This window comes from Lepus europaeus, chromosome 20 (assembly GCF_033115175.1).
Source record: "Lepus europaeus isolate LE1 chromosome 20, mLepTim1.pri, whole genome shotgun sequence".
Taxonomy (NCBI): Eukaryota; Metazoa; Chordata; class Mammalia; order Lagomorpha; family Leporidae; genus Lepus; species Lepus europaeus.
The window spans coordinates 3,073,628-3,320,971 of NC_084846.1; the positions used below are offsets into that span (position 1 = coordinate 3,073,628).

The 247,344-nt window shown below is 66.4% G+C and overlaps 15 protein-coding genes across 22 annotated transcripts; 8 read left to right on the top strand and 7 right to left on the bottom strand.

Annotated features, from left to right (window-relative positions):
* Positions 1–572: 572 nt before the first annotated feature.
* On the top strand, positions 573–48,731 carry RANBP3 (RAN binding protein 3). Of its 6 annotated transcripts, none has more exons than XM_062178807.1 (17): positions 573–679; positions 17,204–17,259; positions 23,192–23,395; positions 29,661–29,697; positions 29,783–29,869; positions 35,740–35,805; positions 36,409–36,501; positions 37,516–37,625; positions 41,059–41,178; positions 41,263–41,366; positions 41,857–41,935; positions 43,404–43,506; positions 43,884–44,008; positions 45,205–45,325; positions 46,872–47,014; positions 47,304–47,454; positions 47,538–48,731. In XM_062178807.1, exons 1-17 carry the CDS (start codon positions 658–660, stop codon positions 47,579–47,581), a joined length of 1,665 nt encoding a protein of 554 aa, XP_062034791.1. In that variant the 5' UTR covers positions 573–657; the 3' UTR covers positions 47,582–48,731. The 6 variants fall into 6 exon arrangements, with proteins under 6 accessions (XP_062034791.1, XP_062034794.1, XP_062034789.1 ...); XM_062178805.1 differs by lacking the exon at positions 573–679 and adding an exon at positions 10,798–10,988; XM_062178806.1 differs by lacking the exon at positions 573–679 and adding an exon at positions 10,798–10,988 and having other exon boundaries at positions 43,899–44,008.
* Positions 48,732–48,848: 117 nt separating this feature from the next.
* CAPS (calcyphosine) lies at positions 48,849–49,972 on the bottom strand. Its single transcript, XM_062178811.1, is given in 7 exon segments — positions 48,849–48,888; positions 48,890–49,022; positions 49,025–49,178; positions 49,269–49,335; positions 49,337–49,441; positions 49,507–49,543; positions 49,546–49,972. Coding segments are annotated over 7 exon segments (579 nt in total). The 5' UTR covers positions 49,589–49,972.
* Positions 49,973–50,933: 961 nt separating this feature from the next.
* On the bottom strand, positions 50,934–53,117 carry VMAC (vimentin type intermediate filament associated coiled-coil protein). Its single transcript, XM_062178822.1, has 2 exons — positions 52,927–53,117; positions 50,934–52,201 (listed from the first exon to the last, which is right to left on the bottom strand). The coding sequence occupies exons 1-2, from the start codon at positions 53,115–53,117 to the stop codon at positions 51,919–51,921; spliced, it is 474 nt and encodes a 157-aa protein (XP_062034806.1). The 3' UTR covers positions 50,934–51,918.
* Positions 53,118–54,092: 975 nt separating this feature from the next.
* NDUFA11 (NADH:ubiquinone oxidoreductase subunit A11) lies at positions 54,093–63,018 on the top strand. The gene is made up of 4 exons (XM_062178662.1): positions 54,093–54,236; positions 61,327–61,419; positions 61,553–61,675; positions 62,861–63,018. The coding sequence occupies exons 1-4, from the start codon at positions 54,140–54,142 to the stop codon at positions 62,971–62,973; spliced, it is 426 nt and encodes a 141-aa protein (XP_062034646.1). The 5' UTR covers positions 54,093–54,139; the 3' UTR covers positions 62,974–63,018.
* An 18,630-nt stretch (positions 63,019–81,648) lies between these two features.
* Positions 81,649–82,751, top strand: LOC133749659 (3-galactosyl-N-acetylglucosaminide 4-alpha-L-fucosyltransferase FUT3-like). Its single transcript, XM_062178942.1, is given in 2 exon segments — positions 81,649–82,600; positions 82,603–82,751. Coding segments are annotated over 2 exon segments (1,101 nt in total).
* Positions 82,752–85,927: 3,176 nt separating this feature from the next.
* Positions 85,928–93,791, bottom strand: NRTN (neurturin). The gene is made up of 3 exons (XM_062179152.1): positions 93,710–93,791; positions 87,901–88,058; positions 85,928–86,453 (listed from the first exon to the last, which is right to left on the bottom strand). The coding sequence occupies exons 2-3, from the start codon at positions 88,049–88,051 to the stop codon at positions 86,029–86,031; spliced, it is 576 nt and encodes a 191-aa protein (XP_062035136.1). The 5' UTR covers positions 88,052–88,058; positions 93,710–93,791; the 3' UTR covers positions 85,928–86,028.
* Positions 93,792–98,217: 4,426 nt separating this feature from the next.
* On the top strand, positions 98,218–102,352 carry DUS3L (dihydrouridine synthase 3 like). The gene is made up of 14 exons (XM_062178210.1): positions 98,218–98,633; positions 99,221–99,488; positions 99,619–99,972; positions 100,099–100,284; positions 100,367–100,408; positions 100,510–100,662; positions 100,770–100,886; positions 100,958–101,023; positions 101,124–101,234; positions 101,319–101,415; positions 101,532–101,607; positions 101,691–101,879; positions 102,047–102,175; positions 102,249–102,352. Exons 1-14 carry the CDS (start codon positions 98,530–98,532, stop codon positions 102,319–102,321), a joined length of 1,965 nt encoding a protein of 654 aa, XP_062034194.1. The 5' UTR covers positions 98,218–98,529; the 3' UTR covers positions 102,322–102,352.
* Positions 102,353–102,592: 240 nt separating this feature from the next.
* On the top strand, positions 102,593–103,912 carry PRR22 (proline rich 22). Its single transcript, XM_062179398.1, has 3 exons — positions 102,593–102,707; positions 102,797–102,859; positions 102,999–103,912. The coding sequence occupies exons 1-3, from the start codon at positions 102,593–102,595 to the stop codon at positions 103,910–103,912; spliced, it is 1,092 nt and encodes a 363-aa protein (XP_062035382.1).
* A 2,797-nt stretch (positions 103,913–106,709) lies between these two features.
* CATSPERD (cation channel sperm associated auxiliary subunit delta) lies at positions 106,710–136,402 on the bottom strand. Its single transcript, XM_062179185.1, has 21 exons — positions 136,326–136,402; positions 135,938–135,992; positions 134,773–134,849; positions 130,844–130,916; positions 130,232–130,346; positions 128,546–128,613; positions 126,857–126,970; positions 125,022–125,105; positions 123,592–123,742; positions 122,238–122,333; positions 121,650–121,732; positions 120,757–120,933; positions 117,658–117,771; positions 116,481–116,570; positions 115,921–115,979; positions 113,594–113,672; positions 112,738–112,790; positions 112,260–112,334; positions 111,194–111,322; positions 108,303–108,486; positions 106,710–106,871 (listed from the first exon to the last, which is right to left on the bottom strand). The coding sequence occupies exons 1-21, from the start codon at positions 136,400–136,402 to the stop codon at positions 106,710–106,712; spliced, it is 2,115 nt and encodes a 704-aa protein (XP_062035169.1).
* Positions 136,403–136,980: 578 nt separating this feature from the next.
* LONP1 (lon peptidase 1, mitochondrial) lies at positions 136,981–145,812 on the top strand. Its single transcript, XM_062178585.1, has 18 exons — positions 136,981–137,414; positions 139,083–139,171; positions 139,446–139,565; positions 140,342–140,570; positions 141,006–141,067; positions 141,342–141,471; positions 141,564–141,647; positions 141,772–141,992; positions 142,070–142,208; positions 142,281–142,459; positions 143,483–143,570; positions 143,658–143,780; positions 143,862–143,978; positions 144,245–144,385; positions 144,735–144,900; positions 144,984–145,201; positions 145,273–145,437; positions 145,521–145,812. Exons 1-18 carry the CDS (start codon positions 136,983–136,985, stop codon positions 145,671–145,673), a joined length of 2,856 nt encoding a protein of 951 aa, XP_062034569.1. The 5' UTR covers positions 136,981–136,982; the 3' UTR covers positions 145,674–145,812.
* A 48-nt stretch (positions 145,813–145,860) lies between these two features.
* On the bottom strand, positions 145,861–146,871 carry RPL36 (ribosomal protein L36). Its single transcript, XM_062178586.1, has 4 exons — positions 146,763–146,871; positions 146,496–146,590; positions 146,071–146,205; positions 145,861–145,994 (listed from the first exon to the last, which is right to left on the bottom strand). The coding sequence occupies exons 2-4, from the start codon at positions 146,586–146,588 to the stop codon at positions 145,905–145,907; spliced, it is 318 nt and encodes a 105-aa protein (XP_062034570.1). The 5' UTR covers positions 146,589–146,590; positions 146,763–146,871; the 3' UTR covers positions 145,861–145,904.
* Positions 146,872–146,959: 88 nt separating this feature from the next.
* On the bottom strand, positions 146,960–151,855 carry HSD11B1L (hydroxysteroid 11-beta dehydrogenase 1 like). Of its 2 annotated transcripts, none has more exons than XM_062178433.1 (8): positions 151,724–151,855; positions 150,444–150,531; positions 150,239–150,369; positions 149,840–149,951; positions 149,451–149,542; positions 149,164–149,257; positions 148,908–149,073; positions 146,960–147,699 (listed from the first exon to the last, which is right to left on the bottom strand). In XM_062178433.1, the coding sequence occupies exons 2-8, from the start codon at positions 150,514–150,516 to the stop codon at positions 147,672–147,674; spliced, it is 696 nt and encodes a 231-aa protein (XP_062034417.1). In that variant the 5' UTR covers positions 150,517–150,531; positions 151,724–151,855; the 3' UTR covers positions 146,960–147,671. The 2 variants fall into 2 exon arrangements, with proteins under 2 accessions (XP_062034417.1, XP_062034416.1); XM_062178432.1 differs by lacking the exon at positions 146,960–147,699 and adding an exon at positions 148,543–148,811.
* Positions 151,856–152,103: 248 nt separating this feature from the next.
* On the top strand, positions 152,104–154,465 carry MICOS13 (mitochondrial contact site and cristae organizing system subunit 13). Its single transcript, XM_062178667.1, has 4 exons — positions 152,104–152,545; positions 153,844–154,021; positions 154,118–154,169; positions 154,311–154,465. The coding sequence occupies exons 1-4, from the start codon at positions 152,517–152,519 to the stop codon at positions 154,409–154,411; spliced, it is 360 nt and encodes a 119-aa protein (XP_062034651.1). The 5' UTR covers positions 152,104–152,516; the 3' UTR covers positions 154,412–154,465.
* Positions 154,466–157,987: 3,522 nt separating this feature from the next.
* Positions 157,988–187,599, bottom strand: SAFB (scaffold attachment factor B). Of its 2 annotated transcripts, none has more exons than XM_062179247.1 (21): positions 187,276–187,599; positions 186,396–186,480; positions 175,604–175,668; positions 175,316–175,526; positions 172,432–172,490; positions 170,744–170,771; positions 169,311–169,854; positions 168,847–168,896; positions 168,226–168,320; positions 166,590–166,739; positions 166,430–166,512; positions 166,032–166,171; positions 165,799–165,887; positions 164,494–164,600; positions 162,596–162,886; positions 161,330–161,467; positions 161,171–161,213; positions 158,870–158,985; positions 158,666–158,766; positions 158,427–158,493; positions 157,988–158,283 (listed from the first exon to the last, which is right to left on the bottom strand). In XM_062179247.1, the coding sequence occupies exons 1-21, from the start codon at positions 187,462–187,464 to the stop codon at positions 158,154–158,156; spliced, it is 2,781 nt and encodes a 926-aa protein (XP_062035231.1). In that variant the 5' UTR covers positions 187,465–187,599; the 3' UTR covers positions 157,988–158,153. The 2 variants fall into 2 exon arrangements, with proteins under 2 accessions (XP_062035231.1, XP_062035230.1); XM_062179246.1 differs by having other exon boundaries at positions 158,666–158,772.
* A 278-nt stretch (positions 187,600–187,877) lies between these two features.
* Positions 187,878–209,642, top strand: SAFB2 (scaffold attachment factor B2). The gene is given in 22 exon segments (XM_062179245.1): positions 187,878–188,094; positions 188,370–188,457; positions 193,125–193,189; positions 193,265–193,450; positions 194,779–194,841; positions 195,876–195,903; positions 196,723–197,266; positions 197,672–197,721; positions 198,024–198,142; positions 200,138–200,287; positions 200,370–200,482; positions 203,319–203,449; positions 204,947–205,038; positions 205,212–205,348; positions 206,672–206,965; positions 207,267–207,407; positions 207,928–207,970; positions 208,382–208,493; positions 208,496–208,511; positions 208,993–209,105; positions 209,186–209,249; positions 209,337–209,642. Coding segments are annotated over 22 exon segments (2,886 nt in total). The 5' UTR covers positions 187,878–187,908; the 3' UTR covers positions 209,488–209,642.
* Positions 209,643–247,344: the final 37,702 nt, after the last annotated feature.

The following is a 247,344-nucleotide window of genomic DNA, read 5'->3' on the forward strand; positions in this document are numbered from 1 at the left end:
GAAAGCAGTGAGGACTCCAGGAGACAGGGCGGGGCGGTGGGAACCGGGAGGCCCCGGCCGAATTTCGGGGATGAGGCCCGCTGCGGGCTTTGCAGGAGGAGGAAGAAGCCGGCGGGGGACCCGGCTGGGGAGGACCCGCGTGTCCAGGACCCATCCCCGTGAGCCTTGCAGGGGTGGCCACCCCATTTCACAGATGGGAACGCCGAGGCCCACTCGCGGCTCCCGCGCCGCCTCCTCCCGCCCCAACCGCCTCGGGGGGCCCGGGGAACCCGATGGCCGAAGGCTCCGCCAGGCCCCCCGCCCGCGCGCGTGGCCGGCCCGGGGACCCACGCAGCGTTGAGTGCAGCAGGGCGGTGAGCGGCCCCGCAGTCGCCCCGAACCCACACGGCGAGCCCGCGCGCATGCGTCCTGCCCTGGCCACGCCCCCTCCGTCGGCGGGAAAGGGAGGTGGGGCGGAGGACGGTTGGTGCGCAGGCGCGGCCCGGCCGGGAACGCGATCAGGTGGAGCGCGACTCGGCGCGGGGCTCAACGCGCAGGCGCGAGCTTGCCGCCGCGCACCGCGACGGCTCGCCGAGTGCGCACGCGCAAGAGTTTCTGGCAGAAAGCTGGCGAGCCCGGGCCGGCGCGGGGCCTTGTGGGAGGGCTTAAGGAAGTAAAATGGCGGACCTGGCGAACGAAGGTAGGGGAGGCGCCGTCGGGGGCCGGCTGGCTGCCGGGGAGCGGGCGGCGGGCGGCCCGGGGCCCGCAGGCCCGAGGCTGAGCCCCCCGGGGCGCGGGGGCCCCGAGTGCCCCGCTGCAGCGGCCCAGCGGGCCCGGCTGCCGCCCCCCGTTGCGTGCCCTCAGGCCGGGCCCCCGGGCTCGGCCCGTCCCCTGGCGCCGGCCGGCCGGGAGGGTCGGGGCCGCCGGGGCCGCCGCGCTGAGGCCCTCCCGCCCCGCGGGGCCGGCCCGGGCCGGGGCGCGGCTGAACGGAGACCTCGGGCCTGGTCGGGCCGGCCGCCCGCTCCCCGCCGGCGGCCCCGGGTCCCGAGCGCAGGGCCTGGCCTTGGCTGCATTTTGCTTCTGGCGGCGCCTCCCGGCGGGGCCCGTGCGCGCCCCTGCGCCCCGAGCGCTGACAGCCGCCGCCCGGGCCGCGGCGCGAGCCCGGGCTTCTCCGCGCACGGCTGGCGGCGGAGCCGGGCTGTCCACGCCCCGGTTCGCCGCGACACCCGCGCGTCGCGCAGCGCGCCGTTCGCATGACTGACGGGGCGGCCGGGTAAGACCGGACCTTCCACCCCACGGCGGCCGGGGCGCGGACCTGCGCACGCCGCAGACCTGGGGTCCCCCGACCGCCCCCTGACCGCCCCCCGGTCCCTCCGGCCCCCTCCGGCCCCCTCCGGCCCCCTGACCGCCCCTCCGGCCCCCTCTGTCCCCCTCCGGCCCCCTGACCGCCCCCCCGGCTCCTCCGGCCCCTGACCGCCCTCCTCCGGCCCCCTGACCGTCCCCCGCCCCCTCCGCCCCCCTCTGTCCCCCTGACCGCCCCCTCCGACCCCCTCCGGCCCCCTGACCGCCCCCCCGGCCCCCTCCGTCCCCTTGACCGCCCCCTCCGCCCCCCTCGGGCCTCCTGACCGCCCCTCCGGCCCCTGACCGCCCCCTCCGCCCTCCTCCGGCCCCCTGACCGCCCGCTCCGGCCCCCTCCGGCCTCCTGACCGCCCCTCCGGCCCCTGACCGCCCCCTCCGCCCTCCTCCGGCCCCCTGACCGCCCGCTCCGGCCCCCTCCGGCCTCCTGACCGCCCCTCCGCCCTCCTCCGCCCCCCTCCGGCCCCCTGACCGCCCCTCCGGCCCCTGACCGCCCCCCCCGCCCCCTCCGCCCCCCCCGTATCCCTCAGCCGCCTCCGGCCCCCCCGGCCCCCTCCGTCCCTCTCTGCTCCCCCTCTGTCCCCCTCTGCCCCCCTCTCGCTCCACTGCACGTCCCGTCCGTTGTACCTGAGAGCTGTGCCGGGCTGACCGCTTGTCGCCACCACCGCCGCCGCCGGGGCCCCGCTGCCCGCCTGGCTCACCCATCGGACCCCCCCCCCCCCGCCTCCCTCGCTCACCCATCAGTCCCCCCCCCGCCTCCCTCGCTCACCCATCGGACCCCGCTGCCCCCCTCGCTCACCCATCGGACCCCGCTGCCCCCCGCCCCCCTCGCTCACCCATCGACCCCGCTGCCCCCCCCCCCCCCCCCGCCATCTCTTCCCCGCCCGGCCGCTCGGTGAACGTCGGTCCACGCCTGTTACTTGGCCTCCTCCCGGTTCCTGCACTGGGACTGCCCCCAGGGAGGCCCCCGCGCAGCCCCAGCTGCAGGTTTTCTCCGGGGTGCCGCCCCTTTGCCCTGCTCGGTCTCCCAGCGCCTGCCCGTCTAGCACGTTGCATGCTGTCCCGGTCACTGACGGACCCCCTGGGCCAGACGGTGCCTGGCGCGGGGAGCGGGGGAGCCCGCGTGGGGAGCGCCTTGGGCACAGACTGGTTTCCGGCAGTCAGTGGTAGATGGCTGGGCTGAGTGGCAGAGGGGAAGATGAGAGAGTCCACTGCCCTGCGGCCTGCGCCATCCTCTGGCAGCCGCCCGTCTGTCCGTGGCCTTCCCAGCCCGCCGGGACGCCTGCTTCACGCACTGTGGGACCTGGGATCGCCCCCCCTGCGGCCTGGGCCACGGAGTCCGCCCATCCTCACCCCGCCCCCTGCCCGGCCGCCCAGGCCGCCCCAGACGCCCGCCCCAGCGGCTGCAGGTGCCGAGGTGTGGGTGGGCCTGGTCTGCGCAGTTGGAGCGCACGGGGTTCTGCGGGCAGCAGGGTTGGCCCTGCTTGCTGTGCTGTGCGCCCGCCGGCCTTCCTTGGTGGCCCCGGAGCCGGTGCCTGCGGGAGTCGGCACTCTGCCTGTGGCACTGGCTGGTTCCGCCCAGATGCCCCAGGCGCAGAGTGGGGACAGGGCGAGCAAGGGGCGCTTGAACGCTGGGGAGTGGGGTTCCCGCCTTGAGACAGCAAGGGACACAGCCTCCTGTTGGGGCGGGGCAAAGGGCCCCCGTGTGGGGCTCCGTGGGGCGTAGGTTTGTCCTGTGGGGAGCCTGGTTTGTGTTTTGACGCTGCCGTGGACTCCGGCCGTTTCGGACAGAGTTCTAACGTCCCCGAGCCGTGGAGTGGGGAGAAGGGACGCCCCGCGGGCCTCTTCCGTGGGTGCTCGTAGCCCGCTCCAGACACGCCGCACAGCGCGGCTGTGTCACTGCGCGGAGCCTCATCACAGTCAGGAAGTAGTGCGGGCGGCCAGAGCCGAGCTGCGCTCCGGTCAGGGCCTCCGGCTGTTCCCTGCGTGAGCCGACGGCATCGGAGGTGCTTGGGAGCCGATGATGCCGGGTGGGGGCCGCCCCGTGCGTGGGCCCCTGGAGAGCACAGCTGCCCCACTACTTCAGCCTGAGCAAGCACGAGTCTAGAGTTCCTTTTTTTTAATGATGAGGTTTTTATCTTTTAAAGAATTCTCATTTCTTTGCGGGAGTTGGGTAAGGTTTGCGTGCACGGGCTTGAGCTGGCCTTGGACTGGAGACAGTGTTGGGGTGGGAAGGGGAGCACTTAGGTACAGGTTGAAAGAGGTGGAGAGGGATGTCCTGTCCATTGGTTCACTCCGCAGATGTCCACGGGAGTCGGGGCGGGGCCAGGCCGAAGCGAGGAGCCGAGTCCAGTCTGGGTCTCCCATGTGAGTGGCAGGGACTCTAGTCCTTGCTCTGTCCCCTGCGGCCTCCCTGGGTGCACGGCAGCAGGAAGCTGGAATCAGCGTAGCTGGGACTCCCGCCCAGGGACGCCCACGTGAGGTGCTTGAATCCCAGCCTCGAGAGGGAGTTGGGGGAGAACTTTGTGGGGAGAGCTGGGGTGCGTCTGGGGCCCTGAGCACCACAGCTACCACCAGGGGAGAGAGTCCGTGCCGCGGCCGGCTGTGCGGCCAGGGCGGCTCTCGGTGGTGCTGCGCCCACTCAGCGCGCGAGAGCGGCGGCGGCTCGTGGCTGGTTGTGGCCTTAGCAGAGTGTGTCCTGGCTGACGCTGCACTTGTGGGTGCACTGGGCGGCGGAGCGCCTCCGTGCAAAGCCCCAGGCCCACCTGTCCCGTCTGCTTCCTCTGGTGGGCGTGGCGGTTGGAGCAGTGCCTCTCAGCCCTGGGTGTGCGTCACCCTTGTTTGAAGGGAGTCGTGGAGGAGAATGAAACCTTCCTGGGCTGCGCTGCGGAGACGAGACCGTGCGGGAGCCCTCAGGTCTGTAGCTTTGACAAGCCCCGCAGGCCAGCTGCAGGAGCCGCAGACGTTGGATTGGGCCCACGTAGGGTTTTGTTGGATTGTTTTTAATTAGCAGCCAGCACTTTAACTTGAGGGTTGGGGGCGGTCCAGGTTTCTGATTGCTCTTGCAAACCACTCGGCCTGGGTTCCTGCACAGGAGCGATTGCCGGCGCCCTCCGCGCACCACCGCCCTGCCTGCCGTGCTCCTCCGGTCGTGGTGCCACCTGGCCTTGGTTGGCATTGGGGTTTCAGCCCTGTCATGCAGCCTTGCAGACCTGGCGGCGTCTGCCTCAGAGCGGCCACAGAGCAGAACTGCGTGACGGCGCCCCTAGTCCTCGCCTCGGAGAGCAGCGTGGACAGCCTTTCCCAGAGATGCCCGAGGCCGGGGAGCCCCGGCACCTTCTGCGGGGCCAGCAGGTGGGAGCAGCTTTCCTGGTCGCACGGAGACAGTGTCTGCCTCTCCTGCTCTTTCGCTTGCCCCGACGGTGGGGTTTTCGGAGCCGCGGAGCCGCGGAGAATTCAGCGGTCTCCTGTCCAAATGTGAAGGAGTGCCGTTCTTCTCACGGACTTGTTTTCAAAGAGTTACTTTTTTTTTTTTTTTTAAAGATTTATTTATTTATTTGAAAGATGGAGTTACAGAGAGGCAGAAAGTTATAGAGAGGTCTTGTATCCGCGGGTTCACTCCCCAAATGGCTGCAGCGGGTGGAGCTGCGCCGATCTGAAGCCAGGAGCCAGGAGCATCCTCTGGGTCTCCCACGTGGGTGCAGGGCCCAAGCACTTGGGCCATCTTCTTCTGCTTTCCCAGGCCATAGCAGAGGCTGGATGGTAGGTGGAGCAGCCGGGTCTCAAACCAGCACCCATCTGGGAAGATGGCACTGCAGATGGCAGCTTTACCCTTAGTTACTTTCTGTTAGAGTACAGTGTCAGGTAAACGTCCCAGAGTTCATGGTTCTAAATAAATAGTAAGTATTTTGATGTTTTCCCAGCGTTAATATCTACCATGGTAGATGTCAGCGTTCACCGTAACCCATTTTTTCAAAAGCTCTTGGGGACCCTCAGTCATTTACAAGCCCAGGAAGCGGTCCTGAGACCAGAACGTGAGAACCACCGTGGCCCACGCCTCCGGGTCTCGGCGCCTGGGGCTGGCCAGGGCCTGCAGAGAGCTCCCCGCCGGTTTCTCTCCAGCCGCCGGAGAGTTGAAGCCAGGGCCGATCAGCAGGCTCCAGGGGACACCTCGGGTGCAGTTGCGACCTCTGGATTGACTGCCCTTGGTCTGTGTTGCCTCTGTGGCCTCCTTGCCCGTTGCCCTGGGACCCTGGGCGAGTTGCCCGACTTCTGGTTCCTGTAGGTGTGCGATGGGAAGGACCTTGAGTAAAGGGGGATCGCAGTGGGGCTCGCGTCAGCCCCTTGGCGGGGAGTCCCCTGACTGGAGGAACGTTCTCCACGCAGCGGCACTGGCAGGGCCGTCCATTTCACAGCAGGAGCGGCTGTGGCCGCTACTCACAGGGCGCCAGCAGCAGCCAGCCATGCCAGGCGGTTCCCAGAGTCCCTCCAGGGACGGCTCGCACCCCGCCGGAACTGTCGTGCTCCCTAATCCTCTGTCCTAGTGAGGTCCTGCTGGAGCGGAGAGGGAGAGAGGAGGCCAGTCCCAGGCGCAGAGCGTCTCCCCCAGTCCATGTTCTCTGCCTGGAAGGCAGGGCGAGACAGAACTTCCATCCTCTGGTTCACTCCCCAAGTGCCAAAGCCAGGAAGCCAGCACCGTGCCAGGTCTCCCACACTGGTAGCAAGGCCCCACGTCCTGAGCCATCAGCCTCCGCTTCCCAGGATGCATCAGCAGGAGCTGGGTGGGAGTCGTGAACCGGCGCTCCTGCATAGGACACGGTGCCCAGGCAGCGGCGTAACCCCCGTGCCGCAGCGCCTGCCTGCAGTCAGGTTGTTTTGTGCGAGGTGTGGTTGAAGGCTCTGACTCGCATGTTTGGTTTTTGTTTCCCCAGATGATACATGTGCCTCATTACAGGTGGCATTGGGCTTAGATTGTGCTTGTGGTGGAGGACTGTCGTGTGTATTATGGGATGCTGGTCAGCATCCCTTGTCTCCCACTGCCCTGGCCAATTGAGACAAACGAAAATGTCTCTTCGTGCCCATAGGGGGCGCAGTAACTCTTGGGTGGGGACTGTGGGTTGAAAAAAATTATCCAGGAATGAATCAGTCTGCTTGGGGCTCCTCCTGCGTTTTGCACTGTGGCCTTTTGGGAGACAGGCACACACCGTGCATGTCCTGCCCAGAGGAACAGTGTTTTTCTTGACCCTCAGCCCCAGGGCGGGTCCTGGGTGAGAATGCCTGAACCCGTGAGGGCCCCCAGACATGCTCTGAGTCCAGGGAACGTCCAGGCCACGTCAGGTGAACTGAAGCCCAAGGCCCTGTCAGCAGCGGGGCCGGCTGGGACCATGTGGTATGCCCGGCCGGTGAGGCTCGGAGCCTGTGCCCATCCTTTCCAGTGGTCAGTGGCGTCAAGTTCATGAGCGCTTGTTCTGAGAACTGACCTGTGTAGAGTGTTGCCTTCACCTCACTATTTATGGTGCTCGAAGAAAAATAGGAAATCATTTGTTACTCCATGCACATGTTTAGGTGGCATTTCTTGCCTTTTAGAATAAGTTTTTTAAAGGATTTATTTATGAGGCCTGTGGCATAGTGGGTAAAGCCGCTAGCCATAGTGCCGTGTACCAGATGGGCGCCGGTTTGAGTCCCAGCTGCTCCACTTCCAACCCAGCTCTCTGCTGTGGCCTGGGAAAGCAGTAGAAGATGGCCCAGGTGCTTGGCCCCTGCACCTGCGTGGGAGACCTGGATGGAGCTCCTGGATTTGGATCAGCCCAGCTCTGTTCATTGTGGCCATTTGGGGAGTGAACCCACAGATGAAAGACCTCTCTGTCTGTCTGTCTGTCTGCCTGTGCCTCTCTGTGACTCTGCCTTTCAAATAAGTAAATAAATCTTTGAGAAGAAAAAAGATTTATTTATTTATCTGTAAGGCGTTGTAACAGAGACAAAGAGATCTTCCGTCTTCTCATTCACTCTCCAGCCAGATCTGGGCCAGACCGAAGCCAGGAGCTCCACCGAGTCTCCCACGTAGCGGGCAGGGCCCAGCACTTGGCCCATCATTCACTGCCTTCCCAGGCACATTTGCAGGGAGCTGTGTCGGGAGCAGTGCATCCCGGACTCAGACTGGCACTGCGATACGGGGAGGCGGCGGCGTCACAAGTGGCAGTGTGACTCCCTGTGCCACAGCCCCTGTCCCTAGGGTGCGCTTTAAATGTCCTGGCTAAATCAAACCCCCTAGGATTGCCGCACTGCTCAGGACACTGTCCACTCAGAATTAGTGCGGCAGAGCTTGAGTGGGAAGTTGGCCCTGAGCATCTGGCCTTCCTGAGGGGTGAGAGAGAGCAAGCTGCCCGTAGCTCGGCGGAGGATGGGTGGGGACCTGAGAGGCCCAGGCTGGGCCTGGCTCGAGTCACCAGCCATCAGCACTGTTGAGTGGGTGAGCCCTGCCTGTGGCTTCTTCCTGTTGGAGCAGTGAGACTGGTGTAGCTAACAGCACCGAACAGGATGGGCCCTCAGAGCCACGTGTGGTTATCTCAGGCCTCCCACGACCAAGCCACTGACAGGTTCTGTCTGACTCTGGGGGACCTGGACCCTGTCCACTGCTCCATCTCCAAGGCCACGAGGCTTGCCTGAGCCGCATGGTCACCTCTGTCCTTGCCGGAATGACTCCTGGAGTTTCCTTGCCGGGTCCCTTAAATCCGCTCCTGCCTCCTGAGCCCTGGTCTCCTCGCCTCTCCCAGGTGGTCGTCCTCAACTCTGTAGGCTGAGCATCCCTGACCCAAAGCAGCCAGGGCTGGGCTGGGCCAGAGAGGAGGAAAGGAGCCCAGAGCTCAGTACAGATCTCCCCCGGGGGCAGCGACCCAGCTGGGGGAGACCTCCCCTGCTGCCCCACATGCAGGTGGCCAGGGAGCTGGAGTCAGAAGCAGAGCCCAGGTGGCCTCAGACACCTGCCCTAGCAAGATGCTGTGACCGCTGAGATGGGGACCAGATCCCGTCGCTCCCTGACTTGGCCTTCCCCGTGGGCTCCCTCGTGTAGCCACCCACCCCTCCCCACAGCCTCCCCTGGAAGCATACAGCCAGGCGGGCTGCACACTGACTCCTTGTGTGCTTGGGCCCTGTGCACTTGGGTTTCCTCTGCCTTCCCCTGGCCTGTCCCTTCTTGTCCCGCTGTATTTTTCTGTAGCTCCAGAATTTTCCGGCTCTCAGCACGCGCTGGTTGCTGATTTGTTTTCTCCTCTGGAAGGAGCTGTGGCCTCATCTGCTTTTCATTCTCATCCCAGGGAATGGCGCTGACTTCAGGGCCTGGGCCGTACTCGCCGACGTGAGCTAGGTGTAGCTGTCGGCCTGCCTTCCCACCCGCTTCCCGGGCAGCTCCTGGACCCACCCAGACCATGATGGGCACTGGCAGCCCCTCATCCTTGAATCTAAGACTGTGCTTTCAAGTGCCGTCAGCGTGCTCACCGTGGTCGTCTGTGTATAAGCGGCATGGAGCTGTGCACCAGCCACGCCCCGCACTGTGTGGATGTCGCTGGCAGACAGACGAGGACATGTCCAGGAAGGTCGGGTAGCTTGCCCAGGGTCCCAGCCTAGAGCCGTTGAGGCTGGTTGGAGCACACGTGACGCAGGGCCCACCTGCCCCGTGGTAGCCTTGGCAGAGGGTCCGTATTCCCAGGTTTCCTTAGGAGAGGGGATTTCCATTGCTTTTCCTGGAACTTTCCCCAGCTTCGCTTCGCTCAGCCGCGTTAGTGTCTCGCCACCTGGCGGCAGGACAGAAAGTCCCAGCAAAGCTGGGTCATCGGGTCCCACCCTGTAGTTTGGGACATTTGCGGGCTTTGGACGCTTTATCTATTTTAATACATTGAGGTTCAAGGCACCGCAGTGCCCAGAGGACAAGTTCTGCCCCCAGGGCCTTACAGTTTGGGTGGAGGGTTTGCCTGCAGGACTGATAGCCCAGAAATAGAGAGGCTGCACCCTCCTGGGGGTCGTGTGGATGGAAGGCATCCAGCTGGGAAGGCAGAGCAGGGTCTGGCCTGCCTCTGCCACTTCCCAGCTCGGTGACTGGGCAAGGCCCCTCCTCCCCAGGGCCCGTCGGCCTTGTCTCGTGGTTTTCAAAGCAGAGAGAACAAGTAATAGTCTCCTGTGGGACGACGTGGCCACCTTAGACGAGGCTGGGCGTGTCTGTGCCCTGGGTGCTGGCAAAGGCCGCTTTGCAGGCAGGAGGCACTTGTTGCTCCTTCCGTTGGGGTCGGGAGCACAGGAGGCCGACGGTCAGATGGGCCCGTCGGGGAACGCCTTGGGTCTCAGCCCGTGAAGGTGACAGAAGGTGAGGAGGAGGAGGTTCCTGAAAGAAAGACCCCGAGCTGTAAGGTGCCAGGCCCCAGGCCCCAGAGCCCTGCCCACTGTAACCTTCTTGAGGCCAGTTGAGAATTGTTGGAAGAGAGGACTGGAATGAGAGCTGAGTGACCAGGGCGGTGCTGTGGCGCAGTGGGCGAAGCTGCCGTCTGCGGCTCTGGCATCCCGTGTGGGCTCCGGTTCGAGTCCCAGCTGCTCCACTTCTGACCCAGCTGCCTGGTCATGTGCCTGGGAAAGCAGCAGAGGATGACCCAAGTGCCTGGGTCCATTTCTGGGAACCCCATTCCCCTCCATCAAGCTGGGCTGGCGAGTGCAGGGGCCAGACACTAGGACTCAGAGGTGGCCCTCGCAGTGGCGTGACTGAGGTTCCTGTCTCCCCAGAGAACTAGCTGGTGAGTGGAGGTGACGCGTCGGTGACGAATCTACCGTCGTGTTGCCATGGATAACTGTTTACAATAACTCCTGAGAAACGGAGTGGCTTGGAGGGGCTAGACAAGTGTCGTGCTCGTAGTGCGTGCCGGGTGTTCGCAGCCTCATTTGGGTTGGCAAGATGCTCTCCATATTTTTTCCCAGATAAGAAGATTAAGACACATCAGCCAGGATTAAAGCTAATTTTACAGAAGTACCTTGCTGACATTTGGTCCAGAGTTCTAAGCGGCTTTCCAGATGGGGCCGTTTCCTGGCAGGTGTTGGAGTCGTCAGCTAGGAAGGGAATAGACAGAGAAGGCAGAGCCATCCCAGGTTCTGTTCTGTGCGCGGCTTCCTGGGGGCCGTGCGGCCTTTTCTGTTCGGTTTTAGCAGGAGGACCGTCTCAAGGAAGCCTGGAGGTGGCCCCAAGGAGGCAGGGCCGGAGGTGCTTGTGGGGCCCTTGGGACCCCGTGGGTGAAGGAGGCCGTTGAGGGGGAGGGCGGAGAGCGTGCGTGTTGTCAGCACAGATTCTGAATGTTATGCAAAGCATTCCTTGGGTAAACATCTGACAGACAAGACAGAGTGCAACTTGTTTCGCCGGCGAATGTGTTCCTTGGAATGTCTCTGGTGCTTTTCTTGACGACCTGAAAGGATTTTGGTCTCCGCAGGGACCTGCCGTTGGCACAATCGCACAGTGTTCTCCAGGTGAGCAGGAAGCCTCGGGCCAGCCCCGGAACTCTTCATCAGCTCCTTGGTCTTGCTTTGAGCGTGTCAGCTGACAGCGGCTTTATTTCTGATGTCATTTCTCAGAAGAAAGGAGTGCCTGTTTCGCAGTTCTGAGGCCCACCTGAGCGGGAAAGGTGGGCAGGAGCACGCGGGGACTGGGGCCCTTCCCACCTGTGGTATGGCACTCAGGAGTGCGGGCTGCAGACCCGGCCCCACCATGGACACGTCCCTTAGCCTCTGAGCCCCCGCCTCCTTCCCTGTGTAACAGGGCATCGGTCCACGTACCTCCTAAAGCGGCCGTGGCGAGCCCGTGGAGTGGTGCAGCAGAACCCTGGCACCGGGGGACGTGCTCGGTGAGAGAGGCCCTGTGCGGGCTGTCTTTGCTGCGCAGGCGCTGCCTGAGGCCCGGAGGAGCCTGCAGACTCCTGTTGGCCTGTGAGCCCTGGGCGGGGAGGTGCTCATACAGAGCCAGCTCCTCACTGTCCCCTCCTTGCTCGCCGTGGGCAGCAGGGACCCCAGCCCTTCCTCCTGTTGGGTGGCCGTTGCCGCACACCCTGCCCAAGGGGCTCTTCCTCTTCCTTGGGCTGCACGATGCCCTCCCCTTCACGGCACGTGGCGCAGACTGACAGAGAAGGCATTCTGTTCTAAGGTTTGCCGCCATCCGCTCTTGGCTGAGTGGACACAGCCAAAGCCTTTGAGTCCTGGCCCCTGGGGGCCTCTCGTCGGGGCGGCACCAGGAAGCCCGTTATTTTAGTTGAATCAGTTGTGGTTGTTGAAAACTGTCCTTCTCTGGTCCTTCTCACTCACGCTACAGGCGGACTCCAGGAAACCTCAGGGAATGGGGCTGGCGTTGTGATGCACCTGCCATGCCAGCACCACCTACCCCAGTGCCAGTTTGAGTCCCGCTTTGATCCAGCTCCCTGTTAATGTGCCTGGGAGACAGCAGGTGATGAGCCAAGTCCTTGGGTCCCTGCCACTCACCTGGGAGACCCAGATAGAATTCCTGAGTCCTGGCTTCAGCCTGGACCCCCGAAGGCCATTTGGAGAGTGCAGAGCGGACAGCTCTGTCTCCGTCTCATCTCCTGCCTGTCCCCTGCCTTTCAGGTCAGTCAATCAGTCAGCCTTTTAGGTTCGTGGAATAAAGGAGTTTATTTTGGTGCTGAAAATTCTAAAGTCCATGCATGATATTTTTGTAATATGTGTGCATTTCCCATGAGCTTCCCATGAACTCCCTGAAGGCCCTCACATGAGGAAGCAGCTTCTGGCCCTCTCCCTAGACAAACGCCATCCACCCCAGCTGCAGTGTACCCAAGCCACCGTGGGCCTGCTCACTGTCCTGGGGCCCCCATTCCATAGCTTCTGTGTTAGAGGAAGGACCCCCGGGAGACCCTAGCTTTGCCAGAGACCTGTGGCTCCTGCGAGGGAACAGTTGGTGACCTCTTGGGTCAGGAGGGAGCCTGTATCCCTTCAGGGGAAGAGACCTCCTAGCTTGAGGGTGGTCTTGGCCCACTTCCTCAGGAAAGTAGCTTAGAAACTGCCTGGCTGTAGTTGGTGTTTGCCTTGCAGAAGCTCCAACGTTGGCCCGTGCAAAACTGTGACATGGTGGGAGGTTGGCGGTACCCCCCGCTCACCTCCCGTCACCCTGGGCTGGGCCGGGCTGTCCCCCAGGGCCTGGAGTTCACGGTGTGCTCCAGGTACCAGCAAACGACCAGGCATACAGCAGGTGCCACCTTGACCTCCTGGTTCTCCCTGTGCCCTATCACCTGGACACATGCTGCTCGTCCTCCTGCTCAGATGGTGCTTCCTCCAGAAGCCCCTCTCGATGAGGTGCCCCAGCTCTGAAGTCCCGGGCCGTGTACAAAGTCTGATGTCGGCTCCCAGCAGGCAGGAGGCGCGGCATTCCCCAGAGGCCAGCATGGCGTTGGCACACAGTGGATGTCAGGTGCAGAACTGCGGAGGGCTGCCAAGTGAGGGCTAGGCGGAATCTTGAGTCCTGCTTGCAGCTTGGGGAGTGGGTCCCAGGCTCCGGTGAGTGGGACGGAGCACCCTGCTAAGTCTCTGCCCTGTGAGGACGGTGAGGGGGTGCAGAAGGGACCCTGACACCTGGCGGAGGTTGAGAACAAGTGTAGAGATCGCGGAGCTTTCTGTGCTTGCTGGGTTCATAACCTGTCTGGCTCATGGCCAGGACTACAGAGACGACAGCCAGGACACAGGCCCTGTGCTGAGACCGCAGCCGGGCTGGCCAGCCTTGCATCTGAGCCTCACAGTTGGGTGGAGAGTGGCCGAGGACAGGAGGCAGAGCAGTGCTGTGGGCCGCGTGCCGTCAGCGCTCACTCCTCCCACCTCCTGGTAGGGCTTCGGTGGCTGGTTTCCAGGGAGGCCGGGGACTGTCCCTGGCTCGGGCCTGTGGCCGGCACAGGGCATCGCAGCCAGGCTTGGCTGGGTGCTGGGGGAGGCGAGGCGGGTGGGACTGGGCAGCCACTGTCTGGGCTCTCGCGTGCAGCACCCTGGGAAGCCGTGCTGAGGCCAGGGGGAAGCGTGTGGGTGGCCTCAACCCTCACGCGTTCCCGATGGAGGAGCCTGTGCCACCCCAAAGCGGGCGTGACTTGAAGTGATGTGGAAGACCGGAAGTCTGCGAGTCCACCCCACTGCCCACGTCATGCTGACCCGTGGGCGGTCACTCTGGGAAGGGCCCTTCCCAGTGTTGATGAGCTGTCTTGCCATCTGCAGGCAGACTTTTTACAAACTAACGTGGGCACAGAGCAGTTCACAGGACCAAAACCGAGGCAAACCAGAAGCGCTTGGTGGACAGAACCTGAGTGGACAGAGTGCGTGCTGATTCGTGTTTGGGTCCTCATGCTGGCCCAGGTCCCTAGAAGTCTGTATGGCGGTGGCATTGGGAAAACTGAGCCTGGCCGCGCCCGCACTGGGGCCGCAGGCGTGGACGTTTGTTGCCACTCCCTCCCCTCCCCACCAGCAGTCTGGTGCTGGGGGCCGTGTGGAGTGGTCCTCTTTGAACAGAGCTCATGTGTGTGGTCGCTGGGCAGCGCCGCTCACGTGCAGTTTGTACAGACTGGCCTCCCGCTGTGCATAGGGTGTGATTGAAGTCCCTTTCTGTGTCCACAGTCGCTGGGCTCCTTGTGAACATCACACCTGCTGCCAGCAGGGGTCCCAACATGCCCTGGCAGGGGCCCTCGCCGCCTGGGTGTCCCCTGGAGAACCCTAACGGCGCCTCTCCAGGTTCTGGGCTTTGTGGAGTGCAGAGACATGCCATAGTCACTCCCTAACTGCTCCTGAGCGCCTGTGTGTCTGAGGCTGGGGTGGGGGCTGCCAGCCCGTGTCATCCTGCCCCCCAAGTCTGCCCTTCGCTTCCTGTTCTCTCTTTGCTGCCTTGCAGACTGTAAGGGCCTAGTAAATGTTTATGGGGCCACATGACAGCTCTCGGGCTGTGACGAGGTAGAGGGATTTAGTTCCAGCGTTACCTGGATGAATTTTATGTGACCGGCTCCACGTGATGCACTGGGGGACAGGGCTGTTTCGCAGACCGTGTGGAGACCATGGCTGGCCTCCAGGCCCCTTAGCACGTGACCTCAGATGACACGTGACAGGTCTAAGCCAAAAGCAGGCTCGCGAGCTCACAGTGCGGCAGGCTGGTGATGTAGACCAGGAACTTCCTGTCCGTGGTGGCCGAGGAGAGAAGTGATGGTGCTCCAGGCGGAGGAGAGCCCAGCAGGGGGCGCAGCGAGCCAGCACGCAGGGCACTCTGGGAGGACGTGGTGGGTTAAGCCCACGTCTCACACTGCTGGTTCTGTCTGCTCACGGAGGCCGACGTAGGGCAGTGAGAGGAGAGGCAGAGCTCTGAACGGTGGCAGGAATAGATGCAGGGACAGGAACCTGCAGCCAACCAGGGCCGAGCTGATGACCGTCATCCGACTTTCCTGTGCTCTTCCCTGTGGCCCCAGCGGAGCTCTGTGCCCAGGCACGGAGTTTTCTCTCCCGGTTCAGGGAGATGCCGAAAGCTCTGGGCAGGATCTACCCTGTGCCCGCGCCCTCCCTGGGGCTCCTCCTGGGTGCCTGCAGATCAGCCCTCAGCCCGGAGCCCCGCCCCGCCGCCCTGGCTCACCAGCCTATGCCTCGCGTCGCTGGCTGTGCTCCTCCTTGCTCATCCCTCCATCAAGGGTTTGTTGGATCCTGTCTGCTAAGGACTGCGCTCAGCCCAGAGCAGGCTGTGCGATCTGGTGGGCTCTTGGTGTCTTCGCAGGGGATGCATCAAGTGGCGAGCACTTGCTTGGAGAAAAGGCAAGTTTCGGATTTGCTTTGAGGCGAGTCCAGGTTTGTTCCACAGAGTGCCCACGGGCAGCGTGTGTTTAGTGCAGTCTGTGCTGGCCAACCGCCGCCTCCCCCTGGGCTGTCTGGTAGTGATGAGGGGAAGTCAGATGTATTACCTTGCCTGAGAAGTCTGCGGGTAGGCGTCTTTATTGGGTCGGGCCTGACTCAGGGCCTCCGTCAGGATTCAGTCTGCTCTGCTCTGTCTGAGGCCCCCCGTGGTCACCTGCCCCCGGCACAGAGAGCGCGTCTTCTCCAGTGGCACCAGCACAAGGCCTGGCTTAGTCGTGTGCCACAGCATCCCCCAGGGCTGTGGCGTGCAGGGACTGCTCCTGGCAGGCCTGGGGCCAGGGCTGCGTGTGGCTCCACCTGCACCAAGGCAGGGGTAGGAAGCTTGTCCCCTGGGGAGGAGAGGATTCCGAGCTGGCCGAAACCCTGACTCCGTCCTGCGTGTCTTGGAACAGGGAGTCCAGCGCAGAAGTGAAGGGCGGCCCAGACCTCCGGGGCACAGCAGGTGTCTGGCTGAGCTGTTCCTGTGACCCGAAGGTCCTCCAGGGAGCCTTTGGCGTCACTTAGGTTTGCAGATGGCGACAGCACACTGTCGGGGAAATGGCTGCCTAGGGGTGTGTGACAGCCTGGCTGGAGACCCCTCAGCCCCCGCCTGCGACCCTGAGACTTGGTGCTTGCTATGGGCTGTCCGTGCTGGGAGCTACAGGGGGTGGGGGTGGGGGTGGGGTGGGGGTGCTGCCATCAGCAGGTTGCCTGCCTGTGGAGCGTTGCCCCAAGATCAAGACTGCTGTCGGTCTAGCTTCTCCAGGAGCGGGTCTGGGGGCTTGGGAGTGAGTGGGGTCCTTTCAGTCACCTTCGTGCCATCGCTTTCTCTCCCTGAACTTGTTCACAGCCCCATACCCTCTGTCATGGGCCCATGCGCACGCCACCCACCTGACCTCCCCTGGCCCCACCTCTCACGACATCCCCAGACAGAGCTCTGTTACCCCATGGCCGTGCCTTTGAGCCTGAAGCTCTCCCTTCCTGCTCTTAGAGACCTCTGTGTGGCTCCCTTCCCCCGGGGGCCCCCCCAATCCCTGAGCCCACCCAGCTGGAGCCAGCTAAGCCGACCCCTCATGAAATATGCTCTTGGTCATGCGGTGCCAGTGCCCAGTTGCTAGTTGGCCTCTAGTGCCCATGGCTGGGGCTCCCGGAGAGCAGTGGGGGGGGCCAGTTCTGCTTGCAGCAGGCACTCCCCACACTAGCAGCCCCTCCCGCCAGCCCTCCTTTCTTGAATGAAGAAGGAGCCTCCCAGAGCCCTCTGCAGGGCCCACCCAGTGCACCCAGGCCCAAGGCCATGAGGCAGACACTGGACCTACCTTGTGAGGTCTGGGCAGTCCCCATCTGCTGTCACCCATGCCAGGGCCAAGTGACAAAAGGCTGTGGACCTGGCTGGCCCTGAGGGCGAGACAGATGGCTTTGGCGGGAACTGCAGGCTGCCTTGCCCTTGTCCCCTAGGGACAGTACTCCCCAGAGGGTTTCTTCCTTCAGCAATGGCTGTCTAGGACTTGCAGCCACTCCACAGGCACTTCTCTACTCACTTAGAGTTGCAGGTGGGATGGTGATGTTGTCCTCTCGAGAATGTTCCAGAGGGCCTGGGCGGAGTGGTCGCCCTCTGGCCTGCAGATTAAAAACAGAAAATGCGAGCTGGAGTAGTCTCCAGCATTGGAATTTAGGCAAGCCGTGTTGCTGCCAGGCCCCAGTGGACAGCGGCCCCCTCCCCTTGGCCAGCACACCCTCATGAGTCCATGGTGAGCACACGAAAGGAGGGCGGGTCACTGCTGGGTGTGGGGTCTTCCCCACTTGGACCCCCGCATCCACATGGCCTGCTGGGGGCTGCTCCCAGCCAGTTGATATCACTTGTGTTCTGTGTATGTATATCTGTGTATTTTTTCAACTTATACAGACAAATGTACCTTTGTTTACTATGTGAATATAGTGTTGGGGGGAAAAAAACCAATTTTTCTTTTTGCAGAGAAGCCTGCCCTTGCTCCGCCCGTCTTTGTGTTTCAAAAGGATAAAGGACAAAAGGTAAGGGGCCGGTACGTGCTCTCCTCACATCGTTTCTCCGATTGGTTCTCTTTGGCAGCAGCCTGTCACCAGGTTGCAGCTGGGGAGACCTGAGCAGGGTCTCCACTTCGAGCCTGGAGGGAAAAGGCCCAGTGGCTTCCGGTTACGATGGAGAGAGGTGAAGGTGGGTCTGCCTTGGCGAGGGCTCAGAGCAGGACCTGTAAGAGCATCGGCTTCCTGCAGGAAGACGCTGTTCGCTGGGAAGCCAGCGGCAGAACGGGGGCGGGGGCGAGGGCGAGGCCAGGCTGGCGAGCGTGTGAGCAGAAAGCAGGGCCTTTGAGGGCTCGCGGGGGCTGCTGGCCCTAGCCAGCGTGGCATGGATGCATGTGGAGCGATCACGAGCTGCTCGCATTGTGTTTGTCGTCTGTCCCTGTGAGGCTGCCTCCCTGACCTGGGCTGTGTCTGGCTGCACCGTGCCCACAGACACTTGGCCTGACTCAGATGGGAGCCGGCAGCCTGGGGGGCGGCAGCCACAGGTGCTGCTGTTTCCCCGGGGGACGCTGCTCGTGTGCCCCCCTGAGTGGGTGGTGTGGAGTCTGTTGGTGCGTTCCCAGCTTGCGTGAGGATGCTCTGTGAACACGCCTTTGGGGAGCACCTGGCCTTTTTCCTCTGCCAGCAGGTGCAGCACGCTGCAGGGACAAGCTGTGCAGGATTTGGGACATTTGGTGTATTTTCCTCTTGTTGGTAGTGACAGCGCTTGATGATCTCACTGACGCGGTGCTCTGGGGGATTCCCCGTCCGCGCGCCTCTTGATGGGCACTGCGTCAGGAGCCGCTGGTGTCACCTGGGGCTCGTGGCAGGCCAGCTTCTGCCCTGAGATCCTGAGCCTTGGGAGGGGAGAACTGGGTGCTCTACTATCTGCTAGACCTGTAACTTTGTCTCCTCCTGCCCAGCCGTTCGGAGGCAGTGCCTGCCAGCGCGGCCAGGCACATCTGTTATTTGTCCTCTGGAGTTGGGTCAGCGTGCCAGAGGTGATGCATTTCCTCTTCAGAAGCAGGATATTAAAGCACAGGATTTGGATTATTCGGTGTTCAGAATGTTAGGGTCGCTTCTCTAGTGTTCAGTAAAATCAGGGTTCTCTAAAAGAATTCCAAATTTTCTCATCATCGTCGTTTGAGCCACTTTCCATTTAAGCTGGGGGTCGACACACGGAGGCCCACCGCCGCCACGCTGGCGCCTCGACGGTGGTTGTGGCTGCTCCAGCTGCGGAGTGTCTGACCCTTCGCCCAGGAAGTTTGCCAGCCCTTGATTTAAAACAAATAACAGGAGTGAGCAATTCCTCAAACCTGACGACTCAGGACCCCAGCGAGAGGAAGCTCCCTGACGTGCTGTTTCTGCGAGGGGTGTAGTCAGCAGCTCGGTTCTGCTGCTTGGTGATTTGCATGTATGGCTGTCACAGGCCCACACAGTTTACAGAGCCAGGATGGAGCTAGGGTTGAACCTGAACCCAGAGACTAGCTGGGAAGGCCTTCGAGGCCATTTAAGAAGTGCACAAGTATAGTTCTTATCAAACTACTGACTCCAAGCCAGCACTAAATGGGCTTCTAAAAATAGCTGCCATCCAGCTCCTGGGAGTTAGCTCCCCGCTCTGCTCTGCCGCGCTTGAGGCAGCATCGCGACCGGCACATGGGAAATGTCTCTGTTGAAGGGCAGAGGCTGTCGGTGGGCAGCGTCCAGATAGGTGCAGTCTTTATTTCTGCGCCGCTCGTGAGATACCGGCCAGAGAAGGTGGCAGGGAACAGCAGGGCAGCTGTCTGGCCTTGAGCCCCTGCTTCAGGGGAGGTGGGGAGGCGGGTCTCCCGGGCGCTCAAAGAGGAGCCTTTGCGGACCTTGCCGCGTTCGTTCTCTTTGCAGAGACAGTCACCCCATCCCCGTCTCGGGCTGAGAAGCCCGGCTGGGAAAGAGCTATCCAGTCTACCCCTTCTCGTTCTGAAGTCCCCACCCCCGTCCCCGAGCCGAGAGAGAACTCTTGTGCACGGGTTCACTCCTCGAACGTCCTCAACGGGCTGAGTCGAGGCTAAAGCCGGGAGCCTGGGACGCAATCTTGGTTTCCTGTGTGGGTGGCAAGAGCCATCAGCACTGTCCCCGGGGATCTAGTTAATGCCGAAAGCTGAACCCAGCACTCCGCTGGGATGTGGGTGCCCTGCTGGGTCAAAACCGCTGTGCCTGGGGCCTGCCCCTTCCCTCAGCTGTTTGCCTCAGCTTTTTATTTTGAACATTTTCAACTCAGAACGGCCCTGCGAGTGCCTGGTCCTCCTTTACCCCTCCACCATTAACACTGAAGCGCCACGTTCTTGGCTGCGAGTTGCACCCTTGTGCCACTCCCATCAGATACTTACAGAAGTCTCCTAGGCACAGAGCCGTTCTCCAGGGCCACAGTGTCATGCCACTCCTGAGAAAGTGACCATTAATTCCATAATTTCTCGATATTTAGTCCATACTTTTAAAAAAAAAAGATTTATTTATTTATTTGAAAGTCAGGGTTAGGCAGAGAGAGAGAGAGAGAGAGAGAGAGAGAGAGAGAGAGAGAGAGAGAGAGAGAGGTCTTCCATCCGCTGGTTCACTTCCCAGTTGGCTGCAACGGCTGGAGCTGCGCCGATCCAAAGCCAGGGCCCTTTTTTGGTGTCTCCCACGCAGGTGTAGGGGCCCAAAGACCCTGCTTTCCCAGGCCATAGCAGAGAGCTGGATCGGAAATGGAGCAGCCGGGACTCGAACCAGCGCCCATATGGGATGCTGGCACCTCAGGCCAGGGCGTTAATCTGCTGTGCCACAGCACCAGCCCCTAGTCCATACTTTCAATTGTCTTCATTGTCCCTCAGATGTCTCTGATAGTGGTGGTGGTGTTTTGTTTTGTTTTTATTTGAGAAGTAGAGTTACAGACAGTGAGAGGGAGAGACAGAGAGAAAGGTCTTCTGCCCATTGGTTCACTCCCCAAAAGCCTGCAACGGCTAGACCTGCGCCGATCGGAAGCCAGGAGCCAGGAGCTGCTTCCGGTCTCCCACAGGGGTGCAGGGGCCTAAAGACTTGGGCCATCATCTACTGCTTTCCCAGGCCATAGCAGAGAGCTGGATTGGAAGAGGAGCAGCCGGGACTAGAATCTGTGCCCATGTGGGATGCCGGCGCTGCAGGCGGAGGATTAACAACTGTGCCACTGCGCCAGCCCCTTGTTTTGTTGTTAAGATTTACTGATTTACTTGAAATACGGAGTTGCAGAGAGAGAGATCTTCCATCTGCCAGTTTACTCCCTAAATGTCCGCAGCAGCCATGGTTGGACTAAATGGAAGTCAGGAGCTAGGAGCTTCTTCCAAGTCTCCCATGTGGGTGCAGGGCTCAGGCACCTGGGCCATCTTCTGCTTCCCCAGGCCATTAGCAGGGAACTGGTTCGGAAGAGGAGCAGCCGGGACTCGTCCCACCTGAGATGCCAGCGGTGCAGGTGGCGGTTTAACCTGCCGTGCTGCAGAGCCGGACCCCTGATGGTGATATTTTTGAACAGCTGCTGCTTTCCCAAAGGTCGGAAAGCCCTGTGGTCTACCCCGTAGTCCCTTCTTTCAAAGGAGAGCAACCTTGTATGCCCAGGAATTATTGCTGAGTCATGACTGAATTATTGCTGAGTCTTGGTTACAACAAAGGATTTGAAATTGGGAAAAAAAAATGTTAAGCTGCCAGCTCGGGAGCTTTTGTTGCTCAGCAGCAGAGAGGCTGGGGCCTTTTCTGTGGCCTGGTGACCCTGGTGCTGAAGTGCGTGTGCAACACATCACTGGGGGGGGGGGGGTGGCGGCTGCGCCCAGCCTTGGGACAAGTCGCCAAATCCCGCTATTGTCGTATGTCAGAGAAAGCCATCGACGTGTTTACAGATCCGTGACCACGTCGAGGGCACAGCGGTTTTCGTTTCCTCCCTCGCCTGTGCCTCTGCTGCCTGGGGACAGGTCTCTGCAGAAGCTGTGTGCTGAGCGGAGTGTGTCTCAGGGACAGAATGCAGCCTCCGCACAGCCTTGAATGGAGACAGAGGTCGTTTGTTCCACGCTGCGCTGTCCGCCTGCGGCTGCTCTGCTGTCTCCTGCCCTCCCCCTTCAGGGCGGGCACCAGCGGGACGGTGCTTGGTTGCTAGAAGGCGGAGGCAGTGGGCGAGTGCGGTGCCGCTGCCGCGCTGGCAGGGTGCTCAGACTGGCCGGGGAGCCCCTCAGGGCGACAAGCCTCCCCCCGCGGCCGCGTTGGTGAGGGGACTGCACAGCGTTTTTGGAAAAATGTAATTAAGAGATCAAGATATGTTTATTTTGGTGCAAAAAGTTTTTTAAACCGTGCACAGGTTTTTCTTAATGCACATTTCCCATGAACTTTGTGGAGCCCCGTGTATCTTAGGATGACGTCAGAAGCTGGTTGAAACATGCTGATGGACTGCAGGCCTTGTCGTGGTCTGTAGAGCTCAACTCCCTTTGTCCAGGGGACCGCCAGGACCCACATGGAAACTGGGGGATGACATTTGCTGCTGCTCCCAAGGCATTTCCCAAATCTGAGAGAACGGCTGTGTTATTTCAGCACTTGTAAGAGGCACTCACTCTAACCAGCAGCGAAGAACTTGATCTTGTTTTGGGCCCTTGATTTTCATCTTTATGCATTTCTTTTTGAGCCCCTTTGGACTTGCATTTCTGAGTCCCCCAGGAGGGCATTCCAAGGTAGGGGTTAAAGTAACCCAGTGATTCTAGGTAAGAAGAGCCACGGGGGCTGAGGGGGCAGCAGTGCCATTCGGTGGGAAGGCCTGGGTGTCGCTGCACGTCCCCTGGACACAGAACTGGTGGTGTCCCGTTGGTGACTCTTGGGACACACAGATGGGTTAACGTGGTTTTGCTTTCCTGAGGATTTTTGATGGGAAGTTCTCGAAAGTCCTCTTCACGTAGTGCTTTGTCCCTCACGATCGCACGTTACGAGGCCGCGCTCGGCCCTGTCTCACGGCCCTCACCCAGAGTACACAGCGCCAGCCAGTCTGCCCCGCAGCCTTCGGTCACGGGTGACAGGTGGCTCTGTGCTGTCGCATGCTGCCACGTGGGAGGCTCTGGGACACCACAGGCACGACCATTCCTCAAGGAAGGCGGCTAGAGTGGTGGCCACAGAGCTTCCAGCCCATGGAGCCACCTGAAAGGACACTGGGGACACTGGGGGTCGAGATTTCTGGAACCAGCTTCCATTTGCTGTGACTGATTTCCAAATAAGCCTTTGGTTGGTCTCTTTGGGGTGAGCTTGGGAGAATCCTGGCCAAGCGGCTCTGCTGGCAGCCCCTCCTTCGGCTGAACTCCTGCCCAGTGGTAGAAAACCAGCTCTCAGTGTCTCAGCCCACACCTGCACGCACAGAGCAAGGAACCCTCCCCACCTCAACGCACCTTGAGTCAGCGCGAGGTGAGAGGTGCTGGAGGACCCACGGGAGACGCGGAAGCCTCTGGCCTGGACTCCCCCTTTTCTGCCCGGCTGTGACTATTCCAGGCTCACCTCCCGCCTTTCCTCCCGCCGTCTGTGAGGAGCCCCTCAGCCCCTCGGGGCTCAGCAGTCTCCAGCTCCATCATGCTGCTCCCAGGCCGAGCAGGGCCTCTCCTCGCTGGACGCTCCCAGCAGAATCGGCCTGGGCCAGGCCTCCCTGGGGTTTACAGACTGCGGCTGCTCCCACACACGTCCACGCTCCTTGCAAAGTCGCACAGCCCCAGGTCCACGTTCACGGGCCCCCCTGGGAGCCAGGAGGGCCGGGCTTTGTGGAGCAACACACGATAGCTCGCCTTTGCTTTTCGGCCCGTTCCCAGGCAGTGGGGAAGCTCTCTGGCTCTGCCCCTGCCCCTGCCCCTGCCCGCCCCGTCCCTCGGTGCAGCCTTTATTCACATTGAAGGAAAATTGTCTTTTTTGCTCCCAGTCCTCTGCAGAGCAAAAAGACTTGTCGGATTCGGGAGAGGAGCCTCGGGGGGAGGCTGAGCCCCCCCCCCACGGCACGGGTCACCCCGCGTCAGCTGGTGAGCGTGCCCTAGAGCCTCCTGCCCCCACTAGCACTTCCGCCAGCACTCCTCCGCCTCCCGCTCCTGAAGCCCGGCTTCCTCCTTTGCCGCGAGAACTGGCAGGGGTAAGTCCACACCACCCAGCACTCCCGCTGCCCAGGGATCCCGCCCAGACGGCCCCTTCCCTTTCGGCCCCTCAGATCCAGACCCCAGACCATTGTAAGCAGCTGAGGGTAACAAACACAACAGGAATTCCTCCAGCTCCCTTTGAGTCAGGCTGCGGCAGCACTGGGAGAGGAGCCCCTCTGCTAGGCGTTTCTCACGGGACTCTGCCCCATAGCAAGACGCTGATCTGTTTCCTGAAAGAGACGCGAGGGGCGGCAGGGAAGCTGACTAGTCGGGGAGAACCTTCCGAGCCAAATTTGCCCCCGTCTCCCCACTTGCATTTTTCCTCCTCCTTTCCCTGACTTCGGGCATTCGTGTGCAGGGTCCCAGGAACCCGAGCAGCCCGGGCTCCCCGTGTCCATGGGAAGAGGAGGTGTCTGGTGCAGGTTGCTTTGCCAGACTGATTGTGTGCGGAACGTGGTTAGGCGGTGAACTGCCTGTCTTCAACCAAAGCAGGAAGAAGAAAAGACTCTTCCTTTGAATCCAGAGGGAGCCCTTGAGCCCTTTCTCTTTGTATTAAGAGGGCTTTTGAAGACCCTAGGTGGAGAAGACGGTGGACCTTGAAGAACAAGCAATGTCTGGGGTTTTGGAAGTTTGAGGAGTTGGGCCAGGTAAACACCGTCCTGCACTCAGGACTGACTGCTCCATCCTGTAGGTAGCTGCTGACCGAAGACAGGGAGCAAGGACTCTTTCCAAGAAGACCCCAGGCCCTGCCCCAGCCAGACCTTAGCGCTTCCTTCTGTCACACACCAGTCCCCCGTTCTTAAGAAAACCATGACAATTCAGTTTCAGCCAGAAAACCCTAGGATACGCAGGAAGAAGTGGTGTTCAGCCAAAGTGCGGTCGGAGCTCTGTTTTCACATCTTGGAGGAATCAGTGTGAGATGGAAGAAGAAACAGTCCATGTGCCGGGGTTGGGGGCATCCTTCGTGGCACAGAGGGGTCTGGGGCAGTGGGGCAGACTCGGAAGCCACAAGAAAGCTGGCGCCACGGTACGACCCTCACGTGAGCGAGCGCCAGGGCCACAGCACAAGGTATGGGAGGTGTTGGCGCTTTTTGCTTTTCTGGCAGAGCAGCTCCTGGAGACCTCTCGTGAGCTGAGTGCGCACTCTTGGGGGCACAGGAGACGGTTCTGAGAGTGGATGAGCTTCGGTGGGGATTTCGCTCAGGCCCTGCGTTCCCAAAGCCCAGCTCGCCTGGGCCCCTCTTCCCAGCAGGGTTCAGAGAGGCAGATGGGACAGCCGCCCTTCTCCCAGAGGCCCGCCCAGGAAGCGTCCTGCGAGGGCCTCGCTTCTCGATCCCCTTGGACTTTGGGTCAGAGGCACTCGTGCGGAGAGGTGCAGGCGGGGCCTTGGGCTGAGCCAGGACCCGTGTACCAGTGTCCTGCTGAGGGCCCGGAGCACCGTTGTCACGAGGCGTGGGGACTGCTCTGAGCCAGCTGGGGCTTGCTGCCTGGCCCTCGGCAGAGTAAACCCTGCCAGGTCGCTCGCGGCATCCCGTAGTCGGCCTTCTCTACTGCTTGGCTTGTTGAAGGCAGGGTAGACTTGACTTAGGTCAGTCAGGCCGTGAGCCAAGCCGGGTGGAGCCTGACGGCGCTGCCTTGCGGCCAAGGCTCTTCTCCTTCAACACCACACGTGTGGGATCTTGCTGGGTCCCACTGTGGGGTCCAGGAAACCAGCCACGCCTACCCCAGGCCTCCCCGTCGTGCTGGCCCGCCCTCTCGACTCCAGGCCCCCTGGCCACAAGGTAAAGCGGAGAGCTCCTTGCCCCTGCCATCCTTCATCTCATCAGAGCCCTGGCCCTGGAGGAGCGAGTGCCAGGACACCTGCCGGCCTGCAGAGCACTTGGACAGAGGCCAGACTGCGTGCAGACCGAGCTCCGGGTCCTACGGAATCGCACTGGACTGATGATCCTGCTGGGGCCCAGCCAAGCTTCACGCGTGGTTCTTAGAGCCCCCCGGGAAGTTTCACAGGCGACTGGTTGGGCCCCTGTGGCCGGACAGCTCCCCTTCACCTTGCAGGGGCCTTGACCCTCGCCGCCGGCAGCAGCCAAGCCTTTGGAGGTGGCTTCTCGCCTGCTGTTTCACTGACCACCTGCTTGATAAAGATTCGGAGCTGGTGGCCTGGTGGCCTCTCCCACCGGCCCAGGTCTTGGTCTGCGTCCCACACAGCTGCTTTGGTGCAGTGGGAATGCTTGTGGGTTAAGAGGGGAGAAGGGCCTGGAACCACCATGCGTTGTCACTGCTGCGCCCGGGCGGGGATTCCCTGGGACGACGCAGGCCAGGCGGGGGCCGCTGTCCGGGGAAGCTTGCTCTCCGGGACGACCCAGGCCCGGCGGGGGCCGCTGTCCAGGGAAGCTTGCTCTCCAGGACGACCCAGGCCCGGCGGGGGCCGCTGTCCGGGGAAGCTTGCTCTCCGGTCTGGCCGGGCGTGCGTTGCTGCTCGCGCGCCGTCTGCCTCTGCAGAGCAGCCTCTGGCGCCGCCCCCTCCCTGCTCCTTGCAAGCACACGCCGGGCAGCCTCGCCAGGGCTGGTTCTGAGTGAGAGTCGCGGTTGTGGCATTGCTGTCATCTTCTGCACGGAGAGCAGGTGTCCCCCTTTGCCTTCGGGGGTCGGGTGTGGCACTGGAATGAGCCCCCGTCAGGCCCAAGAGAAGCAGGAGGTTGTCTGCCCCGCCACCTGCTTCCCTGTTTACTCTGGGACATCTCCATCCTGCTGCGCCTCGCAGCGGTGGGGTCTGTGGAGGGGAAGTAGAGGACACACATCCTCACGGGGGTCCCTGTCGCAGTGACTGGGCCTTGGGCTGTCAGCCTGTGTGAGTCCGTGCAGCAGCTCCGGCCCGGCCTGCCGTGTCTGAGCAATGTGGCCAGCGCTGGTGAAGCTGTGCGGGCCCGCGCGGCCGGAGGGGCTTTCCTGCCGCCAGCTTGTCCCCCAGCTTTCCCCGCTATGGGGTGCGCGGCGGGAGGCAGCCGCCAGTGAGCTTAGCCCTCTCCTGAGAAGGCCCTCCACGTAGCAGGGTGCGGGATAGGGAGGCCCCACTGGGGGCTCCGCTGAGGACGTCTGGGAGAGCCAACGTGTCCACCGCAGCTGACCGCAGAGGCAGCCGTTGCAGCCCCTCTGGGTAGCCCAGCAGCATTTGCCCCGGTACTGTCCTTACCGGGCCTTGGCTGCGTACCACACGGCAGTTTGAGGTTAGGGCCCTAGGGGTGTCTGCGTGTTGTCTGGCCGAGCTGGGCGAGGGACGGGCTCCCTCCGCACAGCATCCTAGGTGTTGCGTAGCGAGATGTGAGAGGCAATGGTGTGGACGTGTTGAGCCTAGAGGTGACGGGGGTGTGCCCAAACGTGATGAGCTTGGCGAAAGGGCCTGTGCAGTGAGCGGTGGTGGACGGGGCTCCATGAGCCGTTGCGGGGGAGCTGCACTGATGCCCCAGGCGTGGGGGAGGGAGAAGGCGGGCTCCAGCGTCGCCCAGCATGCTCCTGTTCTCCGGCCACAGCCAGCACCGCACAGACTGCGAGAGGCCGGGAGGGAGCCCAGCGTTGGGCACCCTGCTCAGGGGAGGTGATCTCCAGCACCCAGCACGTTCTTACGGAGACCTGAGGCCCTGCGAGGGGTGGCTTGTGAGGAGGCCTTGGATACGCAGAGCTCAGCCCGCAGCACTGGAGCTGGCCGATCCCGCCCAGCAGTCGGCGTCCTCTGCAACCAGCAATGAGGCGGGACTTGTGGAGCATGGAGCCCATGGGGACACCGCCGGCAGGGTGTGTCCAGTGCACGCGGCCCAGGCGGCAGAACTCGTCCCAGCTGTGAAAAGATCGAAGTCCGAGTGCCTTCTCCCACCGCACTGGAGCCAGAGTGCAAGTTGGAAACTCGCGTGGGTCACTGCAGGCTGAGGGCGGGCATGGAGGCCTCTTGGGGTCATGACAGTGGGGTGTCCTGCGCAGAGCTGTGGAGCAGGAGGGAGACTCGGGGCCCCTGGCCGTGGCCACGATTGTATTGGTGCCTCCCACTGTGAGGCTGGCATGGGGTGCCTGGCATGTAGGGTCCTGTCACTGACCACGGGCCCATGAGCACCTGTGTGCCAAGAACCATTTCTCTCCTGGAACTCGGGGTCTGGTGAGCTTGCCGGCCCAGTCACGGAATCAGAATCAGTGCCACAGAGGAATGTGTGCGGCACGTGAAGACCCTGCGACCCAGGGCGTCGTTGGACAATGTGGCAGAGACCTGAGAGAGGATGGCCAGCCCAGGTCCCAGCAGTCAACCCGAAGGCCCCCGTGGAAGGGCTTTGTACAGTGGGCGTGCTTGTTGGGTTGGGAGAGAAGGGCTAGGGCCACAGAACATAGCCTGCCCTCAGCATGAGGTGGGAGGAGAGGTGGCACCTACACTAGGCTGGGGATGCCCCCTGAGAGGAGGCTGTGAAGAGGGGTGGGCCTGGGGGAGGCCCGGGATGGGGTGACTGAGGCCCCCGGAGTTCTAGGCCACGGCGTCAGCAGCCGGGTGTGCAGATGCTGCCTCCCTGGGCTGAGTGTGAGGTGAACCGGTACCTGGAGCCTGCATCCCACTGGCGTCCCCCAAGGAGAGGGGGCTGATGCCGGCCTGGCGACTCCGCACTGGGCTTTCAGATGCGTGTCTGGGCGCAGCAGGAGGGGTCTCAGCCCCTGCTCTGGTTCTGGTCTTGGGACGCTCTTCGTAACTTCCAGGAGAGGCTCACGTCACAGCCTCGGCTCTCCTGTCACGCCTGTCCCGGCATCTAGTGGAAGCCAGCTTGCCTTGAGAGCATGGCCACAGCCAGCGTGAGGCGTGAGCAGTCAGAAGGCACCAGGAGCTTGGCCTGGCTGTTGGCAGGGCCCTGGGCATGGGCACACGTGCTGCCTGTGTTAGCCCAGGAACCTCAGCACCGTCCCTGGAAAGGAGGCACTAGGCTCGAGCAGCCGAGGCCTGGGCGCGGAAGCTTCCACGCTGGCCCAGTGCGGGGTGGGGTGGTTTTCTTTCCACGCTCACGGTCCGGCCCTGAAGCGGTGAACGTGGTGCTCACTCGCAGGCTCGCCTGGGACCGAGTGGTTAGTTCAGCTGGGACTGGTGTTTGCAGTTGCCCAGGGACTGGTGGCGCCCCTGTGTGTTCCTCGGGCTCACAGTCCCCCTGCCTGGCGGTCACCCAGGTTGGGGTCCAGTCCTTGTGTCGTGAGCTGACTGGGCAGCTGCCCTCCGGAGAGTCACTGCTGCACATTCCAGTCCACAGCCTGCGAGCGAGCGCAGACGGTGTTTACATTCTTAAAGGATTATAAAAACAAAAGCAAGGAGTATACGGCAGAGCGCAAATGTGGCCCTTACAAAGCCAGAAGTGCAGGCTGTCTGCCCCTTTATGGAAAGATGGGCCGCCCTGCCCCCCGAGGGAGGAGCTTCTGGCTCCGCTTGGCTCCTGATTTATTTATTGCAGTTGGCAAAGCGCTCCAAGCGCACCAGCTTTTCATCCCTCGCAGCTCGCAGCTCTTGGGGGCAGGCGGTCCTCGTTTGGCTCGACTTGACCCCTGGGGAGCCTTCTTGAAAATAAGAACCTTGACTGTTCTGCTTGCTCTTACACGGAGCGTTGGGAGGGCCAGGAGGCGTCCCGGCCCTGGAGAGCGACACGTCCCGAGTCCAGCACGTGGGGGGGGGGGGGGGTTCTGTAACAAAGTCTGTAGTCTGTCGCCAGTTACCCAGTCCTGCAGTGAGAGCTTGGTAATGGAGGGAGCTCTGCCGCCGCGCCCTCCTGGCCTGTGGCTGTTCTGTGAGCTGTAGGGTTGTATCTGGGGATTGTGCACTTCGGCCTGGAGCGTTGAAGCTCTGCCCGCTTTTCCCTGCTCTGTAAATGAAAGCCTGTGGAGGGAGGCAGGAGTGCATGCCCTAGGATGTTCCAGGATGAGAGCAGAAACTGCCCGGAGGGGTGCTCCGTGTCCATTGTCAGCAGCCCGCCGCCCTCGTGCTAGAGGGTGGCCTGGGCACTGGGCAGGTGCAGTCTGGCAGCGCTGGCGCGGGGGCCCTGGTGCTGTCAGTACTTTCCCGCCCGCTGGGCAGGTTCCTTGGCACGTGTTTCTGTGGGCCAGACGCAGGAGTTTCTTCAGCGGCTGGTTGAGGTGCTGTGGACGAGTGGCAGGCTCAGCTCGGGGACTTGGCCCTCGGCGCTGTGCACTCAGAGGTGTCCGGGTCTGGTCGCTGGGCACCGTCTCACCGCCCTCCCGTGTGCTCTGTTTCAGAGGTCAGCTGGCGGCTCCAGTCCCGAAGGGGGAGAAGGTAAGGATGTCTCCGGAACCGGTGGCCTCTTCCGTGGTTGGGAAGGAAGCAGCCTGACGGTTCTCGTCCCCTTTGTTTCCTGTAGATTCTGACCGGGAAGATGGCAACTACTGCCCTCCTGTCAAGCGAGAAAGAACGTCCTCACTGACCCAGCTCCCCGCCTCACAGCCAGGTGAGCTCACCTTGCGTGCCAGGCACCCGCCTTCTCCGGCACTTCCGTCCGTCGTCTGTCCCCTGCCCGGCTCCCGTCCGAGTCTCGGCCTCCGTCAGGAGGAGGGCTCACGTCTCACGAAGCCCTCTGTCGGGGTAGAGGAAGGCTGGGCTGCAGAGCCTGGCGGAGGCTCTGGCTGTTGCACGTCCTCTCTCCAAGCTGCTGGCCATCCCTGTGGACAGAAGGGGAGGGGTGCAGTGCCCTTGATGTGCCTGGCATTGCGTGCCAGTGGAGGAGCCAGACCCACACAGTCACGTGTGCACACGCATGTACACAGGAACCGAGCCCAGAGGCCCCAGCAGACCCAGTCACACAGGCACACACACACACAGGAACCATGTACACACACGTGTGCACACACAGGAACCATGTACACACATGTGTGCACACACAGGAACCAGCAAGCCCAGAGGCCCCAGCAGACCCACAGTCACGCAGGCACACACACACAGGAACCATGTACACACATGTGCACACACAGGAACCATGTGCACACACACAGGAACCATGTACACGCACGTGCACACACAGGAACCATGTACACGCACATGTGCACACACACAGGAACCATGTACACACATGTGCACACACACAGGAACCAGCAAGCCCAGAGGCCCCAGCAGGGCACAACGCCCTGAGCTCCCGAAGGGGCAGGGCCTGGGCTCAGACAGGTGGGCTGAGGGTGAGGCGGCCCTGGGTGTGTGGTGCACTCTGAGCACCCGCGGGCTCAAAGGCCAGCGCAGGACAGGGCCAGGCTCCTGGCACAGACGGGGTTGTGGCTGCTGCCTGGGGGGCGTGGAGAACCTGAGCCTCAGCCCCCCGCCCGGGGACGTCCCGGCAGACGAGGCGGTAGCGACGGCTGCATCGCCGCGCGTTACCTCAGGGTCTCGGTCTCGGACGTCTGCAGTGCCGACTTGGAGACGTGTGTCTCGGGACAGGTTCTCCAGCTGCGTGGTCGAAGTCGTTCCTGCAGTTGAGCCTTAAGGAAGCCCCCATGAGAGGGGACACTCGGCCGTTGTCTGTGTGCAGGAGCAGTGCAGGTGTTCCCGGAGTGTGCGACATGGGCGACAACCCTGCAGGTCATTCTGTGGCACACTGGACCCTCCGCCACTGCCTGTGGTCCCTGGGGCACCGGTGCCGGGGAGTCTGCAGACGGTCTGCACGCCAGGATATGGAGCGCTGTGCTCTTGCCTGGTGTTCCCACAGGACTGGTAGCATCTGCTTCCCCCCCGTTACGGCTACTGCTGGCACCACATAGGAGAGCAGAGGCGCTGTGTTGTGGTCATAGGCTGCCGGCAGAGGAGCACTGCGGTGTCCCTCTCCCCTCTGGCCCACATAAAACCCCCTGTGCCCCAGCGCACCGGCCCTTCGGAGGGCCTCGGCTCTCGCTGAGCGGGGACGTGGACAACAGACGTGGTACCAGTAACTTGGGAGTCTCTGCCCTGCCCCGCACTCCGTGCGGCCGCCTGCCCTCACGGCACTGTTAGTCCTCAGTGAATCCCGCTTCACCTGTGGCGGCAGCTCAGGAAGCAGGCAGTTATGTGAACTAAGAGCTTAGACAAGTGACAAGTGAGGGTGGAGCCTCCTGTGCCCTCCGCTCCCATGGCTGCTGCCCCTGCCGGGCCTGCGGCAAGGCGGGCAGCCAGGAGTCGGCCAGGACACAGTGAGCCCTCAGGTCGAGGGGGCCTGGCTGGAGGCGCCTGTTGCTGCCAGGAGAGGCGAATTTCCTTCACCCTGTTGATGTGCGGACCCTCAAGCCATGGGCTCGACATCTGGCCTCCAGGGCAGGGTGCCCGCGCGTGCACCCTGCCTGTTGGCTCTTTTGTCCTCTTGTTCTCTCTCCTGCCTGTACCTCCTTGCCAACAGCATAAAACACAATGGCTGTCTTCATGCCATCAACCGTCTGAGTCCTCTGCGGGCACCTTGGACTCTGAGCCCGGCGAGCCCGCGCCCACCCTTGCCTCCTGCCAGTCCCCGGGGCGCACTGAAATGCAGGTGGTTGCTCTTGGGTGAGGGTAGGCATGTGGAGCCAGGTCCTGGGCCGCTCCTGGAGGGGCGGGGGCTTTTCCAGCTCCTCAGCTCGTGGCTGCGGAACCCAGTGTGAATTTTCTCTTTCTGCGGCAGCACCTGGCTGCAGGTTTTAGTCTTGGTGTAAAGCAAAGCAAAACGTAAGACGTGGTGTCCGTCTTTCTAAAGTTCACACAAGCCGTATAGTCATACTGATTTCTCAAAGAGCAAATCAAACAGTCCAGTAAAAAGACCTCCCAGCACCTCGCCTCCTCCCTGTCCCAGCACACAGGGCACTGCTGTGCAGGGTGCGGTTTCCTGGGCCCTGTCTCTGTGTAAAGTTCTCACATTCATTAATGCCGCCTTGATCTGCTCAGATAAATAGATTTTAATCATGGCTTTGAAACGTAAAGGCGAACAGCTTGATCCCTTGCCGGGAGACGAGCCTGCCTTTTTTGGTCTTTCACTAGAGAACTTCAGGATTTCCTGAAAGTTTCTCCCACATGACTGAAATTCCCCATAAAAGATTTAATGAGCGAGGTTAACAACGCGAGTCCTGTTCCTCGGCCTGCCTGACGTAGATTTATGGCTGACTTCAAAAGCGGGCTGTCGGCGTCCAGGGCAGGAGGCAGCTGGCAGGGCCTGCGGCAGCAGCGTTTGGCTGTGGATTGATTGGTGGCACCGTTCCAGCGATCAGACTCCTGCTCTGAGTCTCAAAGCGGACCGCTGGAGCTGAACCCCTGCCCTCATCCTGAAGAAGTCCCTGAGGCCACGTGGCCTGTAGGTGATGCCAGGTGGTCCCCCCCACCGCTACCACCCGTGGCCTGCCTTCCGGCCGAGGCTGTCAGGAGCACTGCCGTGCTGGGTTACACATCCCTCGTGGCCTCGGGTTCTGGAGTCACAGATCACCTCTGCCCTCTCCCCCAAACCCTTGTCCTCAGCCATCTTGTGGGCTTGAACACAGCCGTGGCCTCTGGCCCCGCTGCCCGGATCCACGTCCCGTCCATACAGCACATTGCTGTCCTTTGCTGCCTGTCCACCACCTCACCATCTTCTGCTCCTTAGCCCGGAGACTTGGGGCAGTGATAAAGTGCTCGCACCTCCCCTACCTCGAGGCCGTGCCCCTGGGCCACAGCTGTCCCTCACAGCAGGGGTCGAGTCCCTGTCTCCCTGCCTTTGGAGTACTTCCTCAGTCCGCTTTTACCCTTATGACCTTGGAGTTCACCCACTGCATCCCTGGATGCTCTGAGCCATGTGGGGGCTTCCCCTTGCACATCCCCACCTCGCCTGTCTGAAGCTGGGGGTGGGGGTGGGGAACCTGTTCTGCCCTCTGCGGGTTTCCTCGTTCTCCGTCCTCAACCGGGCCAAGCGCCTGTCCTGCCAGGCTGCCTGCTCTTGGGTCCTTTCCAACATCTGCTACACACCAGGTTTAACTCCTGGGTGTTTTCCTGGAGCCCCTGAGACGTCGCATGGGGCCTGTCTCGGTGTGCAGAAGGCGCCCTCGGACGGCAGCCTGCTGGGAGGACGAAGGCTGCCCCACGGAGGACTTTGTCCACCGCAGTGCTGGCCTGCGGGCTGGGGCCTGGGCTGTGTGCTGAGCCTCAGGCACCCACCGAGGGAAACACTGCTTCGTCTGCATCGCACCCTGGCCGTGCTGCCGCAAAAGCACATTTCTGGAAGGAGGGGGGAAGATCACATCCGATTCCGTGGCTTGAGGCCTGCAGAGTTGGCCACCCTCTGAACACACTTCCCCGCTGCCCTGGGCCCTCTGGCCCCCGAGTCCGCAGTGCCGTAAGTGCGGCCTGGGGTATAGGCGTGGAACAGCAGGTGCCAACATCCCGTGTTGGAGTGCCAGCTCAAATCCTCGCTGCTCCAGTTCCCAAGTACTTGTGGGAGACCTGGGTGGACTTGACGGCTCCTGGGTGTGGCCTCTCCCAGCCCTGGCATTTGGGGAATGAGCCAACAGGGGAAAACATTTCTGTCCATCTTTCCCGCTCTGCCTTCCAAGTGGATGAAAATTAATCAATAAACCTCAGAAATGAGAATAGTGGGAGCTCTGAGGGAAGGAAGGGAGGTGTGAGGTGTATGGCACCTGCGTGCCCAGGTGCTGCTGTGTTTGGCGCGGGTTTCCTATGTACGTGCACATGGCCGGGCTCTGGGCTCGACCTTGTGTCTGGCCTGTGGCGGCAGTGGGCCTGGCCTGCCACCCGCACTGTGCAGCCTGGCCTGGGCTCAAGGCTCAGTCGTGGACGCCAGCACCAAGAGCTTCCTGTGCATTCTCTAAGTCAGCAGCCGGGAACACAGCTCCACATGCAGCTCCTGAAAAAGACCATGAGGCCACAATTCCTCCTCCTGCCCGGGGTGACTGCTCAGTCAGGGGGCGGACGCCTTTGGGCTTGGCTCCTTCACTCTGGCTGGTGCCAGAGTCACTGGCTTGTGTTGCTGCCCAGGGAGGGAAGTTGGGCTAAGCACATAGCCAGCAAGAAGTGCGCCTTCTGGTTCTGGTTTGTTTTCAAGATATCCTTATTTGAGGGGCTGGTGCCATGGCGCAGCAGGTTAATCCTCTGCCTGCGGCACCAGCATCCCTCATGGGCACCAGTTCTAGTCCCGTTTGCTCCTCTTCCAGGCCAGCTCTCTGCTGTGGCCCGGGAGGGCAGTGGAGGATGGCCCAAGTGCTTGGGCCCTGCACCCCATGGGAGACCAGGAAGAAGCACCTGGCTCCTGGCTCCTGGCTTTGGATTGGCACATTCTGGCCGTTGTGGCCATTTGGAGAGTGAACCAACAAAAGGAAGACCTTTCTCTCTGCCTTTCCCTCTCATTGTCTGTAACTCTACCTCTCAAATACAATAAATAAAATCTTTAAAATAAAAACACTTTAAAAAAATAAGATATCCTTATTTGAAAGGTAGAGTTATATAGAGAGGGAGAGACAGAGACTTTCCACTACTGGTTTATTCTCCAAATGGTTGCAACAGCTAGGACTGGTTCAGGTTGAAACCAGGAGCCTGGAGCTCCATCCAGGCTTCCCACGTGGCTGGTGGGAACCCAACTACTTGGGCCATCATCTGCTGCCTCCCCAGGCCTGTTAGCAGGGAACGGGATCAGAAGTTAACACAGGCTGTGGCATGTCAGCCTGCCGCACCGTAGTGCCAGTGCCCACGCTGCACTGTTCCCTAGCACCGCAGCAAGGCCAGCTCTGGTGACTGTGACTCCCTGGCCGCTAGGACGCCCCGCACCCCCAGGTGGGCACAGCTGCCGGGACACCCAAGAGGAGCCCCTGGGGGTCTGACCCCTCGAGCTCTGGGTGCTCGTTGTAGGCCTGGCAGCGCGCCACGAGCACATCTGGAACGAGAGCGAGCCCCGCAGATGTCGCCTGTGGTGTTCTGCGGAACACATCCTCCCCCCAGACGTCTGCTGGTGGGGGCGCAGCCAGCCTCTGGCGGATGGGAGCCCTGGGAAGGGATCTTGGCTCTGTGGCCCCCGACACCGTAGGCCTGCAGACCTGCACTTTGCCAGCGGCTCAGCTCCTGGGCCGGCAGCAGAGGGCAGCCTTGCTTCCCGCCCAGCCCTGGGGGGCTCGGGTCCTCCCTGAGGTCAGTGTCCTGGCTTGCTCTTCTCCCTCCTGGCCCCGTCGGCAGTCTGTCTCAGAGCCAGCACTTCCTGCCCTCTTGGGCTCTCTCTCTTTCGTCCCAGCTTCTGCGTTTCTGTTGTGATTCGGAACCGTTTGCCTTGGGCCGCGGGAGCCCTCTGGTCCTGCCCTGGCTCCCTCCCAGCCTGGCGCCCCAGGGACGCCTGCTGACCTTACCTTGTGGCTTGTCTTGCAGAGGAAAAGAGCAGCGGGTTCCGGTTGAAGCCACCGACGCTGATCCACGGCCAGGCGCCCAGTGCAGGTGGGTGGCCGCTGTGGAAGATGAGGGGACGGCTTTCCCACACCTTGCAGGCCGCCCTGGGAGCCCTGGAGAGCTGCTCTGCAGTGAGCCTGTTTGGCCAGGGAGGCACGGGCCAGCCAGTGGGAACCCGGAGCCCAGGAGAGGAGGAGCAGGGGCCAGAGGGGCAGACCATCTTGGCATGAGCGGTGGCCCCCCTGCCCAGCTCCACCTGCCGACCCCTGCTGAGCAGTGTGGTCTTGCCCGGGGTTAGGGGTCCAGGCAGGACCCTTCCTCTTGGTCTCTGAGCAGGCACAGTCCGCAGTTACTGGGGAGTCACCCGTGAACTGGCTGCCTCCCACTCTGTCTCCTTGGCTCAGGAGTCCAGCACCAGGACAGCCGCTGTGCCTCGCTCCCCTGTGGCTCCCCTGTCCCTGCAGTAGCCCACAGACCTGGCCCCTGTCACCTGGTCCGTCACACGTGAAAGCGGCAGTAGCCGCACTCGGCCAGTGTGGCCGTGGAGACGAGGTCGCCTGCCCGGCTGCAAGGGGCGTGGCAGGGGCCCTGGGCGGGGCTGCTGTGCATCCTGCGGGAGTCCAGGCCCTGGGAAAGCCGCTTGTGTTGCAGGTCTTCCCAGCCAGAAGCCCAAGGAGCAGCAGCGGAGTGTGCTCCGCCCGGCAGTCCTCCAGGCCCCACAGCCGAAGGCCCTGCCACAGACTGGTAAGGAGCCGCCGCCCGGTGCACTCGGACGAGGAATAAAGGTTGATTCTCCTTTAACTCCGCCCCACCCGCGCCCCAGCATGTTCCGTGGTGAGCCACTCCATGGCCTCCTGGAGGCCCCTGGCTGAGAGCGGTTCTGGGGTCCTGGGGGCAGAAGCGCTTTGTTCATTCACCGCCTTCCTAAAAGCCGGGCTGCTCCTGTGACGGTGGCGTGAGGCTTTTCCCCACCTGAGACCTGCGGGGCCTTTGGGTCAGCCGCCCGTGCCCTATGGCGACGGTTGGGGCAGCTCCGCCGCCGTGGCTGCCCTCCACCCTGAATTTGCTCACCTTCTCCGGGCGCCTGCCTGTGGCTGAGGGCTCTGGGAGACAGCACGAGGAAAGGGGAAGCCCCCGGCGGCTTCGACTGCGGGGAAATGCTGGGACCCTGCAGTGCCCTGCTCCGAAGGAGCTGTGCCCTCGCGTGCTCTCTTGTTCCTTTCCCTAAATTAGCAGTAGTGCTTTCAAACACGCTGGAAGTACACACAGTTCTTTTGGAATAAAGATAGGCTGGCTATCCCTGCCTCCGTGAGGTTTTAGTTTCAGGGTTTTTTCCTAACAATCTGTGACTTTTAGTCAAGATGCCGGCTCCTTTCCTAAAAAAGGAGACAGACAGCAGGGCCAGCGTTCGGCCTAGCGCCTGAGATACTGGTGAAGCACCCAGGTCCCAAGTCCGAGTGCCTGGGTTTGAGTCTTAGCCCCACTCCCGATTCCAGCCGCCGCCTCCTGCAGACCCTGGGAGGCAGCACATGGTGCCTGAAGTGTTCGGGTCCCTGCCACCCACGTGGGAGACCTGGATGGAGTTCCTGTTTCCCAACTTTAGTCTGGCCCAGTCCCTGCTGCTGGAAACATCTGGGGAGCAAACGAGCAGATAGAAGATGTCTATGTGTCTGTGCAGCTCCTCCACAAGGAGGTCAGGGGTGGGGGTCGGGGCCCTCAGGGGACGCCTTCACCCCCCGCTCTGCTTTTGCCCCGCAGTCCCAAGTAGCGGCACCAATGGGGTCAGCATCCTAGCAGACTGCACCGGAGCGGCAGCAGCCTCCCCCGACAGCCCCGCCCGGAGGAGCCCCTCGGAATGCGCACTGGAGGTCGGTGGGAGCTGGGGCGGGGAGCACTGCGGGTGGGCCCCGTGGGAGTGGGGGTTCTGCTACGTTCGCACACTGTCCTGAGCAGCCCGTGTGGGCCTGCTGTGAGGCTTCCTGCATTAGCGCAGTGGTCTCCGTGAACAGCCGAGCCTGACTGGCGTGGTCCCGCTCCCATTGGTGGAACCGTGCCCGAGGCTCTGGACAGCTGAGTACTCAGCAGTGTAGAGGCTGAACGTCCCGGCAGCCTCATGCCAGCCCTGCTGAGGCCCTCGGCAGCCCCGGTCAGGGCACGTGCAAGGGGGGAGGCCGTGGGGAGGCGGCCGGCAGAGGGACTTGCAGCCAGGTTTGCTCTCACTCCCTGAGACCTGCGTTCACCCCTCTGAGGGCCAGTGCCCCCAGGAACCTGATGGCCCCATAGTCCCCACCTCCTAGAGGTTCCCCTCCCCCTCAGCTCACCACCTGGAAGGAAGCTTCTAGCATAGAAGGCTGGGGGCACTGGTGCCACAGCAGAGCCGTAGCAGTGCCAGTCACCAGCCTGCCCTCCACTGAGCGCCCGGGCTCCACGCGTCCAGGGGAGCTTCCCTGCTGGGGCATCCTTGGCTCTGGCCCAGAGGCACAGCTTTTGCCTGGGAGGTGTCTGGTTTCCCCCCCAGATGCCCCTGGGGAGTCCGGTCTACACTGGCGAGTGAGCCAGCTGCGGTTCATTTAAGGAGCCTGGGACCCAAAGGGGTGTGTTTCATGTAGCTGCAGAGCCCGATGCCGGTCAAGAGCCGGGGGCTGACGCTGGGGGGGGAGGGGGGGCAGCGGCGCCGTAGTGTGGCGTCCCCCATTTGGAAAGCCCAGTGGTTGGGGCAGTTCTGGACCCCACCCATTTCCAGGGACGAGCTGCTGCCTGTGTTCCGTGCCCTCTGCCTCCTGGTAGGTAGGTGCCCAGGCTGTAGTAGTGCCAGTGTCCTCTCCAGTTAAGTGTGGCACGTCCCCGAGCCCCCACCCTCGAGCTGCCATTTGCTCAGCTGGGAAGATGGGAACCTGAGTGTGAGGGGTGCGGCTTGCGGTCGGGGGAGCCCAGCGTGTGACTCCTCCAGGGTCCTGATGGGCACCCGAGAGCTCACAGCTCTCTGGAGAGGTCCCGCTCCGTCCTGTCCCTGGGGTCTGCCAGCAGCCCGTGTCCTTCCTGGGCCTTGCAAACAAGGACACTAGGGCAGCTGGGGTAGGGCAGGTGCAAGGCTGTTCCCTGGGCCTCGCTGGTGACTGAGGGCGGCTCTCAGGCAGCGTCTCCCTTCTTGGCCTCATGGCTCGCTGGCCCGTCCTTCTTGGTGCCCCGTGCCTGACTGGCTGTGGGTCTGGGGGGAGCCACAAGGGCCGCAGCGTCTTGCCCCATCCCTGGCGGTGCCAGCCACACTGTCCTTGCCTCTTGTGGTCAGGGGGCGGGAGCGTGGCGAGTGAGGCTTGGGTGGCCCTCAGGGGCGCTCCTGAGGCGGGGCTTCCCAGGATCCTGTGTGCCGAGGTCAGACACCCGGGCAAGTGGGGCAGCGGCTCCTGAACCCATCTGCGGTTGTGGCTGGGGCCCCAGGGTTCTCGTTGGGCTGATTGCAGCCCTGCCTGCTGTGTGTCCACTCCAGCACCGTGACCCTGCAGGCTCTGCCCACCTGGGACGAGCACGGCAGAGGTGGGCAGACGGCGCCCAAAAGCCCACCCTGGAAGTGCATTCCCTGAGGCCTGCAGCTCCCTGGCCGGCCCGGGCCCACTGAGCCCCCTCCCCGCACTGAGAGCGGTGTGCGCTCTAGGCGGTGCGGGGTGCGGGGTCGGGGCTGCCGCAGTCAGCGGGAGCACAGTGGCCAGCGTGGGAACTCTGGCGAGCAGTGCCGGTGTTGCGGCTGTGTGGCCGGCCGGCCCCTGGGTGTGGGCGACCCCAGCCACCGGCCTTTCTCCCCTGATCTACTCTTCTCTGTCCCGGGTGAACCCTCCTCATGTCTGTGTCGTGTACGCGGCCCCAGTTGTGCAGGGAGCTTTGTCCTGTGGCGTGTGGCGTGTGGCCAGCAGCTCAAATAGGCAAGCAAGCTCTGGGGACGTTACAGAAGTCTTCCTGTGTGTGGCCAGCGTTGCAGCAGCTTGGAGACGTAGAAAGGAAAAGTGGCGGGCGCCCTCTGGCCGACCTCGGTGCCTGCAGCAGGCTGTTCCCAGGCATTTCTGAGCTCCCGCACCGAGGACTGCACTCGCAGGTCCCTGTGGCAGGCGGCGTGGCGTCCCCAGGGAGCTGCTGTGGCTCTCAGTCAGTCCAGTCGGCCTTCAGACCCCTGAGGAGACCCAAATCTGCAGGTGAGCCAGTCCCTCAGTAAGGCCTCCACGCGACCTCACACAGACAGGGCCTCACGTGACGTAGGTGCTGTGCGGGCGTGGCGCCAGCCTGCGTGGCCAGTACCGCTGCGGCGCCGCAGGCCTAACCTTACAAGCGAGTTGCAGTCTTCCCGCGGTGCAGAAGCGGGTACGGGGTACTGCTCGGCGCCAGCAGGTTGAAGTTGTGCTTTTTGGAACTTTCTGGAATTTTCTCTTTCCTAAATATTTTCATTCCATAGTCATGCTGAGGCACGAAGAGCCGGCTGTGTATTTCCTCCGTCGTGTCTTCTGTCTTAAATTGTTAGCGCCACAGCTAACACTGCGTGGCCCCCAGCCCCCAGCCCCCGGCTCCCGGTTCTCACACGCGCTCTGCATTGTCTGCGTCCCAGGGCAGGTGTTTCTCGGGAGTACGGTTGGGCAGTGATGTGCCCTTTCTACAGCGTGTCCACCTTGACACAGACACGTGCTCACTGACCAGCCCCCGGCCCCCGGCTCCCGGTTCTCACACGCGCTCTGCATTGTCTGTACAGTTGGACAGTGATGTGCCCTTTCTACAGCGTGTCCACCTTGACACAGACACGTGCTCACTGACCAGCCCCCGGCCCCCGGCTCCCGGTTCTCACACGCGCTCTGCATTGTCTGTACAGTTGGACAGTGATGTGCCCTTTCTACAGCGTGTCCACCTTGACACAGACACGTGCTCACTGAACAGCCCTGACACCCGGGCAGGCTGGCAGCCACTAGGAGGCCTGCTGCCACTCGAGAACGCAGGGTGCCGTTGCTCCCCACCCTCTCCTGGTATGGCCTGCCCAGGCCGCCCCATAGTGCTCCCTACTGAGAAGCCGCCCCAGCTGCAGACAGGAAGGAAGGCGGCTGGCCCACCGGGCCACAAGTGCCTCCCCTGCTGGCCCCTGGGTCAGTCAGCGCCGGTGACATCAGGGCCTTCCTCCCGCAGCCCCCGGGAGGCTTGCCAAGCTGGCTGCAGGCTGCGCAGTGCCCTGAGGACGCCTCCGTGGCCAGGGACCTGCGCGAGGGAGCGGCGTGGCGTGAGCAGCGTGGCTGGGCCGCTCCTGTTTCTCAGTTTTGCTGCGTTCCGTAGGAGAAGGAGTCCCAGAGAAGTGAGGCCAGCAGGACTCCGGACAAGGAGAGCTGTGAGAAGCGGGAGCAGGCTGCTCAGCAAGCGTTCGTGTTTGGGCAGAACCTGCGGGACAGAGTGAAGGTGCGTGGCAGGGCGGCGCGGCCCTGCGGGGCCAGGGCGCGGGCGGGGCCCCGCTCCAGGGTGACGGCTTCCTGTCTTTCCCAGCTGGTGAACGAGAGCATCGACATAGCCAACGTGGAGAACGCCGGGCAGCCCAGCTCAGACACGCCGGCCGCAACCAACTACTTCCTTCAGTATATCAGCTCCAGGTGCGCCCTGTGCCGCGCCCCCCCCCCCCCTCCGGTCAGGAGGCAGGTGGTAGGCAGAGCTGCAGCCACTGGGGGCCACCGTCTGCGTCCCTGACTTGGGCCCCGGGAAGCCACAGCTGTCGGGTCCAGGCCTCCTCAAGCCTCTCGTCCTGCGTTCTGGGCACAGCTGTGTGTGGGGCGGTCCCTGCGGTGACCTGTGTGTGGCCCTCACCCCTAAGCAGTTGGATGCCGTAGCATCCTGTTAGCTGCGAGTTTCCGACCCCTGGCGCTCCCTGCCCTGGGCTCGGGCACCTGGGTGAAGCCCTGGCTGGCCCTGAGTTGGTGCTGCAGGTGGTGGCCCTGGGCAGCAGCCAGCCGCGGAGCCGGCGGAATGTGGCTTTCCCCTCTGTAGGACAGGCGAAGGGTCTTTGTGTCTGACTGCTCGTGCGTGCACGTGTGCCTGGCCCTACTCCACACCTGGCCCCACGCTCACTGCACGTCTTCTTTTCAGTGTAGAGAACTCGACCAACAGTGCCGACTGCTCCAGCAACAAATTTGTGTTTGGCCAGAACATGAGCGAACGTGTCTTGGTGAGTGGCCGCACTTGGAGACTGGGAGGCTTTTAGCCGCAGGCCCAGGTTGAGGGTTGCGCGGGGCGGCCACTACCCCTGCAAGGTGACAGTGCTGTCGATCGTTGGAGATGCAGCCTAAGGTAGGGCAGGGCTGTGTTTCTGAGCCAGGCTGGTACCAGGTCAGGGTTCTGCATCCTCCTGAGAGGCCAGCTTAGGTGCTTGTCCTCAGCCGTGTGCTGCTGGGCCCCCGAGTCCTGGACACAGGGCCTGGGTGCTCCCTGCCCAGGTCTGGGAACGCGGCTGCCAGCGCCAGCGACGACTGCCAGCCTCCCAGCTCCCCAAGCACGCTGCAGGCAGAGCCCAGCCAACCCAGGAGAGGGTTCTGGGCACGGCCTGCTTCCTGTGTCCCTGTCCTGTCCCCAGGCGAGCGCGCAGCCCCGCAGTGCGCAGTGATTGCACCGAGGCTGCGACCCTGGCCCTCCGAGGGTTCCCGTCCTCGTCGTCTGGGTTCACGTGACGCACATGCGCCTCCTGCTTCTCTCCCACATCAACGCGCTCTCTTCTTCTTCTTCTTTTTTTTTTTTAATTTTCTCCGAGGTTTTTGTTTGAAAGAGTTACAGAGAGAGAGAGAGAGAGAGATCGATCTTCCATCCTCTGGTTCACTTCCCAAAATATATATATTTTTTTTTTTATTTTTTTTTTTATTTTTGACAGGCAGAGTGGACAGTGAGAGAGAGAGAGACAGAGAGAAAGGTCTTCCTTTGCCGTTGGTTCACCCTCCAATGGCTGCCGTGGTAGCATGCTGCGGCCAGCGCACCACGCTGATCCGATGGCAGGAGCCAGGTGCTTCTCCTGGTCTCCCATGGGGTGCAGGGCCCAAGCACTTGGGCCATCCTCCACTGCAATCCCTGGCCATAGCAGATAGCTGTCCTGGAAGAGGGGCAACCGGGACAGAATCCGGAGCCCCGACCGGGACTAGAACCCAGTGTGCCGGCGCCGCAAGGCGGAGCACTTCCCAAAATATTGAAAGGACCAGGGCTGAGCCAGGCCAAAGCCAAAGCCAGGAGCGAGGAGCTTCCTCCAGGCCTCCCACGTGGGTGCAGGGCGCATCACTTGGGCCGTCTCCCACTGCTTTCCCAGGCCATGAGCAAGGAGCTGGATTGGAAGTGGAGCAGCCGGGACTGGAACCGGCACTTAGCCTGCTGCACCACACCACCAGCTCCACACGTGCTCCTCTATCACAAGGACGTGTTCAAAGAACTGCCTCGCGCAGGCCGCCGCGCAGGTGGCCCGGCAGAGCCACGAGGGGGCGTGTTTGGGCTCCAAGGGTACCCTGGGACGTGGAGGAGCCCTGTAGGGATGGGGCTCGCGAGGCACAGGGACCAGGCGGACGGGCGCTGAGGGCCGCTGCTGCGGGCCGGGGCTCGGCGTTGGCGCCAGTGCCACACAGCACGCCCTCCCCCCTGCCTGCTTTGCTTCCCCGCAGAGTCCCCCAAAACTCAGTGAGGTCAGCTCCGAGGCCAGCAGGGAACACACTGCTGCCGAGTCTGGGTCCGAGCCCTCGTCCCAGGAGGCAACCCCCGAGAAAGGTGCGTGGGGGCCCTTGCTGCCCCACGGGGATCGGGTTGGTGTGGGGTGATGTGTGACTGGGGCACAGGGCTCTGAGGTTCAGCACAAAGGCAGGAGCTGTCCGCCTTCACAAGTGTGCGAGCCCCACGGCCCTTGGCAGCGCCAGGGAGGGCTGTGGAGCAGCCAGCACCCTCCTCCTGCCTGTCCCTCGGGAGAGTCTCCCACTGTCCTCTGCCGAATGGGGACCTGGAGATGCAGCGCCTCCCTGCAGAGGCTCAGGCTGGGTGACGGGGGTGTGGGGGCCTGTCCAGACTGCTCGTCCGGTCCTCCAGGCCAGAGTCAGCCTCCTGGCCCCTGCGTGGCCTGCCCTCATGAATAAGGAGTGGGTCTTGTTTAGTCAATGACATTTCAGAGTCCCTGGCCGAGTCGGCAGCGGCCTACACCAAGGCCACGGCGCGGAAGTGTTTGTTGGAAAAAGTGGAAGTCATCACCGGGGAGGAGGCGGAGAGCAACGTGCTACAGGTGAGGGCTGTGCGGCCGGCCCCTGGCCCCTGGCCGTGGCCCCGGGCCAGGAGCTGTGTTCTGAGGCCTGCTCGGGGCGGGGGGGGGGGGGGGGGGGGTAACACTACCATAGGAACAGGACCGGCACTCCGCTCGCCCTGGCATTCACAGCTGTCCCCGGGAAGGGTCCTACTGCCCGCCCCCATCTCCCCTCTGCATGCACATGGCTGTGTTTTAAAGTATCCATTTCTGTGAAATGTGTGTGTGTGTGTGTGTGAGAGCTCCCACCCGCTGGTTACTGTGTGTGTGTGTGTGTGACGGAGAGAGCTCCCACCCGCTGGTTACTGTGTGTGTGTGTGTGTGTGTGTGACGGAGAGAGCTCCCACCCACTGGTTACTCTGTGTGTGTGTGTGTGTGTGTGACGGAGAGAGAGCTCCCACCCACTGGTTACTCTGTGTGTGTGTGTGTGTGTGTGTGACGGAGAGAGAGCTCCCACCCACTGGTTACTGTGTGTGTGTGTGTGTGTGTGTGACGGAGAGAGCTCCCACCCGCTGGTTACTCCCCAAATGCCCACACTCCAGGGTGCAGGGCCCGTGCCCTCTGCCCCGCAGGGTGCACACCAACAGGAAGTCAGATCGGAAGCGGAGGCTTGGCCCGCGTGCACGCCGTCCGCCCAGTGCAGTGGGTCCCACTGTGCTCTCGGTTGTGCGGCCCTCGGCACACTCTCGGCACCCAGAAGCTGCCCCACCGGTCCCCGCAGCAGTCACTCCAGCCCCTGCTCACCACAAAGCCTCCTGTCGGGGCCTGGCCCTGTTGTGACAGTCCTGCAGTGGAGTCCCGCACTGTCTCCCCTGAGACGTCCGCAGGGTGTCTCCACAGTGCTCCACCTGGCCGAGTGGGGTCTGCCTCGTGTGGCTGTGCCCGTGGCGTCGGCCTCTTCGGAAGTGCTTTTCGTGTCTGTGGGTGGACTTCCTGAGCCGGGTGGTGACTCCCTGTCCCCCTGCTGGGCCCGTGGCCCCCAGCCCTTCCTCACCCAGCGTCCGGTGGCTGTGACGTGGTCTTGCTGTGATTGTACCTTGTGTCTCTCATGGCTGTCGTTTACCGTGGCAGGATAGAGAAACCAGCCCAGAGCAAGGGGCTGCCCTGGTGGTGCAGGCAGCTCAGGAGGAGAGACGCCGGGCCCCCGCTCACCCCGAGGGCCCCTCTGTGTCTTGTAGATCCAGTGTAAGCTGTTTGTCTTCGACAAGACCTCGCAGTCGTGGGTGGAGAGAGGCCGGGGACTGCTCAGGCTCAACGACATGGCGTCGGCTGATGATGGGACGCTCCAGTCCCGACTGGGTGAGCTGTGGCGGCTGGGCTGCTCCCGCCTCCAGGAGGTGGGCAGGGGGGCCGGGGGGGGGGCTTGAGGGAGGCCGTGCTGCCCCTCGCCCTTCCAGGACTCTCCGTGCCGAGGGAAGTCTGTCAACTTGGAAGCTCACTTTGCTGAGACCAGTGGCAGCTCCGTGGTAGAAGGAAGAGGCAGCAGTCCCTTGTCCAGGGCGGCCCCTTCACAGAGACCTCCGCTCGCGCAGGGGTCGCCCTCCGTCCTGCATGGGGGCCTGTCACTGAGGCCGCTGCTCTCGCTGGCTGGCTGTGAGCCTGGCCTTGTGCCCGAAGGTTTTCTTTAAGATAAGGGCTGTTTTTTCAAGAGCTTCTCCCGAGTCCTCCGCCGCCCGCTGATGGGCTCACCCTCCTCCTGGTGCTTTGTTACCACTGTGGGTAATGGTCCCGGGGCCCTGGGAGCAGGGAAACCTGACAAAGCGAGCCTCGTGGCACCTGCCGGGAGGAGACAGGCGAGGGGCCTGCGCCCGGCCGGTGCCCACACTCGGCTTTGTCCCTGTCCAAGTCAGAGCGTGCTCAGGCCTTCATGGCAACGGGGGGTTTGCCCGGCAGCGGCTCCCCCCGCCCCGACCCCCGCTGGCGTGCTGTTCTTACACACTCACACCCTGCGGCATCCCTGAGACCAGAGCAGGGCCGAGGACCGTCCCTCCACGCTGTCCACAGTCGCCCCACCCAGGACATCCTCTCCCTTTGTTTCTCCTCTTTTCAAACAAAATTGTACTTATTTTTAAATATTTTTTGAAAGAGTTACAGAGAGGGAAAAGGAGGGAGGGAAGGAGGGCGTGAGACAGAGCTTCTGTCCCCTGCTTCGCTCCCCGAATGGCCACAATCGCTGGAGTTAGCCCAGTCTGAAGCCGGGAGCCACGAGCTTCCCCTGGGTCTCCCACAGGGGTGCAGGGGCCCAAGCGCTTGAGCACATCAGCAGGGAGCTGGATCTGAAGTGGAGCAGCCAGGACTGGAGCCAGCGCCCATACGCAATGCTGGCGTCGCAGGCAGCAGCTTTAGGTGCTGCACCCCTGTGCTGGCCCACGTTTCTCCTTCCTGTGTGTGAAGGGAGGGTGTGGGGAGCCTCGAGCCTGCAGCCCAGCCCTGCCCTCGCGGCCCTCACAGGCCTTGGAGGTGGGCACGAGGAGCCGCGGCCGTGAGGCCCAGCCAGGCCGGCAGGAAGCTGCACTGAGCCAGCTCCAGAGAGGCAGCTGCTCCAAGCCGTCTGCCCGTCTCTTGGCGGGAGCCCCCTCCGTCAGCTTTTCTGTCTTCTCCCAAGAAAACCGGAGAGCGGGGCGGGGCTTGGAGGCGGTCCGCTGCCGTGGTGACGTTCTCGTCACACACCCAGAGCGCTGTGTCCACATCGAGTGTCCGCCTGCCCGTGGGGACCAGGCAGCCCCCCATGAACCGGAGGCCGCCTGTGCAGCTGCCGGGCCGCCAGGGGCCTGGGGGAGAGGCCTTGCCTGGCCGAGCCGTGCCCGGGCCACGGCGGCCGCGCTGAGCAGCCCATCCATTGCAGTCATGCGGACCCAGGGCAGCCTGCGGCTGATCCTCAACACCAAGCTGTGGGCCCAGATGCAGATCGACAAGGCCAGCGAGAAGAGCGTCCGCATCACGGCCATGGACACCGAGGACCAGGGCGTCAAGGTCTTCCTGATCTCGGTGCGCCTGGGCCCCAGGGTGGAGGTGGGGGGGCACAGGGATGCTCTTCCCGGGGGCCTGGGCCCTCACCAGGCGACACAGGCCTGTCATCAGCCACCCTCGCTGACCCAGAGACGTGGCTGGGACCTGGCGCTGTGTCTCGTGTCCCCCTGTCGTGTGAGCTGTGTGGCCCCCTCTTCCTAAGCCCTGGCCCCGGCTGCCTGGGATGGGGACGGCATCCATTCGCGAAGAGAGCGGCCGTCCGCGCTGGGGTGCCGCGAGCGGCCCTCACAGCGCCCTGCCCCCCCAGGCCAGCTCCAAGGACACAGGCCAGCTGTATGCGGCCCTGCACCACCGCGTCCTGGCCCTGCGCAGCCGAGTGGAGCAGGAGCAGGAGGCCAGGGCGCCTGCCCCCGAGCCGGGGGCCGCCCCCGCCCACGAGGACGACAGCGACGAGGACGGTGAGCGGGGTGGGGCCGGGGGCGGGCGGCCTGGGCGCGGGCTGGGCTCCGTGTCGGCCAAGCTGAGCACGCTGCCTCCACAGGCGCCGGCGACGAAGGCCAGGGCCAGACGACCGGGAGCACATAGCGGCCGGGAGTGCTCCGTGCGCAAGGCTGCTGCTGTGGCCGTCTGTCCGCCGGCCGCCCTCCCCGCAAGCAGCACGCCAGGCGGTGGAGCTGCGCGTCCCGGTCCCAGCAGACTCGGGAGCTGCCTGACTGTGGTTGGGGACGTGAGCCCTCATCATATTGATGAGCAAACAAAAGAGCCTCCCTGAATTGAAACGGCACATTAGACTCGCACGGCTTCTCTCTGGGCGGGGCCGCCTCCTTCCTCCCCCGCCGCCGGGGGCGGGCCTGGGGAGCGGCCGCGCGCTCTGTGCACAGGAGTGTCCACACTGGGCCTGGTGGACGTTTCGTTACTACTATCTTTATTTCCCGTTCCCATCTTCTGATTTGGGGTTTATATTTTACAGATCTTACGTTTTTTTATTTTCAAAGGCTTTGTTTTTGGTGTTTTGGATGAAGATGTTCTCGTGCGTGGGGCACACCCAGCTCCCTGACGTCCCTGTCCTCGTGTGGGGGCGGGGCTCTGGGGCTCACGCGGGCCCCACCCAGGCTTCTCCAGGCTGCGTCACAGGGTGCTGAGGGCTTGGGCGTGCGTCTGGCCTTGGCCTAGACAGTGCCCACGGGGCCCCGCCCCCTCCCCCAACCCCGGCGTCAGGCACTGGGGCCCTGCCCGGCCCTGGACGTCACGGCTCCCGAGCCTTTCTGGTGCTGGGGGCCTCTTGAGAGGCAGAGGACCCCAGCCAGGCCTTCCTGGGTGGGGGGGCCTGGCCGCAGACAACAGGCCACCCCACGGACACAGCACACTGGGGAGGCAGAGGAGGTGCCCAGGCGTGGGAGTCAGGAGGTCTCCCACCCTCACTGCCCCAGCCCCCAGCAAGCCTGAGCCAGGGCCACGGCAGCCGCCCCCCGGAGGTCAGCCCCGTTTCTCTGCTAGTGACAAGCAGACGGTGCCCATGTGTCGGAAACATTTATGTAAGGTTGCAGGTGCAATGTGTTTGGGAACTGCATTAAACGCGTCACTACACCCTGGCCTCCCGCGTGCCCCAGGGGCGGCCCGGGCCGCCTCCAGGCAGAGCGTCAGGAGCAGGGAAAGGGCACGCAGGGGCGCCCCTCTCCCTGGGGTCCTGTTCCAGCTCCCCTGGTGGCCCAGCAGGAGGCCTGGTCCTGCCGGCTCTGCAGCCTCAGGCCACACACCCCCACCCCCACCCCCGGGTCGGGCCCTGCCTCGGCCCAGTGAGGCACGGGGATGGGAGGGCCCTGGGCTGGCAACAGCCAAGCCGGAGCGCTGCTCACAGCTGCCAGGCGCTGGTCATCATGGCCACGAACTCCGTCTGTGTCCACGGACGCGCTCAGGCCGCTGTAGTAGTCCTGGAACTCGGCCAGTGTGACCTGTCGGCAGACAGGCTGTGAGGGGCCCCCGGCCTTCTCCGAGGAGTCACAGTTGGCCAGGAAGTGGCGCAGCACTCGTCCTCTGTCCGCTCCCCGCTGCGCGCCTTGGGGTGGTCGCGGCCACTGTACACCCCGCGGAGCTCACCCAAGGTCACCACGCCGTCCCCACTGCGGTCCAGCTTGGCAAAGGCGGCGGCAATGACTGCCTCCCGGGCCTGGGACATGGGCGGCTGGGGCGTGGGGAAGGCAGTGAGCTGGTCAGGAGGTGGCAGAGTCCCCGCCGCTCCAGCGGGGCCCTTGGGGACAGGAGGTGCGCTCACCCGCAGCGCCCGCGAGAACTCCAGGTCCAGCGTCCCGCTGCCGTCACGGTCCCAGCATCTGCACACACTGGGCCTCGGCCTCGTCCAGGGCCAGCCCCCGCCTGGCCAGGCCCTGCCGGAGCTCCGCCGCATCCAGGGATCAGCTCCCATCCCGGTCCAGGCGGCGGAAAAACCTGGCGGTCAGGAGACATGGTCGGATGGTGGTCGCTGGGGCTGGGGCTGGGACGGGGCCGCTCACCTGGCCAGGCCCTGGACGCCTGCAGCCCCTCAGGCCAGCACTGTGCCCGGAGCTTCTCCACACTGGCGTCTGCAGTGTCCATGCTGGGTCAGGGCTTTGTGGGCGGCTGGGGGGGGGCCAGGTTGGGGCCAGGCCAGGGGCTGGGTGCCTCTCCACCCCCAGCTGACCGGCCGTTGCCTGCTCACCTGGCCTGTGTGTGTCCGGCAGTCCTGCCTGCTCTGCCCGGCGCTCACTGGGTCCTCTGTCTGGTGTGACCGTTGCTAAGGGATGTTGCTCTGGGGACTGTAAGGCTGTGCCTGAGTGGAGGGCGGGGCCAAGAGCAACAGGGCTGTGCTGTCCCCTGGGCCCCTGCCCACTCGGTGCTGTGGCGCCCACACCTGGGCCAGAGCGGGGCACCCCTTCTCAGCCACAGCCCTGCGGGGACTCGGGAGGCTCAAGACCCGATTCCTGCCGCAACCCAGAGCAGGCTCGGCCAAAGCCAGGGCCAACAGAATTGCTGGGGCTGGGGATGACCCAGGCCTGGGGCCCTGCTGCGGTTTGAATGTGGCTTGTCCCCTGGGGAGCAGGCTGCGCTGTCAGCCCCGTTAGGGCCAGAGGCCTCTGGGGTGGTGTCCTGGCATGTACTCAGTCCATCCGGTCTTGCGGTCCGTGGGCCTGTAGACTGTCTGAAGTGGGGTCTCTTGCACACTCCCCGCCTTTGGCCGTGGATGCCTGGCACCGCCTTGCCACCGCCAGCGAGAAGCCCTGGCCAGAGGCAGCCCTGCGACCTTGGACCGGAGCCGTGAGCTAAAATAAAGGTTTCTCTGGAAGCCCTGCAGCCCGCAGTCCTGTGTTCCTGGCAGCAGACGCAGACCAAGACAGGGGCGCTGCTGGGGGTTGGTCCTCAGCTAGTGAGGAGGGGCCCTGGCCCCTGACACAAGCTGAGAGGGACCGAGGCCACCACTGGCTGTGACCGGTGGGTTCCCGCACTTAGGAGCCCACACCTTGGACACCGCGCAGCCATGTTGCCAGAAATGACCGTTGGCCAGTACAGACCAACCCGTAGCAGCCATAGGGCCCGGTGCACCGCCCAAAGCATGGCTGACGTAGCCACACTGACACTTCCCCCTGGAGACACCTGATCGACGGCGACCTCAGAGAAGCGCTGAGGGTGCGGGGTGGGCTTATCTGCACGGTGCACCCTGGCCCCACGGCGCGAGGTGTGGCGTTCTGGACTGCTCGTGTGGGCCACAGCCTCATTGACTGCTGTTTGAGTTGTTGGTGTGAGAGCAGGCCGACAGGGCCAGGGGCTAGGCCTGCAGCTGCGGGTTGGGAACTCGGGCCAGGCCGCACGTGGGCCTGTGCCCACAGAAGCTGCAGTCCGGAGCCAAGGCCAGGTGCTCCGGCCTGGTACGTGGGTGACGAGAGCCCCGCCCCACTGTGGTCTCTGTCCCCAGCATCGGGGGTGGGGCGGGCTAGGAATTGCCCCAGGAACTCCAGAGTGGGAGGTGGCTGCACACCTGTGCCTGGCCACCCAGCAGGCCCCCGGGCAGGGAAGGAAGGCCGAGGACCCAGGCTGAGAAGGCATCCGGTTTATTTCAGAGCACATATAGCCCCCACCGCACTCATCCAGAGGGGAGAATGGGGCCATTGTTCCTGCACTGGGGGCGAGGCTGGGTGGCAGCTGCCCTTCCCTGGGGCAGTTCCTGGCGTGACGACTCCCTGAGTGACAAGGCCAGGCCACGCACTGGAAGGCATGGGTTCTCGCCTTCCCCCCCCCCCCCCATGTCGGGCCAGGAGGGACGGTTGTAAAAACGAGGAATGAAAAAATAGACTCTCTAGGGGATACCCGAGGGAGCTGGGTGCTGGCTGCAACGCTAGGTTGGCCCAGGGCGCCTCGTGGGATGTCCTGGGGGGCTCTGGCTCCCTCCAGGGCCCCCCACCCCCCAGGCCTGCCGGGGCTCCCGGGCTGTGACAGGCACTGGTGACAAGCAGAACGAGACAAAAACTGTCCATGTGGAGCTCACACTCTGACCATGAAAGAGGCCAGCAGGGAGTGCAGCGGGGAGTACGACGGGCTCCAGGTGAGGCTCGGGAGAAGGTCCTGTGCAAAGGCCCTGGGGCCGGCACCAGCGAGGAGAGGTAACGCGAGCGTTTCCCTGGGCAGCCTGGCTGCCTGCTCTCCAGTCGGGGTTAGAGACGGGAGGACAGGCGTCGGGGGAAACGCGTCCACGGCGAAAAACGAACCAGACAGAGACGGCACGAGCTTTGAGGCTCCCAGTTCCGGTCTGGGATGAAAAGGTAAGATCAAACCGGGCTAAACCCGTGCGGTGAGCCGCTGCGCCCCATTTGGAGCGGCCTTTCAGCCGTCGGTCCTGGCGCTCGCCGGGGCTGTGGCTCCCCGGCCGCAGCCTCCTCCCCGCGCTCCGGAGCTCACACCGTGGTCCCGAACACCGCAGGCTGCAGGTGCCCGCCGGCCGGCTCCTCCCCAGCGCTGTTGGCAAGGGGCGGGCCGGGCCCGGCAGGGTCGCCGGCCGGCAGGGGCCCCAGGCGCTCGGCTTCGGCCAGGGCGGCCAGCAGCGCGGCCAGCGGCGGCCGGCGCCGACAGATGTCCTGCAGCAGCTCGGCCCGGGGCTGCAGCTGGCGGATGAGCTCGTCTCTCTGGCGCACTGCGGCCTCGGCGGTCAGCAGCTGCTCCCGCAGAGCGGCGATCTCGCTGGGGACAGACCAGAGGGCGGGGTCAGGGGGCCGCCCCTCCCTGCCCCAGCCCTGCAGCGGCGGGACCCCCCTGGGGCTGCCCCTACCGGGGACTGCATGAATCTCCCCAGAATGCCCACGTTGAGCCCTTGACTGCGTACCCCAACCCCGGACTTCCAGCCTCCAGAGCCACGGGTCCATCTCCGTCGGTTCAGCCGCCCAGGCTGAGCGGCCCTCAGCACTGCCCCCTAGTCTCTGGCTGCCCGGAGCCGCCGCCTCCAGGAAGCCTTCCCGGTGCACCCCCACCACAGCCTGCCTCCCAGCTGGAGGGCGGAGAGCTCTGCAGGGGCTCAGACAGGCATATGCAGCAGGTGCTGGGGTCCCCGCCATCCACGTGGGAGACCTGGAGGGAGCTCCAGGCTGGCCCAACCCTGGCTGCTGTGGGCATCTGGGGAGCGAGCCAGCGGGTGCGGGATCTCCTCTGTGCTGACACGACCCTGTGCCCCCCTGCGCCCGCGCTGCCCCGGACCGGTTCCAGGACGGCCTTGTCTACAGTTAGCCGCACACACCTGTGCACGCCCACGGTGCTCAGCGGTGGCCGACCCGAGGCTCCTGGTGCGTGCGTGCGACCCCACCGGCAGTCGGGCCGCCAAGGCAATGCGCACGGTTGCCCCTGCCCTTCCTCCTTTCCCAGCCTCTGCCCACCTCCTCCAAGAAGTCCACCTGGCCGCGCCCGGGCCTCACCGGTCTTTGGCGCCGCCCAGTTCGTCCAGGGCGGCGCGCAGCTGCTGGTCGTGGCGGGCCAGGCGCTCGGCCTGGGCGCGCACCGTGCGCTCCGCCGCGTCCAGCCGCGCCTCCAGCTCCGCCGCGCGCCTGTGCACGGCCGCCAGGTGCGCGTTCGCCTCGCGGATCTGCAGCGCGGGCGGCGCCGACATGGCCCCGGCCGCGGTCCGGGCCCGGACACGCCCCCGGGCGGCCCGGAACCGGCACAAGGCCCGCCCGCTCGAGGGCCACGCCCCTCGGGGCCGCGGCGCCATTGGCTGCGGCCCCGCCAGCCCCGGTCCACGCGACCGCCCCTGAAGCCCCGCCCCCAAGGCCGCTCGGGCCCCGGTTGGTCAAGGCCCTGAAGGGCAACGCCCCCTCGTGGGCCTCGTCCTCCCATTGCTCGCTCAGCTCAGGCTTGACGATCGGATAGGTCCGCCCCTTCGCTCCGGGCCCCGCCCTGCTACGCCAGGATTGGTCTGACCACGCTCGCTTTCCAGGCTCGGCCACGCCTCCTGACGACCCGTACCGGACTGACCCAGGCCCTATCGGGTTACCCCTCCAGTTCTGACCACGCCCCCAAGCCAAGCGCAGACTTCACGCTGCCCAGAGCTGACACAAGCAGCAGGTTGGGCACAGGCCGCGTCCTGCTCACATCCTCGCTCTGGGATTGGTCAGTTTCCCGTTAAGCCCCACCTCTGATGCTGGCCCCGCCCCCAAATAGTGGCACGCGGTGGATTTCGGCGTAGGGGCTGGCTAAGCGGTGTGACCACGCCCCACGCAGGTTCTGGCGCTGCGATTGGACACATCGCCGCCGTGCCCCCGCCCCTAGATTACGGCTCCACCCTATCAGGAGGAAGCGGGCCTCGTCGGGGCACGGGGATAGGCGTCCAGCTGTCTCAGTTCCGCCCCCAGCTTAGGCCCGCCTCTGTCAGTACCTAGGAACCGCAGAAGAGCGACGGCGAAACCTGTCTTCGCTGGTCGCCGTCCACCTCGGGGCATCAATCAGTCGGGCGGTGCGCGCGCGGCTCCCTCACGCCCAGCCTCTGCCGCGTGGGCGCGCGACTTGTGTTCGTGTCCACGGCTCTCAATAAAGTTGCGCGCTTGTTGCCGTGCCCGCCTCCCGGAAGGCTGCGCGCGCCGCCCGGGAAGTCTCGCGAGAGCCGGCGGCCGCTGTCCTTGGGCGCGCGGGGCCATGGCGCGGAGGCTCCTGAGTCAGTACGCGGACGTCCCCGATGGCACCGACTGCCACCGCAAGGCCTACGCCAGCACCGGCATCGGCGGCGCCGCGGGTGAGCACGCGCCTGGGCCGGCGGGCGGGGTCCCGCACGGTGGCGCGTGGTCGTCTCGGGGTCCTGGGCGGCCGTGGAGACCCGCGGGGGCTCTGCGGGGCTGGAGGGCGCAGCCTGGCCACCGGGGGTCCGTGCGGGGCCGGGGCCTGGGGGAGGCCCGAGGGGGTCGTGGGGCGGCGTGGGGGCGTCCCCCGGGGCCGTGCAGTTCCCGGGTGGCTGAGGTCCTTGGGGGTCTGGGGCGCTGCGTGGTGAGGCCTGAGCGAGCCGGAGGGGCCCCACGACCCTGCCTCGGGGGTCTGCGGCGCTGCGGGCCCGCTCCGTGGGTTGGGGTCCGCCGCTGAAGACTGGCCCCGGTCTCCGTGGACCTGCCCCGGGGGCCTCACCCAGGGGCGGGGGTCATCGCAGGGTGAGTTGCTGAGGGCTCTGGGGGGGCCCGGAGGTCCCCCCGTGGGTGCAGGCGGTCACTGCGGCCTCCCAGGCGCCTCCGCAGGGAGCCGGACCGGAAGTGGAGCAGCGGGCGGGGGGCAGGCTGGGGGTGCTCCCTGGCTTCCCTGGATCCCGCCAGGGCAAAGCCTGGGTCTGCCGCTCGCTTTCCCCGGATCCCTCGGGGGTCCTCCCTGACCACCGCCCCCACACACACACTCGGGGTCCTCCCTGACCACCGCCCCCCACACTCGGGGTCCTCCCTGACCACCGCCCCCACACACACACTTGGGGTCCTCCCTGACCACCGCCCCCCACACACTCGGGGTCCTCCCTGACCACCGCCCCCCACACTCGGGGTCCTCCCTGACCACCGCCCCCCCCCCACACTCGGGGTCCTCCTTGACCACCGCCCCCCCCCACTCGGGGTCCTCCCTGACCACCGCCCCCCACACTCGGGGTCCTCCCTGACCACCGCCCCCACACACACACTTGGGGTCCTCCTTGACCACCTCCCCCCACACACTCGGGGTCCTGCCCTGACCACCGCCCCCCCACACTCGGGGTCCTCCCTGACCACCGCCCCCCACACTCGGGGTCCTCCCTGACCACCGCCCCCCACACTCGGGGTCCTCCCCTGACGACCGCCCAAGCCCCCCCCCCCACTCGGGGTCCTCCCTGACCACCGCCCATGCTCCCCACTAGGGTTCCTCCCTGACCACCCACACACACACACACTCGGGGTCCTGCCCTGACCACCGCCCCCTCTCGGGGTCCTGCCCTGACCACCGCCCCCTCTCGGGGTCCTGCCCTGACCACCCTCCCACACTCTCCTGGGGGCGGTGATTTGGTTCCTGTCCGGCTTCCCCAAGCTTGGGTGCCTCTGGGTGGCAGAGAGCCTGACCCGCCAGCTTTCCTGGCTCTGAGGGCGCAGGGCCTGCGAGGGGGTGGTTGGATGGGGGGGGGGGGGCTGTGGGTACACAGGGCCTGGGAGGGAGTGGATGGGTGGATGGGTGGGGGGGGCAGCTGTGGGTACACAGGGCCTGGGAGGGAGTGGATGGGTGGGTGGATGGGTGGGGCAGCTGTGGGTACACAGGGCCTGGGAGGGAGTGGATAGATGGGTGGGTGGGTGGGTGGGGCAGCTGTGGGTACACAGGGCCTGGGAGGGAGTGGATGGATGGATGGGTGGGTGGGGCAGCTGTGGGTACACAGGGCCTGCGAGGGGGTGGGTGGATGGGTGGGTGGGGCAGCTGTGGGTACATAGGGCCTGCGAGGGGGTGGTTGGATGGGGGGGGGGGCTGTGGGTACACAGGGCCTGGGAGGGAGTGGATGGGTGGATGGGTGGGTGGGGCAGCTGTAGGTACACAGGGCCTGGGAGGGAGTGGATGGGTGGATGGATGGATGGGGCAGCTGTGGGTACACAGGGCCTGGGAGGGAGTGGATGGGTGGATGGATGGATGGGGCAGCTGTGGGTACACAGGGCCTGCGAGGGGGTGGATGGGTGGGGCAGCTGTGGGTACACAGGGCCTGGGAGGGAGTGGATGGGTGGGTGGATGGGTGGGGCAGCTGTGGGTACACAGGGCCTGGGAGGGAGTGGATAGATGGGTGGGTGGGTGGGTGGGGCAGCTGTGGGTACACAGGGCCTGGGAGGGAGTGGATGGATGGATGGGTGGGTGGGGCAGCTGTGGGTACACAGGGCCTGCGAGGGGGTGGGTGGATGGGTGGGTGGGGCAGCTGTGGGTACACAGGGCCTGCGAGGGGGTGGGTGGATGGGTGGGGCAGCTGTGGGTACACAGGGCCTGGGAGGGAGTGGATGGATGGATGGGTGGGTGGGGCAGCTGTGGGTACACAGGGCCTGGGAGGGAGTGGATGGATGGATGGATGGGTGGGGCAGCTGTGGGTACACAGGGCCTGCGAGGGGGTGGGTGGATGGGTGGGTGGGGCAGCTGTGGGTACACAGGGCCTGGGAGGGAGTGGATGGATGGATGGATGGATGGGGCAGCTGTGGGTACACAGGGCCTGGGAGGGAGTGGATGGGTGGATGGGGCAGCTGTGGGTACACAGGGACTGGGAGGGAGTGGATGGGTGGGTGGGGCAGCTGTGGGTACACAGGGCCTGGGAGGGAGTGGATGGGTGGGTGGATGGGGCAGCTGTGGGTACACAGGGCCTGGGAGGGAGTGGATGGGTGGATGGGGCAGCTGTGGGTACACAGGGCCTGGGAGGGAGTGGATGGATGGATGGATGGGTGGGGCAGCTGTGGGTACACAGGGCCTGGGAGGGAGTGGATGGGTGGATGGGTTGGGGGGCTGTGGGTACACAGGGCCTGGGAGGGAGTGGATGGATGGGTGGGTGGGTGGGTGGGGCAGCTGTGGGTACACAGGGCCTGGGAGGGAGTGGATGGATGGATGGATGGATGGGGCAGCTGTGGGTACACAGGGCCTGGGAGGGAGTGGATGGATGGATGGATGGGTGGGGCAGCTGTGGGTACACAGGGCCTGGGAGGGAGTGGATGGGTGGGGCAGCTGTGGGTACACAGGGCCTGGGAGGGAGTGGATGGGTGGATGGATGGATGGGGCAGCTGTGGGTACACAGGGCCTGGGAGGGAGTGGATGGATGGATGGGTGGGGCAGCTGTGGGTACACAGGGCCTGGGAGGGAGTGGATGGATGGGGCAGCTGTGGGTACACAGGGCCTGGGAGGGAGTGGATGGGTGGGGCAGCTGTGGGTACACAGGGCCTGGGAGGGAGTGGATGGGTGGATGGATGGGTGGGGCAGCTGTGGGTACACAGGGCCTGGGAGGGAGTGGATGGATGGGTGGATGGGGCAGTTGTGGGTACACAGGGCCTGGGAGGGAGTGGATGGATGGATGGATGGGGCAGCTGTGGGTACACAGGGCCTGGGAGGGAGTGGATGGATGGATGGGTGGGTGGGGCAGCTGTGGGTACACAGGGCCTGGGAGGGAGTGGATGGATGGGTGGGTGGGTGGGTGCGGCAGCTGTGGGTACACAGGGCCTGGGAGGGAGTGGATGGATGGATGGATGGGTGGGGCAGCTGTGGGTACACAGGGCCTGCGAGGGGGTGGGTGGATGGGTTGGGGGGCTGTGGGTACACAGGGCCTGGGAGGGAGTGGATGGATGGGTGGGTGGGTGGGTGGGGCAGCTGTGGGTACACAGGGCCTGGGAGGGAGTGGATGGATGGATGGATGGGTGGGGCAGCTGTGGGTACACAGGGCCTGCGAGCGGGTGGGTGGATGGGTTGGGGGGCTGTGGGTACACAGGGCCTGGGAGGGAGTGGATGGATGGGTGGGTGGGTGGGTGGGGCAGCTGTGGGTACACAGGACCTGGGAGGGAGTGGATGGATGGATGGATGGATGGGGCAGCTGTGGGTACACAGGGCCTGGGAGGGAGTGGATGGATGGATGGATGGATGGGGCAGCTGTGGGTACACAGGGCCTGGGAGGGAGTGGATGGATGGATGGGTGGGTGGGGCAGCTGTGGGTACACAGGGCCTAGGAGGGAGTGGATGGGTGGATGGGGCAGCTGTGGGTACACAGGGCCTGGGAGGGAGTGGATGGGTGGGTGGGTGGGTGGGGCAGCTGTGGGTACACAGGGCCTGGGAGGGAGTGGATGGGTGGATGGATGGATGGGGCAGCTGTGGGTACACAGGGCCTGGGAGTGAGTGGATGGGTGGGTGGATGGGTGGGGCAGCTGTGGGTACACAGGGCCTGGGAGGGAGTGGATGGGTGGGTGGATGGATGGGGCAGCTGTGGGTACACAGGGCCTGGGAGGGAGTGGATGGGTGGATGGATGGATGGGGCAGCTGTGGGTACACAGGGCCTGGGAGGGAGTGGATGGGTGGGTGGATGGGTGGGGCAGCTGTGGGTACACAGGGCCTGGGAGGGAGTGGATGGGTGGGTGGATGGGTGGGGCAGCTGTGGGTACACAGGGCCTGGGAGGGAGTGGATGGATGGGTGGGTGGGTGGGTGGGGCAGCTGTGGGTACACAGGGCCTGGGAGGGAGTGGATGGGTGGATGGATGGATGGGGCAGCTGTGGGTACACAGGGCCTGGGAGGGAGTGGATGGGTGGATGGGTGTTCAGCTGTGGGTACACAGGGCCTGCGAGGGGGTGGGTGGATGGGTTGGGGGGCTGTGGGTACACAGGGCCTGGGAGGGAGTGAATGGATGGGTGGATGGATGGGGCAGCTGTGGGTACACAGGGCCTGCGAGGGGGTGGGTGGATGGGTTGGGGGGCTGTGGGTACACAGGGCCTGGGAGGGAGTGGATGGGTGGGTGGATGGATGGGGCAGCTGTGGGTACACAGGGCCTGGGAGGGAATGGATGGATGGGTGGGTGGATGGGTGGGGCAGCTGTGGGTACACAGGGCCTGCGAGGGGGTGGGTGGATGGGTGGGGCAGCTGTGGGTACACAGGGCCTGGGAGGGAATGGATGGATGGGTGGGTGGATGGGTGGGGCAGCTGTGGGTACACAGGGCCTGGGAGGGAGTGGATGGGTGGATGGGTGGGGGGCTGTGGGTACACAGGGCCTGGGAGGGAGTGGATGGGTGGGTGGGTGGGTGGGGCAGCTGTGGGTACACATGGCCTGCGAGGGGGTGGGTGGATGGGGGGGCAGCTGTGGGTACACAGGGCCTGGGAGGGAGTGGATGGGTGGATGGGTGGGTGGGGCAGCTGTGGGTGCTCAATACCTGACAGGTGGATGGATGAGGGGTACCTCTGGGCACACAGTGGCTTTCTGAATGAATGAATGAGGCCGCTGTGGTCCCTCAGGGCCTGACCCATAGGTGAATGAATGAATGAGGCCGCTGTGGGCCCGCAGGGCCTGACCCACAGGTGGGTGAGTGGATGTGTCGAGGTCGTCTGCTTGGAGGCCAGGGAGGCAGCAGGAGAGGGGCGGGGCCGCGAAAGCTCTGACCAGTGGAGACCTGGTGGTGTGGGGGCTCCTGGGCGGGCCTGGGGTCTCGGGGGGCAATGCCAGGTCGTCCGTTCCCAGTGCAGGGCTTTGGAGGTGAGCGGGGGTGTGGTCGTCAAGGGGCCCCCGCTCAGAATCCTTCCAGGCTGGGTCATGTGGGAGAGTGTGAGCTGGGCTGGGACTGAGGGCGGGGGGGCCTGGGGGAGCCCCGGGGTGGGACTGGGGGGGCCTAGGGGAGCCCCCAGGGTGGGACTGGGGGTGCCTGGGGGGCCCCCAGGTGGGACTGAGGGGGGGGCCTGGGGGAGCCCTGGACACGCAGGCCTGGCTCTGTCCACCTCCTGAGGTCAGCAGGCTGCGGAGCACTGTCCCCGTGGCTCCCACATCCCTGGGTCGCGGCGTCCCCGCCTGGGCAGTGGGGAGCAGTGCAGCCCTCCGCGGGGTCTGAAGCTGCTTCCCCTCCTGGTGAGTGGACGTGGGACCCAGTGGTGAGGCCGCCGTTTGGAGAGCCGCGCCCGAGTGCCCCGTTTCAAGTCTTAGCTCCAGTTCTGACCCCGCCTCCTGCTAGTGCCCAGCTTGGGGGGCCGCAGGGGCAGCTGGGAACCTGGAGCTCCCCCCGCCTCCCTCGGGGAGACCCTCCTGACCGCTTCTGAGCCGGCCCTGACCGTGGCCTTGAGGGCCTTTGTGGAGTGACCCAGCAGGTGGCAGAGTCTCTCTCTCTCTCTCTGCTTCTTAAATAAATAATTTGTATTAAATCTTCCATCAGCTGGGTCACTCCCCAGGTGGCCCGAGGTTGGGCCAGGCCGAAGCCAGGAGCTCCATGCGGGTCTCCCACGTGGGTGCAGGGGCCCAAGCACTGGGCCATCCTCCACTGCTCTCCCAGGCCACACCGGGAGCTGGATCGAAAGTGGAGCAGCCGGGACTCGAACCGGCGCCCACATGGGATGCCAACATTGCAGGCAGCAGCTTTACCCACTACACCACAGCACCGGCCCCCTATTTGTTTTTAAATAAAAATTAATCTCACTCCCGGCACCGGCGGCCCCCCCAGGCCTGTGTGTTCCGGGAAGTGGGGAGGCGCCGGCGCTGAGCCAGAGCCTCCTGGCTTCCAGGGCACCCGCTGGGCGACCTCGGGCAGCTCCGGGGGCCCTGGGGGGGTGAGGGGACGACGGCCACCCGTCGCACCGTGGCGCCTGGGATGTGCTGACCTGCCCGACGGGTCCCCAGCAGTGGGGCCGTGCTAGGGGCAGGGGGAGTGGGGGCTTCACCAGGGCTGGGACATGGCCCTCACTGCCCACCCGCGCTGGGCGCTGCACATGCGCACGGCAGGGGCAGGGCGACACGCTGACCGGGCGGCGAGGCTAGGCGGGCATGGGCCGCAGCCAAGGCAGCCAGGTGCGAGGGACGGGCCCAGGCCCGAGCCGCCAGCGGGGAGGGGGCCGGGAGGGGCCGGAGGAGGCGTGGGCAGCCCCAGGAATGCCGCCGGGGAAGGGCAGGGGCGCACTGCCAAGCAGGATTAGGCCGGCAGCCCCGGGCCCACGGGAGAATGGAGCCTTTGATGGGAGCCGGGAGCCTGCGTGGAGCTGCTGGGGCTCCGGGGCCCCGGTCCCTCCCCGGTGTCCAGCGCCCTGCTCGGGCCGGGACTGTGGGTGAGAGGAGCCAGGGAGGGGAGGCGCCCGGCCACTCCCCAGCCCTGGGCCCAGGGCTGAGCAGCCTCCGACCATCTCCGTCTCCCCCTCCCGGCAGGCCTGGCCTTCTCCGCCTATAGCCTCGCGCTCAAGCCCCCAGGCACCATCCTCGAGGGAGTGGCGAGGGCCGGACGCCACACGTTCACTGCAGGTGCGCGGGGGCGGGGCTTCTCGGGGCACTTCCGGCCCAGTCCCTCCGTCCCCCTCCGCACACAGCCAGGGCCACGGCTGGGGCGGGGGCGTCCGGGCGCCTGACCCAGTGCCGGCCCTCTGCTCCCCCACAGCGGCCATCGGAGCCGTGTTCAGCCTCGCCTCGTGCGTCAGCGCCCAAGTCCGCGAGAAGCCGGACGACCCCCTGAACTACTTCATCGGAGGCTGCGCCGGAGGCCTGACCCTGGGAGCACGCGGTGAGTGCCCGCCCCCAGCCCGGCGGGAGGACCCCCCAACCCCTGCTGACCCCGCCTCTGTCCCAGCTGCGACAGCTCCAGGGTTTCTAGAGCAGCCCCTACGGCAAAAGCACCCTCCGCCAGCCACGGGCCCTAGCGCCACGGGCCTCTCCCCGGGCCAGCGCCACAGGCCTCGCCCCACGCCAGCCCCACGGGCCTCTCCCCGCCCCAGCGCCACAGGCCTCGCCCCGCCCCAGCCCCAGCCCCAGGGGCCGCTCCCCGCCCCAGCCCCACGGGCCTCTCCCCACGCCAGCGCCACGGGCCACTCCCGCGCCAGCCCCACGGGCCTCTCCCCGACCCAGCGCCACGGGCCTCACCCCGCACCAGCCCCACGAGCCACTCCCCGCCCCAGCCCCACGGGCCTCTCCCCACGCCAGCCCCACGGGCCACTCCCGCGCCAGCCCCACGGGCCGCTCCCCGCCCCAGCCCCACGGGCCTCGCCCTGCACCAGCCCCAGCTCCTCGGTTCTGCCTCAGGGCCTTTGTGTGTGCTCTGCTTCTGGCTGGAATGCGCCCCCACCCCGCCGTGTCGGCTCTCCCCTTGCTGTTCCAGCCCTCTTGTGTACAGTGTGGCCCAGGCCCCTGGTTGGTAAACACAGACGGGAAGTGGAAGTCCTGGCACTCCCTCCCTCTCCCAGCACCCACAACGGGGCCAGGAACGGAGGCTCGGGGAGGGGACAGCCAGGGACAGTAGCCCTGGGGAGGCAAGAGATGACCGGAGGAGCAGGGCGCTGCCGCCGTCCCGCCAGGGCCTGTCGGGGACAGACAGGCACAGAGGGAACACCTGGCTGAGCCTGGCCCCTGTGCCTCCCCGTCGTGCTGTGCGCCAGTGTGTGCCCCTGCAAGCCCCCGGCCTTCACGGCAGGAGAGCTCGTGGCCGCAGACCCCGGGGACGCTGTGGCGCTGCCTGGCTCCTGCCTTTCCCCAGCCCTGGCCAGTGTGGGTGGGACGAGGCCTCGCAGCCTGGGGTTCCTGCCGCAGGAGGGGGCCCTGTGCATGCCCCCCCGCCCCAGGACCCTCCTGCACCTGCTGGAAGATTGACTCAATCCCCAAGCCTACCACACCTTGGACGAGGGTCCTCCCGCGGCCTCTGTCCAGCTCCGGGGCCGGGGCTGCCAGAGGCCTGACCTTGCCCCCCTTTTCACAGCTCACAGCTATGCGGTTGGCGCCGCCGGCTGCGTGTACCTGGGCACCATGGCCGCCCTGGTCAAGATGGGCCAGCTGGAGGGCTGGGAGCTGTTCGCAAGACCCAGGGTGTGAGCTCTCCGCCTGCGGCGCTTCTAGAAATAAACCTGCGTGTGCGTGCGTGTGCGTGTCCGTCCGTGGGGAGGCAGGCACACACGGCGGCCAGCGCCCCGGCTGGATCGGGAGGAACCAAAGAAGAAAGCCCCGCGCACGCAGCCGCCAGCCCGGCCCTGGATCTGCTCCCAGCAAGGCCAAGGGCGCCGCCGTGGCCCTGCAGAAGTGGGAGGGCGCCAGGAGGGGAGGCCTGGCCCTGGGGCCGTGCACAGCCGGCCTGTGGGCAGGGCGGGAGCGTGCGCTGGCCCACCCGGGTGTGGAGACGGCCCGCCTGCAGGCGCGGGCATTCCCCGCTCCGGGCCTGTCCCCAAAGACAACAGCGTGCGGGAAACACAGCCAGGCCCCACGCGCGGCCCCAGCTCCAGATGCCTGGGCGTTGGAGCGGAGAGCCCGGATGGCCTGGTTCGGAGCCTCATCCTCTGCTGGACAGGCGGGGGGGGTCGCAGGGTTGGCCAGGTGAGGGGAGCGCCCCGCCGTCCTCGCCCGCTGCCTGTCAGCCGAGTGATTTAGGTGGCCCCGGAATGCTGGCGCGGCCCGGGCTCCTCCAGAACTGGCGAGGGGAGCCAGCAGGCTCCGGCACGCCCCGTGGGCTGTAAATCAGAGCTGTCCGGGCCCCGCCCCGCCCCGCCCGGCGGCCTGGGCGGGGGTCAGCGGGAGCGGGCAGCCCTGCTCCGTGCGCCCGGGGCCCAGGCGCTGCTGCAGGGCACAGCCCGCTGTCCGCGGAGCAGCTGGACTCTGGGCCCCGGGGTGCCCTGTGTCGGCGGAGGATGCCAGCACGGCGCCTCAGCTTTCCACCCGGGGAGTGGGTAGCCTGTCCCACAAAGGGGATTCCCTGGGCAGAGGCACGCACCTGGCCCAAGCCCCCCTTGCCCACCGCAGCTCGTGCTCGGCCCGGTCTGTGCCCCCGACAGCCAGCAGGGGGCAGCAGCAGCGGCCCCATCCCTGCTCACTCCCACTTCCTCTCACCTGTCCTGCCTGGGGACACCAGGGTCACGATCCCCAGGCCAGGGCACTGAGCTGGAACGTGACTGGAGCCCCTGCGGCTGCCCCTCTACTCTGCCTCCTGCAGACCCTGCCCCGGGCACAGGGGAGCCAGCAGTCCCGCCCCTCCTGCCAGCCCCAGCGGCCCGGATCGGCCCGCGCTCACCACCCACCCAGTCCTTTCTGGGCTGGCCGCCAGCACCGAGCAGGCGGCCACGGCTCCTCGTCCGGCCCCAGGGAGCCCCAAACCCAGGCCTCCTTTCCCATAAACATTGATGGGGTATGAGGGGCTGCCTTGGGGAGGGCTGTTCATGGAGCCCCCACCCCCAGCAGCCCAGTGGAGGACCCACCGGGGTCGGCTCTGAGGAAGACTTGCCCTTCCCGGCCCAAGCCGTGCGGAGGACCCGGGGCCTCCCTGGAGGAGGAGGGGAATGGAAGAAAGGGCCCCAAGGGTGAGGAGCTTTCCCCAGGTGTGCCCAGGGGGAGGGGCCACAGGCCGAGGCCACAGTGGAAGCCAAAGTGGGGGACTGTCTCCGTGGGGCGTGGCTGCACGTCTGTCCACGCCCCTCTGGAGCCTCCGGCGTCTGATGGTTCGTCAGGAACTGCGGGGCGAACGTGGTGGTGGCCCGTCTAGTCCTGCATCAGCCCCACATGAACCACTGCTCTGAGGTCCCAGGGCCCAACCACGTGTGACCGCAGAGTTCAGTAATGTCCCCACCTCGCCCAAAGAGGTGTGGCCAGGGTAGGACCCACCAGGCCCCAGGGGGCTGAGGCCGGGCGATTCCAAGTGGCGAGGGGTGGGCGTTGGGGTGCAGTGGTCAAGCCCCTGCCCGCCGTGCTGGCATCTCGCGTTGGAGTGTAGGTTCCGGTCCAGCTCCCTGCTGACTCCGGGCAGCCAGGGAGGATGGCCTGAGTGCTCGGGGCCCTGCGCCCGGATGGGGACCCAGCAGGTAGGTGGTGGCTTTCAGACAAGTCAGTCAAGCTGTAAAAAGAAAGTTGTGGGGAACGGGGTTCAACAGTAAGTTGATTTCTGGTCCAAGGAAAACTGGAATCCATGCACTTTTTTGTCCTACGCACATTCATGGATGATCGGGAGGCACACACCTCCCGTGGGCAGGGGTCTCAAAGTGCTTCTGCACTGGAAGAAAATTGTCTGAATTCCCTTTCCCGCGCACAAGTCGCCGTGGCCTCGGGGCTGCCGACCTGGGCCCCTGACTCACCCCTGGCAGGCCCTGACCGGCCCCATGCGTCCTGGCTCACGGTGCCTGCACCCCCCCGCCAGCAGGTCTCCCCCACCCAGGGTCCTCTGGATCTGCCCAGCACCCAGCCTGGGGACGCACGCGGCAGCTCCGTCTGTGTGGGGCATGAATGGACGCGTGCTGGAGTCTCCAGTTAGCAAAGGGAAGGACGAGAGGCGGCGGAGTGAGGTCCACAGCCTGCCCGGCCCAGCGCCGTGTCCTCTGGGGAGCTGTGGGTGGTGTCTGGGGTCCCGCTCACTCCGGCCCCAGCAGAGCATGGCCACAGCGGGCGTGCACAGCCTGCCCGGCCCAGCGCCGCGTCCTCTGGGGAGCTGTGGGTGGTGTCTGGGGTCCCGCTCACTCCGGCCCAGCAGAGCATGGCCACAGCGGGCGTGGGGGCTGGGGGGCATCTCAGAGCCAAGGCCCCCAGGGACTCTAACGAGCACCTGGGCCGGGGTCTCTGCTGAGGCCCCCTCCTGCCCACTGGATCAAGATCTAAGCCACAAAAACTGGGAAGCGATTAGATTAAGTGGATGAGAGCGCACACTAGCCTTGTCACACAGAAGCCAGAGACGGGGAGGTGGACCCGAGGCCAGGCAGAGGGGACAGCAAGTGCTAACGCCCTGGGGCTGGCGGGAGCTGAGGGTAGCCCTGTAACTGGCAGGCCAGTGTGGCGGGGCGGGCACAGCTGGGGGCCTGTCCTCCAGGGGACGGCAAGCCAGGACACGCTCACGGCGCTGCGGGGGCCAGCCCCTCACTCACCACCAGGCCATCCTGTTTCCACCATGGTGAGCGTACCCTAGTCCTGGCTGAGACCCCCCCCCAGAGGGTGCCCGTGGCTGGGGGGGGCGTCCCTGTACCCCCAGAGCCACCACAGGAGCAGAGGGGCATGTCCAGGAAGTGGGCTGAAGGGCAAGGCTCCCAGGGGAGCGCCTGAAGTGGTTCCCTGTTCCTTCCCAGCCAGGGTCAGAGCCCGAAGCTGGGATCTGGCCTGATACCCCAAGTCAGAACTGAGCAAAGCCCCTGTTCCCTCACTCAGGTCAAGGCCACGCAGCCAGAGGGGGCATCACCCCTGGGGAAATCGAGGCACAGGGCCGCCCCCCCCACGCCTGCTCACTGCACTCTCCTCAGGGTCTGGGACCCCCCAGCCCCACCGTCAGCACAGAGCCAGCCACAACCCTCCAGGGGCCTCCCAGGATGCTGGGTGGTCCACGGCAGCCAGGGGGCAGGGCCCAGCGAGGCCCCAGCTCCGAGAGGCCCGGCCACCAGGCTGTCCACAGTGGCAGACGAGGTGCGAACCAGGTCAAGGGCCAGGTGGGGGGCGGGGCCGCCCGCCTGGCTGAGAGCCCACTCCCCTCCCCCTTGCAAAATCCACCCAGACTTTTGCCCGTTTCTGGTTTGGGTTTGTTTTTCTTTTCTTTTTTTTTTTTTTTTTCGTTTCTTCATAGCAGTCTTTGTAAAACGGAGTTCACGGTTTGTTATTTTTCACTAGGTAAAACAGACTTGGGGGGGGGGGGGCCTTCGGCAGATTCCCAAGTCCAGAGTAAGGACCAGGGCCCTGTCCCCCCAGGTCTCAGTCCCCTCCCAGCGCCGTGTCTGGTTTCCTTCCCTGGCCGGCTCCGGCTCCGGCCCTCCCACCGCCTGGGTCTCCCACCCAGCACAGAACCCGCCGCCTCCCGCCTTGCTCCGGGCAGCGTACTCGGCCCTCCGTGCCGCCCGTGCCCTGGCTCCTGTGCCGTGAGCAGCAGCGAGGCTGTGACGGCGCCCACCAGCCACACGCTCGCGGCACGCAGCCGTGGCGCCTCTTCTGAGATGCGTGTGCTGCTGTCTTGCTCTAAGTGGTACAGAAGTCGAAGTCGTCACCTGTGGGGCCGCTTCCTGGCTGCCCAGCAAGGGCTCCATCTCAGGGTGATCTGGGCTGCAGGGCGGGTGCTGGTGTCACCGGAGAAGCCAGGGTTCTTGTCTCCGCACCAGGAAGAATTCAGCCGTGAGACAGAGCAGCGGCAAGCGACATAGCGAGGTTTGTTAGGACAGGGACATCCATAGGAACGGACCGGCACCTCTCCAGACAGGACCTGACAGAGACTGCCTAGTTGCTCGGACTGGGGAGGGCGGGGTGACATGGCTGAGTGGACAGAGGGCAGGCAGGCCAGGCGGGCGGCTCGGCAGGGCAGAGGGCTGAGCGCACCCTTCGGTTGGACTCTAGGTTTTTGTTTTTGTTTTTTGTGTTTTTGTTTGTTTGTTTGTTTGTTTACCAGCAGAGTGGACAGTGAGAGAGAGAGACAGAGAGAAAGGTCTTCCTTTTTGCTGTTGGTTCACCCTCCAATGGCCATTACAGACGGTGCGGTGTGGCCGGTGCACCGTGCTGATCCGAAGGCAGGAGCCAGATGCTCCTCCTGGTCTTCCATGGGGTGCAGGGCCCGAGCACTTGGGCCATCCTCCACTGCACTCCCGGGCCACAGCAGAGAGCTGGCCTGGAAGAGGGGCAACCGGGATAGAATCCGGCACCCCGACCGGGACTAGAACCCGGTGTGCCGGCGCCGCAGGCGGAGGATTAGCCTGTTAAGCCACGGCCTGGACTCTAGGTTTTTAAGGGAGTCTGTTTACCCCCTCCCCCTCTCCTCCAGGACAAAGGGTGGGGAGTCTTGGGGGAAGGGTTTCCTCCCCAGATTTGCTGGCACAGGGGGCAGAACAGGGACGCGTCCCTGGTGCCCAGGCCAGGTGCCTCCTCTGGCCCCTCTGCCCCTGTGTCTCTCGGCTCTGCCCAGCCCAGCCTGGAACCCCCTGGGGAGGAGGGACTGGTGCCATCTGGGACAACAGACATCTGGCTCCTGGCCCCTTGGCTGTGTGGCCCTGGGCAAGTGGCTCTCCCTCTCTCTTCCCATCTGGAAAATGGGACCCCAGTGTTAGGCAGGAAGTCAGAAATGAGCTTGTGTGTGTGTGTGACAAAGGCCTGAGGCACTGACACTCGGGTCCAGCATCTGCATCTCAGTCATCAGATAACCTTGCAGGTGCAGCCCAGTGTCTGCCCTCAAACGCCTGCCCCTTCTACCCCACAACCATCCTTGTCTAAGGAGGGGGGTGCCAGCCAGGCTTCCCCCTGTGTGGTAACTTCAGGGGGGAAACTCAGGAATTTTTCCTATTTACATCCAAAAAGTCCTTTGTTCCAGGAGAAGACAGGACCCATCCCCTTAAAAACCCACTCAGCCCTCTGCCGAGCCACCCGAGCCACCCGTCTGGCCTGCCCTCTGCCGGGCCGCCCGTCTGGCCTGCCCTGTGCTCTCTCCACTCAGGCTGCCCAGGGGCTGTGTTGCTTTCCGCTGCTCTGTCTCACGCCTGAATTCTTTCTTGTGCGAAGACAAGAACCCTCGCTTCTCCGGTGACAGTGATGGCCAAGTGCCTGGGCCCCTGCACCCACGCCAGAGACCCGGATGGAGCTCCTGGCTCCTGGCTCCTGCCTGGCCCAGCCCTGGCTGTTGTGGGCACCCGGGGAGTGACCCAGCAGATGGAAGACCTCTGTCTCTCTGCCTTTCAAATAAAGTGAAAAATAAACACTTTTAAAGATTGATTGGGCTGGCGTCAAGGCTCACTTGGCTAATCCTCCGCCTGTGGCGCCGGCACCCCAATTCTAGTCCCGATTGGGGCGCCGGATTCTGTCCCGGTTGCTCCTCTTCCAGTCCAGCTCTCTGCTGTGGCCGGGGAGTGCAGTGGAGGATGACCCAAGTGCTTGGGCCCTGCACCCGCATGGGAGACCAGGAGAAGCACCTGGCTCCTGGCTTCGGATTGGCGAGATGCGCCGGCCACGGCGGCCATTGGGGGGTGAACCAACAGAAGGAAGACCTTTCTCTCTGTCTCTCTCTCTCTCTCTCTCTCTCTCTCACTCACTGTCTAACTCTGCCTGTCAAATAAATAAAGATTAATTGATTTGACAGGCAGAGTGACAACGCCACAACGCTGACCCCGAGTAAATGATACAATAAAACAAAATAAACAAGTGAATTTCTAAAAAGGAAGTGGGGTGGCTGGAGAGGGGGAGTCCTGGGTTCGGGTCCTGGCTCTGCCCCTGTGTCAGGCAGTCCAGGGTCTGGGCCTCAGTCCCCCACCCCCACCCTGCCACGGCGCAGATTCCAGAACCCACGTGTGTCACCCACTGGGCCAGACTTGGGGGCAGGGGCAGCCAGCAGTGCCAGAACAGCCCCCCCACCCCAGCCGAACGAGCCTGGGCTCCAGGCCTGGGGCCCCCAGCCAGCCTGCAGTGGGGGTGGGGGTGGTCCAGGGCTGCAGGTTGCTGGTCTCTCACATCATTATGCTAGGAAATGGCTGGTGAGGTGGGGACATGGCCCCCAGTTGGACACTTCCTGCCCCAGGGCAGCCCCTCCCCCTCACCTCTCCCTGCAGACCCCCATTAGCGTGGCTACCTGCTGCCTGCGCCCCAGGTGTCCCAGCCTGCTCTGCCTGGCCACCTCCCTTACAGATAAATAATGAGCCGAGCTGGCAGGGGCGGGACCTCGTGGGGGCGGGCGGGGGCAGGGGTCAGGGAGGTCTGGCGGCCCCCAGGGCACCTGCGAAGTCCATCAGGAGGCACAGGGGGGAGGTCACGCGAGAGCCCCCCCACCCCCGCATTTGCTCCCAGCACCTGCACCCCCAGGGTCCCCGGGCTGAGGTCATCAGAAGCAGTGAGGACCAGGCTGGGCGGCCGGGGGCGGCTGGGTGGCGGGGAACGTGGGGTGGGCTCTCGCCGTAGCCAGCGCTGTGGGCTACTTGTCTGAGTTCAGGTTCAGCCCCTCCCTGATTCCCACCTGGTTGGCTGCCAGGCCTCAGTGCCCCTCACTGCGTTGTGGGGGAAACCAGGACCGGGAACCCTCAGGGCCCGGGCAGGGACCCAGTGTGACGGAGGGAGGTTGAGGCTGGGGGCGGGGCACAGGGCGCCTGTGTTTAAGTCCCAGCTCCTCCGACCCCCCCCCCCCCCGCAGCTCCAGTGTGTGCCCTGGGAGGTGGCAGTGGTGGCCCAGGTGCAGGGGCCCGGGCCACTCCCAGGGCGGAGACCCCATGGAGCTCCCGGCCCCTGCTTCTCTGGGCGTTTGCAGAGTGAGCCAGGAAATAGACGATCTCTCTCTCTGCCTTCCAAATGAAAATAAAAGTTTTAAAAGTTTTGGGGGCTGGCGCTGTGACGTAGCAAGTTGAACCTCCACCTGCAATGCCATCATCCCCTATGGGCGCCGGTTCGAGACCCGGCTGCTCCAGTTCCCTGCTAATGGCCTGGGAAAGCAGTAGAAGATGGCTCAAGGGCTTGGGTCTCTGCACCCTCGTGGGAGACCCAGAAGAAGCTCCAAGCTCCAGCCTTGGCCATTGCGGCCATTTAGGGAGTGAACCAGTGGATGGAAGACACATCTCTCCCTCTCCCTCTCTTCCTCTCTCCCCCTCTCCCTCTCCCTCTCCCTCTCCCTCTCCCTTTCTCCCTCTCTCCCCCTCTCCCTCCCTCCCTCTCTCCCCCTCTCCCTCCCTCCCTCTCTCCCCCTCTCCCTCCCTCCCTCCCTCTCCCTCTCCCTCTCTCCCTCCCTCCCTCCCTCTCTGTAACCCTGCCTTTCAAGTAAATAAAAAATAAATCTTAAAAAAAGGGGGAAAGGAAAAAAAACCTGCCAGAATTCCTTTTAAATTAAAAAAAAAGTTTTAAATTTATGGAAAATGGAATTATAAATTTATTTTGGCCCAAAAATGTTGAAATGCAGGCACAGTTGTCTTTTTCAGAACACACATTTTCCATGGCTTGCAGAGGCCCCCGGCGCTCCGGGGACCATCCATCCTGTCCCCGTATCACCTTGACCCGGCTGTGGCACGGAGGAAGGAGCTGGAGTCTCAGGGCGGTCACAGGAGCAGCAGCTGCGTCCCGGGACCCGGCCCAGGAAGCCCCAAGCTGCCCGGGCTCGGGTCGGGCGGCAGGGCCCCCAAGGACGCGTCCCCCGGGCACGCGCGCGCACAGCCCCGAGTCCCAGCCCCGGCGGTCCTGTCAGGTGCGATGTTGAGCCGACTGCGTTCTGTGCCTCGGTTTCCTAATCCGTGAAATGGGGGCGACAGTGCAGCCATGGTAATAATAACGCCGGCCGTCGGGGCTGTTGAGATTAGCGCGTGCACCTACCTAAGACGCTGTGGTCAACGCTCACTGCAGGGAGGGCCAGCGGCAGCCTCCCCGCGGGCCCAGAGGGAGGGGCTGAGCGGGAACACAGGCTAATTTTAGCCCGATGACACCCCCTGGCCGCCTGCCTTGTGCAAACATCCCCAGCCAAGTGTGAGGTTCAGCCCCCACCACCACCACCGACATCCAAGGGGCCTGTTTATCCGTCCTCCCCGGCCCGGCCAGGCCGGAGCATTCCGTGCCTGCCGGCGTCCGCCCGCCCGCCACTGGCACCCCAGCGCCGCGCAGCGCCCTGGGCGGGGGCCGCCTCACCTGCGGCATCTGCTGGGGGCCAGGCCGCGTGGGTACCCCCGGGCCCTGCCCTCACCCCCGCCCCGGGGCTGCAGACGTTGAAGGAGACAAACGGGAGAGCTCTGAAGCGTGCCCAGAACTGTCCGTCCGTCCGTCCATCCAAGCTGTGTTTACTGAGCCGTGTGCGCTCCGGGCTCCGCATGAGCTGACGGGGGTGGGGGTGGGAGGCCCAGCTAAATGGTAGGAACTGCCATGGGAGGGGCATCTGAGGGAGCCGCGAGGGTTCCAGGCGGGGGAGGGGGGGCAGCGTGTGCAAAGGTCCTGGGGTGCCCAGGCTGGAGGCTGCTGGGACACAGGCCCTGTGGCAGCGGGGAGGCTGCGTGAGACGGGGGCCGAAAGGCACACATCTGAAGCCAGGTCCCCAGCACCGTCATTGGGGCTGCAGCTGGGCCGTCATCAGCTCGAGTGGCTGCAGGTGGAGCTTGAACTGAGCCTGAGGGCTTCCGGAACACTCCGAGAGGGTGGGGAGGGGAAATTGCCAGTCTGCAGAGAACGCTAATGGGGACTGGGCAGGGGCGAGTCGGGATGGGGCAGCCGGTTCCTGGCCGCAGGCACGGGGTCCTGGAATGGAGTCGCAAACACGCCGGCAGCCTGTGGTTCCCCGCCTTGCCCCGACACATCTTCTGGCTCCTCTCTCTTGCAAAACCCCTCGAGCGGCTCCCGGCTCGCGGGACTCCGGGCCGGCCACCCGCACGCGCCCCCAGCCCGCTCCCGACCCAGAGAAAGGCCCTTTGTTCGCGCACCTACACGCCATTGTCTTCTTGCACAGCGGCTTTGGCACAGGCTTCTTTCCCGTCCACAATAGGTGGCCCTGGAGCTGTTGTTGCCAGAAATCGGAAAATGAGCATGGCCAGCCCCCGCCTCCTCACCCACCGCGGCTGAAACCGAAGCCGCCTGCCCCTGGCTGGGCCGCGGAGCCGGGCCGGGCAGACCCCGACGTGCCAGGGGGCCCAGGTGAGGAAAGGGGCGGCAGGTGCCCCACCCCCACCCCTCTCCCTCTGCCTCTCCGTCAGGCGGGAGCGGGGAGAGGCTGGGTCCTTTGGGGTATTACGGGAGGGGGAACGGAGGCCCCGCCCCCAGGTGTGTCCAGCAGAGGGGACGGACAGACACCCAGAGGTCCATGGAAGGATGCTGAGGGTCCGCTCGGCCTCCTCCAGCGTTGGCTCCATTTCACAGACAGGATGACTGAGGCCCTGAGAAACCGTGTCACTCCCCCCGAGGCCGCACAGCTGCTGGGGGGCGGCTCTGTTCCCCAGCGGCCCAGGTTCCAGCCCAGCTCTGCCCCCTGGCCAATGCAGGTGCCTCTGGACTGTGGCGGAGGACTTCTGGAACCTTCTGGAACGTTCCGGGCTTGGGGGAATTTGCTGCTATCTGGAGAATGCCCAGGGAGACTGGGCTGGTGAATTCCAGGCCTCAGTTTCCCACTCAAGGACGCCTTGGGCTGGGCCAGGGTGGGCAGATGGAGGGCACCCCCAGTGGGTGAGGGCGTGGGGGGCCCAGGCCTGAGCCCGCCTCCCAGCGCCCATCGCTCAGCAGCCACCCACACCGCACACCTGGGCCCCTCTCCCCAACCTGGCTGGGAGGACGGGGGAGGCGCCCAGAGGCCAGGCCGGGCACTGGTGTCCCAGCCTGCCCCTCTCTCCGCCTGCCTTCCCCACCTCTGCCTGGGCCTGGAGGGGGCTGGGGGGCCTGAACCGGAGGCTCTTGGGCTGCAAGCCAGGCACCACCCCAGACCCCCACGGATCACACGTGTGGTGCGTGGGCCCGCCCTCCTGCTGAGCACGGCCGCCCTGAGGCTCCCGCACCCACCCGGCCCAGGTGCACATGACCCCCCGAGCCCGAGGGAGGGGTCCCCAGGCCCCCGCTATGGGCTCAGGACCTAACCCTGCTCCAGGAAGCCCCTCCCGCGAGGCTTGCCCAGAGAGGGTCAGGCAGCGCTTCTGGTCACACAGCAAGTTCAGGTGAGCACCCGCTGCCAAGGGGTCGTGCCCCCGACCCCAGGGGCCCCCAGCGGTCGGCCTGGCTCCCCTGCCCAGCTGGGAATGGTGGGCGGGGCGGCACCACAGCTCCGTGGGGGAGGCCGGGAATAGGAGGAGCTCGAAGGAGCGGAACCTGCTGGGGGGAGGGGCAGAGGAGTCGGGGGCCGGGTGACACCTGGGCCAGCAGCCTGGGAGCTCCAGGAAGACACCCTGGAGGAGGAAGCCTGCCCTGGAATCTCCCGTCCTGCCCTGCCGCGGGCGTGCCTGTCACCTCCCGGCCTGGGCTGGGACACCAGCCACAGGGAGATGGGGGGCGCAGAGCTGCTGCCCCGGGGCCCCCAGGAACGCCAGCCCGGGACAGGCGCTCAGCCGGGGTAGGGTTTAGGTGGGGCAGCCTGGCGTTGGGGGCCCAGCCCAGCCGGCACAGCTGACCCCAGGATCACCCTCCCTGCGCCTGCTGCCCTGGGGGGCCGCGCCTGGGTCTCTGCCGGCCCGCGGGAGGCTCGGGCATGGCTGGGGGGTTGCTGTGTGGAAAATCTCCCTCTGCCCCAGCCCACCTGGAAGCCAGTGACGGATGCTGTTGCTCTCTGGGACCCCGGGGGTCTTGGTGTTGACATGTGGGGGGGGGACCCCGTGGGTGGCACCACCCCCACACCCCTGGCCACCCAGCGAGAGGAGGTGGGGGCCGTGTGTGGGGCCTCCCTCGGGCTCTGCTCCCCGCCCCTGTCAGGTGCTGCTAGGCAGAGCCCCTCCTGGCTGCCCTGGGCCCGCTGCCCTTGGTGAGGGAGCAGTGGGCAGGCTTGCACACGGAGCCTCTGTCAGCACCGTGGCGTGGACAGAGCCCCGGGGCCCCCACGAAGAGAGCTCCCTCCGCTCGGCTGTGCCGGGGTCTCTGTTCCCACGGAGGGTGGCGGAGGGCCCCAGGGGGGTCTGCACTGTGCGCAGAAGGGCGGGCTGGGGCCACTTTGTCCGAACCTGCAGGGAAGACCCCGCCCTGGGCCCAGGCACAGCGTCGCCAGGCCAGCCCGGCCGGGAGGTGGAGCTGTGATCAGTCACCGGGTGACCTCCCCAGTTGGCCCGCCCTGCCCGAGGCCCCGCGGTGCTGTCCTGGAGCAGGAAGTGGACGGCACCACCCCTGCCCACGGTGGCCTCGGCAGAGGGGAGGGCCCTCTGAGCACATTCCCCGTGTCCTTTTCAGGACCGGGAGACTGGACACAGGGACTGGCTGAGCGTCACGCCCAGGGACAGGATCGGCCACCAGTGCGGAGCCAGAGCGCCCCCTCCCCTGGCGTCCCCGCCCAGCTCACAAAGACCTCCGCCTGCCGCTGCCACCACAGGGCCTTTGCACAGCCACTCCCGCTGCCTGGAGCCCAGCTTTCAGAGGACGTCAGCCACGCATTAGCTCACAGCTGAGACACCCAGGAGGCCACTGTCACCGCGGCGGAAGGCGGGTGGCAGAGTTGTGTGCACTGAGCTTGTGAGACTTTGGTCACCCCTTCAGTGCCCGGCCCAGCTGCCGGGTGGCATGCAGTGTCTGCCCCATCAGGATGGGCGAGGGGCCCAGGCAAACATTGCCGCTATATAAAAGGGGCCCGGACCCTGCGGAGGAAACCGAGCGGCCCCCGCACTCTCATCGCAGCGCCGCCCCGGCTTGCCCCCCGCAGCCACCCCAGCTCTGGCAGGCTGTACGCGCCCAGTCTGTGGGTTGACTGAATGAGGGACCCAGTGGCCGGGAGGGTGGAAAGATGGAGGTCCTGCTCGCTGGCCCCTTAGGGACCTTGTGTTCCACCCTCCCCACCCTGTGAACTCTGATTTCAGACTGTGTCAATTACACATGAATTACCAGGAGCCCCACCCAGGCGGCTCAGTTCCCACTTCCCTGGCCTGCTGACGGCTGGGTTTGGAGGAGCCCCACGGTCCACTCCCGCATCACGATGCTCACCCAAACAGGACGTTCCGGGTCAGCTGCCAGCAGGTGTGAGAGCACGAACTGAGTCCGTTTGGCTATAGATCCACTTCCTTCTTCCTTCTTTGTGAACCATCGCCGAGGAAATCCACCTGTGCCCGGTCCTCAGCCTCCCAGGGAGCCACTCAGCGCCCCCCACCCCCCAGGTAAGGCCTCTGGGGGTGCGGGGCTTCCGCACCCGTCCACTGCTTTGCCCCAAGTGGCAGCCAGGGCCGGCCCAGAGCCCACAGTGGAGAAGCAGCCGAGCCTCGGCCATTGGCCCCGGACGGGCGTCTTCCTGGGTGCTGGGGAGTGCTGGGGGGGTCCCGGGAGGGGTATGGGATGGAAGGTTCTGGTGGCTTTGCCTCGCCGGGAGGCGCTGGGCATGGGTCTGTGTCCCGGGCGAGTGGTGGGTGAGACCTCCTTCTCTGTGGGCGAGGGGACTTGGATGCTCTTGTGTTGTGGCTGCAGACCTGGGACCTCACCCAGCACCGTGGCAGTTTTTGGTTTTTTTTTTGTCTTTTTTTCCCCTGGGGCAAAGCCTCGCGGGTGATCTCAGCCCTGGTGCCCCGTCCCCTCCGCTCACCCCCTGCCCCTGTCACAGGCTTGGGGATGTCCTGGGAGGCGCGACCATAAACCGGGCCCTAATGCCTGCCAGATGGCTGTTAACGATATTTGGAGACGTTGGCCTCTGGCGAGCGGCGAGCGGCCCCGCCGTGGGTGGGGGGCAGGGATGGGCATAGTTCACCCCGCCCCCCAGCCCTGGCCGCCTCCCTCAAGGCCTCGCTTTGGGGCTCTGTGCAGAACCCTTCTCCCAGCATGGAAAAGCCACCAGGTGAGCACTGCCCGCAGCCGGCCCCGAGCCCAGGGCGAGCGCGCAGTCCAAGTGCACGCCCCCCCTCCCCCCAGTGGCCGTCGGATCTGAACGTGGCCTTCTCTGGGGCAAAGCATACTCAAACCTTAGGTCACCTTATTTTTAATTTGCTTTGAGAAAAGAGACACACAGAAACAGATCTTCCATCCGCTGGTTCCCAAATGCCCTTAACAGCCGGAGCTGAGCCAGCCAAAGCCCGGAGCCAGGAGCCCCATCTGGGTCTCCCATGTGGGTGCAGGGGCCCGCACACTGGGGCCATCGAATGCACCTTAGCAGGGAGCCGGATCTGACAGAGCCAGGACTTGAACCCTGGCACTCCGATATAGGATGCAGCTGTCCCAACTGGCATTTAAAAAAAAATTTTTCTGGCCAGCGCCGTGGCTCAACAGGCTAATCCTCCGCCTTGCGGCGCCGGCACACCGGGTTCTAGTCCCGGTTGCCCCTCTTCCAGGCCAGCTCTCTGCTGTGGCCAGGGAGTGCAGTGGAGGATGGCTCAAGTGCTTGGGCCCTGCACCCCATGGGAGACCAGGAGAAGCACCTGGCTCCTGCCATCGGATCAGCGCGGTGCGCCGGCCGCAGCGCGGCAGCCGCGGCGGCCATTGGAGGGTGAACCAACGGCAAAAGGAAGACCTTTCTCTCTGTCTCTCTCTCTCACTGTCCACTCTGCCTGTCAAAAAAAAAAAAAAATTTCTGGCATAGTACCTACTATGGCATACTAGGTAAAGCCTCTGCCTGCAGTGGCGGCATCCCCTATGGGCACTGGTTCTAGTCTCGGCTGCTCCACTTCCAATCCAGCTCTCTGCTGTGGCCTGGGAGAGCAGTGGAGGATGGCCCAAGTGCCTGGGCCCCTGCGCCCACATGGGAGACCCGGATGGAGCTCTTGGCTCCTGGCTTCGGATCGGCACAGCGCCGGCTATTGTGGCCATTTGGGGAGTGAACCAGCGGATGGAAGACCCCTCTCTCTGCCTCTCTCTCTCTCCCTCCCTCCCTCCCTCCCTCTCTCTCTCTCTCTCTCTCTCTCTCTGCCTCTCTGTAACTCTGCCTTTCAAATAAATAAATACATAAATGACCCAAGCACTTCCACAGATTTCCCAGGCACATTAACAGGAACCTGGGTCGGAAGTGGAGAAGCCGGGAGGCGCCCATAGGGGCTGCCGGCACTGCAGGCCAGGGCTTTAACCCACTGCGCCAACCCCGGACTGGTAGTGTTTGGCTTGCTGGTGGGGTAGGTAAACCAGGAGCTCACAAGGGTGCAGTCACCACTCCTTCTATTCTCCTGAGAAAACTGGAAACTCTCAAGGAGTAGGACAGGCACTGCTGTCTTGCTGAAGGCCGCTTGTGGGGAAGCCAACATCTCAAACCCTCTTAGGGGGGATCCCCTTTCCTCTTCCACAAACCGGTCTGTGTCCCTCTGTGACCGGGCGCAGGACCCTCTAGCTGCCCCCACGTGCCCGAATGATGCTGCCCCCAGCAGGTGTGCTTTGTCTCCAAGGTCAGATGGTGGGGTGGAGCGCAGGCACCCGATGGACCGTCCATCCTGGGGGAGCCAGCACCACACTGGCGTGCTGGGAGCTGCGACCACGCCCCACGGCTGCCCCTGGGCTAGGAAGGAGGGCCAGGTGCCCTGCAGGGAGGGCTGGCCACAGACCTCCATCGGCTCCGGCAGCTCTTCCCCTTGACCCAGAGCCGTGGGGGAGGGGGGACAGGGATAACCTAGACCTTTGCCCAGAAGCTCATAGGCCCCACGCAGCGTGGCCCAGCCTCTGGCCTCCTCAGTGGCCCCCGGGGTCTCCAGAACTGCCCGTGGGGCTGCCCTTGTGGCTCTGGGTGCATTCAGGGTCAGGGTCCACTGAGAGGTGGCCCTGAGTGGCCAGAGGGGCACCACACTTTCGCAGGTGTCAATGGGGCAGAGGGGGACACGGGGGAGATGCACCGGACCTGGGCAGGACTCAACACCCAGCCACACCTCAAGGGCAGGGTTCATGGTCAGAGCCTGGGGGGGCCAGGAGGGAGCAGTAGCACCTTGAGCCCGTGCACAGTGGGGGTGGTGCGCAGAGATAAGACCAAGGGATTCAAACGTCAGGAAGCTGGGGGAGGGGGGGCTGGGAACCCTCCCTGGGCCTGGAGTGGGACCCAGGTGCCCCCAGGCCAGGTCCCAGCCTCTCCTTCCTGTTTGTCTACACTGGGACTCTACCCGTCTCCTGGAGCCTGGGAGCCTCACTCAGCAGGTGGTGACCCCAGCCCAGCACCTAGGGCGAGGCTCCCACATCCACATCCTAACCAGGGCAGGGGGTGGCTTCCCAGGCCTCCTGAGCTGGGACCCTGGGTGGACTTGGCTGCCCCAGTCCCAGGACCCCCAGCTTGGGGGCAGCCGCCAGAGTCCCAAGGGGCTACCCTTGGGGAGCAGCACCCTCTGGGCGGGCAGCACGCAGGCCACCCACCCGAGCGGAAGGGGCCCAGTTCTCACCCCACACAGCCACGGCTCCATGGCAGCCGGGGAGGGGGAGGGGGACCTGCCACTGGAGTGGTTAATCGGCCTCCGGCAGCCACTCACCGCACCCTGCAGCGATACCTGGGAGAGGTCTCCCCCAGGCCCCAGGCAGCCCCAGGCAGCCCCAGGGAGCCAGACAGCCACAGCTGACCGTGCGTCCCCGGCCCAGCACCCCCATCTGCTGAGCCTGCTCACCTCAGGTCAGGGCGCTCTGCAGTAATGTTTTAATTTTATCTGAAAGGTAGAGAGAGAGAGAGAGAGAGAGAGAGGGAGGGAGGGAGGGAGGGAGGGAAGGAGAGGTCTTCCATCCGCTGGGTCACTCCCCAGATGGCCTCCATGGCCGGAGCTGTGCCAATCCAAAGCCAGGAGCCAGGAGCTTCCTCTGGGTCTCCCACACGGGTGCAGGGGCCCAAGCACTTGGCCATCTCCCACTGCTTTCCCACTAGCAGGGAGCTGGATCGGAAGCCAAGCAGCCGGGACTCGATCCCAGGCACTCCGCTGTGGGACGCCGGCATCACAGGCGGTGGCTGAACCTGCCGTGCCACAGCGCCAGACCTAGCCTCGATGTTTTAAGGAAACAAACTGTTTTCTGTGACTTAGGTCCCAGCCCTGGTGCACACCCCGGAGGTGGTGGCGATGGCGGTAGCCCCGGCACCCTCGTGGGAGACCTGGATGGAGTTCCCGGCTCCCAGCATCAGCCCCCGCCCCCCCCCCTCCCCCCAGCTCGCTACACGCACCTGAGGAGAGAGCTAGTGAACAGTTCTGTCTGTCTGTCTCTCCCCCTCACAGATCAGTAGATCAAGTCAGGAGCCAGGGCTGTGGCGCAGCTGGTAAAGCCGCCACCTGCAGTGCCGGCCTCCCATGTGGGCACCGGTTCGAGTCCTGGCTGCTCCACTTCTGGTCCAGCTCCCTGCTGTGGCCTGGGAGAGCAGTGGAAGATGGCCCAAGTCCTTGGGGCCCTGCACCCGCATGGGAGACCCGGAAGAGGAGAGGAGGGAGAGGCCCCTCCCACCCGCTGGTTTGCTCCCCAGATGCCTGGGAGCTGGGAGCTGCACCCGGGTCTCCCAGGTGGGCGGCAGGGACCCAGGCAGTGGGGCTGTCACGGCCACCTCCCAGGCTGCGCGTGACCAGGGAGCCGCGGCCAGGTGCTGGGCTGTGGACACAGACGCCTTCCGCCTGGGCCACACTGCCCCGTCGCCTTCAGAAGCGGCCGCGTCGTGTTCCTGGTGACTCTGGGTCGGTCGCCTTCCAGCTCTGGCTCAGGAGTGGCCACAGTGTGCCGGCAGCGCCGTGGCGGACAGGCGGGAGGCGCACCTGGGGCAGGCGTCTGGCGCCAGCACCTGCACCCCGTATCCGGGGCCTGGGGTCCAGTCCCAGCTCTGCCTCCAACCCCAGCTCCCTGCTCATCGCACCTGAGAGCAGCACGAGGGCTCAGGTGCCTGGGCCCCTGTAGCCCACGTGGGAGACCCCGATGGCGCTCCCGGCTCCCTAAGGCAACCTGGCCCAGCCCCGGCTGTGTGGGCGTTTGGGACCTGACCCAGCAGAAGGGCTCTCTCTCCCTCCCTCCCCCTCCATCTCTCCCTTCCTCTCCCTCTCTCTCCACTCCCCCTCCCTCCCCTCTCTCTCACTCTCTCCCCCTCCCTTCCTCCTCTCTCTCTCCCCCCCTCCATCTCTCCCTCCCCCTCCCTCTCTCTCCACTCCCCCTCCCTCCCCTCTCTCTCACTCTCTCCCCCTCCCTTCCTCCTCTCTCTCTCCCCCCTCCATCTCTCCCTCCCCCTCCCTCTCTCTCCCTCCCCTTATACATTTGTAACCTGTAAGGGGGAGAGGTTGGGGTGACTCCAGCTGTGTGTTCTGCAAGGCTGCGGGGAGCTCGGAGGCACAGCACTGGGATCCAGGAGGAGCTGGACACAGAGGGAAACCGAGGCTGGACTGCCTCAGGGTTCTGGCCACGGGTGGCTGGCCAGCAGGGCTCGGGGCAGCGTGCCCCCTAGTGGCTGGGTTCTGCAGTGCTACCCGCACCCCGCCAGTGGCTCCCAGGAGGCAGTGTCGTGACCCCGCTGTCTCCCTCCACCCGCCACCCAGCCTCTGTCCTGGTGCCCCCGACAGCCCAGCATGGGACCGGGGGACCCCAATGCCTGCTGAGTGCGACACCAAGTAAATGAGTTCAGTGGGCAGCACCTGGCCTTCCCTTGACCACAGACTGGTCAGGCTCGGTCTCACCTCTGGGCCTTTGCACTGGCTGCTTCCCAATGCCTGCTCTCCCTGGGGAACTCTTACGTAATCTTCAAAGCCCCTCCCAGGAACACCCCTGGATTCACACCTCGCCTCCCGGGCAGTGGGAGCGTTTTTAACCGGCCATCTTCTCTCGAGGCTGGGGGACCCTGCCCAGGGGAGACAGGCCATGTCGCTCGGGGGCTGGGAGACGGTGACCTCGGGGGCCAGCCCCGTTTGCTTGAATTCTGCCTCCGCTGTGCTGTCCCTCGCCCCCTGGATTCCCTCCTGTAAAACTGGAGTAGTAACCGTTAGGTAACAGTAACCGTGGCCTCCGCAGATGAGCTCCGGACGCTCGTGACTGTCCAGTGCCTGGGGTCCCCGTCACCGACGACACCGAGGCCACCCCCCTTCCTCCCAGCTACACCGACCCATGGAGCCACTCGGCCAGACCCAGCGGCCGCGTCCCTGGTGCCGGTGTCTCGCCGGGCTGCTGTTCCAGCTGCTGCTGGCCCTGTGTGTCTTCTCCTACCTACGAGTGTCTCGCGACAACCCCAGCGGCTCCTGGCTCTCAGGGCCCAACACCACGGTGGCACGCGCCTGCCAGGCCACGCCGGGGCCCCCCGCCCGCCGGCCCCTGGTGATCCTGCTGTGGACCTGGCCCTTCCACGTACCCGTGGAGCTGCGCCGCTGCTCGGACCTGCGGCCCGGCACGGCCGACTGCCAGCTGACCGCCAACCGCAGCATGTACCCCTGGGCGGACGCGGTGGTCGTGCACCACCGCGAGGTGAGCGCGCAGCCGCGAAAGCAGCTCCCGCAGGCCCCACGGCCGCCCGGGCAGCGCTGGGTGTGGTTCAGCCTGGAGTCCCCCAGCGCCTGCCGGCAGCTGCGCGCGCTGGACGGCTACTTCAACCTCACCATGTCCTACCGCAGCGACTCGGACATCTTCACGCCCTACGGCTGGCTCGAGCCCTGGTCCGGCGGGCCCACCGCCGCGCAGCTCAACCTCTCGGCCAAGACCGAGCTGGTGGCCTGGGTGGTGTCCAACTGGCAGAACGCGTCGGCGAGGGTGCGGTATTACCAGCAGCTGCGCGCGCACCTGCCGGTACACGTGTTCGGGGCCTCGCACCAGCCGCTGCCCCGCGCCTCCATGATGGAGGTCCTGAGCCGCTACAAGTTCTACCTGGCCTTCGAGAACTCCCAGCACCCCGACTACATCACGGAGAAGCTGTGGAGGAACGCACTGGGGGCCTGGGCCGTGCCCGTGGTGCTGGGCCCCCGCAGGAGCAGCTACGAGCGCTTCCTGCCGCCTGACGCCTTCATCCACGTGGACGACTTCCCGAGCCCCCAGGCGCTGGCCCAGCACCTGCGGGCGCTGGACCGCGACCGGCCCGCTACCTGGGCTACTTCCGCTGGCGGGAGACGCTGCGGCCCGGCACCAGGAGCTGGGCCCTGGACTACTGCAGGGCCTGCTGGCACCTGCAGGGGGAACACCGGTACCAGGTGGTGCCCAGCATCGCCTCCTGGTTCACGTGAGGCGGCCAGCGTGGGGCCCCGGCACGTGTCTGGGCCCCGGGAGGTGCCACCCCCGGCGTGCCTGCGGGGGCTGCTGGTGGCTGACTTGTGATTGCGCCCCTGTTCTCTCCAAGGAAACGCTACAAAGCAAAACTGGCCCGAAGATGTGGTTCCGGGCTGGCGCTGTGGCGTAGCGGGTAAAGCCGCCGCCTGCAGTGCCGGCATCCCACATGGGTGCCGGTTCGCGTCCCGGCTGCTCCACTTCCAATCCAGCTCTCTGCTGTGGCCTGGGAGAACAGTAGAGGACGGCCCAAGTCCTTGGGTCCCTGCACCTGCGTGGTAGACCCGGAAGAAGCTCCAGGCTCCTGGCACAGCTCTGTCCGTTGAGGCCATGTGGGGAGAGAACCGGCAGATGGAAGACCTCTCTCTCTCTGACTTTCAAATAAATAAATCTTCAAATAAAAAATAATAAAATACGGCTCCTACCCCAGGGTGATGCTGCGCCCCACGGGCTGTCACAGCTGGGGGGAGGGGTGGACGTCGCCCAGCCGGCCGGGGGAGGCTCCCACGCAGAGCAGCCCGAGTCAAGAGGGTGGAAAACTGCTCCAGGGCATTGTGGCTTGATTTTATATATATATATATATATATTATTATTATTATTAACGATTTTATTTATTTTTTTGAGAGGCAGAAAGAAAAGTCTTCCATCGCTGGTTCACTCCCCAAATGGCCTCAGAGGCCGGAGCTGGGCTGATCCCAAGCCAGGAGCTTCTTCCGGGTCTCCCACGCAGGTGCAGAGGCCCAAGCACTTGGGCCATCTTCCACTGCTCTCCCAGGTCATAGCAGAGAGCCGGATGGGAAGTGGAGCAGCCGGGACTCGAACCGGGGCCCATATAGGATGCTGGCGCCGCAGGCACAGGCTTTGCCCACCCGCCACAGCACCGGCCCCCCATTCTGTAGCTTTCAAGAGGCAAGCCCCCCCCCCCCGGGGAGTGTTTGCAGCCCCGCAGAGAGCCCAGGGAGGTGGGAGGGGCAGAGCTGGGACAAGGGGCACCTTCTCCACCCCACCCCCCACAGGGCAAGGCGGAGGCGTCCCCTCTCCCCGGTGTGTGTGTGTGGTGGGGAGAGCGTGGCCTCGGCGTGTGCGTGGCTGTGCGTGTCAGGTCGCCCGTGCGATCCTTGCAACCACACTCATCGAGGGACCACGTGTGGCTGCGTGCGGGCACGGCGTGCGGGCTGTGAGGTCCTCGGTGCGCATGCGGGGACTCTGGGCGCGCACGGGCCCTCGCTGCCGCCGCGGGTCGCAGGGTTGAGCGCCTGTTGGGTGTGGCTACTGCACCCGAAGGTGGGGCCCCAGGCGCCCGCCGTGGGGTGCGGGTGCTCTCACCCGAGGGGGTGGTATCGGGAACTGTGGGTTTGCACGTGCGCCTGCCCGCGGAGCCCCTGCAGGGGTGGGGGCGGCCCTGCGCCTGGGCGACCCCAGCCCCACGGCTCCTGGGAAGCCGCCCAGAGTCCTGGGTCTGGGGGTGGGAGCCGGGGACCCTGGGGACGGCGCGCGCTCTCACGAGCTCTCAGGGGAGTGCAGGGGGCGCGCGGCGTCCGGGCCCACCGGGATGGGGGAACTGAGGCCCTGGGCGTCCGCAGCGGGGCTCACTCAGCCGTCAGCGCGGGAATCCCGCAAACCTCAGCCAAGGCTGCGGGGGCGGCCGCCGCCTTCCCGCAGAGCCCCCTCGGCTCCCTGAAGTCCCGGTGAGCTGCCGCAGTGCGGGGGTCCGAGCTGGGAGGAGAGGAGGCGCAGGGCTGCACCCCTGGGACCCCGCCCAGGCCTGGGCAATGAGGGGAGCAGAGATGCTCCTAGGAGGTCCTTTCGGGGCGCAAAGGGAGACTTGGGGGAGCCCCGGCGTGGGGCGGGGTGGAGGGCTGTCCCCTCGGGGCCACACCCCCCAGTGCCAGCGCAGGACGTTAGGGGTCCCCACGCCGGGCCCGCGCGCGCACCCCTCCCCTCCCCGCGCCGCCGAGCGCCCAGGTGCCACCGGGCAAATCCAAACAGCGCGCGGCCCCGCCGTAAATCCCGGCTCCCAGGGCCCAGGACGCGGGTCCCCGGGTCCCCGGCTGCGTCCATCCCCGCCGGCCGCTGGGAAGCGCCTGGCTGTTCTCAGCCGCGTCCGCTGGACCTCCGTCCGTCCCGTCGCGGCGTCCGCTCCGGCCCCCAGCAGCACGCAGGGCGGACCACCCGCTCCCCTGGTGCGCACCCCGGAAAGGGGGCTCCGCGCGCCCCGCCTGGCCCAGCGGGGACGGCGCCCCCGCCCCTCCGTCTCCCCCAGCGGGCACGGCGCCCTCCGCCCCTCCGCCTCCCCCAGTGTGGACGGCGCCCCCCGCCCCTCCGCCTCCCCCAGCGGGGACGGCGCCCCCCGCCCCCTCCGTCTCCTCCAGTGGGGACGGCACCCCCCCCCGCCCCTCCGTCTCCCAGTGTGGACGGCGCCCCCGCCCCTCCGCCTCCCCCAGTGTGGACGGCGCCCCCCGCCCCCTCCGTCTCCTCCAGGTGGGACGGTACCCCCGCCCCCTCCGTCTCCCAGTGTGGACGGCGCCCCCGCCCCTCCGCCTCCCCCAGTGTGGACGGCGCCCCCCGCCCCCTCCGTCTCCTCCAGTGGGGACGGCACCCCCCCCGCCCCTCCGTCTCCCAGTGTGGACGGCGCCCCCGCCCCTCCGCCTCCCCCAGTGTGGACGGCGCCCCCCGCCCCCTCCGTCTCCTCCAGGTGGGACGGTACCCCCGCCCCCTCCGTCTCCCAGTGTGGACGGCGCCCCCGCCCCTCCGTCTCCCAGTGTGGACGGCGCCCCCGCCCCTCCGCCTCCCCCAGTGTGGACGGCGCCCCCCGCCCCCTCCGTCTCCTCCAGTGGGGACGGCACCCCCCCCCGCCCCTCCGCCTCCCAGTGTGGACGGCGCCCCCGCCCCTCCGCCTCCCCCAGTGTGGACGGCGCCCCCCGCCCCTCCGTCTCCCAGTGGGGACGGCGCCCCCGCCCCTCCGCCTCCCCCAGTGTGGACGGCGCCCCCCGCCCCCTCCGTCTCCTCCAGGTGGGACGGTACCCCCGCCCCTCCGTCTCCCAGTGTGGACGGCGCCCCCGCCCCTCCGCCTCCCCCACTGGGGACGGCGCCCCCGCGCTCAGGCAGTGACTGACAGCCCAGCAGAGTTCCCACGCTTTATCTCAAGGCAGTTATCGCGAGAGTCCCCGGCCGCGAGGCCGTCCTCTGCGCACGCGCAGTCCGTCGCGGCGTGCCGTCGGGGCCGGTGAGGTAGGGTCACACGCAGGCGCACTCGCGCGCCGACAGCTCGCGCACCGTGTGGTAGCGGCTGTGCACGTCCAGGAAGGACACCTCGTCCTCGTAGGCCGTCGGGCGGCAGCAGGGCTGCGCGCGCACGCGCTCCCGCCGCACGCGCCGCCGCTGGCGCAGGCGCCGCAGCCCCAGGTCGTAGACGCGCGTGGCCGCCTCGCACGCGCCTGCGCAGTAGCGGAACAGCACCGTCTCGTCCGACGCGTAGCCCAGGCCCAGCTCGCTCACGCGCACCTCGAGCTCGCGCAGCCCGCACGGCCGCGCGCCGGAGCGCGGGCGCGCGCGCCGCCGCCGAGGCCCTGCCCGACGGCGCGGACCTGGGGGCCGGCCCGCCCACGGCGTCAGCTCGCGCAGCTCCACGGCGTCCGGCGCGCCCTGCAGCAGTGCCCGGTCTGCGAGGTGAGAGAGAGAGGGGTCAGCGCGGGAGCCCCGCCCACCCGGCCCGGCCCCGCCCACCCGGCTCCAGCCCCGCCCGACCACCGGCTCCGGCCCCGCCCCCGCCCGGCCACCGGCCCCGCCCACCTGACTCCAGCCCCGCCCACCGGCCCACCCAGCCCGGCCCCCGCCCACCCGGCCCCGCCCCCGCCTGTCGATCCGCCGATCCCCGGAACCCCCACATCTCCGCCCCTGAGCCGCTCGCGAACGCCCCCACCCCGTCCAGGAAACCGGGGCTTCTCCGCGTGCGAGGTCGTGGAGGCCGGGGGGGGGGGACCCCGCCGGCCCCCCAGCCGCGGCCCCGGGAGGTCCTGCAGCTCCGTCCCTGGGCTCTCAGCCTACACGGGGCCCGCACGCCGCGGGCCCTGCCCCAGACGCGGGCGGGGGCCACGCAGCAGGTGGCGGGGAGCGACGCCCCCCCCCCAGGCGGGTGCACCTGGCCGCAAGCAAAGGCTTCTCGGGAGGCCCGAGGGGAGGGGCGTCGGTCCCCCACTGCCCTCCCCAGGGCCCGGCTGCGCCTCCCCCGCCACCCCAGGCCGGCTCTCCCAGGGCCGGGGCCGCTGAGCCCCGGGGCCCGGACGGGGGCGGCCCCGGCACACGCGGGGGTCACTGTTTCTCCCTGGTGGACGGGACTGCCCGGCTTCACGGCCGCCACTCGGACCCTGATCCTTTCTTCGTGTTGGGAACCCCCCCCCCTGCGCCGCGGACCACCAGAAGTGGCGACTCCTGTCCAGCTGCGCCCCCTCACCACCCGCCCTGCCCCCGGGGGGGGGGCGGCAGGTAAAATGCAGAGGGCCCGGCGCCCCCCCCAGCCTCCTCAGGGCCCAGGACGTGGTGGGGGTTGGGGGGCCGGCCGTCGCCCCCTCTTCCGGTTGGGGCCGCCCCGTGCCTGCAGCCCCACCACTGGGGCCGTCGTGGGGTGCGGGGGCGGGCAGGAAGCGGAGCTGGCGCCCGAGGGCGCCCTTGTCCATGATGAGGACAAGAGGGGATTGTGTGGGCCGGCAGGGCAGGCAGGGACCCGCAGGCCCGGCACACGCGTCCCCCACGTGCGGCCTCGCCCCCGCGGCCCGCGTGCACACGAGGCCAGGGGCCGGGAGCCTGCTGCGGGGCGCACGCCATTCCCACACCCGGGTCTCCCTTCCCCTCGGTCCCTGGGGGCCTCCCGCCCAGCCTGGCCCCGCCACCCCCCGCCGGGCTGTGGGCGCAGCGCCCAGTTCTAATCTCCATCCATCTGGCCCCCGCGGCCCCTCAGGGCCAAAGCCTAATTCCCCGTGACAGCTGAGCTCCACGACCCGGGTTCCCAGCAGCCTCGGGGGGGGGGATTTGCACCCTCCCTCCACCCCACCCGCAAAGAAAGAAAAACACCCTCCGGGAGCCCCCCTGCACTGGGTGGGCGGGGCTTACACTGGGCCAGGCGGGCGATCCGGGCGTCCAGGGTCCGAGGCGGGCGGCGCAGCGGGGCCAGCGCGGGTCCGAGGCCCTCTCGGCACATCCAGACGGTCAGCAGGGAGCTGCACAGCGCCCAGGCCAAGGCCGCCGCCTTCCAGCGCTGCATGCTGGGCCTGCGGGCAGGGGAGGGTCAGCCGCGCGCCGCGGACACCGCCGGGCCCCTGGGTTCGGACGGCTCCTGCTTCCTGACCCATGGCGCCCACGGGAGACGCAGGAAGGAGCCACCGAGCCAGGCTGCGGGGTGCCGGGCTGTGTGCCGGGGTGCAGGGACGCCACCCCATGGGGGGAGGGGGTGGCCCAGGGTGCTTCCCCCAGGAGCTGATGACAGAGTCCAGGCATGACGGAAGGTAGGCGCTGGCCCAGCACCAGGCAAGGCCCGAGGCTGGACCAAGCTCCGGGTCTCCTAGCAACAGCGCGGCTGCAGCCTGCTGCCCGGGGCAGGGGCGTCCCCAGCAGGTGGCGCTGTGGGGCCGGGGTGCCAGGGTGCCGCGGGAGGCAGGGCTCTGTCCCCTGCCCAGAGAGGCCCGGGGACCTTCCCGCCCCCTCCCCAGCCTCGGAGCGCGGCGAGCCCCACGCCGGGGTCTCCACCGGCCTGGCCTTCCCTCCCTCCCCATTCCCCTTCCCCGCGCGCAGCGCCTCCTCCGGGAAGCCCCCCGACCGCCGCCCCTCCCCCAGCCGCGGGCCTGCGCGGGGGCCCGCACTCTGTGCGGGGAGCGCACCGATCCCCGCGCGCGGCCGTGGCCCGCCCGCCCGCGTTTACATTCCCCGCCTGCCGCCTGGTGTCGGCCGCGGAGCCTGGCGGCCGGCCCGGCGTAAACATTTACACGCGGCGCTGCAAGCCCGGGCGGACGCCGGGGCGCCCCGACGCGCGCACCGCGGGCACGCGCTTATCTGCGCGCGCCAGCTGAATTTCGTTTGCATACATTTGCATCTCACTTGCGCACGATTTGCATGGGCAGGGACTGGACTCGCCTCTCCCACTCCCCTCGTTGGTACCCTTATCCCCGCGAATGCGGGGCGCGGGAGCAGCTCCCCACCTGCTGGGTCACTCCCCAAATGTCCCCAACGACCAGGGCTGGGCCGGGCTGGAGCCAGGAGCCAGGAGCCAGCAGCTCCACCCGGGGCTCCCGTGGGCTCCAGGGACCCCGGGTCCTGGCCCATCACCGCTGCCTCCCCGGCCTGCATTCGCAGGGAGCTGGGATGAGGGGCACAGCTGGGGCTGGAGCTGTGGGGTGCAGGGGTCTCAGCCACCGGGCTAGCGCCCACCCCACACCCAGGGTCCCCGTTCCCTGGGGAGCAGACCGGGGCGTGCAGAGGCCCTGGGGAGCCGGCCGGGAATGCAGAGGCCCTGGGGAGCCGACCGGGGGTGCAGAGGCCCTGGGGAGCAGACCGGGGGTGCAGAGGCCCTGGGGAGCCGGCCGGGGATGCAGAGGCCCTGGGGAGCCGACCGGGGGTGCAGAGGCCCTGGGGAGCCAGCCGGGGATGCAGAGGCCCTGGGGAGCCGACCGGGGGTGCAGAGGCCCTGGGGAGCCGGCCGGGGGTGCAGAGGCCCTGGGGAGCCGGCCGGGGGTGCAGAGGCCCTGGGGAGCCGGCCGGGGGTGCAGAGGCCCTGGGGAGCAGACCGGGGGTGCAGAGGTCCTGGGGAGCCGGCCAGGGGTGCAGAGGCCCTGGGGAGCAGACCGGGGGTGCAGAGGTCCTGGGGAGCAGACCGGGGGTGCAGAGGCCCTGGGGCAGCAGGCCGGGGGTGCAGAGGCCCTGGGGAGCAGACCGGGGGTGCAGAGGCCCTGGGGAGCAGACCGGGGGAGCAGAGGCCCTGGGGAGCAGACCGGGGGTGCAGAGGCCCTGGGGAGCAGACCGGGGGAGCAGAGGCCCTGGGGAGCAGACCGGGGCGTGCAGCGGCCCTGGGGAGCAGACCGGGGGTGCAGAGGCCCTGGGGAGCAGACCGGGGGTGCAGAGGCCCTGGGGCAGCAGGCTAGGCTGTGGAAGGGGGCGTTTCCTCCCCGAGCCAGGGGCCGACCCCGCACCCTGTGCCCAACCCCAGTCCACAAATGAGCGCAGAGGGAACCAGGCAACCCCACGGGAGCCCCCAGGTGCCGCCGACGCCCGGGTCCACACTGAACGGATGGAGAGGCCCAGGCCCAGGCCTGTGAAGTTTGTCCAAGACCGGAGTGGGAAACGCGCTGGGGCGCGGGGTCTCCCTGGACCCCTCCCCCATCAGGGGGCAGGGCGCCTCGGGCCGCGGCTGCCCACCACTGCCAGGGGCTGAGAGTGACCGAGGGACCCCCAGCTCCGGCGTAGCAAAGGCCTCTCCGAGTGGGGGTCGCCATGGGGCCCCCAGGGAGCCAGGGCGCAGCCACGCCCACCTGGGCATTGCCCACGAGAGGTGTCTGGGCCACACCTCTGCTTCTGGCTGGAGCCCGCTGCACCCCGAGCGCTGGGGCGGAGCGGGACGGGAGACTGAGGCAGGGCAGGTCCTGCCGGTCTGAGGCTTCCTCGCTAGTGTGGGCGGACCTTGCTCACCTCCCCTAGGCCGGGCGCCGCCCTGGAGCCCCTCCCCAGGGAACAGCCCCAGGCAGACCGGCCTCCATGACTGCTCCCAGGGAGAGAACTCCTACATGTCCCGCAGCGCCCTGCCTCCGGGGCCCCTCCCCAGGAAGCTCCCCCACTCCCCCTGTCTGCTGGGCCAGGGCTCAGGGGACCTCTCCCTTCCCGCAGCCCCGGGGCGGCCGCCACTACACGGACGCACGCGTCCGGCCTCGGTCTCCCCATCGGCGGGCGGCCCCTAGGGGGTTCCCTGGGGTTCCACGGATGGGGAAACCTAGGGCCCCTGAGGGACGGGCCCTGCCCACGGCGAGACTCCGCGGCTCCGTGGACCGAGGAAGACCCCGCAGCCGCTAGACGCTGCCCCTCCCCCGCGGGCGGGCGGGGGAGGGGGCGCGGCACATCTGGGGCAAACCAGGAACATGTGGCAGCGCAGCTGTTCCCGGGGCCGGGGGCCGGCCTGGGGGTCGCCTCGTGTGGGAGGGGCGGCAGACGCAGCACCCCCGGCCGCCCCCTCCCCGCCGCTCCGAGCACCAGGCCGCAGCCCCGCGCCGGTGTCTCCGGTGAAACAGGCGGCACTGGCGTCCCCGTGACCCCGGGAAGTCCCCGGGGCTTGGAGCTCAGGACAAGAGAGCGGCTCGGGGGCCAGCGCGGAGGAGGCGGTCGCCTGGGGCTTACGTACGGGTGGCCAGGGAGGCTCCTGCCCACCCCTCAAAGCCCCAGGCCCAACGCCCCCTCCTCCACAGCCTGGGTGGGGCTTTGTGGAGCCGCCCGCTGCTGCCTCCCCAGGGGCGCAGTAGCAGGACCTGGGCGGGGGCATGGAGGAGCCCGGATGGAAGCCGCACCCTGGTACAGGATGTGGGGGTCCCAAGGGGGGGCTTAGCCGCCATGGCCACAGCTCCACCCTCTCGGCCTCCTTCTGGGCCTCTCTCAGCCCAGGACTCCGCCCCAGTCTCCTCGGCCCCGCCCCCAGCCTCCTCAGCTCCGCCCCCGGGCTCCTTGGCCCCTCCCCCAGTCTTTTCAGCTCCACCTTTCCAGGGGAGGACGCTCGGGTTCAGAGACACCAAGCGTCTTGCCCAAGGCCACACAGCACAGCAGGGCTCAGTGGGGGGCTGACTCCAGACCCCTCTCCGTGGCCGCATCCCCACCCCCTGGAGCCCCGGGCGACGCTGAGCGGGTGGGGGGAGCGGAGAGTCCCAGGACCCGGGCCAGGGCTGGGGTCCGGCCCGGTGTGAGGAGGGGGACAGGGCAACCCCAGAGCACAGAACGGGCAAGGGAGAGGCCCACAGGGCAGGGCCCGGGCTGGGGGCCAGGGCTCGGTGGCCCCCGCCCCGTGGGGGGAAAGGCACTAAGTGACAGGGGAGGCCGGTCCAGTGTTGGCCGTGCGAGAACCAGGACCGAGCCGAGGCCGCCGTGCTGGGGTGCATGTGTGTGTGCGCGTGCGTGTGCAGGCCGGAGGGCTGCTCGGAGGAGGAGGAGGAGGCGCGCAGGTGAGACAGGAGGGCGGGAAAGAGGCCTTCAGGGCAGGTCTGGGCGGGCGGGTGGGGGCCGCAGCCCTGTCGCTGCGGTGTGGGCGTGGGCGTGCGTGTGCGTGGCGGAGCGGCGGCGTCTCTCTTGGCTCATAGTTTCCGCGTGGCCATGCCGGGCGAGTCGGGCTAGCCCTGGGCCCCGCAGGTGTGGGGTGGGGGCGGGGCGTGACGGGATCAGCCTAATGAGGCCTGGCACGGCTGAGCCGCTGGCGCACGGCCCCCGGGGAGCGTGGCCGGGAGGCCGGGGCCTAACCCCGCCCGGCTTCCCGGGAACCCAGGCCCCCCGAGGCGCCACGGCCGGGTCGCCAGGCGTCCCGTGGCTGAGGCCGCAAAGGGGCCGCTGGGACAATCCCTCCCTCCCACACTCGCAGGGCACCTCGACGGTGCCGGACCCAGCCGTGCCGTCTGCCCTCTCCCGACCTCTGCGTGTGCCATCGCTGTCCCCTCTTCCCCAACCCAGAAAACTCCTATTCACCCCTCAGAGCCCCAGCGTCAAGGGCCCTCCCCCTGGGAGTCCGCCCTGACCCTGGCACCCTGAGAGGTCCTCCCTCTGGGCTCTGTGTCCTTGAGGGCCGGGGCCCAGGAGCGCTGACTCCACGCAGCTCTGGCGCCCGCCTCCTCCCCAGACGTCTGGAGCCGTCCTGTGCCTGGCTCTCGGCCGCAGCCCTGCAGGTCCCTGGGGCCTGGCAGGACCACCGGGTGGTGGAATCTCACACACGGAGCCCGCGGCCAGGGGAGGCCTGGGGTTCTCCCCCGCGCCCGCCCAGCGAGCGCTCTGTGCAGGCCCGGCCGGGCCCCCGGCAGGGAGCTGGGGGTGGGGGTGGGCGAGGCTGGGGGACAGAAGCCCAGCCGGTGTCGCCCACTGGGGCTCTGGGCCTGGGGGGCCAGGACACAGAGTCTGGGAGGGCGGGGGTCCGGCCTGGCCCTGACCCGGCTCCTGTGCCCCGGCCATGACCCGCGGTGCCAGCCGCGCGGCGCCCCCAGCAGAGGCCGTTTCCCGGTAGCCCCAGCCCCGCCCACTGGCCGCAGCCCCCCGCCCCCCATCCCTCGCAACCCCGGAGCCGTCTCCGGGACACAGGGGGTCCCGCCCCACCGGAGTCGCCTCGGATGGCCGCACCGCCTCGCCCCCGCCGGATCCCGCCTTTGCCCTTAAGGGACCTCCCCCCTCCACGCCCTCTCGCGGCCGAGCGGGCACTGCGGAGCCCAGGGCCGGCGCTCACCGGAGGACACCGTGTCCCCGGCCGCGGCGGCGCGCACGGAGCGCGCCCCTGACAGATGTTTCGCTCTGCGCGCAGCTGGGCGGCGCCGGCAGCCGCCGGCCGGGGTCCGCGGGGTCCGGGTCCCCCCGCGCACGCAGCCCCGGGGGCGGGAGGGCCGTCTGGGTCGCGGCGCCTCAGCGGCTGGGGAGGGGGCCCCGCTGTCTGCCCCCACCCTCCAGGGCGGCGCACGTGGGGGGTCCGAAGCGGCAGAGGCGCGCGCGCCCCGTCGGACCGGGCCACCCCCGCCGGACCCCGGCGCCGGACAGGGGCCTGCGCGCACCGCGGACCTGCCGCCCCCCGACCCCACCCTCACTCGCCCGCCCGCCCCAGACCGGGAGCCGAGCCACGGGGCCCCGCAGTCCGCACCCCCACCCCCAGCCCCGTGTGCTGGCAGGGCCGTCTGCTCGCGCCGCTCCCTGCGCGCCCCCTGCTTACCTGCTCCGGGCGCGGGGCTACCCGTCAGTGGCGGCCGCGCCGGCCCCAGCCCCTGCCCCTGCCGCCGCGACCGCCATCCGGGCCGCCTGGGCCCGCGGCGCCCGGGGGGGACCCGGGCCGGAGGAGGCGGCCGCGGGGGGTGCGCGGCGCGGCCCGGCCCATGGGGCCCCCCCGGGCTCGCTCAGCCGCGGGCTGCGGCCATCCCGGCCCGGCGGGGGCGCGGGCGGGGGCGGGGGCGGGGGCTCGGGGTGCCCTGGACGGCCGGGGGCGCAGGGGCGCACGGACGGCGAGGGCGGCCTGGGCGCGCGGCGCGGGGCTCCGGGGCGGCGGCGCGAGGGGCCCGGGCGATCCGAGCGGCTCCACGGCGCGCGCTCTCCCGCCGCGGACGGCTCGGCCGGCGCGGGGCCGGGGGCGGGCCGGGGGCGGGGCCGGGGGCGGTGGCTCGGGTTTCCCGGGCCCGGGACCCGCCCCCGCCCCTCCCCGCCCGCGCTCGAGGGGCGCCGGAGGAGTGCAGGTGGCGAAGGGGCGGGGGCCCCAGCGCCCCCAGACGGCGATCTGTCCCCCCCCGGGGGACCCCGACGGCGCCGCTTCGGGAAAGCCGGGGCCGCAGAACGCCTCCGCCGCAAGGGTCCTCCCCTCCCCTGGACCCCCGACAGCTGCCCCCGGCGCCACTGAGGATCCCGACTCACTGCCAGGCCCCCTGCGGAAAGCGAGGCGCCCAGGGTTCCCCCATCGTAAATGCCTCCCCCCAGGACACCCCCCACTCCGGGGACCCCGACGGCGCCTCGTGCCCAGCTCCGAGCCCCGAGGACGCCCGCACGTCCCCCTCCGGCTGAGCCAGGCCCACGGCACCCACCCCGCCCCCCGGGAACGGGACCGGAGCCCGCCGTGCGCGGCGCCCCCCGGGCACCAGCCGCGGAGACCCCGCTCCCATCCCTGGCTCCCACGGGCGCCCCTCCTGGGCCCGAGACGCGCTGCGCGAGCGCCCGATCCCACCCGGCCCCCTCCCCGACGGGTCCGCGTGCCCTGAGCGCCCCCTGGTGGCGCCCGGTGACCGAGAAACTCGCGCCCCGGGACCTCGCTCCCTCCGCCCGGTTTCTGTCTCCTCCCCGCCTCATTTCTTTCTTATCCTGGACACCTGCGCTCCTGCAACCCGGCGGCCGGGGGGTGCGGGGGGTTAGGACCCCTGCCCCAAGGGGCCTGTGGGACGTATTCGCGGCACGTGCGGTGCACCTGCGTGGGGGACACCGGGCGCAGACACGCGTCCGCTGGGGTCGCCTGTTCCCGGCTCAGGGTGGAGACCGGCAGGTACCTGAGCCCCGTGTGGCCGCGGGCTGTACCTTCCCTGCCTGCTGCCTCAGTTTCCCCGCCTGTGGCGAGCGCAGCTGCGCGATTCTCCGTGGTACGTGACAGCCGTGCACACACCTGCGCCTCCCGTGCTGGCGCGTGCGCGCGTGTGTACCTCCAGCCACGCCCCCACAGGATGCGCGGCCCGGCCCTAAGCCCACCCGCACCCCAGCCAGGGCCGTGGAGCTGTCACCCGCGGCTTCTCGGCGGCCCCTGCGCTCCCCGACCCGCCCGGCCGCCCTGGCAACGCGACTTGAAAGACTCGGTTCTCCCTCGGGGGCGAGGACGGGGCGGGGCGAGACCCTCGGACAGGAGGGAGACCCGCAGAGCCCCTGCACCCCTGTGGCCCGGAGACGCCGCCCTTCCCGCCAGGATCAGCCTCGTGCCGTCCGAGTCACCCACACTCCCTGTGCCAGCCCCCAGGCAGGTGGTGACGGGGGCACACCCGCCCTGCACCGTGCGTCGGGCACGGGGGAGCTGGGCTGAGCCGCCAGGGTCTCCTTAGGCTTGCAGGAAACTGGGGCTTTTACCAGCCCCCCCCAGGCTGGGGGGGCAGCCTCTGCCCTTGAACCCAGCTCACTGCAAGTGCAGTCCATGGGGGTCCCCAGAGACACTGGGAGAGGTGCGGGGGGCACCCCAGGCTGGGGACACACTTGGCCACTCCAGGAGTGGGCGGGGCCGGGGCCCTGACACCTGCCCCCTCCTGCTGTTTGCCTGGGAATTAGTTCTGGGTGCTCAGGGCCCCCCCAGACACCCGCCCCCTCCTGGTTGGCGTCTGTGACACCCAAGGACCAGAGAGGCTGAGACGCTGGGCCTGGGTCACCCAGCACGGAGGGGGCTGGGTCTGGGCCGCCTGCCCTGCGCCCGCCCCCAGGCCACGGCTCCCACGGGGGGTGCTGTGTCCCCACACCATGGAGGTCCCGGGCGGCCGGCGGCCAAGCTGCGGCAGACTTGGCCCACACAGAAGTTTCCATCTTAGCGCCAGGAGCCGGTCCAGGCTGGGGCTGCGCCTCGGGACCCCCAGGGACCAGGCCTGCGGAGGCGGAGGTGGCCGCGGGCCTCAGGACGCACCGGGGTCCGGCTCGCAGGGCCCGGCCTGTGCGTCTGCGGAACGGGGCGCGAAAGCGGAGCGCCGGGACTGCACGGCCACTCGGAGCTGGCGGGGCCCCGCTCCTGGCCGGCCCGGGGAGGAGCGGGCCAGGCCGGGATGGGGCCCCTGAGGGCTGTGGGCGCCCGGAAGGAGGCAGCCGGTCCCGGCCAGGATGGTAAAAACAGCCCGCGGCCGTCCCCAGGGGGCCGTCAACACCCGCGGGTCGCAGGTCAAGGCGCCGCCCGGGGGGGTCTGGGGACAGCAAGGTGGGAAAACCATCAGGCGGCGGCTGTGCCGGCCCCCCGCCCCCCGCCGCGGCTTCCTCCAGGGGCTCGCAGGCGCGCGCCCGTGCGCACGCCCCCGCCGCCCCGCGTCCTTGGCCCCGGCCGCCCTAATCCCGGTCTCGTGTCCGGACGCCGGCAGATAAGGGGCAGCTGCAGCCGCGGATCCGGGCCGGCCGGGCGCTGGCAGGGGCGGGCACCGAGCCCAGGCTGCACCTGGCGGCCCCCGCCGGGGAGTGAGGACGCTCGGGGAGGGCGCCAAGGACAGACGCGTTTTCAGACGGAAACAGCAGGAATAAAAGAGCCCGGCCGAGGGGGAGCAGGTGGGTGGCCGCTCCCGGAGCCGCGCCCTGCCCGCCGGGGCGGCCCACCTGCCCAGGGCCCCAGGGCCGCCGCCTCCCCCCTCCCCCCGTTCCGGGGTCCGTCCTGGCCCGGTCCTGGGGAGGGGGACAGCTCGGCATCCCCACGCACCCCAGAGGGGCGCCTGGAGCCGACTCTGGGCTCCTGGGGGCCCCCGGCCTCAGGGTCGGTGAGCCCCCCCCACTCCCCCGCCCTGAGAAGCGCCCAGTGCTGGACCCAAGCGACCAAGGCGCACCTGACCCCCCCCCACAGGGGGAGGGCGTGCGTGGCCGCTGGGCTACAGGGGCGCTGGGTTCGTGTCCAGGCCGACGCACACAGCGTGCACCGAGCGAGGGGCGGGGAACAGTGTTCTTGGGGGGGGGGAACAGCGTGGGTGAGGGCTGGGAGGTAAGAGGTTCGCGGCGGGCGTGAAGTGACCTTGGGAACGAGGGTCGGGCGGCCAGGCGGGGGGCCGTGGTCAGCTGTGATCTAGGGCAGGATGGGAAACAGGCAGGACGCGGGACCAGGAGGCTCGTAGGGGAGACGGTATTACTGAATGAACCGCACTGGTGTGCTGTCTAGAATGACTGATATCAGTACCATGGATATCGACAGCTCGCCACAGCCTGCCCCTTCCTACGGGAGGCCTCCCTGGGTTGCCGGGGTCATCGGCGGACAAAGCCAGGGGTCAGAGGGAGGCGGCCACCTTCCTGAGGTCACGGCGTGCACGGCCGGGTCCCCTCGGAGTGGCCGGGGGTGCCTGTGAGGCGCCTGGGGACAAGGGCAGAGGCACCCCCGGCCTGCGGGCCCTCCCTGGTCGTCACCCCAGGCTGTCCACCAGGGGGCAGTGGAGGGCACCGGGGAGCCGCTCGGGTCTGGGGGCGCAGGGGGCCCCTCAGAGCCATGAGCGCTGCAGCCGTTCAGGTTATATATACATTTTTAAAGATTTATTTATTTGAAGAACGAGAGAGGCAGAACGGGCCTCCCACCGCGCAGGCCAGGGCTTTAACCCGGGGTCCAGTACCGAGGGGACGCTGCACCTGCCCGGCCTGGCTCTCGGAGCCGGCGAGAACCAGGGTCCCTGCCCGGGGGCCGGGGCCGGGGCTTCGTCTTAAGGTGGATTTATTTCAAAGGCAGAGCTGGGGAGAGGGGTCTTCCGTCCGCCGGGCCACTCCAGGGGGCTGCAACGTCCAGGGCTGGGCCAGGAGCCGCGCGCTCCATCCGGGGCTCCCAGGCGGGTGCAGGGTGCACCTGGGCCGCCTACACTGCGTTCCCAGGCCACAGCAGGGAGCTGGGTCGGAAGTGGCGCAGCCGGGACTCGAACCTGAGTCCAGGTGGAGGCTGCACCGGCCCAGCCCAAGGCCGCGGGCGGGGTCTTCCGGGGCGGGGGCCGCCCGCCTGCAGCCCGCGCTCGGACCCCCGTCCCTGACCGTCTTCGTGAACTGCCGCGGCGGTCATCGGTCGAGTTCTGCTCTGACCGCCCGTGTCCAGTGTCCACCTGGGCCGGCAAGAAGGCCCGCGTCAGAGCGGCGAGATTCGCATCCGTGACCGCATGCCCACGGCCGCTCCCAGAACCCGCAAAGCTCCGACACCGAGGGGCCCCGCCCACGCGAGGCCCCGCCCCGTGACGCCACACGCACGCCGTAGCGTCATCAGAGCGCCCCCCGCGCATGCGCACTCCGCCAGTACGGCAAGGCGGCTGGACCCACGCGGGGCGCGCCAGGCCTTTCCGCCACACTTCAGGGCGGACGTGAGGAGCGCGGATGGCGGAGGGAGCTGCAGAGACGTCGGCAGAGGGTGGCGGTGGTGAGGACGGAGATTCAGGCATCGGCGCTTCGGAACGCGGAGTGGTGCCCATTAAGTCTCAGTGAGTTGCCATGGTGTGTGTGGGGGACTCGCAGGGACCCTCCCGGCACCCGTAGCGCGGCCTGAGTGGTGCATGCTGGGAGATGAGGCGTGGGACGCAGAGAAGGGAGCTCGCTGGCCCTTCATGCTGGGCTGTCCCTCGGCCCGCAGGACGGTCAGCGACGGCACGTATAAGTGCACGTTGAAGGATGTCGGAAGCACGGAGGACGCCACGTGCATGCTGGGGCGGGGTGTGTGTGTGTGTGTGATACGCTGTGCATGCTGGGAACTGTAGTCCCCGAGTAGAACGCGTGCGCGTCTGGCCGCGTGGGGAGCCCGTAGCGCGCGGCATGCTGGGGGATGTGGCGGCTGAGCATCTCGCCGCGCGGCATGCTGGGACTTGTAGTTTTTTGCCGGTTAGGGCAAGGCGGCAGCATTCACGGGCGGGATCTAAACAGCGCTCACAGAGCTCGCGGGGATGCGCCTCGCGAGACACCAACGCGTGGGTTTCCGAAGGCTTTTGCACCAGCGCAACCGTGACTTTTAAGTCGGCTTCCCCCCCGTGGTCCGTGCGGCCGAGCCTGCCTCCCTCCGCCTTCCCGCGCGCAGGTTCCTCACCACCAAGGAGCGCTTCCACGAGTTCCTGGAAGCCCACCGGCAGGAGAAGCCCCGCGGGGAAACCGAGGCAGAGGCGCGCGATGGCGGCGGGCTGGCCGAGCCTGCGGCCAAGCGGCCCCGCCTGGAGACCGGGCGGCCGGAGAACGAGGCCGCCGAGGACCCGCCGGCGCCCAAGAGAGCGCGCGGCCAGAACAAGAGCCGGCCCCACGTGAAGCCCACGCGCTACGAGCAGAGCCGCCTGTGCCCCTCCGTGATCCAGGTGGGCGCGGGGCCCAGGGCGCGGGGCTAGTGTGGGTGCCCCCCGGGGTGCTTGATGGGCGCGGGGCCGCTGTGGGTGCCCCCCGCGTGCTGGGCGGGGTGGGGTGAGAGCCGCTCCCGCCCTCCCGCAGGGGCCCCCGGCCACGTGTGTCTTCGGGGACCGGTGCCGCTTCCTGCACGACGTGCGCCGCTACCTGGAGACCAAGCCGGCCGACCTGGGCCCCCAGTGCGTGCTCTTCGACACCTTCGGCCGCTGCCCCTACGGCGTGACCTGCCGCTTCGCCAGCGCCCACCTGGGGCCCGAGGGCCAGAACCTGGTGCGGGAGGAGCTGGCGGCCCGCTGGGCGCGGGGCCCGCCCGTCCGCAACGGCCTGGACAAGGCCCTCCAGCAGCAGCTGCGCAAGCGCCAGGTCCGCTTCGAGGCGGCCGAGCGGGCCCTGCGGGGGCTGAGCCAGGCCCGCGCCGCCCCGGCGCAGGACCCCGCCGTCCCCCCGCAGGACCCCGCCGCCCCGGCACAGGACCCCGCCGTCCCCCCGCAGGACCCCGCCGCCCCGGCGCAGGACCCCGCCGTCCCCGCCGCCCCCGCACAGGACCCCGCCGTCCCGGCGCAGGACCCCGCCGCCCCCGCTTGCCCTGTGCAGGAGCCCGCGTCCCCCGCCGAGGCTCCCGCCGCCCCCGCGTCGCCCGCGCAGGCCCCCGGTGGGGCTGGCCCGGACCCGGCCGGCAGCCCGGTGCGGACGTGCGGGCCGCTGACGGACGAGGACGTGGTCAGGCTGCGGCCCTGCGAGAAGAAGCGGGTGCGTGCGGCGGGGCCGGGGTTGGGGCGGTCGGGTAGGGTCCTCCGTGGGGAGGGGCCTCACGGCGCGGTCCTCCCCGCAGCTGGACATCCGCGGCAAGCTGTACCTGGCGCCCCTCACCACGGTGAGCCCCGCCCGCCCCCGCGCCCTCGCATGCGCGCTCCTGGGAGCGTGTCCCCGCGTGTGCGAGCGCCCCCGCGCGTCCCTGCGTGGCCCTGTCCGCAGTGCGGGAACCTGCCCTTCCGGCGGATCTGCAAGCGCTTCGGGGCCGACGTGACGTGCGGGGAGATGGCCGTGTGCACCAACCTCCTGCAGGGCCAGACGGCCGAGTGGGCGCTGCTGAAACGCCACGAGTGCGAGGACGTCTTCGGGGTCCAGGTCCGGCGGGGCGGGGCCCGGAGGCGGGGCTGGAGCCTGGGGGCGGGGCCCGCGGGTCTGCTCCGCCCCCGCAAGCCTCGGCCCCAGCCCCTGTCACCGCCCCGCAGCTCGAGGGGGCGTTCCCAGACACCATGACCAAGTGCGCCGAGCTGCTGAACCGCACGCTGGACGTGGACTTCGTGGACATCAACGTCGGCTGCCCCATCGACCTCGTGTACAAGAAGGTGGCGGCCGCGGGGCGCCGCGGGGCGGGGCGGGGGCGCCCGGGGTCCGCGCTCACCCCCGTCTCTCCCAGGGCGGCGGCTGCGCGCTCATGAACCGCACGGCCAAGTTCCAGCAGATCGTGCGGGGCATGGACCAGGTAGGCCGGGCACTCCCGCCGTCGGCCCCGCCCACTCCGGCGCCCGCCCACTCCACCCCCCACGCCCGCCCCGCCCACTCCCGCCGCCCGCCGCCCGCAGGTGCTGGACGTGCCGGTGACCGTGAAGATCCGCACGGGCGTCCAGGAGCGCGTGAACCTGGCGCACCGCCTGCTGCCCGAGCTGCGGGCCTGGGGCGCGGCGCTCGTCACGGTGGGTCCGGGGCTGCACGCGGGCGCCCCTCCTTGCCCCTCTCCCGGGCCCTGCCGCTGACTCCGCCCCCGGCCCCGCCCCCAGCTCCACGGCCGCTCGCGGGAGCAGCGCTACACCCGGCGGGCCGACTGGGACTACATCGCGCAGTGCGCCAGGGCCGCCAGCCCCATGCCGCTGTTCGGTGGGTGCGGGGCGCCGCCAGCCCCGTGTCGGTGTTCGGTGGGTGAGGGAGGGAGGGGCCAGCCCCGTGCCGCTGCTCCGTGGGCGCCCCCACGCCGACACCCGTTCCTCCCGCAGGCAACGGTGACATCCTGTCGTACGAGGACGCCAACCGCGCCATGCAGACCGGGGTGGCCGGCGTCATGGTGGCCCGGTGAGCGGGCGGGGGCGGCGGCCGCGGGCTCCGGGCGGCCACGGCGAGCCGCTGACCGCCCCCGCCCGCCCGCCCGCCCGCAGCGGCGCCCTGCTGAAGCCCTGGCTGTTCACGGAGATCAAGGAGCAGCGGCACTGGGACATCTCGGCCTCCGAGCGCCTGGACGTGCTGCGCGACTTCACCCGCTACGGCCTGGAGCACTGGGGCTCGGACACGCAGGGCGTGGAGAAGACGCGCCGCTTCCTGCTGGAGTGGCTGTCGTTCCTGTGCAGGTGGGGGGGCGGGGGCGGGGCTCCTCCCTGTGCGGTGGGGGCGGGGGCGGGGCGCCTCCCTGCGCGGTGGGGGCGGGCCCGGGGCTCCTCCCTGTGCTGTGGGGGCGGGGGCGGGGCTTCTCCCGCAGGTGCGCGGGGCGGGGCCTGAGCGGGGCCGCGTCCCGCAGGTACGTGCCCGTGGGGCTGCTGGAGCGACTGCCACAGAGGATCAACGAGTGGCCGCCCTACTACCTGGGCCGGGACCACCTGGAGACGCTCATGGCCAGCCAGCGGGCGGCCGACTGGATCCGCATCAGGTGCGGCCGAGCCTGGGGGGGCGGGGGGGGGCGCCGAGGGCCCAGCCTGACCCCTGCCGCCCCGCCCCCACAGCGAGATGCTCCTGGGGCCGGTGCCGCCCAACTTCGTCTTCCTCCCGAAGCACAAGGCCAACGCCTACAAGTAGCCCGGCAGGAACAATAAAGTGTATTCTTCTAGAGGCGGACTCCGGCCTTTCTGTGACCCCCCCCCCCGCGCACCCACCGGCGCCCCCGGGAGGGCAGCAGGCGCGGGGGCCGCCGTGGGCCAGGGCGTGGGGCGGGGTGTCGCGCCCCCCCTCCGCCCGCCGGGGTCCCCAGCCCCGGGCCCAGAACCCTGAGGGTGGAACCCGCTGCCCGGCAACCGGGCCAACAGAAGCTGGCGCGGAGCCCCTGCCGGCTGGGCCCGCCTGCTCCCCCATGCAGCACCCCAAGCCCTTCTACGCCGCCGCCGCGCCCCCGGACAGCTTCGGCCCCCGCGAGGGGCCCGGCCGCCAGCCCGCTGCCCCCGCCCCGGAGCCGCCTCCGGCCGTGGGTACGCGGGGCGGGCAGGCGGGCGGGCTCGTGGCGGGGGCTCCTGCCCACCTGCCCAGGGCCCCGCCAACCCGGGCGCCTTGTCCGCAGGTTCCTCGGGCCCGTACCACGCCCCGAACCCGGAGAAGGAGGCGTGCCCCGCCCCGCCCGCAGGTACTGCCGCCCCCAGCCCCAGCCGAGGGGCCGAGCGGGCGGGGCCCCCAGGCCGTCCCACGCGCGCTCCGGGCCCCGGAGCCCGCGCCTGCGCCCCCCCGGCCCAAATGAGGCCCCCGGGCCCCTCCCCGCCCTGCAGGCTTCCAGATGGCGCCGTGCGGCTGCTTCTTTGACCCCCGCATCTACCGCATCGAGTGGGCCGCCACCGACTTCGGCCAGACGGCCCTGTACAAGCTGGTGGCCGCGGCGGGGGCGCCGGCCGGGGGTCCCCCGGCCCCGGGCGGCTTCCTCCTAGAGCCCCGGCCCTACCTGAGGGCCCCCGGGCCGCCGCCACCGTACCCCCACTTCCCGCCGCCGCCCTCGGGCCCCCCATACCTCATGCCCTACTACGCGCCCGAGGGGCCCGACCCGGACGCCCTGGGCCTCGTGGGGGACGCGGGGGCCCCCGGCCTCGCAGAGCTGCCCCCGGCCCCGCCGGAGGCCAAGCTGCCCCCGCTGGTCATGACGCTGCCCGCGGAGCCCGCGCTGCCGCCCGGCGCCCGGGGCCACCCGCAGGGCCGCCCCAGCCAGCTCCGCGCGCCCGCCGGGCCGGGCCCGCTCTCCGCCCCGGGCGCGGGCGCGGCGCTGCCGGACAAGGTGCTGCTGGAGGACGCCATGCGGCTCTTCGACTGCCTGCCCGGCGGCGCCGAGCCCGAGGCGGCCGCGAGCCCCGCGGCCCCGCGGGACGGCGGCGACGGTGGCGGCGGCAGCGACTCGGGCGCCGGCATCCGCGCGCTGCACCTGCCCGCCGACCTGCTGTCCTTCGACTACAGCGTGCCCGAGCTGCTGGACGCCGTGGCCAACGTGGACTGCCTGTTCGACTTCAAGGCGCTGGACGAGGAGCCGCCGCCGCCGCCGCGCGCGCCCGCCGCCCCCGGCCCGCGCCCCGAGCCCCCGGGCAGGAGGAAGGCGGGCGGCGCCTCGGCCGCCAAGAGGGCCAAGCCGGGAGGCAGGGGCAAGCAGGCGGCGGCGGCGGCGGGGCCCCGAGCGGACCTGGGGGCCGCCCCCCATTAAAGCCAGTTTGCGCGCTCAGCTCTGTGTCCGCTCCGCGGGCGCGGGGTGGCGGTGGGCGCTGCACCGGCGGCGGCGGCGGCGGCCGGCAGGGGGCGCTCTGGGGCCGCCGGGCTGGACCCGCAGGTGCGGCCGGCGCATTCCAGCCTCGCGGGGACTTTCACGTGCGGGCTGTGGGGGGGCGGGGGCGGTGCTGTGCGCAGGTGGAGCCACTTCAGGGGTCTGGGGGCCGCGGCTGGCGCGGGGCGCGGGGCCGCCGTCCGTGTGTGCAGGAGCACGGAGGAGCCCAGGTGAGGGGCAGGGGACACAGCGCGCCCTGAGCGTCAGGGGCCTTGGCGAACACTCTCCGAGGTGGGGGGGGGGGGCCGGGGGGCTGGGGGCTGGGGGCTGGGGGCTGGGGGGGTCCCTCCCCTACAGAGGCCGGCTCTGCTCAGCCTTCACTTTGGGAACCAAAGGAGAGTCCCCAGTTGGTTTGCAGGACAATGTGGTTGGCAGCTGAGGCCGGGATGCCTCCTCCAGGCGGGCCACCGTGCTTTGTGCTCCCCTCCCCGGAGTCTTCCGGAGCTCAGGGATGAGGGGCCAGGTCTCCAGGCCACCGGCTGCCCCCAGGGACGAGCTGACCCCTCCACGTGCACTCGTTCCGTGGCCACTGTACCCAGCTCCCCTCTGGGCCCTTTCTCCCCGCAGCCTCACATGAGTGCCAGGGGGTGGGCTGGCCCCGAGACCAGTGCAGGTAGGGGTGGGAGATGCAGACCCCTCGTGGGTGTCAGTAGGAGCAGCTCGCTGGGGAGGGGGGTAAATGGACAAAAACCAAATCGAGGGCCTGTGAGTGCAGGTGGCCGGGCCCTGAGCCGGATCTGGCTGGAGGCCGCCCGTTGGTGGTGTGAGGGGGCTCTGGGCCCCACTTCTGCCTTGGGCAGGCACTGGGAAGGAGAGAGGACGGGCAGAGCCCGCTGGTGGTCACGGCTGCCCCGGGAGCAGGGCTGGCCTGAACTGAAGCTGGGTGGTGCCAGCTCCAAGGACCATGGGAGGTGTATTTAAACATCTATTCACGGGGCCGGCGTTGTGGCGTAGCGGGTAAAGACGCCGCCTGCAGTGCCAGCATCCCATACGGGCACTGGTTCGAGTCCCTGCTGCTCCGCTTCGGATCCGGCTCTCTGCTATGGCCTGGGAGAGCAGTGGACGATGGCCCAAGTGCTGGGGCCCCTGCACCTGTGTGGGAGAATTGGCGGAAGCTCCTGGCTCCTGGCTTCGGATCGGCGCAGCTCCGGCCGTTGTGGCCATCTGGGGAGTGAACCAGCGGATGGAAGACCCCCCCACCACCACCTTTGTGTAACTTTGCCTTTCAAATAAATACATCTTTTTTTAAAAAAATCTATCTAAGACAGAGATGGAGAGACCTGCCATCTGCTGGCTTCCTCCCCAAAGGCCCATGATGGCGGGGGCTGGGCCAGGCTGCAGCCAGGAGCCCACCCTGGTCTCTCGCCTGGGTGACAGGGACCCACGTGACATCGCCGCTGCCTCCCTGGGTGCACATTAGCAGGGAGCTGGAGTCGGAGCCGGAGGTGAGACGCAGGTGTCTCCGTGGCTTTTGTGAGGACAGGGGAGAGAGGGCGAGCGGTTCTGGGGGGCTCAGGGCTGTGGAGCGCCCAGGCCAGAGGGCAGAGGACCGGGTCACAGGTGTGCGGTCTGGCCCGCGACCCGGAGGTCTGGAGAACTAGAGACACAGGTGCGCGGCGCCTGCTCTCTGATGCTCAAGTTTATTTTAAGACAACAGCGCCCCCTGCCCCTGCCTGGTGCCTGCTCAGCGCTGGGCCCTGAGACACCCGAGCGGGTGCTGGCAGCTGTGGCACAGCCGGGCCCAGAACGCCTTGACCCGGAGGCCCGCCTCGCTGTGTGCCAGCTGGGGGACCCAGTAGGCCAGCCACACGGCCAGCAGGATGGCCGCCAGGAGCAGGGCGATGGCCACGTCGGAGGGCACGGCGGGCAGCGGGTAGGCCCCGTACACGTAGACGCTGAAGGTGGTCTCCAGGTGACAGTAGCTGCCAGACGGACGGGCGGGGACAGAGGCCGGTGATGGGCGGGGACGCCCCGCCCCCAGCCCAGGCAGGTGCACCCTCCAGTCCTGGCTCTGCCGGCCTCTCTGGGCCGCGTACGAGGGTCCCCGTCCCTCCTGCCCGGGCTCAGGCTGGGGGCGGCAGACCTCACACTGCTCCCCCCGCCCCTGGAGAAGGCAGGGCCTTTGGGGGTGGACGCTGGGCCTGCGTGGTGGCCGACAGTGACCTAAAGCGGCGAGTGTCACCTCCCTCCCTCGGGGACAGCCTGAGCGGGGGCCACCCAGCCTGGTTTCCAGTCCTCCCCCCCCGGGGGGGGGTGACGAGGGGCTCTCGGAGGGGCTGGGTTTTGCCGTCTGCAGATTCCCGAGGTGTCAGTGTTCCCACTGTGGCTGCTTCCAGCGTCGGGAAAACCCCGGATGGAAGGGTCCGGCCCCTGTGCACCCCGCCCCTCATCCCCACGTCAGCAGCGGGAGGGGTGACCCTGGTCGGCGCCGTCGCCCCAGCCCCCCCACATGTCCTCGGGGGACTTGAGCGCCCGGCTGAGGGGGTGCAGATGGCGCCTGCGCTGTTGAGCGGAGATGAGGCCCCGCCCAGCCCCGGCCCGCGGAGGAACCCGCGCGTGTCCGGCACAGGTGCAGGGCCCTGTTTCCCACAACGCTCTTGTCCCGCGCATTGATTCCAGCGGCAGGTGGACGTCCTGGGCCGGGCCAGGGCTCGGCCAGCGGGGGCGCCGCAGGGCCCACTCACCTGTAGTAGGGGTCCACGATGGCGATGTGGAAGACGTAGATTCCGTTCCGCTGCTCGAAGATGATCTGGTTGTCCGTGCGGCCGCCCAGGACCTCGTACGGGGCCTGCGGCCACCTCAGGGGCTCCTTGTTGTTGGGGTCGTGGCAGCTGGCGTAGTTCTGGGGAGGGCACGGGGGCACCTGCTGTCTCGGGCTGCCCAGGCCCCCCGGGGGCTCCACCCCTGGCCCTGGCTGAGTCGGGGGCTGCCGCGTGCCCCCTCCGCCCTCAGCCAGCAGTGCGGAGCCCGGGCCCTGGGGAGCCGGGGCCGTTCGGAAGTGGGGTCTTCGGAGGCTAACCCGCGGGGCTGGGCCCTTAGCCTTGGCTTTAAGGGTTTGCTACTTGAAGGAGAGAGCGGGCTTCCACCCACGGGGTCGTTTCATTCCCCCCCCCCCAGATGGCCGCCCCGCCGGGGACTGGGCCAGGCTGAGTGGGCTGGAGCGGGGTCGCGGTCTCCCTCGGGGCAGCCGGGCCCAAGCCCCACCCCAACCTGGGGGCCACGCGGTAAGGGAGCCACGCTGTCTCCATGTGCCCGGCCCCGCACGCACGGTGGTGGCCTGCCCGGGGGCGGCGGTGCGGGAGACGCCCGCTCCCGCCAGGGAAAGCAGCGCCCTGAAGGCACCGTGCGCCCTGGGAGAAGTCCCGACGAGAAGCCAGTCGACCGTCATTCTGCGCGGGCACGGGGCAGGCGGCCAGGGCGCAGCATCCCGGCCCCAGCGAGGGGTGCGGCGCGGGAGCTGCCACGCGGGAACCTGCGCACCATGGACGGGAAGCGGGGCCTGGGGCGGCCGGCGAGGGCCCAGGGGCGCCTGGCTCTGCGCGTCCATGGCGCTGCGGGGCGCGCACCCGCGGATGGGAGGTTGCACGGGAGGGGCCGTGAGGACGGAAGGGGGGGGGGACTGGTTCCAGGGCTCCTTGCTGAAGATGGAGCACCCAGCCCCCGCCCTACAGGTGGTACTCAGCACCCAGCACCCGCTCTAGACGGCAGTATCCAGTTAGCACCTAGCACCCAGCACCCGCCCTAGCCCACCACAGCACTGGCCGGCGTGGGTGGGGGGTGGAAGTCGGCGAATTCGCGTGGCTGCGGTTCCTAAAGAAGCACTCGCCATCGCGGGTGGCTCTGGCCGTGGGGCCCGTGGAAGCGCGGGGTCGGCTGCACCCGGTATTTGGGCGGCTCCGGAGTTATCATCGGAGCCCCTGGGTGTCTCCGCGTGGGACAGCTCGGTCAGCGTCCGCTCGCTCGGTCAATCTGTGATCGCTCGGTTGGTTGTGGTCACTTAACCTGGATGCTCGGTCGGTTTGCCGTCGCTCGGCTGCTCTGTGGCCCCTGGGTCGGTTTGTGGCCCCTCGGTTATCTGTGGCCACCTGGTCCATCTGGGAGCGAGCGCTTGGTCGACTGGTGAAGGCTCGGTCAATTCCAGCCGACTTGGGGACACTGCAGGCCCCGCAGGGGTCCCCCGCCCCGCACTGCCCCCTGGGGCCCCACACCGTCCCCCGCCTGTCCCAGGCCCCGCCCCGCCGCCCCCTGGCTGCGAGGCCCCCGCCCCCGCTACCTGTCGGTTCCAGGCGGACGGCCCGCGGCCGGGGCTGGCGGCCAGGACGCTGCTCCAGTTCTGCGGCTGCGCCGTGCACAGCGCCGCCTTGGCGGTCAGCGAGTAGGAGTAGGAGAACAGCCCGTTCACCTCCAGCAGCACGTGCTCCGCCGTCACCACCTCCCGGAACTGCGCCCCGCGCCACCTGCGCAGGGCGTGGCCGGCCCGGGGCCAATGAGGCTGCGGCAGGGGGCGGCGGGCGGGGCGGCGCCAATGAGGATGTGTTAGGGGTGTGGCCAAGGAGGAGGGCGTGGATGGGCAAGGTGGGGTGGGGCAAGAGGATGAGGCGGGGGCGTGGCCAAGGAGGGTGTGGCCAGATCGGGGCCAATGAGGCTGCAGCAGAGGTGTGGCTGGGCTGGGCAGCGCCAATGAGGATGTTAGGGGCGTGGCCAAGGAGGAGGGTGTGGATGGGCGTGAGCGGGGTGGGGCCAAAGAGGATACCGCAGGGGCGTGGCATGGAGGGCGTGGCCAGGCCGGGGCCAATGAGGCTGCGTCAGGGGTGTGGCGGAGGAGGGTGTGGTAGGGGCGTGGTTGGGGCTTGGCCAGGTGCAAGGTCGGTCCCTCCGCCACCCCCGCTGACCCCATGGGAGCCCCTTTGGTTCGGCAGGCGGGGACCCCGGAGGGTGACGGCCCAGCCTGAGGAGGGGCCGCACTAGGAAACAGGAGGAAGCGGGAGTCACGGGGTGAACCGCACAAATACAAACGCAAGATAGAAAACCCGGCAGATCCACCCCGATGGGGGCCGCAGACCCCCGCCGGCCCCGACCCGTCACCCGGGCCCCGCATCCCCTCCCGCGGGAGGGCAGTAGTGAGCCTGCGCGAGTGGTCCACGGGGACACAGGGGTCCCAGGAGGGACTCGAGCATCCGGGGACTTTGGTATGGGGGCGGAGCCGCTGAGGGGGGATGAAGGATGCTCCCTTCAAAGGTTCCCATTGGGGTGATGAGTATTCATTTATTTGAAGGGCAGAGAGAGGGGGAGACAGAGATATCACACCTATATCAACACCCACATCTACATATCTAAGAGCTCCTCCATCCGCTGCTCACTCCCCGGACGCCTGCAACAGCCGGGGCTGGGCCAGGAGCCAGGAGCTCCATCCGGGGCTCCCAGGCGGGCGCAGGGGCCCAGGCTCTTGGGCCCTCACTGCTTTCCCAGGCCATAGCAGGGAGCTGGACCGGAGCGGAGCGGCCGGGACTGGAAGCAGCGTCCACACGGGGCTTTTCACTCGCGCTGGCTTGGATGCCCGCGTTAGCTCCGCTGGGGCGTCTCACGCGGACAGCGGCTCGTCGTGTGCGTCCGTGTGCGTGCACGCGTGTGCTGTGCGTGTAGCTGGGGAGCAGCAGCTTCGGGAGAAACGGCCATAGCTGCTTGGCCTGGCTACGCTGCTGGTCAGGACGCCCATGTCCCAGGAGGTCCTGGGTTCGAGTCCCGGCTCCGGCTCCCTGCTTGCCCCCCCCAGCCCTGATTGTTGCTGACGTCTGGGGAGTGGCCCAGCAGAGGGGAGCTCTCTGTCCGTCTCTCTGCTTCAGAAATATTTTTAGAAGTTAAAAAAATAGGAGCACTCCTGTTCTGAGAGGAAGCCATGGTTCCTGGGGCTGTGGCGGCCCCAGACGCTGGGAACAGAGGCGTCTCCCGGCAGGCCCACGAGCCCGGCCCGCCCTCCACACAGGGGTCCCGCCAGGGCTTGCTTCCAGAACCTTCTCCTAGCCCGGCCAATCCTGGCCGCCTTGCCCCTGTCCGTCGGGCTCACACCCACCCCCTCCCACGGGGGCCCCCTTGCTGACCAGAGGGGCGCGGATCCTCCCCCAGCCTCCAGGAGGGCCCGGCCCCGCCCACAGCCCCACCCACATTGCTAGGACCCTGCATGGCTGTGGCCGGCTGCTCACGGGCACCATCGCCACCTTCCACCCCCTCCCCCTGCCAAAGGGCCAAGCGGCCTGGGAGGTGTTTTCGGGGTCGGATCGCGCTCTGATGTCCACCCCGAATTGCACTTCTGTGTTCCCGTGGGTGTTGGAGGGAGCTTTGTTCCCTCCCCGGCCTCAGCCTGGGGGACGTGGCCCCTGGCAGGTACTGAAACGTTTGCTGAGTGACTATTGGAACACAAGTCCCCATAAGCCGTCCTCCCTTGTGTCACCCTCGCTGTCACGTCGGCCTGACGGACAGACAGACGGACAGAGCCCCTCAACCAGGCACCTGCCGAGAGCGTACTTGCACGGGCGGGGGCGGGGACATGGGATGGAGGCAGCAGAGCCCATGGAGGGGGCAGGGAGCGGTACGGATGGAGCTGTGCTCCCCAAAAGCTCGTGTTCGTGAATTTGCAACACAGGTCCCCGTGTGACTGCACGTGGGGGCATCAAAAAGTTCACGGAAGAATGGAGCCGGGAGAGAAACTTCGGGCAAACCCTTAAAAGCCCACGCGTGGTGTGTTTGTGACGTGCACCTCCCGGGAATTTCTGGAGACCCCGTGTCTGTGGACGTGGGGCCCTTAACAGGGCAAGGCCAGGGGCCGGTGCAGGGGTGCGGCCCGTGGGGCCGGCGACCCGTCTGGGCGCCGCTTCCAGTCCCGGCCGCCCCACTGCGCATCCGGCTCCCTGCGGAGGCGCCTGGGAGAGCAGCAGAGGAGTAGACCGGGGGGCTCCCGCCTCCCGGCCCAGGCCCTGCTGCTGGGTCTCCCCGCCCCCCACCCTGCCTCTCAAAGAAATCGAAGGGCAGTGGGAGTTAAAGCGGATCGGGACCGCAGCTGCGGGCACAGGAAGAGGCCAGGAGAGCCGGTGCCCTTGGGCTGCAGGCCCCGCCCCCAGCAGCAGGTGGGGGGGGGCGGGAGGAGGGAGGCCTGAGGGGGGTTCTTACAGCTCCACCACGGGGCTCCAGGGCGTGTCGTAGTAGACGAGGCGAGGGCAGCCCAGGTCCTCATAGGGGTACGCCACGGTCAGGTCCTTGGTGGCCTTGTGCCCGCGGAAGCTGGGGTCATAGAACTCCCTGCAGGAGAGAGCAGGGAGCGGCTGGGGGCCTCCGCGAGCCGCACCCTTTGCTGGCGGCTGGGGTGGGGGTGGGGGGCTCAGGAGCAGGGTCCCCGCGCACTGTGGCCCCCTGTCACAGGGAACCCGGCTGTCCCCCGCGGGACTCTGGGTGAAGCCACAGACCCTCCAGGCGTGGTGGGCCATACCCAATCAGGCGAAAGCCTCGTGGGCACAAAATGTGATTGAACATATTTTTAAAATACTTTAAATTATTATTTTTTGCCTGCTTGAAAGGCAGAATGACAGAGATGGAGAGACAGAGAGAGAGATTTTCCACCTGCTGGTTCCCTCCCCAAATGCCAGCAACAGCCAGGGCTGGGCCAGGCTGAACCCAGGAGCCAGAAGCTTCACCCGGGGCTCCCACGTGGGGGCAGGGACCCAGGCACCGAGCCCTCAGTGCCGCCTCCCGGGGGTGCGCCTGCGCAGGGAGCTGGGCCTGGGAGCGGAGCCGGGGCTCGAACCCAGGCGCTCTGGGGTGGGACGCAGGCGGAGGATTAACCAAGTGAGCCACAGCGCCGGCCCCACCAGTGAATTTTCAAAGCATCTTCGTGTCCACGGATTTAAAAATTGTTTGCACCCAAATTAACTTCTGTGTCCACTCACAGATGGCCTGAAGTCTCCTCGTGGGAGCACAAAACGGACCAGGCGTGGGGGGGGGGGCGAGAGGCCCCGCAGAGCCGGGTGGGAAGGGGTCTCGGGCCCTACCCCGGGCCCACGGAAGGGCACAGGCTCCCTGCAGGGCCGCAGGTGGGACCAGCCTGGCCGCGTGTGTCCTGCCTGGCCCCCGTCTGGCTAGGCGCACGGCTACAGCTGGGGAGCTGGCGGGCGGGGGCGGCCCCACTGGCCCACTCCGTCCCCATCTCCCCCTCCCCCAGGGGGCGGGGCGCCCTGCTCACCTCTCGATGACGTAGGTGTAGTTCCCCTGCAGCTCCACGGGGTCCAGGATGCCCTTGGAGCAAGCGGTAATCTCACTGTGGACAAGGGGGGGGAGGGGTTGTCTGGCGGCACAGGGACCCGGAGCTGGGGCGCAGGGTCAGGCTGATGCCCGCGGCCCGTGTGCATGCCGGTTCCGGTCCCAGCTGCTCCAGTTCAGACCCAGCACTGATGGCCCACGCGCCGGGGCCCCTGCGCCCACGTGGGAGCCCCGGATGGAGCTCCTGGCTCCTGGCTTTGGCCTGGCCCAGCCTCAGCTCTTGAGGGCATTTGGGAAGGGAGCCAGCAGCTGGAAGATCTTTCTCCCCCTCTCTCTGCCTTAAAGAAAACGATAAAGACAGGAAACCCAAATGCCCCCACACTCGCTTCCACAGCTGGCCCCTGTGTCCCGTGTCCCACAGCCCCACCCCGTGTCCGTGTCCCCGGGGGCCCCACACTCACTTTTGTACGAGGATCCTCTTCTGCAGGTCACAGCCCAGGGAGATGAGTGTGGACTGTGGGGAGAGAGACACGGGTCAGTGCGGGCCACCCAGAGCCCCAGGGCCACAACCCTGGCAGGGTTTGGGAGCCTGGATGCCGTGAGGCCCTGAGACCGGGTTTTGGGGCCTGGCCGAGTCCCCCTGTGTCGCCCGCCAACCTCCTCATGGCTTCCTGGGGACCAGACCCGATTTATAAAGATCCAGTCCGATACTTGGCATGCACGTCCTCGGGAGAGAGAACGAACGAGTGAACTGGAACGAAGGAGCAGAAGGCGGGGGAGGGAAAGCGATTTGGGATCCGCCTAGGGCCTGTGGGGTCCTGGTTCTCGATCGGGAGAGAGATCTTCCAGCTGCTGGTCCGAGCTCTGTGCGCTCGGCCGCGTGGACGTCTCCTACCCACGAGGCCCATGCCGGGTGGCCTTCTGTGCGATGTCCGCGCGGTGCCTTGCGCGCCGCGAGCGCCAGAGTCGCCTGGTGCCGGTGGCTGTGTGATCTCTTGGGGCGGGGGCAGGGGTAGAGGAGAAGGGGGGACCGTGCCGCCTTTGTCCATTCACTGCTGTCTGGGCGTATGGGAGGCACCCGCGTTTCGGCTGCTGTGACGAACACTGCTCCCACTGTGATTCCCCCGGAGCAGCCACCTGGGCCCACCGGATGCGGTTCTGGGACGGGGGATGAGGGCCAGGCACCTGGGAGGGGCGGTCCTGGAGGAGCGACCCCAGTGCCAGGACGGGGTTCCTGGCCTGGCCCCCCACAGCCCGCTTCTGAGACTCCCGGCACTGAGGCCTTGGAACCTGACACGGAGCGGGTGTGGACCCTACCAGCGGCTTCATGTCCACGCAGGAGATCTCCTTGTTGGCTACGTCCACGGTCAAGGCGGACATGGTCGGGCGCTTTATGCTGCAAGACAATGGTGGCCTGCACTGTCAGAGACGCGTGTGGCTATAGACACGTCAGCAAGCCCCGCCCCCATCCACTCATCCACCCAGCCAGACATCTCCCCACCAGCCAACCCCCCATCCATCCATCTTCCCACTCACGAATGGATCCATCCACCCATCCACCCAAACCTCCCCACCCTCCCATCCTTCCACCCATCCACCCATCTAGCCGTCCATCAGTCTACCCACCCACCAATTCACCCATCTACCTACCAGCCATCCACACACTCACCAACTACCTCCCTCCCCCATCCGCAAATCCACCCACCCACCCACCCATCTACCCAGCCATGAACCCACCCATCTGCCTATCTACCTACACACCCACCTGCCCATCCATCTACCCAGCCATGAACCCACCCATCTGCCTATCTACCCACACACCCACCTGCCCATCCATCCATTCATCATGTGCCCACCACCCAACCACCTATCCACACACCCATCCATCTACTCAAACACCCATCCATCTACCTCCCCAGCCAGCCAGGCATTCACCCCTCACCCCTCCATCCATCCATCTACCCACTCCCATCTACCCCTCCCCACTGATCCCCCATTCCACCCACTGGCCCACCCATTAACCCTCCCTCCCTCCTCCTCTTCCTCCCTCCCTCCTGTCCTCCATTCCTGGGTATTGACAGAGAACCTCTGCCCGCGTAGGGCGGCCCGCACTCGCTGCACTTGCTGAGTCCGCTCTGTTGGCCTGTCTAGAGTGACCGGCTTAAGGCATCCCTGGCCCTGACAGCATCGCCACTAAGACGCCAGGAACGGTCTCTCACTGCCCCTTGAACTTTGCTCTTCATTTTCCACTCCTAGTTTCTTCTCACTCCCTCTTTTGTTCGCACCGGGGAGACAGGGTTTTATCTGTGATGCTGCGTGGGTGGGTTTTTGACACTTTGTACACCTGTCCTCTCCTCTCCTTCATACATGTCAGCTCGTATCATTAAGTCCCATCTCGTAATTTCCATTTGCGATTCCTCTAATCCTTCAGGGGAATGTCCGGCTCACTTCTCCAGTCGATTTTCCCCCCAATAATACAAATGCTCAGGGTATAGATCTTTCTCTGAGAAGAACACCTACGAAGGGGCTTCAAGAATTCTGTGGAAACGTGGAATAGAAAAGCAGGTTCATTGGGATTGGTGCTGTGGTGTAGTGGGTAAAGCTGCTGTCTGCAGTGCCAGCATCCCTTATGGGCACCAGTTCAAGTCCCGGCTGCTCCACTTCCGATCCAGCTCCCTGCTAATGCACCTGGGAAAGCAGTGGACGATGGCCCAAGTGCTGGGACCCCTGCCCTCACGTGGGAGATCTGGATGGAGCTCCTGGCTCCTGGCTTTGGATCAGCCCAGCTCTGGCCATTTTGACCATTTGGGGAGTGAACTTGGGACATCTCCCACTGCTTTCCCAGGCCATTAGCAGGGAGCTGGACCAGAAGTGGAGCAGCCGGGACGCACACCAGTGCCCGTATGGATGCCAGAGCTCAGGTGGTGGCTTAGCCCGCTGCGCCCTGGCGCTGGCCCGTGCAGCTTTTCATGCTATGTTGTTGTGTGGACTTTTGGAAGACGCCTCGTATGCACGGATTTCGGGGTTTTTTTCTTCTTCCTCAGAATAAACCTTTAATTCAATTTTCCACCCACACTGGGAGCGCGCCTGGACTCTGTGGTCCGTGAGCTGCCTGACTTGAGGGCTGTTTTCCAGGTCGTCCGTGGCTCCCGAGCACAGGCGATTTTGTCACTGGCGTTGTGTTTTGCTTTCTTTTGCCTGCTGCGCTCTGGTTTTACTGGGTTAAGGTCGGAAGTTGTGACCTGAAGAACCTCTGCTGGGAGATCTCATTGTGCTACGGCCAAGTACACGAGCGGTTAGCCCTCCCACCCGCTGGGTCGCTCCCACAGTGCCCACGACAGCCAGGGCCGGGCCAGGCCGGAGCCAGGAGCTCCATCCGGGGCTCCCGTGTGGGTGGCGGGGGCCCACGTACCCGAGCCCTCACTGCCGCCTCCCAGGGTGCACACCAGCGGGAGGAGGAGCTGGGATTCGAACCGGCACTCTGACACGGGATCGGTGTGTCCCAGGTGGTGACCCAATCACTGTGCCAGAGGCCTGGCCCTGGCCGTGTCCCCGCCGTCCTGGTCTAGGTGTGGAGGTGCACGCCCGCCTCGGCCCTGTGTCTCCCAGCTCCTGGGCGGCCTGGGCCCGGGGCCCGCGCGTACCTGGAGGTGAAGTTGGGGTCGGTCCTGCCCCAGAGTTGCTGCTGCTTCAGGTGAATGTCCTGGGTGGGGGCAAAAGAGACAGGGTCCCCCCCCAGTATCAAGATGGGAGGGGAGACATGGGGTGGGGGCAGTGGTGTGAGGAGGCCTGGAGCCGTCCAGCCCTGCTCTGTCGAATCCCACTGCCCACAGCCGCCTCCTGGAAGCTCCCAGGCACCCCTGCCCTGGACTCGGACCTCCCTCCCTCCCTCTCTCCCTCCCTCCCTCCCTCCCTCCCTCCCAGGGTGAGGCCTGGCTCCGTTTTCCCACTGGCTGGGTGTGACGTGTGGTGGGGGCGCCAGGGTCAAGATCAGACTCCAGGGCCTGACCCGTGCCGTCCGGCAGGTTCCCCTCCTATGGGACACTCCGAGGAGGGCTGTGGGGGCAGGGGCCGCGGCCCTATCCAGCGTCCTGGCCACTCCCCCCCGAACTGGGGACGTGCAAAGACACACCCATTAGGTGCCTGGACCTGGCCAGGTTCGGTCAAGGCCGCCTGGTTTTGGGGGGGCCGGGGCCCGGCTCACCAGCTTGTACTTGGTGTTGCCGTCAAAAGTGTTGCCAAACTCGTAGATGGAGGCCTGCAGCCCCAGTGAGTATGGGTTGCTCACCATGGCCTGGAGGGGAGGGGGGCACGGCTGGGTGACAGACACCCCCAGGGAACCCCGGGCCACCTTCAGAGGCACAACCAGGCTGATTCTGCCCATGGAGCCTAACCCCATACGTGCCCCCTGCCTCACCCACCCACCTGCCCGCCACTGTGGCCAAGGAGCCGCGCTCTGCGGGAGGAGACGGGCAGGTGAGACCCCGGGGTCAGAGCTGGGAGCAGCCTGGCGTGTCCCACGCTGACCCTGCTCTCGGACTGGGGGCCTAGCTCGAGAGCCCTGGCACGAGGAAAGCTGTAGAAGCTTACGGGATGCTGGGATGAAGAGAGGCTTATTTCTGTCTAAACACAAAAATCTGAAACCCAGAAACATTCTAAGACTTCAGCTGGGGCAGGTGCTGAGCTGCTACAGAAATGGTGGGGAGCCCTGGGCCCAAACTTCAAGCCTCAATTCATTCTCTCTCATGTATTTTATTTATTTGAGAGGCAGAGTGACAGGAGAGACAGAGAGCACTGGTACACTCCACAAATGCCTGCAACAGCCAGGAGCCAGGAGCTTCATCCAGGTCTCCCAGGCAGGTGCAGGGGCCTAAGCACTTGGGCCGTCTCCTGTTGCTTTCCCAGGCACATCAGCAGAGAACTGGATCAGAAGTGGAACAGCTGGACTCAAAGCTGCACCAGGGGGGGGGGGGAGGGAGCTGGCGTGGTGGTTCAGTAGGTTAATCTTCTGCCTGTGGCACCAGCATCCCATATGGGCGCCAGTTCTAGTCCTGGCTGCTCATCTTCTGATCTAGCTCTCTGGCCTGGGAAAGTAGTAGAAGATGGCCCAAGTGCTTGGGCCACTGCACCCTCGTGGGAGACTGGAAGAAGCTCCTGGCTTTGGATCAGCACAGGTCTGGCAGCTGTGGCCATTTGGGGACTGAACCAGCGGATGGAAGACCTTTCTCTGTCTCTCCCTCTCAGTCTGTAACTCTACCTCTCAAATAAATAAAATCTTAAAAAAAAAAAAGAAAAGAAAAGAAAAAGAAAAAGGCTGCACGCATACGGGATGCTGGGGGCTAAATAAGCAGGTGCTGAGAGAGAACAGCCAGGGGGCGCACCAGTGGGATGGGAGACGTGCCCAGCCGGGGAATCAGGATGGCTTCCAGCTCCAGCTCGCTGTTCATGTCGATGGTATACATTTCCTGTCTGAACAACCCGTCCAGGAGTTCAATCTAGTTTGGACACAGGAGGTGGGGGTAAGGGAAGAAGGAGAAGAAAAAACAAAACCCAAGCCTTTGTTGCCCAGAATGAAAGATAAGCCCCCCGGGAAGGCGTCCACTGGCCGCTGAGGGTGGAACCCCCTGGACTTTCGGAGCCCTGGAGGGGCTCCTCTCCTCCCTCGGGGCGACCCCGGTCGCCTTGACCTTGGCAGTCACTTAGAGCACGCCCCCCACACGCACTGCCCGTCGTCCAGGCCAGCCATTGTTGCTAAGTCCTCTGAGCCCCCCTTGATCCTGGAAGACCCTGGGTTTGGGGTCCAAGCCTGGATTTCCCAGGTGTGGCGGGGGGAGCCAGCTGCATGTCGGGCAAGTTGGCAGCTGGACGAGCTGTCTGTGGGACGTGGGTGTGATGCCATGGGGCGGCGTGGTGGCTCGCGGGAGGCTGTTGCGGGGTTGCCGGGGGTTGGAGCTCTGTGCCGTGTGTTCCCTCGTTTCCTGGGCCAGTTGCACAGTTTGAAGGACAGGTTGGGTGACGACCTGGGGTCTGTCCTTAGATACCAGACCCCACAAAGGTCGTGGGCGGGCAGGAGGGATGGTGCAGCGGGCTAAGCCGTCATTTGCAACGCCTGCACCCCACGTGGGAGTGCCGGGCTCCAGTCCTGGCCCCTTGGCTTCCGATCCAGCTCCTTGCTGATGCCCCTGGGGGGCAGCAGTGACAGCACAGGTGCTTGGGCCCCTGCACCCACGCAGTTCCTGGCTCCCGGCTTCCGTCTGTCCCAGCCCTGGCCGCTGTGGCCACTTGGGGAGTGACCCGGTGGATACAAGATCTCTCTCCCCCCCCCCCCCCGACTTCTCACAACTCTGCCTTTCAAAAGAAATCAATCTTGGGCCTTTGCTGTAGCGTAGCAGGTAAAGCCGCCGCCTGCAGTGCCGGCATCCCACATGGGTGCCGGTTCAAATCCCAGCTGCTCCACTTCGGATCCAGCTCTCTGCTGTGGCCTGGGAAAGCAGTGGAAGATGGCCCAAGTGCTTGGGCCCCTGAACCCACGTAGGAGACCCAGAAGAAGCTCCTGGCTCCTGGCTTCAGAGCCATTTGGGGAGTGAACCAGCGTATAGAAGACCTCTCCTCTTTCTCTCTCTACCTCTCTCTCTCTCCCCCCCTCGGACTGTGCCTCTCTGTAACTCTGCCTTTCAAATAAAAAAATTTTTTTTTTCCTTTTTGACAGGCAGAGTGGACAGTGAGAGAGAGAGAGACAGAGAAAGGTCTTCCTTTTGCCATTGGTTCACCCTCCAATGGCTGCAACGGCTGGTGCACTGCGGCTGGCACACCGCACTGATCCGATGGCAGGAGCCAGGTGCTTCTCCTGGTCTCCCATGGGGTGCAGGGCCCAAGCACTTGGGCCATCCTCCACTGCACTCCCTGGCCACAGCAGAGAGCTGGCCTGGAAGAGGGGCAACCGGGACAGAATCCGGTGCCCCAACCGGGACTAGAACCTGGTGTGCCGGTGCCACAAGGCGGAGGATTAGCCTATTGAGCCGCGGCGCCAGCCTCAAATAAATATATATATTTTTTTAAAGGAGAAAAAAAGGAGAACAACAGGATGCAAGGAGTAAGACGATGTGGGGAGACAGTGACGAGAGCTGGAGATGGGGGACGCAGCTGCAGCCTCCCTAGCGTGGGGTCATCTTAGCTAAGGCAGCCCGTTGCAAACGGAAAACCTCTAGCGAAAAATGCACCGAGGGCTGGGCGTTTGGCCGAGCGGTGGAACAGGCTGGGGACACCCACGCCCCACCCCAGAGGGCCTGGGTTTGAGTCCCGGCGTCACCTCCTGCCCCCAGCTCCCTGCTAATGCAGACCCCAGGGGGCAGCAGGGATGGCCCAAGTGCCTGGGCCCCTGCCTCCCAGTGGGGCACCCAGATGGAGTTCAGGGCTCCCAGCTTCAGCCTGGCCCAGCCCTGGCTGTGGTGGGCATTCTGAGGAGCAAACCAGAAGATGCCAGGAGCTCTTTCAACTCTTCTGTCTGTCTGTCTGTCCCTCCCTCCCTCCTTCCTTCCCTCTGCTAGGATACAAGCGAAAATCTAAGTCTGCAAAAAAGGCGAAGAAGACACCTGCCTCCCTGAGCATCCCGGCTCTGCGACCCCCACGCCGGGTCCACGCTTGCTCCCTCCCGCAGCCGCGGGGTGCGCTGGGGTCTGCGCTCGCTGCCACCACCCAGGACGGGGGTGGGTGGCGCGGCGTGTCCCCGCTGCGGGAGCAGACAGGCCGGTTTTGGTGGCGGGTGGGCTGTGCGTCGTGCTGGCTCTGAGGTTGACCCATTGTGGGCTGGCGGCCTCCCGCGGGTTCATTTTACGTTGCCCTGCCCAGCCCTGGCTGTTGTGGGCATTTGGGGCGTGAGCCCGCAGGTGGACGGCCTCCCCGGCCCGCCCTAAGTAGCCAGGAGCCCTAGGCGGGGCGGACGGCCTCCCCGGCCCACCCCAAGTAGCCAGGAGCCCTAGGTGGGGCGGACGGCCTCCCCGGCCCACCCCAAGTAGCCAGGAGCCCTAGGCCGCGTGGGATGTCCTCCCCGGCCCGCCCCAAGTAGCCAGGAGCCCTAGGCGGCGTGGGATGTCCTCCCCGGCCCACCCCAAGTAGCCAGGAGCCCTAGGCGGGGCGGACGGCCTCCCCGGCCCGCCCCAAGTAGCCAGGAGCCCTAGGCGGCGTGGGATGTCCTCCCCGGCCCACCCCAAGTAGCGAGGAGCCCTAGGCGGCGTGGGATGTCCTCCCCGGCCCACCCCAAGTAGCCAGGAGCCCTAGGCGGCGTGGGATGTCCTCCCCGGCCCACCCCAAGTAGCCAGGAGCCCTAGGCGGGGCGGACGGCCTCCCCGGCCCGCCCCAAGTAGCCAGGAGCCCTAGGCGGCGTGGGATGTCCTCCCCGGCCCACCCCAAGTAGCGAGGAGCCCTAGGCGGCGTGGGATGTCCTCCCCGGCCCGCCCTAGCAGCGCCGGCAGCGCACGTACTTTGCACTTGCCGACCTGGAGCTTGGGGTCCATGAGGACGGCCTGCACGTTCACAGAGCACTTCCGGAAGTCGAAGGCCGGGAACGCCGCGTCGGGCAGCGGCGTGAGGACCTGCAGCATCCCGGTGCCGGTGAACATCAGGGCGGCCTCCGGGGACCAGATGGGCTGCTCTGAAATCTGAGAACACTGGCCTCAAGGGCTGGGGAAGCTGCCACCCGCGATGCCCGCACCCCCATCAGAGCCCGGCCCGGCCTGGCTGCTCCACTTCCGCTCCGGCTCCCCGCTACAGCGCGGGCAAAGCAGCGGAAGGTCGCCCTGCACCCACACGGGAGACCCAGATGGAGCTCCGGGGTCCCGGCTTCAACCTGGCCCAGCCTGGCCTTCGCGACCATCTGGGGCGTGAACCAGTGGATCTAAGATCTCTCTCTCACCTTCTCTGTAACTCTGCCCTTCAAATAAATAGATTTTTTTTTTTTTTGGACAGGCAGAGTGGACAGTGAGAGAGAGAGAGAGACAGAGAGAAAGGTCTTCCTTTTTGCCGTTGGTTCACCCTCCAATGGCCGCCGCGGTTGGCGCGCTGCGGCCGGCGCACCACACTGATCCGATGGCAGGAGCCAGGTGCTTCTCCTGGTCTCCCATGGGGTGCAGGGCCCAAGCACTTGGGCCATCCTCCACTGCCTTCCCGGGCCACAGCAGAGAGCTGGCCTGGAAGAGGGGCAACCGGGACAGGATCCAGCACCCCAACCGGGACTAGAACCCGGTGTGCCGGCGCCACAAGGCGGAGGATTAGCCTGTTGAGCCACGGCGCCGGCCAATAAACCCATCTTTAAAAGTAAAACAAATGCCCAGAGTGACCCCGACCTTCAGAGGGCCTCGCCAGGGCCTCCACCTACTTTGATGATGGGGCTGGACAGGATGCCCAGGCTCCCGTAGTACAGGCGGTCTTCCTGCGTGAGGACCGCCAGCTCGTTCTCATCTACAGAAACGGAGATGAGAGACAAACCCAGCTGAGATGACGGGGCCGGCGCTGTGGCCTAGCGGGCTAACGCCCCAGCCTGCAGCGCCGGCATCCCACATGGGCGCAGGTTCGAGTCCAGGCTGCTCCACTTCCAATCCAGCTCTCTGCTGTGGCCTGGGAAAGCAGTGGAGGATGGCCCAAGGGCTTGGGTCCCTGCACCCCTGTGGGAGACCTGGACGGGACCTGGCTTCTGGCTTCAGCCTAACCCAGCCCTGGCTGTTGGGGACATTTGGGGAGTGACCCAGCAGACAGGAGGTCGGTCGGTCAGTCCCTCCCTCCCTCCCTCCCTCCATTTGTCTTTCTCTCTGTCACTATGCCTCTCAAATAAAAAAAAAAAAAAAAGCAAGTAAACCTTTTTTTAAAACAAAACTGGGTTTGGGGCCCTGGCTTGGATCTGGTGGTCTGTGGTTAACAGCCCGGGCAGCACTGTTTCTCCAAAGCTCCCAGCAGGGGGCGCACTCACTGGCGGCGATGTTGTGGATGGTGATGTTGGCTCCGTAGATGGAGGGGTGAAGGACCTGCTCTCCTTTCCACACTTGCACGGTGTCGATGAGCTGACCTGGGAGGGGACAGGGCAGGCACGGAGGCCCGGTGCCGGCGACCTGGACTCGAGGCTGGGGTCCGCGCCTGCTTCCCGGCCTGCCCCCGCCCCACCCCCACCCTGCCAGAGGCTCCCGTTTTTTGTAACTTTGGATCGGTTGATGATTCCAATGAGAGAGGACCCGGGAAAATACAGGATCGGATGCAGTTTTGGAAAGCGCGATGAGGTTTGCTGGTCCTGCTCTCGGCTAAGAGGCGTGGCCAGTGAGATCCCGTGTTTCCTTCGCTAGGGGCTGGGGCTCCAGGAAGGATCTAGAAGCTCTTGGAGGCCGGTGTTTAGCTCAGTGGTCAAGACGCCCACATCCCATGTCAGGAGTGCTGGGCTCACGTCCTGGCTTTGCTCCCGCTGGAGGCAACAGTGAGGGCTCCAGTGCCCGGCCCCGGCCCCCTACACAGGGGACCCGGACGGAGCTCCTGGCTTCAGCCTGGCTCAGCCCAGGCTGCCGTGGGCACTTGGGGTGCAGGCCAGCAGAAGGGCTCTCTCTCTCTCTCTGCTTTTGAAGATATTTTAAAAGTTCATAGAGGGGGCCGGTGCCATGGCTTAACAGGCTAATCCTCCGCCTTGCGGCACCAGCACACCGGGTTCTAGTCCCGGTTGGGGCGCCGGATTCTATCCAGGTTGCCCCTCTTCCAGGCCAGCTCTCTGCTGTGGCCCGGGAAGGCAGTGGAGGATGGCCCAAGTGCTTGGGCCCTGCACCCGCATGGGAGACCAGGAGAAGCACCTGGCTCCTGGCTTTGGATTGGCGCAGCTCCGGCCATTGTGGCCAATTGGGAGTGACCCAGTGGACGGAAGACCTCTCTCTCTCTCTCACTGCCTCTCTGTGACTCAGCAGGGAGCTGACTTGGAAGTGTAGCAGGGACTCGATCCCAGGCCCTCCGCTAAGGAACTCGGGCACCTTAATCTGCAGGCCACACACCTGGCCCCGCCTCTCCACGCCCAACGGCAAGGTCACAGTGCCAGCACCGCAGACAGCGGCAAAGCCGGCTCCTCATTTTCCTCTCGCTTCTGCCTCAATGGACACACAGGATCCTGGCCCCACCCATCTCACAGAGTCCCTGCCCTTGGCCCCAAGACAAGATCCGAGTCTCCCGAGTCGGACCCTCTGTCCTGTTTGCAGAAGCCGTCTCCCCGCACGGCAGCAGGGGGAGGCCGGGCGAGCAGGGGCCCCCAGTCTGCACCCACCCCTGGCTGCCTGGAGGTGGCAGCCCCGGCTCACCTGCGTTGGGCGAGAACAGCAGGCTGTTCTCAAACCAGAAGACCAGGACGCCCCTCTGGCCCGGGACGGTGAGAACGTTGAGGGTGCCGTTGTAGTCGAAGGCTAGCCCCAGACTGCGGTTCAGGGGGTGGTGTGAGTACGCGAACTGGCCCTGCGGGGGAGGCGGCAGTGAGAGGGGACAGACCCGCCCCCCGCATCGGCCCAGCCTCCTCGGCTCTGACTGTCGCCGGCGGCTGTCCCGACCAGGGCTGCTCCCAGCAGGCAGTGGGCGCGGGTCAGGGGTGCTGCTCCTTAGCGTGTGGTGCCCAGGACCGCTCCTCACGGCGGGGAACCGTTGTGGCCTAAATGACCGGCCGCCCGGGCCGGGCCGCGCGGCCTCCCACTGGGGGTGGTCTGTGCGAGGGCTCCGAGGGTTCCCACGCTGCGGGCTCTGTCCCCAGCACCACGGCACTGAACAGGCCCTCAGGCGCTTGGTGGACGTAAAATGGATCCCCCCGCTGCCACACAGGCACATACCAGCTTGCGCACACACACGCACGCACACATCGGGCCATCACACCTGCTCCTGCCGTGGCAGGAGGCTCCCGCCAGGCGAGGCCACTGTAGCTCAGCATTGGGGTCTCTGAAGCCCTGAGCCAAAGCCAGCCTCTGGCCCTCGCAAAGCACCCAGCCCCCCCCCCCCAGGTGTCCTGTTCAGCGACAACAGAGTCGGACCCCTCCCTCAGGCCTGCTCTAGGATCCGGGATCCAGGAAGCCTTCCCTGGGCCAGCGCACCTGCACGCACGCACGCCCACCCCGGACTCCCTGCCTAGCAACCCTTGAGAAGGCGGCTCTTGCTCCCAGTGTGTGGTTGCACACAGAGAGGGAGGTGGACAGAGAGCTCCCGGCCACTGGTCACTCTCCGACGCCTGCAGTGGCGGGGGCCAGGCAGGGCCGGAGCTGGGAGCTGGGAGTTTGAGCCACCATCTGCTGGCTCTTGGGGGGCACGTTGGCAGAAGCCTGGATCAGAGGCAGAGGAGGCAGTCGATCTGGGCTCTGATACGGGATGTGGGCATCCACAGTGGTGGCTTGGCCTGCTGCACCATGACACCACCCTGCACTTGTGTTTTGTCACTGGTGCTTGGCAGAGGTCTTTGCAACTAGCAGGTGCTACTTAAATATTGCTGAGTGAATGACAGGCGGATGGGGGGGAGGGGAAGGGGGAGGGGTGGGGGGTGGGGGGGTGGATGGATGGGTGGGTGGGTGGATATATGGATGGGGGGGAGGGGAAGGGGAAGGGGTGGGTGGGTGGGTGGGTGGATACATTGGTGATGAGATGAATGAAAAGCTAGGATTTTAAAAGCTAAGAATGTGAGTTCAAAAGAAAAAAATCTGGCCTTGGTCAAAGGTCACTCAAGCAGCGCCCCCCGCCCCAAGGCCAAGTTCCTTACCTTCCCTTTGTTAACAGCGAGCAGCCCGATCTGCGACAAGGAGTGGAAGTAGAAGATTCCGCCCAGGGTCCCGTTTAGCTCTGCCTGCGACACAGTGGGAAATCCTGCCTGTGGATTCACACTACCACACACACGCGTCTGACGTGGTCTAACCCCGGATTCTCTGACGAGAAGGTCGTTCGTACGCTTGTGTGTGGGTACATGGACGGGTGGATGGGTGGGTGGATGGATGGGTGGGTAGACGGGGTGGACAAACAGGTGTACAGACAGACCCAGGACCCTGGGTGGGAATTCGCCACACAGGGCAGAAGTGTGGACGAAGACGCCTTTGCTCTGGGGACTCTGGAGGAGGCGAAGTGGCCCAGACCGCAGTCCTGCCCGGAGCCCGCAGCCCTCGTTTCTGCCTGGACAGCAACGTGCCCGGCAGCTGGGGTGCGCCTTCGGCCCCTCCAGCCACTGTCCCGCCATGGCGCCACACCAGGGGCAGAGCAGCCCTCGCCGCAGCCCCAGCCGCGGGAGCCGTGAGGAGCGGATTTTCCCGTCCCTGATGCGTCCCCGTCTCGGGTGTTTTCTTGGAGCTCCGTTCTGAGGTCCTGCCCCCCCCCCCCCCGCTCTCTCATCTGCACCGTGGGCATCGTGGGGTCCCCGATGGCTGTGGTCTCTGGGTGGGCGGGGGCTTGGAGTCAGAATTTGTGCACGGCTTCTGTGAGGGTACCAGCTTCTCGTACACTCCCCTTACACAGCGCCAGCGCCCGGAGGCAGGCGACTGATGCATAGGTTCAACCGGTGCAGGGATGCCCGCAGTCCCACACTGGAGGGCCCGGGTGCGAGTCCCTGCTCTGTGTCTGACTCCAGCTGCCTGCTAACGCACACCTGGGAGGCAGCAGTGATGGTCCATGTAGCTGGGTCCCTGCCCCCCACGGGGGAGACCCGGATGGAGCTCCTGGCTCCCCGCTTTGGCCTGGCCCAGCTCCAGCCATTGCACACATCTGGGGAGCAACCACTGGATGGAAGATCTCTCTTTCAAATAAAAAGTTTTTTTTTTTTTCCTTTTTGACAGGCAGAGTGGACAGTGAGAGAGAGAGACAGAGAGAAAGGTCTTCCTTTGCCGTTGGTTCACCCTCCAATGGCCGCTGCGGCCGGCACATCTCGCTGATCCGAAGCCAGGAGCCAGGTGCTTCTCCTGGTTTCCCATGCGGGTGCAGGGCCCAAGTACTTGGGTCATCCTCCACTGCCTTCCCAGGCCACAGCAGAGAGCTGGCCTGGAAGAGGAGCAACTGGGACAGAATCCGGCACCCTGACCAGGACTAGAACCCAGTGTGCCGGCGCCGCAAGGCAGAGGATTAGCCTGTTAAGCCACGGCACCGGCCATAAAAAGGTTTTTTTTTTTTTAAATCTATTTGAAATGCAGGGTGACGTGGAGAGGGAGAGAGACAGAGACATATTGAGAGATCTCCCACCTGCTGGTCCACTCCCCAGATGGCTGAAATGGCCAGGGCTAGGAGAGGTCTAAGCCAGGAGCCAGGAGCTCCACCAGGGTCTCCCACGCGGGTGCAGGGGCCCAGGCACTTGGGCCGTCCTCTGCTGCCTGCCCAGGCCACAGCAGGGAGCGGGATCAGAGGTGGCGCCGCAGGGAATTGAATCGGCGCCCACATGGGACCTGGCTTCGCAGGTGGCCGCTGAACTCTCCTAGCTTTCTGAGCCAGCCTCTCCGATCTGGAACCTTCCCTGGCCTCTCAGCTGACAGGACCCTAAGGGGGGAAGGGCCCCACCCGCTGCGCGTGCACGCCCTCCAGGCACCGCACGTGGGTTTGGATTTTCCCGGTTTACCATACCTGCCTTTCAACGCTGTATCTCTGGAAACTCTGCCCGCTGGTGACTGAGAAATACACGTTGGCCTGGGACACCTGCTCTCCGTGGGAATACGCGAAGACCGTGTGGCTGACGGACTGGAAAAGCAGGCATGCGGCTCAGAGGACGCCCGCCAGCGTGGCAGAGTTCCCGGTTCCTGTCCCGGCTCTGCCCGGGACCCCAGCTTCCTGCTATGTGCACCCTGGGAGGCCCTGCCACCCACGTGGGGACCTGGATGGAGCTCCTGGCTCCTGGCTCCAGCCTGGTGCAGCCCTGGCTGCGGTGTGTATTTGGGGAGTGAACCAGCAGATGGAAGCCCTCCGTGTTTCTGTCTCTTTCTGATGACAAAAAATTATTTTAAGAAATTCAAGAATGGTTGTACCATCTAAAAAAACTAAGACGGTGACAGAGGCCACTGATGATGTTGTTCAGAGAAAGGAAATTTACACCTGCACAAAACCGTCCATGGCCACCGCCAGATTCATTTCTAATAGGTACAGAAAGGAACAGCCATTCTGTCCTGACTGCGGTATGTGTAGGCTGGGGAATACTACGCAGCCCTGAAAAGCAGCGTGTTATGGGTGCACGCGCCAGCTGGGATAAGTCTCCCGTGAGTTTTGCTGGGGAAACCCCAATTACATAGCATTCTTGTTTTGACACACACCCAGAGCGCCCAGCTGCTGGTTCACTCCCCAAACACCTAGGACTGGAAAAGGCGGGGGCCAGGAGCCAGGAGCTGGGAGCTCCACCCGGGGCTCCCACGTGGGGGCAGGGGCCATGGCTCCACCCGGGGCTCCCACATGGGGGGGGGCAGGGACCATGGCTCCACCCGGGGCTCCCACGTGGGGGCAGGGGCCATGGCTCCACCCGGGGCTCCCACGTGGGGGGCAGGGACCATGGCTCCACCCGGGGCTCCCACGTGGGGGGCAGGGACCACCGGCTCCACCCGGGGCTCCCACGTGGGGGGCAGGGACCATGGCTCCACCCGGGGCTCCCACGTGGGGGGGGGCAGGGACCATGGCTCCATCTGGGGCTCCCACGTGGGGGGGGCAGGGACCATGGCTCCACCCGGGGCTCCCACGTGGGGGCAGGGACCATGGCTCCACCCGGGGCTCCCACGTGGGGGGGGGCAGGGACCATGGCTCCACCCGGGGCTCCCCCGTGGGGGCAGGGACCACTGGCTCCACCCGGGGCTCCCACGTGGGGGGGGCAGGGACCATGGCTCCACCCGGGGCTCCCCCGTGGGGGGCAGGGCCCCAGTTTCCTGAGCCAGCACTGCCGCCTCCCAGGGTGTGGGTGAGCAGGAAGCCAGAGTCAGGAGCTGGGACTCGAACCCAGGCCCACCCGTTTGGGAAGCAGGCTTGGGAAGGAAGGCCTGTTCCAGGGCCCTGGGTTTGCTGCTGCACTAAAGCTACATAAAATGTAACCTCCGGGGAGCAGGAGAGGGGCTTGGAACACAGTTACTGTTGCAGGTTCCCGCGAGTCTGTAACTATTTCCAAATAACGTTACCAAAAAAAAAAAAAAAAGATACATTCATAGGAGCTCCAGGCTCCCGGCTGCTGCCAGGGCGGAAGGCGACCCCGGCCCCCGCTGTGCTTCCCTTCTCTCTGCTCACAACCACTCCGGTTCACGGTAGAGGAAAAAAAATATGGTAGCTCGCTCCCGCACTCACCACGCAAAAGATTTTGCTAGAATCACAGCAGTTGTCACCCGAAACGTGGGACACAGGGTGGTCCACACCTGGAAGAAACGGAAGACAATGTTTTTTAAAAAGAAGACAGAGTAACAGGAGGGAGGGAGGTTGAGAGAGAGAGAGGGAGAGAGGGGGGGGGAGAGAGAGGGAGGGAGGGAGAAGGAGAGAGGGAAAGAGGGAGGGAGAGGGAGAGGGAGAGGGAGAGAGAGGAAGAGTGAGGGGGGAGAGAGAGGGAGAGGGAGAGAGAGGGAGGGAGGGAGAGAGGGAGGGAGAGAGAGGGAGAGGGAGAGAGAGGGAGAAGGAGAGAGAGCTTCCATTGCCTGTTTTGCCCCCTAAATGGCTGCGATGGCCAGGGCTGGTCCGGCCAAAGCCAGGAGCTAGGAGCTGCATCCAGGTCTCCCACGAGCACTTGGGGATCACTGCTGCCTCCCAGGGCCTGCATGAGCAGGGAGCCGGATTCTGAAGCAGGGCTGGGACTCGAACCCAGGCCCTCTGACCCGGGATGCGGGCTCGCAGTAGCATCACGCCTGCTCCCCGCCACCTCCACCCCAGCTCCGGGTCCTGCCTCCGGCTCCCTGCTGCCGCACAGCCGGGGAAGGCAGCAGGTGCCGGCTCTGGTCTTTGGGTCCCTGCACCCTTGCAGGAGACCTGGAGGGAGCTCCTGGCTCCCGGCTTTGGCCCGGCCCAGCCCCAGCCACTGTGGGCATTTGGGGAGGGAACCAGCAGGTGGAAGCTGTGTGTGTCTGTCTCTCCACCTCTTGAGTAAATTAATACATTTTATATGTACATTCAAGACATTTTTAAAAGATTGATTTATTTATTTGAAATGCAGAGTTACAGAGAGAGAGAGAGAGAGTGAGAGAGAGAGAGAGAGAGAGAGTCTTCTATCCAGTGGTTCACTCCCCAGACGACCACCATGGCCAGGGCCGGGCCAGGCCAAAGCCGGAGCTTCTTCCAGGTCCCCCACATGGGAGGCAGGGACCCAGCAGTTTGAACCATCGTCTGCCACTTTCCCAGGCACGTTAGCAGGAAACTGGATGGGGAGAGGAGCGGCGGGGACCTGAACCTGCGCCCCTGTGGGATGCAGGCCGCGGCTTAACCTGCTGCGCCACGGCGCCGGCCCCAGTATAAATTCCAAGCTGCAGGAAGGGGCTCCCTGCTCACAGGAAGGCGCGCTTTGGTTTTATTTAGCAGCAGGAGCTCCACACTGTCGACCACGGGGGAAACGCGTGCCTGCGATCCGAGACACAGAAGGTAGCACGTGCTGGCGAGGGGCGGGGCGACATGGGAGCCCTGGGCCTCTGTGGCTGAGGCCGTCAGAGGGTCCGGCAAACAGCATGGCGGGTGCTGAGACAGTCAAACCCTGCAGGACGCCACTGCTAGGGGATCCCCGGAGTGACCAGACCCACAGAGACGGGGAGTAGGGCGGGGGTGCCGGGGGCTGGGGAGCGAGCGGATGGCCTGAGGTTTGTGCCAATGGCTCCGAGCCCGGGGTCTGCAGCGCCGGTGGGGACACTGGGCTCCCACCCCCCAGGCTGAGCCTTCCCCTAGACTCTCAAAGGAGAAAGTGACACCCAGGGGCTGCCCTCCGAGGAGGGGTCCCGTGCATCCCCTCTGATGCGGGCTCGGGGGCAGACCAGACGGGCAACGCACGCGGGCCGGTACCTGTCGCCGCGCCCCAGACGCCGTCTTTATAATCGTAGGTGTAGACTCGGCGGTTCACCACCAGCAGCAGCAAGGGGCCGGCGAAATGGGCGGATGTGACTTCCGGCACGCCGACCTGCAAGCAGCGCCGCGCGTGACGCCGCTGGCCGTGTCCGGCTGGACACCAGTCCGGGGAGCGGTGCTTGGAGACTCGCAGCCCGAGACTGTCCACGCCAGCGAGCGTGGGGTTCTCAGGCTGCGGGCTCCGGGTTTACTGTCAGTGCCCTTAGATACCCAAGTCCCTGTCTCCTGCAGTGGGTGGAGCAGTGGGCTCATCGCAATCAGAGCGCTGCTCCGCTCCCAATCCCGCTCCCTGCGGCGGCGCCTGGGACAGCAGCAGAGGACGGCCCAAGCGCTTGGGGCCCTGCCGCTCCCGTGGGAGACCTGGGTGGAGATTTCTTGGCTCCTGGCTTTGGCCTGGCTCAACCCTGGCTGTTGTGGGCATTGCGGCTTGGCCCGCTGTGCCACAGCCCCCCCCACCATGTGACATTCTCTGTAAACTTTCTGAAGACCCCTCGTGGCTCCCCCAGATGTGACTGATGCCAAGAGTCCTTCCGATCGGGAAACAGTTACCGCCATGGAGGCAGGGATGGTGAACGGCAGAAGGCTGCTCTCGAAGTTGTCTCTCGTGAGAAACACTTGCTTCCTGCAAGAAGCGAGAGAGGCGAGTTAGGACAGCTGCACGTAAAAAAAAAGACAAGGAAGTTACCCCAAGATCGCTCCAGTCCAGCACAATTCCGTTCCTGTGGGGAAGCACGCGGGTGCCCCTGCTTGTCTATTTCCTGTGACTATAATGTAATCTCTGTGATCTCAGGAGTTGTTGGAATAACGTGGTGGGGACAGCTCCGGCCCAGGCTGTCGCTGCCTGTGACGCCTGCAACCCACATCTGAGTGCTGGTTGGAGTCCCAGCTGCTGCTTCACTTTGTTTTTTTTTTTTTTTAAGATTTATTTATTTATTTGAAAGTCAGAGTTACACACACACATACACCCAGAGAGAGAGAGAGGGAGAGAGAGAGAGGGGGGGGGGTCCTTCCATCTGCTGGGTCACTCCCCAATTGGCTGCAACGGCCAGAGCTGTGCTGATCCGAAGCCAGGAGCCAGGAGCTTCTTCTGGGTCTCTCATGTGGGTGCAGGGGCCCAAGGACGTGGGCCATCGTCCACTGCTTTCCCAGGCCACAGCAGAGAGCTGGATCGGAAGTGGAACAGCCAGGTCTCGAACTGACGCCCCTATGGGATGCCAGCGCTTCAGGCCAGGGCATTAACCCGCTGCGCCACAGCGCCAGCCCCAGCTGCTTCACTTCTGATCCAGCTCCCTGCTAATGCACCTGGGAAGGAGGCAGCAAGGAGACCAGGACAGAGTTCCAGGCGCCTTTCTTTGGCCTGAACCAGCACAAAAGTTTGGAGAAGAGCAGAGTTATGTTTTGATGTAGAAACTGTTTTTTTGAAATTCATGCACAGTTTTTAATAATATGTATTTTTTTTTTTTGACAGGCAGAGTGGACAATGAGAGAGACAGAGAGAAAGGTCTTCCTTTTTGCCGTTGGTTCACCCTCCAATGGCGGGCTGCGGCCGGCGCACCGCGCTGTTCTGATGGCAGGAGCCAGGTGCTTCTCCTGGTCTCCCATGGGGTGCAGGGCCCAAGAACTTGGGCCATCCTCCACTGCACTCCCTGGCCACAGCAGAGAGCTGGCCTGGAAGAGGGGCAACCAGGATAGAATCCGGCGCTCCGACTGGGACTAGAACCCGGTGTGCCGGCGCCACAAGGCGGAGGATTAGCCTAGTGAGCCACAGCACCGGCCAATAATATGTATTTTTGAAGATCTCATATTTGCAAGGTGTGGCCATGTCAAAGAAGTTATTTAATATGCACACTAAGAATAAGGTGAGCTTAGGTTGTGTAATTTATAGGGCTCAATCCTGCTATCCTAAGTGCTTTAAGAACCGGAGTATGATATAATAAAGAAAAGTTTTTTCCCTTCATGCAGGAGACTTTTTAAGAAGGGGCTGGCTATCCATGAACATGGTATACCATCTCCTGTCCAGGTCTCCTTCCTCCCTCCCAGGGAAAATTTTGTGGTTTTCAACAGAAAGAAGCTATTAAGTAAATTCATGTGTTGTTTTAAAGTTCTTGTTGCTATCCTGAATGGTATTTTTTTTATGACTGCCTTTTGTAAATTGGTCATGGCTGACTTATAACACAGCTGTTGATTTTTAAAAGGTTTACTTTTTATTTGTATTTCTTTGATAGGCGGAGAGGGAGAGACAGAGAAAGGAAGATCTTCCATCCGCTGGTCCACTCCCCAGGTGGCCACAATGGCTGGGGCTGATCCAGACCAAATCAGGAGCCAGGAGCTTCTTCCAGGTCTCCCACAGGGGTAGCAGGGGTCCAAGCACTCGGGCCATCTTCTGCTGCGTTCCCAGGCACATTAACAGGGAGCTGCATCAGAAGTGGAGCAGCTGGGACCTCAGCCAGGATGCTGGCATCATAGGCTGTGGCTTAGCCCACTGTGCCACAATGCCAGCTCCAGCTGCTGATTTAAAAAAAACAAAACTTCTTTTGAATGGACACATTGCCATTGCACAGGTGTGTGACCTGGAGGTGTGTGGATACAATGTGCAGTACAGACCCCTGCCTCTGCTTGGCTGACTCGACAACTGGCTACAAAGAGCTACTTGCCGGGCTAGCAAACCTTGTTTCCCTATTTCTAGCTGTGATGATGGGTCATTTATGTTTCTTTTTCTCATCCTATCCAAAGATGGAAGGAAATGTAACAGGGTTCTGAAGGCATGCTGCAGAATTAGCAGATTCTCAGAGCTGTCGCCTTGGGCAAGGAGCTGAGCCATCACGCTGCCTGCCCCGGGTGGTCTCGGGGGTCCCCCTCCTCTCCTAGGCTGTCTGTCCACGTCCACCACTCTCCTCCTCCCTTACAGCCTGGCCTCGCTCTCTGAGGTCCTCTCCTCTCTCTTCTGTCTTGGTTTCTGGAGACAAACAGGGAGTTGGGGTCTCCGTATGCTCCCTTCATCTCTGTCCTCTGCCCTCACTGCCTCCCCAAGCCCCAGTCCCCGGACACGAACCCCAGGACACGAACCGGCGCCCACACGGATGCCGGCAGTGCAGGTGGAGGCTTAGCCACAGCGCTTGCCCAGTGTTATGACCTCTTGACAGCTCTGTGACCATGACCCTGCGAACGGCGCTCGTTGGGACCTTGCGCACCTTAGCCTCCAGGTCTCCCAAGTTTCTCTGCTTCCTCTGGCTCCCCTTGGAGCACATGACCCTGGCTGGGCTGACTGCCCAAGCCCACAGCCGCTGACACCACGCCACTGGCAGTCACCACCCCCATGCTCCCCACCGAGCCCCCGGGCACAGACCGCCCAGGAACGGGGGCGCCCCTGCACCTGCTTGCTCCTCTCCACTCTTCACAACCCACGGGCCCGTGGTCCTGCTGAGGGGGACCACGTTGGCCTTTTTGCCTGGGCTTTTCCAAGTCCTCTCTACAAGTCTCCCCTCATCAACACAGCCAGGTTGGCATCTTGAATAGCAACATGCGTCACAGGTCTCCACCCTCTGCGGTAAGCTGCCCCCCGACACTGACCCTAGCAAACTCCTATTCATCCCTCAAAACCCAGCTTTGTCATCAACTCCCCAGCGGAACGTACCTAAGGGTTTCCTCCTTAGCCTCCCCACCCCCAAGTCTGCTTTTCTGAGATTTTTACCAGGTTGTACCATACCCTGCAGGCATTCCTCTGTAGCGGTTCCAGGACCCCATCCCCAGACACCAAGATCCACAGTGGGGGGGCGGGGCAGGTCTCTTCTGTAAGACACTGTCATATTTGTGCAGAACCTACGCGTGTCCTGCGGACTTCGAGTCACCTCTCGATGACACGTAACGTGCTGGGTCCATACCTGGTCGACTGCACTGTGTAAGAAACACCAGGAGGGGCTGGCGCGGTGGCGCCATGGGTTAAACCCTCCCCCTGCCAAATGGCATCCCGTACGGGTGCCGGTTCGAATCCTGGCTGCTCCATTTTCGATCCAGCTCCCTGCTGACGGACTGGGAAAAGCAGAACACGGCCCAAGTGCTGGGGGCCCCACACCCACGAGGGAGACCCACAAGAAGCTCCTGGCTCCTGAATTTGGTCTGGTCTAACTGTGGCTGTTGCGACCATTTGGGGAGTGAACCAGCGGATGGAAGAACTCTCTCTCTCTCTCTCTTTTTCAAACAAACAAGACAATCATAAGGCCAGTGGGGTGTATGTGTTCACTCCACAGGCAGCTGTGGGTATTTTGGGTTTTTTTCGCAAACGTTTTCAATGCAGGGTCGGGGTGGTTCAGCCACGGGTACAGAGGACCACCCCAGCCCTGACCACGGACGCCCCGCAGGCCGGCCACTAGCAGTGCAGGGCGAGGCCGCAACTCCGCGCCTGTTTGCTGAGTGAACGCATGAGCGCAGCTCTACAGTTTCGACACGAGGGTGCGTGACAGTGCCAGAGGGCCGCTTACCCCAGATACAGCCCTAAGTTCTTGTGGCAAGGGTGCTTAACCAAGCGAGGCGCCGAAGACGAGAAGTGCAGGCGGTCCTGGGGGAGGAATCGCAGGATCTCAGCCACGCCGCCCAACGAGAAAACAGCAACCAGCCACGCAGAGCCACACCCCCGGACATCGCGCCGAGCCAGGGAGCCCGGGATCGTCCGTGCCGTCTCCTGCTCTGATGCTGTCCCATGGCCGGACGCGGCCCACGGGAGGAGGTGAGGAACGGCCCTCGGGGCCCCTTCGCGTGGATCCTGTCACTGGCCGGGGACCTACAGCTCACGCCTCTGGATCTTGACTGCTGACTTCTAGCTGGCGAGTTCTTTAACGGAGGGGCCGGAGGATAAGGGCTCTCGATGCTAACATGGCTGGAAGGTGACGGCCGACACCGGGCCCCGCGGTGGGGCATGGCGGGTTCAGCCGCCCCTTGCGGTGCCCGCGTCCCGGCTGCTCCCCCTCTGACCCAGCCCCCTGCTAATGCGCCTGGGAGAGCAGCAAAGGAGGCCCAAGGGCTCTGGCTCCAGCCTCCCGCCAATGCAGACCCCGGGAGGCAGCCGTGATGGTGCAGGTAGTCGGGTCCCTGCCCCCCCCACGGGAGCCCTGGACGGAGGTCCCAGCACCCAACCTGGGCCCAGCCCAGCCCCTGCGGTGGTGGGCATTTGCGGTGTGACTGGGAGTTCTGAAGATTTATTTGTCCGAAAGACGGAGTATCAGGGAGACAAAGATCTTCCCCAAATGGCTGCACTGGCCAGGTCTGGGCCAGGCCGAAGCCAGGAGCCAGGGGTGCATCCGGGTCTCCCGTGTGGGTGCAGGGGCCCGGGGACTTGGGCCGTCCTCCGATGCCTTCGCTGGTGCATGAACGGGGAGCTGGATCGGAAGTGGAGCAGCCGGGACTTGAACCGGCGCCCATGCGGGATGCCGGCACTGCAGCCGGCGGCTCCACCTGCCACGGACAAGCAGGTGGCCGAGCTCCGATTCTGCTCTCGTGTCTCTGTTAGTAAGCGGGAAGGCTGACTCCTCCCCGGAAGGGCAGAGGGCTGTAAGGACTGTGACATCGGAGTGCTGTCAGGGCCGGACGGCTGGGGCGGGGGCGGGGGGCTCGCGCTCTCATTACAATGTCCCCTACGCAGGCACGTACCCCGTCCACTGCTTGTGCGACATCGAACACCTTTCCTGTCCTCACCACGTGAACGCTAGAGGCAAACCGGAGAGACCCCTGTCAACCTCTACTGCAGGTGCAACGCGACCCCTCCCCCAGGTCGCCTGGCGGAGGGAGGGGGAGGGGGAGACAGCGCTCGGCCGAGCGCAGAGACGGCCCCCCCGGGCATCTGGCTGAGCGCAGTCCGGCTCCACCACTGGGCCCCGGCTGGCTCCGAGGAGCCGCGTTCCCAAGCGGCGCCAACCGCTGCTGGGTCGCCGTGCCCAGCGCGGGCCCCGGCCACTCTGCTGTGCACCCAGGTTCCAGGGACGGGGAGCCGGACCCTCCCACGGGCCGACCACCCTCCTTCCCGGGAGCGAAGCCCCACCGGCACAGGGGCTCAGCCCCCATCGCCGGGCGGAGCCGCAGGGCCGCCGCCGCCAGCAGCAGCATCAACACCGGCATCCCGCTCGGGCCAGGCCCGCCACCAGCGCCCCTCAACCGCCGAGGGGACCGCCGCACAGTCTGGGCATGCGCACAGCAATCAGCGCCTGGGCATGCGCACAGCAATCGAGCCTGGGCATGCGCACAGCAATCAGAGCCTGGGCATGCGCAACAGGCCCTCCGCGCGCCGACTGCGGTTGGAGCCTGGGCACTGCCATCTCTCAGGAACCGAGACACGCCCCGGGGCTTGAGCATGCGCAGTCACTCGCGCGCGCCTAAGTGAAAGTACAAGGTTGTCCTCAAGCTTGCAAAAGCTGCCCTAGGAGCAACACCAGTTTTTCCCACCAGCTTTTCCCACGACCGCCCATGTGAACCGCGGTTAACTTGGAGGCCGGAAGAGGTGGGACCAAGGAGGCTCAAGTCCCGCCCCTCTGCTCCGCCGACGCCCCGTTTCCGCTCTCTTCCAAAGCCACGCCCCAAGGGGGCGGTCGGTCTCAGGCCACGCCCCCTCCGGGCCGAGGCACGCGCCGGGCGTCACGTGCGCTCCAGCCCGGCGAGGGGAAATGACGCAAGCCCTGCGCGCCGCCAGTATGGCCGGGCCATGGCGGCGGGCACAGGCTACGTGCGTCTGTGGGGCGCGGCGCGGTGCTGGGCACTGAGGCGGCCGCTGCTGGCCGCTGCCGGGGGGCGGGCCCGTACTGCGGCCGGAGCATGGCTGCCCGGAGGCCGGCGGGCCTGGGACGCCTCTGCTCCTTGGGCGCTGTGGGGTCGGGGGCCGGCCGCCGTGGGCCAGTGGCGGGGGCTCTGGGAGGCGAACAGCCGCGGCGGCGGCGGCGCCTTCTCGGGCGGCGAGGATGCCTCCGAGGGCGGCTCGGAGGACGGGGCCGGGGGCTCGGGCGGCAGCGTGGGCGGCGGGGAAGGCCCGGTCATCACGGCGCTCACGCCCATGACGGTCCCGGACGTGTTCCCGCACCTGCCGCTCGTCGCCATCACCCGCAACCCGGTGTTTCCGCGGTTCATCAAGATCATCGAGGTACTGCGAGCCCGCTCCTGGGCCGCGGGCTGGACCGGGCATCTCCCCCAGCACCCCAGCACCCGCAGGGCTCGAAACTTTCAGACACGAAGTTTCTGAGTTTCTGGGATTGGAGTCCTTGGCTCTTCCGTTACTTGGTGACCTTAGCCGGGTGCTTTGGGGTTGGGTTCGAGGAGCGGAGTCGGGCCCGCCGAGGTCAGGGCTGCCCGGGGTGGGGACGGTAGGAGCGCACCTGCTCCCTCGGATCCTGTTCCCGGAGCGGTCCGCCGGCCCCTGCGGCGATAACGCATTCCGTGTTCTCGCGAGCGGCTCTCGGTGCTTAGGCCCCGGGCGTTCACTGTAGGGGACCAAGCGGCCGTGCCCGCCTCTGGCTTTTAGGTCCTAGCCGGATGACCGAGGCGGTAGGCGAGAGTGGTAACCACGTTCCAGGGTGTCAGCGGGAACTTCTCTCGCGGGCGGGCAGCGGGGCGCTGGCCTCGGGGGCGTGCGTGTGCCCTGCCCTGCGGGGTGATGCAAGGCGGGGCAAGCGGCGAGCGCGGGGCGCCGGGGAAGCTCCTCTCTCTCTCCTTATCTGTAACTGTCTAGGCAAGGTCGCACAGTGAGTCAGCCCTACACCCACCCTCCGGGCGGCTTTATAAATAAATCGCAAGGACCCCTTGGTGGGGGAGGGGTGCGCAGGGCGCCGAGGGAGCCGCCTCCAGCTCTCCACCTCGCTGCGGGGGGGGGGGTCGCTAGTGCAGACCCCACAGCAGCCCCTCTCAGCCACACCCTCCTGGCCTCGGGACCCCTAGCGCCATCGTCCTCAGCAAGCTGTCCTCCTGGGCCTCTGTCTTCCCAGCTGGAGGATGGGCCGAGTAAAGGTGTTGCGGGCGGGGGAGGAGGGGGCGTGGACGGGGTTGAGCCCCTGGCTGCTGTTGGCTGCGTCCCGCCCTGGGGCCTTGGAACCACCTCGGCCCCACCCCGCGCAGCCCCCTGACCCTCGCCCCCAGCTCGGAGGAAGAGCCGGGTGTTGGCCAGGTGGACGGCTCTCTGGCGCCTGGCGGGGATTGTTACTTTGTAGATAGCGGGCAGGTGGGAGGGTGGGAGGGGCAGAGAGCTCGCGGACATGGACAGCGCCTGTTCCTTCCCAGTGGCTCGCCCCCCCACCCCCCATCAGATGCTGTGTTTCTCCCCGGAAAGCCGACCACAGCCATGGGAGCCCCCCAGCTACAGGCTGAGTGCTCAGGAGAGACCGGAGACCCTGGTTCTCCAAGTGGGGTCCCTGGCCAGGCAGCCCTGCCATCACCGGGGAGCCTGATTGGGCGCCTCAGCCCCCCTGAACCTCAAGTGTGGGGGAGGGGGCGGCCGCAGGCGGGGTGGCTCGTGGGCCGGGCTGGGTGCCCTGGGCACCCGGGGTGAGCGAATCCTTGCAGCGAGAGCGAGTGCGGGGGCTGCCTCCGAGCGAGGCGCCGGAACACAGCGGTTTCAGCTCTCAGAGCGAGGCGCTCTGCCCCCAGAGCAGTCTTGGAACTGGATGTTTAGTCGCTTTCCCATTTCTGCCGGAGGGCGGGGCTCCGGCCTCTGCGGCCCCGCCCCCTTGTTTTCCGGACGGAGGCTCCCGGTCGGTCGGGTCCGGTCAGCCCAGCCCGGAGGAGCCGCGCGGTGACCACAGCGGGTGCTGTCTCCCAGGTGAAAAACCAGAAATTGGTGGAGCTGCTGCGGAGGAAGGTGCGCCTGGCGCAGCCCTACGTCGGCGTCTTCCTGAAGAGAGACGACAAGTGAGCACCTCCCCTCCTGCCTGGGGGCCGCCCTGCCCCGGGAGGAGCCGGCGCCAGCGGGGGCGTGCAGGGCCAGGCGCGAGCTCCGCGCCCTGAACTTCCGCGGCTTCGGTGGGCGCGCTGGGCGGAGGGCACGGCCGCGGCTGGTCCCCTGGCTCCGCTCGGGATCGGGATCGGTGCCGGTGCCCCAGGCACCCTTGCCCCCGTGTGGCCAACGCTCGGGTCTCTCCCCGTCAGCGCCTGTGTCCAGCACGCCTCTCTGTCTGTCCCCCAGCAATGAGTCGGACGTGGTTGAGAGCCTGGACGACATCTACCACACGGGGACGTTCGCCCAGATCCACGAGATGCAGGACCTCGGGGACAAGCTGCGCATGATCGTCACGGGGCACAGGAGGTGCGAGGCCGCCAGGGGCGGGGCTGGGCACCGACTCCTGCCCTAAAGAACTCGGTGCCCGAACTCCCAGCAGCCGGTGTATAAAGGCGGAAACCACGGGGGGGGGGGTGTGCACGGCCCCAGGGGCACACCGGCCTAACGCGCGTGGGGAGCCAACACCCTTCGCGGTCTTGGCGTTAGTCCAGGTTCGACCTAAACCGTATGGGACACAGATAAGTTACTGTCTTTTTTTAAGAGTTAGCTATTTGAAAGACAGAGTTAGAGTGGTCTCCCATCCGCTGATCTGGAGCCGAGAGCTGCTTCAGCGTCTCCCACGCAGGTGCAGGGGCCCAAGGGCTTGGGCTGTCCTCCGCGCTTTCCCAGGCGCGTTAGAAGGGAGCTGGGTTGGAAGTGGAGCAGCCGGGACGCGAACTGGTGCCGCAGGCTGGGGCTTCCACCTGCTGTGCCACAGCGCCGGCGCCGACAAGGTAGAATCTCCGCCTTAGTCCGGGCGCAGCCTCTCTGCGCTAAGCTTGCCTGGTCACGCGGGGTTTCCGCTCTGCGAGGGCACGCGGTGTGGCGTCACTGAGTCGCAGGCTGCAGTCACATGGTGGGGGGAGCCTTCCCAAGATGGAGCCCTGGGTGCTCTGAGACGGAGTCCCTACTGCCAGGGCCTGTGACAGTTGAGCCTCTCACAGTTGCTTGTCTGTGCAGAGAGCACCAGGGTGGTCGCAGGACGTCTGTGAGCCCCAGGGTGCGGGGACCCAGTGCAGCCCCCGTGCCTCCTCCGCCCCCAGGGTCCACATCAGCCGGCAGCTGGAGGTGGAGCCGGAGGAGGCGGAGCCGGAGAACAAGCAGAAGGCACGCCGGAAGCCGAAGCGGGGCAAGAAGGAGGCCGAGGAGGAGCCGGGCGGCCGGCCGCAGGCGGGGCTGGCGGTGGAGCCGGCGGCAGGGCCGGGCGAGGTGCTCATGGTGGAGGTGGAGAACGTGCTGCACGAGGACTTCCAGGTCACGGAGGAGGTGAAGGTGAGCCGGCCGGGGACGCTGCCCGGGTGCCCAGCCTGCCCACGTGTGTGCCGGGCTGGCCTCCAGCTCCTTCCGCGGGGCTTGGCACAGGGGGCGATGCCCACGCGCGCGGTCACTGGCCGCTGACCCCCAGGACTGCCCCTGGCCTCGCTGTAGCCACAGAGGCGGCAGGAGGGGAGCAGGCTGTGGCCATGTCCCCGGTGCCCACGTGAGCCGCCCTCTGTCTCTGGGGAGCCCAGATGAGGCTGAGCAGGCTGGCGTCGGCCGGGGCTGGGGCCGGAGGGCAGGGAGAAGCCCTCCCAGTGCCTCACGGTCGGGACACAGATCCTGGCCTCTCTCCTTGGTCTCCAAGGTCATCCTTGGCCAGGGCCAAGAGGCAGGGAGTTGGTGGGGGCTCTGGGGCCGCCATGACCCACCATGGCGTCCCCCGGCCAGGCCCTGACCGCTGAAATCGTGAAGACCATCCGGGACATCATCGCCTTGAACCCGCTCTACAGGTCGGTGTTCCGCGGGGGCTGCTGTTGGGGGGGGGGGCTCCGGGGGGCCGGCGGGCTGGGAAGCGGACCCCAGCGTCGCCAGCCGGACTGCTGTGGGGGGCTGGGAAGCGGACCCCAGCGTCGCCGGCCAGACTGCCGTGGGGGGGGCCTCCGGGGGGCTGGCGGGCTGGGAAGCGGACCCCAGCGTCGCCGGCCAGACTGCTGTGGGGGGGGCTCTGGGGGGCCGGGCTGGGAAGCAGACCCCAGCGTCGCCCCGTGGTGCATGTGCCCGCAGAGAGTCGGTGCTGCAGATGATGCAGGCGGGCCAGAGGGTGGTGGACAACCCCATCTACCTGAGCGACATGGGCGCCGCGCTCACGGGCGCCGAGTCCCATGAGCTGCAGGACGTGCTGGAGGAGACCAACGTGAGTGGCCGGGCCGTGTTCTCTGGAGGGGGGAAGCCCAGCCCCTCCCCCACAGGCTGACCCCTGGCCGCCCTCCCGCCCCCCCTTGGCAGATCCCCAAGCGGCTGTACAAGGCCCTGTCGCTCCTGAAGAAGGAGTTCGAGCTCAGCAAGCTGCAGCAGCGCCTGGGGCGCGAGGTGAGCGCGCGCCTGGGGGCAGCGGGCGTCGGGGCGCCCTGGGGTTCCGGTCCCAGCTGCCCCACCTCGGGTCCAGCTCCCCGCCCCCGCGTGGGGCCCCCTGGCTGAGCCGGCGCCCGTGCAGGTGGAGGAGAAGATCAAGCAGACGCACCGCAGGTACCTGCTGCAGGAGCAGCTGAAGATCATCAAGAAGGAGCTGGGCCTGGAGAAGGAGGACAAGGACGCCATCGAGGAGCGCTTCCGCGAGCGCCTGGCGCGCCTGGCCGTGCCCAAGCACGTGATGGACGTGGTGGACGAGGAGCTGAGCAAGCTGGGCCTGCTGGACAACCACTCCTCGGAGTTCAAGTGAGCCGGGGCCGGGCTCCCGGGGCGGGCGTCCCCCGGGGCCCCGCGGGCTCAGCGCCTGCCGTGTGCTCCGGCAGCGTCACGCGCAACTACCTGGACTGGCTCACGTCCATCCCGTGGGGCAAGCAGAGCGACGAGAACCTGGACCTGGCGCGGGCGCGGGCCGTGCTGGAGGAGGACCACTACGGCATGGACGACGTCAAGAAGCGCATCCTGGTGAGGGGCGGGGCCTGAGGGGCAGGGCGGGGGCCGCGGGGGCGGGGCCTCACTGAGCCGCCGTGCCCGCAGGAGTTCATCGCGGTGAGCCAGCTCCGCGGCTCCACCCAGGGCAAGATCCTCTGCTTTCACGGCCCGCCCGGCGTGGGCAAGACCAGCATCGCCCGCTCCATCGCCCGCGCCCTCAACCGCGAGTACTTCCGCTTCAGCGTGGGGGGCATGACGGACGTGGCCGAGATCAAGGGGCACAGGTGGGCCCTCGTCTGGCACTGGGACCCACTGGCAGCTCGCCGCCCCCAAACGTGGCCCAGGTCGGGGTCAGCCTCCCAGGGAGCAGGGCTTCCTCCTGGGCCCACACCTCGCTGAATCCACCACAGTAGTTTTTCGGTCGTTTCTGAAGCTTTATCCACGTATTTATTTAAAAGGAAGAGGGAGCTCTTCCATCCACTGGCTCACTTCCCAAATGCCTGCAGTAGCCAGAGCCAGGAGCTACATCCGGGCCTCCTCCGTGGGTGGCTTCTAACCCAGGAAGCTGGACTGGGAGCCGAGCAGCCGGGGCTCGGCTCTGGGCTGCGGGCATCCCAGGCAGCGGCTTCCCCTGCCACACGGTGCCAGCCCCGGACGGCGGCGTCTGAACAGTGGCCGTGGCCCGGTTCTACCTGCACGCCGGGTAAAGATCCGGGTCTGCAATCCCAGAGCCAGGCCGCGGCCGCACAGCCCTGACCCTTGAGGGGAGCCCCAGGCAGGTGGGGTCAGCTGGCTCGGGGCCTCTGAGCAGGGGGGCGCAGCGGCGGGAGGGCCTCTGCACGTGCTGTGCCCACTGTTCTTCAGACCCCAGAGGCGCTCCCTCTCCATGAGCCATGGCCGCTTCACTCCCCAGACACCCACAACACCAGCGCTGGGGGAGGCTGGAGCCAGGCGCCGAGAGCGCCATCCGGGCTCCCAGGCGGGTCACAAGGGGCTTTCCCAGGGGATGCGGTCCCAGGCACTGCGGCACACGGGACGCGCACGTCCCTACGAGGCCGTCGCCCCCACAGCTGGCCCTGACTCGTGACTCCAGCCTTGTTTGGCTCGGGGGCCACTGGGCCTGCGCACAGGCGACTTGGATGGCAGGGCAGGTGGCGCTGCGGAGTGTGGCCAGGGTCCCGGCCTGCCCTCCCCCTCCCAGTGTTGTGTGGTGGAGGGGAACGCATCCTTCCATTTTGGCTGGGCCTCAGGTGGGATGGACGTGGGGGGCTCCCCAGGTGGTCCGTGACCCCCGTGCCACCCTGCAGGCGGACCTACGTGGGGGCCATGCCCGGCAAGATCATCCAGTGCCTGAAGAAGACCAAGACGGAGAACCCGCTGATCCTCATCGACGAGGTGCGCCGGCCCGGCCCGGCTCCAGGGCGGGGGCCGGCCCCTTCCCGGGCGTGCCTGGCGCTGACGGCACCCGCGTCCTTCCCCCAGGTGGACAAGATTGGCCGGGGCTACCAGGGGGACCCGTCATCGGCGCTGCTGGAGCTGCTGGACCCGGAGCAGAACGCCAACTTCCTGGACCACTACCTGGACGTGCCCGTGGACCTGTCCAAGGTGACCGCCTGGCGCCCGGCCCCCAGGGCCCACGGGAAGGGGGGCGGCCGGCCCCGCTCCTAGCCGCCTGCCTGTGCCCAGGTGCTGTTCATCTGCACGGCCAACATCACGGAGACCATCCCCGAGCCGCTGCGGGACCGCATGGAGATGATCAACGTGTCAGGCTACGTGGCACAGGAGAAGCTGGCCATCGCCGAGGTGGGCGCCGCAGGGGCTGCTGGGCGCCCTGGACAGGCTGAGGAACAGGGTGTGACCCCAGTGTCCCCCGTCAGCAGGACCACGTGGCAGTGGTGGCCTCTGACTGTCCCCCTCTCGTCTCCATAGCAGTGGCCCTACGACCGGCCAGCAGCCCCTCGGTCAAGTCCCAGGGAGCCAGGCTGGGGTCCATGACAGGGCACCCGAGGCCATGGCGCCTCCCCTCCCAGTCCCGACGCCCCGGCTGCTCACGCGTGTCCCCCCCACAGCGGTACCTGGTGCCGCAGGCCCGCGCCCTCTGTGGCCTGGACGAGAGCAAGGCCAAGCTGTCCTCGGACGTGCTGACGCTGCTCATCAGGCAGTACTGCCGTGAGAGCGGCGTCCGCAACCTGCAGAAGCAGGTGGAGAAGGTGAGCGCCCGCCCGCCAGCCCCTGCTCGCCCGGGCCTGCCCCCCACCCCGCTGCACGGCCCCCTACATGGCCCCCGGCCCGCCCCCACTGCTCCCCCTGCCCCCCACCCCGCTGCACGGCCCCCTACATGACCCCCGGCCCGCCCCCACTGCTCCCCCTGCCCCCCACCCCGCTGCACGGCCCCCTACATGGCCCCCGGCCCGCCCCCACTGCTCCCCCTGCCCCCCACCCCGCTGCACGGCCCCCTACATGGCCCCCGGCCCGCCCCCACTGCTCCCCCTGCCCCCCACCCCGCTGCACGGCCCCCTACATGGCCCCCGGCCCGCCCCACTGCTCCCCCTGCCCCAGGTGCTGCGCAAGTCAGCCTACAAGATCGTGAGTGGCGAGGCCGACTTCGTGGAGGTGACGCCCGAGAACCTGCAGGACTTCGTGGGGAAGCCCGTGTTCACGGTGGACCGCATGTACGACGTGACGCCGCCCGGCGTGGTCATGGGCCTGGCCTGGACGGCCATGGGTGAGCGCGGGGTGGCCAGGGGGTGGGTGGGGGCTCGGGCTCATGCCGTGGGCAGCGGCTCACGGGCTCCCGGCCTCTCCCAGGGGGCTCCACGCTGTTTGTGGAGACGTCACTGAGACGGCCGCCCGAGCCGGAGGGCAAGGGGGACAAGGACGGCAGCCTGGAGGTGACGGGGCAGCTGGGGGAGGTGATGCGGGAGAGCGCCAGCATCGCCTACACCTTCGCCAGGGCCTTCCTGATGCAGCGCGACCCGGCCAACCGCTGCCTGGTGACCTCGCACATCCACCTGCACGTGCCCGAGGTGAGGCCGCCCCGCGCCGCGCCCCTGCACCCCCGGCCGCCCGCAGCCTGCCAACCCGCGTCTCCCCGCAGGGCGCCACCCCCAAGGACGGCCCGAGCGCCGGCTGCACCATCGTCACGGCGCTGCTGTCGCTGGCCATGCAGAGGCCCGTGCGGCAGAACCTGGCCATGACCGGGGAGGTCTCCCTCACCGGCAAGATCCTGCCGGTGGGCGGCATCAAGGAGAAGACGATCGCGGTGAGCGCCGGGGAGGGGGCGGCGGGGCCGGGCGCCCCAGAGCGAGCGGAGGCCCTGCAGCAGCCCCCTCCTCCCGCCCCCAGGCCAAGCGGGCCGGCGTGACGTGCGTGGTGCTGCCGGCCGAGAACAGGAAGGACTTCCACGACCTGGCGCCCTTCATCACCGAGGGCCTGGAGGTGCACTTCGCCGAGCACTACCGCGACATCTTCGCCATCGCCTTCCCTGAGCCGCGGTGACGGCGGCCGCCCGGTGTGGGCTGGGAGCGGACCCTGACCCTGGCCGGGCCGGCGAGCCACCGGGCTCGGCTTACGACGAATCAGTGTGGCCTGTGGCCGTGAGCTATTTAATCACACTAAATAAAGAGCGTTTCCAGTACCGCGCCTGCCCGCCTCCCTGCCCCCACGAAGACGCAGACACGGGGGCTCCGCGGGCCTCGTTTATTGGGGGGCGCGGGGGGTGGGGGGGGCTCAGTCCTTCTTGGCGGCCGCCTTCCGCATGGCGGCCAGCACGCTGCTCAGCTCCTCGCGCTTCCTCTTGGCGCGGATGTGGGTGCCCACCTGCGGGTCAGAGCGGGTCGTCAGCCGCCGCCGCCAGTGGATGCGGGGTCCCCCTGCCCGCCCCGCGGCCACCTACCCTCTTCTTGATGAACTTGAGCGCCCGCTTGTCCTTGGAGACCTTGAGCAGCTCCATGGCGCGGCGCTCGTAGGGGGCGAAGCCGCACACCTCCCGGATCATGTCCCGCACGAACTTGGTGTGCTTGGTGAGGCGCTGGGGGGGCGGGCGGCGTCAGGGGCGCGGGCCGGGGAGCGACCAGCGCGGGGCCGAGGCGGGCTGTTCGCGGCCAGGACCCCGCACACTGGGACCACCTCCCGCCCGCCGCTCCAGGCCCGCGGGACGGAGATCGGGGCCCCGCCCCCCCACCGGGCCGGCCACTGACCCCGAGACCCGGCACCCGCGGCCTCGTCCTGCGCATCACCCAAGGCCCCCGGCGGCGCGGCCCGCCCCGGCCCCCGACCCCTCGGTGTCCGCGCCGCCCCGGCCCGGCGGCCCGCACTCACCCCGCGCCGGCGGCTGTGCCTCGGCTTGCTCACGTTCTTGGTCACCTTGTGGCCTTTGTTGAGGCCCACGGCCATGGGGTAGCGCAGGGCCATGGCTGCAGGGGGAAGAGAGTCGGAGTGAGTCCCAGCTCGGGCCCCGCCGCCGCTCAGGGCAGCACGCCCCGACTCTGCCGGCCGCTCCCGCCGCTCCCGGCCGCCTTCCGACCCGCGCGCAGAGCCCAGAACTCCGGATGCCGAAGGATCTTAGCGCCGAGAGAACCAACTCACCTGCAGCTTTCCAATGGCGGCCGGGGCGGAAGGAGCGGCGCCGCGCGGAACTCTGGGATACCTAGCCACACCGCCACTTGCGGGATAGAGCGGCGAGGGCGGCGCGCGCTCCCCCTGGCGGCTGGAGGAGTCCCTGGCAGGGACACTGAGCATGCGCATGACTCCAGCGCGCCCGAGACTGGCATTTGGAGGGCGGGGCTGTCACTGAGGCTCCGCCCCCTGCTGGTGCGTTAACAGTTCGAATCCCACATCGGCCGTTTGTTGGCCGACTCTGCGCCACTGACTTCGCCTCCCAGAACCTCAATGCGTCCATCGGCGGATAAGGATGGAAGCAATGCCGAGCTGTTTGGGCACAAAATAAAACTAACACGAACAGGAGGATTTTCATCCTCCTATGGGGGGCTCACTCTTGGGCCGTCTGAGGAAGGGGGTTGTACTGCCCCCTGGTGGCTTTAGGCGGTGCAGGGATGGGCACTCACATGGCAGCCAGCACTCTAACAGCTGACGGCTGCTCTCTCTCCGTATGAGCCCTGGAAGAGGGAGTGTCGGCTTTCAATTCACCGACCGCGGTCACAGCTGGTGTGCGGACACAGCCCACACCTGCCCTCCCGGAGAAAGGGAGCGGTGTCGGCATCCCAGCTCCCGCCGTCGATGTCCCCTAAGCTCTGTCGTGGCCTGCAGAACGGGGAGCAGTGGCACCGAGCCTGGGGTTGGGGCTGGCGCTGTGGCGTTATCGGGTGAGACCTGCACCTGCAGCGCTGGCATCCCACGTGGGCGCCGGTTCGAGTCCCAGCTACTCCACTTCTGATCCAGCTCTCTGCTGTGGCCTGGGAAAGCAGTGGAGAATGGTCCAAGTCCTTGGCCACCTGTACCCGCGTGGGAGCTCCGGAAGAAGCTCCTGGCTTCGGATCAGCCCAGCTCCGGCCGTTGCAGCCATCTGGGGAGTGAACCAGCGGATGGAAGACCTCGCTCCCCCACTCTGTAGTTCTGCCTTTCAAACAGACAAATCTTTTCTTCAACAGAAAAGATGCCCTGGGCCCTGGAAGTCGAGGGCGTAGCCTGCCCTGTGCCAGGACTGAGGCCCAGACCCTTGGGCTGGGGGCGGCTAAGACTTGGGAGGGACGCCCACACGCCATGGAGGAGAGCCCAGGTTCCAGCCCGGCTCCTCCGCTTCCGACCTGGCTCTCTGCTGGCGTGTGTGCCCCCGGGCAGGCAGGATGGCTGGCGTGTGTGCCCCCGGAGGCAGCAGCTGATGGCTCAAGGACCTGGGTCCCTGCCCCACCCGGGGCGGGGGTGGGGCTGGACGGAGCTCCCGCCTCCTGGCCCAGCCCTGCGGCTGCGGGCAGTGAACCAGCAGAAGGCGCTCTCCCGCGCGCGCGCGCGCGCTCTCTCTCTGCTTTACAAATGAAGTGGATTAAAGCGCCTTTGCCTCACCGCCCCCGCCCTGCCTTTTACCCAGCGAGTCCCACGCCGCGGCCTGCGTGCCCCCACCTGCCCCAGCCGCAGAAGCCACCTCTCCCGCCTCCCGGCGCCAGCAGGGAAGGAATCCAACACGGACGCCAAGGAACTGGCTTTTATTATGAACCCGGGGGCTGCGTCCAGCCCAGAACACGGACCCCCTCCCCCGTGGGGTGGGCCGCTGAGGAGCCCCAGAGAGGGCTCCAGTGGGGGCGGGGGGCCTGGGGCGGGCCCCCTCGCCGCCCCGAGCCCTCGTTCTCTCCTCTGCACACACGGGGACACCAGTGTGCGCGCCTGGCACTCCCACGCTCGGAGCCCCGGCCGTTCGCGGGCGTCTCTGCCTTGGACGACAGTCTCGTGGGCTGCGGCCACCTCCCCAGAGGCGGCCCCGGGGCTCAGGCGGCAGCGGCGGCCGAGACGTTGAGCTCCTGGCGGATGAACCAGGCCCGCGGGCGCGGCAGCCAGGCCCGCAGCAGGCCCAGCAGGTGCAGGCGCCACGGGTAGAAGACGCCGGGCGCTCGCGTGGCGCCGCCGCGGATCACGGCCAGGGCCGCCTTGGGGCCCGGGGCCGCCTTGGCCCTCGTGACGCCCCTGGGGGACGGGAGAGCGCGGTGGGGGCTGCGGCGGGGGCCGGACGGCCCGCGCAGCGCCCCCGGCCCCGCCCCCCGCTCCCGCGGGGGACCTCACCTGACGCCCTCGGCGGCCGAGGCGCGGTCCCGGAGGCCCAGGACGCACACGGTGATGGCCACGTTCACGTCCTGCACGCCCAGCTCCCGCCGCAGGGAGCCGAAGAAGCCGTCCAGGGCGAACTTGGCCGCCGAGTAGGGGGCGGAGAAGGAGGAGGGCACGCGGCCTGGGGGCGCGGGAGGGCGGCGCTGAGCGGCTGCGGCCGGCTAGGGCCCTCCCCGCGCCCTGCCCGAGAGCCGGGGCTGCGGCCACGCACCGAGCAACGAGGACACCACCACCAGCGAGCCCTGGCTGTCGGTCAGGCTGGGCAGCGCCAGCGAAGTCAGCTGCACGTAGCTCAGCAGGTTCACCTGCAGGTGGCGGCCGCGGGTCATCCGGCGGAGCCTGGGGCCCGGGCGGGGGGCGGGGCGGGAGGGGAGGGGCTTTGAGGCATAGGGGGCGTGGTTCGAAGCTGGAGCCACGAGGGCCCGCCCTCCAGGGCGGAGCCAGGGCCGAGATAGGCTGAGGGGCGTGGCCACGATCGGAGGGCGGGGCGCGCTGCACCTGCAGAAGCCACCGCGTTGCCTGGGCGCTGCGGGCCCGCGTGCCGACCGGGGCGCCGCCGAAGTGGTTCAGCACGAGGTAGTCCAGCCCGCCTGGCCCAGAAAGGCCGGTCAGGCCGGGGCCAACCCCTGAGGCCCGCCCTGGGGAGCCCTGCAGGTGTCTCTTCCCCAGAGACCCCGTTCCGGAGACCCAAGAGACCCGGCTCCCCCGCCAGCTTTACCGCCTGGACCCCTCAAGGTTTCTTCCCCATCCAGTGTGCCCCCCACCCCCGTCCCGCGTCCCGCCCCCTGACCACACTCCCAGGAGCCCAAACATCTCCGCCTCTTACTCGCTACCTCCACACCCCCTCCCCAACCGCAGACCCCTAAGGCCAAGGCCCCGCCCCTCACCCAGCTTGTCCAGCGCAAACTGCACCACCTGCCCGGGCGCCTGCGGGGAGGCCATGTCCGCGGCAATGTAGAAGATCTTGGCGGCGCCCAGTTTCCGGCAGTTCCCCACCACCTGGGGGGGGGGGGCAGAGCTGTCCGTGGGCCTCTCCTCCCCGATGGCCCCTCTGCCTGCCGGCCACGTGAAGGCCCCAGCCTGAAGCCCCCTCCCCACAGGTTTGGGTTTGGGAACTGGCAGGCCAGGAGCCAGATGGGGGTTTTTGATTTTTCAGACATCTGCTGGCCCCTCTCGGGCATGCAAGGTTTGTCCTCGAGAGCCAAGCGCTTGCCCGAGGTCACACAGGGCATGGCCGGGCTTCGGCGCCCCCCCGCCCCCACCCCGCGGGCCCTGGGGTGACTGACCTTCTGCAGCAGGGCCTCAGTATGGGCAGTGAGCACCAGGTGGGAGCCCAGACGCGCGTAGTGATAGGCCAACTCCTCACCGACGCCTGCGCTGGCCCCGGTCAGCAGCACCCGGGCTCCTTGGAGGCTGGCTGGCAGTGGGCGGGAGTGGTCAGCCTTGGGGTGGGCGGCCCGGGCCCCGCCTCCTCCACCCGGAGGTACCCACCTGGGTCGAAGTGGTCATCCCAGTAGTAGGTAAAGAACAGGGCCCCCAGCCCCGTGAGCAGCAACACCTTCATGGCCCCGCCCCGGGCCTGGAACAGGAGACACGGTGGAGGTCCAGCCCGCCCACGGCCACACGGGTTCCCCCACCTGCTGTCTCGCCGCCCCCACGGTCACCCACCCGGACCACCGAGCCCTCCCTCCACCACCTTTCGGACCACACCTGCCGCTGCCCGGCACCGATCACCTGGCCCTCTCCCTGCCGCGAGAACTCCTGACTTCATCCCGGGCAGGTGCAGCCTGGCCTCCGGCCCATGGCCTGCTCTCCATTCCAGCCCCCTGCTCACGCGCACCCTCAGAGCCAGCCACCCGCCTGGGAGCCCCCGGAGTGGGCTCCTTCCGCCTGGCCCAGCCTTTATGGTGGGGAGGTTTGGGGAGCGAGCCAGGGGCTGGCAGCGACGCCTTCCCAGCTCCGCACCCTGCCCTGTCGCTCAAGCTTTCAAATGCGTTGTATAAATAATTAAATAACACACACACCCCTAGTGAAACAAGAAGGGGAGAAACAGCCCAGGTTCTTAGGGGAGTCTGCCCGAGCAGGCACCGGCCCATCACGCCTGGGGGGCGGGTCTGTCCAAGGAAGCCACGGGCAGACAGGAGCTCAAAGATGCCCAAGGCAGAGGCGGCCCAGGGGGCGCAGGGCGGATGGGGGGGGTCCCCCAAGTCTCCAATCTCCAGATCCAGGCCCGAGTCCCGAAACCGCGCTCAGCGGCCGACCCCAACCTGCTTCTCCCAGGCCCCAGTGTGCCCCACGTCCCCGGTGTGGAGGCCCAGGTGAACGGCCTCGCCTCCTCCCACGCTGTCGCCCACCACGCACGGCCCCCAGGTCTCAGCAACGCCCCCACGGGGACCCCGACCCTCTTCTCCCGCGCAGACTCCGGACCCCGCCTCCTGCTGGACCTGGGGCGGGGGCGCCAATGGCCTGGCCCCGCCCACCTGTCGCTGCACCTGTCCGCTCTCAGCGGCAGGTACTCCTCAGCTTCCGGTCAGGCCGACCCCTCCCCAGGCCCAGGTCAGCGCACGAAGCCCCTCGGCAGGGGCCTCTTCCCAGCCCCCGCCCCGCCCCCAGCAGCCAGGCAGAGGGGGCGGTGTGAGATGGACAGAGATGGGCGGACCGACAGTGGACAGGAGGGCTCATGGCCAGCGGGGATGAGGGAGGAGTGGGGGGGCCGGCGCTTTCCCCCTGGACAATGGGGGCCCACCGCGCGCCCCCAGCCGCGCACTCACCCACTCGGGCCTCAGTTTCCCCCACTGTCCGGCGAGGCTGGGGTCCTGGCCTGGGAGTCACGCCAACGCCCTGAGGGTCTCCCTTCCCAGCCCAGTGCGGCCGGGCCCCCGACCGCGCCCCCTCCCGTAGGACCCGAGTCACGTGACGCCAAACCCACCTCCTCGGGGGGAGGGGCCGGGCCTCCAGGACTCCGCGCCCTCCGTTGCCCGGCAACGGCCTCCGCCCGCCCAACTCCCGGCCTCCCGCGCCGTGGCCCCGCCCCCGGGGCGGAAGTTCCGAACCGCGCGCGATCACGTGACCGAGGGCCCGCCTCTCGCCCACAATCCCGCCCTGGCGTTGCCGGGACAACCACCGTCTCGGCGCGGGCTCCCAAGTCGAAGTCTTCCGTCTCCCGCGCGGGCGCGGCTGACCTCGCCGCCGACCCCTTCTTGGTCACCCTTAGGCTTCACTCCAGACCCCCTACGCCTCTTTCCACGCACGGCCGCCGGGGTAGGACCGGACTACATTTCCCAGGAGGCTTCGCGGCCCAGCGAGTTCACGGGGCGGTACCGACTACACTTCCCAGACGGCCTTGCGGCGCCCGGGTCACCCACACAGCTTACATTTCCCAGAAGCCTCTCTGGCCGTAGGGCCCTCGCTAGCCCTTCTCCAGAGTCTCAGAGGCTTTAACTGGACTTCGACTCCCGGAGGCCTTTGCGGCTGACAGGAAAGACTACAGGTCCCGGCGTCCTCTGCGGCGCCGCCAGCGGAAGCAGCGGGCAGTGTGGTGTCCTTGCGCGGAGCCGAGCGACCATGGTGGCCCGAGTGTGGTCGCTGATGAGGTTCGTGGGGCGGCCGGGCGGGGTCCCCGTCAGGACCCCCACTCCGCACGTGCGGTTGGCTCGCGGTGGTCTGCCTCCCGCTCAGATAGGAGCGCAGACTGGCCAGAGGCTCCCGGGCGTCGCGGGTCGCCCCCTTCCCGCCGCCTGTGTGCCGTGGGGCCGGGCGGGGGGTCCCGCCCTGAGCGCCCCCCGGGAGGCCATGGTGCCCACTGCCCCTGCTCTGTGCCGTGGGGCCGGGCGGGGGGGTCCCGCCCTGAGCGCCCCCGGGAGGCCAGGGTGCCCGCTGCCCCTGCTCTGTGCCGTGGGGCCGGGCGGGGGGTCCCGCATCGGCGCCCCCCGGGAGGCCAGGGTGCCCGCTGCCCCTGCTCTGTGCCGTGGGGCCGGGCGGGGGGTCCCGCATCGGCGCCCCCCGGGAGGCCAGGGTGCCCGCTGCCCCTGCTCTGTGCCGTGGGGCCGGGCGGGGAGTCCCGCATCGGCGCCCCCCGGGAGGCCAGGGTGCCCGCTGCCCCTGCTCTGTGCCGTGGGGCCGGGCGGGGGGTCCCGCCCTGAGCGCCCCCGGGAGGCCAGGGTGCCCGCTGCCCCTGCTCTGTGCCGTGGGGCCGGGCGGGGGGTCCCGCATTGGCGCCCCCGGGAGGCCAGGGTGCCCGCTGCCCCTGCTCTGTGCCTGGGGCCGGGCGGGCAGTCCCGCCCTGAGCGCCCCCGGGAGGCCAGGGTGCCCGCGGCCCCTGCTCTGTGCCGTGGGGCCGGGCGGGGGGTCCCGCATTGGCGCCCCCCGGGAGGCCAGGGTGCCCGCTGCCCCTGCTCTGTGCCGTGGGGCCGGTCGGGGGGTCCCGCCCTGAGCGCCCCCGGGAGGCCAGGGTGCCCGCTGCCCCTGCTCTGTGCCTGGGGCCGGTCGGGCAGTCCCGCCCTGAGCGCCCCCGGGAGGCCAGGGTGCCCGCTGCCCCTGCTCTGTGCCTGGGGCCGGGCGGGCAGTCCCGCCCTGAGCGCCCCCGGGAGGCCAGGGTGCCCGCTGCCCCTGCTCTGTGCCTGGGGCCGGGCGGGCGGTCCCGCCCTGAGCGCCCCCGGGAGGCCAGGGTGCCCGCTGCCCCTGCTCTGTGCCGTGGGGCCGGGCGGGGGGTCCCGCCCTGAGCGCCCCCGGGAGGCCAGGGTGCCCGCTGCCCCTGCTCTGTGCCGTGGGGCCGGGCGGGGGGTCCCGCCCTGAGCGCCCCCGGGAGGCCAGGGTGCCCGCGGCCCCTGCTCTGTGCTGTGGGGCCGGGCGGGCAGTCCCGCCCTGAGTGCCCCCTCCTCCCGCGCCGCAGGTTCCTCCTGAAGGGCAGCGTGGCCGGGGGCGCCGTCTACCTGGTGTACGACCAGGACCTGCTGGGGCCCAGCGACAGGGGTGAGGCGGCGCTGCGCAAGGCCGAGGAGGTGGTGCCGCCGGCCGTGTACCAGCTCAGCCAGTACGTGTGCCAGCAGACGGGCCTGCAGGTGCCCCAGGTACTCGGCCGCGCCCCCCCCCCCCACTCCGGCCGGGCCGCGGGCGGGGCTGGGGCGCCCTCCCCTGCTCACCTGCACCTGTGCCCCTTCCCGCAGCTGCCGGCTCCTCCAAAGATTAACTTTCCCATCCGTGAGACCTGGGATAAAGGTAGGTGCGCGCCCCGCCCCTGGGGACCACCCCTCTTCCTGCACTGTGGATCTCGGGGCGAGGGGGGAGGGGCGGCTGGGCCGTGCCTCAGTTTCCCCGCTGGTCTCCAAAGCCTGGTGCCCGGCCCCGCCTCCCCCGCAGGCATCCTCACGGTGATGGCGGCTCTGTCTGCGGCTCCGGCCAAGGCCCGCGAGTACTCCAGGGAAGGCTGGGCGTACCTGCGGGAGCGCACCAAGCAGTGAGCGGCCGAGGCAGCTGGCCGCACCCGGCTGGCCCAATAAAGGACTTTGCACATGCCCCTGACCCGCTGATGGCCCGGGGCACCGTGTTCCCCACCCTGGGAGCCCACCTGGGGCCGCCCCTGCGCCGGCGGGCGGGGCCTGGGTGGGCTTGGCTCTCGGAGGTGGGGGCGCAGACCCTGGCCCGGGAGCAGGCTGGGTCGGGGCGCGTTCGTTCCTGAGCGTCCTGGGAGTTTGTGTCGCTCGGTTTTGGGGACCAGCAGTGCCCCAGGCTGTCCGGCGGGAGTGGGGGCCGTGCCAAGGCCCTCCTGCCCTACCAGGGCGGGCAGTGTCGAGTCCCTTCCTGGCGGCCCTGGGGGTCCCCAGCACCCCTTGCCACGCAGCTCTGGGAACCTGGCCATGGTGTGGGGTGTGGCGGCTGCAGGGGGAGGGGCCATGGGCCACGGGGGGGGGGGAGGGGTCACACCCGCGGCCATCAGCCCCTCCATGGGGACAGAGCCCTGTGCTAGGCACTAGGCAGGGTGGCCGAGTGGCCACGTGGCCGGGACCGCTGGCGGTCGTGAGCTGGCGGAGCTGGGCCGCTGCGTGCTGGGGACGGGGCTGAGCCGGCGCTGGGGGCACCGGGCTGCCCCTGGGGGGTCGTGGTCGCTGCACCTGCCTCCGGGCCTGGCGCAGCCCCCGGGGCGCTTTACCTTGAGTGACCCCTCGCCACAGGACGTGCCCAAGGTGGCGGCGAGGGAGCGGGTGTGCGAGCCCCGGGGAGTCCTGGGACACAGGCCCGGGGGCCGGCGCGCCCCCACATCGCGGTTCTGGCTTGGGTGACGCTGATGCGCACCCTGCACTTCCTCGGCACGCAGAGCCGGGTGTCAGGACAGGGAAAGCGCGTGCAGGCGAGAGCCCGCCCCAGAGCGTCCAGTCCTGAAGCCTAGGGCAGCCGCGGACAGGCCACCTCAGGGGTGTGTGGCAGACGGACGTAGGCAGTTTGAGATCCACGCACACGAGGAGTGTTCCAAAGACCCCCGGGCGGGGGCAGCGCTGTGGGCGCCGCGGGCAAAGCCACCGCCCGTGACCGCGGCATCCCACCTGGAGAGTGGACTAGCGGATGAAGACTTGGCTAACCCGGCCTTCAAACAAGTCAGTGTTGGCCCGAGGTGACACAGGGCGTGGGTCCCCACGTCGATGTCCCATGTCCCCGTGAGGGCACAGCCTGGGAGGCGGCAGCAGCGGCTCTGCCCCCACGTGGGAGCCCCGGATGGAGCGGGTGGTCCCTGCCCCCCACGTGGGAGCCCCGGATGGAGCGGGTGGCCCCTGTCCCCACGTGGGAGCCCCGGATGGAGCCTGTGGTCCCTGCCCCCACGTGGGAGCCCCGGATGGAGCCTGTGGCCCCTGTCCCCACGTGGGAGCCCCGGATGGAGCCTGTGGCCCCTGTCCCCACGTGGGAGCCCCGGATGGAGCCTGTGGCCCCTGCCCCCACGTGGGAGCCCCGGATGGAGCGGGTGGTCCCTGCCCCCCACGTGGGAGCCCCAGATGGAGCGGGTGGCCCCTGCCCCCACGTGGGAGCCCCGGATGGAGCCTGTGGTCTCTGCCCCCACGTGGGAGCCCCGGATGGAGCGGGTGGCCCCTGCCCCCATATGGGAGCCCCGGATGGAGCGGGTGGTCCCTGCCCCCCACGTGGGAGCCCCGGATGGAGCGGGTGGCCCCTGTCCCCACGTGGGAGCCCCGGATGGAGCCTGTGGCCCCTGTCCCCACGTGGGAGCCCCGGATGGAGCGGGTGGTCCCTGCCCCCCACGTGGGAGCCCCGGATGGAGCGGGTGGCCCCTGTCCCCACGTGGGAGCCCCGGATGGAGCCTGTGGTCTCTGCCCCCACGTGGGAGCCCCGGATGCAGCGGGTGGCCCCTGCCCCCACGTGGGAGCCCCGGATGCAGCGGTGGCCCCTGCCCCGACATGGGAGCCCCGGATGGAGCCTGTGGCCCCTGCCCCCACGTGGGAGCCCCGGATGGAGCCTGTGGTCTCTGCCCCCACGTGGGAGCCCCGGATGCAGCGGGTGGCCCCTGCCCCCACGTGGGAGCCCCGGATGCAGCGGTGGCCCCTGCCCCGACATGGGAGCCCCGGATGGAGCCTGTGGCCCCTGCCCCCACGTGGGAGCCCCGGATGGAGCCTGTGGTCTCTGCCCCCACGTGGGAGCCCCGGATGCAGCGGTGGCCCCTGCCCCCACGTGGGAGCCCCGGATGCAGCGGGTGGCCCCTGCCCCCACGTGGGAGCCCCGGATGCAGCGGGTGGCCCCTGCCCCCACGTGGGAGCCCCGGATGCAGCGGTGGCCCCTGTCCCCACGTGGGAGCCCCGGATGGAGCGGTGGCCCCTGCCCCCACGTGGGAGCCCCGGATGCAGCGGTGGCCCCTGCCCCCACGTGGGAGCCCCGGATGCAGCGGTGGCCCCTGCCCCCACGTGGGAGCCCCGGATGCAGCGGTGGCCCCTGCCCCCACGTGGGAGCCCCGGATGCAGCGGTGGCCCCTGCCCCCACGTGGGAGCCCCGGATGCAGCGGTGGCCCCTGCCCCCACGTGGGAGCCCCGGATGCAGCGGTGGCCCCTGCCCCCACGTGGGAGCCCCGGATGCAGCGGTGGCCCCTGCCCCCACGTGGGAGCCCCGGATGCAGCGGTGGCCCCTGTCCCCACGTGGGAGCCCCGGATGGAGCGGTGGCCCCTGCCCCCACGTGGGAGCCCCGGATGGAGCGGTGGCCCCTGCCCCCACGTGGGAGCCCCGGATGCAGCGGTGGCCCCTGCCCCCACGTGGGAGCCCCGGATGCAGCGGTGGCCCCTGCCCCCACGTGGGAGCCCCGGATGGAGCGGGTGGCCCCTGCCCCCATATGGGAGCCCCGGATGGAGCCTGTGGCCCCTGTCCCCACATGGGAGCCCCGGATGGAGCGGGTGGCCCCTGCCCCCATATGGGAGCCCCGGATGCAGCGGTGGCCCCTGCCCCCACGTGGGAGCCCCGGATGCAGCGGTGGCCCCTGCCCCCACGTGGGAGCCCCGGATGGAGCGGGTGGCCCCTGCCCCCATATGGGAGCCCCGGATGGAGCCTGTGGCCCCTGTCCCCACATGGGAGCCCCGGATGCAGCGGTGGCCCCTGCCCCCACATGGGAGCCCCGGATGCAGCGGTGGCCCCTGCCCCCACGTGGGAGCCCCGGATGCAGCGGTGGCCCCTGCCCCCACGTGGGAGCCCCGGATGCAGCGGTGGCCCCTGCCCCCACGTGGGAGCCCCGGATGCAGCGGTGGCCCCTGCCCCCACGTGGGAGCCCCGGATGCAGCGGTGGCCCCTGCCCCCACGTGGGAGCCCCGGATGCAGCGGTGGCCCCTGCCCCCACGTGGGAGCCCCGGATGCAGCGGTGGCCCCTGCCCCCACGTGGGAGCCCCGGATGCAGCGGTGGCAGCCAGCTCAGGCATTCGGGGGTGATTCAGGATGCTACGTCTGCTTTCTCCCAAATAAGGTCATGGACGGTGCGTGTTACAAGAACCGTGCCTCTGAGCAAGGGCTTGGCGCGATTTGTTACAGGAATAAAGAGCCGGCGCTTTAATAGAGGATGTGTGAACAGAAACACCTTTATTACAAAAAAACAAAACGAAACAAAAACAAATTCACATTGTATTGAGCTACAATATGGCAGCAGATAAAAAAATGATTTGTACAGGGGGGAGGTACTAACAACATACTCCTGTTGCCAGGGGCCGGGAACACAGGGTCCAGGGCTCAGTAGCGGCGGGTGAAGCGGGCATCACTGGGCCTGCTCCCCCGGCTCTGTCCCCCGAAGCCGCCTTGCATGCCGCCACGCGGGATCACGTGGCCCCGGGAGGCCCCGCCGGGGGCGAAGCTGCCGCGCCTGGGAACAGGAATGGAGTCAGATTGGTCTGTGGAGCCCCCACCCCCGGCCTGCAGGGCCCCCAGGTCCCACCCCCGGGGATGCTGAGGGCAGGTGCGCCCCTGCACACGTGGGGGTGTGGCTTCACCAAGAAGGCTCCTTACCCGGACATGCCTCCGCGGTTCATCACATGGCCCGGCCCGGAGTGCCCCGACATGCTCCTCTCCCCACCTGCAAGACACCACTGCGTCGCACGGAGCACCCCCCCCAGGCGCCGCCTCGGCCCCCACACGGCAGCTCTCGCGGCTCCCCTTGGGCCAGAGCTCCAGAGGACGTCGCCCATGAGCGCCCCTGCCCACTCGGGCACCTCCCGCTCCCGGGCACTGGCAGAGCCGTCGCTCACCTTGCCACCGCTTGTGGTCCCTGTCCATCATGCCCCCGTCGGCGGCACCCTGCCACGCCCGGTCATCCTCCAGCCTCCGGCCGTGGTCCCCCCAGTCTCGTCTGCCCCTTGGAAAGAGACATCTCTGACTTGGCTGCCCCTCGGGCAGTGACCCACCCACCCTTCCTCGGAGGGCGCGGGGCTCAGGGCAGGCAGCCCACAAACCTGGGGGGAGGAGGCAGCCCCCGGCCTTCGCTCATCCTCTTGTCAGAGCCATAGCCCCACCCGTCGCGGGAGTCTCGGCCGTGGCGCTCCGGTCCTCCGTGGCGCTCAGGGTAATGCTGGGTTGGAAGAGGCGGAATGAAGAGGGAGCTTAGGAACCCACCGAGGCCCAAAGCCTGGGGGACACGGCTGTGCCCTCTGCAGGACATGTGCACACAGGCCACGGCCATGTCCTCCCAGGGCAGGGTCACCGAGGGGGAAACGGAGGTAGCGCTCAGACTCCCCCCATCAGGGCCCCTGACGGGCTCCCAGGGGGCACTCCGACCCCGTGCTGGCTCAGCTCAGAGAAAGGAACTCCAAGGCGGGCCGCCGGGAGCTATGCCTGCTTCCTCATTCCACGCCTTCTCTGGTGGGGAGGTCCCAGAGCCCCACTTCCTATCCAGCCTGGGAGAGCAGGGGAAGACGGTGGCCTGAGTGCCTGGATCCCTGCACCCGTGTGGAGCGGGATGGAGCTCCTGGCTGCCGGCTTCGGCCTGGCCCAGCCCCGGGTGCTGCGGCTGCTTAGGGAGTGAACCATCGTGTGTGCAGGCCAGCAGCGCCCTGGCCTTCACAAAGTCGCGTGTGGCCAGGTGCAGACCACAGCCCGGCAGCCCCGCCCCATCTCCCCGCCCCATGCGCAGCAGCTGCCACGGTGCTATTTCTAGGTACTACGGGGAGATGACTCGTCCTGTGTCCAGCTCCCTCAGCGGGCGGGCCTGGCAGCGCTCTCTGGGCAGGTGCAGGACACCTGTCAGTGGGAGCTGGAGAGCCGCCGCCCCTGGCCACCCCTGGCCACCCCGCGCCCCCAGTCCTTCCGTAGGCTGTGGCCGGCACAGCTGTGGGTCCTGGGCCCTGTCCCACCTGCTAAAAGCAGCAGCTTGTGTTTCAAACCCACGTTTCTGACGGCCACGGTGAACGCTCACCCGAAGCCTGTCTGCGGCACCCTGACCCTCAGAGTGTGACACGGCTTTGGCTCCAGGGTCCCACAGGTGTGAGCTGTGGCCTCAGAGGTGCATCCCAGGTGAAAAGCGACTAGAGAGGTGCGTGGGAAGGACACCCTCGGGGGACCCCATGCTCTCTGGACACATCTGTGTCCATCTCCCCCAGGGGACAGGGAGCTCACCCGCAGCCCAACACGAGGTGCGTCCTACCGACCCTGCAGCACCACCGCTGCCGGCCAGCCTCACCTCCCTGCCCAAGACAAGGCAAGCAGGCTGGCTCCTCCCCTGCCTGCGCACAACGCAGCCCCGCACCGTGAGCACAGCACTGCCAGACCTCAGGACCAGCCTGCGGGCATGGCGACCACGACGGCGGCCTTTGGGAAAGAATAAGGACCTTCCCCAGTAACCAGACAGTGTGGCCCTGGAGGCGAGGAGGGGCGTGAGGCCGGCCCAGGCTCAGCTCCCTAACGGACCGGTCCCTCACCAAGGCCTGGGCTTCCTGTTCCCTGGGGTCAAAGGTCGCCAGCTGCTCCTGGGCCTTCCGGGCCCATGCTGGCTGCAGACGAGGGCCCCACCCATCAGCTCTGACCGCCCTCACTCCAGGCTGCACCGGCTCCACCCCTGCAGCCTGGTGCTTACTGCCAGGCTCTCCGTGCCGCTGTGTGCAAGTCGCTCCAGGAGCAGGGACACGGGAGTCCGGGAAGGCCACTCGGCTCCTCCTGGGAGAGCAGAGCGTTCCGAGATGGAGCCGAGCGCGCAGCCGTGCTCAGGGAAAGGTGCCCCAGCAGGGCGGCAGGGCGGGCACTCAGGCATGACCATCGAAGCTCCAGGACGACGGTCTGGAAGCATGGTCAAGCCCAGGCTCTAGGGGCTGCGCTGTGGCATGGTGGGCTGAGCCTCTGCCTGAGGCACTGGCATCCCCTATGGGCGCTGGTTCCTGCCCTGGCTGCTCCACTTCCGGTCCAGCTCCCTGCGGATGGCCTGCGACGGCAGAAGATGGCCCAAGTGCTTGGGCCCCTGCACCCGCATGGGAGACCTGGAAGAAGCTCCTGGCTCCTAACTCTGGATCAGCCCAGCTCCAGCCACTGTGGCCATTTGGGGGTGACCCAATAACCGGCGGATGGAAGACTTGTGTGTGTAACTCTACCTCTCAAATAACTAAAGCCTTTAAAAAAGGGGGGGGGGGGGCAGGCACAAGCCATCCGATTTTTGTCCCCCTCCCCCCCCCCCCGGTGCTATAGTTTTCCTCAGAGGGAGGAGGGGAGGGGCCGAGAGAGAACGAGAGCCCATTCTAGGGATGAATGGGCAGCTGCGGCTGACCTACCTGGCCTTCTCGGTCTCCCATCATGGACCTTGAACCTTCTCTCCTGAAAGAGGAAGTTCACGTCACATCACGGGCGGAGGCGCTCAGGCGGGGTGACAGTGCAGGGCAGCACGGGGCTGTGCTGACGGAAACGGACACAGGCACGCCAGGACCACTGACCTGTCCACGGAGTGGTTGGGGTAGCGGCCCCGGTCCCTGTGGTCGAAGTCGTGGAAGCGGTCCTGGCGGCTGAAGTCCGAGTGGTAGCGCTCGTCCAGGGCGGCCCGCTTGGCTTCCGGCCAGTAGGCGTCGTCCCGCCTGCAAGGGCATCCAGGAGATGAAGGTGTCCACTCAGATCCCTGCCCTCAGCACCTGCGGCCCTGGCACCCAGGACACGAGAGGCCCCTCTCTCCACGAGGGCTCGGAGACATGCCCCCGACCCGGGGCTGCCCGTCGGGATCCCGGTGTCCCCTCAGGCAGCAGAGGCCCGGCTCTCCCAGCAGGACGGCGGCTCAGCCTCAGCTGGGCCTGCACACGGCTCTGGGGAAGCCCGCAAAGCCAGCGCCTCGCAGCCAACAGGGGCTCTGCCCCGCTCCTGGGCACCCTGACTCACGGAGGACCACGGCCGGCCCGAGGGCCCCTGGCACGCTCGCTCCCTACCCTAGCTGTGAACGCACACACAGAGCCTGCCAGGAGCGATGCTGGGATGCTCCGCCCAATCCTGATGGCAAGGCGTGGTTTAGGCTCCCTTCTCCCTGGTGTCTAACGTTACACGGCATCATCACCGTGTTCTGAAAGTTCAAATTCCCCTTAGCCTGCAGAGGAGGAAGGCGGCCACCAGCGACAAAGGAAGGAGAGCGACTCAGCAGGAGCCCCGAGAGGGGCTGCCTGCGATTCCAGGGAGGCAGCTGCCACGGCTCTCCTGTCTAGGGGGGGGAGACGCCCCACCCTCTGCTTCCTGGGAGCCCAGTCAGTCTGCCCCGTCTCTCCTACCAACACAGCGCACCCCCGAGCAGCGACGTGAGGTCCTGAGTCACAAGGCTGCGATCCAGACCCACCACTGCTGTAAGAGCCAAGGGACAGTGCTGTGGACCCTACAGGTGCCGTGGGACAGCTGGGCTCAGGGCTCAGGAAACCACGCCCGCCGAGTCTGCTGCGTTAGTCAGCTGCTCTCGGTCCCATCTCTGGTGCCGGCCGGGATGCAGCGAGTCCTCCCAGCGCAGGGCTCTGTAACAGGCCCAAAGCAGGCGCCCCGGGCAGCTCCAGGAGACCCAAGCCCGCCCTTCCCAGGCCCAAACCACGCTGAGACCCCTGCTGAAGCAGAGAGCCACACGTCAGGCTGCCGCACGGACCGGTGCTTCCTCTAAAAACAAGCTCTCCTCCGAGCTCGCGTCTGCGTCCCTGACCCTCGACTGAATGCCACAAGCCCAGAGGACTGCTGCTCACCGGCCGTCCAGGTCGTAGGGCCGCCGAGCCGCGGGCCGCCGCTCCTGCTCGTAGCGCAGCTCCTGCTGGCGCCGCAGCTCCTCGCGCTCGCGGTGGATGCGCTCCTGCTCGCGCCGGCGCTCCTGCTCCACGTGCATGCGCTCGCGCTCCAGCCGCTCCCGCTCCATGCGCTCGCGCTCCAGCCGATGCCGGTGGAAGGCCAGGCGCTCCCGGGCAAACTCCAGCCGCTCGCGCTCCTCGCGCTCCCACTGAGCCTGCAGGCGCTGCTCTCGCTCACTGCGCTCCCGCTCCCTGCGGGGACAGCAGCGATGAGGGCGGGAGCAAGGCCCCACGCAGGAGCGGCACGCTGCACACCCCAGCGGGGCCCAAGGACACCGCAGGCCAGGACCGTGAGCAGGCCTCTGCCCCGCCTGGCACCTCAGCTGGCAGGTGACACGGCGAGGTCAGAGTGCCCGTGTGTTTTCTGCGATCTGACAGACCACAGCGAGCTCTGGTCTCCCCGGCCACTTCCAGCGCCCCTCTACACCCTCACAGGTTCCCCAGACCAGTCTGCCCCCTCGGCCAGGGTCTCGGCTGCACTGAGCCGCTTTCCCTCTCCCCGCCGGTTAATGGAGTTTGTCTGGAACCCTCTTCTGCAGCTGTCCCCACCGCACAAGTTCAGCGCTCCAGACTCAGTGAGCACCTCTGCCCCCCGAAGCCTCCCGAGGGCGCGCACTTCTCCCGAGGGCGCCTGCCCGGGGGCTTTACGTCCACCGCGCTGTCAGGACCGCGGGGGAGGGAGGGGGGCAGGCGCAGCCGCACAGCCTGCGGCCCCGGGGACTCGTTTTCTTTCTTTTTCAAAGATTTACTTACTTATTTGAAAGGCAGTTACAGAGACGCAGAGGCAGAGAGAGAGAGAGATGGAGAGAGAGAGGGGGAGGGAAAGGGAGGGGGAGAGAGAGAGAGAGAGAGAGGGAGGGAGGGAGAGGGGTCTTCCATCCACTGGGTCACTCCCCAGATGACTGCACAATGGCAAGAGCTGGGCTGGGCAAGCCTGGAGCTTCTTCCAGGTCTCCCAAGTGGGAGCAGGGGCCCAAGCACTTGGGCCATCTTTTACTGCTCTCCCAGGCCATAGCAGAGAGCTGGACTGGAAGTGGAGCATCTGGGACTCGAACCGGCGCCCATATGGGATGCCAGCCCTGCAGGTGATGACTTTACCCACTACGCCACAGCACCAGCACCTTTCTTTCTTTCTTAAGCAGGGTTCAAGAGTTTCTTGGGGTGGGTGTCGTGGTGCAGTGGGTCAAGCCTGAAGCTGACATTCCGGCTAAGTGCCTGTCAAGTCCCAGCTGCTCAGCTTCCGGCCCAGCCCCCTGGGAAAGCAGCAAAGCCAGCCCACATGCTTGGGCCCTGCACCCACGTGAGAGGCGCGGAGTGTTCCTGGCTCCAGGCTGGCCCAGCTCTGGCTGCTACAGGGAGTGACCCAGTGGAGAAAGATCTTTGTTACTCTGCCTTCCAAACAAATCAATCTTTTTTTTTTTTTTCTCCCGACAGGCAAAGTTAGACAATGAGAGAGACAGAGAGAAAGGTCTTCCTTCCATTGGTTCACCCCCAAATGGCTGTTACGGCCAGAGCTATGCCAATCTAAAGCCAGGAGCCAGGTGCGTCCTCCTGGTCTCCCATGCGGGTGCAGGGCCCAAGCACGTGGGCCATCCTCCACTGCCTCCCCGGGCCACAGCAGAGAGCTGGCCTGGAAGAGGAGCAACCGGGACAGAACCGAACAAAAATCAAACGTTTCTTGACGACCTAAAGGAGCAGGGAGGCAGCAGCCCCATCCCACCCACAAGGGGCTCCGAGCGTCCTCCCAGCACACGGCTGCAGCCACGGGCTAACCGAGCGCGCTCCGGATGCCAACTCACCTGCGTGACTCCGAGTCTCTGGACTTGCGAGGCTCCTTGACCTTATCAAAGGACACGACAGACCGCTTCTCCCTGCTGGCCGACTTGCGGTCTTGGCTTTTGGAGGCCTAGCGTATGGAAGCGCATTACAGCGTCAAGGCAGCAATGACAACAGAGCAGGACCCATCAGGCCTGTCAGTGTAAGCATCCCACATGGAGACCAGAACCACGCGACATCCACAAGCGCTCTCTCCAGGGAACTCCTGGCTCCAGCTTCCTGTCTTGCAGCGCCACAGACACTCCCCAACACCTAAGGCTAAGGCAGCATCGGCCCAGCACAGGCGACAGGGCAGGGACGCGCCTCCCCCAGCAGCGGGGGCGTCAGTCCCGCACTCCTCACCCCAGGCTGCACAGCGCCTTCTGGGTGGGCCCGGCCAGTCTCTGCAGGCTCCCCACAGAGCACGGGGCCACAAAGCGTCTGTCGTTGGGGCTTGGCCCCTTACTCTGTGTGCCATCAGGACCGTGGGCAGCGTCACTGTGCCTGCGCCCTGCTTTGACAGTCACACCTCTTGGTTTCTGGCAGACAAAGAGAAGTCCCATTCACTGGCTGACCCTGCCACTGCCTGCAGTGGTCTCCAGCCAGGAGCAAGGCTGGGAGCAGGGGACACAGTGCAGGTCTCCCTGTAGGCGTCACGAACCAATGACCCGGGCTTCTACTGCTGCCTCCCGACGTCTGCATTACCACGAAGCTGGAGTCAGCAGCCAGGGGAGCAAACCCAGGCTCTGGACACTGAGCGCTCGCGAGAGCAGAGTTCAGAAATGCTCTTCCGTAAAAGACCAGTGGAATGAACTTGTCAAGGGAAGTGACCCACTGAGCTGGTGTTGTGGGGGTCAAAGACCTCACCAGTCACACAGATTATTCAGCACACTGCAGGGACAGCCAGAGCCGATGTTACATTTGTTTGCTAGGCAGAGAGAGAGCGAGAGGAAAGCCATCCCTGGTGAGCTCGCCATGGCTTAGGCCAGGCTAAAGCTGAGAGCCAGGAACTGAGTCTGGTGTCCCACGTGGTGGCAGGGACCCAGGTCCCCACGTTCCCCCTGCCATTTCCCAGGGTGTGTGTTAACAGGGAGCTCGAGCCAGGAGCCAGAGCTCGGCTCCAAACCCAGGCTTCAGCCGTTAAGCACACAGGGATCTTACACCAAGCGATCCAATCTCCCCGGGTCTGGAAAGGCAGGAAGGCAGAGCGCTGCGGAAGCCCCTGCGGCACACGTCGAAGCACCCGGGGAAGCAGGGCGCAGGCCTGCGGGGACGCCCGCCCCACTCACCCGCTCCTTGGACGCAGACATCTTCACGCTGATCACGGGCACGCCCTTAGACTTGTCCATGACCACGGTCCGCTCGGCGCCCCGGCTTCCTACACGAGAGAGGAGGGCGGGGACACCCAAGTGAGGAAGGGGAACGCCGACTGGGACCCTGCGTACCCGAGGGTGGGGCTGCCGCCGTTCCTGGCTCAGAGCAGGAGGCGAGCGGGCCCTCCCGAGCTGCCTTGGCGCAGTACCTGACTTGGTGGCTCGAGCTGCGTCCGAGGGCCCGGGCTTCTGCTCATCGGAGTCTTTGGTCTTCTCCCCGGCCCCCTCCTCACTCTTTCTGGCCTCCTCCTTCCTGTCAGCTTTCTCGTCCCTCTTGAGGGCGGCAGATCTGTGGGCGCAGCAGCGGGGTGCAGGGAAGCACACCGCCGTGGACGCAGTGAGCCCCGGGGCCTGGGGCAGGACGCAGCTCCCCTCTGGTGGCCACATCTTCCCCCCAAATGACTAACGAGGAGAGGGAGCCGGGGCCCAGGGAGGGCCACCCAGTACTCCGTCGTCCACAGCCATGGAACACGCCAAGGGTAACGAAAAAGCCAAGGGGTCGCCCTGGCCAACCCCCGGCCTCACCTCCGCCAGGGCAGAGGAGTACCTGTCACTGGCGCTCGCCTTCTCCTTCTTCCCCTCGCTGTCTCTTTTGTCAGAGGTTTTCTTCCCAGCAGGCTCGTTTTTTGCCTGAAAGAGACCACGGAGTCCAAGCATTACCTTACCTCCAGAAACCAACCGTGGGCCGGAAGACGGCGGCCACTCACCTTCTCCACGGAGATCATCTTCCCGTGCAGCTCCGTCTTGTGCAAGTGGTTGATGCACTTGGTGGCCTCCTCTGCTGTGGACATCGTGACAAATCCGTAACAGCGAGCTCCAGGACTCCGGGCGTTTGTCACAACCTTGGCGCCCACCACCTAAAGGCAGGCAACACGCCTTAGACACAGAGACCAGCGCCTGCTACCACTCCAGAGGCAGGGCACCGGACTTCCCGCGCGAGGGCCCGCCGACGGGCAGGGAGGGCCGCTCAGGGCCACCAGGTATGTGCGCGACAGGCACGGGGAGGAGGCTGCCGCGCCTGCCACGCAGTGCGCACCTGGTGAGCAGACGACCCCAGCACGGGAGTCCTGCAGAGGCTGCCATGGGCAATGCAGCGGGAGCACAGCCAGGGCCAGGCCTGCAGTGGGGCCCTGGCGGCCTCCAGGACCCTGACTCTGTACCACATTCCAGACCGCTCGGCTCTCCCCACCAGGCTGCCAGGTTCAAGTCACGGCTGCCCTTCGCGGACAGCACAGTGGCTCCGGACACGCCCCCCAGGGGCCTGTGGCCACAGCAGCACTCATACTTGTCCTATGCCACACGCTGAGCCCCACAGGAGGGTCTCCGGGGCTTGGTCTCCCACTCCGCCCTGTCACTCCTGCAGTGCTCCCGAGACACTACAGGTTCCTGGTGACACTTCCCTCCTGAGAACACCTGCCCTGAGGCCACCGCGGAGCCGGGCAAGGGCCTCTGGCACTGGAGACTGGGCGCAGGCTCCCAGCCACCGCTCTTGTATTTCTGCAGCCCAGGGAGCCGTTAGTTATTCCTGTAACGGAGCCAGATTGAAATTTTCCTCCTGCGGGGCTGGCGCTGTGTGCAGTGGATGCCTGCGATGCTGGCACCACTTCCTGTTCCACCTGCTCCACTTCCTGTCCAGCTCCCTGCTGACGTGTGTGGAAGAACAGCAGAAGACAGCCCAAGTGCTTAGGCCCCTGCACCTACACAGGAGACCTGGAAGAAGCTCCTGGCTCCCAGCTTTGTCTCTCCTTCAGTCTCTATATAACTCTTTCAAATAAATAAATAAATAACTCTTTCAAATAAATAAATGGAAAACAGATTTTCCTCTTTGTGAGTCCCTGGACTTCCATAACCAGGGCAGACGCTATGGGCGTGGTGTGTGATGACGGGCGATGCCCTCGCTGTGGCTGGGTCTTGCTGACTCGGAGGGACATGGAACCAGGTGTGACAGCTTACGAGGGAGGTGAGCTCAGGAACCCCGGGGTGGTGGTGGGGGAGCCACTGTGGCCGCCTGTGCCAGCAGAGCGCTGCAGAGGCGAGGCAGGTGCTACGGCTGGGAAGGCGCTGGAGGTGGCCCCATTGGAGCTGCCGCAGCACCTCCGAGGGCTTCAAGGAGCAGGACGGGGCAAGCTTCCCAGAGGCAGACGCGCACCACGCCTGGGCCAAGGTCACCCATGGCATCAGCTGCCCTGAGCCTTCAGTCCGGAGGACACAGGGAAGGAAGTCCAAAGCAGACGTGGGCCCTGGGAGCCCCACAGCACCAGCAGGCAGGGCTCCCAGGCTCCCAGGGCCCTGGCTCTGCAGGCACGGCTGTGCCACCGGCTCCAGCAACACCCTGGCTCTCACCTTCCCATACTTGCTGAAGAGGTTCTTCAAGTCCGTAGCCCTGGTTGTAGAAGAGAGCCCACTAACCCAGAAATTCCGGCCACAACTGCTACGACCTATTTCAAAGGAGAATTCTGATCAGAAACAATCCCACCAAAGTCTTGAAATAAGACGGCCACTCCAAACCAGACACATCCCTGCTTGTCCCCTGACAGCACAGCCCCCAAACTGGCTGTGGGTGGGAGGAATGGGTACTGCCCTCCCAAGAGGGCAACAGGACTCGGCCAAAACCACAGCGGGCAGAGACGTCAGGCTGGCCGGGCTGCAGGTTTCTCTAGAAAGCCACCGCACGGTGAGTGACGCCGCGAAGCCAGGCAGCTTGTTAGCATGCGATGCCGGCGGCTATGGGAAAATGCTGCAGCTGCTGCTACTTCCCGCATCACACATGTTTGCACTCACGTCGTATTTTGGGAACACGACAAAGAAGCAGTGTAGCCCAGTTCAACAACTTCTCAATGAACGACTCTGAGAATGGCTCACGGGACCCACGAATGTGAAACACTCCCCAGAGCAGGCGCCGGCCCCCAAGCGGGGCAGTGACGGACCAGGGCGCACAGAGGGGCTGGCGCTGAGGTGACCTACCCTTTTCCTCTCTGGAGAGCCGCTTCGTGTCCGAGTCATCGTCGACAGAACTAGAGACAAAAGACAGCGTCACTCCAGAGTGCAGCAGCTCGGCGGAGACAAACTCAAAGTCGCCAAGCACGTGCTGAGGTCGCATACCTACCCGCGACTTAGTTCTGAAAAATGATACCCCGACAAACTGGCATTGGAAATCTGACCTAACCATAAGATTTCAGACCCACAGGAGTTAATTAATTCTGCTGGGCAAAAGATAATTAGGAAGAATTAAAGAAAACAACCATGATAGGTTGAGAAAAGAAAAAAGATTATGTAATCAGTGTAAAATAAACAAAGAAATAAAACGTTCTTAGAGGTAAACTACAGTCTCAGCAGCCTGGCTGGCAACTGCAGACACACAGCGTGCGCGTCATTAACGACCAATGGAAAGGAGATAGCGTCTGGTCTAAAACTGAGAAACAACAAACCTCATTTTCTGATCAGCGCCCTCACTGGTTGAGGACTCTTTAGGAGCCGGAGGGACTTCATTACAAGCTTCAAAAGCAAACTTCTTCACGTCTTCTTTGCTATCTCTGGGCTCTGGGCTTGGGGCTTCCGTGGGCGCTTCCGCGACCTCCTGGCTAGAGGCCTCCGCGAGCTCTGAGGCCGCGCTACTCTGCTCAACTGGCTCGGCTAGCCCTACAGGCTCACAGTCCGTCCTGGCGCCTCCGCCCGTCTGCGCCACGGGCTCCCCACCCGTGTCTACCAGCGCGTCTGCCTTGCTCCACTGAGCTCGTGTTGACTCGCTGGCCAAATCTAAATCTCCCTCTTCCTCCTCCTCCTCCTCCAACTCCTCCTCCTCCTCCGGATGAGCATGAGCGCTGTCAAAAACGTCCTCTTCCTCCGCAAGCTTCCTGTCTGGCCCCACGCTACTTGTATCCTGTGCAAATGGCTGCTCCAGCTCGGAACCTTCTTCTTTTACTGGCTCAGACTTACAAGTTTCCCCCAAAATGTCGAGTATTTTCTCATTTTCTACGGATTTAACAGGAATAGAATGGCACAAGGTTTAATTACCAGGGAAATACAGCAATCACAAATGCGGCACTGGCACGGCGGCCACACTAACACGAAGAGAACCGCTAGCTACACAGAGATTGGAAAACCCGCGGCACACACAGTGACACTGCTCACGCTCCCTGCGCTCTGACCGACTGCTAGGTAAGCCTCTACGCTACATGGAAGAGAAAAGCATCCCAGAGATTTAACCCCCAAAACCTTCTGGCTGATTCTTGGCCGTCTTCGTTCTGTCGTCGATTACGTATGACTCTTTCACATTGAGCTTCCGAAGTCCAAGTTGCTTAACGGAACGTTGTCACCATTCACTGTCAGCTCGATTCCATGTTTCTTGGCAATTCTTTTAGAACAAGAGTCCAGCATGGAGACCAGAATGTCTTCTCGCGGGGCGGAGGTGTTGGGATTCTCATGAAGCTCTCTTCTGGAATCCAGTCACGTGTCAGGTGTACAATGCGTCTCCCTGCCACTGCCTGTGCTGCCTGCACTACACACCACACAATGACGGTACTGCCCGATATCACAAGATCTGTTTTGTGGGCTACAGTGGTTACGCGCGCTGAGAGGCAGGCAAGCTCTCTCCACACGTGCTGGATGCCCTCCGCACTGATCGGGCATCAGTTTCATCTCGCCAATACGCTGCGCAGTCAGCAGGGAGCCACTTTCACAGATCTGGTGATATGGCTGGGTTTCCAATCTCTATGCTCCTGGTATGCTCTGGGTTGTAAGCCTTCAGAACAAGGTATACTACAGTAAGGTAACTTTTTAAAATTAAAGAATACAAATTAGAGAAGGTAGAAAACTAGAATGGCTCCAAACCCCCGCTGCTAAGTTTTTCATTTAACAGTACCTGGCTCCAGAGACGGCTCTTCAATTTCCTGCAACAAAATACCACGAATGAGACTGTGCCGGAGACGGAACCGTTCGCTGAACCAAAGCTCTAACAAGAAGGGGACATTAACACAGAGTGGAGAAGCGGCCCCGCCCGCCTGGCAGCGCTCCTCGAATGGTTCTGGGGCCGCCTTCCTGCACCTGCTCTCTCAGGGCTGGAGGCGCCGCCGGCCCGGTGCAGAGGGCTCACGCACTGTCTATCCCTTTAGACTGAACCCTCGCACTCCAGGCGGAACGGGCTTTCACCTGTGCACGGTCAGTGTCTACAGTGCCCAAGCCACAGCACTGTCTAACGCACTTCACGGTTAACTTTCCGGAAGGCAGGAGAGAAAGCAGCCAAGGTGGCCTGACGGCCGTTACTGAGCATGAGGGGCCTGCCTGGCCCCCCCGGTGTCCTGGCATCCCCGCATCTCCGCTTCCCGTCAGGGACCCCCAGGCCAGCTCTACACACCAGCCAATGCCTCCCAGCGAGCCCTGGCATGGCACGCGTGCTGCCCACCTACACGCCCCGACAAGGCTCTCCAGGCCAGCTCGCTCCCGAGGCCCATCCCGCCCCTGCCCTGCTCAGGGCTGCTGCCTTCTAAAGAAAGGGCCTCTCTGAACGTGGCCCCCACACAGCCAGCTACACTGCTCTGCAACCCGGCCAGGTGCTAGGTGCGAGTGCTAAGCGCCTTCCCCACACACCCACTGGCTGCCAGACAGCCCGGTGCCCTTTTCCCCATAAGACGGTGGCCCGGGCACCGGGTAACTTGCCCAAGGACACAGAGCAGCTGGGAAGCAGAGACCAGCTCCGACAAAGGCTGTGACCGAGTCATCCGGGCCCCACTGCTGCTCACTCACCTCTGTATGCCCGGCAGAGAGGGGCTCCCTGGCCTGCCCCCGGGGCGGCCCTCGGCAGCGGCCCCACCCGCGGCAGATCAATCTCGGGGATGACTGGCAGAGCCAGGCGTCTCCCGGCCTCCTCTAGAGAAGCCCGCAGAGCCTGACTCGTCTCTGGGAGGGGAGTGACAGCTGCGCCTCTCCACAGCCGAGGGCACGAGCCCAAGGGTTCCCCGTGGTCTGCACCCCGCTGCTCCATGCCCCGGCCTGCAGCAGCACGTGCAGACCTGACGGGAAAGTGCCTTCTAAGTAAACAGCACAGGGCACCTGAATTTAAAAAACAAGGGGGGGGGGGGGCCTGGGCGTATTCTCATCGTTCACAGGACCTGCTCCTGAAGGAAGCACACGCCGCCCACGTCCACCTTACAGGCCGGCAGCAAAGCCAGGGCTGAAGTCAGCTCTCGTGGAAGACTTCACACTCACACGCAGGGTGAGGAACAGCCAGGCTGCTAGCGACAGACTGGGCAGTATCTGCGAGAAAACTTCCCGAAGTCTCCCTTTCCTGGCTTTCACGTAGGCGCTCGGCCCACCCCGCCATCCTACTGGGCCCACGCCTCCCGAGATTGTCAAAGCCAAGGCAGAAGTCCCTGGCAGCAGGCAAAGCCTAGGCGGGAGAGATCAGAAGGCACCCCCGCCCCTCTAGGACCCTGCCGAAGCAAGCCAGCCTCGCGCCGGCTGTGACTCCTGGTGCTACACAAAGCCTCTAGTGGTCTCCTAGCAACTGTGCTCTAACCTTTGAATCTAAAATGGAGACACAAAACCATTTACCTGCAATATAGTGAAGTCAGATGATGAAGTATCTAAATTGTTTATAGTTTCTTTGTCCTCTACCTGTAAAACAAACGGAGAAGTCTGGTTTTTGACGGCGACGCTAGGCGGACACACTGTGCTTCCGCACAACGAGCAGCTGACAGCCACGAAAAGCGTCCACGGCACAGGAAGTGCAACAGCCTCTGCTTCGGACGCCTCCAGCCAGCGTGGAGAAATGCTGTGCGCACAGGCCCGTCTGTGGCGAGGTCGGGACCCCACCAAAGTGGCGTGGGAGTGGGTGTGGCTTGCAGACGCAGCCGACAGAGGAAAAATCCCGCACAGGCAGAGAAGAGGAACGGACCTGCCTAGGCGCGCTGCAGCCCCAGGGCTCTTCCCGGGACTTGGGCAACCACGCCGAGCAGAGCCTTCGGCTGCCACTGCTTGCCCAGACCTGCAGGCCACGTAGGCTGGCACTGCTGCCCACGGTGAGATGGTACCCCGGACCTGTCCCAAAGCCACGTGTGGGCACAGGGCTGCCACAGCCCAGGGCACCCTCGCATGCTGCACCTGCAGGGGAAGGAACTGGCAGCACACTGATCTTTTCTACGAGGCGGGCTCCGCCCAGAAAGGCGAGGGACTCCCCAAACGCAGAAAAGGGTTCTGACACTTGGTGGCTCACAATACTTTTGGCTGTCTGCCGTCAGGCCCCAAAGCGAGTAGTCTTCAGGGAGCACTTTCTAACAGTCCTATCTTATTGCCTCCGTTGCTGAAGACAGACCCACACAAAAGGCAAACAGTCCAAAAACACGACAGTGGAAACCCTCCCGCTCCCTCCTTCCCGAGACCGCGACGCCAGCACCGCCTGGCTCCGCCCCCGTCCTCGGAGGCTGCTTCAGCGCGCCCAGCACCCAGCACGACAGTGTTGGTGGCAGTGCATCTCCTCACTGCATGGCGCTGGCTTCTGCTACGTGCGGCTCGAGCCGGCGGTCAGCAAGCGCCTCTGGTCTCTCAGGCTCCGCGGGGCAGGCGGCTGCTCTCCGCTTCGCCGCCGTCCCACCCTGAGAGCTGCCACAGGCACCGCAGTGCTCCACACACACAGGCACGGCCAGCGGGATGACTTCTGCTCTAAGCGTGTGATAATACCCATCGCTTTACTCCTCTCCAAATCTGTAATTCAGACCCAGAGAGCGCACAGTCGCACAAGCTAGGTTCTCAGCCCGAACGACACTGCTGCTGTGGGGGGTGCAGCGGAGAAACCACCACCTGGGACCCCAACCCCCACAGGGCAGGGCCTGGGGTTGAGTCCCGCCTCCACTGCCCGTCCAGCTTCCGTCTGGCACACCCTGGGAGGTGGCAGATGATGGCCCAAGGACATGGGGGTCCTGCCACCCACAAGGGAGACCTGGCTCCTGACTTTGGCCCAGCCCAGCCTGGCCCAGGTGACCATTTGGGAAGTGAACCGAAGTCCGAAAGACGTCTCTCCCTCTCTGCCTCTGTCGTCCTGCCTTTCAAATAAACAAAACAAATAAATCACACCTTCACTACATCTCAACTCCTTCATCACTACCAACGGACATCCAGGGTACTCCAGGATTCTCTTACAGAGTATATTTTCTTTATATATACATATATATATATATACACACACACACACACACATATATATATACATTTTTTTTTTGACAAGCAGAGTGGACAGTGAGAGAGACAGTGAGAAAGGTCTTCCTTTGCAGTTGGTTCATCCTCCAATGGCCGCCACGGTAGCGTGCTGCGGCCGGTGCACCGCACTGATCCGATGGCAGGAGCCAGGTACTTATCCTGGTCTCCCATGGGGTGCAGGGCCCAAGCACTTGGGCCATCCTCCACTGCACTCCCTGGCCACAGCAGAGAGCTGGCCTGGAAGAGGGGCAACCGGGACAGGATCGGTGCCCCGACCGGGACTAGAACCCGGTGTGCCGGCGCCGCAAGGCGGAGGATTAGCCTAGTGAGCCGCGGCGCCGGCCCAGAGTATTATTTTCTAATTAGGAAAGCAGCCCACGAGCAAAGCTGGGTATCCTTGCAACTGTACCAGTGTTTCTGCCACTCCCCTCAGGTGAGACTCAACAAGAGATAAGAGCTGTCCGGTCCATCTGCGTCTGAACAACTCGCAGCCATGCCCCCAATCAGATGCTCTCCTGGAAGGTGACCATCTGCTACCTCTAAAGATGCTCAGACAAGTTCCGAGAAGCAAGACAGCCACATTCGGAGCAATGGCACGAGCGACTGCTGGGCACGGGGCCACCCCTGCCGCTGAGGCTGCTGGAGGCCTGGCTGCAGGTGATCTGCGGCTCCTTCCAGGACCCAGCACACACAGGGACTACACAGGGTGCCTGGCAACTACTCATCTTGCTGGCCTGCTCTGTTCCTGATGGACATGAATCCCCACTTAGGTAAAAAAATGAATGCTACCAAGACAACGCGGCGTACGAGTTACACATCTGGACTGCGGAATTAGCCCGGCTTTCACTCTAAGGGACGTAGTGCCTGAGGGTGCTCAGTAGGTAAACCCACTGTGATTTCATTATACACTTCACATGGTCCTACCATGAAAACAGGCCAGACTTCCTAAGCAATGTCCAGGTCAGTGCTGCAGGTGGAGACACTTCCAAGGCACCGAAACAGGACTGGCTGACCAGCTGTCCCCAGTGTGCCTCTTGCTGTATCGTGCACATGGACAACTTCCGTGAGACATCAGTTCTCAAGGAAGCAAAGCGTGTTTTTAGAATCCTCCACATTTTGCATGTGAATAATGAAGCAATGTTCTACCCCACTGGCGTCTGAAGACCTCCGTTCCAGACACACACGTCAGCTCCTGCGCTCCGTGTGGGCGGAGCTCCCGGCCCGCTCAGAGACTGCGCGTTACCTACAGCGTGCTCGGGAAGCGGCTCCGGAAGCCCTCTCGCCGCGGCCTCGGCCAGCTCTCTGCTGTCAGACAGGGACTCCTGCAGGGGCTCGGCGTCCTCCTCCTCCCCGCCATCCGCAACGCTCCCGTTGTCGATGTCGGCTTCGTCCAGCACACTGATGTCCATCATGTCGATGTCCTGCAAGTTCTCCAGACTGGTCTCCACGTCCTCCTGCAACAGAGCCCGAGGCCGCCACGTGAGGCCGCTGGCCTTGCCTTTCCAGGGGCCGCCGCCAAGGCTGCACGTACCTGTCCATCCCCAGAATTCTCCTCGAGCCCGTTATCTTCCACTTCCTCTTCTTCTGGCTTCCGCCCTGAGGAGACAAGTGGCACAGCGTGAGAGCAATGCTGTGTGGTTTCCAGGACAACCAAGAGCCTTCCCGACGCAGGAGCATCTGGGCCCGGGCAGCCCCCATCTACTGCGGAGAGCGCCCAGGCAAGCGGGGGTGCTGGACGCCGGCCTGAGCATGCCTTCTTGTCAAGTGGCTGTGCAGGGAGAGGAACGCCTGCCACCAATGTGCTGCTTCTTAGCTGGGGACCAGGCGATCGCATTTCCCCACAGAAACAAACATCCAAAGCACAAGAAGCGGGTCCTGCCGGAGCGCACCGTGTAGGGACTCCGACACCCGCCCGCCCGCGGGAGCCCCGCCCACACACCATGCTTACCCCAGGTGGCGCTGAACTGCTGCGCCAGCGTCTTTCTCGGCATATGCTACAGCTTTCTAGTGATTTTTTGAGTGCTTTATTTTCATCTTGTTGAAAGGCAGAGACGGACTGAGAGAGAGCTCGAGATCTCCACCTGCCAGTTCACTCCCCAAATGCCGGGGTGAGGCCCAAACCAGGAACTCTACCCACGCCTCTCAAGTGGGTAAAAGGGGCCCAAGAGGTTGGGCCATCCCCTGCTGCCTCCCAGGATGCACTGGCAGTGAGCTGGCGCAGAAGCAGAGCCAGGCACATCAACGTGGGACACTGGCATCTCCGGGTGGGGGCGGGGCAACCCGCTGTAGCACAACGCCTGCCCCTCCATACTCTCACAGCGCTGCAAGGACGGACGGACGGACACAGACACGCGCACACCCACAACCCCTCATCTGATCTAATCAATGCCTGTGCCTGAACATTTAAGAGAAGATTTGGAAAGATCAACTGGCGAGATCTGCTTGCCCACAGCGACTGCCACCTCAGGACAGACTTTGGAAACAGCCTGAGCACTGTTAGGGCTTAGAAGGAATAAACCAAGAAGTTATGAAAAACCAGACCCAAACCCTGCCCCGTGCGGACTGTCGACACACCCTCACGGGGCCTTGTTCCGATGTCCGTACTTCATCAACAAAGAACACAGAGGGCCAGCGTTGTTGGTAGGCTGGCTGTTATGTGGAGTCCTGGCTGCAGGGCTTCTGATCCAGCTTCCTGCTAGTGCGCCTGGACGCAGCACGTGATGGCCCAAGTCCTTGGGCCTCTGCTGCCCACATGGGAGATGAGGAAGGTGTTCCTGGCTTTAGCCTGGGATAGGCCCGACCATTCTGGGCATTTGAGAAGTGAACCAGCAGACCAATCTTCCTGAGTTGTGGTTAAAACTGTACCTCTTGGCTGGCACCGCGGCTCACTAGGCTAATCCTCCACCTGCGGTGCCGGCACCCCGGAGTTCTAGTCCTGGTGGGGTGCCAGACTCTGTCCCGGTTGCCCCTCTTCCAGGCCAGCTCTCTGCTGTGGCCCAGGAGTGCAGTGGAGGATGGCTCACGTGCTTGGGCCCTGCACCCACATGGGAGTCCCAGCTGATCCTCTTCCAATCAGGCTCCTTGCTAAGTACCTGGACAGGCAGTGAGGATGGCACTCGGGCCATCTGCCGCCCATGTGGGAGACCAGGAGGAAGCTCCTGGCTCCTCCTGCCTTTTGCCTAGTCCAGCCCCAGTCATTGTGGCCATTTGGGGAATGAACCAGTGGATGGAAGATCTCTTTCTTTCCCTCTCTGTTTTATTTCAAGGGCAAAGTTACAATCTTCAGAAAAAAAGAAAAATATTAAGAGGCGAGGCTAGATACCTTTTCAGGCAATGGTGACCTTGTTTTCTTTTCTTTTTCTTAAAAAAAAAAAAAAAAAAAAAAAAGATTTACTTATTTGAAACACAGAGTTCCAGAGAGAGGCAGAGGCAGAGCAAGCAGGAGAGGTCCTCCATCTGCTGGGTCACTCCCCAATGACTGCACCGGCTGGCACTGGACCGATCTGAAGCCAGAGCTAGGAGCTTCCTCCAGCTCTCCCAGGAGGCTGCAGGGGCCCAAGCACGTGGGCCATCCTCCGCTGCTTTCCCAGGCACTTTAGCAAGGAGCTGGATCAGAAGTGGATCAGCTGGGACTCGAACCGGCACCCACATGGGATACTGGCGCTGCAGGCCAGGGCTTTGACCTACTGCGCCATAGCGCCATTCTCTGTGACCTTGTGTTTCAAAAAAAAAAAAAAGAGAGAGAGAGAGAGAGAGAGAGAGAGAATGCCATTTCCCCTAACCCAGCTTGACCAAAATACTACATGGGACAGTCTGTTCTCAAGCCAAAAGGTCGCCCTGCACAGCTGTGCTGGTGCTCACATCCAAACCTAAGCACTTACATGATCATCAAGAAATGATCAAATGGGTAGAAAACAGAAAATTGTAAATGATGGCATTAGAAGTTACAGCACTAAAGCAAAAATGGAAATCACTACATACAGCAAAAATTTACGGCAAAATGAAATTTTTGGTGTTTAAAACAGGCTTGGGGTCGGTGCTGTGGCATGGCGTGGTGGGTAAAGCCATCACCTGCACTGCTGCATCCCATACAGGTGCCGGTTCGAGTCCTGGCTACTCCACTTCTGAACCAGCTCTCTGCTATGGCCTGGGAAAGCAGTAGATGGCGGCCCAAGTCCTTGGCCCCTGTACCCACGTGGAAGATCCAGAGGAAGCCCCTGGCTTCAGATCAGCACAGCTCCGGCTGCTACAGCCAACTGGGAAGTGAACCACCAGATGGAAGACCCTCTCTCTCTGGGTAACTCAAATAAACGCATAAATAAAAACAGGCTTGCTGAAACTGAATTGTCTGATTATTTCCAATTTGAAGAGTAAGATCACACATAGGAAGCGCACTGCAGGGGCGAGCACCTGGGCTTAAGCTCCCGCTCTGCTCTCTAGTCCGGCTTCCTGCTGCTACAGAGCCTGTGTGGTAACAGGTGACAGCCCAGGTGACTGGGTAATACGGGCGGCAAAGACACAAACCCCAAATCCTAATCACTTAGACCGTGTTTTTCCCCCAGGGATAGGAATTTCCTTATAACATTAAGTATGCATTACCTGACTTCCTATATTCTAATGCCACTCATGTTTTGGGATTATCTTACTTGGGAACAGAGGAGACCATCACCCTAATACTAGAATCCAGTAACTATGTGCACATAGCTTCGGGCTGCTGGCTGGGACCCCATCCCCATTTTATTTCTTTAGCAAAACACCTTGAGCCTCAAAAGTAAGACTGGGGCTCAATCCGGGGGTCCCTGGAACCAGGCCAGGAAGATGTGTGAGAACGTGTCTCCAGAAGGACCCACTGGGGAAAGCCACTCTGACTGGGGAAGGAGGCCTTCCTGCGGATGAACGTGCTCACAGCCGTCAGACACTGCTCGTGACGCTCACACAGACAGTGCCGGCCGGGGCTCGAACGCCTCCACTTCCAACCTGGCTTCCTCCTGATGTGCCCTCTGGAAGGCAGCATGACGGTCCAAGTACTTGGGCCCCGTCACTCACACGGAGACCCACGACGAGCCCTGGGCCCCGTCACTCACACGGAGACCCACGACGAGCCCTGGGCCCTGTCACTCACACGGAGACCCACGACGAGCCCTGGGCCCCGTCACTCACACGGAGACCCACGACGAGCCCTGGGCCCCGTCACTCACACGGAGACCCACGACGAGCCCTGGGCCCCGTCACTCACACGGAGACCCACGACGAGCCCTGGGCCCTGTCACTCACACGGAGACCCACGACGAGCCCTGGGCCCCGTCCACACACACGGAGACCCACGACGAGCCCTGGGCCCCGTCACTCACACGGAGACCCACGACGAGCCCTGGGCCCCGTCACTCACACGGAGACCCACGACGAGCCCTGGGCCCCGTCACTCACACGGAGACCCACGACGAGCCCTGGGCCCCGTCACTCACACGGAGACCCACGACGAGCCCTGGGCCCCGTCACTCACACGGAGACCCACGACGAGCCCTGGGCCCTGTCACTCACACGGAGACCCACGATGAGCCCTGGGCCCCGGCCACACACACGGAGACCCACGACGAGCCCTGGGCCCCGTCACTCACACGGAGACCCACGACGAGCCCTGGGCCCCAGCCACACACACGGAGACCCACGATGAGCCCTGGGCCCCGTCACTCACACGGAGACCCACGATGAGCCCTGAGCCCCGGCCACACACACGGAGACCCACGATGAGCCCTGGGCCCCGGCCACACACACGGAGACCCACGATGAGCCCTGGGCCCCGGCCACACACACGGAGACCCACGATGAGCCCTGGGCCCCCCAGCCACTCACACAGAGACCCACGATGAGCCCTGAGCCCCGGCCACACACACAGAGACCCACGATGAGCCCTGGGCCCCAGCCACACACACGGAGACCCACGATGAGCCCTGGGCCCCGTCACTCACACGGAGACCCACGATGAGCCCTGAGCCCCGGCCACACACACGGAGACCCACGATGAGCCCTGGGCCCCGGCCACACACATGGAGACCCACGATGAGCCCTGGGCCCCGGCCACACACACGGAGACCCACGATGAGCCCTGGGCCCCAGACTTTGGCCTGGGCCAACTCTAAGTGGTTGAGAGCCTTCGGGGCATGAACTAGTAGACGAGAAGATCTCTGCACCTGTCTCTTTAATAAAAACGGGGGAAGCAATGTGATCAGGAGACACTCTGGTGAGACCTAGAGCGCCATCACCTCCAGGAGCCCCAGCTCTTCTGTCACAGTGAGCCCTCGGCCTTGTTGGCGGCCTGCAGTCCACAGGCCGACTCTGCTCCAGCCCTGACCCAAGCCCTGCGGGTCCCAGCTCCTCCCCTTCGTCTCAGGGACCACGTCCTAACTCACCTCTCTGCTGCCTCCTGCGTGGCCCTGGGATGCCCCAGTGACCAGGGGTCCAGTCTGCGTTCACTTGATCACACAAACACGCTCGTGACAAGACGGACCCCCGGGGTGGCCCTTTCATCCAGCGGGAGCGCCTCTGGTTAGGACACCTGTGTCCCATCAAGATGCTCCTGGCTCCAGATCGGCCCAGCTCAAGCCGTTGTGGCCATTTGGGGAGTGAACCAGTGGTTGGAAGACCCTTCTCTCTCTCTCTCTCCCCCTCTCTGTCTATAAATCTCTCAAATAAATAAAATCTTTTACAAAAGCACTAGCTTCCCTTACATCTAAACAGCCAGGAGATCCTGAACGCCTTTCGTCAGCCTGTTGATGGCCCCGATCATTGCTGACTGGGCTGTTTTGGCTGATCTGCAGGAATATCACTCTGGAGATGACAGATGTGTTCATCTACGCCATAGTATTTCCTCCCAGCACGCTGTGTATCTTAATTCTCATGCTATCTTCCGTGGAGAGCTTCGAATTGTATGTAGTCCAATGTATTTTTCTTTACAGTTCCTCAGTTTTTGTCTCCTTGTGGGTCTTCCTTGCTCTTACATTATAAAAGAGCTGAAATTTTGATTGAGCGTGGGAAGAGAGAGGAGCAGAACTTCAGCCAGCCAACTGCTGCAGCATCAGTTACTAAGAAACCCTTTACAAACCAGCCACTCCTCAAAGCTCCCCTCCTCACTGTTTTCAGATTTTTAGTTATTTTTATGCCCTTCTTTTAATTCTACCAAATTTCTTTTAGGTTACTTTGGGAGGAAATGGACAACTCTGTGACGTGAAATCATCAAATCAAGATAAATCTCAAGTTAGTCATGCCACAGGTCCGGAATATTTCCTTTAGCTTTACTTGCTACTCAGAAACACCGTGCGTCGAGAGCAGGCCTTCAGCCCAGTGGTCCAGGTGCCCCGTCCCAGGACAGCACGCGGGCCTGACCCGGCTCTGGTCCCAACGCGTTACGTGCTGTAATGTCCGTCTGCAGGACCCTGCTGAAGTCTGTGATTTGCAGACGATACGACTGGCGACCATTCCCAAATCCAGGGTGTCCACCAGGTCCCCGCCCAAGTCCTGGCTCCTGCTTCATGTGGATGTGGCCCCTGCGAAGCAGTGGCGATGGCTCAAGTAGTCGGGGTCCTGTCCCCCTGCAGGAGACCCCAGGGAGTGCATACTCCTAGAAGCCGGCCAGCGCCAGGCAGCCTGCTGCCACTGTCTGGACAGAGTGCTGGCTCTCAAGCAAACAGGAATCACTGAAAATAAGGGCAGGCACGTGATGCAGCGAGTTAGACTGCCCCTGGGGTGTGGGGCCCAGGCTCGAGTCCCAGTTACTCTGCTTCCACTCCAGCTTCCTGCTCACGCAACCCGGGAAGCAGCAGCTGAGGGCCCAGGTACTTGGGTCCCTGTCACCTATGTGGAGACTCCAGAGGAATTTTGGGCTCCTGGCCCAGGCCTGGCTCTTGTAGGCATTTGGGAAGTGAACCAGCAGATGGAAGGTATCTCTCTATCTCGCTTTCTCTCTCAGGTTCTGCTTTTTTAGGAAAACGAAAATGCATACACATTAAAGCAAAGACCGCCGGAGATCGAGCAGTAACAGCCGTGCCTAGTGAGCAAGCTCAGCAGGCGGGCCGCTCACGTCTCCCACAGTGCTCAGCTTCTCTGGCTGGCTTCTAGCTGCCCTCACGGTACCTCAATCTGTAGGCCTCACCCACACTGGCCTGTGAGGAGCTGACCCCAGTGGCAGCAGTGTGCATCCAAGTGCCCAGAACTCGGCGGCTCCCAGCACCTTGCACAGAAGGAAACCAGGCCCCTGGAAGAAATGGTTTACTCTTCTGGGGCAGGAAGAATGCCCGATACAACTGAGGTGCCCCGTACCAGTGTAGAAGGGTTCCAAGAATGACACGGACATGTGCAGTCGACACACGGCAGCCAGCCTGACAGGGCTCCAGGAGACAGAACAGGAGGCCGGCGCCGCGGCTCACTTGGCTAATCCTCCGCCTGAGGCACTAGCACCCCGGGTTCTAGTCCCGGATGGGGCACCAGGTCCTAGTTCCGGCTGCTCCTCTTCCAGTCCAGCTCTGTGCTGTGGCCCAGGAAGGCAGTGGAGGATGGCCCAAGTGCTTGGGCCCTGCACCCCATGGGAGAGCAGGAGAAGCATCTAGCTCCTGGCTTCAGATCAGCACAGCACGCTGGCCACAGCAGCCATTAGGGGGGTGAACCAAAGGAAGGAAGACCTTTCTCTCTTTCTCTCTCTCTCTAACTCTGCCTGGCAAAAAATTAAAACAACGACAAGAGACAGAATAGGTAAGAATGATGAAGGTGAATGACCCATTAATGAACTCGGAATCTCGAGGTCAGGGCAAAGAGCAAGCAAGCCATTCCCTCACACGGGCAGAGAAGGGAGCAGCGGAATGAGAAGACGCCACACACACACGCGCACACGAGGCTGGGCCTGGCCTGCTCATGAAGAGGCTGGCTTAACTTGCCTGCATCCCACGTCAGAGCGCCTGGGTTCGAGTCTTGGCTCTGCTCCTGACCCCAGCTCTCTGCTAAAGCCTACCCCGAGAGGCAGCAGGTGATGGTTCAGATAACTGGAGACCTGGACTGACTGACTGGCTCCTGTGAACGGCCGGGGAGCGCACCAGACGGGAGCTCTGTCTTCCGACGGCCTGGGCGGGCGGGCGGTGTGATCCTATCTGGCACTCGTCATGAGGAGTGGACGAGAACCAGTGGAGGCGGAATTCCAAAGGGTGCACAGGACGTTACAGTCTCCGTGGGTCCCCCCCACGGATGTGACGACACAGGGTGAGAGGTAAGTGCAGGGGGAGCACGCACTGCACCGCAGTCACTGGGCCAGCACTCGCCTCCCGACAGGCACGCGGGAGAAGCATCACAGCCAGCGGATCCTGAGCCGGGCGCGAGGGAGCCACAGCGCCACCGCTCAGGCTGAGCAGCAGGCTGCGTCAGGCGGCCGCGCTGCTCCCACGGCACTGTCACGCACACAACGCCTGCCCGAGCGGCGCGTGACCCTGGGGTTTTTTCTTTTTGAGCAATAAAAACCATCGGAACAAACGGACTCTAAATAAGGTCAAAGATTAGATCACAGCATTAGATCATTTTGCTAGTGGTGGTTACATAACGTCTGCTTTTGGGAAATATTTCAAGATGTAGGACAAACGGGCACGTGCCTTCCACTTGCTATGCAGCAGGGAGGACAGAGCCGGGGCACTGAGTCACCGACACCGGGGGGCCTGGGGAGGCGCGGGAACCCCCTAGACTATGCTCGCCACCTTCTTCTTCTGCAAATGTCAAAACAAAGGAAACAAACAGCGAACGGCGCAGGATTAGGCAACACTGACCAAGCAAACACGCTGGCTCTGTTTCTCCAGTTCCCGAATATTCTCAAGCACTGCAAACACGCCATCAACTGCCTGTGCAATGATGCCACTACAACCACTCTACTTGGCTGGTAAATATTTCAGGATTTCTGCTAAACACATCATTGGCGTAAAACTGCTTTGGAGGAGTGTGGGGGTTATTTGAGATATCCCTTCTAGAACTCCAAAGCATTGTGAGTTCATTAACAACTCAATTTTCAGTTAAAATTATGATTAAAAATCTGATAAGGTAGTCAGAAAGAATTCTGTGACAGAGGCAGACCAGCCCTATTCAATACAACGTCTATAAGCGTCCAGAAGAAACTAATCATGCCAACTTTAAAAAAGATACAGAAAAATTCCAGAACCAAAGCTCGTCTATGAGAAGAGCAGTGTTTTGGTTTTGTTTTTGCTGGAGAATGGGTGACAAAGGGGGATAAGCAGTCTTTCTGAAGACAGAAATGTTCCTAATTTTGATCCCTTCCAATCTCACATATTTAAAAATACATTCTAAATGAACTAAACATCCAAATGTAAAAATTAAAAAGAAAGTACAGGGGCTGGCACTGTGGCGTAGAGGATAAAGCTGCCGCCTGCACTGCCGGCATCCCCTGTGGGCGCCAGTTCAAGTCCCGGCTGCTCCACTTCTGATCCAGCTCCCTGCTGTGGCCTGGGAAAACAGCAGAGGATGGCCCAAGTCCTTGGGCCCCTGCACCCGCGTGGGAGACCCGGAAGAAGCTCCTGGCTCGGACTAGGTTGGCCCAGCTCCGGCCGTTACGGCCGACTGGGGAGTGAACCAGTGGATGGAAGACCCCTCTCTCTGTCTCTCCCTCTCTCTCTGTGTAACTCTTTCAGATAAATAAGTTAATAAAATCAGAAAAAGCCTGTACATTTAAAAAAAACAAAAGAAGTGACAAACCACCGGGGGACACTTGGGCTCAGGGCCTGACAAGGCCATTCAGCAAACAGCAGGGCAGGAGCAATGCACATGGATAAAAAACCCCCACATTTAAACAGATCATATTCAGCGTTCCATCAGACAGTCCACCAGGCACATCTGAGAGCTATCTGTTCGTAGCTATTTTAAAACAAGCTGTCAGGGTGAGGGAGGGAGGAAGAGAACATCACTACGCTCTCAGAATTTTATCTACAAACTACTGAATCTGTTAAAAACTAATTAAAAGTTATAGATACAAAAAGTCAGATCCTTGACTCCGAATTCTGCTCGTAGTAAACTACCAAACACTAACTGTGCAGTCCTTCAACTGTACAGGTATCTCTGGACACAGCACCACTGAAAACGCCAAGCGAGGGGCCGGGGCTACGCTCAGCGGGCTAAGCGGCCACCAGCAGCGCTGGCCTCCCATACGGACCCCGGTCCAAGTCCCGGCTGCTCCACTTCCGAACCGGCTCCCTGCTGCTGTGCCTGGGAGAGCAGCACAAAATGGCCCAAGTGCTTGGGCCCTGCACCCGCATGGGAGACCTGGAAGAAGCTCCGGGCTCCCGGCTCCAGCCTGGCCCAGCCCTTGCAGTTGCCGCCACCTGGGGAGTGAACCAGCAGATGGAAGACCTCTCTCTCTCTCTCTCTCTCTCTCTCTCTCTCTCTCTCTCCCTCCCTCCCTCCCTCCCTCCCTAACTCTGCCTTTCAAATAAATGAAATAAATCTTAAAAACCAGCCAAGTGAAACTTGGGTAAAAGCCTCCCTAGAGAAACGAGAACACTGGCGAGCTACCCTAGGGTCCCCTGGAGGGGCTACCGGGCTGCCCCAAGAACCAGGGCTGTTTCACGTGCGGCACCGGAGAGAAGCCCTCGCCACACTGAGCGAAAAGCCCAGAAGGGCGCCCTCCAGAGCAGGGCCCGTGCCTAAGGGAGAGCGGGTGCGGCCAGGTGAGTGAGCGGACCCAGCGGACCCGCCAGGGCTGTGTGCAGCCTGCAGGGCCTCCCGCCTGCCAGTGGCGGCGTCTCCTCTCCTACCGGGGGCACCGTCTACTTTCCACTCCACGCCTGCTCCCGCGAGCACGCTCGCTCTGACCCACAAGGACAGGAAGGCGGCACAGCAGCTGTGACCAGGCCCTCGGGCCAGCAAACTCAGGACAAGCCGGCGCCCACCTGCAGCTGGCTCGCTCTTAGCGAGTCGTACAACGTCACTGGGCAAACCAGAGAAAGCAGCCACGCGACACAGCCCGTCTCCACAACCTGGCCGGGCACAGGGCGCGGCGCCACCACGGCTGAATCCGGCCGGGGCCCGGGCGCCGCTGTGGACGGGCTGGCAGGCTGTCCTTGGTCACCCAGGCCCAGGGGGCCAGGAGCGCGAACCCCGAGCCCCGTCTCCCCGCCTGGCGAGGGTGGGCGGGCACTGGAGAGAGGCCAGCGGCGGCGGCCAGCAGTGCTGGGGGCCGTTCTCTCTGCAAGCCGGGGCAGCCTTAGGCGCAGCGCTCCCCGCCCCAACGCGGCCTGCGGCTGGACAAGCGCACGCAGCCCTGCTCCCCGCCCCGCGCCGGGTACCTTTGCTGGACCTCTTGGACATCTTCTTGCTGCCCTCGGAGCTGACTTCGATCTCGTCGGGGTCCCCACCTTCGTCCTCGATGGCCTGCGGGGAGCGCACGGGGCGGGTGACGTCAGCGCCGCTCCCCGTCCCGCTCGGGGGTGCGGGGGCCGCCCGGGGCTCTGCTGCACGGACGGACGCTCCATCTCCGCGCGGGGCCCGCGGGCGCTCCCTGCTCCAGCCGAACTGGGGGGGGGGGCGCACCCAGCTCCGCCTCTCAGAAGACGGGGGCGGGGCGGCGCCTGGCCCTGCAGCTGGGAACCGCGTCCCGCACCCGGGGGCCCGGGTTCAAGTCTCAGCTCTGCTGCTCCTGCCGTTGCACACCCCCCCGGGGGGGGGCACAGCCACGTCCGAGACCCGGATGGAGTCCCGGCTCCCGGCGTGCACCTGGCCCGGCGAAGCAGCACAGCCGGGCCCCGTCCCCCGGCCGGAGAGAGGAGAGCTGTGCGCCCCGGGAGCTGACGGCGACCGAAGGTTCTCGAAGGCTCACCCCCGCCCACGGCCCGGCCCGGGTGCTGGGCCCCCCGGCGGGCGAGGACAGGGCCCGCTCGGCCCTCCCGGCATCCTCCCCGGTCCGAGCCACGCACGGATGCCCGCTCGCCAGCGCCGGCTTCCTCAGCACGCCCCGCCCCCCGCGCCTGACAACAAACCCCGGAGGGCGGCCGGGAGGCGGCGGCGAGCGCAGAGGGGCGCTACCGCGGCCAGGGTGACCTTGGCCGAGTCCCTTCCCTGCGCCCCGGAAGTGAGGGCTCGGGGCTCCGGGCCCCGCTCTCCGCGCCGGGAGCGGAGCCCTCGCCCGCGCGGCCCCTGGCCCGCCCGCCCGCCCGCCCGCGACGCCACCTTTTTCAGCCGCTCCATCAGCACGCTCTTGTTGCCGCTCGAATCCAGGTTCCGCTTCCTCAGCTCCGCCCGCAGGTCGATCACCCGCAGCTCGCTGAGGCGACGCGTCCCGGCCTCCGACGAGGCGGAGCTCAGAGCCGCTGTGCCCGCCGCTCCCGAATCCCCCAGGCCCGACAGAGTCTCCGCCATTCCAGGAAGCCTGGCTCCGCTGCCCACTTCTCACAGAACCGGGCCGGTCTTCCGTCGGCTCCTCGCACAAAATGGCGCCGCCTGCGAGGGAACCGCTCCAGCCGCCCCGGCGCGCCTGGCTTCTGCGCAGGCGCAGCCGGCGCGAGCCCGACGCTCCCGGTCGCCTCTGCACATGCGCGCTGAGGGCCGCCGGAGACGGGGCGCATGCGCGTGGCTCGCCGGCCGCCTCCCGCCGCGGGCGGCCGGCGCGCGTGCGCGCTGCGGTGCCTGCGCCTGCGGGCTGCGGCGAGGAGCGTGCGCGCTGGTTGCTAAGAGCGCCGGCGAGGGAGGGGGCGCGGCCGCAAAGCGGGGCGGGAGGAAGCGAGTGCGTTTTCCTCCGAGGCGGCGCCATTTTGTGCTCAGAGCCGCTGCAGCCGCGGGCGGTGCGCGGCCGGGCGGGCGAGGATGTCGGAGACCCCGGCCGAGTCGGGCGACTCGGGCCCCGGCGCGGCCGCCCCGGGCTCTGGCGCCTCTGAGGCCGGGACGCGGCGCCTCAGCGAGCTGCGGGTGATCGACCTGCGGGCCGAGCTCAAGAAGCGGAACCTGGACACGGCCGGCAACAAGAGCGTGCTGATGGAGCGGCTCCGGAAGGTGAGGCGGCCGGCTGTGTGACCTTGGCCGCCGCCGCCCCTCTCTGTGCCCCGCGCCCCGAGAGCCCCCGCTGGCCGCGCCCTCGCCTCGGCGACCTTGGGCCGCGGCTGCCGAGGCCGGGGCGGGCGCGGGGCCGCCCCGCAGTGGGCGCCCAGCGCAGTGCCAGCCGGGGGGGGGCTTCCGGCGCCGGCCCGGGCCCCTGCGTGGCCGCAGCGGAGCTGGGCCGCCCCGGCCCGCCAAGCGCGGCCTCACCCCGGCGTCTCCGTCTCCCCTAGGCGGTGCAGGAGGAAGGGCAGGACCCCGACGACATGGGCGGCGAGCTGGAAGGCGCCGGCCGGAGGCTGGCAAAGAGGTTCGCCAGAGGTGCGTGGGCCGCGCTGCGGGCCGGGGCTGGGGTCGGGGGTGGGGGCTCGCAGGGGCCGGGCCGGGCCTGAGCGCTCGCCCGGGCCGGGAGGTCCAGGCTGCCCCGCGTCGGCTGCGTGACCCGCGCTGCGTGCGGGCGGCGGCGGGGCTGGGGCCGGGGCTGGGGTCGGGGGTGGGGGGCTCGCCCGGGCCGGGAGGACCAGGCGGCCCCGCGTCGGCTGCGTGGCCTTAAGCCTAGAAGAGGGGCGCCGAGCTGAGGCCACGTAGGACACGAGGGCCCAGCGTGGACAGAGCGGCTGTCACCCGTCTGCCTGGTCCGTGCCCTTGTGGTTTTTTTTTTTTTTTAATTTAGAACTTTTTTTTTTTTAAGAGTTATTATTTATTTGAAAGGCAGAGTTGCGGCGAACGGGAGAGGGAGGTCTTCTGTCTGCTGGTTCCTCCCCATGGCTGCCTGGGCCAGGCTGAGCCGGGAGCTCCCCCGGGTCTCCCCCGGGGTGCAGGGGCCCAGGCACTCGGGCCGTCCTCCGCTGCCTCCCAGGCGCGCCAGCAGGAGCCGCGTCGAGTGGAGCCCCCGGGCCCGGAGCAGGCGTTCACGTGGGCGCGGGTGCTGCGGGAGGCAGCTTAGGCCCCCTGGTTGCGTGCGTGGGCCCTGGCCCCTGTGCGTCCTACCCCTGGAGGCGCGATTGCTGGCACGTGTGTGGTGCTGTCCCCTCTCCCCATCCCCGCAGCGGCGTTCTGTCCCCGTGGAGTCCGCGTTCCGGGCGTTTCTCGGCGGGGGGGGGGGGGGCAGGTCATGGACGCGGGGCCTCTGAGCGGTGTTTCCGCCCCGGGTCGTTCCTGCTCACGGCCGATGGCAATGACTTGAGTGTTTGTGTGCGCGAGCGCCGCGGACCAGGTCCTCGCCTGGCCGGGACAGCGGCGCTTCTGAGTGTGGGAAAGGCTGCTGTAGCTGACCGCGGGCTCAAGGGGACTCAGTCGGGAGTGGGAGTGGGAGTGTGTTTCGCCGGTGCTGTTTCGCCGGTGCTGTTTCGCCGGTGCCGCGTTGGAACTCCTGGCCGGATACCGCACCTCGTCCAGGGGCTCGGTGATCAGGAGCCCGAAGGAGGCTGGGAGCTTCCTGGAGCGGCGATGCCCGCTTAGCACCGCGTCCGGGTCTTGGCGGGCCTGGGCCTGAGCGGTTGGACGGCAGCCTCAGCCTGGCGCTGGGCGTCTGAACGCCTGGGTGACAGCGTGGGCGAGGGGCGGCTTTGCACACGGTGGGGGGGCCACGCTCAGGCTGCCGGGTCCACCCCAGCTCCTGAGCACCTGCTCTCCCTGCGCACACATGGGAGACCTGGATGGAGCTCCTGGCTTCAGCCTGGCCCGGCCCCAGCTGGTGGGGTATTTGGGGCCTGAGCCAGGAAACAGACGATCCGGCCCGCCACGCCCCCTCTCTTTTTCTCTGTCTCTCAGGTAGATGGAAAGGTTCCGTAAACAACACCAAGCTGGGGGTAGATCGGGACTGGTTGGGGTTAGCCGCTGCTGTGGGCACGGAGAGACCGCCCCAGAGCCTCCCCGATCCAGGTCCTGCCCTGAGCTGGGGGCTCTCTGGAGCAGTGGGCACCTGCGCAGCTGTAGGGGGCTCTGGGCGCTGCGGCAGCCTGGGGTCATGCACAGCCTGTGTCTCGCCCAGGAGCTCGCCAGCACCGACTCCTTTTGGGAGTCCAGAGGCCCCCCGCCGTGGGACGGACATGGTCACGGGGAGCGGCCTCGCCCCGCAGGCACATGGAGGGGGTTGAGGTGGTGTCTCCCGGTGACAGCCCGGGTCTGTGGAGTGGAGTGCGGCTCCTGCTCTGTCTCCGCCCACCAAGGCCAGGGCGTGGGCCGGGGCTGCCCCTGTGATGCCCGCCAAGGCCCGGGGTCCGGGGTTGGGGGCACTGCTGAGCTTGGGGGACACGGCCGGGATGCTGAGGCGCTGGGACCGAGAGGTGCTCTTGCTGTCTTAGAGAAGTGATAAAAAATCCAAACTCTCTGGGTCGTGTGGGAACGTGGGAACGTGAAGTGACTTGTGAGTGTGCGTAGCGGGAAACGCTCCTCACTATGCAGAGCATTGGGGGGGGCCCCAGCGGGGTTTCTGCACGGGGCCACTGCGTGCCGTGCGTGGAGTGGTGGGGCGTGGGGGAGTGACAGTGACAGTGACGGGGGAGTGATGGGGCGTGAGGGAGTGACAGTGACGGGGGAGTGATGGGGCGTGGGGGAGTGACAGTGACGGGGGAGTGATGGGGCGTGGGGGAGTGACAGTGACGGGAGTGATGGGACGTGAGGGAGTGACAGTGGTGGGGGAGTGACGTGATGGGGGAGTGATGGGGCGTGGGGGAGTGACAGTGACGGGGGAGTGATGGGACGTGGGGGAGTGACAGTGGTGGGGGAGTGATGTGATGGGGGAGTGGTGGGGCGTGGGGGAGTGACAGTGACAGTGACGGGGGAGTGATGGGGCGTGAGGGAGTGACAGTGACGGGGGAGTGATGGGGCGTGGGGGAGTGACAGTGACGGGGGAGTGATGGGGCGTGGGGGAGTGACAGTGACGGGGGAGTGATGGGGCGTGGGGGAGTGACGTGATGGGGGAGTGATGGGGCGTGGGGGAGTGACAGTGACAGTGACAGGGGAGTGATGGGACGTGGGGGAGTGACAGTGACAGTGACGGGGAGTGATGGGGCGTGGGGGAGTGATGGGGCGTGGGGGAGTGATGGGGCGTGGGGGAGTGACAGTGACGGGGGAGTGATGGGGCGTGGGGGAGTGACAGTGACGGGGGAGTGATGGGGCGTGGGGGAGTGACAGTGACGGGGGAGTGATGGGGCGTGGGGGAGTGACAGTGACGGGGGAGTGATGGGGTGTGGGGGAGTGACAGTGACGGGGGAGTGATGGGGCGTGGGGGAGTGACAGTGACGGGAGTGATGGGACGTGAGGGAGTGACAGTGGTGGGGGAGTGACGTGATGGGGCGTGGGGGAGTGATGGGACGTGGGGGAGTGACAGTGACGGGGGAGTGATGGGACGTGAGGGAGTGACGGTGATGGGGGAGTGATGGGGCGTGAGGGAGTGATGGGGCGTGGGGGAGTGACAATGACGGGGAGTGATGGGACGTGAAGGAGTGACAGTAACCAGTAAGGGGGGGGGCGCGACAGTGACGGGGTGTGAGGGAGTGACAGTGACGGAGTGTGACAGTGACGGGCGTGAGGGAGTGACAGTGACAGAGTGATGGGGCGTGACAGTGACAGAGTGATGGGGCGTGACAGTGACAGGGGGCGTGAGGGAGTGACAGTGACGGGGGAGTGACGTGATGGGGGAGTGATGGGGCGTGAGGGAGTGACAGTGACGGAGTGTGACAGTGACGGGGCGTGAGGGAGTGACAGTGACAGTGATGGGGCGTGACAGTGACAGGGGGAGTGAGGGAGTGACAGTGACGGGGGAGTGACGTGATGGGGGAGTGATGGGGCGTGAGGGAGTGACAGTGACGGAGTGTGACAGTGACGGGGCGTGAGGGAGTGACAGTGACGGAGTGTGACAGTGACGGGCGTGAGGGAGTGACAGTGACAAGGGGGAGTGACAGTGACAGGGGGAGTGAGGGAGTGACAGTGACGGGGGAGTGACGTGATGGGGGAGTGATGGGGCGTGAGGGAGTGACAGTGACGGAGTGTGACAGTGACGGGGCGTGAGGGAGTGACAGTGACGGAGTGTGACAGTGACGGGCGTGAGGGAGTGACAGTGACAAGGGGGAGTGACAGTGACAGAGTGATGGGGCGTGACAGTGACAGGGGGCGTGAGGGAGTGACAGTGCGGGGAGTGAGGGGCACCAGGCTCCGCCCTCCTTTTGGATGCTGTGGCCGCCTGCGCTCTGCAGTGGAGGAAGCCCCTGCGTTCCCAAGCGTCGCGTTCGAGTTGTCGTTCCTAGTGTGTATCCCGAGTAGTGTCCCTGGGACAGAGGGCGTGATGCGTACGTGTGTGTGTGCGCGCGCGTACGTGCTATGAAGGTTACTTGAAAGGCGGAGCTCCAGGGAGAGAGGAAGAGGAGAGTCCCTCCACCACTGATTCACTCCTGCACGCGGCCAGCACTGAGCCGGGCCTGCCTCCTTCCCGGGAGCCGGAGCTGCGGGGAGCGGCTGGGACACAGGGGCGCCCGGATCAGGGGCGCAGGGCAGCCCAGGTCTCAGCGCCTTCCGGCTTCGGGTCGGCGCGCAGCTGCGGCCTTTCTCTGCCCTCCTAACCCGGAGGTGTGCGCTCCTTCCTCTGGAGTACGAGGCAGACCTCGAAATCGTTCCTTTGCATTCGCAAAACCTTGGGTGCCTGCTGGCCGAATGGCAGGCTGTGCGCCCCGGGCCTTGCCGAAGCCGGTCCCCCGGCTCAGAGTGCTAAGGGATGGGCGGCCAGGGCTCCGAGGGCCCGCGGCCGCTGCATGTCGCGCTCGGCGGTGGAAGATGCCCGCCCTCTCTCGCCCGTTTCCCTGAGAGGGTGTTTGCCTGGCCCGGGGTGGTCGGGAGCCTCTCGAAGCTGTGCCGCCCTTGGGAAGTGGGCGGCGCTCCCCGCCTTCGGGGCCCACCGAGCGCTACACAGAAGGCCTAGGGCGTCTCGCTCTCCTGGCACCGCCGGCCTGGCCCCGTGGGGACTAACGGTGAGTGTTACCTGTCATTAGGGCAGAAGACGGAGGAGGAAGGCCCTGAAGACAACGGCCTGGAGGAGGACCCCGCGGACGGGCAGGTACGCGCCGGGGAGAGGATGGCTGCAGCCCGCGTCGGCGCCGCCGGCTCACGCTCGCCTCCCTCCCGCCTGCAGGAGGACGTGGAAGCAGGGCTGGAGGCCTTGCGCGGCATGGACATGGTGGACATTAGTGTGCTGGACGAAACCGAGGCCGACGCCGGCGGCGCTCCGGAGTTTGGCGAGGACGCTGACGACATGCTCGACTCCTTTTGTGACAGTAGAGCGTACGGGGCTGCGGCGCTGAGGCCCCTGGAGCACGCTGTAGGTAGCCGGCAGCCGTGCACGCACCCCTCGCCCTGGCCCCCGCCGCCAGGGCAGTGCCGACAGATCGCCGGAACGAGAATAAGTTGGTGGTAGATTTGACCCCCGTAAGCGCCCGAGACGAGGTGTTAGCTGGTGAACGGCTTTGCCGAGCACCACAGGCGCAGAGTGTCTCGGTGTTTGGATGGGAGACGCTTTCGGGGTGCACTGTCACTCGCAAGGCGGAGACTGGCACGGCTGACCACGCTTCTCTCCGGCGGCTCAGCGCTGGGCCCGTGTGGCGGCACAGTGGGTGCAGCTACCACCCATGGGTGCCAGTATGCGACCAGCTCCTTCAGTCCTATCCCGCTGCCTGCTGATGCGCCTGGGAGAGCAGCAGAGGAGGGCTCAAGTGCTTGGGCCCCCACCACCTACACGGGAGACCCCGACGGAGTTCCAGGCTCCAGCTTCAGCCTGGCCCAGCCCTGGCTGCTGTGGCCACGTGGGGAGTGAACCAGCGCATGGAAGATCTCTCTGTGTCTCTCCTTCTCTCTGTAACTGCACGCGAGGAGTTGGGTTCCCGTCACCTCGTGTAGCCGACCTGGGTTGAGCTCCCGGCTCAGGCCAGGCCCTTGCCCGCTGTAGTGGGCGTCTGACGCGCTCTGTGTTGGCTGAATGGCGACTGCTTCCCAGGCGCTCTCTAGGCAGCAGTGGTGAACGTGTGCCAGCCCCGGGCCGCGGTGGCGGCTGGGAGCTCGGGCACTCTGGCTCTCAGAGAAACAGATGGGGAAGGCTCAGAGGGCAGGAGTCACGTGCTGGACCTGTGCCGCAGCTGGCGTAGGGGTCCTGCCCGCTTCCCCGTTGACTGACGCCGTGTGCGAGTGGCACCTTTTCCCATATTAGGCTGACAGAGGCTTCGAGGTCACGTGTTCAAATCTACCCGGGGATCGGGGGAGAATACTCGGACAGGATCTCTTCCCTTACAGAGGCAGTGGCCTTTGAATTCAGTAGACCTTAAGTGCTAAGATGATGGTCAGGGTAACCGGTTCCTTGCATTGCCGTATCCTCAGAGAAGTCAACGCCTGGTGGTGGCGGGGCTGCCGGGCCAGGTGGCGGGTGCGGTTTCTGCTCTGAGTTCTGGCCTGCGGGTCCTGGGGAGGGCCGTGCCTGATCCGCGCCGGTGCGGAGGTGGTGCAGGGACCCGCTCCACTGGGCGCCCAGGCGGTGTGGCCCGCAGCTGCGCGCCAGGCAGAGGTGCAGAGCACGGCGGGGTTGCTGGGAAGGTAGGCCGGCGTTGGTCCTGGCGTCCGCCGCTCTGGTCCACACAGGAGGTGCGTTTTGTTTTTCAGGTGGATGGGGAGGCCTTCGAGAACTCCATGGAAGCGACGGCGTTGGACCTCAGGATGAGTCCGGTGAGTGACCTGGTTCCGCTTTGTCGAATTTTAACGCGCGGTTGATTCAGCTTGGGGACAAGGGGTCAGCACAGCACGGACAGCCCCAGCGTTGTCAATCTGGGGTCACAGGTCACACAAGCAGACTTCAGAAGCGTGTGGGAAAATGGAAATAATTAAAAGATAGGTTTGGGGGCCTGGCGCAATAGCGCGGTGGGCAATGTCTGCGGCACAGGCGTCCCTTATAGGTGCTGGGTCGTGTCCCAGCTGCCCTACTTCCTGTCCAGCGCAGCTAATGCCCTGGGGAAGCAGCAGAAGATAGCTTAAATGCTTGGGTCCCTGTCACCCACGTGGGAGACCCAGAAGAAGCTCCTGGCTTGGGATCGGCCCAGCTCTGGCTGTTGCAGCCATTTGGGGAATGAACCAGCGGATGGAAGACCTCTCTTCTGTCTCTCCCTTTCTCTTTCTGTAACTCTGCCTTTTAAATAATACATACATAAGTAAATACATAAATAAGAAAGAGAATAGTGAGCACCCGGATGCAGCTCCAGGCTCCTGGCTACAGCCTGAGCCAGCTCAGCTATCGTGGCCGTTGGGTGAGTGGAGCCAGGGACAGACGAACCCTGTGCCTTCCTTGCCCTCTCCCTTGGCTCTCTGGCGGTCTGCCTTTCAACTAGAAATACAAATACACAGTTTCCAAAATGCCAAGTTTGTTTGAAAGGCAGTGATGGAGGGACATCTTCCACCCACTGGTTCGTGCCCAAGTGAGCGGGACGAGCCATGGACCAGCTGGAGTCCGGCCCGGCGCCGGCATGCGACGGCCGCGGCACACAGAGGCCCCGCGTGAATACTTCTTTTGGTTTTTAAGATTCATTTGTTTATCTTAAAGGTGATTCACCTGAGAGGCAGAGTTCCAAAGGAGGGTGGAGGTCCCCGAGCGGAGGAAGCTTTGTGGGCAGGGCATCGGCTCAGGGGCCGAAGGCTGCGTGCGGGCTGACACGCGCGTGTCTGTCTCTGTCTCTGTCTCTGTCTCTCTCTCTCTCTCTCTCTCACAGGACATTGAAGACGCCCTGTTGGAGCCAGGTACTGCTAAGCTGCGCGGTTAGTTGCGGTTTGGCGGTGTCACGCTGCTCTCGGTCCTTAGCCGTGTATCTCGAGCTGTGTTGCGGTCTTGCCGGTTCCCTACTGGTGGGCGATGCAGCTCGCACAGGCTCAGAGATTGGAAACCCACTCGTATCACCAGATCTGTGGGTGCCGTGCGGCCGCCCAAGGGCACGGGCAGGGGTGAGCTGCGGCCACGATTTCGCCGCTGAGCACGCGGAGGGCAGCCCAGCGGCGCCCCTGGGTTTCTGTGCGGGAGACAGATCTTGTGATATTGTGCCAGTCATTCTGGGTGTGCAGTTGAGGCGGTTAAAGCTGTGGTCAGGGCACGGTCAGCCTGAGGAGCCGCGGATTCCGGAAGAGGAGTCGGCGTTTTGCGCGAAGACCGCCAGCCCGGCGTCGTGCCCCTGGACTGCGTCTGCGCCGCGGGAAGACGGGGCTCCCGCACTGGACTGTTCTGTCCGCGACACACGAAGACGCTCGCAGCGGGCGGCGGCCCGGACACTGGCCGCGCCGTCCCTCTGAAGACGATCGGGAGCGCCCTGAACAGAGCCCTCGGCAAGACCCGCGAAGCGGCCCGCGGTTGCAGGTGTTGCGTCTTGGGGGCCTTTTCTCTTCCACGTAGCCTAGGGCGCAGGGAGCGTGAGCAGTGTCACTGTGTGTGCCGCGGGTTTTCCAATCTCTGTGTAGCTAGCGGTTCTCTTCGTGTTAGTGTGGCCGCCGTGCCAGTGCCGCATTTGTGATTGCTGTATTTCCCTGGTAATTAAACCTTGTGCCATTCTATTCCTGTTAAATCCGTAGAAAATGAGAAAATACTCGACATTTTGGGGGAAACTTGTAAGTCTGAGCCAGTAAAAGAAGAAGGTTCCGAGCTGGAGCAGCCATTTGCACAGGATACAAGTAGCGTGGGGCCAGACAGGAAGCTTGCGGAGGAAGAGGACGTTTTTGACAGCGCTCATGCTCATCCGGAGGAGGAGGAGGAGTTGGAGGAGGAGGAGGAGGAAGAGGGAGATTTAGATTTGGCCAGCGAGTCAACACGAGCTCAGTGGAGCAAGGCAGACGCGCTGGTAGACACGGGTGGGGAGCCCGTGGCGCAGACGGGCGGAGGCGCCAGGACGGACTGTGAGCCTGTAGGGCTAGCCGAGCCAGTTGAGCAGAGTAGCGCGGCCTCAGAGCTCGCGGAGGCCTCTAGCCAGGAGGTCGCGGAAGCGCCCACGGAAGCCCCAAGCCCAGAGCCCAGAGATAGCAAAGAAGACGTGAAGAAGTTTGCTTTTGAAGCTTGTAATGAAGTCCCTCCGGCTCCTAAAGAGTCCTCAACCAGTGAGGGCGCTGATCAGAAAATGAGGTTTGTTGTTTCTCAGTTTTAGACCAGACGCTATCTCCTTTCCATTGGTCGTTAATGACGCGCACGCTGTGTGTCTGCAGTTGCCAGCCAGGCTGCTGAGACTGTAGTTTACCTCTAAGAACGTGTATGCCCTCTGTGTACTCGTAACGGGAGATCCGAGTCCGCGGCGCTCAGCCCAGCACGGCTGTTCTAAGTGTCAGTCGCCCCCTCCCACTAAGTGGCATTGACCTTGGCGAGTCTGCCGCGGGCCTGGGGTGAGGTTGTCCAGTACCTAAGCTTGCAGAGGCGCCTCTAGAATTGTGTTTCAGACTAACTTCTGGTAGGTATGCAGTCCTAGCACGCCGTCCTGTCACGTAGCGGCCTGCGTGCGCGGCCTGTGTGAGTGACACTCGCTTTTGTCTCTAGCTCTTTGAAGGAAGAGAAAGACATAAAGCCAGTCGTTAAGGATGAGAGAGGTAAGGATGCGGGGCGCGGCCCCAGGAGCCGTTGCGGGCGCTCGCGCCAACCGTCGGGGGCGCGGCGCGGGCTTTTCTGGCGGTGGTCTTTCCAGGTTGGCGAGCAGCGCGCGCTGTCAGCCACGCGCCCGTGGCTGCTCCTGGAGCAGCGAGGCCCTGCATTCTGCTGCCCAGGGCTCCCGCCTGCCGCCTCTCCGGGCGTGGGCAGCAGTAAATCCGCGCATCTGCGGGGGAACGGTGGGCGCGGCTACGGGGCTTCCTGTGGGCCTTGGGGGAAGCATCAGAGTTCCCGTGTCGTGCAGGCCGCAGCGGCAGCAATGGCGGCGGCGGCAGCGGCTCAGGCAGGAACCTGTGGGTCAGCGGGCTGTCCTCCACCACGCGCGCCACAGACCTGAAGAACCTCTTCAGCAAGTACGGCAAGGTAGGCTGGCCACAGGGCAGGGGAGGCAGCCCAGAGCTGTGGCCGCCGTGGGTCTCCGTGGGTCCCGCTCCAGCTGCCACAGACCCGTGGCTCAAGAGCTGTCCCCACGTGCTGGTCAGTCACGGGGCGCGTCCCAGCTTCTGCGTGGCCGGGAACTTCTCTCCCACCCTCTCTCGGGCTGGAGGTCACCGCCGTATTGCGGCCGACACAGCTGCAGGTGGCACGCTGGGCGCCTCTCGCGGGCAGTGGTCGTGTGCCCCCCGCACTTGGTGTGGTTCGGTAGCCAGGACGTGATGCTGGCTTAGCTACGGAGCATCTGAGAAACCGAAGCCGGCTCTGTGTGTGCCAGTCAGAAGGCGGCGGCACTGTGCCGCCATCGGGCGCCTGGCGGGAGTGGCCCTCCAGGGGACCAGGAGGCTCTGTGCTGCGTGCTCTGGGGACCCTGGCCCTGAGACGCCACTCACCCTGGCTGCAGAAGTCCGTCTGCCGTCCAGCGCAGCCTCGCAGGACCAGGCACCTGCTGCGTCCAGGCCGCCTTGGGTGGGGTGTGGCTGGGCGTCGGGGGGCTCCCGCCGGCCGGTACTGTGTTGTGTTCCCTGACTCCATGGAGACGTTCAGAGCACCTGGTGTGTGCCAAGCGGCCCATGCCCGAGGGCCGTGTGTGCGCTGGGAGGTGGCTCTGGCCCACCCTGGGGAAGAAGTGACGTCTGGCAGAGCTGGCCCCGCCCGGAGCTCTTGGCCGTTTGCGTGGCTGGTGCCACTGGGCGCGGTGTTCGCACGTCCGCGCGGTCACCCCCTTGGGCGCCCTGGAGTCCCGAGCGGTTTCTTCCTTAGTCTCTGGTCCCCAAGCGGCTGCGGCCCCAGAGCCTGGGATGGGATTTCCTTCACCCCGGCTCCTGCTCCCTCAGCTGTCTCACCCACCGTGTCTCTGAGCTCCAGACTCGTCTGCTGTGCTGCGGGGGCCCCTCCCACGCTGGGGTTTATCTCCGCGCATCTGCCCGCGTGAACGGTGGCTGTTGGCGCGGCCCCGTCGGCCAGCCCTGGCGTCCCCTTCCCTGGGTCGGTCTCTCTCAGTGGGGCTTTCCTTCGTCATGTGCCGGGTTTGCTTTCTTTGCTTGCCTTCCTGGTCGTTCAAAAGAAATTTTTGAGTTTGTTTCTGTTCATTTTGCTTTGGAAGGCAGAGAGAGGTAGAGCTCTCCACCCACGGTTCATCCCCACCCACCCCCCACACCGGTACAAGCCCACGCTGAGCCAGGCCAAAGTGGGAGTCGAGGCGCAGCCCCCTCGAGCGGCAGGGACCAGGCTCGTGGGCCCTCAACGCTGCCTCCAGGGCTCGCGTAAGCGGGAAGCCGGGCCGGAAGCAGAGCCGCGTCTTGCCGGATCTCCGTGAGGGACGCGGCTCCTGGGGCCTTGGCTTGGATCAGGCGTGGGGAGAGCTGTTCTGGGGGCGCGTTCTGCTGTGAGGGCTGGGCTTGTTCCAGACGTGGCACAGCTGCACAGTGCCGGGGCTGCCCGTTCCTGGGGAGCCCCTCTCCCGCTCCTGCCCCAGCCCTTGCCCCTGCCCTCGTTCTGGGCGGCGTGGCGGGAAGGGCGCTCTGGGCTGCCCTCTGCTGAGGCCTGGTGTGCGTGTCGTGATCGCTCTGCCTCGTCCAGAGTCGGCGCCATCCTTGGCTGCCTGCCGGCCGCCCGCGTGCTCCAACACTCACAGCAGTCCCGGGGACCCCGCTGCTGTGGTGGCGTCAGGTGTGGGGCCAGGGCCTGGTGTGGGGCGCGGCTGCCCTGCAGGCCTCCCCCAGCCTCCCAGAGTTGATGAGCCGGCCCCGTGTGCGGGGAGCACGGGGCTGCCGTGAGTCCTGGCTGTGCTGCCTGCTGTCAGAGGCGATCGCAATGCTGTAGGTCAGGCCCTGGGCTTGGGCTGCTCCCGGCCAGCTCGCCCCTGACCGCAGTGCGCCCACCAAGCGCTGGGCGAGTGGCTGAGAGGGCCCTGCATTCCAGGTGGTCGGGGCCAAGGTGGTGACGAACGCGCGCAGCCCCGGGGCGCGATGCTACGGCTTCGTCACCATGGCGACCGCGGAGGAGGCCACCAAGTGCATCAGCCACCTGCACAGGACGGAGCTGCACGGCAGGATGATCTCCGTGGAGAAGGTGAGGCCGCCCTGCCATCCACGGGGCTGCAGCCGCAGGCCACGCCACGCCCACGCCCACTGCTGTCCATGTCGCGTTGTAGGCTAAAAACGAGCCTGCAGGCAAGAAGCTGGCCGACAGGAAGGAGAGCGACGTGAAGAGGGAGAAGCTGCCTGGCGCCGACAGACACCACCCCGTGGAGATCAAGACGGAGAAGTAAAGTGACCGCTCGGCTTTCTCGGGGCGCGGAGGGGCAGCGCTGCCAGCCCTGAGAGGCACCTGTGCCCGCCGGGCCCCGGCCCAGCTTCCCCCACCTCGGGACTCTCCCCTGGTCCATGCAGCTCTTGTTTTCCGTCTCGGCGGGTGTGGGAAGCTGGGCCTCTGTGGGCCCCGACACGACTGCGGTGGCCCTGCGCTCGGGTGCTTCTCGGAGCGCTCCAGGTCCCTGCTGTGCGTGGGCGCAGCAGTTTGGGAATCGGGTCTTAGGGCCTCTCTCTATAGCGGGGATCTCTATCTCGAATGAACCGGCAACGGGCGCAGGTCTCTGAGCAGGTGTGCTGGTGTCGGGGGCCGGGTCGGGTGGCGGAGGGCAGGCCAAGGAGCCATCAGCGTTGCCGGCTTCCTCCCCCGCCTCCCCTGGCACTGTGGGAGCCGATGGCCTGGCCGAGTCCAGCAGCGTCGTGGTGGTTCTGTTTTGCTCTTGCTTTTTGTCTTAAGATTGACGTTTTGCAGGCAGACCGGCAGGGAAAGGGAGGAGCTGGGAGAGCTCTCTGCTAGGCTGTGCCCCAGACGGCCCGCTGGAGCCGGGAGCCCGGAGCTCCCGGCCAGGTGTCCCGTGTCCTCGAGCCAGCACCTGCTCCCTCCGGAGGATGCTGGCACCCCAAGCAGAGTGGCAGCTGCTGGGCGGGGGGCCGAGAGCAGCGCTTCCCCGTTGTCACTGTGGCCCCCGAGGAGCGAGTGTGCAGTGAGCCTGCGTGCGCCCGGGGGTGAGACCCTGTTCTGGGAGTAGCCTCTCAGAGCTGATGAGCCGGCCCGGTCTGTGGGGAGCACAGGGCTGCCCGGCTGAGCACAGTGAGGCTCGGCCGGGGGGGGGGGGGCAGGGCGGCCTGAGCTTTGTGTGGAGCAGGAAGTGGGTGCAGAGCGTGCAGGCGCCTGGCCCTGTGTGCGCCGGTGCTGGCCCCGGGCGGCCCTGTGGCTCCTGGGTTTGAGGGGGGGGCAGGCGTTTAGGACCCAGCCGCCTGGCAGCTCGAGTGGCCTGACATTGCCCCCTCCTCCTTCCTCTCCCACCTCGCCCACCTCTGCTCGCACCTTCAGATTCTGCGAGTCAGCTGTCCGCTTCTTTCCAAAGAAGCAACTTTTTTTTAAAAATATTTATTTATTTATTTGAAAGGCAGAGTTACACAGAGAGAGAGAAAGGTCTTCCATCTGCTGGTTCACTCCCCAGATGGCCACAACGGCCAGAGCTGCACTGATCTGAAGCCAGGAGCCAGGAGCTTCTTCCTGGTCTCCCATGCTGGTGCAGGGGCCAAGCACTTGGGCCATCCTCCACTGCTTTCCCAGGCCACAGCAGAGAGCTGGACCGGAAGAGGAGCAGCCGGGACTCGAACCAGTGCCCATAGGGGATGCTGGTACTGCAGGCAGTGGCTTTATCTGCTATACCACAGCACCAGCCCCAAGATTTATTTTTAATATTAATATTTAGCTGTAAGGCAGAGTGAAAGAGAAAGAGATCTTCGTTGGCTGGGTCACTCCCCAAACAGTCAGGGCTAAGCCAGGCTGACCCCAGGAGCTAGAGGCTCCATCTGGGGCTCCCACGTGGGTGGCAGGAGTCCACGCACCGGAGCCCTCACCGCTGTCTCCAGGCCCATTGGCAGGGAGCTGGCTGGGGAGGGGAGGAGGTGGGACTCTGCCTGCAGCACAGCGCCCGCCCCTCCGTGCAGCTCTTGCTGTGTAACCGGCTGACAGCTCCCTTTGGGAAGGGGCCAGGTCTGGGGGGAGGGCAGGGCCGCACCCAGTGCTGCCTCGGGCTGTCCTGAGACGCCTTACCCAACACGCTTCTCCACGGCCCTGGCCGGGTCGGGCTGTGCATGGAAAGCCACAGGAGGTTGCCACCGAAGGATCGACCAGGGTGCACCGTCACGGGGACGGGGACGAGTGTTGGTGACTGCACTGCGTTTGTGACGTCACAGATACAGACTATTGGGGGTGGCACTGCGGTGCAGCGGGTTAAAGCCCCGGCCTGCGCTGCTGGCATCCCATAGAGGCGCCGGTTCGGCTGCTCCGCTTTCCATCCAGCTCCCTGCTAACACGCCTGGGACAGCGGCAGAGGACGGCCCCCTGTGGGAGACCGGAAGGAAGCTCCTGGCTCCTGTGGAGTGAACCAGCGGACGGAAGGTCCCCTCTGTCTGCGTCTCTCTCTCTCTGTAACTCTCTTTCAAATACAATAAGCCTTTAAAGAAAAAAGGACTTTATGGGGGAGCTGCTTAGGCCCCTCCGGGTGCCCGCCGTCAGTTACCGTGTGCGGGCTTCCGGGGCTTTTGAGACGATGTCGATTTTTGCGAAACACCTTTGTGCTGGGGAGCAGAGGTGGAAAGAGAGCTGAGGGATCCGCGGCGCGGCCTGGCTGCCTGCGGCGGCTGGGAGAAGCCGGGGAGCCCTCATCCCACGGGGCCTCCGGGCCGCCTTCCCTGGCTCGTGCCCGGTGTCTAATAATTGTGCACTTTAATTGCCTGAGATGAACAGCTTCAGGGGACGCGGGAGACGATCTGAATGGCTAAGATGATTTATTTCGTGATTAACATCGCCTTTGGTGGAGTTGATACCGGCGGCCCCGTGTTTGCCGTCCTCGGATCCTCCATTCTGTGTGCTGTGTCCCCTGTGCGCAGACGCGACCCTGCGCACTGAGCTTGAACGCACACCACGCCGCCCTCTCCGGGGTGCAGAATAAGTTTTGCCCTGGTGCGGCCCGTCGGGGTACCGTGGGGACCTTGGTGCCCACCGTTCCCGTGACAGCCCGTGACGAACTCGTGTTGCTAATCGTGTTTTTAAACAGAACCATCATTAAGAAGGAAGAGAAAATTGAGAAAAAAGAGGAAAAGAGGCCGGAAGACATTAAGAAAGAAGAGAAAGACCCAGACGAGCTGAAGGCTGGGCCTGCGAACCGCTGCAGGGCCACCAAGTCAGGTGACGAGAGCTCCGCCTGGGTGGCTTTCAGAGGGCGGTGGGTGGGGCCCGAGTTCCACTGTGGCGGGGAGACACAGACACAGGCCTGACCCCTGAAGCAGCGTCTGGAAGTGCTCACGCGGGCTCTACAGCCTGCCGCTGGCCTTCCCGCGTCTTAGCGGGTGATAGCCTGGGGTTTGCAGGAGGGAGACGCCTGGTCCCTTCCAGGTACCCGCAGGCGTCTGTAGGCTTTCCTGTGCTGGTCTTGCAAGCTGGAAGTAGTAAACGCAGCTGAAGGAAGACCTCAGCGCGCGGGTCCATTGAAGCAGCTGCCTTAGAGCAATGCCATTTCTCTTGTCATCCTTTGAGAGTATTTAAAAAAAATTACTCATTTGAGAGTCAGAGTTACAGAGAGAAATCTTCCATCGCTGTTTCACTCCCCAGAGAGCCGCGACAGCTGGGGCTGGCCAATCCGAAGGCAGGAGCCAGGAGCTTCTTCCGAGTCCCCTGTGTAGGTGCAGGGGCCCAAGCGCTTGGGCCATCTTCTGCTTTCCCAGGCCATAGCAGGGAGCTGAATGGGAGGTGGAGCGCTGGGACTCTAACTGGCGCCCATATGGGATGCCGGCATTGCTAATGGCTGCTTTATCCACTACACTACAACGCTGGCCCCCTAAAAATTTTTACTTATTTGAGGGGCAGAGAGAGCACCTACCTGCTGGCTCCCTCCGAATGGCTGCAAGGCCCAGGGCTGGGCCAAAGCCAGGAGCCAAGAGCCCAGTCTGAGTTTGCATTGTGGGGGCAGGGACGAAATCCTTGGGCTGTCACCACTGCCTCCCAGGGTCAGCGTTAGCAGGAAGCTGGGGTCAGGAGCCAGGGTGGGACTGGAGGCCGAGCGCTCGGCGCGGGCACGGGCATCTCAGCCACCGGTCTCGGCGCCCGGGCTTCTGTCACTGGTTGCTCTCTGCACCATTGAGTTTGTGGTGACTCTGAGTGTTCTGTGGCAAAAAATAAACCAGCCCTCCCGCCCCCCAGGAGGACACAGACAAAGGCCAGCCATCTGGAGCACTGAGGCAGTGCCGCGCGCTGTGAGAGCTTCAGTCAGCGGTGCCATTCCCCCGCCGTCTCACGAGGAGCGTGTCTAAATGCTCCTCGATCTTGTAGATCTCCCCAGATAAGCCATCACTGCAGCAGTCAGCGCCTGGCTGGCGCGTCGTCGGGCGGGGAGAGGCTGAGGGTGGGTGAGGGGAGCCCTCCCGGCTCGCCGGGCTCTGCGGCGGCTCCGCGGCCTGCCCGGGAAGACAAAACAGCTGGTTCTCCCAGGCTAGGCAGATCAGAGTGAGGGGTGCAGGCAGGGCGCACTTGTGCACGTGGCGGGGACACCTGCGGCCCCAGGGGACGCTGTCCCGTGGGAGCAGGTCGGTATCGTGGCCCCAGCAGCCGCCCGTGCCAGTGCAGGGCTGCCTGGGCTGGAAGCTGGGCCCCGCGTGCCGTGGTGGATCCTCGTATCTCTCCCTGAAGGGAGCCGAGGCCCGGAGCGGACAGTGGTCATGGATAAGTCGAAAGGCGAGCCCGTCATCAGCGTGAAGACCACCAGCAGGTCCAAGGAGAGAGTGAGTGCGCCTGCCGCCCCAGCCCGGCCCCAGTGCCCGCCGCTCGCTGCCCTGCACGTCCGGGGCGCTCTGAGGGTCCCGGGGGTGGCCTCCAGGACGGGCCTGTGAGTGCTCGCGGCGGACCTGTTCCCATGTCTGGCTTCTCGCGCTAACAAAGCCACCTTCGTGAACAGAGCTCCCCGAGTCAGGACCGCAAGTCCCAGAGCAAGGAGAAGAGGGACATCCTGTCGTTCGACAAGATCAAGGAGCAGAGGGAGCGCGAGCGCCAGCGGCAGCGCGAGCGCGAGATCCGGGAGACCGAGCGGCGCCGGTGAGCCCGGTCCCATGGAGCCATGGCTGCCGCCACGGCCTCCCTCCCCTCCCGGAACGGCTCCGCCTCCTCGTCCCAGTCCGCTGTGAAGGAGCCGGCCTGCCGGGGGGCTGGTCACCTCCACCGTCCCCCCAGTCCCCGTCACCTCCGCTGTCCCCCCTGGTCACCTCCATCTCCACCTCCACTGCCCCCCCTGGTCCCCGTCACCTTCGCTGTCCCCCCTGGTCACCTCCATCTCCACCTCCACTGCCCCCCCTGGTCCCCGTCACCTTCGCTGTCCCCCCTGGTCACCTCCATCTCCACCTCCACTGCCCCCCCCCGGTCCCTGTCACCTCCACTGTCCCCCCGGTCCCTGTCACCTCCACCTCCACTGTCCCCCCTGGTCCCCGTCACCTCCACTGTCCCCCTGGTCCCCGTCACCTCCACCTCCACTGTCCCCCCTGGTCCCCGTCACCTCCACCGTCCCCCCTGGTCACCTCCACCTCCACCGTCCCCCCGGTCCCCGTCACCTCCACCTCCACTGTCCCCCCTGGTCCCTGTCACCTCCACTGTCCCCAGGTCCCCGTCACCTCCACCGTCCCCCCCTGGTCACCTCCACCTCCACCGTCCCCCCGGTCCCCGTCACCTCCACTGTCCCCCTGGTCCCCGTCACCTCCACCGTCCCACCTGGTCCCCGTCACCTCCACCGTCCCCCCGGTCCCCGTCACCTCCACCGTCCCCCCTGGTCCCTGTCGGTGTTCGGGAAGCCCTGGCAAGCTATGGTGGGAGATGCTCGTGTCACCCCCTCCCCTTGCGGTTTCAGGGAGTGAGAGGTGGTGAGAAGCCGCCTCGCGCCTTCCCAGTGCCACCCGAGAACGCGAGGCCCGGAGAAGGTGGCCGCGGGCCTGCTGCACCCTAGAGGCGGCCCGTAGCCTTACCTGGGCCTCGGCCAGCATGCCGCCTCTTCCACGCCTCGGCAGGGCGTAGGCCCGGGAGTGTTTGGGATTTCAGGTTCTCAAGAGTCCATGGATGCAGTTAGCCCCCCCCCCCCCCCATGAGCTATTCGGAAATCCACGCACACCAGGGTCTGCGAAGGCCACAGAGCTGTCTGTACCCCAATAAGCTCCCCTGTATGCACTTGTGTTTATTGGAGAGTGCGGGGGGCGGGGCAGCCAGAGTCGGGGTGCAGACGCCATGCAGCTCCAGGCCCATGGGCTGGGCACCCCAGCGCCCCCTGCCAGCTGGCCCTGCGCCCTGGGGCCTCCTCGCTGCCCCGCGGGAGGTGGGGCCGGTCCGGGGCCGGGGTGTCCGCACTGCGGTCAAGGCGGCGTCCCATCCCCGCAGGGAGCGCGAGCAGCGGGAGCGGGAGCAGCGGCTCGAGGCCCTGCACGAGCGCAAGGAGAAGGCGCGGCTGCAGCGGGAGCGCCTGCAGCTCCAGTGCCAGCGGCAGCGGCTGGAGCGCGAGCGCATGGAGCGGGAGCGGCTGGAGCGCGAGCGCATGCGCGTGGAGCGCGAGCGCCGGCGCGAGCAGGAGCGCATCCACCGCGAGCGCGAGGAGCTGCGGCGCCAGCAGGAGCAGCTGCGCTACGAGCAGGAGCGGCGGCCCGCGGCGCGGCGGCCCTACGACCTGGACGGCCGGTGGGTGGGGCCGGGGGCTGCGGGGCGGGGGCGGCCCTACGACCTGGACGGTGGGGTTGGCTGGGTTCGCAGGGCGCGCACCCGTCCACACCCGCCCTCCTCCCCTCTGTAAAAGCCTCTGAGGGAGGCTGGGGGCCTGGGCACGACAAGGGGGTGGGGTCTGCCGGGAACCTGGTTCCGCGCTGCACCGAGGTGTGCGGCCTGCCCCTAGTGAGAGCGACGTCTGGGAAGAGGCCCCCGCCCCTCCCCCGTTCCCGTTCCCGTTCCCGAGTGAGCAGGGCCTTCTCTGTCCATGAACCAGGCGAGAGGACGCTTACTGGCTAGAGGGGAAGCGCATGGCGTTGGAGGACAGGTACCGCACCGACTTCCCCCGGCCGGAGCATCGCTTCCACGACTTCGACCATCGGGACCGGGGCCAGTACCAGGACCACGCGGCTAACAGGTCAGCGCCGTGAGCAGGCTGCTGGCACGGGCACTCACTGCCGGGGCCGGGGCTTGCGGGCAGGAGGCAGCCTGGGGCCACTGTCAGCCCAGCTGTGGCCCTTGGCCCCGGGGGAGTGTGTGATCCTGGCCAGCACTCACCGGGCACGTGCCCACGGCCCACGGAGCCCAAGCCCCTGCAGAGTCCTGGGCGGGCCAGCTCGAGACGGAGATCCCCCCGCCCGCCGGTTGCCTTGTCTGCTTTCCTGTGCCCCTGCTGTCCCAGCTCAATTCCGTCCTTGTCTTGCGGGCGGTGTCCTGAGCCCCGCGCCCATCGCTGGCTCCCCCGCATGAGCCGTCAGGACCGAGAGAGCAGGGCGGGGGGCTGCGAAGCTGTTGTCGGAGGCATCAACGCGGGTGCCGGTGCGGTCGTGTTGCTGGTCACCCGTTGGGGTCCCAGCGCGGAGCCGGGAGCCGGCCGCCCCTCCCGCTGGCTCCTCGGCGGCCCAGAGCAGGCCCGCCCACCAGCTTTGCTCTTGCAGGAGGGAAGGCGCCAGGCCAGTGATGGGCGAGCGAGACGGGCAGGTGAGTGGGAGCCCGGGGCCAGGCCTGCCGTGGGGAGGAGGCAGCAGTGTGCAGGAGGCTGGCCCTCGCCCCTTGCCCGTGGGCGTGCAGGTCCCTGCGCTGCCGCTTGCCTGGGGGGCTCCCCGTCGCAGTATTCGGGTGCCCCTGTAACCCAGATGGCTTGGTGGCCAGTTAGGGAGGTGGTTCGGCCACCCTGGGGACCGTCCCTGTCGGGAACAAGTCTGCAGAGGGAGCCATGGCTCTTACAGTGCTCTTGGCCCCGGGTCCCAAGTCAGCCACTCAGCAGTGGCCGGGGGCGGGGCGGGCGGCAGAGCCAGGGCGCGGCGAGGGGGCTCCGGGCCAGCTGCACCCACGTGCTGCCTGGGGCCTGGCAGGAGCGGCTCGGTGAGCCTGGCCCTGCCCACCTTGCAGCACTACTCAGAGGACCGCCACGGCCACGGCGGGCCCCCAGAGCGCCACAGCCGGGACTCGCGGGACGGCTGGGGGGGCTACAGCTCGGACAAGAGGATGAGCGAAGGCCGGGGCTGCCGCCTCCCCCCAGGTAGGCGGGGGGCCTGCTGCTGAGGAGGGGGCTCGGGTGGGGAGGGGCACAGGCAGGCCATGCTGTCCCGGGTGCCTGCGAGAACTGGGGACGGGTGGAGACGGGCGGGGGTCTGCGTGGCCCCAGGGTGCGCATTCACTTGCCAGGGTTACCTCACACGGCACAGGGGAGATCCACTTACCGTAGCAGCTAGCCACCGCACCCCATCTGGGCACCGGGTCAGGTCCTGGCGGCTCCACTTCTGGTCCAGCCCCCTGCTAATGGCCTGGGGAAGGCAGTGGAGGACGGCCCGAGTGTCAGCCCATGTGGGAGACCTGCGTGGCTCAGGCCTCCTGGTGCACTGGCTCGTGGTTTGGTTCCAGCTGCCGCCGCCCAGGGCTGACATGCTGACCGCTGGTGTCTGGAGGCACGGCCCCCGGCTGGGTGCACCACGCCGCCCGTGGGCGCGCCCAGCAGCCGTGCGCCTGCTCTGTTGGCACAGGGGCGGCCGCGACTGGGGCGAGCACCACCAGCGACTGCAGGAGCCCCCGGCACGCGCCTGGCAGGGCGGCGCGGACGAGGGCGTGGCCGCGCGGGAGCACGCCAGGTGGCCAGGTACTGTGGGGGGCGGTCCCCGCCGCGCAGGGCTCCCCGGGAGCAGAGCAGAGCGTGTGCCAATGCCGCCCTCCCCGCAGGTGCTGAGAGAGGCCTGACGGGGCCCTCGGGGCCGGCGCACGCGAGTCGCGGCGGAGCGGCGGGGTAAGAAGTGGGTCGCCCCGCGGGCCTGGGGCGCGGCGGGGGCGGGGCTTTGCACCTGCTGGAAACAGTGCGTGCCTCTGTCCCTAGGCGAGGCGGCTTCCCGCAAGGCGGGCACTCCCAGGGCCACGTGGTGCCCGGGGGCGGACTGGACGGCGGCGGAGTGGCCGGCCAGGACCGGGGCAGCAGAGTCCCGCACCCGCACCCGCACCCGTACCCCCACTTCACTCGCCGCTACTGACGGCGCGCACGGCGCGGGCTCAGGTAGGCGGCGCCTGTCGCACGGTCCAGGTTACCCGGAACTGTGGGGTCTTCTGCCAACGCCTTGTAGCTCCAGACAATGTGAACTCCCTTCTTTTTCTTTCTTTTTTAAATAAATATGTTTTCGTTCTGCCATTTTTAAGACGAGGTTTCTGTCTTCCATGAATAAAAGTTTATGGTTCGCATTCGGCTGGTGGGTCTGTGCGTAGCACGGGGCTGCCTCTAGGGGGCGCTTCCCCCGTTGGCGAGGGGCCGCAGGTGTGTGCCGGTGGCTCCCGTGTAGACGCGTTTTTAAGCCCCGTCACAGGAGAAGCGGCGGCGCCGGCCCTGGGCACTGTCACCTGTGCAGGTGGCCGCTGCCTGGGGCCGGGCTCCGCCGGGCTGTCCCAAGGGTGGAGCTTGGGGTGGGGGCGCTGTGCCCGTCTCCTGCCCGCCGCGGTGGTGCGGCCCCTCGGGCAGGACGGGCACCGGGCGCCCTCCCGTCGTCCGCGGGTGCACAGCCCTGCTGGGCCGGCAGGGGGCGCTCGGTCCTGCGGAGGTGGCCGCGGCTCCTTTCTCAGCGCGGCTGCCTTGGCGGTTAGGACCCCGACTTCCACAGGTTCTGACCTGCAGCTGATGCTCTGTTGTCTGAAAGAGAAGCTCACCCCCCAAATGCCGCCGCAGCCCGGAGCCGGGAACCCAGTCTGGGCCTCCCACACGGGTGCCGCCTCCCGGGACCTGCGTCCGCACGGTGCTGGATTCGAACCCGGCACTGCGGCGTGGGGTGGGGGCATCCCGGCCACCGCCCCGCACACCCACTTGGCTTTCCTTTCCTTAACGATGATGGGTCGGAGAGGCAGAGCCCTCCCTCCACCCCCCAGTGTGGGATGCTGGTGCTGGAGGCAGCACCAGGGCGTCTCCGGAGTCCCAGCATGCACCTGCAGGGCCGGGGCTGGCAGAGGACAGGAGAAAGGACCCCCGTGTCCTTCCGGCCCCGCCCCCCGGCCCGGGGCACCTGCTAGGAGCCTCCCTCCCCGCGCGGAATCTCGGGCAGCAGCCCCCGGCCCAGAGTCCCCGCTGCGGGGCTGGGCGCAGAAGCCGCCAGCAATAAGTCCTCCAGGAGCTGCGCCCACGCCGGGCCCTTACGCCCACAGGGCGCCGGCTCTGTCGCCTGCAGCGTGGGGCGGCCTGCCTCCCCTGCAGAGCGTGGAGATGGGCAGGGGGCAGCGGTCCTCCGGGGCTCACAGCTGGCTGCTCCCGGGCCTGGGGGCCGAGGCCGGGGACTCGGGGTCCCCCCTGAGGCTGTCGGCACCCGTCCCAGGCCCCTCGCTGCGCCCGCACCTGCCAGGCAACCCCTGGCTTGGGGATGCCGCCCGCCACCTCCCCGGCCGGCTGGCTGGACGCCCCGCAGGTTCCAGAGTGACGTCATCTTGACCAAAGGCTCTTGGTCCGCATGGGCAGGGGCGGGGCGGCGCCTGTGTCTGGGTTCCTTCTGTTGGGTGCAGCGAGGTCCGTGTAGCGGGGAAGCAGCGGGAACAAAGTTTGTTAGGAAAAGGGGCCGCTGGGAGCGCGGGCGGGGGGCTTGCATGTTCCGCCAGCGGTGGGCGAGGGCGCCCTCGGGGGAGACCCGGATGGAGCTCCTGGCCCAGCCCTGGCCGTCATGGCCATTTGAGGAGTGGACCAGTGGGTAGAAGATTGTCTCTCTGCCTTCCAAATATATATATGAAATATAGCTTTTATAAAAAGCAAAAGAAAGTTACTGGGCGATGTGGAAAGGGAGACAGAGCAGCGGCAACAGGTGGGCGCAGGGCCCCCCGGGCGGGGTCGCGCTGCTAGGCCCCTCCCCGCAGTGCCCGCCAGGTGGCGCGCCGGAGGCTGCGGGAGCGTGCGTGCTGTGCGGGCGCGCTGAAGCCCGAGCCTCTGGCAGCCTTTTTCTAAAGTTCTGATCTCAGGTTCCGTGTTTGCGGATGAACCCAGGCGCGGTGATGGCCCCCCTCCCCCTTCACCCCCCCCCCCCTTTTGTTGTTTCTGAGATAACTTTTTAAAGTTAAGATGACATTACAGTAAAAAAGCTTAATTCTTCCTAGAGTTTAACAAGAAGTGTAAGGAGCTTCTTCCAGGTCTCCCACGCGGGGTGCAGGGCTCAAGCACCTGGGCCATCCTCCACTGCCTTCCCAGGCCACAGCAGGGAGCTGGACTGGAAGAGGAGCAGCCGGGACTCGAACCCGCGCCCCTGTGGGATGCCGGCCCTGCAGGCGGCGGCTCCAGTACAAACCATCTTTGCAACACTGGTGCACGGGGCGTTCCCTCTCGGCCGCCACACAGAGGAGGGCGCGGCCCCGCCCCGGACAGCGGGTGCGGTCAGCAGGTGCGGGAGCCTCTCCTGCTCGCCCCTGACCGCGCCCCCGGCGGACCCCTTGTGCCCTTGTGTCTTCAGGGTGAATCCCCGTCGTGGCGTTGCCGGGCCGTGTGGCCGCTCTGCTGCGAGTGTAGACGAAGCCTGGGCGCGGGATAAGGCGGGCCTCGCGCTCCCCTGGCCCGGGCGCCAGCGGTGTCCACCCCGGGCCCCGCGGGCCTGTCGGGCTGCGGGCGGCCGGCAGGGGTCTCCGGAGCACGGCGGGTCCAGGGCTTTAACCCCGCCCACGCGAGTCTGGGGGAGCGCCAGGCCCCTCCCCCGGCTCCCGCCCCGGACGCCTGCAGCGGCGGCCGCCGAGGTCCTGGAATCCGGGCGGCTGATCCGCGACGTGGCCGCAGATAGGCGTCCCGCGGGCGGGGCGGGGCACGGGGCGGGGTTTGCGCGGCTGGGCGGGGCGGAGGGGCGGGGCTTGCGCGGCTGGGCGGGGGCTCGGTATGGGCGGGCAGGGCACGGGGAGGGGCGATGCCTGGAGGCCGGGGCTAGGGTGGGCGGGGTTTTGCGCGGAGGGGCGGGGCTCGGTATGGGCGGGCAGGGCACGGGCTAGGGTGGGCGGGGCTTGCGCGGCTGGGCGAGGCGGGCAGGGGCGGGGCTTGCGCGGGCGGCCGGCCCGCCGCGGAGGGGCTGTGGCGCGGGCTGCGGGGCTGGAGGCGCTGCCGCACCCAGGCGCACCTGGCGGACGCGGGCGCTGCTGCTGCGGCTGACGGTGCGGCCGCGGGACACGCTCAGCGACTGACCGTGCGGGACGCGCGCCTGCGGGACGGTCGGTGCTGCTGCTGGCGCGGGCGGCAGGGCAGGTGCGGCCGCTCGGCCCCGCCCCGCCCCGCCCCGCCGCTCGGCCCCGCCCCGCCCGGACCCGCCCCATCCCGCTCGGCCCCGCCACTCGGCCCCGCCCTGCCCCGCCCCGCCCCGCCGCTCGGACCCGCCCCCGCCCCGCCGCTCCGCCCCGCCCGGCCCCGCCCTGCCCCGCCGCTCGGACCCGCCCCGCCGCTCGGCCCCGCCCCGCCCCGCCACTCGGCCCCGCCCTGCCCCGCCCCGCCCCGCCCCGCCGCTCGGCCCCGCCCCGCCCCTCCACTCGGCCCCGCCCTGCCCCGCCCCGCCCCGCCGCTCGGACCCGCCCCGCCCCGCCGCTCGGACCCGCCCCGCCGCCCCGCCCCGCTCGGCCCCGCCCCCCCGCCCTGCCGCTCGCTGGCCCGCTCGCTCTCTTTCTCTCGGTTTCCCTCTCTGCCTTCCCGGCCTGTGCCTCCTCCCAGCTCCCCCCCACCACGTCCCTGCTCTCCTGGGCTGTCCAGAGCGGTCCCCCAGCCCAGTGACCCCCGGGGGAGGGTCTTCCAGCCCGGGGAAGTGGGCGGGGACTGCTGGCGTGGGGTAGGGGAGGGACTGGGGGCCGCGTTCCCAGGCCCACCAAGCCTGGGATGACACTGTAAGGGCAGGAGCCTGAGCCGCCATGCTGTGGCAAGAGGCTGGGCCGGGGCAGAGCTCTGGAAAGGGAGCCGGGACTGGGTCGGGGGGCGTCCGGGGGTTGGGGCTGGCAGGCAGGCAGCCCTCAGGCTGGTGTACACCGTGAGCATTCATTAAGAGCCTGCTGTGTGCCAGGTGACCCAGCAGGCTGGTGCCTCTCTGGTGTGGGGAGGAGACCCAGGTCCGGCCCAGGCCGGCTGGTGACAGGTGCCCGTCAGGGAGGCCTCGGGACGGTGACATTCCGGGTGTGCGGGGAGGGGGTCCCAGCTGAGCAAAGGCCCTGGGGCAGGACCCAGCCTGGTGCGTGGGAGGGGAAGCGCAAACCAGGTGGGGACGGGGCCCTCCCTGTGGGCACAGGGCGGCCTCACCCTTCCCATCCGAGAAACGGGGAGAACACGTTTGCCAGTCGGCCCACACGGCACCCTCGGACGAGGCGCACTCGGCTCCCGCCCCCGCGCCCCGGCACTGCCTGCCTGGCCGTGGCCACGGAGCAGCGCGGGCGCCGGGGGATTCCCAGGTTGCAGGCAGGGAAACTGAGGCATGGATAGGGCGGGCTTAGACCCAGAAGGGGCGGAGCTGGGACTTGAACTCCCAGCCTGTCTTCCCCATGGCAGCCTCCAGGGGGGCGCCCGCGAGCACCTGGGTCAGGGCCTCCTTGGCTTCGGTCCGCCGGGTGGAACAGCCCAGGCCTGCGCCGGGCACAGCAGGTGCTCAACAAGTGCCGGGTCAGTGCTGTGGCTGCCCGGAGCTCTAGCCGGGCCTTGGGGCTGGAGGGGTGCACCCAGGGGTCCCCCCATTTGTCTTGCAACTGTGTCTTCCTGTCCACCCCTCCAGGTAGTCCTGGGCTGGAGGAGGCGGAGCTGTGTTGGAGGGTCCCCCAAAGCTGGTGGGGACCCCCCCAGAGCTGGAGGGGATCCTGGAGCTGGAGGCGACCCCCGGAGCTGGAGGGGACCCCTGGAGCTGGAGGCGACCCCCGGAGCTGGAGGGGACCCCTGGAGCTGGAGGCGACCCCCGGAGCTGGAGGGGACCCCTGGAGCTGGAGGCGACCCCTGGAGCTGTGCTGGTGAGGAACCTCAGAGCTGTGCTGGTGAGGACCCCCGGAGCTGGAGGCGACCCCCGGAGCTGGAGGGGACCCCCGGAGCTGGAGGGGACCCCTGGAGCTGTGCTGGTGAGGAACCTCAGAGCTGTGCTGGTGTGGACCCCTGGAGCTGGAGACGACCCCCGGAGCTGGAGGGGACCCCTGGAGCTGGAGGCGACCCCTGGAGCTGTGCTGGTGAGGAACCTCAGAGCTGTGCTGGTGAGGACCCCCGGAGCTGGAGGCGACCCCCGGAGCTGGAGGGGACCCCTGGAGCTGGAGGGGACCCCCGGAGCTGGAGGGGACCCCTGGAGCTGGAGGCGACCCCTGGAGCTGTGCTGGTGAGGAACCTCAGAGCTGTGCTGGTGAGGACCCCCGGAGCTGGAGGCGACCCCCGGAGCTGGAGGGGACCCCTGGAGCTGGAGGGGACCCCCGGAGCTGGAGGGGACCCCTGGAGCTGGAGGCGACCCCTGGAGCTGTGCTGGTGAGGAACCTCAGAGCTGTGCTGGTGAGGACCCCCGGAGCTGGAGGCGACCCCCGGAGCTGGAGGGGACCCCCGGAGCTGTGCTGGTGAGGAACCTCAGAGCTGTGCTGGTGTGGACCCCTGGAGCTGGAGACGACCCCCGGAGCTGGAGGGGACCCCTGGAGCTGGAGGCGACCCCCGGAGCTGGAGGGGACCCCTGGAGCTGGAGGCGACCCCTGGAGCTGTGCTGGTGAGGAACCTCAGAGCTGTGCTGGTGAGGACCCCCGGAGCTGGAGGCGACCCCCGGAGCTGGAGGGGACCCCCGGAGCTGGAGGGGACCCCTGGAGCTGTGCTGGTGAGGAACCTCAGAGCTGTGCTGGTGTGGACCCCTGGAGCTGGAGACGACCCCCGGAGCTGGAGGGGACCCCTGGAGCTGGAGGCGACCCCTGGAGCTGTGCTGGTGAGGAACCTCAGAGCTGTGCTGGTGAGGACCCCCGGAGCTGGAGGCGACCCCCGGAGCTGGAGGGGACCCCTGGAGCTGGAGGGGACCCCCAGAGCTGGAGGGGACCCCTGGAGCTGGAGGCGACCCCTGGAGCTGTGCTGGTGAGGAACCTCAGAGCTGTGCTGGTGAGGACCCCCGGAGCTGGAGGGGACCCCTGGAGCTGTGCTGGTGAGGAACCTCAGAGCTGTGCTGGTGAGGACCCCTGGAGCTGGAGGGGACCCCTGGAGCTGGAAGGGACCCCTGGAGCTGGAGGGGACCCCTGGAGCTGTGCTGGTGAGGACCCCCGGAGCTGGAGGGGACCCCTGGAGCTGGAGGCGACCCCCGGAGCTGGAGGGGACCCCTGGAGCTGGAGGGGACCCCTGGAGCTGTGCTGGTGAGGAACCTCAGAGCTGTGCTGGTGAGGACCCCCGGAGCTGGAGGAGACCCCCGGAGCTGGAGGGGACCCCCAGAGCTGTGCCCTGCGGCCCCCGGGGCGGGGACACGACCCCACGCCCTCCCTCCCCCTGGGCTCCCATGGGGGCCCCCAGCCCCGTGTGGCCTTGGGGACAGCGCGCACCCTCCCTGTCTGGGCTGGCCGTGGACAGAGCAAGACTCTTCCTGCAATTCCTGCGGCTGCCGCCAGGTGGCACCCGATAGCCATGCTCACTGCCCTGCTGACTGAGCCCCTGCCCCCAGGGGCATCAAGGAGGGGAGCCACCCCTCCACCCTGGGAGGGGGGAGCCTTGGGCCCTCCCGCAGTGCGTTTCCAGGGTCTCCAGGGTCTCCCCCTTGCCCTCCCCTCTCCACCCTGCCCAGGTCAGGACAGGACAGGACAGGGAGCAACTCTTCCTGCAATTCCTGCGGCTGCCGCCAGGTGGCACCCGGCAGCCACGCTCATGACCCTGACCCTGACCCTGGCCCCGGCCCAGGGGCATCCAGGAGGGGAGCTGCCCCCCCCAACCTGGGAGGGGGGAGCCTTGGGCCCTCCCGCAGTGCGTTTCCAGGGTCTCTCCCTTCCCCTCCTCTCCCCTCCCCTCCCCTCTCCTCTCCACCCTGCCCAGGACAGGACAGGGAGCAACTCTTCCTGCAATTCCTGCGGCTGCCGCCAGGTGGCGCCCAACAGCCACGCTCATGACCCTGACCCTGACCCTGGCCCCGGCCCAGGGGCATCCAGGAGGGGAGCTGCCCCCTCCAACCTGGGAGGGGGGAGCCTTGGGCCCTCCCGCAGTGCGTTTCCAGGGCCTCCAGGGTCTCCCCCTTCCCCTCCCCTCCCCTCCCCTCCCCTCCCCTCTCCTCCCCTCTCCTCCCCTCTCCTCTCCTCTCCACCCTGCCCAGGACAGGACAGGGCGCAAGTCTTCCTGCAATTCCTGAAGCTGCCGCCAGGTGGCACCCGACAGCCACACTCATGACCCTGACCCTGAGCCTGGCCCTGACCCTGGCCCCGGCCCAGGGGCATCCAGGAGGGGAGCTGCCACCCCCCGCCCCCCGCCCCTTCCTCTCGCTGCCCCAGGTGAGGCGATGCCCACTGTCTGGGTCCCTGACACAGGCCTAGGGTGGCCCGCACCTGCCCAGCCCAAGTGCAAGGGGTGGGGGTGGAGGAGCCCTGAGCCTCCCGCTGGGCGTCTCTGGGGGGCCTCCGGGGTCCCCTCTCCTGCCCAGGACACAGGACAGGACAGAACCCCCGAAGCCCCGTCCTGGGCTCGGCTCAGCGCTGGACCCCCCGCACGGCTGCCCAGGGGCCCCCTCTGTGGCAGGCCCCCTCCCGTTTCGCAGAGGGCACCCGGGGGGCCGAGGTTGTGGTCAGCGGTCCGAGGGCCGGCGGGGGCGGGAGAGGCTTTCTTGGCTCCTGGCTGGGGGCTGGGAGGGAGAGAAAGCAGTTCGCAGGCAGTGTGACATTTAACAAACACCATGCAAATCGCATGCAAATCACATGCAAATCAGAGCCCGCTTCGGCAGCCCCGACAGTGACAGTGCTGGCTGTTGTGAAAGCAACGTGGGGCCTGCGGGAGCCCCCCCCCGCTCCCTCCTCCCCCCTCCACGCCCTCCCCCCGCCCCATCCCCCTCCTCCCACCCCCCACTTCCCCCCTTCCCTCCCTCCCCCCAGGCCCCGGGTCAGCGCTGGCAGCCAAGCGGCCTCAGCCCCCGGGTTCCGCGTGGAGAAGCTGAGGCCTGGGCCTGGCCGGCGCCCAGCAGCCACACCGCGGCCAGCGCTGCCTCCCATCACGTGGCCGTGGACCAAGGAAGAGTGGGAGCAGGGTCTGCGCCTGGGCCTGGAGGCTGCTCCCACTGCCCAGCCCCGCCCTCATCTCTGTCCACCTCCTGCTCCCCCACCCGCCCCACCGCGCACTGCCTGTGTTCGGCAAACTCCTATCCACCCGCCAAAGCCCCGGTGTCAATAACCCCCTCCTTCCCACAGCTCCAAGAGCAGCTCCTGTGTTTCCCTGGGCTCCAGCTGTTCCAGCGCGCCCCCTCCCGCCCGGCCCCGACCCCCGGATCTGGGATGTGCTGTCTCCTCCCAGAAGCCCGGGGCCCCAGTGTCCACTCCAGGGTCCCCCCGTTGGGGCCGGGCACAGAGGGGTGGCCTGAGCAGGGTCTGAATAAACCCGCGATTGTTTGACGGCAACATCGCGTTTGCACGTGGACAGCTGCAACGGGGAGGAGCCCTGGGCGCCGCGCACCCCCGGGCCTTTACAGTGGCCGCCCCCTCCCTGCTCAGGCCGCGCACCCCCAGGCCTTTGCACAGGCCGCCCCCAGCCGCGGCCCCCTCCCCGCACAGGCCGCAGGCTCCTGGCCCGCCCCAGGGGCGAGTCCGTGCGGGCGGTGAGACTGGGCAGGCGCGCCTCCGGTGATGTGTTCTCTGTGTTCGCGCTTGACTGGGCGGGGGTGGGTGGCCCGGTGACCGAGACACCCGCGTCCCCCACGCTAGGGCCTGGATTCGAGTCCTGGCTGTGGCTCCCTGCGCATACGCAACCTGGGAAGCTTGTGCACCCGCCGCCCACATGGAGCCCCGGATGGAGCTCTGGGCTGGGGTGAGCGGGCGGACTGCAGCTCTCTCCGGCCGCCGCTGCCTCTCAGATGCTCAGAGACCCGGCTCCGAGCCGCGCGTGGCCAGCGGCTGCCACGCTAGACACACGGTGACTGCGGCTTCCGCCTCTGCCCGCCGCCCTCCACGGCTCCCGCTGTCCTGGGGTGCAATCGGAACTCCGTGCAGAGCCCGGCGGAGCCCAGAGCCGGGCCCCTGCCCATTCAGCCCGACCTGGCCACCTGCTCAGGCCTCCCAGGTGGGCGGGGCCTCCCTGCCCCAGGCCACACCCCTCAAACCCCAACTCCAGCTCTGTCCCCACCCCCAGGCCGGAGTGTCTGAGTCCAGCCCTATCCCCGGTCCTCGCCGCAAGGCCCCCAAAGGCAGAGTCCGCAGGCTGGGTCGCCTCCGAAGCCCGCACCGCGGAGGCCCGGGGGCAGCCGTCCCTGAGGACCACACGAAGCTCCGCCCACAAGCCACGCGGTGCCACCTGCCGGCGCTGCCCGCCTAGGCCTGGAAAACTCCTACCCAGGCCTGAAAACCCCAGTCTCCCCTGGTGTCTGTGGCCAGCGCTGCCTCCTCACAGCGGCGGGGCCCACGCACCCCAGGGCCGGCAGGTGGGAGACCGGCCCTTGGAGTGAATGCTGGGTTAGCGCCACGTGGCGAGGCGGATGGCAGATTCAGTGCGCGAACTGAGTGTTGAATGTGACAGGCACTGCCCCTGCCTGGCAGGCCTCACCTCCTGATTAGACCCCAATTCCTGATGACCGAGCGCTGGCGGCTGGGTCCCCCCACCTGCCAGCCCCGCAGGGGGCCTCCCCCGGGGAGGGGAAGTCGGAGCGGGAGACGCTGAGTAGCGGGAGAGGAGGCCTGCGCTTAGTTAGCCCCTCGGGGTTAATTACCCGGAGAAACGCAGATCTGCCTGTGTTTAGGAGCGGAGGCGGGGTTTGCAGATCTGGGGGCGTCTACACCTTGAACTGAATAACAGTGGAAAAAGACGCCTGCGGGTTGGTGGGGCGCCACGGAGCCCCCGTGTGCACCGCCGCTTACACGCCATTCTTGGCTCAGCTGCGACTTTTTAAATAATCTTTATTTTATCTGAAAGGGAGAGAGCGGGACCGGCCTTCGTGGGACGGTGCCTCAGGGGGCCACGGGGCTGCCGCTGCTCGCATTGCCCACGTCCCAAGCGGGAGCGCCCCCTGCAGGCCTGGCTCTGCTCTGCGCCCAAGCCAGCTCGCTGCGCATGCGCACCCTGGGAGGCCGCAGTGAGGGCCCCAATGCTTGCGCACCTGCCACCGTCCTGGGAGACCCGGATGGAGCGCCTGGCTCCTGGCTCCCGCCTGACCATGGCGCGCATTTCTGCACCCCCTGGGGTTCAAGGACACGGCCAGGCGGATGTGGGGGTCCCCAGCAGCCCGAGCAGGGCAGGGGCAGGCTTGGTCTTGCTCTCTCTCTCTCACCGCACCCCTGCACCCATGACTGGGGACCCCCGTCCCTGTTGAGGGCTCGGTCCTCCGCCAGGCCGGGCAGCCGCTGGCCAACACGGGGGCACTTGGGTGTGGGGTACGGAGTCCAGAGCGAAGGACGCCCCCTCCCCTCCGGAGGTGCCAACCTCACCCTTCGGCCCCCCGGAGCCCCCTCCTCCCCCAAGCCCGGGGCCACCGCTGCCTTCCTGGGACAGACGCACCTGCGCGTCCACAAGCGCACCTGCCCGAGACACGGGCGAGCCCCGCCCCCGGCCGCGCCCCGCAGGTGCACCCCCCCAGCCCCGCCCTGGGCCTGCGGTCAGGGGCGCCTCCACAGCGGAGACAGGGCCAGGCTCATGTCTAATTCATCCCGGGCTAATTATAGCCAGCCGAGGGGAGGGGCTTGGTCGCCTCCCCGCTGCCGCCCGCCCGCCAGGGTGACCCGCAGGGGTGGGGACGGGTGCGGGGGCGCCGAGCGTCCTCCCAGGGTGCTCTGCGGCTGTCTACGCTGCTCCACGAAGGCGCCGGGCCAGGCGGGGCCGCCGGGAGGAGGCGCGGGGTTGCGGCTCAGGACATGGGGCGCTGTGCGAGGCCGACGGCCGGACGGCCAGCACCCCCTGACCTTGACCTCTGGAGCCCCCGGCGCCCCTGGCCGCCGGCTCCACGCCCTCCCCACTCAGCAGGGCCCTGGGCACGCGTGGGTCACCCCTGCGGGGCCGCGCCCTAAGGAGCCCCCCAGACTCAGGCCAGACAGGAGCCCCTGGGACATCGCCCTGGATCCTTTGGGAGGCGCTGGCTCGCGCCCCCAAGGCCCACAGCGGCCCGCACTGCGCCGGGAGCCCCACCTGCACCCGAGCTCTGGCCGCCTTCGTCTGATTTCCCAGGAGCCTCAGCAGAGCGCTGGACGGGAAGCCGAGCAGCCGGACTCCCGGTGCCCACGTGGGCTGCGGGCTCCCGGGGCGTCTTCACCCGCGAGGCCACGTCTCAACATTCCACAAGGACACCCCGATGTTACCCAGAGCAGCCCGGAGCGCTGCCCGTGCCCTGACCGCTCTGCAGCTCCGTAAGGTGGGATGGAGGGGCTGGGAGGCCCATTCTACAGATGGGGAAACTGAGGCAGAGGGGCGGGGACAGCACCTCGCTCAGGGTCCCAGGGCTCTGATGTTGGCTCTACCTCCTTGATCCTCTGCCCAGGCTCCATCTGACCCACCCCAGCCGGGCCCCACCCCCATCATGGCCTCACCCCTATCCTGGCTCCACCTCCCATAATGGCCACACCCCCAAGCCTAGCCACAACCCCTGACCCCACCTCCCATCATGGCCCCACTCCCAGCCTAGCCACACATCCACCCTGGCCACACCCCTACCCTGACCCCACCTCCCATCATGGCCCCACCTCTCATCATGGCCACACCCCAAGCCTACTCACACCTCCACCCTGGCCACACCTCGACCATGGCTCCATCTCCCATCATGGCCACACCCTCTCCTGGCCCTACCCCATAGTGGCCACACCCCCTACCCTGACCCCACCCCACCCCACCATCTCCCGCCCTGGCCACACCCCTACTATGGCCCCACCTCCAATCATGGCCACACCCCCGACCGGGCCCCGCCCCTGCCTCGCACCCCAGTCCTCCCTCTGGCGTGGGTGGCTGTGGCTGCCGTGGGCTGCGCTGCTCCATGCACTCCTCGGTGGACAGGGGGAGCCGGCCCTGGGTGACCACGCCGCGCGCGCTCAGTGGACAGGGCGGAGCCGGCCCCGGGTGACCCCGCCACGCGCGCTCAGTGGACAGGGCGGAGCCGGCCCTGGGTGACCCCGCCGTGCGCGCTCAGTGGACAGGGGGCAGCCGGCCCCGGTGACCCCGCCGCGCGCGCTCAGTGGACGGGGGGAGCCGGCCCCGGGTGACGCTGCGCGCATCCGTGCCTCGGTGTCCCCGTCGGCTGCAGCCAGGGGCAGCGATGACCTCATCTGCGGCCGCGACCAGCAGAGCGCGTGGCCAATGAATAAAACATGGCACCCGAGCCCCGCCTGGCATGCAGCAGGTGCTTAATGCGGCCCGCAGGGCAGCAAACAAGGTCCCGGCGGCCGGCGGGGGCGGGGATCGAACCCCCGGCGCGGGCCGGGGGCCACTGGACTAGGGGGCAGCGGTGCGCGGGAGGCCGCGGGGCGTTTCCATGGCGGCCCGGCGGGAGGCGGCCGGGCGCCCTTAGGAGCGGCGGCTAGGAATAGCCCGCGCGCGCTCCCCCGCCGCAGCGCGCGCCCCAGCGCCTCCGGCCCCAGGGCCCTCCCCAGCAGGGGTCGGCCCGCCCCTCCTGGCCCCGAAGCCCGCCCTGGCTCCACTCTTCCCTGCAGGTGCGGGCCAGTACCCCCGCGGCCGGCCGGTGGCCTCTTTGCACGCCCCCGCCCCCGCCCCCGCCTCTTGTCCTTTCCAGTTTTATTTAGAAAGAGAGGGCGGGGGGGGGGGCGGCCCTCCATCCCCTGGTTCGCTCCCCAAGTGCTCGCACCCGCCAGGCCTGGGCCAGGGGGCAGCCGGAAGCTGGGCACCCCATCCGGGGCTCCCACGTGGGTGCAGCCCTCGCTGCCGCCCCCCAGGCGCATCAGGGAGGTGGGACCTGGGGGTCTTGAGCTCCGGCTGAGCACCCCGCCCCGCTGTGCTGTTCCTAACGGAAACAGGGCAGCCACGGAGTGACGGCCGCAGGAAGGTGCCCTTGTCCCTGTCCCCTGGCAGCCCCGATGCATCTTGGGGGCCGGAGTCTTCCCCGTGACCCCCAGGCCCTGCGGGATCTGCCCCCCACCCCCGTCGCCTTGGCTGCCCCGGTGCCCTACTCGCTGCTCCTCCAGCAAGTGCGGGTCCTGGCTCGGGGCTGTGGCGCCTGCGGTGCCGCCAAACCATAGGGCTGCAGGTTCGAGTCCCGGCGGCTCCCTGCTAGTGCACCTGGGAAAGCAATGCCATTGCGCATAGCAAAGAGACAGTGTCCCCCCGCGGCTGACCCCTCTCTCCGCCTTCCCCGGCCCTCACCTCTGTCCTCAGGCCGGAGGGGGGCAGCCTGAAATCCAGGTTGACCTAAGCGGCCCCCCATCACCCCAGGCATGGTGCCCGGTTCCTTTGCCGCTGCGTCACGGTGGGTCTCGGACACAGCGTCCCTGGCTGCCGGTCCCGGCTCCAGCTTCCTGCTACAGCGCCTGGGAGGCAGCAGTGAGGGCCCCAACCCTCCCCCCCCCCCCCAGGGCCCTGCTGCACACGCAGGAGACCTGGTGGAGTTAGGGGTTCCTGGGCATTGGGGGCGGGAGCCTGCGGGAGGGAGCTGGGGTTCGCAGCCTGCTCGCGGATTCTCCCTCTCCCTCCCTGGCGCCCCCCACCCCCTGCGCTGTGCCCAGAGCCCAGCTGCAGCCCCCCTCCCTGCCCGCGGCCGCCCCAGCCGCTCGCTGTTTACCTTAGCACTCTGAAAGTTTAATCGTGGCCTCATTCATCCGTGACCTTTCGGTCTCCTCCGGAGACGCTGGTTGTATTTGCAAGACCAATTACCTGCCTATGCAAATGACCCTGCCGTGAGCCCGCCTCCGCGGCCAGCGGTGTGGGGGGGGCGCTCTGGGGCCCCAGCTCCAGCGAGGGGGTGCCAGCGTCCCTGTGGCTCCGGAGTTAATTAGAATCCGGGCAGTCCAGGGAGGCCCTGACCGTGTGCCTCTCAGATCTGACCTCCGGTCACTCATTCATTCGGTCACTCACCCATTCAAGATTATCGGGCAGGCGTGTGGCACAGCAGTTAACGTGCTGCCCAGGTCGCCCGCATCCCGCATCAGAGGGCCCGGGTTCGAGTCCTGGCTGCACTTCCGATCCAGCTCCCTGCTCACGTGCACGCGGGGAGACAGCAGGGGGCACTCAAGTGCCTGGGTCCCTGGTGGAGCCACAGCTCCTGGTTCTGGCTGGCTCAGCCCTGGCTGCTGGGGGCAGAGGGAAGATCTCTCTCTCTCTCTCTCTGTCTCTCTCTCTGTCTCTCTCTCTCTCTCTCTCTCTCTGATTCTCTTTTTCTCTCTTTCAAACGCTCTCTGTCTTCCCGGCTGGCAATCCCTAAGACAGGAAACGTGTCCCAAGTCACAGGCTGTGCTCAGCAAGGGAGAAGCAACAGAGGACACGGCCGAGAAATGCCGGCACAGGGGACCAGGCATCCTCGAGCCCGCCCTCCCGCCACGGAAGAAGCACCCGGTTCTTCACCTGCCAACTTGGTGCCGCCTCGGGGCCCTTGTACATGCCGTTCCCTCCCTGCAGAACGCCCTTCCCCGGCCTGGAGGCCGACGGGCGCTTCCTCCCACCAGGTCCGCTCACGTGGCCCCTCCTCGGGGAAGCCCGCCCTGATTGCTTTGTAATTCTCGGTTCTGTAAATTAGGTTACGTATCTCCCTCTCTCCCCAAGCCCCAGACCCAACAGCACCCACCTCGGGGGCAGCTGTGTCCGCCCTGCCCCCACCAGAGCCCCCGCTCCCCCCTCCCAGGTGGCTGTCCCCTCTCGACCCCCAGCCACTTGTCTCCGAAGGACTGGCCGCCGTGTCTGGCTTCAGGTTTATCCCCCAACTCGACGCCGGCTCTGGCCGAGCGGGCCATGGCCGTGTCTATCCCAGCGTCCCCAGGAGCCACACAGAAACGGGTACTGGGCGTGGAGATGGAGGCTTGGGGGCCGGGAGGGTGCGTGGGGGGGTGGGGGAGTGGGTAGGTGGCCATCATGGGTGGGTGGGTGGTGGTGATCGCGGGACAGGGTGGGACGTGAGTAGGGGGCTGGGGTTGGAAGGCGGAGGAGCAGGGTGGGAGCAGGTGGGTTTTTGGGTGCTGGGTGCTGGGTGCTGGGTGCTGGGATCAGCTGTGCTGAGTGAGGCCGCCCCTGGCCAGGGACCCTGACAAAGCCCACCGCAGCCCGGGGCCGGCGGCTCTGAGGGGTGGGCAGCCGTGCCGGGGCGCCGGCCCCTGCCCGCGTCCTGCAGCCCCCCGCGTCCCCCTGGCCGGGCCCCGCGGCTCCGTGGGAATGCCCGCCCCTCCTCCCGCACTTGATTTGGTCCGGGCCGCCCGCGGACTTGCCATTACACTGCTGCTGGGGTGGCTGCAATTTTCGTTGAGGGCGGAGACACTGCCTCGGCAGCTGTGTGACTTTGAACGCGGCACGGGCACTCAGAGAACACGGAGACAGGACCGGGGGACCCGTGGAGACAGGGCGGAGGGACCAGGCGCGGCACCCAGGGCAGAGTCCAGGGCCACCTCCTGCCCCAGCTGCGGCCTCGGGCCAACCTCCCGCACCCTGCACCTGCTCCCTCCACGCGCACGCCTCACAGGAAAGCCCCTCCCCCCCCCAGAGTGGGGCTTTGTGTGCACCTGCAGGCCCAGAGCCCGAGGGAGACCCTCCTGGGGCAGGGGCGACCGAGCCGTGTTCTTTAGTTAAGGGCACATATTTACACCCCAGGTTTGGGGTGGAGCGAGGCGGGTAGGAAGGTGACAGGCAGGTCACGCAGGGCCCCGGAGGCTGCTGGGAGGACTTGGGCTTGTCCCCCCACAGGAGGTGGGGGCCACGGAGGGTGGCGACTGCCGCCATCTAAGTGAGGGATGCTGGGGAAGGAGCTATCCAGGCGGTACCCAGCCCGTGCAAAGGCCCCGGGGCAGGACCGTGCCAGGCACACTGGAGGAGCCCCACGTGGCTGGAGCCGAGCGAGGGAGTCCGAGCCGCTTCCCAGGTGCGCATGCGCAGGAGCTGGCCAGGCGCGGAGCCGGGACTCGAACCCAGGCGCTCTGACTCCGATGCTGTGGCTCAGCCACTGCGCCAAACGTCCACCCCGGGGCTGAGCGTCTCTTCTCCAAGCTGCTTGGGACCGGAAGTGTTTGCGATTTTCCCGTTCGGTTCAGAGTTTGGACTATTTGCATATGCATAATGAGGTCTTGGGGGGACGGGGCTCACACGGAGGCAGAACATTGTGTTTCTTGTGCGTCTTACACCGTAGCCCGGAGGTGAACTCCTACAATGTCTGAGATCACTTGGCACAAGAGAGAAATTTCACGGTGTGCAGGTTTCCAGCCGCGTCGCGTCGGCGAGCCGAACATCTTGGGTTTGGAGCATTTTCAGATTTAGGAATTTTTTAAAAATTATTTCAGGGGCAGAGAGAGTGGGGCGAGGCTTCCATTTGCTGGTTCATTCCCCATCGTGTCTAAAGGCCAGGCCTGGGCCAGGCCGAAGCCAGGGGCCAGCCAGGGGCTCCACCAGGGCTCCCACGCGGTGGGCGGGGACCCAGACACTCGCGCCCTCCCTGCGGCCGCCCAGGGTGCGCATGCGCAGGGAGCCGGGCCTGGAACCCTGGCGCGCCTGGGTCGGTCGACGGGGTCTTGGCTGCCCTTCATCCAAGGCCCAGAGATGTTGGCTGACGTCGGAGCGAATCAGCTCGGCTTGTTCCGCTTGCACACGGGGCAGAGGCGGCTCCGTGGGGGTGGACGGGCGCCCGAGCCCACACAGCTGGTGAGACCGGGAGCCGGGATTTGAACCCCTTGGGTGTGGGACAGGAAGCTGCACCCCCCATGGTTTCCCTTCGCAGCCTCTCCTCTTAGCAAAGCAGTGGCTGCGACACCGCCTCCAGGAAGCCCCCTCCTCTGCACCACGCCCGCAGCTGAGAGCCCAGGGGACAGCGACGGGTCCCTCCCACTTTCCCCGGCCTTGGCACCTGTCAAGCTCAGGCATCGCTCTGGGAAAAGCAGCGCCCATCGCGGCCTGACCTTCTCCCTGCTGGCCGGGCCATTCCCGCGTCAATCACGGGCCACAGCGCAGGGGGAAACATGGTTTGATCTCTAGGGATGCTGAGGCCGCTCAGCGGGGCTGGCCCCGGGCAGCCGCGGGGGCCACGCTCTGGGTCTCAGAATGGCTGGAAACTTCCGGCTTGCACACTCGGGTCCCCCCCCCCACCCTGGGCCACCCCGTTTCCAAGCGGAACCAGCCCCGTCTCTCTCCGGTCTCTCTCCCCACGCACTCTGGGGGCCTGGGAGCATGGAAGTTTCTGGGTGCGCAGGGCAGGTGCGCTGGCACCTCGGGTGGGGACGTCTGGGGACAGTTCGCCGCAAAGCTCCTGCCGCAGCCAGGGCCCGCCTCGGGCACTCGGAAATGGCCCGAAGCCAGCGTCGCGGGAGGCGGCACCGCGCGCGCAGCCAGGGCCCCCCACCCTGTCCCCCCGCCAGCCGCCCCCAGAACAGCCCGCTCTCTCTCCTTCGAAATTTCACCCCAGAAATCAATTAGGGCTGGGGCGGGTTGATTATAAATCAGCTATTTTCATAATTGTTATGTCTTTCATAAATCAAGGCGGCTCACGTCGCCTCCGAAATGGAGCTGCTCTCCCGGTGGGGGGAGGGGGAGGGGGGGCGCCGGTCCCTGGGCCTCCACCCAATCCGCAGAGGCCGCCGGCCGGCCAGGGACTTCCTGGACCCGAGCCGGGTCGCTCCATTACGGGATTGCTTAAGCAGCATTTTAAATAACAAAAAGGGATATCATTTAATTTTTTTCGCAACGTGGAGATCAATACGCTGGCCTTCAGGTGGTCTGATGGATCGCCCTGGCGAGCCTCCCCAGCTAATCCAATTTCCCCCGCTCGGGGCTGGGCCCCGCCGGGCCTGGGATCCGGGCGCGGGGCCGGGCCCTGCAGCACTGCGGCGCGGTGGGGGCGGGGCGGGGCAGCCCCGGGGACACTGGCACTGTCAGGGCTGCGGGGGTGGCGGGGGCTCCTGGCATGGGGTGGGCAGCCCCGGGGACACTGGCGCTGTCATGGCTGCGGGGGTGGCGGGGGCTCCTGGCATGGGTGGGCAGCCCCGGGGACACTGGCGCTGTCATGGCTGCGGGGGTGGCGGGGGGCTCCTGGCACGGGGCGGGGCAGCCCCGGGGACACTGGCGCTGTCATGGCTGCGGGGGTGGTGGGGGCTCCTGGTATGGGGCCGGGCAGCCCTGGGGACACTGGCGCTGTCATGGCTGCTGGGGTGGTGGGGGGCTCCTGGCATGGGGCGGGGCAGCCCCGGGGACACTGGCGCTGTCATGACTGCTGGGGTGTGGGGGGCTCCTGGCATGGGGCGGGGCAGCCCCGGGGACACTGGCGCTGTCATGGCTGCTGGGGTGGTGGGGGGCTCCTGGCATGGGGCGGGGCAGCCCCGGGGACACTGGCGCTGTCATGGCTGCTGGGGTGGTGGGGGGCTCCTGGTATGGGGTGGGCAGCCCTGTGGCACGGTGGGGGCGGGGCGGGGCAGCCCCGGTGACACTGGCGCTGTCATGGCTGCGGGGGTGACAGGGGCTCCTGGCATGGGGTGGGCAGCCCCGGGGACACTGGCGCTGTCATGGCTGCGGGGGTGGTGGGGGGCTCCTGGTATGGGGCGGGGCAGCCCCGGGGACACTGGCGCTGTCATGGCTGCGGGGGTGGCGGGGGCTCCTGGCAAGGGGTAGGTGAGCGCCCGGCCCCTCCCCCACGCCCCGCAGTGTCCCCACGTCCGGGGGGGGGGTCAGCAGCCCAGCTCATAGACTCCCCTCCCTGATGGAAAGCAGGGGCCCCGCCCCGCGCGCCCCCACTCCGCCTCCTCAGCGCCCCCCGCCGTCAGCAGGGGGGGTAGGGCAGAGCAGCAGTCTCGGGTTCGAGTCCTGGGCCCGTTCAGCCAGCAGCTACTGAGCGCCCACCGCTAAGTACTGAGCCCCGTGCTAAGTCCTGGGGTCCGGCCACCACCCCACCAAGAGGGACAGCGCGGAGCCGCTCAGGGGCCGGGGGTGATCAGCGAGAGAGAGGGAGAGGGAGAGGTCTTCCATCCACTGGTTCACTCCCAGACGCCCCCAGCAGCCATGGCTGGGCCTGGACAAAGCCGCGGGCTGGGGTCCCCCGAGTCCGCCCCCGAGCGGCAGTGTCCAGTGTCCGGCACCTGCTGCCCCCCGCCGGGGGGGGGGCGTGGGAGGCGGGGCTGGGGCTCGAACCCTGCCCACGGCCTACGCGCCGGGCCGACTCCAGCCACCCGCCTGCCCGCTGGAGCCGGGCTCGGGCTGCGGCCCGCTAGGGCGCGGGAGGCGCGGGTCACGCCAGGCACGGATGGCCGGGGCGCCAGCCAGTGTGGGGCGGCGCGGGGGTGACGGCCGAGCGCCTGGAAGCCGCTGGCATCCGGGGGCTGGCTCCAAGCTCGGAGGTTGGTAAATCACCCCCAAACGGTGGCGACTGAAAATGATCGCCCGCTTCCTGCTCTGGGTCAGCAATATGGAGCTCCTGGCTCAGAGCCGCGCGCGGAGCCGCCGCCAAGCAAGATGTCGGCCCAGGCTGTGTCACGTGGAGGCGGCTGTGTCACATGGAGGAGGCCGTGTCACGTGGAGGAGGCTGTGTCACATGGAGGAGGCCGTGTCACGTGGAGGCGGCCGTGTCACGTGGAGGCGGCCGTGTCACATGGAGGCGGCCGTGTCACGTGGAGGAGGCCGTGTCACGTGGCCGCGCCACTGCGGCTGGGGGAGGCGGGGCCAGGCCGTGGGCGGCAGGCGGAAGTCCTTCGAGTGGGGCGGAAGTCTCTCGGCACGAGGCAGGCGGAAGTCCCTCCCACTGTGGGCGGGGCGCCCTCCCAATATGGCGGCCAGCTTCTCGCAAAGGCGTTGACTTGCGAGGAAGCAGGACAGGGCCCCGCGGGCCGGCCCGGAAGTCGCTCGCTCGGGGTCCCTTCTGCCGTGACCTCCCGTCCCGGGGCGGGGGCCGGCTGCTGGAGTGCCGGCAGTGAGGGTGGCGCTCTGGGATGTGTTACAGCGGCGCACCCACTTCTCCGAGTGCCCACAGCCTCCCGGGAAGGAGGTGCACCTGCCCGCCGTGGCCGGGGGACCCCGCAGGGAAACGGAGGCTGGCGGCCCGCTCTTCGCCCCGTCCTGGCTTTGCCCCGGAAGCCCCGGGCGGGAGGCGGGACGGGCTGCGACCCCAGCCCTGGCCCGGCTTAGGAGCCTGGGGTCCCGGCAGGGGTCCGCTCCCAGCTGCTGAGCGCTCGCTCCGGCTTGGGGGCCCCAGGCCCAGAATCCTGGCCCAGATGGGAGGCTCCGCGAGCCTCCCATTTTTAATTATTATTATCTTAAGGAATGCCACTGCTGTGGCCTCTGCGGACGTGGCCTGTGGGCAGGGGCGCGGGGACCCCCGGAGGTGGACACTGCCTTCTGCCCGCTCTGCCCCGAGCCCTGGGGCCCCGCCTCTGTCCTGCTGGAACCACGGAAGCTGCCGGAACGCGGCCGCGACTCCGCTGTAGCCCCCGCCCCCGCCATGACGGCCCTCGCTGGCCCCAGGCTGGCGCGCGCCGGCCGGCGGGGACCCCCCACTCCCCCTGCGTCCCCCCCAGGCCGGCTGCTGGGCCGTGGTCTCTGCGGGAGAGCCTGGCAGAATGGCCCGTGATTGTCGCCGCCAGGCCTTGCTCTAATTTCCACGAATGGGTTCTGAGCGGCTAATGCGGCCCCCGCTGGGCAGGAGATGGAGCCCGGCGGGGCCTCTGCGGCTGCGCTGGGCCCACTGCAGCCGGGGCCTTCGCCCGGGAAAAGCCCCGACGGCGGGGGGGCGCGGAGGAGACCCCTGCCCTCCCGATCCTGCCAGGGCGGCCTGGAGTGGGGTCACTGGAGGGGCGGTGGGGGCGGGCGCCGGAGACCCCCGCCGATGTTCAGTTAGGCTCGGGCCAGGGTCCACGCTTGGGGCTTGCTTCAAGTTCACGGGAGCTTGTAGAGTTGGAGGGGTCAGCTCAAGGTCAGAGGTGGAACCTAGGCCGGGGTCAGCTACCGCCGGTGCAAGTGGATTTAGGTCAGTGTTTGTTGAATGAGTAATGGATGCCCCCGCCGGGCCTCTCCCAGGCCCACAGACAGGGAGCCTAGGTAGATTCCAGACACCGCAGGCCGCTCAGTGGCCTGTCCCACCCACCCCCGGCCCCGCGCCAGCCCAGGAGGCAGAGGAGACCTGGGGGGATGTGCATGGGGGCTGGGCTGTGGCTGGCATCCTCCCGGGACAGGAGCAGGAGTCAGGGGTAGCGGGGGTCAGCGGGCCCGGGTGTCCCAGAGGGGAGGGGCCGGGCCAAGGCGGGGGGGGGGGGGGAGCGGTGTCGTTCTGCTCCGGCGGCATTCCCGTGGCTCCCACCTCCCTCAGGGTCAAGGCCCAAGTCCCCCTGCAGCCCAGATGACCACAACAGCCAGCGCTGGCCCAGGCTGAAGCCAGGAGCCAGGAGCTCCATCCAGGTCTCCCCCGTGGGCGGCGGGGGCCCACGCACTTGGGCAATCATGGCCGCCTCCTAGGTGCACCAGCAGGGAGCTGGGCCAGAAATGGAGCAGCCAGCCCTAACGTGCTCGGATGAGAAGCCGCGTCCTCCGTGGTGGCCTAACCGGCTCCTGGCCTCAGCCCCAGCCGTGAGGCAGGTGGAAGCTCTCTCTCTGTCGGTCTCCTGCCCAGGGTGGGTGCCCCCACTTGGACACTGGTCTTGGCAGGCCCGAGGCTCTGCGCCTGCCCTCGGCCTGCCGTGTCCCTCGCCCCCGGCTGGGTCTGTGCCCCATCTTTGCCCGGGATCCGGCTTCCCTGTTCTTCAAATCTCTGTGTCCTCTTGGCTCCTTGGGGACTCCAGCGCCGACCTGCCCCAGGGCCTTAGCGCTTGCCGATCCCACCTCCTAGAACACGCGCCCCCCGGTTTCCTCGGCAGCTCCTGGTCCAGAGGCCACCTCCGGACGCCCCGTGCGCTCTGTCCCCCCAGCATCACTGGTTTTCCTGGGTGTGTAATGTCCCTCACCCTGTGCGTGGGTCTGGGGGCTGCAGAGCCCTGGGAGTTGGTCAGGCCGGTCACTGACCCGATTTTACAGCTGGGCAAACTGAGGTCCCCCAAGGCCAGGCCTCGCCCAGATCCTCTGTTCTGAGCCCTCAGAGCCCCCCCAGATGGGAATGCAACCCTCCGGTGGCAGAGGGGCCCCTGCAGGGGGGACACGGAGAGGGCCAGGGGGCCAGGCGAGGGTCCTGGGGGATCCGGGGACCGGCGTCACCCCAGCGTCCTCTGGAGACGGGGCAGGAGGCCCTGAGGACGGAGGGAGGGGCCATGAGACCGGGTGTGGTGTCCCCAGAAGTTGGAAAAGGCGGGGGGCCTGGGTCCTCCCCTGGCACCGATCCCTGGGCAGTCCTGGGATCCGCCCACGGTGTTGTTACATTTCATGTATCTGTTTCTGGTTTGCTTGGCAGGCAGAGAGGGAGGGGTCGCCCCTGCTCCACTCGGGGATTCTGAGTCCCCCCAGTCCCTCCTCTCTCTAGCGGTTCCCCCAGGGCGCACAGCGCATGGGGGGGGGCCTGGCCTCCCGACTCTCAGGGGCCGACAAGGCGACAGCGGGAGGCTGCCAGTGCGCACAGCGCGTGTGGTGGGGGGGTGGGGTGTAGGGGTGGGCCTGGCCTCCCGGCTCTGGGGGGGGGACACGGCGACATCGGGAGGCGGCCAGGGCACACAGCGCGTGTGGTGGGGGGGTGGGGTGGAGGGGGTGGGCCTGGCCTCCCGGCTCTGGGGGGGGGGGACACGGCGACATCGGGAGGCGGCCAGGGCACACAGCGCATGTGTGGGGGCGTTAGGGCCTGGCCTCCCGGCTCTGGGGGGGGGGACACGGCGACATCGGGAGGCGGCCAGGGCGCACAGCGCATGCTGCAGGGGGGGGGGGTGGAGGGGGTGGGCCTGGCCTCCCGGCTCTGGGGGGGGGGACACGGCGACATTGGGAGGCGGCCAGGGCGTGCTGCGGCGGGGGGGGGGGGTGGAGGGGGTGGGCCTGGCCTCCCGGCTCTGGGGGGGGGACACGGTGACAATTTGCTCTGTCAGAGTTCTCCCCGCCTTGGCGGCGTCGCAGACCCCCAGCAAGTGGGACTCCGGCCCGGGGCTCGGCACCAACTTTCTCCCCCAGTCTGTGTTCTCTGCCGCCCTGCCCCCTCCGCCCACAGCCCCAGCGGGAGGCGAGGGCTCGAGCAGGCAGACAAAGCCGGGCCGGGCTTTGCACGGTAGCCGGGACTCCCTGGGCCAGCGCAAGACACAGAGGCGGCCGCCGAGGCGCCTGCTCCCGTTCAGCGCCCATAGTGCGGCCGCTGAGCCTCGGTGGGGCCTCTGGCTCTCCGGGTTCGGCGCCCCAGGGGGCTGCAGGAACAGCGGGGTGGGGTGGGGGCCGAGGCGGCCAGGGCATCCGGGGTCCAGTAGCGAGATTCAGCAGCTGCGGGGGTGGGGTGGGGGGAATCCAGCACTCACCAGGCCCCTCCCCCCTGCGAAGGAGACCTTGGGTGCGTGGGTTAGACTCTGGGACTCCGGTGTCTTCCTCTCAAAGTGTTTGCAAAGATTTGAGAGGCAGAGAGAGGGAGAGAGAGAGGGGGCTTCCACCCGCTGGGTCACTCCCCAGATGCCCACAGCGGCCAGGGCTGGGCCAGGCGGAAGCCAGGAGCCAGGGGCCAGGGCCAGGTCTCCCCGGGGGTGTGGGGGCCCAGCAAGGGGTGGGGGGCGTCTCTGCCGCCTCCCAGGGCATAGCAGGGAGCTGAGACGGGAGCTGTCAGTCCCCTCTGGGCCTGGGCATGGTCCCCCACCAGATGTCGATGCCTGTGGGCTGGGGAGAGGAACCCCCCATGAAACCACAGCCTGTGGTGCTCACGCCCCCTCCTCGGGGCCCTCAGCTGTGCTCGCCTTTTGGACACGTGGGGTGACCAAGACACACCTGGCCCTGTCTAGCCACTGCGGCCGGGGGTGGGAGGGCAGACCGAGGGCCCGGGGTGACTACAGGGACAAGGGGGGAGGGGTGGCTGGAAGGACGGGGTGGGGGTGGGGCTGGCACCGTGCAGGAGGCTGCGAGTGGGGACAGGTGGGAGGGGGTTTGGGGAGAGTGAACGCTCAGGAGAAGGGGAGGTGGCTGTTTGGGTCTCCAGAGACGGGGGTGAGGGCAGGACTGGGAGAGGCGTGGACTGGGGGGGCGGGGCCTGCGCGCTGAGTGGCAGGGTCCTTAGGAGCGCCAAAGCTGCGTGGGTTTCGAAGCGCATGTCCTCGTGCGTTTCCATCCTGAGCGGGCGTCTGGTTCACTCCCCTAACGCCGGCACCAGCAGGAGCCAGGGCTCCGTGGGTCTCCCGTGTCGGGGCAGGGGCCCAGGCCTGGAGCCCTCAGCTCTGCCTCCCAGGACTCCGAGCAGGCGCCGGGGCCGGGGTGGGGGCAGCGGTGTCCCCACTGCTGTGCCGACTCCCCGACGCCGAGCTGTTCCCTGGCCCGTGGGACACCTGCGAACTGGGGCCGCATCTCGGTGGCCCAAGCTGTGATCCCATGGCTGGGCTGCGTTTTTCCGCAGAGAGATAGGTGAAGCTAGGGGTTGAATACGGTAATGAGCATTTGGGGGTGCCCCCGAGTCCATGGAATACGGTAATAAGTAGGTCCCTGGTGGGCTGCAGCCCAGGGTCAAGGGCAGGGCAAGGCTGGCCCCCCAGGAGCTGCAGGGTCTGCCTGGGGGAGCTCACCCCAGGATGGTGGTGGGATTAGCCCCACCCCCAGCCTGTCCCACAGGTGCGTCTGCCTGACCCCAGGGGGCTGGGCTGAGGGCGCAGTGACCCCGGCGCCTGGTTTCCTTAATTGATTTTCTCCTAATTGGCCGCCTGCCCAGAGTGGCCCGGGGGAGGGCAGGGGCGGCGCTGGCGCTGGGCGCTCTGGGCCCTGGCTCAGGCCGTGGGTGCAGCCCAGCTAGCCGTGGGGGCCCCTGGTTCAGGGACAGGGCCTGGACTCAGACCCTCGGAGCCGCAGGGGCCCGGGGCACGGCTGGTGGGCACGCAGAGGTGGGAGCACTGCACAGGGGTCCACAGAGGGCCCCGGCCGGCCCCGTCAGTGCCCCCATCTGCCTGAGCCCCGGGAGCCAGCAGCGTTCCACGGGACCCCGGGGGGGTTTGCGGGCGGCGGAGCAGCGGGCGCCAGGGGCGCCGGTAGAACTGTATCAGCGGACACAGCGGTGTGCGGCCCTCGCGCTGCCACCTGTTCCCGGATTCCATGCCTGGCTTTGTCCCCAGAACAATGAACAGGCTGGGGGGGGGGGACAGAAGTGGGGCCGTCCCTGGATGGGGCCGCCCCCGCCCCCAGCCCGCCCTGTCCCGAGCCACTGCGGTTATCCGCGCCGCGCTTATACCTCAGAGGTGATGGCGGGGCTCCGAGAGCCAGGATGGAGGCGGATAAGAACCCCAAATATCACCCACCCCACGGCGCGGCCCCTCCTCCCAGTGTGGGAGCAGCCTCAGTCTGCCCGGCTGCACAGTGGGCACATGGCTGCCCCCAGGCAGGGTGGTGACTCTCACAGAGACACAGACAGACATAGACACAGAGACACATAGACACACACACATAGACACAGACACACACATAGACACAGACAGACACACAGACACATAGAAACACATAGACACACATAGACACACACACAGTCACAGACACACACACATAGACACAGACACACACAGAGACAAACACAGACACACACAGACATAGACACACACACATAGACACGGACACACACATAGACACAGACACACAGACACATAGAAACACATAGACACACACATAGACACACACAGACACACACAGACATAGACACACAGACATAGACACACACACACGCAGACATAGACACACAGACACATAGACACAGACACACACAGAGACAAACACAGACACACACAGACATAGACACACACACACACATAGACACACACAGACACATAGACACACACACATAGACACACAGACACACACACAGACATAGACACACACAGACACACACACATAGACAGACAGACACACATAGACACACACAGTCACAGACACACACACATAGACACAGACACACACACAGAGACACACACAGACACACACAGACACACACAGACACGTAGACACACACACATAGACACACACAGACACATAGACACACAGACACACACACAGACATAGACACACACAGACACACACACATAGACACACACAAACACATAGACACACACACATAGACACACATACATAGACACACAGACACACACACAGACATAGACACACACAGACACACACAGAGACACACACACACAGACACACACATAGACACACAGACACACATAGACACACACAGACACACACAGACACACACATAGACACACACAGACACACACATAGACACACACACAGACACACACAGACACAGACACACACACACATAGACATAGACACACACACAGACACACACAGACACACACACACCCCACCACCGTAGCCGCTGAGCCCCAGGCCCCCGCACCTGCGCTCCGCCTCCTCCAGGTCTCACCTGTGGGTGGGGCTGGGCAGAGGCCGCCTCCTCCAGGCAGTCTCTCCTGACCCCCAACTTGGAGCCCAGGTGTGCTGCGCCCCTCCCCCCATCCGCACCGGGCTGGGGCTGCGTCTGTGCGGGACACGGAGTCCCTTCTGGGGGGGACGCGGAGTCCCTTCTGGGGGGGACGCGGAGTCCCTTCTGGGGGGGACGCGGAGTCCCTTCTGGGGGGGGACGCGGAGTCCCTTCTGGGGGGACGCGGAGTCCCTTCTGGGCGGGACGCGGAGTCCCTTCTGGGGGGGACGCGGAGTCCCTTCTGGGGGGGGACACGGAGTCCCTTCTGGGGGGCACGCGGAGTCCCTTCTGGGCAGGACACGGAGTCCCTTCTGGGCGGGACACGGAGTCCCTTCTGGGGGGGACGCGGAGTCCCTTCTGTGCGGGACACGGAGTCCCTTCTAGGCGGGACACGGAGTCCCTTCTGGGCGGGACGCGGAGTCCCTTCTGGGGGGGACGCGGAGTCCCTTCTGGGGGGGACGCGGAGTCCCTTCTGGGGGGGGGACACGGAGTGCCTTCTGGGGGGGATACGGAGTCCCTTCTGGGCGGGACACGGAGTCCCTTCTGGGGGGACGCGGAGTCCCTTCTGGGGGGGACGCGGAGTCCCTTCTGGGGGGATGCGGAGTCCCTTCTGGGCGGGACGCGGAGTCCCTTCTGGGCGGGACGCGGAGTCCCTTCTGGGGGGGGACGCGGAGTCCCTTCTGGGGGGGACGCGGAGTCCCTTCTGGGCGGGACGCGGAGTCCCTTCTGGGGGGGGACGCGGAGTCCCTTCTGGGCGGGACGAGGAGTCCCTTCTGGGGGGGGGACGCGGAGTCCCTTCTGGGGGGGGACGCGGAGTCCCTTCTGGGGGGGACGCGGAGTCCCTTCTGGGGGGGGACGCGGAGTCCCTTCTGGGGGGGACGCGGAGTCCCTTCTGGGGGGGGACGCGGAGTCCCTTCTGGGGGGCACGCGGAGTCCCTTCTGGGGGGCACGCGGAGTCCCTTCTGGGCGGGACACGGAGTCCCTTCTGGGCGGGACGCGGAGTCCCTTCTGGGGGGGACGCGGAGTCCCTTCTGGGGGGGACGCGGAGTCCCTCCTGGGGGGGGACGCGGAGTCCCTCCTGGGGGGACGCGGAGTCCCTTCTGGGCGGGACGCGGAGTCCCTCCTGGGGGGGACGCGGAGTCCCTCCTGGGGTGGACGCGGAGTCCCTCCTGGGGGGCACACGGAGTCCCTTCTGGGCGGGACGCGGAGTCCCTCCTGGGGGGGACGCGGAGTCCCTCCTGGGGGGGACACGGAGTCCCTTCTGGGGGGACGCGGAGTCCCTTCTGGGGGGGACGCGGAGTCCCTTCTGGGGGGGATACGGAGTCCCTCCTGGGGGGGACGCGGAGTCCCTTCTGGGGGGGGACGCGGAGTCCCTTCTGGGGGGGGACGCGGAGTCCCTTCTGGGGGGGGACACGGAGTCCCTTCTGGGCGGGACACGGAGTCCCTTCTGGGCGGGACACGGAGTCCCTTCTGGGGGGGACGCGGAGTCTCTTCTGTGCAGGACACGGAGTCCCTTCTGGGGGGGGACACGGGAATCCCTGTGGACTTGCGCATCCCTCTCCCCTCCTGTCTCCCCCTCGCCCCCCACCCCTCTGCGTGCCCCCAGCCTCTCCTTTTGCCTCCTGCTGGCGGGAATCCCCCGTGGTCAGCAGCTCGGCCCGAGAACAGACCCCCGGAAGCCGGGAGCAGAGCCGGCGGACATCAAGAATCGAGTCCCCGCCGTCCGCACGGGGACCCCGGGGTGGGTCCTTCCCCGCCTTCCCCGCGGACACCTCGGACTGGGTCCCTCCCCACCATCCACACGGGCACCCCGGCGTGGGTCCTCCCTCCATTACTCTTTTATTTTTAAGATTATTTATTTATTTATTTATTTGAGAGTTAGAGTTACAGACAGTGAGAGAGAGAGAGAGAGAGAGAGAGAGAGAAGTCTTCCATCCGCTGGGTCACTCCCCAGATGGCCCCAACAGCTGGAGCTGGGCCGATCCGAAGCCAGGAGCCAGGAGCTCCATCCGGGTCTCCCACGCAGGTGCAGGGGCCCGGCACTTGGTCCGTCCTCCACCGCCTTCCCAGGCCATCAGCAGGGACTGAGGGGCCCAGGCGAGGCTGAACCCCCTGAGCCACAACCCCGGCCCCAAGTAGACTTTTCTAAAGGGCCAGGACGTCCCCACACGGGCCAGGACACCCCCAACACAGACCAGGACGCCCCCCCCCAACGGGCAGGACCTGTCTGTTCTCCCTGCAGCCGCCAGAGGGCGCCGGTGAGCGCCTGAGTCTGGCCCTCCCTGGCTCCCACCTCCTTCAGGGCCAAAGCCCCGTCCTCCCAAGGCCCGCAGGACCCTGCCCGTCCTCCCTCCGCCCTGCTCGCTCTGCTCCAGCCACAGGGGTCTCCTCGCTGCTGCTCCCACCCGCCAAACTCAGTCCTGCCCCAGGACCTTTGCACAGGCCGGCCGTGCCCGCTCCCTTGGAGCTGTTCCAAGGCAGCCTCTCTCCTCTCCAGTGGGTTTTTGCTTTAAGGTCTCCTGGGCCAACCCGCGTCTTCACCCCACTTTCACTGCGACTTTAGGGTCTGCCCTCCAGGGAACAGTCCGGGGCTCAGGACCTGGGGCGCCCTGGGCAGTGCTCCCGGGGCGGGCGTCCAGACCCCGCCAGCCGGCCAGCGGCCCACATCCTGTCCTCAGCCTGGCCTGTCCCCAGCGCGCCCTGCCTCCCGCCCCCACCGCGAGCACAGATGCCAGACGGGAGAATTAATTGGGCCTTGCTCGGGCCGCGCTTCCCGGTGCCCGTCAGCAGCAGCCGTAAAGCGGGATTTATGCGGCGCGCCCGGCTCCCGCGGCAGGGGGAGGGGGCGGCGGGTGGAGGGCAGGGCCCGGCTCCCCGCTCCCCGGCCCACTGGGGGCCAGGCCCCACCCTGAGGACTTGCTTATGGAGAGGGAGGCAGAGAGGGACAGAGACTCCCCCCCTCCTGCCGGCCCCTCCCCGGTGCCCACCAGGAGCCGGGGCTGCATCCGGGTCTCCCCCGTGGCTGGCAGGGGCCCAGGCCCGGGAGCCCTCAGTGCCGCCCCCCGGGGTGCGCGTCGGCAGGGCCTGGGGTCAGCGCTCTGCGTCTCCTCCAGGGGACAGAGAGGAGGGCACAGCCGGTGGCGGGGCTGGGGTGGGAGGCCTGGGCATGGCCGGTAGACGCGGCAGTGGTCACGGGGGGCAGGGTGGGGGGACGTCCTGATCCCCAGTGCCCACACCCCTCCCAAGCCAAATGCTGCCCACTTGTCCCTGGCTTACGCCCCCCCCCCCCGGGGGAGGCAGCAAGACACAGTCGCAGCCTGATTTAACTGAGGGCTGCTGGCTGCACACCGAGCAGGTGGATGGCGCCTGCTTGGAGCCCCGGCACGCGCTGGTCCCTGGGGCTGCTTCTCCTCTCTGCGGCCTGGGATGGGGATGGGGGCTCCCCCAGGCATCCCTGGGCGGGGGCAGGGGAGGGGAAGAGCCGGGTTTTATTCCAGGGGCGCCCGGCTCTCGACGCTGTCACATTTGGTGAGCAGCAGGCAGGCGGTGCCTGAGGCCCCGGGGCTGGGGTCGGAGGCCGGGGAGCCCTCCCGTCCGCCCCCGGGGCTCGGTGTCCCCGTCAGCACACAGGAGAGCCCTGCAGGTCCTGGAGGTGCCCTGCGACTCTTTGGCCACGCCCTGCTGTGGGTCTCTCTCCAAACCTTGGCTCCGAGCCTACATATGTAAAGAGCGCAGAAGAAGACAAGAAGCAAGTCGAGAGCACAGGGGCTGGCCCCTCGTGAGCTCCCGGGACGGGGTGGAGGACAACCCTCTCGTGGTAGCTGACGCTGTTAGGCACCTGCTGTATACCTGGGTCCACGCTTGTTGACTTGAGAGGCAGACAGGCGGCTGCCACCCGTGCTCTAAGCCAGGCTGCTGGGCCCCAGGAGTCGCAGGGGCGTCCTGAGCTGGGAGTTCCAGCTTCGGATCGGTGCCAGGGGCCAGGAGCTCCATCCGGGTCTCCCACACGGGTGCAGGGGCCCAAGCACTTGAGCCATCCTCCATTGCTTTCCCAAGCCACAACAGAGAGCTGGATGGGAAGTGGAGCAGCCGGGACTCGAACCGGCGCCCACATGGGATGCCAGCATTGCAGACAGCAGCTTAGCTCCTGCGCCACAGCGCCGGCACCATCCAAAAAGTTTTCAAGCCACCGTAAACTGTCCACCGTCCACTCACCGCTGAGGATTGGGTCCAGGGTGTCCGCCCGCCGGGCCGGCAGCCACGCCCCCGCGGCCGGGGCCTGTGTGGGGTCCGCGTGGGCGTGGAGCCGCGGCAGGACCCCCGGGCCCGCCAGCCCCGCGATCCGCGGCCCCGCGGTGCCGGCTCAGACTGCGAGCAGATGCTTGCTATTTTAAACCCAGTTAACTCATTAAAACAGCTGTTTCCCGTCCCCAAAGTCGGTGGCGTTCGAATTAAATTCATTCCGGAATTAAACACACACACACACACACACACGCGCGCGCGCACACGCGCACACGCGCGCGCCCCACCACCTCGGGGAGCACCGAGCTGAGCCGCGCCTGCCGCCGCTGCTGCCCAGGGGGCCGCCTGGATTGCTCCCCCAGGCTCCAGGCCCCGAGCGGATGCAGCACCAGGTTGACCCCCTGGTCTACTTCTCCTCCCAGGCCCCCAAGGCCCCCGGCCTCCCCGAGGTCATTGCCAAGTGCTCCTCTGTCCTAAGGCTGCTACCCAAGGCTTGGTCCCTCTCCTGTTGCCGCTGCCCTGGCCCAGGCTGGGCGCCGCCCCGCCCGCCTCCCGGCGCCCCCAGCTTCCGCCCGCACCTGAGTGGGGTCTCCGCAGAGAACCAGCCGGGTGGCGGCGCCCCTCCAGGCGCGCCCGTGCACGGTTCCTGGGACGCCAGGGACGTGTTAGGGCCTGAACCACCCGGCGTGGTCCCCCGCGTGGCCCCAGAGCCCTGGAGAGGTGGCCAGGGCCGTTATAAGTGACTTTCTAATCTTAGTTCATTTTGATGATTTTTTTTTTTTTATTAGAGAGAGAGAGAGTGAGGGAGAGAGAGGTGGATGGCGCTCGCATCTGCTGGTTCACTCCCCAGCTGGCCTGGACCAAGCCAGAGCCGGGAGCCGGGGTCGGGGGCCCCACCCAGCCCGGCCGCCTCCCCCGGGGCCCAGGGGCAGAGCTTCACCGCCAGGCCGTGCACCTGCCCCACGCCACAGAACGCAGGCCACACACGGCTGTGGCTCCGCGTGGCCCCCGAGCCCCACTCGCCGCGCAGCCCTGGCCGTCTTCCCGGGGCTGCTCTGGTCCCGATGTAGCCGGCCGGGCGCGCCCCGGGGGCCCTCAGCCTCCAGCCAAGGCGCGTGGGCTCACCCCGGCTCCCTCCTCGGCCGGCACCTCCCTGATGCACCGGTCCCACGTCGCCCCCTGGACGTCAGCTGCGGGATTGCGCCCACCTGCCTGCCGCGACCCGCGCCCCCTATTTGCGGCGTCTTCTCCCCCTGTCCGCTCCTGGGGACTCATCCCCAAATCCTTGTGCCCGGGGTCCTGCCAAGCAGGCCCGGCTCTGTCTCACAAACTCCTCCCCCTGTGCCTGTCAGTCACTCCAGGGCCCCGCCCACTTCCTACCACAGGGCATTTGCTCCTGCTGTTCTCAGCCCGGAACTCTGCCTTTTCGTGCCAAGTCCTCTTTGTCCTTGCAGCCTGAGGATGTGCGCCGCCCTCTGACAGCCTCTTCCTCCTCCTCCTCAGATTTTTTTTTTTTTTTTTTTTTTTTGGTGCCTGAAGGATTTCTGGCTTATAGAAAAAGAATGCTTTGTTTTGAAATAATTTAAGGCGTTCAGAATCGTGGCAGGAGTAGCAGCGAGTCTTAATCCACATCGACCAGCCTCCCCTCTGTAACCCAGCGCCGTGGCCGTGGCCAGAGCCCGGTGTTGGTGCACACAGCTCACTGGGTCAAGGCCACGGGTTCGAGTTCTACTCAATTTGAAAATATAGCTTTGCTTTAATAAAAAAATTTGAAAGGCAGAGAGAGAGAGAGATTTTTCATCCGCTGGTTCACGCCCCAAATGCCTGGGCTGGGCCGGGCTGAAGCCAGGGGCCAGGAGCTCCATCCGGGGCTCCCACGCGGGTGGCAGGGGCCCGAGCACCTGGGCCGCCCCGCAGCCCCCGGGCTCTGCATCAGCAGGGAGCTGGAGCTGAGATCTGAGTCCCAGCGCTCGGAGCTCGCTCATCTGTTTAATCGGCGTGCGGACACCTGGCCTGGGGCAGGGTGGGGGGAGCGGGCTGGACGGGGCTGGGGCTGGGGCAGGTGCAGGGGCGGAGACAGTGATGGGGCCAACCCCAGGCCGGAGCTCCCAGGGCAGGGGCGGCTCCCCCTGCACGGACAGACAGGAGGCGGGGGGAAGGGCGTGGGCCAGCCTCACCCCAGGTCTCCTCCCTCCTCTGCCGCGGGTCCCTCCCCATGCCGACTCTAAGATGCGCGACCACCAAGGGACCCCGAGAGGGAGGAGACTCCGACCCGAGCCTGCCGGCTGAGCACCTGGAGCCAGCGGCACCTGAAGCCCACACCCGGGACTGCCAATCACAAGAGCCGGGGAGCCCCTCCCACCTCACCGGGGGCGCCTGTCTCCCACCTCCCGCTCCCCCAGAGTCCCTGACGACCCAGGGATGAGCTCTGGGCCAGGGAGGAGATCCGAAAGGGAGCACCCCTGCCCAGCGTGTCAGTGTGAGTTCAAGTCCAGGGTCGGGAGCAGAGCGCCGCAGCCCCTCCCACCTCCTCCCGCTGGGGTCTCGGACACGGTGGGTGAATGGGGTGAACGCCGGCGTGAGTCCGGTCCTCACCCGGGGCCCCTGAGTCACTTACTAAAATGAGAAAGGGACTTCTCATTGCTCCCGTGGCCATGCACGGAGGACCTGGGCGACGGTCTGTCCAGAAGTCCACGGTCTGACGGGGGGAGGCCGGCAGCAGGCCAGGGAGGGGGAGCAGGAGTAACAGGAGAGGGCCCCGGGCAGCTTGCGCAAAGGCCCTGGGGCAGGACTGAGCCTGGCGGGCTGGAGCGGAGCGAGCGAGCGAGGGGAGAGGGAAGTGGGGGGTTCTGGGTTGGAAGAGCTGACCTGGTGTGTGTGTGTGTTGGGGGGGTCCTGGGCGAGTCTGGGGGGTCTCACTCTGGGGGTGGCCCCTGCACCTGCCGGGAGGCTCAGGGAGGCGGTGTCGGCGACTCCTAGGGCAGCGTGAGGGCCCGGCCGTGGCGCGGGCGTCCCCAGGGCTCGGAGACGCCCCCTCGGATGCTCTGGCCCGGCTGGGCCCTGCCCCGGAGGGAGCCTAGAACAGGGTGACGTCACAGTGGCCAGAAGCATCTAGAACCCCGGTGTCATCAGACAGAAAGTCCGCCTGGGGCGGCAGCTCCCGCAGCCAGGGCTCCCGCGTGCCATGCCAGCCAGGGCTGTCCCGGGGCGCCGGCGCCGTCTAGAGCCCGCAGGTCCGGCCGCCCCGCCCAGCCCCCGCCCACCCGCCCGCACCCCGGCCGGCGGGGCCCGGGAGATGCGCGCAGGCCCCCGCGGCCGCCGTCCCCAGCGGGACCTGAGTGTGCAGCGCCCCGAGGCGGGCCGAGGATGAGGCGGCCGAGGCCGGGCCCCGCCGCCGCCGCCGCCCCCGCCGCCGCCGCCCCCCTCGGCCTCGGCCCGCGCGGCGCTCGTCGCCTCGCTGGTGCTGTGCGCGCTGCTGGCGCCGGCGCGGGCCGTGGTGCGCGCCGTGCTGGACGGCAATGCTAGCAGCGTGGACTTCGCCGACCTGCCGGCGCTGTTTGGCGTGCCGCTGGCGCCTGAGGGCGTGCGGGGCTACCTGATGGAGGCCAAGCCGGCCAACGCGTGCCAGCCCATCGAGGGGGCCGCCGCCCGGCCAACGGCTCGCTGGGCGCCATCGCGCTCATCCGGCGCTACGACTGCACGTTCGACCTGAAGGTGCTGCACGCGCAGCGCGCCCGGCTTCGAGGCGGCCATCGTGCACAACGTGCGCTCCGACGACCTGGTGCGCATGGCGCACGTCTACGAGGACCTGCGGCGCCAGATCGGCCATCCCGTCGGTGTTCGTGGGCGAAGCCGCGTCGCAGGACCTGCGCGTGCTCCTGCGCTGCGACAAGTCCGCGCACGTGGTGCTGCTGCCCCGACGGCCCGCCCTGCCCGGACCCCGACTGCCCCCCCGGCGCTCGCCGCGTCCTGGGGTGCTCGGCCGCACGCTGGCACTGGCCGCCTGCGCCGGCCTCGGGCTGCACCGCCTGTGGCTCTGGCTCCGGGCCTGGCGGGGCCGCGCGGCCGCCGCCGCCCACCGCCGCCGCCCACGCCGCCGCCAAGGCGCAGCGCTGCCGCCGGGCGCAGGTGCGCGTCTTCACGCGCCGCCACGACGTGTGCGCCATCTGCCTGGACGAGTACGAGGAGGGGAGCGGCTCAAGATCCTGCCCTGCTCGCACACCTACCACTGCAAGTGCCTGGACCTCTGGTTCTCGCGCGCCGCGCACCGCTCCTGCCCCCGTGTGCAAACAGTCGCTCGCCAGCACCGAGGACGGCTCCGACTCGGCCGCCGAGAGCCTGGGCGACGAGGACCCCTCCCTGCTCCGGCCACCAGCCCCCGATCTGGGCCATCCAGGCGCGGCTCCCGCTCCCGGAGGCTGGAGCTGCTGGCCCGGGCCTGCCCGCGCCCCCCGCTGCAGCGCCGGGGCCTCCGAGACGGCGGCGTCGTCCTGAGCCCCGCGCGGGGGGACCCCCGCGGCTGGGGGCGGGCGTGTGTAGAATAAAGTGGGTTTGAACGCGATTTCTGGCCGTGCGTGCTGGTGGGCGGCCTGGCCTGCGGCTGAGCCACAGACCGGGGCTCCCGGCTTCCGAGGGCGCAGCCAGGGACACTGGGCAGCCGGGCCGGGGGCGGGGCCCGGGGGCTCTCAAGGCCATCGGAGCCTCCGAGGTGGCTGCTGGCGTTCTGGATCCCGTCCGGCCGCCGGCTGCTGCCTCGAAACTTCTCTTAAATAAAGGGGCTTCCCTTGGAATGCGTTGAGGTTTACCCAGGTCCCCGCGGGGTGCCGGGGGCTGGCCCAGGCCGACGCCAGGAGCCTGGAGCTCCATTGGGGTCCCCCACGTGGGGGGCAGGGACCCCAGCACCTGGGACCCCTGCGAGGGGGGAGGGAGGAGGGGTCAGGCCGCCAAATCCCTGGTGAGGGATTTGGAGTTTGTTCTGAATACCAGGTTTCCAGTAGCTTAGATCCCGCCCAGCGGCCCTTCCGGGTCCCCACATCACTGTCCCGGGGTCGGACATCTGGTCCCTGCAGCCCTACTGTGTGCCAGGCCATGAGCCGCAGCTTCCCTGCCCGCGGGAGCACCTTCTCCGCGCGCCATCGGGGCCACCTGCTCGACCAAGTGACCACTGCTAATGTCGCGGGTTCAAGGCCGGGAGCGAGAAACCTCAGCCACAGGCTTAACCCAGAGGGAAGCACCTGCCCCATCCCAGGGAATCTGGGCGGCTTCCTGGAGGAGGCAGCACTGCCGTGGGCTTCACAGACAAGCGGGAGGCACACAGGAGTCGAGGGGAGGGCAACAGCAGGTGAGCAGCAGGTGAGCAGCAGGTGCGCCGGCCTGGAGGTGCTGGTAGCTCCGGGCACCTTGGGACACGGTTGTTCTGGGGTTGGGTGGAAGCGAGGGCTGGGGGCGGAGTCCCGGTTTGCTCATTCTGCCGAAGCCCCTGACCCGGGCCCTGAACTGTCTTCCTCCCTACAGACTTGGGGTGCCCCGGACTGGCTCCTGTGCACGCGGGAGACCCGGATGGAGCTCCGGCTCCCTGGAATCAGAGCGGAGCTGGGAGCCACGCCCAGGAGCGGGACTGGGGTGCACCTCCTCCCGGGGTCCCGGGCAGGGGGTGGCCCGGTTCCAACAGCCCCCTTCACCTCAAGCCCGCACGCCTGCCCCTCGCGATGCAGCCCCTGGGGGCCCAGGCCCAGGCAGTCAGGGAGGGAGGCGTGGAGGTGGTGACTCAGCCGCTCCGTGCCCACCCCTTGCCGCCTCACAGCCGGGACGCTGGGGGAGCAGATGGCGGCCTTCGCCGCCCAGCGCTCTGCCAGTTAATTCACGCCGCCTGTAATTAAACTTCCCACAAATTACCTGTCAGCCACGCTGAAGGGAGCCGGCTCCAATGCCACCTTGGCTTGCCGAACCCTGAGCCCTGTGGACAAAATCATTAAAGGCATTGGGAGGCGACCACAGCCCGGCACGCGTCTCCCTGCACCCTGACGTCTCTATCCATGGTCACGGCCGGGGCCAAGTGCAGTGCCGAGGGCCCAGGGTAGGAGACCAGGAGTGAGTTCTTGGCTCCTGGCTTTGGGCTGGCCCAGGTTTGGGGCGTTTGGGGAGGGAAGCAGCAGGTGGGAGTTGTCTGTCTCTCGTCGTCACAAGGAAGTCCCCAAAGCAAATGAACTTGTGGCAGCTGGGTCAAGGGCATTGCTGGCAGAGGGCACAGCCCGAGCAAAGGCCTGGGGCAGGACCCAGCCTGGGGCTGAGGAAGGCGGGGAGGAAGGGCAGGGAGGGCTCAGGGCGGGCCTGGCGGGCTCTGGCTTCAGTCCTGAGGGAGTGGGGGCGTGCGCAGAGGGAGGGGCCCTGACTCAGGCGCTCACCGGCGCCCTCTGCTGGCTGCTGCGGGGAGGGCCGATTGGCGAGGGCGGGGCAGGAGGCTGAGAGCTGGGGAGAAGGTGGGGGGTGGGATTGAGGCGACCCCGCAGACCCAGCTGCTGACTCCCAGGTGCGTGGGCGGAGCCGGGAGCCCAGAGGCGCGGGGTTTGCACCGGGTGAAGCCTCTTCCAGAGAGCAGAGCTTCAGCCGGGCCTGGGCGCCCCCAGGGTCCTGAGAGCTGCAAGGCGCACCCGCGGCTGCCAGCACCCACACCCAGGGGGGTCCCGGGGGCCCGGAGCCCAGCAGACCTCAGGGCCCTTGCACAAGCACCCTCCTGCCTCCCTCCCCAGCTACCGGCTTCCGGGTGCTGACCCAAGAGACAGGGAGCATCTGTCCCCCCAGGGTGCGCAGCAGCTTTCCCGCGAGAGGCAAACACAGGGGCTCCCCAAATGTCCGCAGCTG

Excerpts from the sequence above, each read along its gene's own strand:
- RANBP3 (XM_062178805.1), top strand. The coding sequence starts at position 10,925 with ATGTCATTTCTCAGAAGAAAGGAGTGCCTGTTTCGCAGTTCTGAGGCC. Across the intron at positions 45,326-46,871 it reads GACGCTCCAGTCCCGACTGG|TCATGCGGACCCAGGGCAGC; the intron begins GTGAGCTGTGGC and ends CATCCATTGCAG. Across the intron at positions 47,455-47,537 it reads GGACGACAGCGACGAGGACG|GCGCCGGCGACGAAGGCCAG; the intron begins GTGAGCGGGGTG and ends CTGCCTCCACAG.
- VMAC (XM_062178822.1), bottom strand. The coding sequence starts at position 53,117 with ATGTCGGCGCCGCCCGCGCTGCAGATCCGCGAGGCGAACGCGCACCTG. Across the intron at positions 52,202-52,926 it reads CTGGGCGGCGCCAAAGACCG|CGAGATCGCCGCTCTGCGGG; the intron begins GTGAGGCCCGGG and ends GTCTGTCCCCAG.
- NDUFA11 (XM_062178662.1), top strand. The coding sequence starts at position 54,140 with ATGGCGCGGAGGCTCCTGAGTCAGTACGCGGACGTCCCCGATGGCACC. Across the intron at positions 61,420-61,552 it reads ACGCCACACGTTCACTGCAG|CGGCCATCGGAGCCGTGTTC; the intron begins GTGCGCGGGGGC and ends GCTCCCCCACAG. Across the intron at positions 61,676-62,860 it reads CCTGACCCTGGGAGCACGCG|CTCACAGCTATGCGGTTGGC; the intron begins GTGAGTGCCCGC and ends CCCTTTTCACAG.
- NRTN (XM_062179152.1), bottom strand. The coding sequence starts at position 88,051 with ATGCAGCGCTGGAAGGCGGCGGCCTTGGCCTGGGCGCTGTGCAGCTCC. Across the intron at positions 86,454-87,900 it reads GATCGCCCGCCTGGCCCAGT|ACCGGGCACTGCTGCAGGGC; the intron begins GTAAGCCCCGCC and ends CTCACCTCGCAG.
- DUS3L (XM_062178210.1), top strand. The coding sequence starts at position 98,530 with ATGGCGGAGGGAGCTGCAGAGACGTCGGCAGAGGGTGGCGGTGGTGAG. Across the intron at positions 98,634-99,220 it reads GTGGTGCCCATTAAGTCTCA|GTTCCTCACCACCAAGGAGC; the intron begins GTGAGTTGCCAT and ends TCCCGCGCGCAG. Across the intron at positions 100,663-100,769 it reads AGGACGTCTTCGGGGTCCAG|CTCGAGGGGGCGTTCCCAGA; the intron begins GTCCGGCGGGGC and ends ACCGCCCCGCAG.
- PRR22 (XM_062179398.1), top strand. The coding sequence starts at position 102,593 with ATGCAGCACCCCAAGCCCTTCTACGCCGCCGCCGCGCCCCCGGACAGC. Across the intron at positions 102,708-102,796 it reads GGAGCCGCCTCCGGCCGTGG|GTTCCTCGGGCCCGTACCAC; the intron begins GTACGCGGGGCG and ends CCTTGTCCGCAG. Across the intron at positions 102,860-102,998 it reads GTGCCCCGCCCCGCCCGCAG|GCTTCCAGATGGCGCCGTGC; the intron begins GTACTGCCGCCC and ends CCCGCCCTGCAG.
- CATSPERD (XM_062179185.1), bottom strand. The coding sequence starts at position 136,402 with ATGCCGGTGTTGATGCTGCTGCTGGCGGCGGCGGCCCTGCGGCTCCGC. Across the intron at positions 126,971-128,545 it reads CTAGCAAAATCTTTTGCGTG|TCCGTCAGCCACACGGTCTT; the intron begins GTGAGTGCGGGA and ends CTGCTTTTCCAG. Across the intron at positions 123,743-125,021 it reads TCGCTGTTAACAAAGGGAAG|GGCCAGTTCGCGTACTCACA; the intron begins GTAAGGAACTTG and ends CCTCCCCCGCAG.
- LONP1 (XM_062178585.1), top strand. The coding sequence starts at position 136,983 with ATGGCGGCGGGCACAGGCTACGTGCGTCTGTGGGGCGCGGCGCGGTGC. Across the intron at positions 144,386-144,734 it reads TGCAGAAGCAGGTGGAGAAG|GTGCTGCGCAAGTCAGCCTA; the intron begins GTGAGCGCCCGC and ends CCCCTGCCCCAG. Across the intron at positions 144,901-144,983 it reads CCTGGCCTGGACGGCCATGG|GGGGCTCCACGCTGTTTGTG; the intron begins GTGAGCGCGGGG and ends GGCCTCTCCCAG.
- RPL36 (XM_062178586.1), bottom strand. The coding sequence starts at position 146,588 with ATGGCCCTGCGCTACCCCATGGCCGTGGGCCTCAACAAAGGCCACAAG. Across the intron at positions 146,206-146,495 it reads GGCACAGCCGCCGGCGCGGG|CGCCTCACCAAGCACACCAA; the intron begins GTGAGTGCGGGC and ends CCGCCCCCCCAG. Across the intron at positions 145,995-146,070 it reads TCAAGTTCATCAAGAAGAGG|GTGGGCACCCACATCCGCGC; the intron begins GTAGGTGGCCGC and ends TCTGACCCGCAG.
- HSD11B1L (XM_062178432.1), bottom strand. The coding sequence starts at position 150,516 with ATGAAGGTGTTGCTGCTCACGGGGCTGGGGGCCCTGTTCTTTACCTAC. Across the intron at positions 149,074-149,163 it reads GGTGGTGTCCTCGTTGCTCG|GCCGCGTGCCCTCCTCCTTC; the intron begins GTGCGTGGCCGC and ends CCGCGCCCCCAG. Across the intron at positions 148,812-148,907 it reads TCGGCCGCCGAGGGCGTCAG|GGGCGTCACGAGGGCCAAGG; the intron begins GTGAGGTCCCCC and ends CCCGTCCCCCAG.
- MICOS13 (XM_062178667.1), top strand. The coding sequence starts at position 152,517 with ATGGTGGCCCGAGTGTGGTCGCTGATGAG. Across the intron at positions 154,022-154,117 it reads CGGGCCTGCAGGTGCCCCAG|CTGCCGGCTCCTCCAAAGAT; the intron begins GTACTCGGCCGC and ends CCCTTCCCGCAG. Across the intron at positions 154,170-154,310 it reads CCGTGAGACCTGGGATAAAG|GCATCCTCACGGTGATGGCG; the intron begins GTAGGTGCGCGC and ends CCTCCCCCGCAG.
- SAFB (XM_062179246.1), bottom strand. The coding sequence starts at position 187,464 with ATGGCGGAGACTCTGTCGGGCCTGGGGGATTCGGGAGCGGCGGGCACA. Across the intron at positions 175,669-186,395 it reads GTCCAAGAGGTCCAGCAAAG|GGCGGAAGCCAGAAGAAGAG; the intron begins GTACCCGGCGCG and ends TTGTCTCCTCAG. Across the intron at positions 166,740-168,225 it reads TCTTCAGCAAGTATGGGAAG|GTGGTGGGCGCCAAGGTTGT; the intron begins GTGAGAGCCAGG and ends GCCTGCCTTTAG.